Raw genomic sequence first — 220,669 nt, forward strand, 5'->3', positions numbered from 1 at the left:
CTTCGAAATGTATATTTTTTTTCTCGAAACGCTCGAACACATTCATCTGCTGGTAGATTTCAGCTGACGTTACGTTCGCGGTATTTTGATTGTCCTTAAAATAGCTATCAACAGTGACTGTCGAGATGTAAACGTGAGATTTATTCATGGTCACTATTATTCTTCGCGTCGCCGGTGAATGTGCCGGATTAAAAAATCTGATTTGAAATATTTAGAAATTGAAAAATCCATAATCGTTACTATACAGTTAATAGTTCTCAGATTTAAACGATATTTATTACCTTTTGTCACTGACAATAAAACATATTAAAACAAAACGGAAGAAATATATTTACATAGCATAAATTACATCGAATAGCCGTACCTGTCCGAGGATACTGAATACTTGTGACTGATGACTGGATCCTATTTATCCTATGATCATCTAATAATTATATTCTAGAGAATGTAACCATTGAGAACAAAAGTTCTTGATAATTTACTTTATTTTGTTCATATATAATTATATAGACGCGTACAAAATATACAAATAACGTGAACATACTTCGTTTAATTTAAATATAGACATACATTCACACACATTGATCGGCCGAATTACTACGGTGTGCACTTTCACATTCCTTTTTTTCATTTGACACTCATTACAAAACTTACAAACAAGAGATAATACATGAACAGTATTTAAGACGCGAAGAATCGTAATAAATACGATTGAGAATAGTAGATGAGGTTTCTTAGCAAATCTTTTTGTACGACAACATCGAAATCTCGTTGCAACTAAGTTTTTTGTGATACGCCTTTTTTTACCCTGCCTCTCGAGATCGTCGTTAAACTTAGTTCCTGATATATTTTCGCGGAACGATATTTTCTCTTTAATGTTAATCGTTGTTTACGTCTTTCATGACAAGCAAACGGTTGTAAGTTAACAGTACACCCTGATATTTTCTAAAATAATTTTTTCAGCGTTCGTTGCTCAGTTTCGTTGAATAATTTTAACGATTTTTAAAAATACTCGAACACTCAAAAAAATTTTACTTTTCCTTATGATTGTATGTAATAGTATTTTTTAACGTTTTATTACAATTTATAATTTACTTATTTAAGTATGAATTTGTTATCTTATGATGAATAAAGAAATTATATTATCTTTTACAGTTAGCATTGCATTGCTTTAAACTATCTTCTCACTTGTGCGTGTGCAAGTGTAAAAATATATTTTAAGAACATCTGGAACATTTTTACCTGGATTGATTTTAATAATTGAGTAGCAAAATTAGTATCATTATGCGCAACAAAATTAAATAATCATTAGAACTACTATGAATCTACTGATGTTAAAATAATAATTAACAATACTCTTAAGACTATTAACCGAAAAAATATACCTTAAGATTCATGGGTATATTTTAAGTTGAAAATACTTTTTTGGTATAATAACATGTTGTAAAAATTTCTCAAAATTTTTGCTTGTGAAATGAGAGTATTGATTATACTGTGTTTTGTTGAATTATAATTCAATGAAAAATTGCACTTGGACATTAGATCTACACATAAAACCTAAGAATTGCGTTGTTTTTGCTTGAGTTTGCATTTTAAACGCAGCGAGGTTCCTGTGTACTCTTACACGTATGTTCAAAGTATTTCCATTCCGCATCAGTAATTTGCAAATCAGGTACATGACATAGTAAATCATAAATACATGATGTAATGAAGTGCAGTAACTTATTATACAAAAGTTGCCGAGATTTGCGATAACAATTCCCTTATATTAACAATACTTTACGTATAATTTAAAATTGAATATTGTTGTTATTCAAATACTATAAATAATTAAATATTACTCAAAAATGTGTCAAGACGTTGAAAACGTTGCAGCACACTTTCGACAATTAAATAACGGTAATATTTTTATTTTTAGGACATTAGGAAAGAAGGCCACTCCTTAAAATGTATGATATAACTAACACGGAAGTGTTTGATCATTATGAATTAGCTGCCAAATATAAACTTCAGTCAAGAAAGTTTGATTTCACTTTCTTATTTTCTTTAAACATTAATTATTTTGTTCATTTATAATTCAAAAATAATTCTTCTGTCTATCATATCTATGCATTAATTGTTGTTATGAATATTTAATGTTACCAATATGATAAGATTTCATATTTAAGACATCATATTTAACATCTATTTTTGTTTCACATACAGGCATTGTATATCACAGTATGTAGTATATTAGTATTCCTTCTACATCTACGAAACAGATGTAACTCTGCATTTATTATTGGGTATGTTACTTTGAAATGCAAAGTATAACACTATAATTGACATGTCTGGTCTTTTCGATAATTTTAATGAAAAATTTGTGCTTGGTTTTGTTTAGACATCAGCAAAATTGTAAATCTCTAGCAACAATAACAATGCCAGAAAGTGGTTATACGAAATAACGTATATTTATACGTTATAACTGATCATAGTAAGAAGTGTATAAAACATTCCATAAAATGGCTGCAGTCATAAGTGCAACGTAAGTAATAATACTGGCCCACCACACAACTTTCTCCCATGTTCGCACTTCAAGATTACGAAGAACATTTATACCTACGAGTAGCCCTGCAATGGCACCAGCAAAATGAGCAACATATCCCACTTGGTCATTCTTCTCTAATACATAACGGTTGTATATTGCTTGGCCAATATCAAACGAAGTCACAACAAGAAATACTAACAATTGCATTACTGCAAATTCCATTTGTGACCAGTTCATTACAATGGTTGCCACATGAGCAGTAATCAGTGCATACACACCACCTGATGCGCCTGCTAAATACACTCCAGGATCTGACACAGATGTGCCAAGAGATCCTGCTACAACACCAGCTATGTAAATGGTCAATACTCTCCACCATTTATGTACCATTTCTAATGGAATACCCAGCATTATCTGTACAAGTAGATTAACCACCAGATGAAACGTGCTGTTTAAAATAAGTAATACAATTAATTTCTAACATAAGATTCAGTAGATTTGTAATTTTTAAATAGGAACTAAAATGCATACCCCACATGCACAAACATGTACGTTAGGTACCTCCATGCTTGGTACCTTTTATGTGGATTATAAATAAATAATGTAGCTGCAGGCCCTTCTATGGATATAGACCGATGTGTAATCACATCATACAAAAATAAAGTAATTTCCAATATGGATATAATTATCATTGCTATGGCAGGAGGTTTACAAGTATACTCCTCTTCGTATTGTCCATCAGGATAATCACTGGAGGGTGCTAGGAAGACGGTTGGCCTTTGTGGTACCATTGAGTGGACATATCTTTGTACAAGATGTCCAAAAACACCTTGCATATCCTTTCTGTGAATCTACAAGTGAAGATTAAAAGTGACAATGACATTGCAATTAATGAAAATAATGATGAAATGAATACCATGGCTATGAATTCAGGATAATCTAAATTTCCAGAAGCATCTAAATCTGCCTTCTGCATAATTGTACGAACAACCCTAGTTGGAATATCGTTGGAGTAATCAGAACACTGAATCATAGCTTTTAATTCCTGATAAGAGATTTTTCCATCTTTATCGAGGTCATATTTTTCAAATATAGACCTCCAATGCTAAAAATATGAAATTCATAACACATAGAAAACTATCATAAAGGTTATGGGAAACTAATAGTACAAGTTATAAGTATAGCTATTGGTTCTTACAGCGTTATTATATTGCAGTGGAATTGTTATTCCTGTTTCTCCCTCTCGATCATTCGACATTCTGATCAGCTTGAAACCTCTGTGAAACACAATATTATCAACAATAAGACCATAAAGTTCCAACTATTTAAAATTTTCACTGTTTCATGTATAAATGATTACACTCTTTGCATTAGTTTGAACTTCTGTCAAAACAAAATTGATAAAACAAGATGTACGCTCGTTAAAATTATCAATGACTCGCAATGCATTTTATATAAAATAAATTTACAAAAATTCAGGTAGAATGTACCTGCTCATGATGAACGGATAAATTCAATATCAATCGCGCATAAGATGCACAGTGTATAGGCACGCACGTTTAACACACGCGATCTATGAGATCATTATGATTTATTTGACTAAGACGCCAATAGATCGACGTTCATGTGCTCATATTTATATAGCGATACTGATCTATTTTATCTTATCGTGAAGGTATAGTATTCGTCCAACAGATAAAAAAAATAGAAAGACTATATCATACCGGTGAATACAAATTGTGAGTCAGATTCTAGCGAGGTGTGTGTGCGTGCGTTTTACGTGATGTGTTCTTAGCCTCAATACCTACGGGATACGTCGAAAATTTAAATCGGTATAATGACTGAAATTATCTTCAAACAAAATTTCCCATTTCTATACGGTTATTACATTACGATGAAATGTTCGTGACATTCGATATAACGGAATATGTCTGAAATGACTGCACACGCCAGTAAGTTGTCAACGTCGCAACAGGTGAACTCGACCAAGCGTCGCTCGAATAGAAAGTACCGCAATGTTACGAATCAATGGTAGATAGTTGGAATCCATCCTTTACCAATTCTCAATGTCACACTTTTTTATACTTCAAAATATTTTTTTCAATTCTAGAATAAATATGAGGGTACTGATAAATAGTCCATTATTTTTTTTTAGTAAACCGATAGGTAATCACTTTCAGATTAAAATACCTATCGACTGTTTCACCTCATACCAATGGCGTAGATCATTAGCCAAGTTTTAAAAATAATAATGGGCTATTTATTATTTACCTCCTACACTAAATATAATGTCAAAATCAAATTGTTTATTCAGATAGCAGAATCATGAAACAGAAGAATAATGTTATTACATTATATCACGATCCGACGTCACGAAATTGTTAGTCAGAAATAATCATAATGAGTGCTTATTTTTTTTCCTTTACGTTTGTTCTTTGTTTTTATTTCACTGTCACCGCATCGTTAATTTGAGATTTTTAGTGTACACGGGATTTGGGTAGTCATTCGGTTGTGAAAGGTTTCTATAAAGCGACGTTTTGTTTTTACCGCATACAATCGTTCTGTCTTAAAAAGCTGACTCAACAGGATTCGGCGATCTGCTGGTTACTGCGTTTCATTTTTTATTTGAAAACGTCGCCGAGTAACAAACTCATGTGCGCGCAGGTAAACACAACGAACATGGGATGAAAATGTTCGCACAGTTCAATGATATTTACAGCTCGCACCATATGTCACTGTGCCATAAGTGGCGAGGATCATGTGAAATTCGAGTGCAGGTGCACCTCGCGGTGTGCGTCCCTGGTTACCAGGCAACAATGGGATCGATAAACAATGTACATTATCGTGGGACCACTGACAGTACAATTTTAAACGATCTACCAACCGAGTCAGTGTCCACGTGTGCTTCGTTTTATTATCTTACAGAACAACGTTATCATAAATGTCACAAAAAATACGTAAAAAGAAGATATCCTCTAACTACCGAGTCAATGAACCTATAAATAATTTTAAACTGAGGTAACGTTTACCAGAGAGTCAAGCTAACAAAAATGATACACATATTAACGACAAATACATAGAACAAGCTGAATCACCCAAAATGCACGATTAACCAAAAACAAAACGTGGCAAAGATTTTTTTTCTTTCGACGAAAATCGTACGTTAGCCGTGTCGATCGGAATTAGATCTTGGCCATCTGGCAGAGATTGTTTCCAGCGCCTAAATTGTATTTACCTTCGGTTTGTTTATTGTTCCAGAGTCAGAATCGTACAGCAAAGACCTTTGCTTGCAGAACTCCTCGAGGATGATGGAGATACCAGAGACTCGAATTTTCTTCAAGAGGAAGATCGTATTTTCAGTTGGCAGGAGAAGGCGTTCAGCCCGTTCGAAGCTGATTTTTACAGGGAAGAGAAGAATTGCGTGACTGAGACGCAAAAGGCCTATTGCCAACGAATCAACGAGGAACATGTCGAGGGTTCTCAGCTGTACACTTACACGCAAATGGACTCGTACTATCCGGAGAATGGACTGTTGACGAAACCGTATAAGACGGAATTGGCGTGCAGAAATGAAACCGCATTGCCATCTTTGCAGAATCGCAAGCCGTTTCCGGAGAGGTACAACAAATCAGTCGTCGACGATAAACCTGGCGAAACGAGGATACGCAGAAACCATTACATCTATATGGAAAGGTCTACGATGTATGTCATGGTTGATTTATCTCGAAGAGATAAAGGTGCAACGAGTCCCGACGAGGATTCCGAAACGGTTCTATGTGTCATCACTTATGACCACTTGCATAAAATTCTGTCCGTGGATCCCGACTTCACAGACGATCGGTCTTGTTACACCATCACGAATTCCGACGGCGTTGAATTTAATTATTGGATCGAACACGCTTCCGAAAAACAGTCGCCGGAAGAATTTCAAGAAGAACGGAATGAATTGCAACATGTAAGATAGATGAAATATTTATTTGCACTATTATTCATACTTCGATTGCGTGTCCTTCGTTTGCTTTCGTATTCTGAGTCAGGCAGAGAGATTTGTAACATATTTTAAAGACGATTTTAATTGTAGAATTCAAATATATGCCACAAATAAAATTATATGAAAGTGGAAGAGAGTTTAAATAAGTAATTAGCGTGTAACTAATAGAAATTTGATGATGAATATTATACGTACCCCACGTAGGAGATTTCGGAGATTTGCCTTATCATTCTTTGTGGATAAAACATGTTTCTTGTATTCATTTCGATTCAACATTCGATTAACACTGGCATTTATAATTTTTCCTCATTCTCTGGAATCTGTTACACTAAATCAACTTCAGTTTCAGTTTGTACTTTGTTGAGACACATTCGGGGGAAATATGTATTATCACGTTTAATTTAGTAGGTCTGCTCATTTTTTATATTCAGAAGAAATTATGATGATTAATGTATTATTTAACAATATCGAGTGCACGAAACACGTAACCTAACTGCCACACTGTGGTCCCACGGCCAACTGAATTCTGCGGCAGTGAATAGTTTGCTTGAATACTCTGTATGCATTTGTGTGCTTGTCCGATTCGTATACGTATATGCACTTGTATAAATGTGTACTATTTACACATGCCCCTTGAAGCATGTTTGCATCCGAACGTCGAAGCAAATTTTGCAATCCTTTACGCACAAATTATCGCACCTTATTGTATATTATTTTTAATATTCTATAAAATACTTAATATTATGTATCAAATTAATTCTACAAATCTAATGATCTAATATATTGTTAATTTACTAAAAAAAAGAATTAATTAATTACTAACACATTTGATAAAACTTATTAAATTTAATTTGTATTATAGGAAATTAAAGAAAAGTTAATATATAAGGAGGAAGAAATGTTTCACCGTTTTCAATTGACATCGCCGCATATAGATAAAATTTTTGTAAAACTTGACATTCTATCTGCTCATGAATTCATTTTTAATGGGCTTTCTGTTTCTTATTACATTCACTTACCAGAATATTGGAATACTAATCAAAGTGATAGATTATTTGGAAGGACTCAAAGATGTAATTTGAAAAATAAATCAGCATACTTTGGATATAGTACTGAAATATCGTTAGATCACAAATCAGATGATGCATTAAACATAAAAAAGACTTTACCATCTTGGCCTAGATTATTATTATCAGTTACATCTCTTGATATATGGACAAGGTATCTACTATTTAATTAATATAATTATAATTATATAATTATTAATATTAAACTTACAATTTGCATTAATATTAAATCTAAAATAAAGTTATGTCATTTTTAGATACCGTACAGAAGGATATGCAGCTGTGCCTTTGCCTGCATATCCAGGTACATATGAGTACAGTGTTCCAACATGGAGACCAGCAGGAAGTATCATCAATTCTCTCAGAAGATACTTTACGGGAGGTACTTATGAACTGGATGATGTAACTTACTGCAGTATTTCTGCAGGACATGAAGGTGAAACGTTAAACAAGTCACAAATGCAGGTCACACCAAGTGGACACATAAAACTAAAAATTAATATTATTTATCAAACTCATACTTCTACTAAAATTGATGATCGGTTGAACTATTTTGAAAGTTTAAGTACAGATAAACTTATGATTAATATAGAAAATATTTTTGAACAGTTTAAAGCAGCTAGGGAACGCATGATACAAGTTAGAAATTTGAATGTTTGATCACTTAAGTTAAAATAAAATGGTCTGTGATACTGACTAATAAAATGACAATAATTTATATATCATAATACTGTTATATTTATCGTAACACTTGAAACATGTTCCATTACAAACTGATAAGTATAATAGGAACTTTCTGATTTGTTTATAACATATCATATTAAAAATGCTATTAAAATTATTCCAATTGTGTCTTTTTATTTTTTTATTTTAAGAAATTGTATTACTTAACAACACCAATTCTATAAAATATATATATAATACAGAAATTGTGATAAACTATATTTATACAGTTGACAATTAGTTATTTGCTAAAGTATTAAATTTTATATGATCCATTGTTATGTTTTTATCTTCCATATAGAATTAAGTAGTATTACAATTAAAAGGTTTGGAGAAGTGCTTAATATATTCCTATTGTGTTTAACTAAAGGACTAGAGTAAAAGTGCAAATATTATTCTATGAGGCCTTTCGGTTATTGCCTCTTTTTTGCAGCTTTTACTGCTTTTGGTTTTTGCTTTTCTCCTCCGGACAAGAATGATGTTATAACTTCAGACATTTCTGGCAATTTAGTGAGATTATTCAATTGTTCCATTTCCTAAAAAAATAAAAGAACAACATGGGAATATTTTAAATTTAAAATAATAAAGCTTATATTAGAATTGTTTTCTAACCTTTCTTGCATCTGGATCGTTCATAATTTTTGGTCCAATCATAAGTAATAATAAGGGTAAGATCATCATTAACACCTATTAAGCAATCAGAAATAATAATTTAATTTCACCCCCATCAAAAATATTTATATGATAATGAAATAATTGACATACCATTGAATTAAACAAAAAGTCTGTTACTTTCCATTGTTCTCTAACTTGAAAATAGCGGAATGGTGTAACTGGTCTCATTTTTAATGGGTAAGGAATTTGTATTACTTGAGATGTTTGAATTAAATTAACTTTTCTTGCTCTGAATTTTCCTTTTGAGTTAATTTCTACTCTAACAGGTTCATACACACAGTTGGGATTTACAACTTCAATAACATAAGATCCAGATGGTACATTTGAAATAATAAATGTTCCATCTTCCCTGGAAAAAATAAAATTATTGTTACTGTAGAAAATATATTTGAATTGTGTATCATATTTAATTTAGTATATTTAATTTATTATTTTTTTAACCTAATCCATATTGAATGTAGAACAAGTTATTCGTTACAATTTAAGTCTATTAATAGTATTGATTGATTTGACATAAATAGACGATTATTCATTTTTAGCAATAAGAAGCATAAAATGTATATTTACCTCAAAAAACCATAATGTTCTCCACCATTAGCCATGACGTGTGTCATAAGCTGCCAGCTATTTGAGGCTTTATTTTCCCATGGAAAAACTTTTCCTTCGATAACGTACAAGTCTGTTGACACGTCTTCGTCATTTTCAGCGATTACATATTTATTTGAAACGCTGACAGTAATGAAAATTAGAAAAATAGCAGTCGTATACATGATCATACTGTCTCTACTCAATATACAAGAAGTTAACTGAATATGTGAACGTAACAATGTGACAAACTGAAGAATGAGATCAATATTGTTACTAAAACTTCGTAAAACCACAGAAGAGGTATAGGATAGACATAACACGCAATGTAAAATTTTGTCACATGCTTTCGGTAGTTATAGGATCCCCTTACGTAGAGATAAAGTTTGCTAGTGCATCGGGGCATTTTTGACGATTTCGATGTTTGATACATATTTACATACTACTTGATCACTTCGATCATTTTGCTTGATGCAGTTTTTGTATTGATCATTCCCTAGGCATAGAGGGCAGAGCAAAATCTCTGATTTTTCTACGTAGTCGGTAATTCAAAACATGTAACACTGAGTCTCGTAAGCTTGTAATGTCTATCTTATATTTTGTCTATGGTAAAACTTTGGAGATATAAGGACATTTTCTTTGTATTTATTGGCTGAAACACATTGCTGACCCTCCTTTTTTTAAATTTACCCGATAATCGCTACCCTAAAACGGTAGGAATAGAATTGTAAAACATCAAAGACCCAAGGATATCAAAATATAGAGGAATAATGCTTTCCTTTCGTCAGTGTGTATGAACTAGTTGTAACTTATTTATGTTGGTGGTACCAGTGATCTTCGAATATAGTGTGTAATGAAGGCTAGTCTGTTCTGATTATAAAAAGTTGATAATGAACAGTTTGAAATACGTTGAAAAATTTGTTATTTATCAATAAGAAAGGCAGATATTTAAGATTTTAGAAAAGTTAAAAAGAAAATCATAGCAAGATGGACGATAAATTACGACAAATGGAAGATGAGATGAACAGGTAACGTGAAATTATAAGCTACAAAATCATTCTAACCTCTTTAGAACTTTCGTGTCATCATTTCGTGTAAATTATATTTATGTTTCTAAAATGATAGCATTACGTATAAGTTGTATACTGCGTTATACTGAACGGCTCATTTCTTAGAAAGCAAATAAATTAATACAAGTGCATATACAGGTAACCGTATCGCTAAACATTTGTATGCCTCATGAATATGAGTGTAGCTAACTGTGCACATAACTATTTTTTAGATTCGAGGCTGAAATCGGCGGGCAGTTAGTCACACCGATGGTTAGGCCTGTAATTGGTGCAAATACATATAATCAAGTAGCTAGACAATTAGAACAACATGAGCTACCAACACCAGTTGTTGCTGCAGCGGCAGCAACATTAGCTTTTCCACCAATGATTGGATTTCCACCTCCACCACCTCCTCCACCGCCACCACCTCCACCACCTCCAATGTTAATTCCACAGCAAGTAGCAAGACAAGGTAAATGATATTAAAAATTAACTAACATAAAATTATATTTATTTAGTGAATATTTTGAACAAACATATCATTTGATACAGGTACGGTTCCTTCTATTACAACATATTCATCACCTGCTCAGATAAGTAACCCGTATTTACCAAATATGGTGGATCCGTGTTTAACTGCGACTCCAAAAACATACGAATCCACATCAGCTCCAATGATTCATCCCGAAATTATTGAACAGATTATCAATACAAAGATCCCAGAAGATGAAAGTAAAAAGAAACCAAAGGTAAAAGGAGTTAGCACGGCAGCAGAATTGGCAATTAGTCAAGGAAAAGCAAGCTCTATTATGGCAAATGCCAGTGCAGAAGAGACTCATCCGAAGGGTAAAGGAAAGAAAAACAAGAAAATCGTTCGGATGGCTGGCGGACAGATATGGGAAGATCCTTCTTTGTTAGAATGGGATGAAGGTTATTATTACAGCTTCATTTATATTATTTATAAATTTTTTCGTCTTACATATAGTTTACAACATTTTCTTTGTACATGCAGATGACTTCCGAATATTTTGCGGAGATCTAGGAAATGATGTCACGGATGAAATGTTGGTTAGAGTATTTGGGAAATATCCTAGTTTCCAAAAGGCAAAGGTAGTCAGGGACAAAAGAACAAACAAAACAAAAGGATTTGGCTTTGTCTCTTTCAAGGATCCACAGGATTTCATCAAAGCAATGAAAGAAATGAATGGTGAGTAGAAAAAAAATTACAGATTAATTTATTTTACATTTTTTTTTCAAGTTGCGTATGGGAAAAAATCTTTGAGCTAGGATGAATGTTCAAACAAAATTTAAATGTTTTATAGTGGTACATTTAAGAATCTAGAAGGGTGATTCTCCAGGTCAAAGTTATGAGATCATTTCATCCGTTTCGTAATATTTTGATTAGCAGATTCTTTTCATTTACCAAATGAGCCCCATCCGTAAGATATAAACAACTGTGGTATTATCGAGTATTGTCTTCTTGGTTGGCTAGGAGATCCATTACGTAATGCGATACGATAATTAGGGTGAGCTACCGGAGGGGTAGAAGCGTCGCTCGTTTTCGCTACCTCTTGTTCTTGTGTAGTACCTTGAATAATTCTGTATATTAAAATTTATAATCTACAGATAACCTCTTGCCCTATGATTTCTTCCTAAACTATGATCGATCTAACTACTTTGTTATTAATAATTTATTGAAAATGAGGTAAAAATTCTAGATACATTCTGTGTCAACATTTATTCTAAAGCATGAGTGTCCAACTTTTTAGCTTTCCTGGGCCTCATTAGAAGAAGACGGGTTGTTATTGGCCACGCATAAATTAATAGCTTGTTTAACTTGTACTTGTAATATTGTTAATAAGACTTTCAGTCGCAATCTCATAAAGTTTATAAATTTATGATTTTTTGTTGGGTCGCATTCACAACCGTCTTGGGTCACGGATTGGACAAGCCTGTTTAAAGTATAATCATTGACAACAGAGGAATAATATTTAATTTGAATTCAAACGAATTGAATAATATTTATGTTTGATAAATTCTATTTGAAATCTTCACTACGAGTTTGACACGATATTATAGGGCAAAGGGTTAATGGACAATTTTGATAATAATTGTTAATACGTCCTTACTGGCATGATTTCCACGAAGGCTATGGGGATTCATATAAAGAATAGAGAATGGCATTCCACCAGCACCCCAGCTGCGAGACATAACTACATCCTTTTTGAGCAATCTATTTTTATTTTGTTTAGTGTCCTGTAACGCCGTGCGAGTCTTTTTATCTATTACAGAAGCATTCTCTCCCCATGATTCAATGATCGTATTAGGATCTACGTTCGCAGCTTCCCTTCGTACGTTTATTCTGAAAGTCATATAAGAATACTTTCAAAGATCTTGATGAAAATTCATATACCCGTTCCTTCATTTATGCAGAATTTTTTTTTCGCGTTCCTGTTTACACGCGATATCAATTTACGCGATCTGAATACAGTGACACCGAATAAAATTTACTTTTATTTTCTGAGATGTCATTACTGTTATTTCTTTGTTCACACATTAACTGCCACGGCGGTTACCAATGACTGGAACATCCAAATTACTCGAGAACAATTACAACAAGAAAATTGATGTTGAATAAAAATATTTCATGGTATAAGTAGCTTAATAATTGTGTAATATGAATACTGTGATACCAAATCATTAGTAATTGTTTCTAACACCACTTGCCTTTGTTCCGAAAGAATAAGTATTACTATATAAAGCGCTTGAAATTTTCGTGGCGTTAATGTGTTAATACAAGTTGGAGCAGTATCTAAAAGAGGAGTTTTACGCGGAACTTTGTAAATATGAAACTCTAATACGAGATATTTTAATCGCGTTATAGAGGGTACTTAGAAAATTAAAATGCATACTTTGGTAGGTCTTCCCCTATGGTCTCGCCAAGTTCTTCCATTGGTAACAGATCCCAGCAACCTCCAATGGAAGAACAGGGAGACGCCATGGTGTCGATCACGTATCTATTCAAATCATCCTTGATATCCGTCAGGGGAACAGCTAGAGACAAGGTCGAGAACACGGTCAGTGCGGAGGCAAAGATAACAGTTGGGAATATCATTTTTATTTTCGTTCGTTGTCAATCTCGTATTCGTTGAATGTTCCTTCCTCGAAACGCGTAATCGTGGTTTGGCTACAGCGGCGTGTCGTTCACTTCTTCCTTCCCGATTCTGAAAAAGAGAATGGTCCAAGTGATTGTCATTGTTGCAAAGTAAACTGTGGTTGCAAATTGGAACCGAACGTTGGCGACGATGCCAGCGGAAATATGCAACATTGCGTTGACTCAGTTGACTGTTGTTAGGCAGTTAGCTCGTAAGTTCCCTGTTCGACGACAGCGAATCGGCCTGTTTACATTTTCGAGAGATTTCTGCAATGGGTACGACTATTTATACAACATTCCAGCTTAATTTAGTACCGCGGAACGCGTGCGCTTGCCGATTTTAGTGACCACAGTATTGGACCATAATAAAAAAAGATTCCGTGATTGCCGTGGGAACGTTGGCCGGTGACGAACATTGTTGGACCGAGTTTCTGTGAAAAACGGAAATGTTCGGAAATTCTTCGCGTTGGTGACTTGTTGAGATAATGACTAAGTGTCAAGGAATGAAATCGAAGAAAGATTGGGTGACGCGGATAATCTATTCGGATAAACTAATCCGAGACGAAGAGAGTTCAGTAACCTATAAAGCGTATCATAAAGGGTAATTCGATCGTACGTAGGGTCAGCCTTATTTCAGAAAAAAAGATTGTATGAAATGAAGTGGTTTTTAATCCCCCCCTTAATGGAACAGTTTGTAAACTCGACTTAAAAATTAATTTTTATCGTTGAACGGTAAATGAAGGAAATCTGATTAGGTTCTCTGAAAGTTGAAACGTTTCAAGAGTAAGTAATATGATAATTTTTGCGTTACATAGTTTTCATTAAATGAAAAAAGGAGTTTTACTTTTTAATTATTTTATTAACGTTGGTTTGATGATTAACGTGTTAATAATTTCACTAATACAATCATTATGATGATCTTTTGTTTAGAAATATTTATTTTAATTAAAAACTTATAAGTGTTTTGATTTTAGCAAAAAATAGTAATTTTGCAACGAATTAAATGTACAGAACTAAATATATTATTAGGTTTGAGCTACAAGAAGTACCTTTTATTTAGAACATTCGTATATATTTATGATAACCTAATAACAATACAAATTTAATGTTCATTGCGCATTTCTATGCAACTGATCAATATATTTATGCACTTCTGAATAATTTTGTACAAGACTTAAACGTGATATCATGTACTAACTAAATAATTAGTGTATTAACACATGAATCGCGTTATTATTATTGCGCGCTCAATCTGCTCAATGTTGCCGCATTAAGTAGCATTGTTTGTAATATACAAATATTTTCAAATAATCGCTGTTTAATTAAATAAACTATAGTAATTCGATTTGGTTGGGGGTCACCAGTGATCCCCATGCCATTCAACGTGTTAAAATATAATAAATGCATAAATAATAATCAATTCACTTAAGTAATAAGAACATATTGTAAAAAGAAAAGAATGTGCATATATTAATCGTATAAAATGTGTAAAATTTGCATGAAAAAAGCTTTCTTTATTGCATTCGGGTGTGTAAAATTACATCGAGTCGTTGTTTTAAAATTAATAAAAAGTGCAGAGTGATCGAAACTGTAGAAAGTGAAACGATCGTAACTTTAAATGATTAATTAACTACGATCTTTTTATACAAATTCAGATTTTTCTTTACCAATTCACACAAATAGGAATGAAACAATACCCCGTTTCATTGATTAAGAATTTCTCTAAATCATTCGGAATTTTTCTTGAAAACAGAAACATATATTCACATTCACCGGTGTCAATTAATTTGTTACAAATTAAATCAGCGATTCAATGGTAACGCGGTTAATGGACTATTCGTGAAATTTGCGTGAATTCTCGCTGTAAATTGATTATTCCCGTTGTTATATGGGAACTACAATTTCCTAATATCCGGACTTCAATTGGCATCTACGGGCTTCAATATGTCAGAGGTAGTTTCACGCGAAAACGCTGCCATAATTGCTCCATTCAATTCGCCTCGTAAGAAGCAATTTATGAAAAGAAAGTCTCTGATATTTCCTTCGACTTTCTCAATTTTTTAATTATACATTCATAAAAAACACAATACGAACCTAATAATACCGTAATAATCACGTCAAAATGAACCTCTGTATTCTCCATTTTAAATTTCTCGAAACATATCTAGAAGCTTAATGAATGCTCCATCTCCGTTATATGCCATTCATATTCATTTCAGTCGACGTTTTTAATACTAGAACTACAGAGCATTTAATACGATTGATATGTAATCCCTATAAAAGTTGGAACAATAGATAATTTTCATTTTTGAAATAGATAATTTTTATTTTTGAAATTATTTCGAATATTTAGTGCTTTTAACATTAAAACTATCGTACTAGTTAAAATGACTGATTTCGGTTTTCTTGTTTCGTAATTATTGATATCTTCAAAGCATTGAATATTGGAAATGATTTTGAAAATGAATAGTTTCACTTGAATATTATAATGAATGTTTCAAGAAACTGAAAATAATCTATTGTTACTACAATTCTTATAAGGAGTAGATATTAATCGTATTAAATACTAGTTCTAGTGTTAGTAGTTCTAGTGTTAATGTCATTCTTCTCGAGTAACCATTGGAAAAGAATTCCATTTAATTCCGTGTCCTATGATCTCAACTATAATCGATACAACTACATTGTCATTAATAATTTATTGAAAGAAGAGAGAAACTCTAGGCAATTTCTCTGTCCATGTTTTTTTTTAAATATAATAATTGATAACAGAAGAATAATATTTAATTTGAATTCGAAAAAATCTAGTAATATTTATGTTTGTTAAATTCTATGTCAAATCTTCACCATGAGTCTGACACGTTATTACAGAGCAAGGGGTTAACACATTGATTGTTATGAAAATCTTGAACGTTTTACGTAACATTAACTCTTTCGTTGCAAAGATAAACAGGAACAATTATTAATTATTTGGTATCACAATTCTTACGTTACACTATTATCTAGTTTTTTACATTACTTTGTATCAGTTATCAGTGACTGCTATGGCAATCAACCAGTTAATTGTTACACTTCCTCTGAATGTTAAGGGACTTTTTACTCTTGTCCACAGTTGAACACATTTTTTTTAAAGTAGTAACGCGACTAACGACGATAAATAACTGTTCAATTGAAAGTGAAGAATTAGTTCCATGAAAGTAAAGGCTTGTAAGAATAAATTGTGAAATGCTATTTAATACGAATATTATTTTCAAATCATTTATTTATTAAGTATTTTAGTGTTTCCTTTATTATGCGCAATAGAAAGTAATAAATGAAAGTTTTTCGTTATACGACTAAAATACTTAGCAAATACGAAGAGTATGAGACTTATTGCAAATATTGGAATACGAACATATACATATTTGTGATTTTTCAGAGATTTTTTAATTGAATTGTCGTGGGAGAATATTTGAATTTCCTCCGGTGAAATTAAATAACAGGTATTTCGAATGTACATAAAATGGCAAATAAAATATGTTAGGATGATTAATAAATGTTGCAAACATTTATAGAATAATTATGTTTTGATTTCTGTTTATTATACTTGTTGCAATTGAAGACATATTTTCTGTTTTATGCTACTAATAAATCTTACCAAATAAAATATTGTTTTATGCGAATAAAATTCTCTTTCTCTTATAATACAGTTGCCAAAAGTAAATGAAATGGATGGTATAAACGAAGCAGTTCATAGAGTTTTTTAAATGTATTTTATAGTGAAGATGATATATATTTTTCAGATCTTATTTTCCTTTAACGTTTCCTTTAATGTGCGTTACATACAAGAAGAAAGTTAAATGATATGTTAGTGCAAAATAAATATTTAACATGGATAATAAAGTTGATATAACATAATGTCGAGTAGTAAAATAAATAAGTTCAATTGTAGATGTGAACATATTTCGATTTTAAGGTTTTATTTGTAACTTGTTACTAAATGCGCGTAACTGTGATGAATAAGAAGCCATTTCTGTTCAATATAAAACTCCAGCATTATTATTTCATTGCTACGTAAAGCTAATAACACAAAAAAATACTTCAATATAACATGTTCTGAAAGGTTCTGATCAATGGTTTAATCAAAGATTCTTTGTCATTACGTGTCTTACAAAATTCATTTAATTTAATCACTGCATAGGTGAAATTCGTAAATGTTCAAACAAATTGTTAATCTTTATGATTTTTATTTAAATCAAAGAAATTTAAGACTAGGAAAATAATTGTACATATTTATAACACTGTACAAGTCAGCTGATTCCATGGCAGCTTCCTACATTTAGTCTCATACAAAGTCCAACGTTTAAGATTGTAACAGACAATTATTCAATTTTCTGTGAATGTATTTATTGAATCAATTTATTGAATGAAGTACGATTGCAAAGAAATGTTTATAATCCGGAAAATTTCGATTTTTTGCAAATGTTGTAGAAATGTATTAACACTGAATTTTTCAAAGCTATCCTTATATATTCTCATATATTATTAAAAAGATTTTCATTGTTCCTAATCTACCTTGACTATCACTAGACTTTCAAATGATTATTTTTTTTTCTTTCCACACTGCATGTCTCTCCTTGCATTCAATGCATTTCAAGTACACTAATAAAGATGTAAAATTCCATCGTATAATTTTGTAAATCATAAGAAACAATCGAATTTTTACTTATAATATTTTTACTTATATATAATTATTTATAATATAAATTCCTTATAATTTATATAGTATGAAATGAAAACTATGAAAATATGTGTACAGTAACGTTTGAATCAGATTTCACCTTAAAATTCAGGAAGTTCTTTGCATTCGAGAGACGATTCAGTCGCCATTTGATTCGATATATCAAAATTATAGAGTTTGAGATTCAATATCAAAATTCGCATAATGTAATTATACAATAAATATTGAAATAGAACAGTTATAGTTCTTAATCTGCAGAATATCCATATTTATGTTTTAAAAAAATATCAATATTTCATTAGAAAATAATAAATATATTGATAACCTTCCGAGTGCAAAGGATTAAAACTTCGCTTCAGTTTCAGTATTTACGTAACGATCTACAGTTTGGATATGACTTGATGTCCAACTGAACAATGTAGGGATAAGAAATGTCTTTCTAGTTTACAAATATATAATTTTCATTACGCGTAATCGTATCGACGATTTGTAAATTAATGATCGAAAATATTAAGAATTGTAAATGATTAAATATTGAAAAGTAAAACCAACAGAAAATTCAGTGAGAAAAAATGAACAGTGATTGATTAGTCAAATTCTTCAGCCTAGCAATAAAATGATCTATCAGTATGTACGCGTAAACAAAGAAATCTCCGTTCCCTTTATTATCGATCCGATCCAGCGGGGACACCCTCGGATCCCACATGAAAACGGTCTATTAGGTACCGGAAAAAGTTCGTGTGGTTTTCTTATTAGCAATGAATTGAAGTCCGATTTCAGTCAGTATTTTACTAATTTAACCCCTTAGATCCGGGGAACATTATGATGTACACTGTTTTACGACATCAATATTTCACAAAATATTAAAGCTGTGACAGGCAACCATATTTCAACCGTCTATTTCTACCAAAAAAGTAGATATACTATCACTATTTTATTCAAAATAATGTCGTTACTGATGATACATTGAATGGCGATCCATTGTTGTTACATATGTAAACATAATTTTGTACAAAAATTAGGTCTGCAAAAGTTAATAAATGAAACTGGTATTGGCAGCAAGTTATATTTATGTTGTTCTTATCAAATAAAATAAATTATTGGGTTGATGCAAAAATTTCGTTCCACTTACGCGGTTAAAAACAATCGTTTTCTTTGAAACAAGTCACATTTATTTTCAAACTATCACAACCTGTACAAGAATCACATCTTTCTTCGTTTTTATTTAATGGTGGTTTAGCCAGTGACCAGTTGAGCTACTAAACTAAATTTTAAATCTAAAAATGTCAAAATTTTCCGTCAATCCTATATTTTACAAAAATGTCTTCTAGATTCAAAATTTTGATTTAAGAACCCGTACGAACTTTCCTGTTACCCAGTAGGGACGGACCAACGAAGGAACTCGTCAGGACTGATCAAAAGCGATCCCGTTCCCATATTTTCAATCACTAATCTACTCTTCGTCAATACGGTTACGTGTAATCAACGAAAACTATAGAATCGTAAAACAGGAGGACACTTGCCCCTGTGTCTATCTGGTAGACATCAAGTCATCTGCCAACTGTAGATCGTGGATCTCGGGAATAAAGGCACTCACCGTGGTCGTTGGACACTGCCGTCCGTTCGTTTCTCGATCAACGGATCCTCCTCGCTCGTTGATCGCTCGTCGACGATTCTCCTCGGGCTCTCTCGGAGCGGTCGGTCATTCGTTTGCCCGTCGGGGTGACTGGGACGAAGTGTATCGCGACGTTGAACCGTCTCGCTACTCATTCAGCAACCCCTACCCCGGCCGGTCCTCGCGCCCCGTTCCTGACCCCTCCACTCGATGGGGAACAGCCAATCGGGTGTCTTCGGGTTTCTCATCATCTTGACTCTCTCATCAGTTTTCTCCGTCTTTTCTTCCCTCTCCCCGTTTTTTACCGTTTTCTTCCTTTCCCGGCGCGTTCGTCATTGCGGAGACACTGTTGTCATCGCCGCGGTTGTCATCCCCGGCGACACGCGTGCTCTACTATCGTCATCGAATATTCCGCGTTACCGGGCTTCGGAAAAATGTGATCCGATTACAGGTTAACCCTTTGCACTCGATTTATTTTCAATGTTATTGGGTGTAAATTTGTGTTTTGTTTTCAGGAAATAAATTAAAGTAATTTACAGCGGTAGAATTCAACGCTTTATGTTTAATTCATTTATTATTACTTTAGAGTACCACAAATAAAGTACAACGAATTTATATTGCCGTTTCCAGCGAGTGCAAAGGATTAACACATTCCGTGCCACCGGAAATTTCATTTATATCTTGCTTACAAAGTGCACTGATCTTTTCAATGAAGTATTCAGTTACATTCAAGTTTTTGGTGACTTTTATGTATATATTTTGATATTCGTAGCCACGTGTCTCACAAAAAATGTTTCTTTGCAAAAATTGCTCGTGTACCAAAAATGGTACACGTGGCACTGAATATGTTAACCGTTATCGGACGCTAGCTTTGTATACATGACTCCCACTGGTTGTGGTTGTTTTCAGTAAATATGCGAAGAATGTTCAGTACTGTAAGAACATTTTTGTTATAAATTATTTATTTTATGAAGGAGTATTACAAGTGAGTTTCAAATAATTATTTATAAGTTTTCAATGCATAGTCTTTGAAAGAATATCCACCATGAAGACGGCTTTTCTGTTGCATGTTTCACAGAAGTATACTGTTGGTTTTCTTCCTCCAGGCAACTTACTTCTTCACTTGAATATTGAGTAGGTATAACAGCTTTTCTTTTCTTAGGATGTAATAAAATGTCACTGCCAATCTCACAAGAAGGATCAAAATCACTTTCAGAATTGTCTTTGAAAAATTCATTGCCACAATCGCTATCTAAATTCATAAAATTTCCTTTATTCATTTTTCAGGATAAAAATAGTAAAATTTGATTTAAAAAGACACTGTTATATCACTGGACATGTTAATCGCTTCGTTGGTAATGTTTAATTGACAAGGCAATTGTCCGCGCATTCCACAGACAGCGAGTTTCAATATGATTCGTCTTGTAATCTCACACGTGCGATACGACCGTAGCAACAAAGTAGTGTTGTCGCGTTAGAGGTGACTTACGACCGTAAAGGGTTAACTTCTTCCTATGATAACTCCTATATAAATAAATCTCTTCTAAATGTACAGTAGCAGCAGTCGTTAATACTTATAATAAATTACCAGAAAACTGTTGTATTTAACAGTAAACAGGCTGCGACCGGTCAAATGGCTGATTTTAAAATTTGATTGAAAAATTCTGCATTTTCTCCTGTTCATTTAATTTTGTATCAATTTTTATATTGTCTGATTAATCAGTTTTCAATTTTTGTCTTTCTGTTCGTCTCTGTTTCCAATAAGAAAAATTAACCAATTATTCGATTGGTTACGGTAGGAATAGTTATGTATTAAAAAATACCAGTATGTTTAGTGTTAAAAAGGATTACAAAACAATAAATAATTCATTTAACAATAAGTAAGTATTTTTTTGCAATAATTCAATAAATATGCAGAGCCCACCTCCCCCTTCGCTTTTGCTTTACAACTGGATAATTCATACACATATATGCACGGGCTATGAACTGTGCACTTTTTTCCTGTCCGCTTTCTTTTGACCACCGATGATATAATATTATAGAGATATAATATTATAGTGTGAATTAACATAATTCATCAATCTTCAGATGAGGAATAAAATATCCTGTTCACAACGGTATATATACAACAGTGTATACTACAATCACTTAACAGGTGTTACTCATAAACTTCTCTCTCATTTACTCTATTTCACACATCTCTGTCTCTTTTACTTTCTTCTCTCTCAACAATAAAATCAATCATACGCACAATTACAACACTATATATGCGGTGTTGTTTACGTATGGTGTCAGTATACGCGATTTGAATTTAGTGGCACCGAATAAAGTTTACTTTTGTTTTCTAAAATGTTATTTTATCTTTTTATTGAACTATGTGAAATAAACATATAGTTCGAAAACTTGAAAATACCAGCTTTTCTTCTGAATGAATTGTTTTCTTTTGTACTGACAGACTCCACTTACGTGATTTCCATTCTCGTGAAACGGATCCATCTGGAACGGGTATTCCGCGTAAATTGAGGGACGGGTGTATTGACTTTTACTCGAATGCAATGTAGTTGGATTTAATTATAAATTGATTTTTATAACGTTCTGTTATCGCTGGTACTGTTAATTGTAACCTAGCATTGATTAGAAGTTGCAGTTTGATCGTTAGTGCTAACCCTTTGGAGAAGAGGAATTTTGAAAACATTACAAGCTTTTAAATCATAAAAAGTTAAATTGTGGAATTGTTAATTAATGTAATCCCGGGAAAGCTGGTCGCTTCAATTATCTTGTAACATGTATAATCAATTCTAACATTTATATTCTATATTTATAACCTAATTTATACTTATAATGAATTATAAAGAACTGATACAGTTACTATTATAACTAACGTCATCTAGTACACTTCAGTATTATTTGTGGACAGCTTGGTCTCTTCGATTCTTCGTAAACATTTGTTAAATGTAATCTTTTCTATCATTTTTATACGTTTCAAAGAAAATGTATCTCCTAATCTGATAAATACATGTACAGATATGAATGCTCGCATACATGCATACATGTCCATTCTGTGTATTTACCCCAACTTATGTCCTTTTTAACTTACGCCGCGGACCGTGGGTTGTAGATCGCTTCCCTCCACGGATTCTTCTTCTGACGCGGATAGAAGCGATCCCGATGAATCAGAGTCATACGAATGGTACGCGCACGTTGACCACGCGCCCGCCCGGTTCAAATACCACGCATATTTCCGTCGATATATTTATTGTGGGCTGAGGGACACGCTCGATTACAAAATAAACATATTGTCACCCAAGGTGCTCATATTTCAGCTCGGATCGCTCTCTGGGACTATGGTAGTCGCTTGCTCGAATCGACCGCGTTCTTCTCGTGGAATTGCGGGATTCGATGTTCGCGACTGGTGAATCAAATCGAATTACTGTAATTTACTTAATTAATCAGTCAACTGCGTTTGACGCGTCTATACGTCATGTTAAAGCTTGAAATGATAATAATTCTTTCAACGATGAATTCTTTATTTTTTCAGATAAACATGTAATTAATTCTTCTTTCTTTTGCTTTGGTTTATCATTAAAATATACCCTAGGTGCATTTGTCCTGCGTTTGACGAGTACACACTTCATTTTTTTAAATATATTTATAACTACTAAAACTAAACTCTTAATATAGGATTCAAGTATTAATGTACAAATGTTAAGTTAAAACAGAAAAAAATTATTTAACAAGTGATAATAATTAAGTTCAACAAGTAACTTTTATTTGTAAGTATAAACTGTTTCGTTCGATACCTAGTTTCAGTGAAAGAAGTTTCAAGCTGAATGTTACGTTTCAGTTTTTACGACTCGTTATGTACATGTTTTGACAAGTCAAAACGGTTTAGAGGCTTTTGTTTTTTTTGGCACCATAATTGCAATTAAAGTTTTTTACAAAGTATTATTGTAATAGAAATATTATATTATTTATTTACATATTGTCATTTTGCATTACAAAAGCGACATTTTTGTTTTCATTGAATTTCCCTACTTTAAATTTTCGTCGCTATTCATGTGAATAATTATGTTTTTGTCAGTTAATAACTATTAATAACAGTAATAACGAGCAGTATTTCGATAAAAATTTTAACTTTCGTAGACACGTTATTTTTACCGTTTTATCAAATTTTAATGTATTCAATATCTACCGGTAAGGTTACAATACGGAGAAAATGAAATGAACATTAAATGTTTCCGGAGAAATATCAATTTTGAAAGAGGATCTGAAATAATGTGCGGGTGTATTGTAGCTAACGTTACCGGACGTTCATTAATTATAAACGAGAAGATTAATAAATGAAGTTATTTATATGTATTGAAGAATAATATAAAATAAAGTGAGGAGAACATGATACTGTCATTCAAATTTTTGTAATTTTTTAATTAAAATTCTTGAATTTAAACGAATTTTTAATTTTACATCAGAATCTATTTCTTAGGTAGCTGATTTAGCTATTGCATAGTAATAACTATTCAAAAGTAACAGAATATCAAGAGAAATCAGTGCAATTGGATTATTATTATTAAAGTTAAAAATCTAGTAATTAAAGATAAAATATAGAAATAATATATTTTCAAATGAAAGATGATGTAACTTGAAATTAGTGTAGGTGGTACATTTCAAATTACTGATGTAGCTCAAACAAAATGAATAATGAAAACAATGTAATGAAAACAATGCAATAGCAGAGAGAAAAATATTCACAAATTTGCGTAAATTTAATTAAATGAAAATTCCAACTTCGTTAGTCCAATTTTAGGTTCGCTTATTTACTTATAAACTTGTTTCTTCCAATTATAACAACTGTCTTCGAACACACCTGCGAGATCCATTAAGACCAACGAGGAAGTTGAATTTTCTATTTTTGCCAGGTGGACAATGCACAGTAATTAGTGGTTAATCATTGACAATGAAGCCAATTGTTTACAGGCTGTCAACACTAATGATCCATTGTGATTAAGAATATTATTAACAGCGGTTAATTAAACAAAATTTCTTAATTCTGATTAATCATTAGGAATTTTTATTTTGCACAAAGTTATGAATGAAAGTGATACAGTAAAAGGTTTGTTGAGTATTAAGAAAAAGGGCATTCTAAATCTTAAGATGACTTCTTAACGAATCTTTTGTAGGGTGTAATACTCGCTAAGCCCAGTGCATCAATACCTCTCTTTGATAAAAAATGTTTTACAAGAAAAATTAAAATCCGGATCCGCTACTTAATTATTTTTTTCTCATTATTTTACTGTTCTGCGTCTTACGTAAATTCTATTATAATGATGTGGATTTGTTCAGAGTAATGTATTATTTTACTGAACGAAATCCGTTATTAAAGTGTAGTGTTATTTGTTATATAAAAAATGTGTTAAATATAATTCTTTCTATTTTGAGAGAGCAATAATTTGCCGTGACAAAGATTTTAATGAATGTTGAAGGGTGAGAGATATTGTGTTGTAAATCTGTTTTTGTACTCAGTCTCGTGGAATAGATTTCAATGTGAATTGATTTTCTTTAATGGATGCTATATTGTATTTAAATGAAATGCCATATTTTTTATAATAGAATGCTACCTTTTTTATACATAGATACTGTGATACTGTATATTAAGACTAATTCAACAAGCTATACAACATATTCAGAAAAACATATTCAAAAGATTAGAAAAAATGAGAAAAAAGAGTTTATAATATTATTGCATAGACTTGACATCAGGAAAAGATCACGAACTGAAAAATATATATTCATAGTCATATATATTCATATTCATTAAAATATTAAAAAGACAATCGTTCTTCATTAACCATGCATAGTAAAAAACACAATTTATTAATTTATTGTAACTCTTAATCATGTAATATCTAATTATTTTTAATGTTATCGAAAAATACATGCAAAGATATACACGAATGATTGTTTTTGAGGCAACGTTTTCGAGAAATTAAGTTTGAAAATTCATCGTGTACACGCATGCTTGTCATTCCTGCGTTAATAACGATGTAAATATCAGTAATGTCATGCGTGATCTTGTATCGACTTTGTTGTCTTATTGAGTACCTTTCGTCGGTCAGTATCATTGAAACCGTCGCAATGGTACGAGTGTATACACAGATATACTAATTACACCGGAAAATTGCGACAGCAGTGCTTCAGCTACAGCCGTATATTACAAAGAAATATTTGCACATAGTCGTCACTAACATTAACATATAGCACAAATTAGCTTTGTTTGTATTTTAAATGAAAGATTCTCGTAAACTCTGTCGAAGGTTGTTATATCTGTAGTCTTTTTCTACCCAGAAACACCATATTCAGTAGAAATGAGCATGAAGAACTTCTGATCAATTTCAAGAAGTAAGTAGGAAGGATGTAAATAATGATGGTGGGTGAGTTATACAATTTTTTTCTCCTTTTTCCATTTGCAATGCATTAGCTTTGTTATATATGTCTCACGATCACAACTTTTTACATTACTTTCTGTTTATACCACGAAGATCATCAGTAGCTATTACCAGAAAGTATTATACAAATGTAAACATTTTTACAATAGTATACACAGTATTTTTAACAATGCAACTGTCACGTTTTTTAACCTTCTTTGTGTAAACGAATATTTTCACGTTAACCGTGTACAGGAGTGTAATTGCACTTCATACATTTTCAGTTGAAAATGTAAAGAAAAAATTTAACTGCACAAGCATTTATTACTACACTTAGTCCTCGATTTACACGGCATTCGTGGTGAAGATTTCAAATAAAATTTAACAAATATAAATATCACTTAATTCTTCCAAGTCCGAATTGAATATCATTTTTCTGTTATCAGTTGTAATGCTTCTGAGTAAATGTAGACATGGAATAAGTATAGAATTTTCCTCTTTTTTTAGTGACTTAAACAATAAAATATGTCTGTTGAGAAAGCAATTGGGAAAGAAATCATAGGGCAAGGGGTAACAAACATATCCTGCTGTAAATATGTTAATGTCAGTGGAGAGTTAATAATCAACTGATATCGGGTATTTATGAGTATCTCAACATTCGAATATCTCGCATACCCGGTTAAAGGTATTAGCTTTTGTCGCGACTTGTTTACCTGCATTGGATCGCAGCATCTCTCGCCACGTGAAAAATATTGCGATGGTATTTTTCCGATAACGCGATTCTTTTTTTTATTAAAAAGAATTTCACATGACAACAGTTGTTCCAAAGATTATTTGTATTATTCTATTAAAAATAATTATAGCCTATAAAAATCATTACAGAAATGTAATAACTAGTTTACTTGAATAATATTATTTATCCCTTCGCGGACGAGGACTTTTTTAAACATTCGAAATTTTCAACAGTGGCAGCTGAATTATATAAAGAATTTCCACCCAGTAAAGGAAAACAGAGATGTACATCGATATTTTGTTATTCGAATAATTAAATTATAGGTCGTTAATTTTGTAACGTGGATATGAAAGTTTGATGTCTCCAAAATGTTGACATTCGTTCTTAAACGGTGAAATAACATATAATTTCGGTAATGGCTGTTCTTCTTAGGTAACGGTACGTTCGATGAAGTGTTTGCTTCCCCGTTACTTCATTGTATTTAGAATTGGTTATTCGAGCTGGCAATTAAAGCGAGGACATAGTACCGATTCATGTGGAGGGGGTGAAGAAGAGATGATAACGGTATCGATATCGCAGATGCTCAAAGGAGGAGTCCAGAAAATCACCAAATTTATTGTTCAGTAGATATTACCACGATCATACTGTGGCAATATGGGTCAAGGATTAATTTAAATATTTCAACTCTAAGAATACCATCAGTGAGCAACGAGCAAAGCTTAAAGAGAGGGTATGCCACTGTGCAAGACTAAAGACAATAGGCGATTTTAATATTTTCCTTTTATCTATTTTTTAGTGATGAAGAGCAAAGATATTATTAGTATATTAAGTTTTTACTATTTAACCATTCAGACCTGGTTTTTGAACTTACCTGACAACAAACGATTGCTATTTGATACAACATCGGTAATGACATCTATTTTCAATAAAATATGGTATAAAATAAAACTTCTATATAATAATAAAATAAAATACTAGTTTTCTGATAAAAATAGGCTCGAAACAAGGGTGTATACATGGTTGCTTGTTATAAGTTTAATATTTTTGTTTACACTCGGTCATCGAACTGTTTACCTTTATTAAAACCTGTTTTAACGAAGTCACTAACGAAGTTCACCCATTCACTGAAACGGTGGTAAAGAACACGTTAAATAATAAACAAACGGGAAAAAAAGGATTTCACACTGAACGAGTGATCAAACGATCGAACAACTGAATGGGTTGCTTTCATCTCAGGTTGGCGAAAAGAATAATTATATTTTTAAAAACTCGTAGGTCGCGTTCGGTCGATAGTCCCGAAAAATTCAAAGTGATTCGGACCTGCTCTCGTTCGAGGAGAGGAACCGATCACGCGAAACAATTTATGTGTCTGTAACTCTTATAGTACTATTCCCTATATGCGTATATGGACTTAGAAAAATAACCTTATCTTGTTCAAACAAAGCTTTGTTTTAAAGAATTATAATGTATATATAGACAATTTATAGATAATGAAGGAGAATATATTTTAGATTAAAAACAGTTTTGTTTATCTTTATTTGTAAAACCAAAGAAATATCAAAATCGCATTATTTATGGGATGATCCAATATTTTTAAACTTCTAATTTCCAAGATCCAAATGAACGAGCATTCGTTTCTCTAGCAACAATAGAATAATCTTTACAATAAATATCTGTAAAGCTAGTGTTAATAATTACTATGCGCGAAAAAGTGCTCGTCTACTGCACTACGTTCCTCCCATTTCTTCTTTAGTCGTGCAGAGCGTCTCTGCATTGAGCTGCACCGAAAGGGTTAACGGCCACTTTGTTCCGGCGTGACAAAGAAAGGTAGTACTTGGAGAGCTCGACAAGTGGCGCGCAGAGAATTCGGTCAGACGCAACAAGTAGTTCGAGCATACGCGCCGTATGATCCAACTCGGCCGGCTCGGATCGCGATCGTCTTCCTCGATTGACGCGTCTCTGCTAACATGCGGAGTATGACGAAGGATGGCATCAACGTAACTTGAACAAGGAAAGCTATCGTACCTAGAATTTCAAAAAATTATGAAAGTTAGTTTGTAAATAGAGTAAATCGAGCGTAATACATTGCAATTTTTTGTTGTGCTGAATTTCACTTTGAAGGGGTGAAACCACCTGCTGAAAAAACGCAAATTTTTCTTTCCCGTGAATTATCTTGAGAACGGTAAACTGCTAAGCATTAGTATAACACTAATTCGTACATTTTCCGATTAATCAGTTTTGTAATTTTTGTCTTCCCTTTTCTTTCCTTTTTCACTAAGAAAAATTATATCATCTAACTTGTTTATCTTTCTTTTGTAGCTAATCATTTAATTAGTTACGATAGGAATAAGTATTTACGAAGTACCAATACGGTTAATGATAATTAAAAAATATATCAGACCGATCGGTTACATCGACAATGAATGTGTTAAGCAAAAACTGCTTGCAAATCATCGATCCACTCGACATATCACTATCATCAGTCGTGAGGCCAATTGGACCCATTGGCAATAAATGTGTCAACACACGAACATCAAATCCGCGGCCTGAAATCATTTTTATACGCTATCTGAAAATAGCGGTGTGGAGTCACACCTACGTGATTAAATTTTACATAAGATAAATGTTTCAATGACTAACCAGTTAAGGCTGTAAGGAAAGTATATTTATATTGAAAATATAGCTATTTATTTTTATTGCAATTTTATATTAAATTTAACATAACTATAGTTTATATTAAAATATAAATTATAAATGTAAATTAAATACAATAATAATAAATATAAATAATAGTTATATTAAATTTAACATTTAATTAAAATATTAAAAACTTTAATTGGTTAGTTATTCGCACATTTACCTAACGTTTATGAATAATGCATATATTCTACGTTACGGCAAATGCTATTATTTTTGTTTACGAAAATTTATGTCCTACCATCGTGCTCGAATGCTTTCGTTATCGACTACGTCTCGTTCAATTTCGATTTTGATGAAAATATTACTGTTTCGAAGTACTGGTGAAATATTCAAAACTGTTCGGTTAGATTCGAACCTAGTTTGCGTTACGGCTGATCGCATTTGTGACAATGACCGATCGACTCGAACGAATACGTAGTTTGGTTCCCCCGATCGAAAGAACTCCCGGAATTTAGAGAAGAATTTGTGAGCGTGTGGGAGGCCGATGACGCGCAGAAGAAAAAAAGGAGTCAAGAAACAGAGATGCCACTCTCGTTTCATGCGCTTTATCTTTAGATTTTATCTTTTATCTTTAGAATTTTCATTCAGAAGCCGCAAAACGTGTCAGGTTGAAACTTTATTTTTCTCTTCAACTTTCTTACACGTTTCCTTTAGGGTTGTGCCAATCAAATTATATAAAATGAACTTTACTAATAATATATCGTATTATTTAAGTAATCATTATTTTGAGGACAATCTTTTTTATACATAAACTCGTCCGATAAAAACGATTTGCTTTGAGCAAAATTTTTGTGCAATGAATATTACACGATTTAGAAATTGAAAATTTGATTAAATTAACTTTGATAAATTAAATATCATATTGAATACTTCTCGTAATTCTTTGTAAATGTTATAAATAGCTGTATAAAACGCTACGATTACGATAAATATAAAGCCATTTGGTTCTGTTTTCTTCTAATTTCTGGATATTAACATTTTACCTACATTTAAGTTTAAATTTAGACTGGAAATATAGTGAACAATATTTTAATCAAAACTGACGCAGTTCTATATTTCAATAATTTATTTGAGCTGATGCATAAGAGAAATAGGGGAATAGAAAAGGGGAAAAGTAGAGCCACGGAAATGATGACGCTTTGAACGGATATATGAGTGGCTGTTTGAGGTACCTGGTTTCAGCTAGGTGGAACCTTGCGATCGCTATGACTAAATCTACACAGCTGATCCGTGGTTCTACAATAAGTTTCGAACATTGTTGAATTATTTCTCGTGTAAAATGAGAATTATAATTAGAATACAATTTTCAAAATTATATTGACCCATTTATTATACTCTTATGTAAAATGTTAGGGTGAATCGTAAGTACCATCTTTTTATTAATCCCTTCAGACCTGTTAATAACATTTGAGAACTAATCAACCCCTTGCCTTACGATTTATTTAGTGTCACATGTTTATGCTTATACTATTTCATTTTGTAGTATTACAGGTTCAATTAAATTTCTTCTTTTTATTTAAGGGGTTAACCCCTTTTTTTAGATCCCAAAGAAGAACTTTTAGGAAGAATACATTTCTTTTACAATATTAATTATCTTAAAATAAATATTTTTATAAAAATGCTATTATATAACTGTCAAAAACAGGTGGTTATTATTACATCGATTTTATATTAGTGGCTTCTCGACTGATTCGCATTTTATTGATATTGAAATATGTGGTTTCAAAGCAATGCCACTGAGAACAAAAGAGTTAACACCAGTTGTGCGTCCATGAATACGGGTTAATTAAACATTTCGACCAAGTATGCCTTGACCGCGTCGATTTGGCGAGTGTCTTCCAACGATAAGGGTTTATGATGGCGTTGTTTCATGTAAATGCTTATGACCGATAAGAATCAGCACGTACGGGTGTGGGATCTACATAATACACAAATATAAATTATCTACAAATACCTTAGAAAATATCCATTTTTGTAGACATCCACTTTATCAATACAAACGAAAAAATACAATATTTCCTTTCAGTTATTTCTTATTTTCTACTATGAGAATTTAGTGTATACAAATATCGCGTGGTACATATGTGGATTACAAGACTTTAATACAAATTTTTGTGCTCTTAGAGACCACCTTTTCAAAAAGGCTGATCTCGAGTGGGTTAAAGAGAAGTCCAAGTTGAATTTAGACCAAGCAGTTCCCTGGCCTGCTATTATCACTTTAATTCAAATGAAACTTTTCAGTCTGGAAATTATACTTTACCCCAGAAGAGAACTGTGTACTGATCTTCCGTCGTTTAAGTAACTACATTATTTGTTTGCAACTTTCTATTCTTGTTATTAAAGTTTGATGACGTCAATGCAACGACATTCGTCATTAAAGACCTAAGAGGATTGAAATACGAGATTGTTAGATTCGGTATTCTGTTCGTGTGGTTTGTATTACAAATTTAAGCACAATTTGTTCTGAATATTCAGCTTCATCAAAGTTTCGTGTTGCGAACGGTCATTAGACAATCAGCCTATTTTTATCGATCAGTTGATTATTTTTTTTTAATTATTTAATCTTATTTCTTATTATTTTCTATTTAATTATATAAAAATATAGCGATTGTACTATTTAGTATTTTTTTAAAAAGCTTGAACACTAGAACTACCGAGCAGTTAAATTGACTTCTCTATGACGGTACGATCGGTTAATTTTTATATTTCTAAGTAGGAAATGAAAGGAAATAAAAGTGACCGATTAAAAGAAAAATAAAGCAAATATTATAGTGATTTGATAATCAGTAGATAAATTGCACGATGGTATTTATTTGAAGACTTGGAGGATATAAGTGCGTAGATGGCTTTACTTGGTCGCAGCTGGACGAGTCACGCGTGCCTCTTTTGTCGCGTTTCCAAAACAGACGGAAAGTGGCAAGAAAGATGGGTGGCGGCGTGGGCGATCGCGAAACAGCCGGAGAATTGATGGTTGCTCCGAGGTCGCGTGCCTCTCCCAGATAGAACCGCTCTTACTAATGCACCCGAAAGGATATTTTTGGCTTGAGAATGATCCTGCGATGCATCCAACAGCTAATTTTTGCGAACGTTCTTCCATCGCCTTTGTTTTTTGATCGAATTTTTATTACCTTCCCTTCGCCGTTTATTCTTTTTCTTGCACGTTCAGATTCTCTTTTCTCTATTTGGGGAAGACTTTGTAGTGAAAATGAAACGTGCTGCGGAAATAAATTTAAATCAATGAATAATCAAACGTTTTATATACTAATGAGCTATATATGCTTACTTCTGTGACAATTAATAAATTATTATAAATTGTAATAATAATACTTGTATGAATTATTATTTATATAAAGTAATTGCAGTGGTCATCTTTCTATACTTTGTACTTTATGTGTATATGATATATTGGATCTTATTGTAAATTTCACTTACTTAATTTCATCCTTTTCTGAATTACTGTTTGATAATAGACTGTTCACATCAATACGTGAACTTGCATCATCCACATCCTGAGTCACCGCTTATATGGATCAGATTTTTTATGACCCACACAACAGGTCATCGGTCTCGAATCTATTAAGGCTGATTTTCCATTTAAGTGTTATTTTAAGTATATTTAGGGTCTTCCACTAAGAATCTAAAAAGTAATTGTAATATTCATTTATTATTCATTATTTAATATTCAATATTTCTTTGAATATTCTACTGATATAAAAAATTTGATGATATTTTAACCTTTATAGAACCGACAAGGGCTTTTTTCAGGCTCTGTACAAATTTTCAAATCCTGCGCGATATTTACTTTGCGTAAAAGTTATGTTATAGCAAAGGCGCGTTAACGCGTGGGTGTGATCGATTTTGAAAAGAAAAAAAACAGTAAACTCCGAAGAGTTTACTTTAAATATCCCCGAGTACGCGACGTACTCAACCCTTTGACAAGGTTTGCACGCATGAAAGGGGATGCGGAACGTTGGAATTTAGTTTTCGCGGGAACTACTTCATACAAAGTGTGTACAGGGTGTCCCATTTTAATCTACGAATGCAATTGTCCTCGAAACTATTCGTTATTCAAAACATCTCTCAACTGCGTTTCTTCTGTTCTGATGGATTTTCGATGTACAATATAGATAATAGATAATAGATAATGTCATCTCCAGTTTCCAAAGATGAGTCATTCTACTGAAATCGAATCGACGAATTATCATTACGCTGGGAAGAGGTCATTAGTAACGGTGGAAATTATATTGTGCAGTAAATATTAATAAACGCATTGAAAATGAATTATTTTATTTTAATTCATAAGCAGATAGAATTTTCCGGTAGACTTAATAGTTTTTCGTAATATGATTATACTTCAAACAATAGTAGTATATTGAGACATTTTTCAGATAACGAATATTGCCGGAGATAATTGTGTGTATAGATTAAAGTGGGACACCCCGTATATCACTAAACGTGTTCTGGATATCAATTTCACTGCTCCGGGAACTTTGCTTCTGGAAATTCAACGTCGATCGAAGCTGGCAGGTGATGTTATGCAGAGTGCCTACACAATCGAGACGAGTCGCGTACCGCTGCTGGAAAGTTTTCGATCACTTTTCCTATCTTTAAAAATACATAGTATAGAATAATTCAACAGAATGTTACTTGAAAGCAACATATTCATCGCCTGTTCCCTTTTTAGGTCACCATACTATATTCAAATTTACTTACTGTAAATGTATGAATTTTTAATAATAATGCCTACAAAATTTAAATATTATTGTTATTATTATTATTATTATAAATTCACAGTTTACCAGCTTTGACCCACTTTGAACATTACCATGGATTTTTTTTAAAAAAGCTGTAGATCGCTAAAATTAAAAGTCAGTCGGAAGGGTAAACAAAATTATATGAAAAAAATCTGAAATTAAATATTTTTCGGGGTGAATGTGTGGAAGAGCTTCGTCTTCATCGACCTCATTGCTCTGGAAATGTATTATTGTAATGTTTACAAGAATTTCTACTATACTTGTCTTAATTTTGAATAATAACGGCATTTCAGTTTTCAACCTCAGCTAGTAGAGCTAGTTTATTGAGGTGAAAATGCACGTTATTACTTCATAGGCAAACAGTAAGTTTCCATTATGGTTAGACTATAGATACTCACGCAAACTCAAATATGGCAGGGCGTGACTAGAAAAACAGAATTAGGATAAACAATGGTTTTTCGATCGAAAATTGATGATGCTATATCGAGTCTTTCTATTTACGTTACAAACGTGTTACACGATAATACTAATTTTAACTCCTTGTCTTACAATATCGTGCCAGGCTCGTGGCGAAGATTTCTAATATGGTTTAACAGATACAAATATCATTCAGTTCTTTTGAGTTCAAACGAAACATTATTTTTCTTATCAACAATTTGTATGATTTAGAGTAAATCCAGAGATAGAAAGAGCATAGAACTTTGTTTTACAAATACAATATTAACGACTAATAGTTCCAACAAGTGCAACTACGAAATTAAATTGTAAGGCGAGGAGTTAAGGGTGAAATGACGAATCTACCCGCGATGGGGAGCGGGAGTGGTTTCCCCTGACCTAACCCAGAGAATGTCGGAGTTCATTCATTTGATCGGAGGGTATTGTGATTTCAGGACGGTACGTGGGTTCGCGACCGATAAAGCTACGCAAGAGCTCGTGGAAGCAGCGAAATTTGGAAACGGTGCGGAAGAAGGAGAAAGAGAAACAGGCGTTAATTGGTCTGCTGACCGGCCGGTGACGCAATAGAACCCTCGTACCTTCATTTCTACGGATTTTCATTGTTTTTGCCGTGGTGAACACTCGTCCACGAGGGGGCATCTTCTTAACCGTGAATCGTAGAATTAAGCTTTTCGTTCTGACGCGATAGAAAGGGGTGGGAACGAGACCAGACAACGCAACGGAGACACATACGCATATGTATAGGCACATGCAACATGTGTACAGTTCAACCCCTCGTCTTATGATTTTTATTTTCTTTTTATTTCGTTTTTATTTACAAATGTGATTTGATCCAAAAAATGTGTTTAAAATCGATGTTTATAATAGAAATGGAAATTTCAAACATCTGTCATTCGATTTTAATGAAATGTATAATACAATTTTCTCATTTGTGTACCGTGCAGAGTATACGTATGGAAATTTCGAAATATCTATTATCTGGTAAGTTCAATAGTCCTGTTATAAATATATTGATTTCGAATACTTTCGTGATTCAATGTATATTTAAAAAAGAATTCTGTATTTATTGCAAGTCCACGTTCAGTTGTTAATAGGAGAAAGAAAATCTTTGATTTTGACTTGAACTATATGAATAACACTCATATTTCTTCAATTTCGTTTGAAATCTTAACCAGAGTTTGACTTGTTGACGACGCAAGGGGTTAAGGGAGTGTGTAACCTTGGAAGCCTAAAGGAAATGGGTTTTACCATTTGTGTTTTCATTTGTATGTAATTGGTAAGAAGCAAAGATTTGTTGTAGGGAATAATATTCAGCAATATCTTAACTAAACTAAATCTATAATTACAGAATAGCAGAATGTTTCTGACTTCGTATCCAAAATCATATTAACACGCAATTTCAAAAGAAATAAAAAAGTCAAAATTGTCATGCTTGCTTAAACAAAAGTAGAGTATCGTCGATGTAGTACACGATTTTTCAATTATCTTGAAAAATAAGTAAATCATTGCTTTTTAAAAGCATAACTTTGTTCTCTGCTAAAGAAAATCAGCTTTAAATGTTTATACAATTTATAAAAAAAAGATTTGTTTTTTTCACATTTACATCTGCTTTGACGTTGGATGCAGTGCGATAAGATTTCATTAGATATGAAATAAAAAAGAATGTACTATTCTGCAATTTTATATAACAAAGAACGTATGAATATATATAATATAACTAAGACATAATTAATGTTTCGTATAAAAATCTTTGCTCCTTATCGATTATATGTAAATAAAAAAAAATATTGAGATCACACATTTCTTTTGAGTTCTCAAGATTTCAAGCCCTGCTAAGAATTAGCCAATTGATCACTGATGTTATATATTACGTTTACAGACAAATACGGTACAATGGGTGCACGTGTCTGCACATCCTTCGCGGCGGAAAGATTAATTAAACGTCCGGATACTTAAGAATTAAAAATCTAAGCTAGTCGATGAGATTTTCATTTCCAAATTTTTCTTAACGATTAGACACCTTGTTGAGTTCGACTGAACACGCGGTTGACAACCATGTATAACAGTGCGTAAGTAAATGCAAATAAATTCTTATTGCAATTCGATGTTCCTTGATGTTTCGATTGTTCTTCATGCGACTCCTTCGTCCGCTGTCATTAATCATCTGCTGTCGATGATGGTAAGAAGAAATAGGAACGAGGTACGTAACAAGCAGAATTTTATAACACTATAACACTTATGTAATTCATAAATATAAATTATAATATTCAGAAATATAACATTTATGAACTGAATCAAAATATACAAATTTTCAATTATTATTAACATCATTAATAATAATATTATAGTATATTATATTATTTACATTATCATTAATAATAATATTATTATATTTATTATTATTATCAATGAATATGCATATTATTAATTCTCAAAAAACGCATTTTATCTTTTGCTAACGATTTTATGTGTATTCTTTGTTAAAACATACGAAAGTAGTAGTTAATATCTTTATTGATTACATTTTAAACAAGGAGGGTGGTGGTCTTTGAAATTTAACAATGGAATGAATGACTTGTGATAGGTGTTTCACTTCTATAGAAAAGTTTGACTGGAAGATGGAATATCTTATAGTAGGGACTGATGTAATGGATTCGGTTGACTAGAAAGATTCAATCCTACAGTATGAATTGACTAAGGTAATTTACTCTATATGGCATGTGAAGGATTATCGATGTAGGATTACATATATATGAAAAAAAATTGCAGATTTTAGGGAGATTATTTGATATGTACATGTAAAATAACATAAAATGAAATAAATAAAATAGATAAGGCGTAATGAAAACGGATTTATTAAAAACAGACCACAACGCGAGAGTTATATATAAAGTATAATTACTTCTAAATTTAAACTTAACAATGACTGGTTGAATAAAGTAAAAAAATTGTTTTCCCGTAAAAAGTTACGGACAGAGCAGCTACAACCCTATCGAATAAAAATTATATACTTAATGCTACTCAGAAAAATTCTTGAAAATTCCTGAGAAGAGATGTCCTTAACTTCTTATTAAAAAGTAGATATATGAAAAATTTTTTTACTACCATTCGTAGTCAAATAGATGCTGATCAAATTTTGCTTCAAACATATTTTGTAAGATTATTAGAAATACCACGAATATAAAGGGTATTGCTTTTTAACTCGAAGCATGGTATTACGATATGGAGTGTAATCGATCTTGCGATGTTCAAATCTTTGATTCGAGGAACGTGAAACGAAATAAATTTGGCAATTAAAAATGGCTGAATACCCTGGTGAAAAAGGAGAAGAAGAGGCAAATCCTTTGGGGGTAGGTACTTCTATTTCATTCTAAAAATCAATTATCTCGAGTTTATTGAAAGACAAGATAAGAATAATAGTAAATATTTCAATGTAGATTACGAGTTTTGAGTAATTTAAAAAGTAAGAAAATATTTTTATTCTGAGTGGTTGGCATGATATTTAAGTAATGAGTAAACTAATATTTTCGAAATCTTATATTACTTGCATGATGGATATTTCTCCAGAACCGACGTTAGTATTTTTAATGATAAATGTGAAATTTTTGTGATAAAACCGATCTTTCACATATTTGTAACGACCGCCATTCAATATTTTACATAAAGAAAAGAAAATTAATTCTCTAGGTATTATTTAAAGTTATAAGACACGACATTACGTTTAATAACTCAGTGACTCGTTTTATTTTCATGTTTCCAATATTTTGTTTAAAAGATTTGTTGAATAGAATATTACAATTGAAAAAATTGTCACTGAAACATACGTTGTTGACGAACGTGTTAACACTTTGGAGACCGTCTGAAAAAAGAGTCATAACTATAATCTTTTATTATTAACTCTAATTGAACTCATTTAATACATTTCTTTAAAAATTATGTTTCATAAAATCAGAAAAGATATTTAATGAATTGCAAATATTCACGGTTCAAGACTTACTAAATAACAACAAAAAAAATAAATTAAATAAATGGCAATTCATTGTTGAAGAAAAAGTGAGAGTTCTGCCTGTTTAGTTGGCTAAGTGTTAAATAAAAGTGTTATGAATTTTGTAACATTGATTATTAAAACAGAGGGATTAATTCCAGTTGTACGAAGGTGAAAGAAACGAGAAAGGTGAAAGGCACGGACATGGAAAAGCACTGCTCCCGAACGGTGACATGTACGAGGGACAGTATTGTAAAGGTTTGAGGCACGGTCAAGGGCTCTATGTGTTCAAAAATGGCGCTAGATACGAGGGTGAATGGAGACACGGTGTAAAGTACTGTCAAGGAACTTTTTGGTATCCTGACGGAACACGATACGAGGGTACGGAATCACCTATCAAAATAGAATGATCAGTTTCAGTGTGGGAAACGTGGGTCGATAGTCATGCTTATATCTATAGGTACTATTATTTTCGTAGCACACGTCAGCTTTGATGATTTTTGTTGGCTAGGCAATGGGTTGTTGACACTTTCGCGACGGGAAACGTAGCCCTGCGTCATTTCAAATTCTTTAGCTGAATACCGGCAACGTAGTCGTGTCATTTCAAAATTGGCGCCATTCCGAACGAGGTGTAAAGTATATTCAAAAAATGGTAAACGTTAAAATAATTTTTCTATATGTAAATCTTATCAGACGCCGCTATGTGGAGACAATTCTTTATCAAATACCATACTAAAGACAAATATTATTAAATATTAAATTATATTGTTACACTTATTGAATTGTTATTATGTTTTGTTTTAGGTATTTTTATATGTAGAAATTAAAGAATCCAATGTGAATGTGCAACAAATATCATTTTTCTGCGTGTAATATTGGTAGCACTGGTTGCTGTCTTGTATGAGATCATTCCATAAGTTCGTCTACTTTTTTACCTTTTTTTGTATAAAATAATATTTTTTAAAGTAGAAAATTTGTATAACTTCACGATATGTCACTCACAAATACCTTCTACATTCTAAACTGAAGTTCAAATTCGTATCATTCTGTGATTACAGAACGTAACGCGAGAAGTACTAACATATCGCAACACGAACTAATGGGAAGATCTAATAATGTATTTGTTAATGACTTAAATATCACTTGAAATGGAAATGAGTTTCCTTTTAGTATCTATGTGTTACTATACTGTCAAATTGCCGCCCCTTAACCCTTTTGTCCCGAATGGCGTACATAGTATCACGAAAATTTTAAATTACTAGTAAGCTAGAAAACGCCTTGAAAATAAAGAAAAATTGTACCACACAGGGATCTTTGCTTATAGATGACAGCTTAAGTACTAATTGTTATTATTATTATTAGTGCTTATCTTATTTCTTTCACTGAAATGCTTGAATTTCATGTCAAAGCAATTGTTCTTGATTTTCTCTCCGATTTAAGGGAAAAATACATATTCAGGGATGATAGGATTAAGCTCGGGTAACACTCAGTGAGGGGAAAGACCTTATTCATTTTTATTTATCTACTAAAAATGATATTTTTTATTTATAATTGTATATAATTGTCACTTGTACCAGTGCATATAAGACATATAAGACAACAATATAAAAGAATTGTTGTTATATCCTTTTCTAAAAAATCGACGATTCGATGTTGACCAATATCATCGAATTTGAATCGAACAATGATCTTCAAACACTTCTGGAAAACCTTCTGAATGCAAACAGAAATATTCATTATTTTAATAAAATTAAAAAATGTTTAATCGGTTAAATAAATTTGTACTCTCTGTTATTTCGTTTGTTACCTAAATTATTACCAATATTAAAATGATTTCTTTTATAATATTTAGGTCGAGATTCTTTAGGTGGTTTTGTGTACTTTGTCTTAAAATGTGCGTTTCACGTTCAAGATTCAATACTATTATAAGTTATCATGTTATATTTGAATAACTTATTGAAATATATTAACAATTTTAGAGCGTTCACGCGCTTCCTGTTCGACACCCCTGCATTATAACATCGACGGCAGTTTCCATGAAACATACATTAGTTTCAAGGCTTCTGCACAATATGATACATATTGTTAATACACCAACACCAGGTTTTATGAAAGAATACGCTCTACGTATACACATATATATATTCTAACGCTTGAACGTACACAGTTTATCGTGACACGCTGCATACTGGACCTTGGATCTAGACTTCTGATTCCTAAATCAGATCATTGATGTCACATTGATGTCGTTTCACCGATGCTGATCTGTACAAATTGAAACAAGTATCATGAAACCTAAGTATCAATGCATATATCAACAACATGTATCATGATGCGTAAAGCCTTTAAGAATTATCTTTCTGACGAACATGTTTTAAGTAATAAGACCATTATAGTATTTCTCTTCTTTTAAATTTTGTTCGTAGAAATAAATAAAATATTAGTATAATATCATAATATTATATTAAGTTAATATAATACAGAGTGACCCATTATGCGACAGGCTTATCACAATTTTTCAAGCGTTTCCAGAGTAAGACTTGTATAAAGTGCTAATTTCACTACAGAAAGAATTTTATTTATTAATGTGATGTTATAAGTTCTCTTTTTACCACTAAAGGAATACAAATACTGAAACACTTTTAATCAAACATGGGAAAAAATTTTTATATCTAAAAAAAGATATTTTGCAAATAAGAAACAAAAAGTGACAAATGTAATTTGTGATAAAACAAGCGTCAACTGGATTCTTATTTTGATCCGGTTTACTCGGTGACCTAATACGCCTTGGTCCACCCTATTATTATTATTATTATCATCCGGCTATTATTATTATTATCATTATTACCGTCTTATTATTCTATAATAATAAATCATAATTAAAAATTACAACACATAGTTTCTCATTAATTGTTGATTAATTTCTTGCAAAATGGTGGGTTCTACTCTACGTGTTTCTCGTAGGTGAGTGGAAGCGAGACAAGAAATACGGTTTCGGTGTGTATTATTACGTGAACGGTGACATTTATGAAGGCTCCTGGAAGAAAAATCATCGTCACGGTATGGGCTCGTATCTCTACGCAGACACGAACACGAAATTTATGGGCACGTGGATCATGAATCGTATGCAAGGGGCTGGTCAATTGATCCACCCCCGTCATAGGTTCCACGGATTCTGGGAGTTAAATTTGGTAAGGGTGTGGGCGGTTCCAAGAACCGAGCGAGAATTTCTAAAGAGATCTAAAAGAATGTATTATTTATTGAAAATACAATCGCAGCCTTATGGCCGCGGATGCTTTACCTTTGAGAACGCTTGCATGCAACACGGTCACTACGTCCACCTTAAGGATTCCGAACACGAGGAAACCCAGGCGGAAATTACCGAGGTGAAGTAGTATAATAATTGTAATTATTGTTTCATTCCACTAATAATGCGGTTTTATATATTTGTTTTATTTTTAAAAATAAAGATAGACACAAAACTGGTTTTAATTTAAAACATACTACCTTTCATCATCTATAAATTGTCAATTTATACATTATAATTACCTGGAAACAAATTTTGTGTTTGTCTTTATATTTTAAAATAACAGAAATATAATAAACCGCATTATCTATGGTAGGATTCAATAATTGATTGCAGATTTTTGTGCGTTTATGGAAACTTTGAAAGCGCCAAATTGCGCAATAAGAGATATGGAAAAATATCCATATGGAATATTCAATTTTTATATTTTTATAATTTTGATTAGGAGTACCACTTCGTAATTCTGTTTTGCCAATTATTAAATCTTAAAAATTTGAATTTGCATACAAATTGCGGGTTTGTAAAATATCTCTATAGAAGCATCGGACTTTCTTTTTTCTGCTACTTGTTGCTCTTGAAAAAGAAGTTGCATCTGGCAAATTTGAATTTATATATTTTCTTCTTTCTTGCATTTTCATAAACATGTTGTCAGTAAATTCTTGAGATGTTTTTGACAAAATTGAATTCAGTCATGACGTTATGTGGTCTGTTTTTAATTTTGATTGTTATGGAGTAATTGCACACTACGTAACTGTCGTATTAATTATATAAAAATAAAAACATCAATTATATAATGAGGGATACGTTGCCACTGGTTAGAGTTAGTTTATTTCGTTCTTGTGCGTTTATCTGTCATAATTCTGATTGTTAAGTTTATGATCTTATTCTTCGACTTGTTTTAAATATTAGATAACAGCTCAGTAACAGTTCTCAATCATGTTATCATTGTATTACCATCAGACAGGAAATTTCTTAAGGTTTTTATTTATGTGTTTATAAACATGAATCGTAAGCAAATAATCTTGTCGCTCAATTAATTTCGATGCAACATTTGCGGCAGAAATTAGGACATTCTTGTAATGTCACTTAATTTTAAAATAAAATGGTTTGAGCAGAGAAAACAAAAACAGACTGGCATAGTTGATCCGAAGAATCAGTGCAGAAAGCTGTTGAAACAGTTATATAGAGAAAGGGGTATTTTGTAGCCTTTGGAGATTTTAATGTGCCTAAATCTGCATTGGAAAGGAAAATGACTATTTATCGAGAAAATCCATAAGTGTTCAAGACTAACTTAGGATTCTTCAAAACTGAGTTTTCAATTGATACCTCGTATGTGTATGTGAGATGTGTAAATTTTAAATTGGTAAGAAATTTTCGTCGTTTTCTAAGGAAAATTTAATTTCTATATTTAATCTTTGAAAAAAGATAAATTAATGATATATTGGCCATTGTTTTCTATAATCGTTCTAGTCATTTCTACCCTTTTAAATACAAAATCGATCAATAACTTTGACCATCTGAAAAATGTCGAAAAAAAGACTATCAGAAATATAAACTACAATGCAATAACATTAAAAAAGACTGAATATAATAGCGTCCATTATTCAATTTAAAAGTTAAGAATAAAAAAAATTTAGCTTAATTAAATTAAACTACGTAACATCTACGCAATGCAGGATAAAATAGAAGATGAAAAAGTCGATTCGTCAGAGGCGAAGCCGATTCCTTTGAAGAAAGGAATCACTGCATTATGGCGGGCGCGATGTATTACCCCTTATAATCCTGATTTGCTGCCACCTGAACCAGTTCCACTGCAAGAGGAGGTAATAATATCTTTAATAAATAAATAAACTTTCGATGAACTTTGTTTAATTAGAATAGAAATAGTTCGGTGAAGCTACTGAAGCGTAAATCGTGCAGCTTACTGCAAGCGCTTTTCACAAAATCAATTCTGCGATGATTAAAACATATTCCCTAAAGGATATATTAAAGCTATCATTTAACCCTTTGCACTCTAAAATTTTTCGCTAGAAATATTGAACGTTTTCTGATGTGACAGAAATTCAATATCAAATTTATAATTTTATTTTTTCGAGTCAACTCTTAAGCGCAAAAGGTTAAAGTGCATAATAGGTTACACGGTAACTTTAAGTGTGAATAAAAAAGGTAATAATAGATAACTACTAACTAAACTCCATGACCATAAGTTTAAATTAATTGGAAAGAAAGTAGTTGCATGTATATTTCTTATGTTAGACAATAATTTAACTAATTCACTTTTCCGCTCGGGAAACGAATATTTGTTTTTTATTTTCGCTGGACCAATAATGGATCAATACAGATCGTTCTGGACCGTTTTAAATAAATATAGGAAAGCTGCTTGACAGTATCCGGTTTCTCAGGTTGATACAAATTCGTCCATTACTTCAAACATTCCAGAAACCGGAAGTTCTGGGGAACGAGGACGACAAGACGATCCGTCTAAATAGACTGGAAACAGTCTAACGAGAATTTCCGGTTGCTTTAATTACGAGCCACGTCTGCATGGCGCATTCGTTAATACAATTACGATATCCGTATTCGGGGATCTCTTTTACTTCGCATAAACGCATTTTACATCAAGAAAATAATTAAATCATCCAATAGTTTCACTGGCCGATTATTAATATAATGAATTCTTTAGGTATCCTTGGATTCATTGCCAGATAAATGTTCGGAGGAGTTGATAGAACAAGAACAATATTTAAAGTATCCTACAGAATATTATGGAGAAGGCGAGGAATATTACGAAGAGAATAATCATTTCTCATCGACTGTTAATGCAATGGAAGAAGCATGAAATATGAAAACACAGTCAACGCTTCTATTGTACTCTTGAAGTCTTGAACAGCTATAGTCGCATAGTACAACTTCGGTATGCAGTTTCAGGTAAATTTGTACAAAGTGATTTCAGTCTATTTTTCTAATGTTTTATGCAGAATATGATTTATCATAACCATATTGTAATGTAGTGTAATATAATTAATACAGCATAATCCTTGATTGTCAAGCTTGCTGGAGGAACGTATTTTATCGCATAGCTATTTAAGTATCTTTTTAAGAAACTGTAATTCTATTGAGCATTTGTAACAAGAATGCCAAAATAATTCAATAATAATATTAACAATTAATTGGTTTAAAGGTGCTAAAATATTTTTTATACACGATCACATATAACAAATTGCAAGGTTGATACGGTAAAACAAAATAATTTCAAATAAAAAGTGATATTTCCTATTCATTTTTATTTATTTATTAAAAATAATACATTTTATTTATAACTGTATAGGTGTCTCCTGTACTAATGCATATAAGATATATAAGACAACAATATAAAAGAATTGTTGTTATATTTTTTTTTTTAAAATCGACGATTCCATGTTTACGAATATCATCGAATTTGAATCGAACAATGATCTTCAAACACTTCTGGAAAACCTTCTGAATGCAAACAGAAATATTCATTATTTTAATAAAATTAAAAAATGTTTAATCGGTTAAATAAATTTGTACTTCCTGCTATTTCGTTTGTTACCTAAATTATTACCAATATTAAAATGATTCCTTTTATAATATTTAGGTCGAGATTCTTTAGGTGGTTTTGTGTACTTTGTCTTAAAATGTGCGTTTCACGTTCAAGATTCAATACTATTATAAGTTGCCATTTTATATTTGAATGTCTTATTGAAATATGTTAACAATTTTATAAAGCATCTGAGATATTTTATATTTCAAATAAAATTTATTATAATTTGATACTGCTCAAGTGGAATTGCAAACTAGTTTTGGCGTAACTAGTACATGAATATAATAATTAATAATGAAGGGAATATGTTTAATATTAATTTGCAATGAATTAGATTTTAGTCTATTTTGCAGTTATATGAATTTAAAAGGGTAAAATTAAACTTATTTACAAAAGTAAGTCTAGCATTACGATTGGTTTTACACATTTACAATGCTGATGTAACAAGTCATGTTCCCTTTGTTTCTCTATGCTCTCTGTTCTATTGTTGAAATTAGAATAAAGCTGCTTTTGTTTTAAGAAACATACACCGAGAAAAATTCAATTTTATTTTGTTCGAATGATTTTGTATTTCACAATAGATTACACAATACTTTTCTCGTATACTCAGTTTCCCACGGTTTATGATCGGAACGGAATAAGATATCACACAACCGTTGCTACAATGCATTTTATATGATATAATTGTCCGATAACACGGTTGTTGTACGAATATTTAACACATACTGATTCATTCGTGGCTTTAAATACCTGCTTTTCGTCAAACGGAATACAGTGATATTCTAGTAACTGTTGGACATTCATCGTTGAAAAAGTAACGATGGAGACTTCAATGGCGGACTTGTTGATGTTTGTTCTGTGCGTTGCTTCGTGGTCAAGCGTCAAAGTAAGTAAAGACATACAAACGTAAACATTGTTACTTGTTGAATCGAAATTTTGACATGTCTTTTTCCAATTTAATAGGCAGAAAATACGGTTACAATAACTGGATATAGCGTAGACATTACCAATTCCGATGTAATCAAGTCTTGGAATACTGATGTTTCAGACAATGTTCTTGCTTCAACTATTAATATTAACCAGGATTGTCCAGGTTCAGTGCAGGTATAATGAAATAAAAATTAAATGTCTGTTACAATAATGAATAATAGATAAGTGTCCAAATGTAATCGACATATTCGTTCATAGGCTGAGATAGCTATTTACAAGGAAGGTAATCTTGTTAACACGGTATCGCAAACATATAAGCAGCCATTTAAAGAGTTCCAGGGTAGCAACATTTGCGGATCGATTGACGGTCCTGAACCCGACGACGAATCATGCTCCGCAGTTCAAGTAAGGAACTGCGCTATAAATTCTTGGTTTTTTTAAATGACCAGTACCGAATTCTCAGATTTTCATTTTTAGGGTGAACAGGTAGCCTCAGAATGCGACGTGAGATCATGGTTCAGCGATATGGACGTTGGCAGTTACGATGCTGATTGCGACTTCCAAATAGAGGGCAATTCAATAGCGGTCGCACATCTTAACGTGAAAGTTGAGAGTGCATAAGACGACAAATGTTGTTCCTCATTTACAGTAGTTAAAAGATGTTGACATACGTTGACAAAAGTTGTTGACATACATTCGAAAATGTTAATACATTTTTCGTAGTATTACGAAGGTAGCTTGTTTTATATGCAATAAATAACATGCATAGCACATATTTTTACTCTCAATATCTTATTACCTTTTCACTTTTATAAGTATGAACATAAATAAAATGGGACTCCGTTTTTGAAAGTTAGTCGATAAAAATATGAATTTGTATCAGTGTTTCGTAGTCAGGTAGGGGAAAGTGTAGCAAGATGTTCGAAACCGGATAATCGTTTATTTCGTATTATTATGCATCTAATAGGCACTCTAGTATTAGGTACCATTTTTTAGATATTATTGTATAACGTAGTCATTTAAAAATTTAACACATTTTCGAAAAATGGCACTCTAGTATTAGGTACCATTTGTTAGATATTATTGTATAACGTAAGTCATTTAACAATTTGTCACATTTTTATTATAAATATATTTTCGACAAATGGCACTCTAGTATTAGGTACCATTTTTTAGATATTGTTTTATGCAGTCATTTAACAATTTAACACACTTTGATTATGAATAGTATATTTTAAGTTATATTTGATTTTTCAAAATTGAAATTAAACGATTTTTACAATTGTCTAATTTTGAAAGTGGTGTAAGTCCATTTGCAGTCCGTAAGTATACATCACTTTAGTAAAATACGCCTAAAACAAATTTATATAAACAAATTACATATTGATAAAACAGTAGAAACATTGTCAGACTTCATATAATTTGCCTAAATTTTTTAATTAACAGATATGTTAACCTTTAATTTTCTCGAAATAAGAGAAAATGGACTTACACCACTTTCAAAATAAACGGTCCATATATACATATAAGAAGTGACCGAGGTCCAGGTCTATACAGCGCGTAGTCACGACCCTGCATAGCTGTGGCCGGCGAGCGATGGCCGTGTGGCGCGAAAGTTCCGTCCGCGGACATTTTCTTACCCTGTCCCAAAGAAAAACCGATGTCACGCTTCCCACGGGGGGGTTGAATGAAATGTCTCTTTCTCTTCAGAAATGCCTCTTCAGAAATGTCTGCAGAATCCAATGGTGCACAGCAAATTCGTGCTGGCCAACCCACTTTTCGTAGAAATGTAACAGAAGTGCACAAAAAGTACCTTTTTTTAAACTTTGATCACCGTTTACAAACATTTAATGATACGCAAAACTCAAAATTTGTATAGCTACGTGATCAGGCAAGTCTCCTTTATTTTTTGCGATAAATTTTAACTGCCTATCGTTTTTAGTTTTCAACGAACACTTGGTTTTCTGAAAAATTTGACCGTTTTTACAAAATCCCAGTTTTTTCGAAAACTGGACCTGACCCAGCAATTTGGTTTTCGGATTCGTATTTAGGGTAAGGAACTGTGTAAGAATTAAATAGTGGCTATTGCAAAAGCTAACATAGGTCAAAATTTGTTCCACAGTGTTATCTAAAAAAAGTTCAACTTGGGACGTTCTCTGCCTTGACAATACAAAAATGTGCTTTTAAACTGGAAGATCGTAAGTTTAAAGTAATTGGAAAGAAAGTAGTTGCGAGTATGTTTGTTATGTTACATGATGATTCACCTAATTAACTTTTCCGCTCGGAAAATGAATATTTGTCTTTTACTTTCGTTGGACCAATTATAATGGATCAATACAGATCGTTCTGGACCGTTTTAAATATAGAAAAGCTGTTTGACAGTATCCGGGTTTTCAGGTCGATACAAATTCGTCCATTACTTCAAACATTCCAGAAACCGGAAGTTCTGGGGAACAAGGACGACAAGACGATCTGTTTAAGTAGACTGGAAACAGTATAACGAGAAATTCCGGTCACTTTAATTACAAGCCAACAACATCTGCACGGCACATTCGTCAATCCAATTACGATATCCGTATTCGGGGATCTCTTTTACTTCGCATAAACGCATTTTATATCAAGAAAATAATTAAATCATCCAATAGGTTTACTGGCCGATTATTAATATAATGAATTCTTTAGGTATCCTTGGATTCATTGACAGATAAATGTTCGGAGGAGTTGATAGAACGAGAACAATATTTAAAGTATCCTAGGGAATATTGCGAAGAGAACAATTACTTCTGATCGACTGTTAATGCAGTGCAAGAAACATGAAATATAAAAACACAGTTAACTTTTCTGTGTTTAATTGAACATCTGAACATGTTTGATTAAATTTTAAAAAGTTTTGAGATTCTTATTCAAAAATAAAATCCTTCACATACATCTGCCTTTCCGTTCTAGAACGATTTGTTTACCGCGGCACGCCGCAAATCCAGCAACCGCCCTCTACACGTCGCGATCGGCAGTGTAACGCAAAACCACTGTCTAAGGTCATTAAGGTGTAACCTTTTAGCTGCGGCGGGACTAGCCTAATCTTCGTCGCACTTTTGATTGTTTATCTTTGGCCATCGCATAATCGCATTCGCTCGCTTCACTTCCCACATAGATAACGGTTAATTAAATTGCAAACGTATAGTGTTATAATGTATATAAATGACAGTAGAGTTATCCAAAAGGCAAATAAATACAATGTTTTGTTACAGTATTTGCCCAAAGATGGTTCATAATTTGGTTCATATTCTTTGTAAATCCACACACAACCTACAAAGTTCCAAAAGTACTACAATAAACCTGTTACAAACTTATGCATAGATTACAGATAATCATTAAATTCAAAAAATTTATAATGTTATTAAATGGAATGGATCCATGTAATAACAAAATTACTAACCCATGATAGTCCAAAATGCTGAGAAAATATTCATTAATACATAGATGATTCTACACGTTGCCCCTTCGTGCTACAAACTTTCTAGAAAATAAATAAAAATTCCGACACTACCACTCACTAACAAATATATAGGAATATACTCTTCTTGTGGGCAGTCATGACTATAAAAACTTCCAATAACTATCTTGCATATTGGAATAGATAGTCTTAATCCTATACAAATAATACATCCAACTGAAATTATGAAACACAATTTGGTAATTCCTTCCTGCAAGAAAACACATGTAAAATATCAATGAAAATTGTTGCTTACAAGTGCCTAGCAGTAAAAGGCAACAGTTCTTTCCATAATCAGATAATAGTTCCTTAAATGTTGAAACATTTGCCGGTGTTTGATTAACAGGACCAAACAGGACATTATAAGGTGGAGGAGGAACTAAAATAATAAAAGCAATTCTTTATTAAATAAGAATTGTTTTAACCTTTTGGCTCCTGATGGTAGCTTTAGTAGTTACGTTTTATAATTTTTAATCATGTTGGTTAATTATACTTATTGAGATATTAAATGTAGATCTGATTGTGATCCATTTGAAGACATAAAAGTTATTTTTGAAATGTGCGAAAAATTTTTTGTTTATTGTGAAATGTATGAAAATTCACTTTGCCTAATTTTATGTCTAATTTTTATTTTTTCATTCAGAAATATAGTAATGATAATTTATAGAATGCAAGACCGCGATTAAGTTTTATTCAATCGAGAACTAGACAATATCATTGATAGATTGAACTTTTGTGGTGTAGCAGTATTATCAACTGATAATGAGTAGAGAGTGAGAAACAAAAATGTAACAATGCAATATATAGGTACATATATATAAGCAGAGCTGTTGAACTCGGAGTTCGCGAGTTCTTTAGGATTTTTCCCCTCACCATCTGGTCCGTCAGAGTTACCCTCTCCATACTTATTTTCACATGTGAATTGAATATTACATACAACTGCTTACGTACACAGTCTCAAGCAACTCTTAGAGTACAGGTAGTGGGGAACCGCTGATCGAGAGTCACTAGTTTCAGGGGAGTCAGTTCGACACTCTTGCCTCTAAGCATTGATCCATGTTTTGAAAAGATAATGGTGGAAATTGGCCAATTTTTGGATCTGGTAGACAACGAAGGTTTTTGCCAGACATGATTCTACATATTTTATGGAATCCGAAATGCATAATTATTTACCCATGATACGATGAAAAACTTATAAGAAATAGGCGTAAACGTTGAAATGTTATTGTAGAAAAATTGACGTAATTCATTTTTTTTGTCATCTTTATGTAGTAATTTATAATTATTCTTATTTTATAACTTTCTTATCAAATATTTAAAAGATAAAATAAATATTATAGTATCTGTTACAATAAGTATATAATGAACAGATTGTCAATTGTTGTTTCTACATTTCAAGAACTTTTTGTTTTCTTAGTAAATAATAAACATTAATCCACAAAATTGAAGTGTTCCCTGAATAATTATTTCACTGATACATTATCATCCAAAGAAAATATGATTATTGAATTTTACTAAAAAGAACATTCCAAAGTTTATACCTTTGTAGATTAAAACATGTAGAATAATGTTCTATAAAAAAAACTTTCGTTACCTGTCTAGCTCTAAATTGGCCAATTTTTACTTTACTGAAACTTTGTAACATATTATGTATGTTCATATACCTTGTTCGCATACCAATACAAATTTTTCTTCAACAGAAAAAAACTTCATTTTTTTTATTTTTAATAATTTATTGTGATTAGCTAACACCCGAACAACAGAAAAAATGTAATTTCAATGAAAAAAGAATCCAAGAGTCAAAGGGTTAAGATATTATAGTACACATATATCTTTTTGATGTATGTCAAATTTAAAATAAAGTAAATGCGCTTTATCTATTTTAAAAGTCATTTACCATTAGGGTTTACAGCTTCCTCATATGAAGGTGGATTACCATTACAATTAGAATCCAAAGATGTCGATGGATTTCTCACAGATATATTATCTGTGGATATTACTTCGACGTTTATCCCTGGATTCATATTCTCAATTACAGAATTTCTCTGATTTCCTTGACGCAATAACATCCTGTGACAGATTTCCATTCTGGTAATAATATAACTTAGAAGTTCAGTGAATTGTGATAATTAATAATTTTGCACTGTTGATACACTTCTAGGCAATTATCAACAATACACATCAATTTCATTATGTCACAAATAACACTTGTTACATCTTAATATTTGACAGATTGTTAATATATAAACATTTCCATGTCCATGTATATATTTTAAAGAAAATGATATATCGTTAATTCGTTAGATTTTATAAAATGCTCTCCGATACAATTTAAATAATTGTAACTTTTATTCAGGAAAAGGGGAATATACCATTGCGCAAATTGCGCATTGCCATATATCATTGCGCAAGCTCGGAGCCTACGTTTAATTATAATCTTAACTTCTCAAACGAATCAATATAAAGAGTTTATTATGCTAGAATAGTAAAAATTTTAATACATAAAACGATTCGACTCAAAGATATCATAAATTTGTAAACTTATATTTTTGCTACGATATGACGTGTGTTCCTTAATACACATTAATCGAATATTATATCGAACATTGGAAAATCGACAACTCGATGCTAGCGAGTATGATTGATTTTGAATCGAACAATGACTTTCAAATGCTTCTGGAAAATTTTCTAGATTTAAACTATGTTCATTATTTTAATAAAATTAAGAAATTAAGAGATGTTTAATTTACATTGAACAACAGTTGATTAATTAGATTTTACCGTATTTTACAGTGATATAAATTTAAAAAGTAAAAACTAAACTTCTTTACAAGAATAAACACAGTGTAATGATTAGTTTTATACATTTATACTGTTGATGCAGCCTGATCCTTTCATATCTCAATTATTTTTCTTCCATTGCTAAAATTACAATAAAACTGCTTTTGTTTTAACAAAATTATTTTGTTATAAATAATAATGTCAATTTTGTTTTAATACATTTTATGTTATTTATACTTTTTATATTTTGTAATATGTTATATAATATTTTTTTATTATAAGTCTTGTAAATATTGTTATTTCTTGAATTGAAATTTTGAAATATTTATTTCCAATTTATTAGGTAGAAAATATAGTTACAGTAACTGAATTTAGAATAGATTTTACCCCGAACAAGGTAAGGGATTCTTGGGAAATAGTGGTGTTACAAACAATCGTTATGATTCAACTTTTAATCTTAAGGGTACCTTACACTTTCTCGGGTCGGAAAAACTGACTTTTTAGAAAGTATCCTATTGGAAAGTATCATATTTTAATAACATTCTCTTAAAATTTCAGAGGAAAATTCGAAATACTTTCGAAGTTATAGACAATTGTAGCACCAAGTGTAAGGCAGCCCAAATCGACCACGCGGCATTTCGGCCGTGTTAAATTAATTTATTAGTATTAATTAAATGAATTTAACGAGAGAGAAAAGAACTTATGAGAACTAGGCGTATGAGGAGTCGGAAGGAATTTTGTATGCATCAGGCATAACTGATTGAACATAAGAAGATTTTATATGTGACAATTCATTTGTCAAAATTTCAAACGCGTTTTTCTCAAAACAACGTTTTTGTAATCAGCATGCATGATAACTTAAAAACCATTTAACCAATCGGTCTGAAATTTTAATATGTTCTTCCACACAACAATAGCTCCAGTATAGATGAGAATAAATAGGATTAGTTAATTTTTTCCTCAATGTTTAACGTTTCTTTTACGAAGAAAATGCTATTTTTGGAGACCACTAACTTTGGAGGTCCACCATTTTGTGAATTTTTGCTCAAATAAAATAATTGTAGTCTATACTGGGGCCATAGTCATACTTTTTCTAAGTATAATAATGTTTTTTTTTATGACGTTCTAGTGAGCCACAATCGTGCACGCTAGAAGAGCAAAATTTTTAAAATGACCTCCATGAAGCTGCAAAAAACCCCTATAAAATATAAATTTATAAAATTATATAAAAATTTTTTGTTGTATTTGAAGACTTAAGATGCATGTCAACAAAATTACGGACTCAAAAATGTTTTTTCATTACTTTATCAGTCCCACAAAAATTGTCAGAATTTTCGACCGAGAAAGTGTAAGGTCTCCTTAAGATGAACTGTCCAAGTGTGATGTATATAAAAATTATATGTCATTTCACGGCAATGAGTAATAGATAAATAAACGTGAACGACGTTTCCATTCACAGATTGCCACAAAGATATTCAAGGATAATGTTGTTTTGAGCACAGTAACAGAAACTCGTACACAACCATTCATAGAGCTCCAGAGTAATAACATTTGTGGATTGATTGATGCTCGACAACGATTCATGCTCTGCAACTCAAGTAAAAAACGACACTATAAACTTAGTTTTTTAAATTTTAAGGGTCGAATGCAGGAGTTTTGTTTGTCAGAGTTGACATCAAGTCCAAGAATACAATATAAGTTCATTGTTAATCGATATGAAGTCTGAAATTCAAATAGATGATAAATTAATGGCTACCTTTCACATCCAAGTACAAGTTGAAAATGCATAAAACGACAAGTGTTTTTCTCGTTTACAATTATTCAAAAATGCGAAACACATTCGAGAATGTGAGTGTGCAGTGTATAGCGTTATATAGTTTCTTTATTTGCAATAAATAAAATAGATAAAACATATTTTTATACTCTTATCATCTTATTACCTTTTCATGTTTCTAAGTATGATCTTAAATAAATGTGAATATGTAGAACATATCATGGTAAGAACTTTTATGGTAATTCCATTTTTGAAAATTAATCAATGAAAATATAATTTATGTGAATATCCAGAATCTAGCAATTATATTAAGAATACAGTCAGAAATAATAATATTTATTTAGCTTCTATAAAATGTAATTAACAGATTCAAATACGCAGTGCAGTCGTTAGATTTTCATCATTTCTTCAAGATACGGATCTTCTTGTTGATGTCCAGGATATTTCTTCTTATATTTCAAACCCGTCACAAGAGTCGAGCTCTTGGGAAATGCAGTTTTTCCGCCAAACATTGTATCGGTATCTAAAGCAACGTTATCGAACAATCATACATGTTGTCGTTATAACATTAAAAATTAATTGATTAACTCACCGGGATGGAATCGCACATATTCCTGATTAATCTGCAAATTTTTCGGTAAATCCATGTTTTTCATCATTTCGAGAGGAACTCGGGAGTTCACAGGCGATTGATAGAACTGTTTCAGATCATCTAAAAATACAAAAGTAATTTAATTACTAACTATATAAAAAAATGTGTTACATCAAATCAAATCATAATTAATAATTTTAGAATTCTTACGTATCGTCTCGATTTCGTACAGTGTAGAATTCGGTATGGAATGTTCAAGTTCTATCTCGCAAGCTGAGAAAAGATGGAAACGTTGAAGAGGATCATGCAGTTTTGTTTGATTGTCCACAGGAATTGAATGATTCTCACAAATTTTATCTATCCGATCACATACATCTTTCGGCGGGTCATAAGATTTTTGGTAGTGTAAAAATCTGAAACAGTCGAAATAATACATAACTAAATTTATTCAAAATGCATGGAAGAATTAAGAACAATAATATATAACATAAAATTAGTATCTTTCAATTTCAAACTATTTATACCTTGTCTTTACATTTCAATAGCGAACCTAACTCTTCTCTAACAAAATTTTTTTCTCTGAAATAGTGTTATTATCATTCTTAAAACTTCTTTTCAATTTAATCTCAACTATACTAAAACTTGTAATCATCGAGGAATATCTAGTCTTCGATCAAATGTTTTCATTCATGAAAATTTTCAGTTAATTTTTCGAAGAGCATTTTATTCCAATCTGAAAGCAATTGTATGGCATCAAGCATACGAGAAAGTCTGTATCAATGCAACAGATTTCTTCCCGAAAATATCGAAGATGTACAATGATTTTTGTTGCCGGTAACGTATACCGATAACGCATTGTAATGGGTTCCTAAAAATTTCATTTGTCAAGAAAATTGGCAAAAAAAAAGTCGCGCCAAATTTTTCATATAGTGTAAAAATCTGTAAGAGTAGAGGCGGCAAGGGAGGCTTCGTTTGGAAGACGAGGGTAATGGTGTAAAGGGTGGTGGAAGGAGAAGGGACAAGATCGATGTCCAACGACCGTACAGTGGTGCCCCCAGTTGTATTTTCACAGGATACAGTTATGGCCAATATTAGCCAGGAACGAAGTCGAGAATAGGAAACCCCTGTGATTACAGAAATCTTCTGCTTATGCTGAAGAAAATTTGTCACAGATTCGAAATGCTATCTGCTAATTGATCTAATCCAAATACTTTTCAGTTTCACCAATTTTGTAATAAATTTATATAATTTTCAGATGAAAATCATTTAAAAGATATTACTCGTTTAGAAAAATTATTGCGCAGTACCATTTTCCTTTGTGCGCACGTAAATCTTGATCTATGCAACGAGAGAAGGGCGATAGTTTCTCAGTGTTAATTACAAGGACAGAGAAACTTGGTCTTGGAAGCAGATGTTCTCACTGAAAACTGATATAACTAGAAACCGAAAAAAATGTGTATACATGTATATATGTATATATTGAATTGTTTGTTGAATTTTATTTTTCTTATAAATATTTTTGTTCTATTTGCTTTATTTTTATTCACAAATTTATCTGAACAGTTTTCACAAATGGGATAAAAAAATGTCAAATTACATTTATTCGGTTCGACAAATTGGTACTGAGAAAGGCTTATGGATTCCTAACCTTTTTCTTAAAAAGTAGATGCAACGAGTACCGTTTCTCAAAGATAATAAGCATTATGAAGTAACGGAACCGAAAAAAAATAATTGTGGTCAACAGAAAGTCTCGTATAGCTGTGTAAAAGGGTATGGCTAGCCATTACGTCACAGGAAAAGGTAGACGTATTTAATACTTAGGTATTCATAAATTCGAATCAATTTGATGCAAAACTGCAATTTTATAAAAATTGAGATGTGTCTAAAGGAAGAAACTCGAGTTTCGTTATAGATACATCTATCACTTAGTAAAACGGAGCATACGTATGGAGACATAGAACGAATAAACGTTGGGCTCGAGAACATTACTTGAAATGTAGTAATTGCTTCTTCCATAAAAAATGCATGGCAATGTATACTTTCAATTTCCGTATAATACTACGCATAGTTATTAAATATTTTGACTACAACGTCGGCTTCGTTCATGAAAAGAATATCATTATTTTTCAAATACATTACAGTAAACAATTCGAAATTATTCTGCGGGGCGCCAATGTCGCGGGTGTCTGCCCTGAGAACTTGTCAAAACCGGCTGCTGATTGGTCACCGCGTAAAAGAGAGATGGTAAACGGCAATATGGCCACAGTGTGTCCTCTGGCTGTTAGCAAGCGGCGCGACGTAACGTGAATATTTGCTGAAATTCGCTCGCGAGTCCAGTAATTCACTTACCCTTTCACAGCAAGAGACTTCTTCTGATCTTCGAGTTTACGGATCGGCTTTTGGGAAGGTTTCTTGCTTTTAAGGCGAGTAATATCGAATCGGAAGCTTGTCTGTAAAATGACGGTGGTCTCGTTAATGGTTGAATCGTATATATCAAACTGTATGGCTCCCAACGGGGAGCTTTCGGTGATGATAGTGTTTAAAAAGTGTACGTGAAGTGTTCACTGACCGTGTTCACGGCAAGAATAGGGGATGTACTTTTCAAGTGATTCGCAAGTAAACCATGCCTCATGAACGCCGCCATCTTCTTCCTCGTCGTCGAAGCGAACTGCGCGAGTGAGCGGTAGGGGTCGCCTCGGGCGGCTGCGCTTGTTGTTTCCTATCGTCCGCCATTTTACGGTCGCCATTGAGAAGTGAAAACCCTCCTAAATGTTCTCGAATAATAGCGGCCTCGCCGTGTGATTTTCGGGCTGAGAGAGGCGCGCCGCCGCAAGAAGTGTTACTAATGAGTGTACGGCGTACGATGGAGAAGCCATGACGCATCCGTCGCATCAAACGAACGGCGCTAGCCTGGAGGACTGCCACACAAATTTCTTCGCATTGGTGAGTGATCAGTGAGCCCACTCTTGGCGAGAGTCGGCCCGCATATCTTGTCTGTGTTTGGAGTATCGAATGAACGGGGCTTCGACATCAGCGGCCAGGGACCAGTTGTCCAACGACCGCTTAACGGTACTCCGTAACGTTGCGAGTAAAAGTCGCCCGGGTTAACCTATATATCGGAGAATTCCCGTGGGCAGTACTCGATCGTTCGTTGTCGACGTCGGTGTTGTGTATCGCGGCACTCCCCTCCCCTCCACTCTGCTCTTCCCTTCTGCCACTGCTAATGTACACCCATAGTATACATGTATAGGTATATACACACGTATGTATCTATACATAAACATGTATATATATACATATATACATACATATGTATATATATATATATACATATACGGATACATCTTGTATATAATGTATTTATATATATATATATGTATATATATATATATATATATTTATTGTATACTATACATGAATATGTATATACTTGTATATGTATATGTGTATATATGTGTGTACATATACATGATATGCATATATACACCTATATGTATATATATGTATGTATAGAGAGAGAGAGAGAGAGGGAGAGAGATGAACATGTACGCGTATGTATTTGCATGTATAGAGAAGAACGCGTCAGTGGGATTTGAAGTTTGTTATGCGACCCAATGTCATGCCTGATTCATGTCGGCCCCGAGTTTTCTGCTCGTCAGAGAATTAAAGAGGTTGCAGCAGGGCCGACAACCGGTAGCTGTTGCATCTATTGCAGTGAATATCGTTCGATCATCAACGCGCGTTCCGAATACCCGTGCCACGATTCACGATCTCCGATAGAATCGTCGAAAACAAGATCATCTCTCGTAATGTTCCTTTCGCCTTTCGACGAACTTCGAAAACTGTGTCAGACATTGTTTCCGCCGTTCGAAAGTCCCTTGTCCCGAGACTAGGAACAACCATCTCGTCTCGAACTCCGATAACCTCGATTGTGCCAGTGCGATACATACCGACCTATCGATGCAGACTTTATGCATTTCTACCTAGGTACAGGATGCTTCGAAAATAGAGGCAGTCGAAAGTCAGGAGCGTACGTTGTTCTATTTAGAGGCCGAGGAAAATTCAGTGACCGTAGGCGCGTTCGAAATGTTTTCCTGTCAGCTTCTGTCACTCGCCGTCAAGCGATCTCGCTACAGTGTGACACTGTTTCAAACGGACGTCGTGTTTTGTGTACAAATCTCTTCATACATTAGATCGTTGCGTGTTAATATAGATTTCGGATCGATATTTTTGATGCCCATACCGACGAACTTCACTGCGATTGACAGGTCGATGAAAATGGTATATACGATTTTCAAGAGTGTTTTCAGCATAAAGAATGTTCCGTTCGATGGAAATCAAAGTGAATCGACAATTAGTTGTGCTGCAATCGATAATCGAAATTTGACGTGGAAACATTTCGAAGGCTCGACCGAAGGAATTTTTGCTCCCTCTCGCGAATGATGCGTGGAACGTGTCTCGTGTGCGTTTGGCCACCTATTTTAGAAACAGTCTGTACAAAATGCCTCTAGGGTGTCTCTCCTTTTTCAGTCGTTTTGACGGTGTGGTATACGTATATAGTGATTACGGGTATAGTGGTTAGACGGATACATTTTTTGTAATAGTCACAGCGTATCACATTCCTACAAATAGTCGTTCAAGAACAAGCCTGACCGGGCTTACTGTGTTGCTCTTTCGCCGGTTCGGTTGCCTGCCTTTCGTAATTGTTTGGTGATTTTTAGGTGGCGGTCGCGTGGCTGAATGGGCTGGGGGGTTGGTAATATTTTTGACGCCAAAATTATTACATTAGTTAAAATAACTTTTTTATTTTACGATTACTAAAATCATAAAGATGTTTACATTCCGCATTATTTGAGAAATTGGTATTTGCATGCATACAATACAGTGAATACAATGTGGAAAATTAAGACAAGTACTTTTGTAATTTTCATAAAAAAAATTACGTATGAATTATTTCGATTACTCGGTAATTGTAGTTTTAAAATTTATTTTATCAATTTAATTTCATTCTGGAGTCTGGTTAGATCTTGTAACAATAACAATAGTTGTTAAAGAATCTGTCTTTGTTTCAATATTTCGGTGGATGGTACAAAATGATAAATATTTTTGTAAAGGAGAGTAATTTCAATTTCTTAACAATACACATATAGGTTAGAAAATAGCATAAAAATGTTTTGTTAACGCAAAACGTGCGCACTAATTTTGTTTCCAACGGAATGACGGGATACAAATATTTTTTATGAAACTGAATAATTTTTGCATTTCTAACTTTGCTCAAGGTGATTTTTCATCGAAGTTAACGTTTTTTTTTGCATATATACTTACCGTGTTATTTCGCATTTTTGTGATTCTCTTTTTAATGTATTAACTTATCAATATATTTATTATGAATGATTTCCTATATTGATGCTGTTCTGGTGTAGTAAAAATATACGCCATATTATCCCCGATTTAAAATTCGGCAACTGTCGGGTCTTGCGACGACGCAGGAAAGCTGTATGCTTTCGTTTCGGCTGCTCCCGCTGCTTTCCCCGATAAAGTTCGATTACGTCCGCGACAGTTCGTCGGCCTCTACTGTTCCACATGAATTCGATCCGAGAAATGGTTCTGACGTTTCTTTTAACTCTATCCAATGCGGAGTTCCTCTTTTTACATTAATTGCTTTTTCGATCTTTCAATCGACAGAAATAATTTCGAAATTCGAAAAAAATATCGATTCCACGCGCCGTACAATTTCGTGCGCTATAATTCATTTTAGGTTAGAATAGAAGTAAATAATGCTTTTAGAAAGCAGAAGCGAACTGTAATCGATGTTTTATTAATTGATAAACGATTCTTTTAGATTTTATGCGTTGGATGCAGAGTTGAAACTCGCAGTTTATGGAAAATTCTTGATAAAATAAATAAAGTGTTTAAATTATTGGCACTTGTTCGATAAAAGTTGCGCCAACTGTAAATATAAATAATAATATAGTCAATTTAATTTTTGGTTTTCTTAATACCTCTTAATTTATTTGAAAAGTCGGAATTCCAGAAAAAATCTAATTACATTCACCCATATGAAAATTTTCAATGAATGCTATATTGGAAATTTTGTTTTTTATTGAAAAAATAAAGTGCTATTGCGAGATGCCAGATACCGGACAGTGTTTCTCAATGCCAGTAACCGATTCAGATTCTTCGCAGTTTGTTTCAACGTTATATTTATTTTGTACAAAGTTACTCGTAACAGAAGAAGCATTCGTACATCTAAAATTATTTTTTATTAGTATTAAATTTCTTTTATAAATAATTAAAGTTCTCTTATAAATAATTTTTATTTTAGCACCAAGAATAAGTGCTCATTCTATATTACCTTAATGTTGGAATAAAATGTTACACTACATTCATTACAAAAAAATCTAGGTTACAGCTAACGAATTTCATTTTTAGAGACATGTTGCATTTTTGTTGCCAATAAGCACATATTAGTTGTAGTACCATCTGCAATACATGTTTCTTAGAGTAATGTAAAAAGAAGTTGATTTATTTAATATTTGATTAACTTTTTTAATTATTAACATCTTTAAACAAGAAGAGAAAGAACTTATGTATAGGTTTTTGTATGCAGTTCATATTTTATTTGCCATCTTAATCATGGTTTAGGAGAATTGCTGATTTTTCATGAGATTTTCTTTATCGTATATACTTTATCCATTCAGTTCAGTTTTACGCTTCACACTTTTCAGTTTGGAGCAAAATTTATTCTCACTGGCAAATCACTTTCAATTATATAATGATGTAACTTTGCCCGGCTAGCACATTCGCATAAAAAGCAGCAATATTTAGTATATCCACTTTGCAAACCTATGAATTGTCTCATTACTTTTATATTTTCACATTTATTAGTGAGAAGGGAATTCTACACAGCAAAATGCAAACCACTTATCCGCGGTGATGTGTCCAGAAGAAAGAATGTTTAGAATTCGTAATTTATGACTGCGTAAAATGTCGCTTCGATGGTTTGAACGGATACGTGTGGATTACTAATCGCATGAAAGAAAATAAAGTGCATTACGCATAAATCATGTTTACATATTAATGGTTTCCATTGAAATCAAGTACTTCGTAAATTATATTACTTGGACACTGTAAATCATTAATTTGAATGAAACGAAATAAACTGAATGTGGGAAATGAAATAATCTTATGTTTAATGGACATTTTAAAAGTATAATAACAGAAGGATATTCCTCTATTTATCATGCTTATTCTACAATAATTTTCAAATCAAAAGCACAATACGAAATCACGCTGTTACAGTTGTATGCTGCAACGCACTACGGCGTTAGGAATCACTGACGCTTCCCCGGGTCTAGTGACGCTATTTCATGTCCACAATTGAAAATAAAATCTATGTTTTAAATTTCATTGATGACGATACGAAAATATTACGTATTCATTAAATTCATTTATTTATCCATTCAACTCTCTGAAACTTTTACTTTTCGAAATAAATTAAAACGTGTGCCTCATTCATTCCAACGATCACTTGAACACATTTAAATCCTTATGACATTATAGAAATACGTATCATTCATTCTTATTTTTGGTGATTAACCCGTTGCCTTATAATAACGTGTCAGACTCGCGATGAAAATTTCAAACGACGAAATTGTTTTATCAATCATAGTTGAGAAGTAAATCATAGGGGAAGGGGTTGACGGCAAATTGTTCAAGTTACAAATTTCTTTTGTCTCCTTTCGTTTGAAAGTACACTGAATCCTACACAAAGAGTTATTTAACAATGTTTCTTTATTTATTTTATTTTATTTAATTTATAAATTTTATTTCATTCCTTGTTTATATATTTTATTTTTTCTTAGCTATCGATAATATTCATGAGGTATTAGTCATTTTTAAAAAACTGATCCATCTCTACTCTATTCGAGAAAAACGGGTTTCGGACTCGTATTTAGCGTGAAACGTAGAAATCTATAAGAACCGTCCGTCGAACGTTGGTACGGTCGAAGAAAGCTAGAATTCGCCGGACAGCGTATAATCCGTTGTTATTGACCAACAAAATTGGAGCTGCGTCGGTCAGATGAAAGCACTGCACGGTCGCAGAGGTTCTCATCGCGACTCGGTCGCCTTAATACGTTCCCTACCAGCGTTTACTTAGGCGAAGACCTCATCAGTTGTAATATTTTATTCAATCCACTAAATCGTCTAAACAAAATATCGAAAAAATGAAACTGGAACAAGTTATTGAGTTTCTAAATATAATGCCGTAGCTTATAACTTTAAATAATAATATCTATAAGATTAATTTCATTTGCATTATGTAAAATATAAGATTGCGCCTCTCACAAATATATGACGCTGGTAGCGAACGTATTAACTATTTGCGCTGAAAAGACGTCGTGATGTTTTTGTTCCAAAATTGTCAAAGACATATTATACACGTCGATAGTCTTAATGGATTACATATACCAGATTGTTTTAAAATCTACCACTTTGTACAAAATGTGTAATTCTAAAATTTATTGATAAACAAAATTATTGCGAGCCTGAACTCGTTGCCAGCACAAGTGGTTAACCTGTTAACTTTTTAATTTGAAAAATCTCTGATAATGCTCGCAATGAAATCAAATAACGATGTATATACTCGTCAAACGAAAAGCTAAAACAGAACGAAGAAGAATTACATGTTTATCTGAAAAAATGAAGAATTCATTGTTGAAGGAATTAGTATCATTTTGATTTTAACTAGTGAACTGGATTTCAAAAGTATACACGTCATCTTGAAGCTTGAAACGATACTAATTCTTTCAACGATGAATTATTTATTTTCTTCGGTAAACATGTAATTCTTCTTTGTCTCGCTTTGGTTTTTCATTAAAATATATCGTAGGTGCATTGAAACTAAATTCCACAGTTAACAGGTTAGGGTGACGTGTATACTCATCGAATGCAATTAACTAGTTAAGAACGCAAGTTCCCAGTGCTCTCGAGGCAAAATTCTTCCGATAAAACCAAACAGGAACATCGGATATGTTCATTTTCCAAAGCAAGAACGTTGACGCAACGGAATTTCACGGATCTCGCTACCTGCCGGGGGTCGTGCGTTGCTTTGAGAACCACTGTTACGGATTGCAACAAGGAACTGTGCGCTAGGGCAATAATAAGAGGAGCGTGAACTTCCTTCTACGTTGACGGTGGAATGGAATGACTGAAATACACGCAGTCATGTAGCCTTCTAGAATTTATACGGGATTCCGACCGTACGGTTATTTTTCTCGGCGCAGAGGAACCCGATACAAGAATTTTCCAAGCGAGAAATTCAGGATTATTTATAATCTGCGTGCGCGTGTCCTTATTTTCCGTAGCGTGATCATTCGAAACAAAATAGACGGTGCAGTATCGAATTCGATCGCGGAAATTGCACCATTCCGTTTCGAATATGAAATTTCCTGCAGGAATCACTGAAGCTTCTTTAACCCCTTGACCCACATTGTGTCGAAATTGTGACGCAAATTTTAAATTTTAAATTGAGTTTGAGAGATCTAAGTGTTACTTATTTTTTAAAAATATAAATTGAATATCAGTTTTCTATTATCAATCGTTAACTTTTGGGGTAAACATAGAGTAAGCATCAAATTTTTTCTTTTTTTTTTATAAATCATTAACGATAAAGTAGTTTTATCAAGAGATTAAGCTGTTAACACGTTGAACGCTAAATCGGCACTCATTAAACTGCTCATGTAATCGAAGCAGTTCTCCTAACGAAATCGAAACTGAAATGACACTTAACACTAGAACTATCGAGCATTTAATAAGATTGATATGTAATCCTTATAAAAATTGTAATAATAGATTATTTTTAGTTTCTTCAGACATTCATTATAGTATTCAAATGAAACTATTTATTTTCAAAATCATTTTGAATGTTCAATACTTTTAAGGTATCAATAATTGCGAAAAAAGAAAAGCGAAATCAGTCATTTTGACTGGTACTGGTAGTTTTAGTATTAAACTTGGATGACTCGGCAGTGAAAGTGTTGAAGAAAAGATACTTTAGAGCGAAGGAAGGTTTCGAGTTTTCCAACGAAACTACTTGCACGTGACCGAGCAAGCAACGAATGTCCCGTTATGATATTACCCCCTAACTACCAGGATAAATTTCAACACCTTTTGATCTTTTTCCTTGCACGGATTTCGACGACCTTTTCCCTGTTCTTAGAAAAATTGATGTCCATCCATTTAGATCTTGGAAATTAGAGGTTTAAAATCAGACAATTAGAATACATATTGGAATAACTGCATCATACAAAATCAACCCAAACATTTACTGAATAATGTTTAGAAAATTAAATATGAGTTAATTTCAGTCCATAAATCTAGTGTTAATCCTTTGCACTTCAGAAGTATTTCATTGGAAATACTTAACATTTCCTAGTAAGACGACATTTCTTGAAACTAACTTGACGAGAAATCGCACGTAAATTCAGGAACGACACTATTTTATTTCAATATTTCACATATCGATCTGTTAACTGTGTAATTTAGTTTTAAAAGTCTTTCATTGTGTACGTAATAAAAACAGTGAAGTGTATACTGGGTAAAACGCAGCTCAAATGCACTCATAATATATTCTAACGAAAAATTGAAGTAAAACGAAGAAGAATTACACGTTTGTCCGAAAAAAATAAATAATTTATCGTGGAAAGAGTTAGTATCAATATGATACTTAAGATAACGTGTAATACTCGTCGAACGCAGTTAACTGGTTAATGCATTGTGGAAAGTTTAATATTAAATGTCAAACTTCACAAATCTATCGTGCCAAATCAATTGGCGACTGAGAGTCGCTTTTGGAGTGCAAAAGGTTAAAATAAGTGATTCCGATAAATTTTGATCTCTATCAAACATCACACTCGAAGAAAACTCGTGAGTCTCCCGCACTCTCCAGCTTTGGTTGAATTTGATGTTAGTCCTGAGGGATCCCTAACGGTAAATCCTTTAATTGTTTTATTGCCAGCAGACTTATCGCCGGAAACCTTTGGGACATTAGATCAGCTGGTCGCCAAATGGCCAGGTGACCTTTGTACAAATTATCAAACTGCTAACGCGTAGCATGCACCGTTGTCGCAGGTAGTTTGGAGAAAGCGTCGACTGTCCCATTATCAGCTCTTTTGTGTATATAAGCGGCACATTCCCTTGGCGGTGAGATTCTTGTCCACCATCGAAGACTCATTGTTGCCAGCCGAAATAAATTATTATATTAATATTAAATTATTTCATTGGATTGCATTGTTGTTATTGCGGTCTTGCTGAATGTAACTGTATTCGGTAGCGTTATTTACAATATAGGAATGTTTTCAAATAATCATCGTTTAATTCAAGGAATTGCAGTACTTTGATTTGGTTGGGGGTCACCGGTGACCTTCATGACATTCAACGTGTTAACACTGAACGCACCGGTCAAATGACCGGTTTTAAAATTTGATTAAAAACGTACGTTTTCTTTCGTTCACTTAATCCCTTGATATACAATATCGAGTCATACTCGCGAGTAAGTTTTCAAACGAAAGTTACAAAAATGAAATGTTACTCAATTATTTTGGGGTTGAATTAAATACTATTTTTCTATAATTAATTGTTATGCTCTGAAGTAAAGGTACAGATGAATTGTGAATTTTTCTTAGTTTTTTGATAAATTATTGAGGACAAAGTTATCCCAGTGCGCGCAGTTATGAAAGAAATCACAAGCCAAGGGGTTAATTGCACATCCATTCCTACATTATCCGATTAATCAGTGTCTTAATCTCTGTCTCCTTTCGTTTGTTTCTATGAACAAAAATTTGTCGTAAAACTTGTTTACCTTTACTGTGTAACCAGTTATTTGACTGGTTTGTAGGAATAGGTATACGCAGAGTGTCGGTGTGTTTAGTGCTAACCTGTTAACTGTGGAATTTAGTTTGAAAAATGTCTCGGTTTACGCGCAATAAGATAACGCGTATACTCGTCAAACGCAGTTAACTGGTTAATCGATCACGGGATCACGGGCTTCGGTGATTTAGGAGAGCTTCGAACAAGTTTGCCGTGGCTGCATTTCGGGTCGACGAAGAGTCTCATTCGCGTTTTCCTCGGCGCGGTTGCACGGAAAAACGGCGAGTGAGGATTGCACGGGAGGAGGTGTACCGAGGTCACCGTGCAACAAAAGTGGCGAGCTAAGGGCCTATGCACACCAGCGATGTGATTCCGGTGCAATCTCGCGGTAGTGACATTGGCGATTCTACATACACTCCTCTTCAAAAAGGTAGCCCAGGTATGCTATCTTTAATTTCACTCATGCAGAAGGCATTTCTATACTTCAAAATAATATATCTGTTTTGCCATAACCTGCACGCTCCCCAGACCCGAAAGTCATTGAAAATTGTTGGTCTCATCTTGTTTGTGGCATATACAAAAGTGGTAGGCAGTATGAACACGTGCAGGAATTGAAAAATGTTATTGTACAGGAATGGGATATCTTAAACCAAAATTATATCCAAATTTGTATAAATCCATATCAAATCGTTTAATAGAAGTTCTAGAAAATAAAGGGAGATGTACCCATTATTAATTAAGAACACATGTTTAATAAGTTACTATTACTATGTAAAATACACATATATGTTGATTACTAAATTGTTAATGGATATGCGCTATCATTTCGTTCGTAGAATAAAACAGTTTTTTTTTTGTTATCCACAAAACCTTATGATATTGTAACTTATTTTCAATGAACTGCATATCTTGAGGTCATAATATTTTGAAATTAGTCGTCACAGATGTAAAATTTTGCATGCATCATTGAGAAATTAAAGATATCACACTTGGGCTATCTTTTTGAAGAGGAGTGTACACATACCAGATACATAATAAAAAGAAAAAAAGAAATATGTATATTTGTCGTCCTTGTCGCGATACGTTGCAAACATGCAGCGATTCCGCCCGATTGACAAAACGATGTGGCAATGATCTACGTCATTTGCCGAACCGCAGAGCCAATGTCACAACGGTCGCTGCGTGATCACAACGGATCGCGGCAAGGAAGACAAATATGTCTTATATATATATATATATATATATATAAGATACGGGGGTCAAAAGTGCCCTTAGACCGATTTTTCTCGTGAAAATTTTCTTCGGTAGCTTATTAATAGAAAGCATTGTACAACATGAAATTGTATTAAAAAATAAGAACTTAATTTTTACACGCATTTCAGGCAAAAGCGTAATTAATAACTTCACTTTTTGTAGTGTGTTTTGTATAGTATTTATATTATTTGATATTTTAGAATTTAAAAAGTAACATGTAAACGAAAAAATTAAGTTATTGACGTTAATCGAAGACGAATATGCAGCATCTACCAAAATTTCATTACTGATTCAACGATGTGTTTGGCGAAACGTTTAGGTTATCCGACTGTAACGTTTAAAATTACTGCAATTGAAACTTTCTTTATTGCATATTTAGATTTGACGTGTGCGGCATCGCTTTGAAGTCCCGCGTCTTGACCCCCTATGTTTGACAGAGGGGGGTATCGATCGAATCGATATCGATTCTTTGCCATCGTCTGGCTGTGCTCGAGTTAATTCCTGGAAGCAAATAGCTCCCTCCTGTTTTTTCTGCTCGGTTAAATTTCACTGCTGAGACCCGAAATTGTGGAATTTAAACGAGCATTACTGTAGAATCGCCGGCGTCACCGCCACAAGATCGCAGCAGAATCGCATCTCTCGTGTGCATAGGCCCTAAAACCGAAGGAGCGGTGCGTAAACTCTGTTGTAGTCTTAACACGTCACGTCCTCGTGGTGCAAGGCTTTCACCTAGGCTGCGCTGGAACCCCCCTCGGCTCGCTTCTCCTGTCTCCCTCCACGGAGCACCAGTTTCAGCATAATCTAGCCGCCAGCCTGGAGTGACTCGCTCGAAGAAGCCGCGTGCCTCGCGTATCTCGCTCGAGAAATCGCCAGAAACGCCTGATGTAACCGGAATAAACGGTTCTCCCTCTCCCGCGGCCATCTTCGTTCCTGAAAAATCTGTCGCAACGGGACAACTCCTTGACCCGCGGTTTCCTTTGGAAATTACGCTCGTAGAAGCTACTTCGTCGTTGGCCCTTTGGGAACGAGAGCCGCCGTATTGGCGGTAGCGAGCTTTCGCGTCTGCAACCAAGACTTTACAATGGATGAGTTTACGTCTTGCAGTGGATCGTTTTTCAGTAGAAACAGGCAATAGTTTTTTATTAAATGTGAACGATATTTTTTAAAAGAAACTTGAAGCGAAGTCGCATTCAAATTTAGGAACAAAGCTATTTTATTTCGATATTTTAAATATTAATGCGTTATACAGGGTTTAATATTAACAATTGGACAACTGCTCGAAAAGAAACTATAACCTTTTTCATTAACTTTAATTGAACACATTCAACGGATTTTATTAAAAATTGTGTTTCATAAAAGCCAGAAAAGGTATTTAATGAACTGCGAACATCCTCTATTCAAGACTTACTAAATAACAAGGAAACAATAAACAAAATAATTGACAATGCTTTGCTAAGGGAAAAGTGGGAGCTCTCACCATTCAGTTGGTTAAGCGTTAAATGTTGAACTTTATAATATCGATGTGTCTAACCAAATAGCGACCGAGGGTCGTCTTCCGAATGCAAAGGCTTAATGCTTTAAACGACAAGTGCTTGGTGCACGGTTGTCGTCTTTCTTAGTCTTAGGTGTTTGATGTATGTATAATTTAGCGTTTTGTGGGAAAGGTTTTTAACCTTTTTCGTGCTATGGCTGCATATGTATACACTTTCATCGTTGTTCGAAAGTACTGAAGCGTCAGCTCTAGCGGAAGAGTCTTCCAGTTGTACGACATCCTTATGGGATATAATTATCATATTTGTCGGATGTTTGTGAAAGCCTAGACAAATGAATAAAATTAGTGTTCAGCAATGTATTCAGCATCGAAAGGGTGAATAATCCTTATCTGGAAAAGGTTAATAAGTTCCTAGAACAAAATGAATTCTACGCTCATTGTGAACTAACATTCACGTTGTAGACAAATTTCAATTATAGAAAAACAGTATGTTTCATTCGAGCTTAAAAAAGGCGAATTATAATCACATTTGCAATTAAAATTATTAATGTATTGATGTATGAATGAGTATACGCGTTTCTTAGCATTGTTCAATTTTGCAAAACAAGAATTACAATTAGAACTTAGTTACTTCTTGTATCGATTAACAGAGTTCATCGATCTTCAGGCAGTAGGCTAAGCGAGAAAGTATTCCGCCCACGTGGAACGTTTCGGTTGGTAGTATTCAGTATTCCAAGGGTTAAGTAATTCTGTTGTGAGCGAATTTAGTAAATTTATATGGACTCGTTCATAAAATTGATACTATTACAATGATCTTCGACATTGAGAAGACGGATGAATATTTTGAGTATATGAAAATCTACCTCAATTTGACCTTCTATAAATGTTTGGTAGAAGAAGTACAATATTTGAATATAAGATTGAGCTATGGATGTTTAAAAAGTCTTAATATTGTGTAGGTATTGATAGAATTACGATACCGATATTCAGCTAAAGAATTAGAAATGGCGTAGGATTATGATACAAGTCTTTCTGTTCAGAACAAGCTTCTATCAATCAGTCACTAAAATTCCATCATTACTTCTATATGAACAATTCTTCTATACACTCATAACATTAATATAAATTAACAGTAATATAAAAATTGCGATCTTGTCCGCAAAGAATAAAGAATCGCAGCTCAGTCAACGCGACGAGTAATAGCAGTCCATTCACAACATCCTGTTGATCATTCATGAATGAAAATATTCAAAAAATGATCGGCGAGCGATCGTGGAAAGTCGTGAGCTCGAACGGGGATCGATCGGGCGGCGAGACCGCGGGCGGGCTGTTCGAAAGAAGCTGAAAACAATTGGGTCCGAGCGTGCGCGAGCGTAAATGAAAGGACGGGAGACGCGGCCGCGTTGCCGTAGTACTAACTGATTTCGAGTGGCTCGTATGCGGGAGAGAAGAGGATTCCGGTTGGTTACGCACGTGAATGTAATGCTCGCGCTGCTTTAACAGCAATCACATAAGGAGGCCAGTCACAGAAATGGGAAGTCGCGCGGCGTCGCGGCCGCACAGTGAATTGAGATGCTAGCTGGACAAAACTGTTTTTTCCGCACAGATCTTTCGGTTTCATCGGGTAGTGTTCGTACATCACATTTCTTTAACACTAGGTTTATGAACATTTATTGTACGATTTATTCTACTGCTTCTAGAAAAATGTATATTCGTTCACTTGGATTTTGGAAGTTCGAGGTTTAAAAATAAATAATTAAAGTACATACTGGTATAACTGCATTAGTGAAAGTCGACGTAAACATATACTAAATAGTGTTTATCAAATTGAATATGTGTCGTAAACCTATTGTTAAAATGTATGTATATGCTATGGGAAATATGATAAATCGGATGTTATACATAATTACCGGCGATTATGTTTATCTTTTCTAGAATTGCTTTATATTGTACACTTAACGCAGGCCATTTTGCGAACTCACCTTGTGCACACGTTTTAACAGAAATAAAACACGATAGGACCGCGATTAGCCGTGTCTTTAGTTTTGGCAAATTAAATTGTTCAGAGTCTTGGTTATCTATGAATGCAATCATTTGGATTCTTGGATTATACCTGAAGATATATATGATCGCATTTTGCGAACATACCTTGAGAAATTTCTTCTTGAATCTCCATTTACTTGAGCTGTTAGTCGCCTAATTAAATCAGATAATTGCTGTTCTACTGTACTACTAAAAATGAAATTTAATTAAGTTGAATAGACTTGCTTGTATAGTCAGCTATAATTGTATCATACGTAGCTTTTTCTTTGTAAACAGATATGAGGACAAAAATGATCAGCACAAGTTTTTAAAATTGATTCAATAGATACTGTTAATATTTACCATCGTGTAATTTATCTACCAATTATCAAATCACTAAATGTAGGTTTAAAAATACCAGAATATAAGATGCAAAATTTCGAAAACGCAGTAAACGTGATAATTATTTGAAGTGTTTGATGGCTTTAGAAAAATTGACGAATACTTCAATGTAGCAGAAAACAATTAAAATTGTGAATTCCAAATTAGCACAAGTCTACTTTTGTACGTTATCCGTATAAGTTATTGACTCGTTTTCAGTTCACTTAGATCTGTTTAACACTTTGAATGCCACGTCGCCCAATTTCAGGTGACATCATTTTTTACCTAAACTTATATATTAATTTTCTTGTAAGAGAGATAGTAGAGCAGTTGTTATGAAGAATCTCGACTTTTTAGTTTTCATTTTACTAAGAAAATTGTATCGATTGCATGGCAGCTTTGATGCGTGTTCACCTGACAAAGTGTTAACATTAAAACTGCCGTCGTAGCAATCAAAATGACTGGTTTTGGTTTACATGTTTCGCAATTATTGATTCCTTTAAAGCATTGAATATTCGGAATGATTTGAAAAATAAATACTTTCACTTGAATTCAATAACGAATGTCTGAAGAAACTGAAAGTCATCTACTGTTACAATTTTTATACGGATTACATATGAATCATATTAAATGTTGGGTAATTCTAATGTTAACCAGTTAACTGCGTTTCAACGGCAAATTATTTATTTTTTCGCGCAAACATGTAATTCTTCATTGTTTCGCTTTGGTTTTCCATTACAATATACCCTATGTGCATTCGGCCTTCGTTTGATGAGTATACACTGCATTTTTTGATTTTGTTGCATACAAAACAAAAATCTTTCAAACTAAATTCCACACTTAACAGATTAATGATACTAAAAATGTGTACGTAATGAAGATGTACATGTAACAGCCAATGCTTGTAATAGGAATCGACAAAGTAGATAATAAATGAATGAACGAAGATGAAGAGAAAGATTGAGTTTCTCGAAATATTGATTTGTTGATTTATATTGTTTCGGAATTCATGGCTTCAGTTGCAAAATTATCTCAGAATGTTTCGACTTTGTTCTGAAAATAAATATGGTACACGGTTTTATACTGGTTTACCCTACATGCACATGCGTAAAAATTAGCTCGTGTCTGTTTCTTCTGTTTTCATTGATACCGCTCACTGCCATTGTTCTTTTTTTTCTTTTGTTCCCGATCAATAATTCGACGAACGTTTTGGATAATGCAGGAACGTTCGGGAGAAAAGTAACGATAACTCGCCACTCGATATATCACCGTTACCTCTTCATACATCTATTACCAGTGTTTGTTTCAATAACAGTTTTCAAAGATATGACATAGAAATAAAACTTAAGAAAAAATCTCGCTAATTTGCTATATGTTACACCACGCGTTAACCCCTTGACGTAAAATATCGTGTCAGACTCATGGCTTAAATTTTCAATTGAATTTCATAAATCTAAATGTTACTTCTTTAAATATAAATTAAATATTACTTTTCTATCATCAATCATTAACCTTTATAATGAATGTAGACATCAAATAAACGTCAAAATTTGTTCTTTTCCTAATAAATTATTAACGATAAGGGGTTAATGGTTTAATTAATAGGTTAGTAGTTAATAGTTTAAATAAAAACACACGTGAAAGCAATTTACTTTTCTTCATCCAAAATATAAAAATATGAAATAACGCGTAAATTATTTATCAGACTATCTATTAACATTTACCCACAATTATTTACTGAAATTAGAAAACTACACATGTGATAAAGGAATACACTCGAACAAGATTTTTGGAAACGATATTATTATTACGATCTATGATTTAAAACGCTCAAGATTCTCGTGACTCTCAACGTGTTCAATTTGAATGTCTATAATAGTTAAGTGTTATAAACATTCGATCTTACGCAACTACTATAGAAGGTCTTGAGTCCGTTGATGTTCGTTGCGATTGTTTGTTTATTGTAGCAATTGTGTCAATAGTTTAACGATTCCGCAGTGTCCCGTGACGGATCACGATTAACGCACACACATTTTTCTTTTATTACTCTATCACTCATCTGTTCTTTTCTTGTTTACAACAATTGATACAACTGTAAAAGTTTGTTGGAAAGTACAAATATATATATCGATAAATTTTGTGTAAAACGCGAATAAAAAGCGTTTATTCAACACATTGCGTGCATATTACAATAGTGTTCAATATAAAAGATACAGATATTTCGTATGTATAGTTTTGATAGTTACATTTGAATTTAAGTGTGTGCTGGAGTTCCTAGAAGCATAGGTTCAAATTGATTCAACATGGTTTTCCGAAGGTTAAGTTCTAATTGAAAGGTGTATGGCATGAGGAGGTCGTAAACTAGTGCAGAAAGGGAAATGAGAATAAATAGAAATTTGGAGTGGTCTGTTGTTGTTTTTGTAACTTGTTTAATCAACTTTTACAACCAAAAATTGTACATATACAGTTTTAATACTAACCGTACAGAGAACCGCTCAAATGACTGGATTTAAAATTCTACTTTTTTTATATTTAATACTAACTGTGTCGTGAACCAATGAAACGGCCGGTTTTAAGATTTGATTGAAAATTCTGAATTTTCTTTCGTTCATTTAACTTTATATGATTTCCTATATCGTCAGATTAATTAGTTTTTCCATTTTTGTCCCACCTTTTGTTTCTGCCACTTTCAAAATAAACGATTCAATAATGAAATAATATGCATTTTCTCGAATTTATTCCGTAACGGGGAAATTCAACATATCGTTGATCGGTCACGAGTGAACTCGTGTCTGCACTTGCATTAGCCATTTCAATTTTTGAAACGCAGGACAATATAGAATATTGCGTAAGCAAAATATGTCTAAAATTTTATTTCAATTTATTATGCACAAATACAAGTGTATTGAAGTTTATTTAGATTGTTTCACTTTCATATTTAATTACGGAATAATAACCAGTGACATGGAATAGCGTCTGCGTAAAATTGCCTGTCAACAACGTATTAATAGTCTATTAAAGTGTCCCTTACTGACCTTATGATTCCGTAGTTTCCATAGAAATGATCAAATTAATTTTATACGTACGTTGTTCTTCGAAGTACCACCGCGTGCTCTGATATTCAGTGCATCGGTGACTTTTCTTTGTTACATTTTTTATAATACAGGTCACTCTTATATGACGTGTGGATTGAGTGAGTTCCTGGGAAACGTAACCTTGCAAGAAATCGTATTATACGTCACATTTTCTAACAAAAGGAGATTCGGTTTTAAATAAGGAAAACGTCATCTTGTTATTTATGCGAGGAATGTTGACATTTTTTTTATTAATCATGAATGAACATCGTAATAACATAAATATAGTTCATGTATTTCATAACACAGTTGAGTCTACCTTAAGATAAAACAAAAATTCAAAAAAATAAGAATTGGAGGATGAAGACAAAAATCGAATTGAATAAGTAAAATCGTAACTGTTTCACTACCGTTGACAACACGCAAAATCATTTTGTAAAAATAAATTACTTTATAATGGTTAATTCTTTTGGACATTGCAATTGTTGTTGTATTTTAAATTGATTTTGCACTCTTCAGAAATTCATTGATGAACATTAATAAACTTATTATTAACCCTTAACTGTCGAGTTGGGGGTTCAAAAATTCTCTGAATCTTTTCCGTTAAGTGATAATATTATCTTTGAAACGAGTATAATTTCAGCGGTGTTAGTTATGGGAAAAGTATTACAATTTTACGACACTAAAACGTGTCGAGTTAAAATTCACCTTGGCAATTAAAGGTTAAATGATGAGAATGTCATCTAGTATTTTTGCGAAAGCTGTGTTATCACAATAACTGTGATAAATAAAGGATTCTACGTGATTTTTGATAATAAAAAGACTAATTTCATTTTATTCTAGCACATAAAAAAAAGTAAAAAAATAAATAACGTATGCTAGATACGTTACGATATTATATTGAACTTATTTCCTTCAAAATTTCATATTTGTAACATAACGTCTTTGTCTTCTAGGAATCCTTGAATTTTTCTAAAAGACTATCAATCCGGAATTAAGAAGGACTTTTCCGCATACCTAAATCGGTTTGTTGAATGACGAAAACCTTGATCAATCATAGGGAACTCCGTCGATGAACAACTGAAAATGTGTATCTTTAATATTTATTAGTTTTCTGCAGAATCAAGCAAAACACAATATTTGCAAAAGGTTTGAACGTTTTATCAGATTACGTACCCGTTCATAACCAGTCATGGAAGTCCATAACTACTCATATTTTTTTGGCCAAACTTTTTAGAAGTAGAAACAAAAACGAAATTTAGTTTTTTTTATCGAAATTATCGTCAAAGTATAAATAAAATCAGAATTTCATTGAACTGGTTGCTATGAACGTTTAAAATTCCCAGTTGATTCATAAGTGCTTTAGGTGTGTGTACAAAGAGATCACATGCGGAACACGTGTTCATTGCGCTAATTTGCTTGCGTGTTAAAGAAAATGAAGTTTATAAAATTGCAATTTTATTGAAAATTTTCGAATGTAATCGATGGGGAATTATTCAATCTCTTTCCTAGTTTTTTAATTCTTCAATGCGGGAACAACACTCTTTCGCCTATCTTTGTATGTTTACTTACAAGCAATCAATTTAGTATTAATCTCAAAATATAATTACGTAAATTTTAACATAAATGACTTAGTATCATTTAGTAAAAATTTATATTCTCGTTGTAATGCTGAACTACTCTTAATCTTTTCACTTCGAAATTTTTGTTATAGGCTCCAAATATGTTTATACGTTCATTCAATATTCAGAATATCGGAGTAATAAAACCTTGACTGGGAAATCTGATTGCATCATAATTGTTCGTTAGTTTTTTCTCAAATCCGTTAAAACGCTCCTGGCGTGTTACGAAAGGGTTACATTGGTTTCGAAGAAATATGAAAACGAATTTGTCATCCTACTCTGCTTTTGTTACGATTATTAACGGTAATTACGTTAAAAATGGAAAACATTTTGACATTAATAGAAATGTTGGATAACTGTTTTTGCTATTTTTGATTCTTTTGGAATTTTTAATTCCTTTTGAAAACTGAAATCTTAAAATATTAATGCACACTTCTATGTTCTTATATATTTTCAAGATTATAATGAATGTGAACAACATTTTTGTAATATAAATTAAATGGCACTTCATAGGATGCGCCAGTGGTTCTCCATGCATGTGGCTGATTCAAAAAGTTGCTTTATTAGCTTTTTACAGTAATGTTTTATATCTGAATGCTAGCAATTTCGCTTTACAATATGACATGTGTATATAACAAGTAAGATAAACTGAATGTGCTGCGAAAAGCTGTGCAGTCTTACGCTTGATTTATGTTCATTTTCTTTTGTCGAACGAATACTTGTTTGCTATAATGTCAATCCGATAACGTACGATATCTACAAGTGTCTCTTTACACAATTTAAAGTTAAAGCAAACAATCGATAAAAGCATATTACTAACTATTTGCAAAAGCCTGCTACTGTTTTTAGTTTCTATTCAGTTATTGGTACCTTTGCAAGATTTGCTTTTATTACTATTTTTTCATTATTTCTTTATCGAAATAAAAATGTCACGCTACAATTAACTCATTACTGTACTGGATTTTTAGTATTTTAAATATATTTTAATTAATTTTAATTCTCAGTAATAATAAAAATTCAATGAAGGGTTTCAATTAACATTTAATGAACTTTGCAATTTATTATTAGTGTGACCTAACCTTCGAGGAGAATAGCAAAATTTTTTAAAAGTATCTTCCTGTAGAGATTCTACCAACAGGAAATGATTTTGTATAAAGTTTAGTTGACGGAGGGGACAATAAAGTAGTTAACTGAAATCTGAGATAGATAAAGCATCACGTAAATGGTTTATAACAGAAATTTATGGGGAGAGACTATAAGTAGGACTATGTAGTACTTATATTTAGTATACAGAAGTTTGAAGAGATAATCGTTTATTCGTCGAGAGTGAAATTGCCTTATTTTATAATTAGAATGCTTATCTTTTTTATCTAGATAAATACGTCCCCCATTTCTGGTTGTAAGACATTTACACCACTGCAGCATTACTTCAATTTGGAATACATCATTTTCATCATTCAGTTACCAGTGTACGTGTATGAACCATAATACATTTATATTAATTGCTAGACTACAGATTTTATCCATTTATTCCTATATCACGTGTGTTTACGTGACAAAAATTCAGCTTTGGATGCAATCTTTAACACAACGTCTCAGAATATTTTGGAATGATGTAGTGAAAATCGAAGTATCAAAGCAAGTTCCATTGCAATATAAATATTGTTTTAGATGTAATATAGAATAAAGAAATAAATAAATCTATAACACTAAATCTAAAGTAACTTAAGTCATTTTGATTGTCATATTGAATCTAAACAAAGGTTTGCAAACTTGAGTTTAGCCTGAACACTTTGAGTGTCCTGAAATATCCTAAGTATATATGAAATAATATCTAACGATTTCAGCCAATGTTGACATCGCACAACAGATTTCCTTTTTCTTGATCATTTTTTCACAGAAAGTAATTTCAAAAACATTTTGGGTAAATTGTATGGAAAAGTAGGAAAAATCTAATGGATATCACTGGGAAGATATTAAGAGGAACAGTTGTCAAGAATGATGGTCACATCACGTATCAGAATTAGTTGTTCCAAAATCACAGATTCCTGGCTTTTAACGATCCAGTTCCAAGATGAGACGTACGCGAATCAATAATTATAATGGATCATTTAATCTTAGACCTCGTTAAGTATAGCACATGCCGCAATAAATTCAAATTAAAACCTTTATTAACCTTTTCGATCCTGCAAGGATGTGTAATCTTGCGGAATGTTTTATATTTATCAGTGCATAACACAATTATTACTTATTATTTAATTCTTACTTATTTGTCTCATTAAACTTTTTTCTTTTATATGACATGATGGATAAATTTCAAAATTTTACATATGTGTATTGTTATTCTATGAGAACAAATCTTTGTTCGATGTACATATCCGTACTCCTTGGCCGAATATTGAATCGAAAGTATTAAAGTATAATTAGGTGATTTAATTAATTCAGTAAGCAGATCAGTAAAATATAAACATTAGATAGAATAATATGAAGCAAAATGTAAATATTCCCAGTACAATTGTCAATTGTCCTTTAATTCTGTAGCTGATGCAATATAAAATCGGATCAAAGTCGAATTAATATATATAGTAACATAAGCAACTAAATAATAGTGTAACTGACGAACTCCGACACCGAATCATGAATAACAAATTCCAATACCATTTGCCTTTGTTACGAAAGAATAAGTATCATTACACAAAACGCTCGAAATTCTCATGGCAGTCAATGTGTTAACACTTAGGCAACCGTATAAAATGAACTATGACTATAATCTTCTTCATTAACTTTAATTGAACTCATTCAGTAAATTCGATTAAAAACTGCTTTACAAAAGCAAGAAAGGTATTTATTGAATTGTAAATATCCTCGGTTCAAGACTTAAACAAAATAGATGACACTGCGTTGCTAAAGCAAAAGTGTTAATAATTCCGCAAAGAACAGACTGAAAGGAGAAATCTATCGAAGAAAGATCGACACCCGGAATACAGGCAGGAAACGAGAGACAGAGTCAGTCGTAGGTGGGAAGAAGCAGGAACGATCCGAGCGCGACGCGTGTGGCAGGATGAAACGAGGGAATGTAGGGGATCCGCGCGTTGAATCCACGCGGGGCGGCCTTGCACGTCGCCTTGCTTGTATTGATCAGCAAGCTTGACAGTCCCGTAGCGTTACGATGGGCGCCTTCACTCACTGATTATTTCGTCGCGTCGTGCCGTACCGCGGCGCGCGCCGGGGCGTCATCCCGTCCTCGCGTACACTCGTTCCCGAAATCGATTTTTTTCTCCGCCATCCGATCCCGCGGAACGCTTTCATCCGCGATGGAACATTAATTATCGATCCCCGTGCACGATAATGGGAATATTTTTACGATCGAAAGCGTGGCAAACGAAATTCCTCGGTGATTAGTCGCTACATTCATCGTTCGAAAGGGAAAACAACGATGCCTAATTAAATAGAAATTGATGCGTTTAACGAGGAGCCATGGGTCAGCGAACGTAGAAGATCGCCCGATAAGACATTCCGTTGCAACGCTGACTGATTGACTGATTTATTTTTATATTTTTCATCTTTTTCCTATTTACCAAAGAGCGGTGTCGGGTTTTCGAGCGTGTTTGAATCTGTTCCGGTTATATCAGCTGGCTCCGTGACGTAAGAAGACGCGCGCACTCGATTGGCCAAGGAACGCGCGGCTTGCTCGCGATTGCGCACGTCTTTATTGCCCCGACAGACGCGTCGCGGCGCCATACGGTGGACGTATTTGCACTGGCGCCGTGATTCATAGAATATTCTACTGAATAACCAGAACCCCCCCGAGTTCGCTTCTTTATGTTACGACGTTGCGAGACACTGTTTTTATTTGGCGTCCTGCAAGACATACCGGCTTATGTTGAAAATTGTCAGGGATTAGATGATATTTTTCTTTCTAAATCTGGTGGCCTTCTTTTATTTTTTATTTTTCCTTTTGAATTTAATTTTTATCAGTGACGGTAAAGTAGAACCTTGATTAACCGGCTCGATATTTTCTGCAATCTAAATTGCATTATATCTCGGAATATACAACGATCGAATTTTACAAGTATGGTTTTTAAAAATTTCTGAAGTCTCCATTTATTTAGATTGTTAGTTTGTCCATTTAAATTGGATAATCGAAGTTTCACTGTATTTTAGAGGTAAAGCAGGCTCTAAATATCACGTGTTTAGCAAAGAAATTATTTTTTTAGTTTTTAACAAATGAAGGAAAACTTCATTTTCAACGGGAGATATGGCATGTGATTTAGATCATTACTACTCTTAATGCACTATATGAGCATTTGTGTTCGTTCTGTTGTGATTTGGGGAAAACGAAACTCATAAGAATGCAAGTCTATTTGTGAATGCACTTCACGTTTCAAACGATATTACGAAGTAACTGATTTTAAATAATAACAATATTGTTTAGTTTATTCCGGGCTAGAGTTCTGATAATTTTTGTATTCGGTAAACACCGATTTGATACTCTATGAATTCGAGAAAGTTTCTTTACGTCAATTGAAATGTTGCTAAGTTATCCTTCTCTATTTCTTACTTGTTTCATCTAGCTAGAAATGGTAAACTTTAAAAAGAAACCAAGATCTCCGTGTATTTGGGATTGATGTTCTCGGATTTTGCTTCAATTATTTATAATCAACTGCAAAAAATAGAGTGCTCTATTAATTGGTCAATTTTTATGTAATCTGTAACGCAAATGAAATTTATTATTTATATGTACCGCTTTACAATCAATTAAGTATTAATTCGATGTTCGATTCGATTATAGAAAAACTATAATTCAAAATGTCATTATATAAGACCATTGACAAGTGAGAGTTGCCTTCAAGCGTTCCCGCATTTATAAGAATTTAGTAATTCCATACAAGGCTATCTTTTGCATATGAATTACAAGGTGTACGATTTTTTAAACTAACGACATTGGCATAGTATCAAGTGCAAAATGTAGGCACAGTTACCGATTATTACAGTGACACAATGAGAAATGATCTTAAATCCATGTTCCTGATAACGAAGTACAATTTATGTATACAATAATTAGTAAAAACATGTTAACTATTCGTATAATATAATATATGTTAGAATTTATTGCCAGTATTGATAGTTCCACAGGTATTCACTCAAATGTATTTTTTATCCCTTATTTAAAGGACAACAAAATTTTATCTCAAAACGATTACAAATGCAGTAACAATACATGTCATATATTTTTCTGAAGACTATATCGTTCTAAAAATAATAAAAATCAGTATAAATAATAATAAAAATCGGCGTAACCATTAATAATATTTGCCTCCCTTATTGACACTAGAACAACCGAGCGTTTAGTATGATTAACATGTGATTCTTATAAAAATTGTAACAATAGATTTTTTCGATGTCTTCATAGATTCATTGCAATATCCAAAGTGAAACTATTTATTTTTAAAATCATTTCGAATATTGAACACTTTCAAGATATCAATAATTACTAAATAAGAAAATTGGATCTCGTCATTTTGTCGGATGCGGTAGTTCTGGTATTAACCTGTGCATGTTAACATTTTGCGCGCAATAAAATCAAAAAATGAAGTGTGTACTCGTGAAACGTAGTGCGAATGCACCTAGGGTATATTTTAATAGATATCCAAAACAAAACAAAGAAGAATTACATGTTTACCTGATAGAAATAAAGAATTCATCGTTGAAAGAATTAGTATCACCTCGGGCTTTAAAATGACGTGTATACTCGTCGAACGCAGTTAACTAGTTAAAGACGAAAAAAATGATGCTCGCGGGTGCTCGTTTGAACGATGTCGTCGTACTCGCGATCGAATCTTGACCGTTCATCCGGCCAGAGACTAAAGGCTGTCGCCCATTAAACAACGCGATGCGTCGCGGCGGAACACACGGATAGCGCCAGGCCGACATCGACGTATTTACTATATGCAGTTTAAATATAAACACGTCCACTTATTCATATCAGCATCGCGTCGGCACTCCTCTGCATCGCTTCGACAGCGGCCACGAGTGTCATGCCGATCAACCGATAATGACACGCGAATTGTGCACCAGTCGCGCCAACGAGCCGGTTATTTACTGAAAACGTATTGTTGGTTTTATTTTGTGAACAAAAATAATTAGAAGAACTTTAACCCTCCAGTGCATGAATTTTTACGAGTTAAAAAAAGAATATTCTATTCTGTTATTCTATTTAATCCGTTAAGTGTGGAATTTAGTTTAAAAAATCTTTCATTGTGCGCGCAGTAAAGTCAAATAATGAAATGTAGGTGAATTTTTAACCGCATTCAATGGATTCAAACGTTATTTATTTATTTTTTATTTAAATGAAATATTACTCGCCTATTATCGGTCTTTAATCTTTAGAGTAAACGTAAACACAGAATAAGTATCAAAGTCTTCTATTTTGCTACTAAATTATTAACGTTAAATCATAGGGAGTAAGGTGTTAATGTGTTAAAGAGACTAACTGTGAAAGAAGTCCTAAGGCAACTGGATTTGGCAAAGTATTGCGCGAATTTTGTTTTTATTTGTCCTACCCAAATACAGTCGCGTCGGTAAGTTAACGCGTTGCATAAAGATATTTATCATATAGAAAGTTAAGAGAACCATCTGTCGAGTATACCAATAATTGCAGTACTGATCAATATTATAGATTGTGATTTGTTATTATTGACGGCATTTGTTTTCAACAAAGAATTCTTCATTTTACGAAGTCCACAATTCAAAAGGTACATTGCCGGAAAGTAAGTTAACGCCTGAATAATTCTTGGGCTTTTATAAATAACTATTGCATTATGAATTGTTGTAGTTGTGGTTTACTTGTGAATCATTATGTTATCTTTGTACATCCATCTGTTCATTTTATCGTTATATTAAATATATGTATAAGGGAATGACTCATGAGATATAGTATCCTACCCGTTTCTTCAATTTTTGTACAAGAAACTGATCGTGTAACGTGTAATCGTGTCATGTGTAATGTAACAAAACTGTCGATGTGTATAAGACGTTATTGGGAATTTTAGAACAAAAACATTAAAAACTTCTAAACAACCTGGAGGGCTAGAAAAAACGTACGAATCAGGTGCAGTGAAGATATCATACCAGGGTGAACGTTCTCTCGTCAACGGAGATAAGACGTTTCTCGTGGACGCCGACCTTGGCGCATAACTGGATCGCGAGTCAAGTGTTTGTTATGTTCTTTCCGGCGTTCCGTTTTCGTCTTATCGGTTGAAGTTCATTGACGTTTTTTCGCAAGTTCGACCCAATGGAATGTTGAACGCTCCAACGTTAAACGAGATCCGCTACACAAAACTCCGTTAGGGTAATCTCCGGAGAGATGGTCGGCCCTATCTCATTTAACACTAGAACTACCAAGCATTTAACTCTTTACCCTCTGGTTTCTTTCTCAACTATGATCGATAAAATCATCTTGTCATTAACAATTTATTGCAGAAAGAGAAAAATTCTAAGCTCATCATATGTCTATATTTACTGTAGAGCATAGTAATTGATAAGAAATGAATAGTATTCAATTTGGATTGAAAAGAATCGTGTAATATTTATGTTTGTTAAATTGTGTTTGAAATCTTTACCACGTCTTTCACACGATATTATAAGCCAAGGGATTAATTTGATTAATACATAATCCTTATAAAAATGGTAACAATACATTTGTTTTGGTTTCTTCATATATTCATTATAGTTTTATTCCTGTAAAAGCTACTATTTATATTAGCCATTTAACCTATAATATCGTATGAAACTCGTGACGACAATTTGAAACTGAATATGACAAAACTAAGCGTTATTTAACTTTTTTAAATTTTAATTAAGTAACAATTCTCTATTATCAATCATTAACCTTTGGACTAAACGTAAACAGCATATGCATCAAAATTTAGTCTTCTCCTGTGAAATTATTAATGATAAAGTAATTGTACCGATCATAATTAAGAAATAAATCATTGGCAGGAGGTTAAACAAAATTCTATTGTTGTATTTTATCTAAAGTTTTAACGAACTAATCAATTTCAGTTCTGTTTATCACGCGCTGCTATGTTCAGTCCAAGTAAAATTAATTCTGACTGTCATAACGCTATTCTATAAAATTGATACCACCATAAAGGTTAAAACATGTGGGCCATTTTTTCCTTTCCCTGCCATTTTTCTTTCGGAAAAAAAGGAATGGTTCCCGTTCGTGAAATCGTTGTCCTCACAGCGAATTTCACTGGTCACGGTTAAATCGGCGATTCGTTATGTTGCGTGATAAATGGAAATAGAATGCGGCGAAAGTTCAAGGACCGACCTTCCTCAACGGTCAACGAATGCTCGATACCGCCGAGCCGCGTATCCTGCAGTCCTTAACCGGACCTTGTTAACTCCGCCTGTGGCCCGCCTATTACAAACGGTATTTAAACAATGCTACGCTTAAGCTCATCTGCGTATCCACTCCACCTTTTTGAAATGTCTGGACATTAAAAGCTGGATAATCTAGAATTAATTAATCCGAGCCCGCGCGAGCGCACTACCACCAACCCCTGCGTGCTCAACCCGCTTTACGCGAAAGCGTCCGCGGTCTTTAACCCGATACGTGTACATTTCGGAAATGTTACTTGAGTATTGCGAAGGTATATTTTGAAATGATTGAATTTGAATTTTTTTTTAATATCGAATTGTAATTCTTCTGTGGCGCTTGCGTTTCGAGAATCTTCGGAAAGAAAGAGAAATAATGAAATGTTTTCAATGATCTATAAATTACTAAATCTACAATCTACAAATTACTAAAGTTTATTTTATATGATTCTTAGTTTTTTAATTACCCTTTTAACACGTTAAATACCGCGAGATTTCATAGAGCAAAATATAGAAAATGAAAAAAGTATAATATTAAGTCGTTTGATTAAATTACATTATTATGATTGTACGTTGATCTAGCCAAATGTCACCACATTAGGTAGGATTGTTTATAATATAGCAATGTTTTCAAATAATCATCGTTTAATTAAGCGAACTATAGTAATTCGATTTGGTTGGGGGTCACTCATGATACCCATGGCATTCAGCGTGTTAATTAGCAGTTTTTTTAATTACTCTTAAATACTCTAAAGTGAAGTATTTTCTTCGATTGCTTGAATGTGATCATCTTAACGCATTGCTAACCAGATAATTAGTGCATGTCACTGGTCAACATTGTTGGGTTAGAAAATGTTTGATTTCAAATGGTTCAATTAGGATTTTAATGTTACCGATACAGATAAATTAAACAGTATTATAATAACATCTTTTGCAATTTTGCAGTTCAATGACTGTTTCAATTGATACTCGTACCTTGTTAACAAAGTGTTAAATAGACGCGTTACTGAATGTTCCAGATGTGTCTAGTTTGAAACAATTAAGCATATTTCATTTAGAAGAAATTGAAACACCCACAAGATTCCTCGAGATAATAAAATAATACAAAATAATGAGTAATCTGATAACAGTAAAAATATTCACGAAATCGGTTAAAATTCTACAGCCGAGATTGAAGTGAAGTCATCCTTATCCCTTCAACAATAGAACTATCATACCCGTCAAACTGACGTGTCTTAGTTTTTTTCTATTTTGGAATTATTGATATTTTAAAAGTATTGAATATTTAAAATAATTTTGACAAATAAATTCACTTAAATATTATAAAAAATGTCTGAAGATATAAAAATATATATATTGTTACAATCTTTATAAGGACTACAGTTCAACCCCAATAACTGCTCGGTAGTTTTAGTATTAACCCTTTGCGAACGAGGATATTTAAAATATTCAAAATTTTCAATAAATGTAGCCAAATTATGTACAGAATTTTTACACGATAAGAACAAGAGGGATATATATCAATCTTTTATTGTTCGAATAATATAAGATAAGAAAAAAATGCAAAATGAAGACAATCGGCCTCAAAGGGTTAAAGATGACTTCTTCGTTATCTGTTAACGTAACGTATTGTTAGCCATGGGCAGTCCAGATTATTACCGTACGAAAGTCGTTGACGAATACTTTAATGAAGGTTAACAACTGACCGCTCGAATGGATGGCGAAAAAACCAGTTTCATGCATGCTTCGACATTCGTCGCATCAAATTACGTGGCATCAGAATGCCACCATGAGATAACCAATTGGCTATTGTTTATTTAACGTATGCAGATTTCTCAATCAAGGTCTGTTCTTTGTACGACCGACAGCTGTTAACCCTTTGCGGCTCTACGTCCAGGCAGACCGGATTCCTTCCCTTTCGAATTAAGATGAATTTCTAGTTTACTGTATATATGTGTTACTTATATTTATTTTACGTTCACTTTCGTCGGTTTATATTAACACTTAGGCAACCGCCTAAAAAGAATTATAACTATAACCCTTCAGCATTAACTTTAATTGAATTTATTCAACTGATTTTGTTGAACACTTTGTTCTATAAAAGCAAGAAAGGGTACTTAACTTTCTACGGAAGAAGAGTCTTTGAAATGTATAAAACCTGCAGCAGATGAAGCTAAATTGTATCTGGATTGATTAAACAATAGAAGAAATGGAAACTGTGCTCCAATCTCTTGCTATTTGAGTAATTAAATCATTTGTTTACGACTTAGTATCCCAAATTTGAAGATTTGATCTCCCGAAATGTCGACATTCGTCCGCAGAAGCTTAAACGTTTAATAACACGTGTACATTTAACAATAGTATTTTTTCTATGAATATAGACGCTTTTGTGTATACAGGTCAATTTCTCTTACCATTCTATAATACATAAAAAAGTGTTTTCGAGCGCAGAGGTTGGAGAATATTGAATTCAGGAGATATTTCAAATTAATCTGTTCGTGTCATCAAGTAGGCACTTGTAAATCCAGTGCATACCTACGTACTCACAATTTTGGTGGCAGGGTCAAATTTAACCCGCTTTCCATCGTCGAAAATATTGATCGATAACACTTATATTTAAAATCCTACACTACGCACTATTATCAGATCTTATTTGATATTCTATAGTCGCCCTAACTTATTTGTAGCACGAACAAAATTTGTAATTCTACTTTTAAAAAATGAGAAAGGCAACTCACGTTTTAAAGATTTTTACCTAAACCTAAACAAAGATAACATTAACACGTTCAGTGCCACGAACAACGTCAGCGTTTTATGTGTTACTTATTCTTTCTGTAGCAAAAATAAAAAGGAAGAATTATTATTAATTATTTGGTATGAAAATTTGTACGTTACCGTATTATCTAGTTATTTACGCGACAGACAATTTTTATTCGAAATCAGTTGTCTTACAAGTTAGAATTATCTTCTTGTCATTTGGAAGATCCGGTCATCAAACGTGCTAGCCTGTCTATTCGTACAATTAAATTAAATTTATTTATCCGTTTTCCTTCTAATTATTTATTTTTATTTTACTCAAATACAAATACGAAGAAGAGAGAAAGACCCTAGTGAAAGCTCCGTTCATTATGTACCAGTACCTTAATGGTTTCGTAACCAGTTAATAGTGGTTTAACTTGATGAGAAAGTATTGTGTTAGTCTTTTCGTATTTAAGTTATATCTGTAATCATTTTTTGCATCACAACAAGAGTCATTTTATACAAATGCACTAAAGAAAATTACTCGTTTGGTAAGAGGCTGTAAACAATAGAGAATGCATCATTGATTAAGATTCAATAAAATTATAGGACCCGTCACTTTAAAAAATATTTGATAAAAATTCGAATTTCTAAGATCTACATGAATGAACAAATAATTTTCTAAGGACAACATAATAAAATATGCAATAAATAAATCTAGTGTTAGAATAGTAAAATGAATGTGTGTTTAGAAGAAGTCTTTTTGTTACAAATTCTGTAAAAGTTGACAATGTTAATGAGATCAGGCCATCTCACTCGGAATTACTCTATGTTGCATTAATCATTCGTCCAATCTCTATAAGCAGTAATTTATCTTCCCTCTAACCCTTAAATTTTACAAATTGTAACACAGGCCCTTAACCCTAAACGTACCGCGACTGATCAAATGGCCAGTATTAAAATTCGATTAAAAATTCTGCATTTTCTTTCAACCATTTAACCTTATATCAATTCTTATATTATCCGATTAGTCGGTTTTTTCAATGATTATGTTTCTATTAAAAGAAATTTATCGTTTAACTCGTTTACCTTTACGCTACAACCAATTATTTGATCACGCCAAAAATAGGTTATAAGCTGCCGGTACGTGTTAAACACCCATTCAAATGTCTTTCATTAGCATTACTCAAAAGTCACTAAAAAAAAAAAAAAACGAAAGACTGCTTTGATCGATTAATTCTGATAACATGATAATTTGCTGTATCGTGTGTTATATACGAAACTGTTTGTTGCGACAGACGGACCTGTGCGGCATCAAATGGAGGAAACTCGTGTGGGGCGAAGTGGCCGGCGGCTTCGGTGGCACTCCCCTCGAGGACCCGGTGCTCTCGAGCTTCTCGCGGTGCCTCGCGGGTGACATTCTCTGCGTGTGGCGGCGGGTCGCCGCGACGCCGGCCACCTCCGGCCCGGCAACCGCCTCTGCGACCGGAGCTGGCATCTTCGACCTGGGCATCGCACCCTCGCCTGCACCGCCACCCCTCTCCCTCACCGCTGCCAAGGAACTCTGGATTTTCTGGTACGGCGAGGAACCTGATCTCTCCGGTATCGTGTCGCCGGAACTCATTGCGTGCGGTGAGTACCTACCAGCTACACCTTGCTACCGACCTCTCTGTCCTGTACCCTTGGCAGACAACTCGGTATTCAGCGAGACGGCACCGTGGTTCGTTCGTATTAACCTGTTAACTGTGGAATTTAGTTTCAAAAATCTCTTGTTTCGCACACAACAAAATGAAGAAACGAAGTGTGTACTTGTCATACTTTTAACGAAAAATCAAAGTGAAACAAAAAAGAAATACATATTTATCGGTTGTAGTGATGTCACAGGTTTCAACGTATAATGGGGCCTTTTTACACCCGTCTCTCCATTTATGCGAGCCTATTTTTCATGCGGTTAATTATAACGCTATTTACGCGGAATATCGATTTAGACGAACTGAATTTAATGACGTCGAATGAAATTTACTTTTGTTTTCTGAATGTCATTGTTGTTTGTTTGTTAAGCTGAGGTAAGTACTGTCCACAGACGATGTTTCTTCACGTGTCTTTAATTCTGAAGGGGCAAATGTAATAAGGGCACGCGGTTATTCGTGATGAACGTTGACGCTTCAGTTTCGACCGCTTTTGCTATTGACTGATTCGCGTAAATGAAGATGGGAAATTAAACTGAATATGACGAAGTGAGATATAACGATTGGGAATGAATATGGGTGTCAATTACTTATTTGTGTACAAATTCATTCCCAAGCATTATATCCTAATTCCCATATTCATTCCCAATCGTTATATCTCACTTTGTCATATTTAGTTTAATTTGCGATCTTCGTTATTCCTGTTCATCGTAAATGAAACAGAATACGATGAACAGGAATAACGAAGATCGCAAATTAAACTAAATATGACAAAGTGAGATACAAATAAGAAATTGCCGCTCATATTCATTCCCTATTGTTATCTCTCACTTGATCGTATTCAATTTAATTTGCAATCTTTGTTTATGTGAGTTAGCCAGGAACAAAAGCAATTAAAATCAAGGTATCAACATTCATCGCGAGTGAACGTCCCCCGTTGCACTTACTTCTTCAAAATTAAGAACATGTGAAGAAACATCATCTCTGAACAGTATATATTTCTGAAACTTGGATCAGCTTTTTTCTGCAGTGTTTTGTTTTCTTTTGTACTGACAGGCTCTATGCGATTTTCAGTCACGTGAGTGGAGGGATAGGTGTATTATTTGTTTGTGTGATCGTAGTTTTCATTACTTATGTGTGACTGCATTGAACAGTAGCAAGTTAACATTGAAAATGAAATGGGAACAAGCAAAATTAACCGATCAGTCGTTATTCCGCATTCCTCAGCATAGTCATCGAGTGATCTGCCAATTTTATACAGAAGAACCTCGACTGTCCGAACTAATGATGCGTAGTTTTTCATTCGGCTGCTTCGTTTTCTTGAATAAATTCTTTACTGAAAGTATGTCATTATACAGGGTGTATCTAGTCATTCAGACAGAGTATAACATTTTTATTGTTCAAGTTAGGAAAAGAATTGCAAACAAAATGTTTACCCTATTTAACACACTGTATAATATAATACCATTTTTTCGTAAATGCATTTTTCACAAGTGTAGCTGCAAAGCACAATTGCACTGTTTTTTAAAAGGAACTCTATATTTTCTTTACATAAACAGATGTCTTATATTATTTTGCGTGAGAGAAGTTTAAGGTACTATCATTGAAAATTAAATATTTTTCAAGGCATTTTACTTAAAATGCTCAGTGTTGTGTAAATACCTTATCATATTGGAATCACTATCCTACTATCTTATTTACTAACAGCGTATTTCCAGCTGATATTCAATGAAAATTGTCTTGAAAAATATTAAATATTCTTACATAAAATGATGCTAAAAAACTATTTATCTAAAAAAAAAACGTAAAGTTTCATTTTGTAATTATGTAAGTATTTGTATTGTTCTATTTATCCGTAAATATATATATATAACAAATGCGTATTGTCACTTTACAGCATTCCGTTTAATTTATAAGTGAAAATTTCAAAAATGCATTATTTCATTGTTCGATTATTTGAACCATCTTGGTCCCAACTGATTCGGATAATCGAGATTCTACTGTACAGTCTGTCTCGCAAGAACGTACCGTTTCCCGTCATTCACTTTTTACATGCTGCGTTATCTTATCAATCAATGAAAACACTTTGCTGGCTACGAAAATTCGAACTCGATATTTCCCTTTTTCGTTTTCTTTTTCTTATGTGATCGAAATAGAGCAACAAGTACGATATCCATATATGGATCGAATATTTTGAAAATGGTGTAAATTCATTTCCTTCTGTTTCAAGATTCGTAAAGTTTACCTTTTCATCCATTGTAAAATTCCAACTAGTTTACTTAGGATTAATTTATTATAGAAATTAATTAATAATTAATTCATTATAGCCTTTTTGTGAATTAACCAGAACCTTATACAGTAGCAATCGTTTGTGAATCAAAGTGTTCTTGATTTTTCATTTCGAAACCTCCATCAACGTTATTTAATTCAATTGTAATTCAGTTAGTAATGATGATATCATGTTATCGTGAGTAACTAACGCCACGTCTAACTCGACGTTCAATTTTTGATTGGAATATATTAAAATAAGACAGAAATGATTTAATATTAAAATTGTTCGTTTTCACAATTTTTTCAAAACATGAACTTGCGCCACTTTCATAATACATATTTTTGATGATTCTTAGTATAGTCTGATGAATTTTGGTGTAGTCGATCATGTATGCGATGAAAATAGAGAGGTCGAAAATTGTTAGAATAAAGACATGTTTTCTATTGATTACAAACCAGTGTCTACATGTTTTGTGAACACTTTAACGACTGTTTACGCTTGCACGTGAGATTTGTCTGTATTATACGGATACGAATTCGTTTGCACTGACCCTCAAAATTACAGACGACCCCGAGTGCATCCATAGCAATTGAAAATTAACCGTTTGCACTCAAAAGTTGTCGCGCTAGATACATTCATAATTTTCTAATGAAATATGAGTAATTTTCAGCAACTAACATGTATATATAAACACTGCCGGTCAAAAGTTTAGGAACAATACATCGATTAAAAGAAAAAGTTCCAGTTTTTTGGAAACAATTTTTATTGGAGAATTTTTGCGTGTAATAAAGGGACATGGACATATGTGTATTAATCAAATATAAAAATGTATAATTTTTGTTATTTTGTTTTATATATTTATAAGGTATATAATTTTTAATTTGTGACGTTACACATCAAGTGTAACCAAACAACTCAAACTTTTGACCGGCAATGGATATATCTTACATTATTTTATTATCTAGGAAACAAGGGATATATAATTTAAGAATATAGTTTTTTTAGACAATTGTCTAAGTGTTAAGAGCAGATTTTTTTCTTTTCAAACATACGTTTTTTCAAGATTTTGTAGCTTGAGATGTATTACTCCCGCGCGGCAACACTTGCTGGTTTGCAGTCGACCTTGTAACCTTCTTGGCACAGTGTGCACATTTTGAAAATTGTCTCCCATACTCGTTATACCGGTTACGTGCACATTTCTTTTTGGTTGTTTTGTTGTAATGCGTTGACTACCGAAGCATCTTCTGTAAGAATCAAGACATACTATTTAACGCTAGAACCACTGAACATTTAATGTAATTAATATGTGATCCCTATGAGAATTGTAAGAATAGATTTCTTACGCTTTTTCCATTTGTTCATTGTAGTATTTAAGTGAAACTATCCACTTTTGAAATTGTTTCAGATATTTAGCACTCGTAAGGTATTAATAATATAAATATGAATTAAAATATCAATAATTGCGTCATATTGACGAGTGTGGTTTTCTAGTGTTAATGAAACAGTGACCTTACAGCCAAAATATATTAACCCTTTGTACTCGAAAGGTGACTCTTAGTTACCACTTGATTTGATACATTAAAATTATAGTTTTATATATAATATTAAGATTTGTATAATGCATCAGTATGTGGAATATTAAAATAAAATAACTTTCCTTCTTAATTTATGTATGTTTTCTGATTAATTAGTTTCAAAGAGCATCGTCTATATTTCATCGGAGAATGTTGAATATTTCTAGTACAAAAACTTTGGAATGCAAAGGGTTAATTAATATTGTTACTTTAAAAAGAAAAAGGAATAAAATTTTCTAAAAAAGCAAACAAAAATTTTAAGTGCTTAGTATGAATATGATAGAATAGATAAGATTTTAATTCATACATAGCTTTATTACGAATCAGTATCGACCCAGCGCCATAATTTATCGGACCATCATTGTTCGACTATTAATACGTTGAATGATGATGATCACCGATGACCCGAGTTTTCGAATTATCTAAAAACAATTACAAGAAGACTGGTGTCCAATATTTAACAAATAACAAAATAATATTCAATGACGTAACTAAGTAGATAACTGTATAGCATAAGAACTATGATGCCAAATTAATAATAATTATTTCTAATACTATTTACCTTCGCTATAAAAGAATAAGTAATGCTATACAATATGCAAAAAATTCTTACGACGGACAACACGTTGAAGTCAGAATTTTAACCCTGTAACAGTTTCACGGCGGCCGGTCTAGCAGTGAAAGTGTTAAGCTTTCGTTCGTGAACCTCTTTCGACAGAGGATTTAGAAACAGCGGAAAATTATTGTAGATTATAGAACATTGTACGGCTGCACAGTGGAAAAGTATCGATGTTTCTGTGGTCAAAAATTAATTTTCCGGAGTCCTTAAAAAAATGAAATCATTTGTTTAATTGAAAATGAAATATCTACTAATAATAAACATAAAAGTTTCTTAAGAAACAATAAATAAATATAAATACTAATAAAAAACCGCGCATATCTAAAACTTACAGAAATGATATCAAAATAAATAAAAGTTATTAAAAACTTAAATACCACTTACTATATTATTACAAACATCAGTACGCTTTATAAGCAAAATGTAACCGTATTTCTGATGGTACGGATAGTGTTAATTGAGTGAATTGTAGTAATTTGGTTTGATTAAGAGTCACCGGTGTCACGATATTCAACGTGTTAATTCGTGAGTAATTATGTATAAGATAACCATAAACTTTTTCGTGGTATTGCTAGCGAATATTCCATTGGATCGATACAAAAGTTTTGACGTTTGTTTATAAGAAACAAGAAGAAGAGTTTTCAATTGTTCACTGGCTAAACCAAAACTAAGCAAAAACGAAGAGATATTCTTTAGACACGTTACAATAATTTGAAGATAGATATTCGTTTCGAAGAAAAACAATTTTTTTATTAATCACGTATAACAAAACGTCAGAATTTCTGCATCAATCGGATATTATGAACCAGTTAAAAGATTATTGAAAAATAACTATAAAAGTGATATTCTTCATAAGAAAATAATGCAAGCAAAGGTAGAAGTTAAACCAGTATCGAAAAAAGAAATTTTAACGCGGAATTTTTTTGAAAACTTGAAAATTTGAAAATTTAACACAAATTTTCAAAATACTCTGTGCTATTCTACGTAGAGTGAGGTGTATTGTAGGAAAGTACCGTGGGAAATTCGGCGTTATACGGGGTTCTACTGTATTATCACCAATAGATCATATCTTCACTCGTTGGAGCATCACAGACTTTTGGCCAGTAAACTCGAGATCTCATCCATTGTGGACCGTTAGAATCGCGATCGAGCATAGCAGTGGGTTCCGACCCTAGAAAATATAGTACCGGTCCGCAACCGGCCGCGTCGGATCGGTTCGAAAATCGTCGCAAAAAATTCCGTGCGGTTTCGTTTCGAGGAAAGAAGGTGTGCGAAGCGAGCGAAGCGGTAACGCCGGCGAGACCGTGTTTCTCTCTGGCACGGGGTCGCTGAACCGTGTACTTGTCTGCAACTCGGTGCATTGCAACGCGGAGATCCTTTATTGTACATCGCGAGAAGTGCGCACCGATCGCGAAACAAAACGACGAACCGTTAACCAACGACGATCAAACGTTGCATGCCCAAGATAATCAAAAATAAAAAGAACGAAATAAAGGAGGGTGGGGCGAGAGGAAGGACAAAGGGAATAGAGGATCGACCGATCGAACGACAGAGGATAGAACTGGATTTTTCAGCTAGCCGCGATCGCGTCGCTCGCAAATCGCGTTACTTTCATGGAAAGGAGCATCGCCTCGATTCGACGGAGGAAGTAGATCGCGGGAAACTGGCTGAAAAACGTCGCGTTTCCGCTAGGGGAATTCTTCGCGATGAAAGTATCATCGGAAACATTGAATCGACACACGCAACGATCGTACGCGATAACTTTGGGCATGTTCCTGTAATGACTAATCCCGCACGATTGTGATTGCAGAAAGTGAACAGGGTTCTTGGGAAAGCGGATTATCGTACGAGTGCCGGTCACTTCTTTTCAAGGCTCTGCATAACTTGATCGAACGGTGCTTACTGTCACGTGACTTTATTCGCTTAGGAAAGTGGTTCGTGCAACCTTACGATGGCTTCGAGAAACACCGTTGCAGTAGGTAAGAACCTGCGGTTATACTTCTCAGTCGTGCCTTTTTTTTACCGTTCTCCTTTGCTCTACCATGCTAACAGTTACATTTTTCCCCGTTTTTTCTTTTGCAGTTGTCACCTGTCATTCTCGTTCGCGTTCTTCGTTCATGGGGAGAGCACCGTGTGCGCTAGCGTGGATGTCAGGCAGCATCCCGCTGTTCGGCATCTCACCAGAGCTTGTTTGCAACGTACTCAGACATCCCAGTCTGGGGTTAAAGGTAGCTCTTCGAAATATTCGTTTAGCATTAGGTTTACGGACATTTATTATGCAGTTCTATCGTTCTTAGAGAAACCGATGTTTGTTCAGATAGATCTTGGAAATTAGAGACTTGGAAATAGACAATTAGGATATACATTCATGTGATTGCATGAATGAGAATCTACGTAAACATTTATCGAATAATTTTTGTAAAATTCAACATACGTAAAATTGATACGTTCCGTAAATCTAGTGTTAATTACTTGCTGCCCGATTCTGTAAGTGCTTGGTCGTGCGGTACCAAAATTTCAGTTCACTTGTGATAACGGATAACGTATGAGAAGGATAAATAAGATTATAATGCAGTAAAGCATTCACTTCGGAGGGTGTAAGAAGGAGTAACAAGGTCAAAGGTGTTCTTGATCCAGGTTAACTTGACAAAGGACCGTCCAACAGGAAAGAAGCATTTCGTACCGAGTTTTCCACTTTGACATGGACTATTTGGTTTATCAAGTTTTCTTCTGTTCTTTCTAGTTTGTAGAATTTATGCCTACGCAAAGATTTCGATGTTTTTAGTTGCGAATGTTGTACAAAAATTATAAAATATTAAAGACGCTGAAAAATTGTATAAAATTTAAACTTCTTGCTGAAGTTTAAAGGTGATGTCTTTTTGTAATTTTTGATAGAATTCGTTGTATTTAAACGTGATAAGAACCGATATCTTCTATGTTTCTAGAAAAATATGTTTAAACGGTCAGTGTGCGAATTAAGAAATTTAAATTAACTTGAACAGTTAAGTGTTTAACTGTGGAATTGTTACATATGTGCAAGGACTAAGTTATTTTTATTCTATTAATTAGATACTTTTTCATTTTTTAATTGTGTCAAAATCATATTTATAATATGACATATCATGTGTTTATAGAATATTATGTTTATAAATTTAACATAAACAATTTGTTTAAAAATAAACAAACTTTTCACACGAGAACGAGAATAAAACTTGATAGTTTGAGTTTTGTTTTTAGCTATCCTTGTTATCAAAACAGAGGATCAAAACATGGCGTAAAATATTCTTTTCGGAGAAATTATTAAATAGTCCAGAATTGATGTAATATGGTTCAAGGATACTTTTGATTCTTTTATTTTGTTATATCCCCTTATAAATTTATAATTTATATTATCGTACAAATATGCAATATGACATAGTTTTCAAAATATTGAGCACTCAATAGAATATTCTAGAAAACAACGTACACAAACACGTGATATTGGAGGTTGATCAAATTTGAGTCTTAAGTAATACGTTCTGTAAGATTTGCTATATACACAAGTATTAATCATGTACCTATTTTAAACAGTGATTCTAGCTCCGTATGGGCTAGCAGGCACTTTAACTGGTCCAGTGGGACGTACAGACAGTCAACTCCTTGAGGAATGGAAACACTTCTATCCAATCAATGGCAGCAACATCGAAGCAGGACTTCCACCGTTGGTGGAAGTACTCGTTGGAGGTGTACGCATGCGATATCCTTCCTGTTATGTCCTGGTCACTGATATGGACGATACTCCACCCGACACTCCTCTTTCTCCACCGAGCAGTCCTGCTAGCTGCGAACATCCACTCTTAGGTCAACAGGAATTACGAGCAGCTACAGAACTACCGGAACGCGTGTGGGCAGAATGTACTTTGAGTTCACCGATCTCTGCTTCCAAAACAGAATCTTCCATCGAACAAGGAACCTGGAGCTTCATTGACCCAACACAAAAGTCTTCCTGTACCTGTTCAAAGTGAGTAGTGATTCACAACAACTTTCCCGATTTACTTTTACTGCATTGTACTTTCATTCAAGTACCGTTGAAAGAATGACATGTTTTGGAATAATTATTTGCGTGTAAAGGGAGTATGGAGATGTACTTGAAAATAAGAAAATAATGCAGTAATAGTACTGAGAATAGCACTATCGAAATGAAAACGATCCTGTGTTATTATAGTATTATATAGAGAATATACTAGTTTATTATCATTATTATTATTACATTATAATTATTATATTCCAAAGTATTATTTTCTTTGCACATGTATTCTCATCGTAGCAGTAAATCTTTCGATTGCATTCTATGTTCATCTGATAACGTTTAAGACAATATTATTCACAATGATTATTGGTTCTGTCTGCATGTTATAGCACAATTATACAAAACGTAGGTCTCAAGTGTTTCAGTACATAAGTAGTAATTTAATTAAATGGCTGTTGCAACGTGTGCATGTAAACTTAGTTTTTTTGAGGATGGCTCAAATGCGATTGATTCTTCCAAATTAGAACTTTATTTCGTACAACAGAACTGTCCTATATAAAAAAGAAAGTACTTCCGTTAGGAACAGTCGTATTTGTTCCGAAAGATACATGGTAAGTCCGTGGTAATATAAAATTACATTAAAGGCATGAAACTGATAGCCATTGTAAATATGATGTGTTTGTGTCGAATTATTGACGAACTTTGGTAAGCTTATTGTAAGGGACGAAACATTACAATCAAAGGCTAAAAATATAAATGAAGTTTCGTGCTAGTTGGTAATTGATTAGCGATTATAGATTACAAGAAACTTTTTGCTCCAGGATCCTCTATGTTGGAATAATAAAAAAAAACAAAACAGATAAATGTAGGAGAAAACGAGATGTTAAATACATCGGTTGCAGGTATACGACCCCCGGGGGTTGGAAGAGCCTGGCCTCCTCTCAGGTTCAGAGGGAGAGAGTAGATAAAGGTGGACGGAGGGTCGTACCATTTCATCGACGCTCTACCACCCAGTGGGATGCTTGTCCCTCTGTCCCTGCTAATGCCCCCAGGTGGGTAATTTCTGCCCCGATATCAACTGGAGAACCATTTTTCTCATATCTTAATAAATCACCGCAATAATGCCAACTTCATGTGATCGTTATGATGCCATAACGTCATCCTTTAATTCACATCGCTTTTGGAAGCTGCGCTATTTAACTGGCATAGCAGTAATTAAATTTAATGCACGTATAACGCATTAATTAATCGAATATCATCGTGTAGTTTCTTCTTTTTATCATTCTCGGAGGGGGGTGGCTTTGCGTTTGGACTTGGAATCATTGACAAAGTATGTGCGAGTAAAGAATTACATAAAGTCTATTATTTATTGCTGTTAGAGAGACACAGCTGACATAAACATTTTGTATACGTATTTATAGCGGTAGAATCTGTTGCACGTATGTGCTCATTAATATATTGTAGTAAGTATGCGTACCTGATAAAAAGTAATTTATGCTTCGAAAGTTCTAAACTTCATGAATTCTAATAATATAGAATTTCCGATTTGATCTTTAGATCATAACGTTTTAGACGCCTAGGGGAATATCTTGCATGAATCATTTTGGTATTATAGAATCAGCATGTACTCTGTAAATGTAGAATATTACGCTTTTTGTCCTCATCTTTTTTCTGTTTAGCATTTTTCAGCTTATTATTATCAGTTTTATTCATTAAATTAAAATCATTATACTGGTGAGTACGGGTGGGGGCATTTGCTAGCTTAGAAATTCTGTAAAATAGCTGAGAAATGTTATCGATATGTGAGAAGGTACTTGATATCATGACATCTCCACCTGTATTTTCTAGTACGGTGATAATTTTAAGATTTTAATAATGAAATTGAATAAATAATTTTATCTTTAATTTAAACAGGTCTATATTGAATAGAACAGAGGCGCCAAGTACACCACCAGGTGGACCTCCCTCTTATTCAAGGGGACCACCGACAGGAGGAGATTGTCTACCAGTTCCATCTGTTGGCTCACCAGGTTCCCCTGCACCTTCACCTCTTCCAACTCCACATTCCGAGCCAGCTTCTGTTCCACCTGCTGAGCCTACGATGCCCACTCTAAGTCCTCAACCACCACCCAGTCATACGAACACTGCCCCACCATTAACCCCTTCGCAAGGTCCAAAGTCAACCTCCTCTGCATGCAATAATCAAGTGCATAGTCCAGCTCCTGGGCCAACTTTAAAACGACCAGTCTTAGTCTCCAGAGAATGTGAGGATATGTATTTAGAAAATGAACAGTCATTACCTTGGCTCTATGATTACTCTACGCAAGAAGCATGGCTCAATCATCCTGTGAAACGTTTTAAGGAATCTAATAGTAGTCCAGTCAATGTGCGGAGCAATACTTTGTATCCACCAATGAATTCCCAGGTTTCTCAATCTCAGACTCCAAAATTAGAAATAAAACAGGAACCAAATGTGAATGTTGTAAGTGATCAATGGTTTCTCCCAAAATGTTAATAATTATGTGTAAATCATTCTACAAAATTATATTTGATTTTTAACAGGGAGATTGCATTGGAAGAAGAACAGATCCTTACGAGTTCGACGCAACAGGTGACGAAAATGGCGCAGGCGTCGATGGACTTAGACGACAAAGAGATGATCCTACCAAACCGGGATCTTTGTTCACCAGCGAAGGTCTTCAAGCATCCTACAAAGATTTAGACCAAATCTTTGATAACTCCGATCCTGATACTTCTAGCGATGAAACTGTATGTATTATTTTCAAGTTTCAATATAGTAAATATAGTAAATTACATACAACTTTCTTTTTATATGCCAGAATTTGAATCAGCTTCAAGTACAAACTCCGCCGGAATCGAACAGATCTGGTGGACTACACGAAGAAGCCAGAGTGGACGCCAATAATAGACATAATAACCGTGGAGTGGGTGTTCTACGACCAGAAGAACTGTCCAAAATGTTCCCGACACCACCATCCTTAGAGCATAATCCGGTCGCTTCACCTTGTCAGTTGAACGACCCCCTAATGGACCAGACGGAACTTTCTGTACCTCAACGACCACTCAGGCATCTCCCTGACATCTATCCAAACATGGGATCTCCCCAAGAAGAACCAATCGACGATTGGTCCTACGTGTTCAAGCCTACACCCATCTGTAAGATGGTTGGTTCTTCCAAGTATGCTCCTCTCACGAATTTGCCCAGCCAGTCTTTACCACCCGTTACACTGCCATCGCACTGCGTATACAGACCTTCCTGGCAGTGCAATCCAGCACCCAACAGTTCAGACAAACCACTTCCACCTACTAGACCCGGTTCGGTTCAACAACAACCTTGCCCACCGAGTCCAGCACCACTGGGAGCACCCTATCGCTCGGCAACCATTTCTGGTAGGCCACCGCCGCCACCATACGATCAACCAAGCCCGGCAACATCCACAACCTCTTCGTATTTGAATAAAAACCTGAATAGTATTGAAGCAGATACACCGGGACCTACGCGTGCTCCAGAATCGAACTCTCTTATAGTAAACATCCTATTAGGCGACACTGCACTGAACATTTTCCGCGATCATAACTTTGACAGTTGCAGTCTCTGCGTGTGCAATGCAGGCCCAAAAGTAGTTGGCAACATAAAAGGTGCGGATGCAGGAGTTTACCTGACACATTCGTGGTCAGGAGGAGCTCTATTCCAAGATGACGATCAAATTAGGTGTAGTTGCGGGTTTAGCGCGGTAGTGAACCGACGATTAGCCCATCGAGCAGGTTTGTTCTACGAGGACGAAATGGAGATTACCGGTATCGCAGAAGATCCTGCGGAAAAGAAGAAAGCATCTTTGGTTGCCGTGGCATGTGGTGGAGGTAAACCATGTGAAGGCTTGGATGTGATACCACCGAACGTGTTGGAGTTGCTAAGGGAACAGTGTTTGATCGTGCAAAGCTCCGCGAGTAGTCTGTACAGAGCATCTAGAATCTATGCGTCAATGAAGAGTTACCCTATGCTCGCGCCTACAGTGAACATGTTGGAGTTTAACGACGGAAATGAAGTGTCGCTAGCGGCTCTCGATCAGGGTAAAATGGACGGTACGCACAACGAAAGGACTAATCGCGTGAACGGTGTACATCGATGGGTGTTCCTTAGAGCAAAGGGTCCTCAGTGCAGCGGTGATATCGTTAGGATGATGAGAGCCCTGCAGCCGCTTCTGCAAGACGCGGTACAAAAAAAATGTACCACGCGAATGTGGGAAGCACCATACACTGTCGCTGGTCCTCTTACCTGGAGACAGTTCCATCGTTTAGCCGGTCGTGGAACCGACGATCGCTGTGAACCTCAACCAATACCCGCGTTGGTTGTCGGCTACGATCGAGACTGGTTATCTTTATCACCGTATGCCCTAAGTTACTGGGAAAAACTGCTTCTGGAACCGTATGCCGGACCCAGGGATGTCGCCTATGTAGTGGTAGCACCGGACAGTGATTGCGTCATCAATAAAGTGAAGTCCTTTTTCCGTGAGCTATCGACCACGTACGAGGTGAATATTGGATTCTACTACAACATGTATTTATTTTGTTTTTATATGTAACACGGTACATCCTTCCAGATCTGTCGACTGGGAAGACATACGCCTATTTCGAAAGCACTTCGTGATGGTATTCTCCGAGTTGGTAAATCGTCCGTGCAAAAACAAGCCAAACTACAGATAGATGACTGGTTTAAATTATTAGGAGAAAATCAATTAGGAGAACTATTACGGTTATATGCTCAAGTCTGTAACCACCGATTAGCCCCGTATTTAACGCAGGTTATACAAGATCGAAGTCTATTAGATCCTGGAGATTTGCAGACAGCCAACAAACAACAACAACAGCAACAACAGCAGACAACTGTTCCTGTTACTGACACAATGCCGGCTACTCCTGACGTAATGACAAAACCCGAACCCGTTGGTAGGTTTTAATGTCAGATGTTTTCTTGGGGGTAACTATACAAAACGTTCTGTAATAAATGGGAGAAAAGTTAAGAAGTAATTTTAATTAGACATCCGCTTAAATATTTCTAATGGAATCACAAATGTAAACTCCTTCTATGGGTTCGAAATAATTGATTGCTTAGAATCAGACTTCTATTCACTACTTCAAAAGCTTTGAAATGGGAAACTATTTCAAAGAAAGGCTATTTTACACACCACTAGACGAGATATCTTAACTCTACTGTAGCTGTTGCTCTTGTGTAACTGTTGTGTAGCTATTAATTCTGCTACCTCGTTGTATCATTGCCTCGAAATATGTTCGTTAATATAAATAATAATTATAAAGTGAATAATTTAAAAATCAATATTTTAGAAGGAGAAAATCCTAGAAGTGAAACTCCATCATCGAACACAGCAACAAATTCAAATTCCAATACTGGTAATACAACACCAACTTCTCAAACTGCCGCAATACCCACTAACAACTCTGCTGGTCCAGATGAAGAGGAAGTCGAGCCTCCGGCTGTGGTAGTGTATTTGGTTGAACCTTTCTCACTAGGAGGCCCCGAAGATCCTGATCGCCGAAGACTTGCAATTTTAGCTTTATTACGGGCATACTCAGCAGCGGTGAATAGTATGCCTGAAAATATTAGATCCAACATAAACGTTCAGGTAAAATTTCATATACATTATCATTCAATTTTGAATTTACATTGTGTCCTAACAACATGGCGCATTTTCATTTACAGTTAATATCCTTAGAAAGTATAATGGAGTTAGGGCGAGCTAGAGAAAGGCGAAAAATTCAGGATGAAATGAGAGCGTTAGCGTTGAACGTTTTTCTACAGGGTCGCCGATTGTTAAATCACAATTCTACGGTAAAAAGTCTTACTGGCTTTGGTACTGCTGCCGCTGCAGATCTTTTCCTTAAGAGTAAAGATGTAAGGCTTCAGCTTTTACTTCTTTTGTTCAAATGATTCTTTACATTAAGTCACCCGGTTGCTTGTGCCGTTTTATACGACGAGAATAGCAAAAATAAACAACCTGTGACTCGGTCATTTTCAGTCTTATAGTAATACTCTTGCAACTCTACATCAGGAACGGAACAGAGCACCATACCGGTTGTACGCACCTGCCTATGTGCTGGCTCCACTACGGGCAAAGAGCGAGGCACCCGAGTCCTTTGGGATTGCTGGACCAGAAGAATGCGCAGTACTTTATCTGAGCTACTGTCTCAGCGAGGACCAGTCGTGGCTGCTAGCAGTCGCGACCGATGACCGGGGCGAAATATTCGAGACTGCCACTATCAACATTGACATACCCAATCGGAAAAGGAGAAAACGGGCGTCAGCCAGGCGAATCGGATTACAGAAGTTAATGGATTTTATTCTTAGCGTGATGTCTCAGGGCGTAAGCACATTTATATATTCTTTGTAAATGGAAATGAAAAATGGAAATGAAAACTTGAAAATATTTGCTTATGTATAGGTGCAACCCTGGAGATTAGTAGTAGGCCGCGTGGGACGCATTGGACACGGCGAATTGAAAGGATGGAGCTGGTTACTATCTAGGAAGGCGCTCTTAAAGGCATCAAAGCATCTGAAAGAAATATGTGGCCAATGTAGTTTACTTTATCCGTCGGCAGCACCTTGCGTTCTCAGCGCCTGTTTGGTTTCTCTAGAACCAGATTCAACTTTGAGACTGATGGCTGATCAGTTCACACCTGATGAAAGATTTAGTCAAGCGTCAGTAAACTGCCAATTATCTACACCACAGGATGTCACGTGTACTCACATTCTCGTCTTTCCCACATCTGCTACCACTCAGGCAAGTTTAATTTCCGATTGAGTGAAATAAAACGATCAATGACCAACTCGACGAAGTGAAATTTAATCCATAAATAATAAATAAAAATTAATGCTTTATCTTAACGAGGTCTTAAAGGTTAATATTTTTCTGCTACAGTCATCACAAACTGCATTTCAAGAGCAGCATATTAATGGACCAGATTTAGGGGATGATGAATTGTTTTCCGCTTTAAATGATGACATGCCAGAAGGTATGGAAGGTATGGGAGATTTCAACGATATTTTCAATGTATGGCCAGAAGCTGGTGCTGGTGGAGGACAAAGCCCCAGTGGTAGTCCACATCGTCCTGAAGGATCCCCCTTAGGTGGAGATGGCGGTGGCTCAGGTTTAGGCAATCATGACGGTCCAGGGAGCCCATTCCCATGTAGTAACACACCCAGAGTAAGTGGAAATCAAATAGAAAAAGATATGAATCATAATACACTTTTCAAAACTAAATTCAAATAGGTTTTTCAAATTTTAGCATTAATTATTAAATTATAAGAATTATCCTAACTTGGAAATTGTGAATAAACAGGTAGCAGTTGCTGAACAGGCAGAGGAAGTTGGGACGCTGTTACAGCAACCACTTGCTCTTGGTTACTTAGTATCAACTGCGCCAACCGGACGTATGCCACCGTGGTTTTGGTCAGCTTGCCCCCATCTCGAAGGCGTTTGTCCAGTGTTCTTGAAGAATGCCTTACATTTGCATAGTCCAGCAATACAGCAGAACAGTGACGATTTGTTACAACAACAAAGCGCGCTTACTGCTCACCCGCTAGACTCGCAGTACACCACCGATGTGCTCAGGTTTATATATTAATTTTTTAAACTCTATTCCAAAAATACGCTAACGACTTAGCCTTCTGATGACTGCACGTCAGGCGACTACGCTAGAGTTATGTTTGACTCAACGATGTTATTCGAGACGTCCACCCACCACTGAATAATGCGAATCACAAGTGACTTCGACACGGTCATCGGAAGGCTAACACTTAAATTGTTTTTAGAATGAAATTTAACATATAACCAAGTTATCCGATTTTCAGATACGTGCTGGAAGGGTACAATGCATTATCGTGGCTCGCCGTGGATGCGAATACGAAGGATCGACTATCCTGCTTGCCAGTACACGTACAAGCGCTCATGCAGCTCTACCATGCAGCGGCAGCTCTCGTCTGACCCACACCCTCTCCCTTCGTAGTGCAGTATGTGCACCTCTCTCACGCACTCCTTAACCATACCATCACTTGGGGCTTTACGAGAGCAACTGGTTTCCTAGATCCGCCTTCAACCGTACGTTAGCGACTCTGAGATTCCTCGAATAATTGGAATATAGGATGCTCTTTCGACCAATTGAAATTGCATCCTTCGATGCAAAAAATACCGAGACCCTTTTCCTTGCTCGGCTTCTTTTTATTCTTTAAATTCTTATACAATACGGTGAGTGAATAAAGTCATGTCGCGATGATACCTACCGTAGATTCGATACTTATTGACATAACAATAATTCCTTCTTTTTCTTTTTTAATGTTCTTCTATTCGTGTAATTGTTGACAGGCGGACAAACCACGAAATAAAATAGATTGTACTTTGTGTTTAACCAATAATCGTGACAAATGAAAAGAAAAACACAAAGATACTACTAATTAACGACCATGCATTGCCGCATACCAAATGGAGTCTGATGTATGAAAGTGGGAATTGAATGCGATATTATGAATAAGAAAGATTGAAAGAACGAATGAAAAATTGAGAGAATGTCGTTAGGGAGGGAAAAAAGTGAGAACGAAAGACAACGCGTGGAAGAAAAAAAGAGTGAGTGTTTGTATAAACGGAAGCAAAGGGGAAACAAAAGAGAGTGCGTTAAAAGAAGCTAACTTTCGATTGCCTCTCTGTCGATAGATAGTTCAATTACAAATCAGAATCTCTAGAAAATTACGTAACCAAAACGTTTTTAATTGTAAATTGAATTTTGTACAAAGCTTTTATTATTAATAACGACGAAGTAATATAAATGATATTACGTTGTTTTTTAATTTTATAGAGATGATATAAATGAAAAAAAAAAGAGAGAACAGAAAGGGAGGCGACACTTCTTTTTTACAAGTATATTGCCTCGTACAAGCCCCTGGTGTGAGATAAGTATGACAATTATATAATATTATATTATATTATGCTCGCGCGGCACTGGGTCACTGTTATCATGTTTCCTGGACCCGTTAGCGCAATTTTTCGATGCTGTTTGACAAATTTTATTCGAATTAGGTGACCTCTATATATTATACATACATTAATAGTGTAAAATATTGTTTTTAAATAATTTATGAAGTGAGACATCGCCGATATATTAGATTATTGAGAATGAACGAAGGGAGCGAGAGAGAAAAGAGAATGAGAGAAGAGCACAGTTTTGTTCCCCGCACCTTAGGAAAAATGATTTAAAACATACAAGTAAAATGAGCAAGCGGACGAAGCGAAAATATATGAGGAAAAAAAATAAAAAGACAAGAGTAAAGAATACAGGGCGCGTCTGAATGGAAGCCGATGGTGGCTAGTTGCGTCAGTCGCATAGTACAAATATAACTTGTACATAGCAACCCCTAATCCTCTCCCCCTTATAAAGTTATTGGTTAATTTACTCACACACCACACTCACACTGTATCTATAGTATTTATTATCTGGGTAGAACATCATTATTGGGATTATTATTATTATTAATTATTATTACTATTATTATATTAATATTACGAAATACAGTTTTATGTGTATATATAATTATATACCTCATTTCGTATGAAACGCATATTTGACAGTGTCGATGTTGCAAGCATAGTGGAAACGCCATGGCGTTTTCATATCTCTGTGAACATTCCGTTGAATTCGATCGTTGTTTCTGATATCCCTGCTTGAAAATCTCGCAAGAAAAGTGCGTCCTCAGTGTACGAAAAATAACAAATTTATAAATGAAATTATTAGGTAATATCTTTTCTTTTTGTCTTTTTCTTTTTGTAGGGAATTTTACTTACAACTGTCCCAATGTCTTGAAATCAATGATACCAAGTATATGTTATTTATTTTTTCAGGAGATTAACGTTTGGAAAATGCAAATGTTTAAGTGCTGTTTCGTTTTTATTCTGAGAAAAAAGTATTTTACAAGATTATTATCAATAACTTAAAAATTATTTTACTATGTACACAATAAGTATTACTACATTCCTTACTTTGCACATTCATAGATAAGATAATCTTACAAGTCACTCGCCGATAAAATAATAGGATGCAATAGCATTTCTGATATGCTTGTAACATGTATATCAGTGTACCCTACTTTACTCTCGTGTAGTGAAATTATAAACTTCTCATCATTACGTATAGGTATGTATAAATAATATACAGGGTTTTCATCTACATGTGGAACAAATTTTAAAACATGATTCTATATCTCAAAATCGAACGAAAATCAGAACTAATGAAATTGAGATTTTGGCTTCAAGTTCGTTTTTAAACTATTAACAATTCAAAATATTTCCGCAGCTATAATGATCTGCCAATAGCACCACGTGTAAATCAGGTCCGGAGAAACGCAGTCAGTAACGTACCATGCGAAACACAGACATTTACTTCAAAATTGTTATCTACGACTCCAGTAACTTTAATACTTATTATACGATATATTTAATATCCATCTTATTAAACTTTTAACTGAGGAGGATGAATATTTATTTGATAACATTTTTTTTCCTCGAGTACTATCAGTCATCGATTCGCCTACATCGTAAATGCAGATATGTATTACACACTGCAAATATTCTACTTATATGTGTCCCTAATATATAGCGATTACGCAGTTATGACAAAATTTCTGTGTATTTCTATATCAAATACAAATAGAATTATTATTCATTTTCCAAGTATACTTAATTTAAAGAATATGAGTTACAATATATAGAGAAATGAAATTTATGTATCTAAAATCAACAAGGTCAATCGATTATATGAGATTAAAAGCAAACTGTGATCTTGTCCAAAATGATTCAGAAAAACAAACGTTGATCATGGTTTCTTATTTTCTTAAGCAGAAATGCACAGTACGCAACGTATAATATTATTGAATTAAACATAATATTCTAGTAATTTAATATTTACAATTAAGTATATGAATTAAACAATAAAATAAGACGTAGCTAAATCATTTTCGTTTAAAAAAGTTTGTCTAAAATTCTGTGATTTATTGAAGTACGATTGCAACTTATTTCGTCACTGACAACATTTTATTCGTGCACTTCTGCATTAAATGCTTATCGTAAATTTGTCATTGATCTCTGCCTCATCCTTCTTGTAACACCTTTCAGTTTTTTCTCAGTTTGACAACTGTTTCGACAAAACTATAATTATTAAATCATAATTCACGGGGAATATTTGTATCCCGAAAAATCTACATCATTTTCATTTGCTTATAGTTTGTAATTATAATTTTTGTTTAGGTTTTAATTTGTAAAGATATATCTTGTGTGCCACGCAAAGTATTCTGATGAACAAGAAATAATCAATGATGAACACTTTTTATCAGGACAATCCTAGCACATAATAAGTACTGATATTTCAGTTGATAAATAAATTTAATGTTGTGCAATGGGTTCCAAATGAGTTTTCTTTTTTCAAAAAAGTGACCACAACTTTCGATCAAGTATCTAATTTACACATGATGCTTATTACTATTCCTTCTCTTATTCACCTGACCCATAGATCATTATTGGTGAATTTTAATCGTTAATTATTTGAAAAGTAAGTCGAAATCGCAATTTTATTATTTTTGATTTTCATCTTATTTTGACTTGTACAATCACTTCTTAAAATATTTACTAAGAGTAGTTAAATACCCTGTATATAGAGTGAATCGGTTGGCTTAACCACTTTACATTGAAACAGTTTATTATATTCAAGACTGTTTGAAACAAAAATTGTACAATATCAGAAGGTTATATAGTATAATAATTACATTTTTATTAATTAATTTTTTCATGAAAATATAAGGTTCACTCTAGGTTATTGAACTTAAAAGAATATTAAATTCTCCTGAAAAAGAATCATGGAGGTTTATGCTTTTAAAAACACATGATAATTATCAAGGTATTTTTTAAATGATTTGAATCTGAAGCGATGTTCGCCAACATGCACTATAAATAAGATTTATATGGTCACTTTTCACTATTATTATTTTTTCACTGTTACAAATACTTATCACATTCATTAATTTTCAATTTGCATTTACGTTTGAAAATTATTCAGCCAAGTGTTGTACACATTTTTTGTCCACACAGACTTCATTATATCGTAATTTTTTTTAAGAATGTCTTAATAATTTTTTATTTTAAATGCTTATCTACAAAATTCTAATTATACTACATATCCTTCCTGATATCATACAACTTTTGTTTAAAACATTTTTTTATACAACAAGCAATCAAGACTTTTAAGTGGTTAAATTAGATGATTCACTTTCTGTGTATATATATTATATATATTATATAATATGTAATAATATTATATATCACACATGTTATCTTTCAGTGAACATATTCATGGTTAAATTCGTTGGCCTGAATGGACTAGCGTTGTATACATAAAAACAAGGACATAAAATAGTTGTTGGTGCTTATACTTGGTAATGAGGTCGAGTACAGATGAATTTCGCTGAGATTCAAGATTTTAAAACTGATACTCACTGATCGCTATTTTCAGTGTTTCAATTAAAACAATAAAAAGACTAGTGTTCAGTTGATACAGTAATCGACTGCGCTTCAGTAAGTTTATCCGCAGCATGCGTAATGCCATACGGCCTTAAATGATAAATTAAGTACTCGAGAACATACATCATATTAGGTGACACGTAATGAAATGATATTGCACTATCAGAGCAACAATTGAGACCGTCTTTCGTGTCATAATAAATGTACTTCCAATACCAAAAATTTTTATCCACATGGTTGGGTATCAAATGATGTTCTGGCACAAACGGAAAGAATCTACCGCGGCCATGTGGATCCCGAGTATCCATGGCTTTAACACCGACGTTTTCTAGGCACTTTCCCATTTCCACATCTTCGGCACCTCCATTATCTCCGCGACACTTAGTTTTATCAGTTAAACCATTCTCCACAAATTTCCGTAAAGCCTCTTTACTAAGTACATATCCGGCGCCACCACTCATGTAACCTTGTTTGACATATGGTTTAAATCGACAGCCAAAATACAGCGGCGAACTTGGATTATAAGATGATAACATGTACCGTAGATTTTCTACTATCACATATCTGTAAGTGTTAACAATAATTAAATCACTTTAAATTCAAGTAATTCAATCCATACAATAGAAGCACAATTATATTAGATTGAGCTTCACTTTTTTTATCACTTTCAAATATCAAAGTACAGCTGATAAGAAAATTATAGTGAAAAATATACTAACGTATCATCATCAGCTTTCATAAACCAATCAACTTCGTCTTTGTACTTTTCATAAGCATATTTAAATGCTTCTTTGGTTTTTGCCCATAGGTTTTCCCTACCTTCTTTTACTGGCAAAACAACTGTAGGTAACTTAGTATCTAAATAAAAAAAAAAGTTTTAATGTTTTAAATTTATTTTTTTCTGTTTTTGTTTTGATTTAATATTCAATTAAATAATTTACCTTCCACAGAACTCATAAATAAAAGAATATTACATCGTTTGCCCCATGTTGCTTTTACATGTTGCGCTTTACTTTGATGATTATTTGGGCCTGTCATGATCCAACAAAGAACACGTACTTTTTTTGCAAGATCTTGTGCAACTTTGTCTTCACCTCTGTGAAAATCTTCATCTTCACCATGAAACTTTACTTCTGTTTCAGGTCCAACCTGTTACATGTACATGTAAAATATTATAAATAAAATGGGAAAAACTTTTAGTGAAAGTATAAATTATATCTAATATATTCACTTCTAATTCCAATTCTGAATAATGATGGGGATCTCTAGAATGAGTTGATCTACCAGAAAACCAGTTAAACACATATGGCACATTTCTGGTAGTTGCTATTAAAAAGCATGCAGAAAGAAATCCAAAAATCACACCCGCAACAAGAGTTGCAACGAAATGTTTACCACTTCTTACACCTGTAAAAGAAGACATGAATTATTTAATTGTATACAGCTGTACTATATGTTTTTGCTAAAATGGAGATGTGTGTTTGTGTTAGCTTGGGTCAACAAATTTTCAGGCCATATGGCAAAGGCATATTTTTCATGTTGAAATTTGAGAAAAAGAATGAATGAAAATCTGCTTCCATTTAAGAATAAAAACATCTTAATGTTAATTATATAATTTTGTGACAAATTAACTTCTTCATGAAACAAATATATCCTTGAATAAAATTCTTGCAGATAAAATATTTGCAACTGTAAGAAAAAATAAGATTAAATCAAAGTATTTTATCAACTTATGATATATAATCAATAATAAATGTAATACAAAAGATTCTTATATATCATATTTTTCTAATCATATACAAATTGGATCAATAAGAATTACCACTTAAAATAATTTATTACCTACTGGTTGAAGCAAACAAAATTTTCTGAAATATGAAGGTGATATTGAGATTTTTAAATGACACTGCATATTTCTATTCATACTCTGTTATGGCTACTGAAATGACAAATTCAACAAACCTAAAATTAAGCAGCCTCAAGACGGAATAAAAATTTTGAAAGCCAGTCATGGACTCTTGAGTACATCGAGCTCTTTATTCTTTTCAAGATTGACTCAAATTACTATATTGCTGGAGTTGAATAAGTTCCAAAAATTAGTGTTTCAAACCGTTATTATTAGTTTCCACTGAAACAGTTATGAAGAACCAAAATAAGTCACAATTGTTATTCGGTATATCGGTTTTGAGCTATATCACTTTCAGTTCTTCACAACTACTTCAAGAACCAAAACCAATATCATAACTGTTTTCAGACCCTGCTATATTGACATTCAGAACTTGTGTTATTTTATTCTTAATCATGCTTGAGATAATATTATTTTCTTTTCTACAATTATAAAAAGCTATTTGCTCAACCACTACATTACCTTAGATGGAAAGTTTCAAAATTGCATTCAGAAATTGAAGATTAATTAAAATTCATCTATTTATATGGCTCTGAATACATCGTTTTAATTGTTATAATAGAGTACCAATAGAAATATACAATGAAAGACTCAAAGCCATTTTAATATCTCAAAAAATATAAGATATTCAAAAATCAAAACATATTTAATCAGCCTTCTTCAATCCAATAAATTTCATTTCAAATGTTTCAGGTGACAATTCTTATCAATTATCATTCTATATATTTAATACACTCTGCATATATCCATAATTGAAAATATATTTAAGTATTAACATACCATTAATGTTTGGAAGCCTTTGTCGAACCATGATACATGATAAAAATATGTAATTTCAATTAAGCAAAGGATAAGTATTATAATCAATTCATTTAGATTACTGCATTGTTCATAACATCAATGAAACAAAAATAATTTATCATTTAGTTTTAAATATATCTATAAAATACTTGAAAATTTTTGTAGATATAAATACAAATCCAAAATTGATTTGACCATTCCAAAAATGTATTTTTTGAAAATAGACATGCCTTTTTCAATTATTTTTACTATCAGGTAAAAAGCAGTAATTTATAGAAGAATGTTTATGTATCTTCATTCTGTGTACCTGAAAAATAACCAAATATTATTTTAATGCACTAACTGCCAAAACACAATTTATAAAAATCCACAGAGTTAAAGTAATTCATGTAAGTAATATATATACTGAAAAATTATACTTTATTACACTGATTGCTGTTTAGGTCTTCTCATATTCTAAATTTAAATATTACTGACACAAAAATTGATAGCACAAACAGGAAACATTTTTCTACCCTGATAAGACAGAAAGGTATATGCAATACATTCAAATTCTATTGCATGAAAGAAATATAATATTCAAAATTATATTTTACTTCCATACGTAAAAATATTAAATTATTGTTTAATTATTTTTGTCGTAAACTTTTGATTATAATTATCACGGAGAAATAATTTAAATTCTAAATACTACCATCGTAACACTTACTTATTTTAAAGTAATGTCCAAAGTAATATTGCTTGTTCTATGTTTAAAATGATTTTTCGGTATTCTCCGTCGAAGAGCACTTTGTTAAACAATGGGTTTAGACATGTGTTTCTTTGCTTTATAACACCTGCGGTCCAATTCTACCTAATAAATGACGTCAAACGCGAACTTAAATACATACCTTGCAAAGCAAATATTGCGTACACTGCAAAACAATAATGAGTTAATGATAACGATCGCAGGATAAAATGGTCTTTGGGAAACTAAATCATATGTACGAACAAACGAAAATGTATTTTACAAATCATTCTTCACTAAGAACACATTAAATCTCTAAGAAGATACATATTTTATTGAATAAATTCACACACGAAGATATAAATTTTAAGTAATCGTAAAAACATCGTGTTTATTTAAGTTTTTCATCATAATACATTGTCTGCAGTTTCCATACAACTTCTATGGCTTAATCATTGCATATAACTTGCATAGTAGTGTCCCCATATGTATTTCACACTATTCATTAAATTTTTTATTATGCAACATTTCTTTTACGATTAGTGCATTTTCACTTATTGAAAATTTTTAATTGGACAATATATCAGTTGAATTGAACGTTGTCTATAGAACATATTTGACACTTAGTAACCTGCATTCCGTCAGTTTAAAACAGTTCGCCTTTTTTCCAATGTGATGTAATGAAATAATATGTTTTGAAGTTTTCACAGAGTATTTAAAGCGTGAAGTTATTTTGAAGTTATTAAAGCAACAACGATTTGAACAAAAATCAAGTTACCTAATGTTAACTCTGTGTATAGAAAAATACTTATCTTCGATATAACATCAATAAAAGTACTTGCAATGACAGCTTATTATTATTTTGTAATTGTTGGTCATGCCGATAATCCTTTATTTGAAATTGAATTTAACAATTCTGGAAAGGATGCAAAGGTTTGATATAGGTTATTTTTAATTACATTACAAACATATTTAATTCTTTATACAATTATGGTTTCGTAAGAATAACTGTAGTTTTACTTAGATAGTATAACATAATTTCATATAATTCATTTATTTACATGCGTTTTCTATTTATATTTTGTTCAGTGTATACTAATTGTATTTATTTTTATTTTCAATAGAAAGAAGATTACTCACATTTAAATCAATTCATTGCACATTCTGCATTAGATCTCATAGACGAGCATACCTGGAAAACGCCGAATATGCATCTAAAAATTGTAGATAAATTCAACCAATGGTTTGTGAGTGCCTTCGTTACTGCAACACACATTAGATTCATTATGGTACATGATAGCAAAAATGAAGATGGCATAAAGAATTTCTTCAATGAAATGTATGAGACATATATAAAAGTAAGGAAACGCATTAAAAATTTATTATAGTATAAGATATTTGCATTAAAGCCATTATAATAATTTATACATTCCCTATGAGAATCGTTAATCTATTTTCTTTCTTCTAGTACTCTATGAATCCATTCTATAAGTTAAACACACCTATTAAGTCTATTGGCTTTGAAAAAAAGGCCCAATTGTATGGTAGAAAATATTTATCATCATAAGCTGATTTATTTCAATTTTGTGAAGTGTTAATAATAAAGCATATTAATGTTGTTATATTGTATACTAATTTTATTCTTATAATTCCACTAAACATTCTAGTTTTGTTACGAATAATACATTATATATAGCTTTATATGAAATTATTATTATTAGTATTATATTAAAATTAATATGCTTTGACATAATTACTTTATGAGTAGTATGATACCTAATGTATTATATAGTATTTCCTGTTTCTATAATTTATATCTTTGCATTGCCAATTTTTTAATCGCAATTTGAACATAATTATTTATTTTACCGTATATACTACTTTATTATAGTGATTTACAAATTAATCATTAAAATATTTAAGCATGTTCTAATTGTGTAAGAAAAAAACTATCAAATAAACATTCTTTGATGTCATATGAAGAATTTATAAACAGTAAGCTTTGACAATAATTTGTATAAAGTTATTTTGTATTTTATTTTGATTTTAATTACGATTTAGTATTTGAATTTTGATGACGTCAAGAGGCAAATTACAAATATTAACCTTGACTACACCTCGTCTATGTTTATGCCCTTATACTGTCACAGAGATCATCTCGTGTGTAACGAATTGCACTTATAGGTATTTCTTCATTGATTATTATATTTATGGGTTAATATATTACTCTTTATTTGAAAAATTAAGTATAGGGCATTTTTTATACAAGACCCCAATGTAAAGAAAAGCAAATTACCATGGTTTTGGAAGTTTCAGATAAAAAATTTTTATTTGAAACGCGTGTAAGCTTTCGTTATTTAATTTTATAAAAGAGACTTTGCTATCAGTTTATTTGTTCTCAGGTACAGGAATTATACAATTATTTCAACAAATCGACATGGATATATTTCATGCTGGTTACATTATAATTTATTAGGAAAGTCAAATGCATAGGAAATCAGCTTCCAATGTCTAAAATTGTTTCCACTTTATTGCCTTTGGCATGGCACGCTTTACACATTCATACTGTAAATTAAGTTATGTAACTCTTGCGATCCAGATGTACTTACACACTTCATATAAATTGTTCTTGTACAACGTATCAATTAATTTATGTACATATTAAACTACTAATAAGGCGGAGGTTGATGCTGATAATGTTGCGGTGGTTGGCTTAAGTGCCGTTGCAAATGCGTCACTATTTGAGGAGTCGGCTGTTGTCCACCAGCATTGCCTTGTTGTTGCTGTTGTTGCTGAGCTTGTTGTTGTTGCTGTGCTTGCTGTTGTTGTTGTTGCATTGCAAGCATTTGTTGTCTCATACGTTGTTGATTGATTGCTTGCTGCTGTAATTAAGAAAATTACAGTTGTATTTGACATTGTTTTTATTCGCTAAAAATATACACTATCTTACCTGTTGGAATTGTTGATTTTGTTGTAAACCAACATTAGCAGTTCCGACTCCAGTCACTCCAACAGCACCAGGTTTTCCACTGGCTTGTCTATATGGCGGAGCTGGTTGATTTTGAACTCCACCTCCCATCGGACCCATCGTATTCATTGTAACATTTGGAGCCTATTCAGTACAAAAAAGAATTTCATATTTATTCGGTTATCATTCCCTTATAGCTACTGTAGTATATTTTTTGCTATTCAAAAAATACCTGAAGATAAGGTGGCCTAGCAGTTCCGGGCTGCATACGCTGCTGTGGCATGTATTCCTGTCCTCGTTGTGTCATCATCTGTTGTTGATTGGAAAACATCATGTTCTGCTGTTGGTTCATTAAACCTTGTTGCTGTTGTTGTAATAGTTGCTGCTGCTGTTGCGCTTGTTGAGGTGCCTGTTGCTGTTGTTGCTGCGGTTGTTGTTGTGGTATCATTTGTTGTCCTCCATATCCTGCATAATTTTGGTTCATTCCTGTTAAGAAAAATATAGTAAATGCAAGTAACACCCGGCTACTAATTACTTACGATTATAAAAAGTACTTCATATCGATATTATAATTGTTACCTTGTTGTATTCCGGTGTAAATTCCTTGTTGCTGTGGTTGTTGTTGCTGTTGTTGCTGTGAAGCAAACATTCCTTGTTGTGGATTCATATTAGGGGCTCCATGTTGAGCTCTTAATTGTTGCCTAATGAACTGTTGTCTTTGCATTCCTTGGAAGGCTCCAGGTCCACCAACAGGTGTAGCATTCGGTTGCTGTTGGGAGCTCATCAGTTGATTGGACGGTAATCGTAAACGTAACATGTGAGAAAGCGCTTGTTTAGACTGATTGTTCATGCCTGGTCTATCGTATCTTTGTCCAACTGGAGTTGGTGGTAACTGTTGTCCATATCCATATTGTTGGGCTGGTGTATGAGTTTGCTGATTCGCATACCACTGTTGCTGATGTTGTGGTGGTTGACCAGTAAACATTCCTGGTTGTTGGGTGACAGGTACTTGTTGATTTCCAAACGCCATCTGTTGAAGTTGGTTTGGTGCTTGCTGTATAACACATACAAGATATTAACAAAAATAAAGGCATAACAGTTTTTTCAGTATTTTTAATACTTTCAAGACTAATTTAAAAAGGAGAATAATTTAGAACGAGTTTTTTTTTCATTATAACACCATATGTTGACCTACGACCTTGATTTTTCTTTACAGCTTCGTTGACATTATTATATTGCTATATCAGAGTAGAGATTTTAAGGTTTATTAAAAACATAAGAAATAAATACAAATAAGAAACAAAAAAAGAGTAAAGTATAACAATTATGTGCAAAAGGAGGTTAAAGAGGCACGGTTCTCGCTTAGCAAATCGTTTTCTCAGTCGCTCTATTACTACTACTCGCGATTCCGTACTATATAGGTAAACAATATTATTTATAAAGGAAGCCACACATACAATCTCTCATGCACTTATTCAGGGATCATCAAATTTACGCTCTTTCCTCTCTCACTTTCTCATGCATATACTGAGGGGTCATCACACTTCACATTCGCACTCTGGATCATTGCCTGTAAAAACGCGCGTTCTCTGTTTTTGAGGAAGACCGATTGTGCCTAATGGCTCGGCTTCCTACATCAGTATTATAAACATAATTAAATTATTGAAATTTAAACAAACCTGAATTTGTTGTGATACTGGTGCAGTTGGTGTAGCTGCTCCTTTACTCCTTCTGTGTCTTCTGGCTTTCATAGCTTTTCCTTTACCATTGGTAACAGCACTACCAATTCCGCTACTACTAACAGTGCCTTGTACTCTTCCAGGAGAATCAATGCTCATAGGAGTATCAGCTTTCCCAGGTTCGGATTCCTTCTTGTCTGGTTCCAAATCTTCTGGAGGTAATGGCGGTGGATCCAAATAGTGGCTAGGTGTTCTAATTTGACTGTGAGTATGATATCGTAACAGTTTGTGGGCATTCTGATACGTTAGGGGTTTACGTTCTAGTTTCACCGCTCTGAACCAAGCCCAAGATATGGGTGCTGGATTTTTGTGACCTTCTAGTACCTCCCATGCTGATACTCTTTGCGAATCACATACTTGCAAACCCTAGTAAATTGTAGAGGTTACAAGAAACATTCTACTTATAAATATTTAAATTTTGTTCAATCTTATTTGAACATACCTGTTTTTTATCGATGCTATCGAAACCAGCTATCTTGTTTCCCTTCGTGTCCGTTAAACAACCAACCGGTTCACAGGTAATAACTTCCATCGTTAGTTTTGGCAGCGGTAACAATTGCCTGACATATCGAATACTCTGAGAATTTCTGTCGCCTAGTTCCTTCTTCAACTTCTTCATCAGATTTTGATAATGCTTCTTATTCTCATCTTTTTCGGATTGCGAATCCGAGACAAGGGTAGAATGTATCAGAGTTGCCAACATATCTATGACAGTTGTAAATAATTCGGAATTATTACTTAAGTCTATAACACCGTAGCTAACCAATTGGACCAAAAGGATAGCCCAGTCTGTAGTAACAGTAGTGTTTCTTTGAATGGTATCGAAAACGCCACCAACGAGACTGAACCTTAACTGAAGCGCATCCTGTAACACCTCTCTCGTTTTTGGATCTTCAGTAGCGAAATTTTTCTCTTCTTTACTGATATTTAAGAATTGCGATAGTTGTGAGTGCAATGACATCAACAGTCCTTCTCTTTGATCATCTTGACCTTTCAAACAAGTAAGAACAAGTGAGAGAAATGGCTGGTGATTGAAAAGAGACGGCGATTTTGATCTACCCCTCTCACGACCGGCTGCTGTTTTCGACCAATTGCCGGATTCCAACACTTGACCAGCTACTTTAAGAACTCTGCCTTGTACAGCACTGGGTAATTTTGAAACCAGTGGAGCAACTAACCATATGGAGCCAGACCGTTTATCTGGTTTATTAGACACGGTGTTCAATTGAAACACGTCGATTGCAGCTTTAGCAACTGTATCCAGCCACTGAGAAAGATCGCTGGATCCTGGAGGAAATTGTTTGTACATGAGCTGCAGATCGAGCCAGGACATTCGCAGACTCCACTGTTCCAAATTTTCTAGAATGTTCGTGATATGAGTCTTCTGATCGATAAATGCATCATTGGAAGTTTCTGGGTAACAGATCATGTGGAGCAAACTCTGAGCTTGACGAGGAGTCAACATATTGTCGAGTAACATGTCTGGATGACAAAGCTCTTCAGGATTCTGCAAACATCTCTCTAAGACCCATTCCTGGCTACAAATTTGCCTTAGCACATGCTGTGCAAAATCTGACAGTCCTTTAACGTTTTCTGAAGTCATGCCAGCACTGCTGCTAGATGATGACATAGCTAAATCGAGTCCTAAGTCATCACCACCGCCTAGAATATCGCTAGTACCGAGGATATGACTAATCGATAATTCACTTGGTCCACCTGTGCTAACACCAACACCAACTCCCACGCTAGCCGGTCCACCAGCTTTGCTCGAATGATTCATCGGCACGTCTGGCTTCTTTGGAGGTTGTTTGCCAGCAGTAGCGTCGGCAACAACCAATATAGCTTTAAGTACAGCTAAGACGGGGCCAACCCTAATGTTGTTGTGAGCAGCTGCTAACAAGTGCCTATCACAACTTAATTTTATACTGTAACCTCTGGAGTTTCCATTGGGTAGAGGATGAGGACTGGTGCTCACGGAGTACAAAGCTGGCTGAGGACATTCGACTGTTTTGAAAAGTCGCAGAAGCAAGTGACATGTCAAACGTGCTCCGGCTTCTGCCTCTATGTCTGCATCTCCACGGCCCTCGTTACAAGCTTTAACTAAGGATGGCAGTGCTATATGAACGACAAAATCCTCTAAGGAAAAACAATGTCTCGCTGGAAAAATAAGACTTAATGTTAAAGTAGAAGTACATATTTACCTTACTATAAAGAAAGAATGTAAAAATATTTACCAATTAAAATTGATGTGAATACAGCGAGTGAATTATGTATGCTTAAATCTTGTACATCAACTTGGTTCAAAACATCTATGTAAAAAGCAGAGCTATTCGACGAACAACAAAGCGCCATGAGAACTCCAAGCCACTCAGCATTGAGCGCGTTACAACATGCTGTCAGTTCTGCACAAGTTATTGCGATATCGTTCAGTTTATCGTTGTCTGTTTCGCTGCACACTGCAACAATCGCATTGCAAACGAAACTATAACGATTAGCCGGCGTTTCATTTAATTGTCTAGCCCATTGCGGTTCGATCTTCCCGCCGCGCTTTGGGCTAGTAAACACATCTACCATAAATTGAGAATTATAAACGTGACTTGAAGTCGTCGGTTGCAATGTGCTGTAAAGAGCAGTTCGGATCTTGGGATAGGCATTACTGAATGCTTCCACTCCGTGTGGTTTGGTTTTCAATAACGAACAAGACGAATACAAATCGTAGAGATGTGCTAGTACGCATCTCTCAGCAGAACTACAATCGCTAGGATTGGATACATGCTTTACAATTTTACACAGTAAATCGAATACAGCAGTTGTCTGTTCCGGAGACACTGAAATAATGAAACAATTACAACATTGTTTCGATATGCCAAGTTTAATGATAATCAACAAAAAATAAAATTAAAGGGATACTTACACAACAAACAGCAATGATATCTTCTTAATACACCTACCACATATAAACTCAAACTTGTGGTATAACTTCTAACCAGTTGACTATTTCTAACAGTTAACTGCGTCTCAACCTCTGGGAGCTCTTTTAGAATTTGAATACAAACATCTATTAAACCATATATATTTAAAGCTAGCTCCATTAGATCAAAGAGGAAAGCTACATGCTCTTGCACTGGCAAGTAAGACGATCCAGCTAGGGCAAACGTATTTAACATTTCAATCACTTGAGTCGCGCACTGCCACGTTACCACATGTTGATCAAAGTAACTTAAGTTCTGGAATTTTAGAGTGATCGCTTCAAAGTTAAATTCGCTACGGGAATGTTTTTTCACTTTTCCACCTTCTGCGACATCGATGCTGAATTTTTTGCCAAACAGTTTGCACACTTCCTTTGTCATCTTCTTGACAACATGTCTAGCGTCATCCCTAACTCTACCTACTCCGTAAAGTAGTACATGTCGTTGATTGCAATCGTGTTGACTGCATGTTTCATCCTTTGACAGATATTCTCACTATTATCATCGAAGTTATATATATATAATTTTGAAAGAAAAAGAAGTAAAATCATTACCTGCGGTAATGGAAAATGTGTTGTATACAACAAATGTCTACTATGACTGGATGGTATTTTAGAATCCAGTCCTTCTTGAGTACCATGCCCAGCTAATGCATCCTCTTTAGGACTATCAGGAGCATCCATACTGTTTTGTTGATCTTCTTTAATATGTTGCAATATCTTGTCCAAGTCATCATCAATCTTACTATCATCATAATCCATTGTTCTTCCATGATCTGGAACCTCTAACTTTGCTGGCTTTAAATCTATACCCGGAAACAAACTATCTTCATCGATTGGTTCTCGATTACTAGGAGTTCCAGGCTTGCTTGCTGCGGGACCTAATTAAAGACGTTCGTTACGTTAAACGTTCTATTAAACTAATACCTTTGAACCAAGTAGTTAAAAACTCATTATACCTTGTATAAGATCTCCTCTAGAAATGAGTGTGCACATGTAGGCATCGTGTGAAAACACATCGTGCCTAATTAATTCTGAAAATAAGTGAACCAAATTCGTGAACTGAACTTTTGATTGAGCTGAAGTATTATCTAATACCGGGGCATCCATGTCCAAAAACTTCATAAGCAATGGTTGAAAGATTGGAAGTACAGGTGGATTTCCATTACTACAGACACTGTCTTTATCATCGTTATCATTCGTTTCACCAGTTACTTCACTCTGCCGTTTTTCAAGCAGCTTTGCCACTGCCATTGCTCTATGCTCCCCCCACCGTTCAGCACTAACAGCCCATTCGCATAAAATTTCTACTACAGCAGAATCTTGTTGTGGATTATATTCAGTTTTTGAATCTCGTTCATTGGCATTATCCTTCGGTGGTGACATGAATATTTTAGCATAAAGTGTATCTAATGAATTGGTAGAATCCATTCTATCGAAACTGTGCCTATCCAGAGCATCCAAAGCAGCCAACACTTTCGTAGTCGTTATTCCAGCACTGCTTTGCTGCCATTTGTCGCATGACCATTTACCTTCTGCAGCCTGAGATCTTGCTCGAATGTTTTCTTGGGCAATCTTGAGCTGTTTTAATGTAGGATTTGTTGCACTTGCTGGAGGACATGGTAAAGCTGTGGGAGGACAAGGTAAATAGTCCAAAGGAGAACCATTTAATACAGAAGGAGCTTTCCCTTCTCCAACACTATTCCATACCAATGCTGTTGGACATTCCAATGTGATTACCTAACGAATAAACAATTATTATTAAACTATTTTGTAGTGTATATATTTTTCATGTTAATGATTTGTTTTCTTACGTTAGTAATACCTGTATAATCGTTGACAAGCTATATATCACATCTCTGTGATGTGGACATAACAAGTAATCATTAAAAGCAGCAGTTAATGGATTTGGTATTTGATTAACAGTGGCAGTGTCTTTCCCACCATTAACATCGCTTTTATTTATGGACGGACTTTGAGGATTTCCATTGGTCTCTACATTGTTACACATGTGCGCCAATTTACGACAACATAGATATGCCAAACGTCTGGCTAACAATTCAGACTGCACAAATTCTTCCAAATATTGCAGTGCCAGTGGCAATAAGAGCTTTAAAATACCATCTTCTGATGGAGACGATTTAATTTTATCTAATAATTCTAAAATCCACTGTAGCAATTCCTGCCTATCTAATAAACCTTCCTCAAACATATACTTTGCTAATTGCACACAATAATGCCATTGTTTTAATGCTAACTTATGTTCTTCATTCATGCTACTCCCAGGTGTTGTTTGGTTATTAGAATTTGGCGTAGTCGGTGGATTATTAGCAACTCCATTATTATTAGTAGTAGTATTGTTAACACTGTTATTACTGCTGCTGTTATTGTTGCTACTTCCAGAACCATTACCGTTACAAGAATTATTTGTAATACCATTGTTACTAGTGCTACTTGTTCCATGAATATTTATATAATAATACTCTTGTAGCTTGGAAAGTTGATCCTTTAGAAACTTAATGAGTGTTCCTGTCCATTCTATACAAAGAAAAAGAGTAACAAAAGTTACTAACTATTATTCTTCTAACAATCTAATGTTCTGAAAACATTATTATCATTTTCATACTTCAGATAAAACTTTAAATAATTAAATACTATAGTTATTTACCTGTAGTTGGATCAGGTAATTGTCTCTTCTTTATTTTGGCCTCAGAAACAGCTACTGTGTAAGCTGAACTAAGTTTAATGAACCAAGCTGCTCTAAGCATTGGAACTTGATATTCGCATAGCATCATAAATATCTCTTCCTTTTTATTAAAGTTAGGAGCTTTTTTTGCAAGAGCTATTAGCGGTTTACAACCAGAAAGATCTTTAAACCATGCTTCTATGCCATTTTTTGTTCTTGCAGTTACTGGCCAGAAATTATCTTTTGGATTAATTTGTTGCCTCTTTCTGCCTGTGTCGGGCATCGTAGAAAGTTCTTCCTTCTTTGCAAGAATCCCATTAAAGTATGCTCCCACTTTAGCGGCAGTGACATTACAGTTTCTTGCAGTTCCAAATTCATCGGACAGTTGAAGTATCGTAGAGAATCCATGTTTTACATTTATAGAAGTGAGCTCGTCTTCTTTCTGCTTGGGTTCTTGAGGATATACGTCAGGCGGCCCCAGTTTAGGCCGTTTTAGTGGCCGTTTCTCATACAATATTCCCATCATGGTACAAGGAAATTATCAAAATTGACAGCCGGCTATCGACATTGTCCGCATATATATTTAAATAAATTGGCCGAAACGTTTCGAGTTTATTTCCGTTGTCGTGTAAAAAATGTAACCTTCGATAATGACATATTTACAATTGCTCAACACTGTAAACTGTAACCCAACACTGTCACTACGTATACGAAGGCTTCCAGGTGGCGCGTTACTATTAAAATCATGAACATGAATATATACGGTTGACACATTCATGTAACTATATTTTTAATTATTTCATTTATTTATCTACTTCCACGAAACGTATACGAATCGAACGCGACCTCGGTATCGGAATGTCTTTAGAGCGCATTGTAATATTACTTACTGCATAAGATTTGGAAAATTTAGTGATCTAAAAATGCAATACTCCGTATATCTTTAAGATCGGCAGGTAACATTATTGACTAAATAAATAATTACTTAAAATACACAAACTATAAAAGAATTACCAACTTCATTAGAATAAATATATTGCGTTGAAAATTTCAACTATATAATAGAATGTAGGTAAAAGAGTTCTGCATAATGACAGTCAATGAATTTTCTTGTTACTAGAATTCATGATTAGAATCGCTTGTGAAGTAATACTCTCTGTTTCACTATGACTGCGTGAAAAGCACCGTACACTCTTCCAGACTTCTGATTGGTAGAAAAGCTGATACTATCTCTATTCTATCAATCAGAAGCCTTTAGACTTAGGGATTTAGGCTAGGGACTTTTTATGTAATTGAGGAGGTAGCAACTTAGTTATAGAGCGTTGTTTCGCGAGATTAGTCCCATGACGGCACAAAGGCAGGGGGTGGGGGTCACTCACTAGGGATTTTGTTTATGGTTTTGATTGGTTATGTTTAACCGTATTGACGAATAGCGAATTTTTATCGAAAACGAGATGAAAAAATATGAAAACTGACCAATACGACCTGCATTCCTTTCAGGGCTCTTCTTATGAACAATGCAGAGTAGATCTGGAGAGGGTAACTCTCCCCTCTCGCTGTGAGGGGAAAGACCCTAGGAAGCTTGCGAGCTCCCAATCCGACACACCTGATTTATCTAATATCTTTTATCTTAAATCAAATCTTATGTCACATATCTGATATAAATTATCTGAATTGTGATACTTCTCTTTCAATAGATCGTTTCAACGGTGTTTTATAATCCCATATTAATTGTATTTAGTACACAATATTCATAATAGATAACAGGTATATCTACACACAAATAATCTACTGTGTTATTAAAGTATCTTATGCAGTCAACTCTTTAAGTTTTGAGATAGTATTCTCTTATATATTAAAGTTCGCTTGCTTCCTATCTTCAGTTTTTTTAAAAATCAAAATTCCCCAAATGTAACCAGTGTAGAAACCAATTGTTGTATGTATTTTATTACTGAGATTAGTTGGAATGTGTAACCTAGAAATAAAGTAATGTGCAAGAAAATAAGAGTAATATTTATATTATTTTTAAACAATTAATAATTTATACGTAAGATCAAATATTTGTAACACAATTATGATTAAAATAATTAACAGTTTGTCGAATTTTAATGACAAAGTAATTATTAAAGGACTTTGTGATAAAATGTTCTTTTATTTGTTATATTAGGGTAACAAAAATGGAGAGTGGTGAGGTCATTTGTATTTCATCAGATGATGAAGATACAGGACAGGTTTGTGTGATTGTTTTTATGTAGACATTAATAAATTACATATATTGTAAATAATAATTCTTATTTATTTGAAAAGTGTATTTTAATTACTGTTATAGGATAAAACTAATGAAAGACAAATGCCTATTAAACTGTTGGAGAATAATCGTGTTAAACGTGTAAAGCCAGAAATTATTTTACATGAATGTGGAGAAATAGTTACCTGTGAAAAAAAAAGAAAAGCATCTGAGGTGGACAATGATGATAATAGTTCCAGAAGTAATAAAAAAGTGTTACGAGAAGAACGAATTAAAAAACATAGTGTAGAGGAAGATACCAGTGGATTAACAAGTGTGCAAAAACAGAAGGATGAAACTATATTAAAACCAAAATTAGTAGTTAAAGAGAGTAAACCATTTTCTCCTATAGAACAGGATATATTTCCAATGTTTATTAGTTTGTGTTTGCAAAAAGATCGCTCTGAAGATATGAAAGTAATTACTAATAAATTAAAAAGATGTTATGAACAATTGGACTCAAACTATGCTAATTCAGAAGCTTTCATTAGTTTTATAAATGAAAAAAGAAATTACATTATGAATAGTAAAAATAAATTATATTCACATATTGCTGATGTGATGAATGAAATGAAAAAAGGATGTAGAGGAAAATCAACATTATTATTAAATAACAAAAAGTGTACTTCTAGTTCGAATAAATTACAATGTAACAATTCTGATGTACCTAGTTCCAGTGCTCATACGAATAATGTAGATAATGTAAATGTAGATGAAAATAATGTTACTAATGAAGAAGATAAAGCAAAAGATCGTACAATAAACAAAAAGATTAAGCTATTAGAAGCAGCTATGGATAAGTGTCAAAAATACATTAGAAAATGGGAAGAATCAGAGGTAAACTTTGATGATGATGACAACAGTTCGTACATTAAAGTAGAGAAATATAAGCATAGAATGTTGAAGCTTTATAACAAATATTGTCAATACACTGGTGGAGATATTGATGCAGGACGACAGTATCTAAGGCCAAAACACTTGAGTACAACTGGAATCGTAACTTTAGACCATGCTATAACAAACTTTATTAACTCTAAATTATCTAAATTGCATAAAGTAAAAAAAAATGGTACATTCACGGATGCAGTGATTTTTCCAGATTATAAAGATATTCTGGATTGTGTTGAGAGATGTAATAAATTAAGTAATTTAAGATTGGATACGAAACAGCAACAGCGAATGGGTAAATTGATAAAATATGTATTAAAGTATGTAATATAATTTTCAAGTTTTGTTTAGTGCATTTGTATTTTTTTCACAGCTAAAAAGGCGTTTATTAAATTAGGAGAATATTTACAACGTTCTCGTCGAGCTGATTACTGGGATACATTTTCCCTGTTTTTGGAAGATAAGGAAGATGATCCAGCTCTGAAGGATCAAGAGTTAGCTTTGAAATTGTTAGAGAATAAGAGGGAGGGTGAAAAGCGTTTAACTAATGTATTTGAAGAGTATGTGAAAAAACAAGAAAGTAGTAAAAACTGTTTGGTGGCTACTGAGACATCATCAGATGAAGAGGATGAAGAAGAGAGTGTAGAAAATGAGGATGAAGATAATGAGAATGGCAATATTAGTGAAGAGGAATACAGTTTGAGTATAAGCAGGGATAAAAGTAGTTCAGAAACTGAGGAAAAGGAAGAAGAGAAAGAGGAAGATGTCAATATAGGTACAGATGAAGTAACAGTGAAAGAAACAAGCATAAACAATAAAGTTGAAACCAATAATTCCAATGAAAATGAAATAACAGTGAAAGAAACAAGGATAAACAATAAAGTTGAAACCAACAATTCCAATGAAAATGAACTAACAGTGAAAGAAACAAGGATAAACAATAAAGTTGAAACCAACAATTCCAATTCCAATGAAGTAATAGTGAAAGAGACAAGCATAAACAATAAGGTTGATACTAACAATTTAGATATAATAGAAATAGGTGAAGGTTTCCACACGAATGCTAGTGATATGCTAAAAGACTGTGCTGATGATTGTAATTTGAAAACAACGAATTCGAGTAACGTTGTGAACATTCCTGACTGTAAAAACGAGTCTGAGTCACGGATAGAAGAAAATGATGGAACGGTAGTGTCTAAGGTTGGAGTTGATGTACCATCTATGAAAGTAGATGTCCCAATTGATAGAATAAAAGGTTAGTGTTATAAACATCATAATATCAATGAGAAGAACTTACCAAAGAAAATAGAGGAAACAATTAGATTTTGTTATATGTGTATGTTGTAGAGGATGAAGCTAATATTATGACTGAGGATGCGACGGATACTAAATCGTTAGAGGAGGAGAAACCATTACTACGTGTGCGTTCGTTTGCAAGACATCCTATGACTTGGAAAGATGGAACTGATAAAGTTGAGTCAGATGTGGAGAAGAACGTGCCGACTACGTCGATTAACAATAGTATCGTGGATCTTACAGTGGAGACACCAAATGAAAACGACATTGTTATTGACAGTTGCACGAATGTTACAACTGACTCTGAAATGTTTGTTCATGTAAAGAGTAAAAATAAATTAAAAAGAGTTTTCGTAGCAGCGGGTAAAGACATAGTCAAATTAAAAAATATCTCTAAGTGTACTGGTATGTTGAACCCTCGAGTTGTGGGTCCAAATGTTACAATGGAATCTCAGAATGATCAAGTTGTTCCATCTCAGAAAAACGTAGTGACCATATATAAACAACCTGCAATAGTGTCGGTAGTAAGAGATCACAGCAAGCAGTCACCAAATTCTGTTTTAAAACCTCAAGTAAGACACATTAGTCGATATATAAACATTCAACCCAAGAAATCTTAGCAACAAAAATTTCAATAACTCAGCGAGGGATTTGTATGTGTCAAAACAGAAATGTTTGAAATAAACATTCAAAGCGATTCGCTTCGATTCTACGAACAAGAATTATTAACGTACGATAAACTGACTGCATTAAGTATAATTTTTTACAGAATTTGTAATTTATAAACAGTAGTAGATGTATACGTAAAAAATATGTTACACTTAATAAATTTTTCATGAACACCGAAGCTCGATTTCTGTACGATTGATAACATATCTTGATAACGACTTGTTACGTGCTGGATATATTAGTCAGTATTATTTTCGTCAGAACGTCTTCTGGCTTTGTGAGTTTCTCCACGATGTCGAAGTGATCAGTATACTCTCGAAGAAGAAGATATTGGACGTCATCCGCTATCGTTATGAGTTTCTAGAATAAAAGAAGAAGATATGATAACGTTTTTTCATGAAGTGAATAAAGTTAGAAGGTACCAGTAATGGCTCACCTGGGCACACTTGCGTGATTCATTAATAAAATGTGGTGAATCGCATTCTCCGACAGTCACAACAACTTTCAACCCTTTGATGGATTTGATTTTGGAGGTGTCATTAGGAATGCTGTACGCCGCCATTTCATTTCTAAAATGCAACTCTTTAATTTTTATCTAACATAATGTGATTTATCTCAAAGACAATGAAACTTAAATATAAAACATTCATAAAGGTGTAACTTAAGTTTCAAGTATCTAAAGAAATTTACAAAACCATTAACAAATATGTCAAGAACTACTATAAATAATGTGTGCACATAATGTGTGTTTACAAACTCAAACATGTGTTCTGACGAAGAGTATACACTGTTATATTAACTCTGGACATACATACACATTCTTTGTGATGTATTTGATATTCCAAAGTTTGGCAAACTTCAGTAAATACCTTATTAACAAAAATATATTGTAAGAATGAAATTTTAGAAATGTTAAAATGAGAATGAAATACTTAAGCCAAGAAAGTATGACAAAATGTATGTATCTGTTTGAAGATGGTTGAGAACACGTGTACATATGTAAGTGCTTTTTAATAATGATTAACATTTTTTATATGAATTACTTGTGTGGTAAAAAAAATACTTAAAGAGACTTACTTTGTAAGCTTCAAGTCGTCGTTTATACTTGTGTCAATCAAAGCGGTCAAGTCATAAATTCCCGCTATTAAGACAAGTCCTTTAAATAATTTCATGTATCTTTCTTTCATCATTTTATCTAGCCAAGACTCATCGAATAAAATATTCACCGCTAAATGAGCACCAGCACTGTGGCCGGCGACCCAAACACACCTAAAAATAATCATTTGTTATTTTTTTTTTATTATATTGAACTTAATTATATTGTTAATGTTTATTTAAATATTGGAGAATTTGTATAATACATTTGTAGTGAAATATTGCGGTATTATCGAAATGACTTTTTATTTATATACTAGAAAGTCGCTTAAATTAATCTCCGTTTAAATACTGAGATTGTTACGCACCTGCTTCCGTTATTCGAGGCTAATTTTAATATCTGTTCAAGCGCCATTTTTATTTCTGATATTATGTCTCCGAGTCTAACTGAAATAGATAATTATATCGGTTCGTAATATTATTAACGATAAGGGTAAAAAGAGAAGGAATGTGAGATTACCATGTGGAATTAAATCGTAGCCAACTGTTATAACTTTGATTCCTTTAGCGACAAAAACTGGTGCTGCAAATGTTGCTATATCTGTGCTACCTTCTATCCAATATCCACCATGGATAAAGACGAATATTGGAGCGTCTGAGATGAATACGAAATTTAATATGAACATCTTTATTTAACTTAAATTTAGAGAATTAAATAAAAAGAGAAGTTAGATCTTATATGCACCTTTGGGTAAATCGGTTCCGTATATGTCATATTTAGTATTATTCGAGTTTCCGTATGGAATATCCAACTCGTATTTAGTGGTCTTACGAGCCTTTTCCGTAACTGTAACAAGTTTTTTAGAAATTAATTTAATACTGGTCTTAAATTCGCCTCTCCGACATAAGATTATCTATCGTCGAAGATGGAAATTATTTTCAGCCATTGAACACTCATTTTATTACCGTTAGGTTGTTATACTTAAAATGGCTGACATTTTAATAACAGTTGACATTATGATCAGTATTAAACGAGTTTTATCAGAACAGTATCAAAAATAACCCACCTGAAAAATTGCTATAAACGGACAATGCATTTTTATGTAAATTTATAAAAGTCAAAAGTAAATAACAATTTATCTTACTATCTATTATTTGACTCCAACGATAATTGTACGTATGCGTTTGATTTGTAGTATTCATAAATATTCATATACATATATGTATATATATATATATACATATATAACGCGTCAATAATAAAATTAATTTAAGACTTACGCGTTAAATTTGTCATACTTCGATATTCCTGATGAAATGGGCCAAATTTAATATGTTAAAATTAACCAATCCAATTTAATAAAAAATTTAATTAATCAATAAAATAGTGCCTTGAAAGCAGCAGAGCGTCTCATTTCATTCAGAAATTTTTACACGAGATCTGTTATCCGTTTTTTTTATATATTACCGTTTGAATCAATCTACTCATCGCTATATCATCATGTCTGCCGTTTACCTTCTGAAGCGAATTTGTGGTAGTGCTTCAATACCTCCTCATGATCGAACCTTTTACTCCATTTGCTTGGTACAAGCAACACATCCATCTCCTGCACAAAACCCTTCGAATTATCTTTAAATTTCTCAAAATGGCGAATAATTAAATCAACAGGGTGTATATGTAGGTACGCACATTAAGATTATCTGTCGACATTGTTGACCGTTGATAATAATTTTTGCGTTATTAATATCGTGATGATACTTTTGTTGGAGGTATGTATCTGTCTACGTCAAACGATATCCGTCAAATGCTATCAATTCAACTTCAAATGTTTGATAAAGGTTGCAATTTGGATATAACTTTGAAGATCCTTCGTTGGGATTCCACCTGGAAAGTTAAAGTAATATTAATGAAAAATCGGTTCTTTATTTTCCTTATATTTAGTTCTAGTACATCGCGCAGTTAAACATTCTGACATTCACAAGAGTTTCCTAGCTAAATCGAGCCACTGTTACATACTTACCATCGAGGAGCACAAATGACTAAGCTCATGAGCTCTCAATGTCCACCACCGCAGTCACACTTGCTCTTTTTTTTTAGAAACAAGTGTATAGTATATCTTCTACTTATTGGTGGGCTGAAATAATTTACAGACTAAGTAAGTACGGACAAATCTGCCGTTCGCAAGTTTATAATTTTCTTCGTCAAGAGACATATTAGCTCGTTCCGCGTATTGTAAACTCTTCAATTTCAGTGTTGGGAGTATTATTGATTTGATTCTTATGAGCGTGAAGTTCTGACTGAATATAGAAAACTTGTTTTAATGAAATTCAAATGTATACACAATTGCCTTTAAAATGGCGTTTGTTAGACTAATGACATCAACTTTTCATCATATCATAGTGATTTAAAGTAGACGATAGAATTTCATGATTTATCTGGTTTGGTTATTTTTTCTGAAACATGGAACTTTTATATCAAACATGTAAGTAAATCTAACGAATTTTTGAATTTCATCTTCATTTGATTTTGATCGACAAAAGCATTTTACAAACCGATAACACGTTAATTGAAACAAGTTTTGTTAAGATAATATACGCGCCACTGAAAATTAACCCCTTAAGGACCATGCTCGTAGATACATGGTTTCAGTGTTCTGTCTGGTTTTCTGTATTCCGCGCTAATTCTTTGCATTTAAGAGGCGACTCTCGGTCACCACACAATGGAATATAACAAAATGATAAAGATTGACATTTAATATTAAGCTTTGCATAACGCATCAATGTGTGAAGTATTAAAACAAAATACCTGTATTCTTTAATTTACTCAATTTAGTTTTCCTTAATTTAATTTTATTTAAATCTTGCCTATTTACTCAATTTAGTTTCCCTTAATTTAATTTTTTTAAATCTTGCCTAATGTTATTAGTAAAAGTCGATATAGCATTATAGATTTTCAGAGTTAAAAATATTTTCATCGTATTCGCAATAACAGAATTAACCAGAGTCCACAAAAGAAGTTAATAATTAAGTGTCCCCCAGAGTACAATTTAGCTCAAATATCTTTTACGGAACGAAATAAACTTAGGCGCAAGATTTTAAATGTTCTAATTGTGGTCAACTTTCGAATAACACAACACTTAAGTTATACAAAGTCTCGAATAGCACAGTATTTATATTGCACGGTTTCTTTAAAGTTTACAAACACATGTTCATTCGTAACAGCGGATTGGAGGAAAGACACTCGTGGTAGGGGGTTAGTTTAACATGAGAAATTAAGTGCTCGTACTGCTTATATTTATTTGTTCTATAAATATATAAAATATTTCAAATAGTTTTTCAAAGTTGATAAGAAATAATATGTAGTTCATATATTGTATCATGGATAAAAAGTTACAAATTTTGACTGTACTTCTGAATGGCGTCGATGATTGATCGAGTTGAAAATTAGAGAGGTTGGAGGTATGGGTAGGGTGTGCCCTAGATATAAAATTAATAGAAAACTGCGCACAACATATTGAATTTTACCTATACAGACATAGCTAAACAACACTCTTTATAGTAGGAATCGTTGTTACCAACTGTCAAGTAACTGATGCTATAACGAAAACTTTGGTTTTAGTATCTATAGAGTGTCTTAAATCAAATTAGTTTCTTGCAATGTGTATGTAGAAATTAGTTTCATTTAGATTAGAGATGTCGATCTGTATTCCCTCATGCTAGTGACTCAGATCAACATTCTCCTACTACCTCTAGTCTAGGAGCTTGCTAAGATTGTGTATTGCTATGAGATCACTTGATTAGTTGCCCCGTACTATATTATATCGCAAGGTTTGATAGGTACTATCTTATTACTAGTTTTTTAATAAATCCATTGATGCAGTTGCAAAGTGCAATTACACTTTTTTATAAATAAAACTATGCTTTTTTACGTGAACCGTTTTGTTTATTCTGTAATTGGAAATTATTCAACATTTTTCAAGGTATTTTACTTTGAATATTCATTGAAAGCACGCTGTTAGCAGATAAGATAATAGGCTGGTGATTGAAACAATTTATGCAAAAAGACTTGGAGTTCATTATAAAAACAATGCAATTATATTTTGCAACTGCATCAATGCATTTATGGAAAAAACGGGTATTGTAATACGATAGAAGACCCAGTTGTACAAGATACAGCCTGTAAAGAATTTAATGTAACGCAACGAAAGTTTCTATATATATATTCGTGGATATCGAGGATTACTTACATTTTGACAAATCTAATCCAGCAAACTTTTAACCGTGAGAATTTCTAAATCTAAAAATAAAACTTTTAGAGTAAAATTATTAAAGTTAAAAAACTTATTCTCAGATTCCGTTTCATTCGTATTTTCATTCATTCATTCATACGTATAACGTATTTTTTATTTCAAAACATTTGAGGGATACAACGTGTTACAGGGTGAACGTGAAACACCCTGTATAGTTTAATAATTCGTACGAATAATATAATTTCATTATTATTCAATGTACATTCAAATGAATACTAGTTACGTGTGCACATGATCACGTAGAACGTATTCACTGTGACCAGTATATACTCTTCATATTATCAACAGATAAAACGGAGTTTTGCCGTTACAGATATTACGTAACCATGATTATGTAAAGCTATACAACCGTTAATGATGCGTTACCCGTTGGACGTTTCTGTAAACAATTAACTGTGTTCGTGGAATGGATTCCCTGACCCATTAACATGTTACCTTCACTCGTGAATCAAAGATAAGAACATTGAATTCGGTCATTTAAGTATACGAAATTTTAGATATCTTGTCGACATTCGATAAAATTTTGATCATTTTATGCACCACATTTAACCCCTTGCTTGATAACATTGTGTCAGACCCACGATGAAGATTTCAAATAGAATACATCAGACGTAAACATAACTTAATTCTTTTGAATTTGAAATAAGTATCATGTTTCTATTGTCAACTGTTATACTTTAGAGTAAACAAAGACAGAATATGCTTAGCATTTTTCTGTCCCTTTCAATAAATTATTAATGACACAGTAGTTGTATCGATCATAGTTGAGAAAGAAATCATAAGGTAAGGAGTTAACATATCGACAATCTCTGATCTATATTTTCTGATCTATTGAATCGCATCTTTCATCAGGAGACATTCTATCATTTTTTTATTGATAACTAAGTGAAAAATTCTGATCTTTTCTGGCTACATAAACTACAGCTTTATATTTATACTTTCTTCTACGACAAAATGTTACTAAATAGAGGAGTTATTTGATAGTTCCGGAACTTCTTTTCGTAAAACATCCGTTGCTAACGGACACCACCGGCCGGTAAAGTGTTAAGCAAGAATTTATTCAAGCGTTACCTTCAGTCAGTTATTTGAGAACAGCACATCAGTTCTTCTAGTTCTGAAAAATCATCTGCAATCGTTTTTTCTTTTTCTGTAAGTAATTTTCAAGTCTCTTTCTTTATCTTCATCCGCTTTAGCAGCAGCGTTTGCAAGCGATACTTTAAATCTCGCTTGTCCGTATATATTGCGACAATTTTTTCGGACACTTGAATTTTGAAAAATTCGTTTGCCAAAATGTTTTACATATATACATGATTCTTTAAGAAAATACTTAACAGCTTCGCGATCAACGTTGTATATTTGTCACGTTCAACATTTTATATTCTTTATAAAGTAAATTGCGTTACGAGAGGACGTTTTGCCCTCTTGTAATTTATTGGAAAAAGAATAAGATTCTACGCGCCTATTATGTCTGGGTTTATTCTAAAGTAACATAATTGTATTAAGTAACATTTATATTTGTTAAATTCTATGTCAGATCTTCGTTACGAGTTGGACACGACATTGTAAGGCAAAGGGTCAAAAGAACAAAAGCATGTTGTCCACTACATTAGTCACGATGTATAGACAAATGTTTGCGTTTACGAAAATGCATCGTGCGAAACGAACACGTGCATCCGCCTGCATATAGGAAAAGAAACGAATGCAATGTAAATCGCAAAACGCAGCGGCGTGACGCGTCTAAGAAAACGCACTTCTTTACCCAGGGAAATAATCATCGCAAAACGTGGACCAAAAAAAAGGACGATTCGATGCGATCTCGCCGGTGAACGGATTAAATCGAAATTACCGGCGCACGAGGCAGACGTGCGAGGATAAATGGTCATTAGTCGACATAATTTCACCGGGGAAGCTGAATGGACGTCGAAGAGAAAGTTTTACAAATTGAATTCGTATAGACCCGTCTCTCCATTTACGTGGGTTCGTTTTACGCGAATGAAAATCGCGTAAATAGAGTCCGCCGGTACAAAAAGAAAAGAAAATATTGGCAAGGAAAGCTAGTACAAGTTTTAGAAATACATATTTATTTCGCATACATAGCTTAACACTAGAACTACCGAGAATTTATTGGGATTGATACGTAGTCTTTATAAAAATTGTGGCAATACATATTTTTTTTATTTCTTCTGATATTTTCTTATTTAGGGGAAACTATATATTTTCAAAATCATTTAGGATATTGAGTGCTTTTGGAATATACAAGTTTTTTTTTATTTCATTTTGAATACATCATTAATATTTCTTGTTCAAAGTAGACGTTTGTTTCTTTCTACGTAGGATTGAAAGTATTTCTATTTGCAATGGAAACTTCCAAAACTATATTGAATAATAAACAAATAAGTCGAATATAATTGATATAAATTGAAATGAGCAAAATGGCCCGTATACAATATATGAACAAAAAGATAATGATGACATTGCAAAAAACGAAGATGAAGATACGCTGTCACTGAAATGCAAATCGCGTAAATCGGTGTCGCGTATGAACAGTACCGCACAAGTAGTGTTATAAAATTCCGGGTAAAAAGGAAACTCGCGTGAAAAAAGTGCCGCGCAAATGGAGGGACGGGTGTGTTACATGTAAAATCGAACAAGGTAAAGTTAAGCTCGGTGCGTGGCGCAAAGGGTGAAATATATCTGTTGAAAATATACACAGGCTATTGCGCGTCCACGGAGAAGGTAGCGAGAATAGGCTACAAGGGTCGGAGAGATTGAAAACCAGAAAAACCGGTCCCTTCCTTTTGGCCCCACTCTTCCGTAACGCTCGCCATTCTCTATGGAGAAGTCACAGGTAGGCCCCCGTAGCAGCTGATGTATCGAGTATCGTGCCACGTCGACGCCTACCCGCAGACCACAGGTAAGAGGAACCTTTCCCAGTCAAAAATACATCGGTTCAAGGGAGATTTTTTCCACAGGGTTGAGCAATGCAGAGTAAAACTCACACTGAGGAACCAACCATGCCGGTGTTCATCGTAATCAACGATCAGTTATGCGAGGAATTGGTATAATCCTTGCTCCGCGAATAAGGTCCATCCAGACCGGTGACTTTTATCCAGTTAACTGCGTTTGACGAGTATACACGTCATCTTAAAGCTTGAAATGATACTAATTCTATCAGCGATGAATTCTTTATTTTTTCAGATAAACATGTAATTCTTCTTTGTTTTGCTTTGGTTTTTCATTCAAATATACCGTAGATGCATTAGTCCTATGTTTGACGAATACACACTTAATTTTTTGATTTTATGGCGCGCAAAACGAGAGATTTTTTAAACTAAATTCCACAGTTAACAGGTTATATCACTAATCGTATTATGGTTGTAGGATACAAAGATGAGCACGTTTGAAATATGGAATGATTATACAATAGAACCCCTTATGACGCGAGTAAAATATTTTTGCGTTATAGGGTTTCACGTTTACAAATTTCGCGTGAAATTCTCCTTTTGGATATTAATCCAGTTTGTATTAAGTTGGTCATCTGTTTGTATCAGTTTCTTATGGGAGACCTCACTTTTATAGTTATTTTTCGGTGATTTTTTAATCGCGTTATAGGGTGTTCTACTGTACAGTTAAAGGACTTCGTCGGACGCATTTTAGAAGCGAAGAGTATGCGCACTTGGACTTTGTCAGATGGCCGTGAGTTTTTATGCAAATTCGTATTTTAGATAATGTGATCCTGAAAATTAATATATCCTGGAATATTTGTTTATTGAGTAGACATTAGGAAGATAAGGCCAAAAGAATTTTTGTTATTTCACAGCATCAAACTCAATACTAAGAAAATTTATTTCAAATATAAAAAGTTGAAAGTTAAATCGCTTTGATGATAAAGCTTTAAAAAATTCAAAATCTTGAGTTAACCGATTTGTTCAATGAGTAGCTCAAACACTTCATACAGATAATTGCAAGGTATTCAGTGATTAAAATTCATATTCGAACGATGTAATTGTGGTCGTTTGGTAATTATTTGAGACAATCTCGTTACCTTGAAACATTTTCACAGTTCTGGAATAAGTCCAGTGCCGTACAGTTTTCCCTTGTTACCTTCGCGAAACAGCCAGCAAGATGCCAAGGTCCAGTGAAGTGATTTCGTCTTCGCTCTGATTGGCTGGTTGTCGCGCGGTTGAAGATAAAGTGGGGTAGTGCCGACGACCGTGAGGGTATACTCGTCCCTCCATTTACGCGGTGTGTCCATTCCACGTGAATTCGTTTTACGCGAATGAAAATCGCGCAAATAGAGCCTGTCAGTAGAAAAAAAAGAACGAAACATTGGAAAAAAAGCTGGTGTAAGTTTCAGAAATATTCGTCTACCAGAAAATTCTGTCCGATAGTGTCATTTCAAGTTTCCAAAGACGAGTCATTTTACAAATGAATGCATTCTCGCAAATCTATTATACAAATAAATTTTTCATGACAAAGTTATAGAAATTTTCAAGAACACGCCTAACGATAAAAAATATGACTCTTAATATAATATGTTTTATTATGAAATTTCAAAATCACTGAATGCTTTTCAAACGGTACAATACAATCTCTTTTTATACATTTATACCATGTGAAATGACAAATTTCCTCGCCGACAATGACGTATATACAATTCAAATTATGGAACAGTTATAGCTCCATGAATTCGCAGTTAGATGTGTTCATTATCATACAGATCAGTGAGAGTGACAAGTGAAGACATATTAGAGCATTAAAAGGAATGAATGGTTTCATTTTCAGTGAATTTAAATATGTACACGGTTTTCATTTATGGCGAAAGCTATCAATATTTTAGACAAGTAGTGCGTTGGTACAGAGCAAGATTTATAACGCGTGTTTCTCTCTCGCTCTGAGTATAACGTTCGTTTTCTTAAACTTGATATTCGAATGTACGTCCTTGACATTGAGTACGACAATTTATTCTAATCAGTTTAAAATAGTTTGATACCTTTTTATCAGGAGTAATAACCAGCACGTGTCAATACAGTAATAATTATATACTTAATTTCGTATATCTCACAAAAAAAGAATAATCATGAAAAAAAACTTTTTCTATGAAAAAATGTTTATATAAAAAATATTAATATTCGTACGAAATGATATAATTTTGTTCCAGATATGTTATTGAAAATTACACAGTTACAGTAAATTGTAACACAAGTAAGTATAATATAATTACAAGTATAAATGCGTTTTAATTTTAAAAATTGGTTACAATTAATTGCAAATGATTACCTTGAAACTCTTATAAATAACAGTGGAAATGATATGCATAATGGATTGAATGTAAGTGTGTAAATACCTCGTTAAGAAATAAAAAAAAGGTACAAATACAGTCAAATTTTTTATGTTACAATTTAGTAGGCAGAATATTAAAAAAGGGTTCGATACTTAGCTTATGATTCTCATTAACATAAATGAAAAATATTAACATGGTTCTTAAAATTAACTCTTATTACTCATTAGTGTTCGATATCGGTGATGAGTCTATTCATAATCATATTTAACCATTAAATATACATTTTTGTAAATATTCGATACGTCTTCTTTCCATTTCAACACACAGGTCGTATTTGTGGATCGTAGATTGACGTACATTTTTCAATATTCCTTTTTCTGCCACGTATTGTACAATGAATTTTCCACTTACCGTCGTAAAGCGAGAATATTATTTATAGCATAATAAAATTTAAAAGGTTCAAATCGCCGCAATTAAAATATATGGCACGGAAGAAATATTTGAAAATGGAATTAGCCAAATTTAGTCATTAGCCATTCATTACTCGTTTCATTGAGTATTATAACCTTAAGTATCGGACCCTTTTTTTCATATCCTGTACAATACTCCCATGTCACAGAAATACAACAGTGTCTAGGTCTATTGTCACTTATAGTAGTCACCATAAATAATTTTTATTTAAATACATCTAATTATCAGAAGCGGGTTAAGCAATAGGCGAACCTAATAACGGCAACAGGCTTCGACTTCAGATAAATATTCAATAATTTTATCTTAACAAAAGGAATATTATTCATTAATATTTCGATATCAGCTATATTATATTTGAATTTCGTTTCCTGAATGATTAACGACTTACATTATGCAGATTTGTTTTCGTGAAGTTTCTTATTTTCAGTGACATTCTTGAAGATGATAGTTAATACGATAGTCAATTAAGATGACACTTAATACAATGACAAATTATGGAATCATCATTTTCATTTAACAACGACAATAAAACAATTTTTCTTTTCTTTAACTCTTTGAATTGAAAGGTTGCGGAGCAGAGCCATTTAAAATTCGTCATTACAAACTGTAAAATTTTGTCGTTAAATATATTATAACATTTATATCTATAATCGATAAAAAAACAGTAAAATACATCTATAACCTTTATTTTCATGCGCGTATTATTTATTTATACGTTAATATGTTTTTTCTATTAAAATTGCTTCGAGATGCTGGTAATGATAATGACAAAAAGCTTCGAGTGCAAAGAGTTAATACTTTGACGACAAGAATTTTAAGCGTTTTGTATGAATATTACTTATTCTTCGAGTGTTATAGCTGAAAGATGTTTCCTGTAAGCATATTCACCAGTCATTGTAACCTCAAAGGCATTAAGAATCTGAAATGTTGAAAAGACGCGGAAACCACGGTGTGAGGGTTAACGGATGTTCGCTCAGCCTGTTTCCGCCAGTGGTTTCCAATCGGACGTTCAAAGACTCAATTATACCGGTAACGAAACCGCAACCGATGCGACGCAGGCACAGGGCAAGACCGAACGAGATTTCGCTTATCCGATTCCGAGTTTCTCCGTGCGAGCATCTTCCAGGCTTGCCTTGATGGCCCTTCTCAGTTTACGTTCCTCAACAACCGGTTCTCGAGTGCATACTGGGTTAATTTATTTGACCCACCGACTACGCTCGCTTCCAATTAATTTCCATGGGCATTAAATAGGTATCCTTTTATACGCGCGCTGCCCTCGGCGAAATTCAGGACCTCGTCTCGGAACATTGCGCTATTAATAGCGGCGCAACGATTCTACGATTCCGTACCGCGGGTCACGGTAAGATTTCCCAACGACCCGCCCTACCCGGTGGCCACGAAACGCGCGTCTCCGTCAATGCGCGAGAAATGTTCCCACGCGTGCCGGCATTCCTTTCCCGACCCGCCTAAAACTCGGACTTTCGGCTGCCAAGGAGAAAGTCCTACTGAAAGTCGACTCTTATGTATCCTTACTTTTCATTAGGTTATCGATCGACTTTCCCGGCGGAAAATCTTTCGACCTGCGTCAAACCCTTATCTTACGATATCGTTTCAGACTTATGACGAAAGTTTTGAATTGAGTTTGAGAAATCTAAATGTTATTCCCTTTTCTTGGACACAAGTGAAATATTGCTTTTTTATTATACTCATCCCTCCGTTTATGCGGAATATCCAACGTGTATTCCTTTTACGGTAATGGAAATCGCGTAAATAGTATCGGTAAAAAAGAAAAGAAAATATCGGAAAGAAACGCTGGTATAAGCTTTAAACATATACATTTACTTCGCGTGGTGTAACACATTGTATAAGGAAAACGTAATAATACTTTTTTCGTGTGCCATAGAGTAGTACATTTCTTGTGAAAAGTAAATGTTTGATTCCTTTCGCGTACGATTGAAAGTATTTCTATTTGCAATGGGAAATCCCGGAAATATATTCAATAATAGATAAATGAATTAAATGTAATTGATATAAGTTGAAATAAGCAAAATGGCCCGCATACAATGTGTTGACGAAAAATAATAGTAATGACATTTCAGAAAACAAAAGTAAATTTTATTCGATGCCACTAACAGCGTTAGGATTTTCCTCGTAAATGGCGGTTTGGATGTGATAATCCTTAATCTCTGGAATAAACGTGTACATAGAATAACTATTAAATTCATATCTTTTTTTCAATGTATTATTAACGATATTGTTCAGCGCAGTTATGAAAGAAAACATAGGACAAGGGGTTAATGTCGGTTCGGATAACGCAGAACCGGTCTTCGCTGCGGGACAAAATATTTTCATCGACCCGAGGCCTCGGAGTCACTCGAAGAAGACCGGGACGGAGATTTTTCTATTGGTTCTTTGGAACCTTCGAGCCGGACACCCGCGAGAGAATATGGTCCGGATATTTTTGTTGGACGAAATATCCTGGCTGTCGAACCTGTTTGCTCCTACCTGTTCAGGTCTTGCCTTCGGACGGTGTGAACAGTCCCTAAAGGTATGCATACCCGATCCGTGAATGGATTCCTTGCGAGAAATGTGAGTAAGCCACAATGTTAGTCAGCGTCTCGACTTTACAATATCTTTGGTATTGGAAATACCACGTACGATATCAGATAGTGGATCTGATTGTTGGATATGAACAGCAGATTAATCTGTATACAGTGAAATCGGGACGTTGGTGAATGCAATGATTGTTTCGTTGATTTCGTTTGTTGAATCTTACTGACTTCTTAATCCCTTGCCTTATAATAAGTGTCAGACTTGTTTTGAATTGAATTCAACAAATTAATAACATAAATTAAATATTACTTGTCCATTATCAATCTGTAGAATTTGTAGTAAACGTAGACACAGAATAAATATAAGATTCTTTCCTTTTTCTACTAACTTATTAACGATAACATTGTTTTATCAAGTGAAGTTGAGAAATAAGTCATAGAGTATCTTATAAATTTAATTTGAAATAAAAATAAATTTCAGCATCCTAAATAAGATATTATAGAATTTATTACAATTAAACTAGTCTCTCCGATACAATTACAACAGACTGGTAATACATCAGACTTATATGAATTCTTATTTTGATAATAATCTCAACTGGGTTTTTAAGAATAATGAAACAGCAAGAGTTTATATTTTTCCTTATTCGTTGTAGAATTGATCTAAATTCTTCGTTCACGATAGTGTATTGTTTTAAACGAATATAATATGTTTTGTTCGTTGGTAAGTTATTAACACTACCGAGCGTTTAATGTGATTAATATATGACCCTTATGAAAATTATAAGAATAGATTTCTTTTGGTTTCTTTATGTATTCATCTAGTATTTAAAAGAAATTATTCATTTTTGAAATTATTTCGTATATTTAATACTTTTAAGATATCAATAATTGCGAAATAAAAAAACTGATAATCGTCAGTTTGTATTTTAATTAGAAATGTTATAATTATTGTGATTACTTTATAAGGTAATAATTATTTTGTAAGGTATACCATTCCGTGATTACTTTATGAGATAATTGAATTGCAGTAGATATCAAATAAAGAATGTGACAACCAACAATTAAGAAAGTAATCTATTACAAATTCGTTTATTGGTAGATGTTTTTCTAGTCAAGTGTATTACAAGGAAAAAATATATTTCAGGTAGTAATGAATCTTGTCTACAACGTCAGTACAATAAGAGTGAATCTCAGAATATCTTGTCAACTACGTGTAAACGATGATATCACGTCGCGAGATACTTCATCCATTGTTATAGAGAACTTCGTGAAGTTTTTAATCTCGATAGTTAATTGCGACCATTCATTAACAAGGGAACTCATGCAATAAGGTCTTTCTTAAGTCTTTATACACAGGAAACTGATTAGTGTATTCGTCTCGAAACTTTTGCATTGAAAAGTGTTATACGTATGAAATGTGAATATACTGATTGTTTTGAAGTTTTACACTATTTCATTTAACACAACAAGAATAATATAATGTTCATCAGCCCTTTGCATTCGAAATTTTTCACGGGAAATATGCAACATTTTCTGAATAGATATACACGACATTTTTAAAAGTAACTTAGCGAGAAATTACACATACATTAAGCAACAAAGTTATTTTATATCGATATTTTACATGAGTATGTTACAAAATTTTATACTTTTGCTGTATCAAATCAAGTGGCGTCTTAAAGTTACCTCTCGAATGCAAAGCGTTAAATATAGAGTTAACGTTTGAACATGCAAAAGTGTATACGCTTTTCAATAATATATTGATCGAGTTATGCAATTATCGTTTTTGTCATAATCTGAATATTGCGCACACAACAGTACTACTCGACAAAGTAGAAAATTTTTGTAAAAAATTGTTCACGATCCTGCCAGGATTCGAACCTGGAATCTTCTGATCCGTAGTCAGACGCGTTATCCGTTGCGCCACAGGACCACCCTTGGTACAATGATTTGTATCTTTCTACGAAAAGATTGCATAATTCAATGCAATTACATAAAATATTATTGAACTCGTTTTGATGAAACACATGTTACAAACATGTAATACGTTAACAAATAAAGCACGATTAACATGTGCACGCATATTGCAATATCAGTAAAATGCGAATCAGTGGACTAGTAGCGAAGTCACCAGTATAAAATTGATAATAGTAATCGCTACCTATTATTTTGACATAGTATTTTTTTTTTAAATATTTATTTCTGTTAAAAATTATAAGTTAGTTAACGTTTATTGAGAAAATAAATGTATTTCTTTTAAATGTTTTTATTTGGGACTTAAAGGGTTAAACGTAACACCGGATTGCTAATGTAATTGATGTTACATTATCTAACGCAATAGTGTGTAAGATAGAGCAGTTAAAAGACACGCCAACGCAACGAATATTGATCTAAGCACTTTTTACGCACTTCCTATGTTCTCGTTCCCTACATTACTTCCAGAAGGATATGTAATATCGATTGATTTCGAACCCTTCTGTTACAACGTAGCAGGATAAAAATGGCATTGCACAAATTTGTTAAATTTCAGATAGAAATACGATTTGGACAAATAAAAGATATATAAACGAATTGCAATGGATCGTTTTCCTGTCGTTATTCTTTTGATATTATCTTTGCAACGTGAATCGCAAATTCTTATTTTGTCTTACAATCTTATAATAATAATAAATAAAATGATCTTATAATGATATAATATAATAATCATGAAATAAATGATTTCATAAACTGTTGAAATGATAAATAAAAAGTTGGTGGTTTAAATAAATTTTCGATGGTAAAAGACAATTTTAAAATCTGCTGAATTTAATTGAAATGAAATTTAATTCGAATATTAACGATGATTGAAATCTAACTGTATATTTGATTACAAATTATTTTTGATAGTCGTTCACTGATATTAATCGACCCAATTGAAATTGAAATGGAGGTGATCACGGTGAGACCTAATTAACAATCACAGGAAATAACTTGCAATTGAATTAAGTTGCATTTTAATCGTCAGATCTAATACGTAATCAAATTACATTTTATCCACTTTATTCTAAGATAATGTGGATGGGCGTCGAGTTATCATGGCTAATTTGCTTATTTATACAATGATTCGTTTTAATGAACACACCATTAAATGAATGGTAATTGCAACTTTAAAATACATTATCATTCATTCGATAAAGTGAAATCATTTATGTGACTCATATAGAAAACAATTATCCTGTTAAGTTACGATTCTTTATATACGTTTAGATACGTACATTTTAAAAATTAAAGAAAACAGGAATTTACTTTCTTTACTGTAACTTGTCTTATTTTGAACATCGGATGTTCACTGAAGGTAACACAAATTGAACGTCGAAAATATTAACAAATTGAACATCTTAATACTTAAGCAATATTAAGATATTTACTCTATTGCATCCAATACATTGCAATTTAATATAAATACATAAAATCCGCACTTTCTTTAGATCTTAAATTAAATGAGAATATCAATTGTCAAACATAATTATACAATTTAATCAGCTTTAAAAAATGCGCTATAACAGTTTTCACTGTAAACTTTATTTCTACGTATTAGAGTCAACTGATAAAAGGAAGGTAAGTTTAGGTTCAAGTGAACAGTATCGTCGAATCTCAAGTGAGAACATGATCCAATGAAATTGATGTACGAGACGTTTTAAATAGAATGCAACATCAGATCATCTGTTGATAGTGCACGTGCTATGAAACAGATTCGGATGACAACGTTCTCTCGTTGATACATCTAACGTGGCAGACGTGTCGCAATAGGAACAATACATGCCCCGCTATTTGATACTCGTAAACGGATCGCGTTACCGAATTCGTGATGCTCGCGTAAGAAGTGTTCAAAGGTTTAATGGATTTCGTTAAGGATTCACTTGTATTATCCAATGGAACAAAACTTAATCACAGATAGCAATAATTTATCAGCGATGAATGCTGCCCATCGCAATATCGATATAAAATGGTGTTGAATTTCAAACGCGAAGTGATATGCGAACCTCGATATTTGCAATACGAAACATCTAGTAGACTGTGCAATATCGGACTCCATTTCGGGCAACTTCATTTCTTTTTATTCTTTTCGACACACGTGGACAATTCTTATGATTGCAATTTCAAATGCAATTAACACATTTGCATTGGAAAACAAAAATTCTCGTTTTTAAAAAATAAGCGTTGTTGTCGGGATACGAATGTGTTAATATACTAGATTGTATATTATATTATATATTAATTACAAAAGTAAGTATCGCAGTTTTAATACACATATGTTGAAATATGTTTATATCATTAAAATACCCCGTTTTATAGAAAAGTTTTAGCAAAAATTGTCCGATGCGAATGTATTAATATAATTTAATTCAAGTAATACACTGTCGGCTGGAATAGTGTATAGAACAATTATTTTAATAATTGTATAATCAGATACAGTGATTGCTCGTACATCAGGAAATTGCAGCCCCTTCAGAATGAAAAATGAATATTCCTGTTTTATTATAAATTTATATATATTTATCTAAAATCTGCCATACTTTATATTATATACTGTGTAGGCACGATCCGCGATTGATCAGGTATTATTTTATGATATAATTTTCAAGCTTATTCAATGAATCCTGGGCATCTAAGTTTTCACTTCGTATTCTTTTATTAAAACTGATTGTTTTTCAAGGTATAGATAAGTGATTAGATATGTCTATTCTTTCCTACAAACAAGTGTGCGTGTAATTTACACGGTTGCCATTTTGAATCTTTTCCTCGTTAAATGTATTTTATATAACGATAAAACATATTCAACTTTTATGTAAAATATGTATCATTTATTTGCAAAATATAAAACAAAAACTTGGAATTAGTCAAAATAATCGATCGACATTAGTTGTTAAAATCAAATTTTCATCGAATCCTATTATAGTTTGTTTAAAGTATTTAAAACCTTTGAGTTGTGTTTTATGTTAACTACATAATTTTCTAACTACATTTTAATGTACACTTGAAATAACTCGGTAAAACCAAGAAATTATTTTTCATCTTTCATACATTGCTATTACTAATTATTGTGGTAAAACTCTGAGTACAATAAGAGATTAGTAATGAATATTTAAACTTTTATAATTCAATAGAATCTGAAATCTGATCCAACTATACATAGGCATGTATAGTATAAGTAGCTGATCTTTTTATTGCTTTTAAATGAATACAGAACAAAAACTCTTTAAAGATTACGTAAATATCAAAATGCCTTCACGAATAATTTATTTGATTTGTGATATACGAGAATTAAAACATGCTATGCTAATATACTAGAAATAAAAAGAATGACAGATATGATACGTTTAAAATGAAGATTAAACACAATTATTTGTAATATAAACAACAGAATAATAGACCATGTTACTAGAAATTTTTCGATGAAACAAAAATTAACGGCTAGAAATCTCAGCAACCATCAATCACAGATTAAACAATACAAGACGACAGACTGCTTGAACGGTTTCTGCCCTCTGGTAAAGGAGCGAACTATACCAGTGAGAAAAGTCGTTGTCCTATCACAACTGCACGATCGTCCGAGCGGTTCGTTGAACGAGAAGGTTAAATTCGAAAGCGTAAAATTTGAAGTACAGCAAGGAAAATCCAACTGCAATATCGAAAAAAAACTCTCAACAAGAAAGAAGAATATTTTCAAAGCGTCGAAAATTCGCAATAACTCTCGAAACGCATGTTTGATGGCCATTTACCGAAAATCGTGTATATCATCGTTCGCAAGGAATCGTGGATTTCTCGTTCAGATACGCATGCGTACCGAACGGGGGGACCTGAACCGATAGGAGCCGAGCGTTGTCGAACACGGCCGATACCGGGCCAACTCGGCTGCGATCCGGAGCCGGCACGGCGGTTAAGCGACGAAAAGTGGGGTTAGGTCTTTAGTAGAGGGACGAGAGAGAGGACGAGTTTTCTCGGAGCGGTAAGTGGGGATAGAATCTCGGTGTGTGTAGCAGAAGCAAACGTATAGTTTCTCCGTTCCCGTGCAGGCTGTGTACGAGGGGTCGAAGCGAGACAAAAGAGCGCCGCGGTGGTCGAGAGCGAGAAAGAGAGAGGGAACTAGCGACTGTGGAACGGGCTAGAACGAGAGGTGGAGAAAAGGGACGAGTGGCTCGTGGAACGGCATGTCCTCGCGTGCTCGTGTCGTACAACGTTTCTGAACGCAGCCATTACGACAGAACCGCTCTCGGTGACGCTTTGCTGCTCTCGGTAGAGCCGTGCTCACGCGCGTAGTGATCGCGGAACGATCGGAACGGGACGCACGTGTTTTGCCGGAATTTCAACGAGGATTTCGGTGACGGAAGCGGTATATCTGTGAAAGGTGAACCAAAGAAAAAAGGGAAAAACCATAGCCCGACGACTGGCGTGCGAGCCGCACGATCTCTACGTAGCTGTTTTGTTTTCGTGCGTGTACGGAGGCCCGGAGACGCTTCTTGACGCGCGGCGTCACGTCGCGCGTACCCTTGATTGCCACCCTTCGATTTCGCACGGTCCAACCACCGGCCACAATCACGTAGACAATTTTTATAGCCATTGTTTTTCTAGTTGACGAATTTAAAACTATCCAAGTACCGAACGACAGCGGTTCACTATGTTTGACGTATTCGGCTCGGTGAAGGGACTGCTGAAGCTCGATGCTGTCTGCATCGACAACAATGTGTTCCGGTTGCACTACAAAGCCACCGTGATCATATTAATCGCGTTTTCGTTACTGGTCACCTCCAGACAGTATATCGGGGATCCGATAGACTGTATCGTGGACGAAATACCGCTTCACGTGATGGACACTTACTGCTGGATTTACTCGACGTTCACGATCCCGGACCGAACCGGCATCGTTGGCAAGGACCTAGTTCAACCCGGCGTGGCTACCCACGTCGAAGGCGAGGACGAGATCAAGTACCATAAATACTACCAGTGGGTGTGCTTCACGCTCTTCTTCCAGGCGATATTGTTCTACGTCCCCCGTTACCTATGGAAGACTTGGGAGGGTGGCAGAATTAAGATGCTCGTGTTGGACTTGAACTGTCCGGTAATGAGCGAGGATTGCAAGGTAGAGAGGAGGAAACTATTGGTCGATTATCTAGCGACGAACATGCACACGCAAAACTTTTATGCGTTCCGGTTCTTCCTGTGCGAGGCGCTCAACTTCGTCAACGTGGTCGGCCAGATCTACTTCATGGATTTCTTCCTGGACGGCGAATTTACCACCTATGGATCGGACGTGGTCAAGTTTACGGAAATGGAGCCGGAAGAGAGGATCGATCCGATGTCCCGGGTGTTCCCGAAGGTTACCAAATGCACTTTCCACAAATATGGTGCGTCCGGTACCGTACAGAAGTTTGACGGCCTATGCGTGCTGCCGTTGAACATCGTCAACGAGAAGATCTACGTATTCCTCTGGTTCTGGTTCATCATTCTGTCCGTGCTGAGCGGTCTGACGCTGGCCTATCGTGCCGCGGTGGTCGCCGGCCCGAAGCTTCGTCTGGTGCTGTTGCGCGCCCGCTCCCGCCTCTCCCGTCAAGAGCACATCGAGGCGATCGCTGAAATGTGCCAGATCGGCGACTGGTTCGTTCTTTATCAGCTCGGGAAAAATATAGACCCATTGGTTTACCAGCAGCTGGTCTCTGATCTTGCCGCGAAGCTACAGGGCAAAGAGTCCGTCTAGTTCACGCCGATCCTTTTTCTCGACTCCTATTTTTTCCGCTTGTTTTACACCCCGAAGCCTTTGCCTTTTAACCAGCCGAACCGAGCGTGTTACCGTTCACGACGGAAATCGAGGGTCCATTTTGCTTATCGCCGCGATCTACATAGCGCCGCCCAAGCATTCCAATGTCTTTTCGAAGTGATACATTTATCGTTATTTTCTTTCCTTTTCTTTTGGTTTTTTACGCTCGCGACGTATAAATTGTCCCTCGATGGTGCGCGAATACGTTTGCCGATTCGTAGGAAGGTGCCAAGCGAGAACCTATCGGAACATTCAAATTCGTTAGTCCGTATGGTTTTTTTCCTTTGTGCGAGTCACGTGTTCATTCCCTTTCGCATTTCGCCATCTTAGGAAAGCGCACGCGTGTATCGATAGCTAAAGGATCGCGGGGAGATCCTGGTCCTCGACCCCCCCCCCCCGGCGCTGCTCGCATCTACCGATTTCCTGGAATCTTCTTGCTTAGGGATCTAGCTTATAATTGAACTTTCTTTGTACTTTTCTATTCTTCTTTTTTTTTTCTCTTCGATTGTTCGTTATTCGTTGACTGTCACGGCGAAACGCGTCTTAACCCTTTGCCCTACGATATCAGACTCCTGGCGAAGATTTCAAATGGAACCGAACGAATGTAAATGTCATTTAATTCCTTCGATTCTGAATTAAATATTATTCTTTTATTGTAAATTGTAGTTCTTTAGAGTAAACCTTGAATAGAATGAGCGCGGCATCTTTTTCTTTTAGTAACGAATCGTGAACAATGAAATAGTTTTGTCGAGCGCAGTCGTAGAAATGATCATAGCGCAAGGGGTTAAAACTGTTCATTGCACGTACTAAGGAACAAAATTGAGAACAATAGCGTCCAATGTGAAAATTGATCGAGTGATCATCAAGCCGCGGCAAACGGGGATCTGGCGAGTCCCCTGCGGCATTCAATGCGTTAGAAAAACGAGAACGTTTGCTTTTGTTCGTTGGCGAATCGAAAACTCGACGTGCACGCGTTCGGTGTTCGCGATGAGCGACAGTGCTAAAACATGCTCGAAACGATTTGTCCGAAGATAACGGTCGGCACGGGTTAGCCGGCTTCCTTCCCCGTATGGCCGCGTGATATAATTTTTAATCCGGGTTTAACAAACGAAAGGACGAAGGAACGATTCGCTCTGCCGATCAATATCTCCGGACACGTCTCTCGTAGCATCCAAGCAGCAATGACGAGGAAAAATTTTGTGAAAGAGCTTAGTATTAAATTCCTCCGGAGTTGGTTCGGAGGCCTTTGTAGACTCTGATCGTGTGATAAAAATGGGGGACGACGTTCGTTTTCCTTTAGAGATTCTCCTTCCCGCGGCCCTTCGTTTCCAACAGCATTTTTTCCCCTTCCTGACGAGTTATTCTTCTGTTTCATGCTTCTTATGGATCTCTGTGACTCCACCGAAGAAGAAAGAGAAAGGTTTCACTCGATCCTGCTGGTTTTTGTAGAAATTCCAGCGTGTCTATTCTTCCTTGTCGGTAACAGATGCAGAAAGATTGTTAACTATTGTAATTCGCAGTATTGGTTTCGTGTACGATCTAATACGAACAATTTGTTGATCTAGCAGGGGCACATGCTGAAGCAAATAGTTCAAAGTCCATGATAAAAGTGAGATATTTATCAAGATACTAATAATTTACAATTGTTTCGGTGTAGATAAATTGTTTTCGTAAATGGGGACGTTATTTAATCTCTTTTAAAAGCAGTAATCAACGACTGGCAAGGAAAATTGTTTTTTTTTCGTTTTTTGGTGGATACGCAGTTTTCATACGATCCTGGATTGTATTATCCGTGAATCAGATAGTTATATGCGATAACTCGAGGATCGGGCTCTGCGAACTTCTTTTTTTTTGTTCTGAACTTCGTCGTTCTCCCAGAATCGTAATTTCATTGTCTTACCAGTTACATTTCATATTGTAGGCGTAGGAATTACATCTGTATATTGTAGACAGACTTATAAAATAGAAAATATAAATTTATTATATATATAAATATAAATATATATATATATATATATATACATAGACACGGATGATATATAGAAAGAAATAAATAATAATAAAAGCGAAAAAGAGAGGGAGAGAAAGAGAGAGAATGAGATAGAGAGTGAGAGAGAGAGAGAAAGAAAGAGAAAAAAAGAACGAGTGAATGTGTCTGAGAGCGAGAGTAAAAAAAAAGATAGACAGGTATACAGATTACAGTTTAGATTACTAAATTCTCTTAACGCGTCTGTGCTGAGTAATCTTTGCATTCTTAACGTGCGCACAATCATACATAAGTTTCTATCGAGGGACCACAAAATAACGAAAACAGAAGAAACGTACACATACGTATCCTACGCGTCGATTTCGAAATTTCGAAATTTCTGTCGACATGTCGCGTGATTGATGTAAAGGACCAAGTTAAAAAAGAAAACAAAACGATAATAAAACGTTTAGTTATAAATAGACTGTAGATGTTCACGGAAATTCTGATTTTTCTGGAACGTTTCTCTGATACACATATGTGATACACATATGACTTCATTTCAATATTCAATATTATTTTAGATCAATTATTATATCATTATATTGCATATTCTATATTAGATCATTGTTTCAATAATCCGAGCCGGAGCTCGCAAAAACAGAATCTTCTGTTATACACCTAGACGAAAGATTCTATATGAAGAAACGATTCGATATATAGAACGATTCGGAGTAAAATGATAATGTTATTTAGATACACTTTCTTGGGATACGTATTTAAACGTCTATTTAACGAACGTTTAACATTTGCAGTCTATCAATAAGAAAATGTAGATAGAAATGGGAAAAAGGAACTCACTTGCGTGCGAGCCTCTCCTTCACCATATCTATGATAATTCGCGAGAGATCCATGCTCAAAGTAAGACTGCCAAGTATAATCGAAACACTCCATATCGTGATTCTTGTATTTTGTATTTTTTATTTAGGATCGTCTACATGAATAGAATTTACAAACCTTTTCCCCAATTTACATTGTAACATTTTTGTTTTTCGTTTATTCTCCCCTCACCGCCCCTTATTCCAAGCCGGTCGCACTTCCTTCTTATCATTCGCTACTTACTCGCTTGATACTGTAATATGCCTCCTACATTCCTCATTTTTGCGTGTGTGTTTCTTCTACCTTATCTTTTTTTTATTTTGCAGCTACTAGTAATCGTAGTCGTTACATATTTAATTGTTAATCGGAACAGGTCGTTTCCGGCTCCCGGGAGCTTCCGTTCCAGCGTAAGATAGATCGCGTCGCTCAAAGATGATCCACTTCGAAAGTGACAGAATTGATGGAGGACCACGTTTAACCCTTTGCACTTGACGGAATTCTAATATGCGGAATAAATTGCATTAATATTAAATTAATGCAATTGATAATCGATAATGCATTAATCATGTTTCGCGTGATGTACCAATATGCGAGATATTTTGATAACATAGTTTTTATTCCTTAATGTACGTATGACTTCTGTTTAAGTTCAATCCGAAACATATCTATATCTCGTTAAAGAACGACGAATGTTTCCAGTGAAAAACTTTCGAGCGCAAAGGGTTAATTGAAACGCCTCCATTGACCTATGGATGCCAATTGCCAGAATGTTCTTGTTTCGTGAATTGTAACGTTTGTCGCGTGAAACTGCGTATTTTAAGGTCTATGGTGTGAAACCTACGATGGTAAATTTGTTGGAAATTAATAGAGGGAGAGAGAGAAAAAGGTTAAGAGTGACAAAAGGAATTGTAACCGATGGAGAAAAAGTGCCTATTTCGCGAGCATATCGCGGCCAATGCAACCCTACGAAATCTGTATTCGTAGATAGTGATAGAGTATCGTTGGTGCATCGGTCTAATGAATTTTCATGCTGATTAGGAGCAACATATATTTTACTATACACGCGAACTCGTACCATGCACGCGCCACAACGTACGTGCTTCCTTGCGCCTGTAGATGCGATATCGTATATATACATTTATATATAAATATATAAATCTATGTATATGTATAAACGTATATATGTACATACTATATTGATACGTATATACGGAGTGGAGCACGCGAATGGAAACCTGAATATTTCCATTGTCGGTAGATATATATGAAACGACTGTACGAGTCAAAGTGAACTCAAGAAGAGTACGCATACTGTATTGTAAACTGCTTCGGGTAGTCTAATTTTACTTGAAACAGTTGTTTTCGTATATATTTACAAATGCCATGGAGATATTTAGTTCGTATGCTCCACCCTGTATATAGTTATAGTATATATACGTATATATATATATATATACATGTAGTTATATTAACGACCCAGCTGGATGAGATTTGCTGGATGAACGAGTGATAATCGATTAATAATGACAATTTATGCGTTATCTATGCTCTATTGATAATACTGTTCTTTACTCGTTGATACTCGTAGTTATTAATTACAAATAAGGGAGCACAATTCCTGCGACAGAGCGTCACGAACGAAATTTTCGAATATATTCGTATGGTGAACCGCTTCTTGCGCGCTAGCAGAATAATCGAGATGGCAGTAGCCCAGCATTAATATTGTTCGGCGCGACGTTCACACGCCTTTGAAACACATTTTCTGTGGACTGATAAATACTGCCCAAGTATCCTATATTTTCGTACGAATGTTCTATTGTTAAATTGATGAAATAAACGTCAGCGAGTAATCGATCGTTACAACCGTTTTTTTCGGATCCACTTTCTTTCCCTCACGGTGTTCCAGTGTAGTCTGAAAATTTGTTGAAGTTCGATTTGAAATTTGAAATTTGATGGAAATCTTTATGATGAAGAATACTCGAATCGTTGGTTTGAAAGTTTGTACATTTCTTTATGTATACTTTAGATTTTATGTGATATTATCGATTTATTTCATATAAAAATGTTTGCGTTTTCCTTAAGTTCATATTATAGTTCTATTAACTATAATTCGATTAATTAATTATCATATTAATTAATTATCATATAAGTTCGGAGGTGTTTATTTTTTTGTCATGGTTTCTATATTTAAGACTTTTTTACAGTTAGGACGTTTGAATAAAACTATGGCAAGTGGAATTGGTAAGTAAAATTATAGCTCCAATTTTGTTGAATGTGCTGAAAATTGTTTTTATTTATATAGTTTTGTGTAAAGTACCTATACGAAGAATGTAATAAATCTGGTTAGATTTGATTCTTTATTACGTTATTAAATGACCAGTGGACCAAACAATTTTTTAAAGTACAGAAAATTTGAATATTTTCTACTTTATTGTTGAAAACATTTAAGTACATAATTTTATGTATAAGTATTTAGAAACATTTGAAGTTAACCCCACTACGGACTTCAGTTTACAATTTGAAGTATTATTGAAAGACTAGAAACATATTTACTCGTAACGATTTCCTTCTTGTTTCCTTAGATTCAAAAGTACTCCAAAAGATGACTCAATTGTGCAAGATTAAATAAACGTAACGGTACTAAACGAGTGAAAATTTGATCGAGTAGAAAAAGATCTAAAAAGCAAAGCAGAATTAGAAATAATTTACTAATTCATCTCTGTTAGCTTAAGTCTTCAGTGGGTTTTATATTACACTTGGCAGAGGGAGTAGAACGTGAAGTATTGAAAAAAAGTTTCATGAAGTTACAAGGTCCTTAATAATTTCATACAAATATTTCCAAGAAGCTTTCGTTTAACATACCTATATTTTATAAAACTTACGTTAAAAATATTAAATTGTATTTTCCAAAATAATTCTATATACATTATACTTATTAAATCGTTATTGTTCCTAGCAATTGTAATGTTCCCAATTTATGATAATGTTTATGAAATTATTTGTTTCTTTAACGACATACCTTATTATTCTTTAACATCCTGTATTCTCTCTAATAATAACAGTTATTTTAATCGCTGCTCTGTGTAAGCTCATTATACAGGTTATTTATAACGAAACTAATTACAAGTAAACTGCGGATGTTTTATCCGAACGTGTTGCATGACATTGAAACACAATACGCGTTTAGATATAACATTACAATCTATATCATCCAATTCTCTTAAGTACGTATAAAGGCTAACGATTCCCGATCGTAAATTATTGTTTTCGAACGTATCAAATTTCCTGAGAATCAGATAAATGGTACCTGCAATAGACTAATCCACCTATTTCCCGTTTCTCCAGACATGCGTTGAATAAGCTCAGATAAACGTTATATCGATTTCATTCCAGCATTTCCTTATCGTCCGGATAAGATCTAATGTGATTCTTTCATATTTCTACAGTCATAATGATTGCAAGAAGAAACCGATAATGTTTATGCAATCACTCGGATGGAGTTTTCAAGACAATTTTCATCGTAGCTTTATTAATCCTTTGCCCCGTGATTTACTTGTTAAATGTGACAAAACAACTTCATCCTTAATAATTTAGTAAAAAAAGAAAAGAATTTCATACTTATTCTGTGTCTAGATTTGCTACAAACATAAAAGATTGATAACAGACATATAACATTTAATTTATACTAAAAATAATTAATATTTAGATTGGTCGAATTCAATTAAAAATTTGCATCGCGAATTCTCATGTTATTATAAGAGGTTAAGAATTGATTAGATTGCTCTTGAATGAAAACTTAGGTTTCCTTTTTTAAATTAGATAAAGTATAAAATATGTTTTACGTATTATTATATGTATTTATAGAAACTTCTAGGTATTTGCATACAGCGGCCAATTTAATTTCCGTTTAATCCGGACCTTTCGTTCAACTTTAAACCGATGACCCTGCGCCATAGCGACCAGCACACATCGATGGAATTTATTAAATAGCCTAACGACCGCACGCGGCCACAGGGGTTCTTTGCACGTGCTCGTGCTCCGATTAGAGATTAACGATCAGTAAAACGAACCTCGACGCTTGTTCCAGGATATTCGAGGTCCAACCAATTTCAGATCCCTCAATCCGCGCTCCGCCGGGGGATACGAGCAAGATTATTCTCATTTCACTGATTAGTAACTCGACCGTGCAGCCTTAACGTCAACGCGTCGTGGAATCGGACTATTATCATCCCCACGAATTATCTAAATCGATCGTGCAATTGCTATCCCGAGGAATACATAGTGTTGTTGAGAAGTCAGTGAACAGGCAAATATTAACCCTTTGCGCTTTTACGTCATGCTGGAGATGACAATACAAATTTGTTATACTTTATTTGTGGTACTTTAAAAGTACCACACTTTAAAAAATTATACAAATTGAATCTTAAAATAATAATAATATATAAATAAAATAAATATAGAACGTTGAATTCTACCTGTAAATTACTTTAATTCATTTCCTTGAAAATAAATATAAGTTAACATTCATCAACATTGAAAATAAATCAAGTGCAAAGGGTTAATCCTACTTATATTAAGAGAGAGAATTGTTTTACTTGAATGTTTCACGTGTTAATACATTATACGAACTGTAATATTCAATTTTTAATTTTATAATTTTGCTGTGTCTGCTCCCGAGTGCAAAGGGTTATTTTGTAGAAAACATTTTCTTATAAGATATATTCTTACTGTGAATTGATTGCAAATTATTTTAATTATCAAAAACACCGTTTTTAAATTTTCAATTCAGTATAAGCACTACAGGAAAAATGTTCATTTGTTTTTGAAGAAAACGGTCCCACATAGAAAATAAAGGACCGGTTCATTTATGTATTTCTCGGGAATATTAACATTTTGATAGTTGGAGATTTAATGTAAATATTCTCATCATAGTACAGTTTTTCGCAGAGTAATTATGAGAAACATAGAAGTTATTATACCTTAAACGTTGGTCGTAAGGAAGAATATTATTACGATGCCGGCAGATAATCTCGAAAAGAGCGAAGTCACGTCTACGCGAGGCTGGCTGATAATCTAGCTAGTAAAGTCACGTATACGCGAAAAAGATTGTTAAAGAATTAAGTTACGGATGACTAAAAATTTAGTGTCAAAGGATCTATGTTCATGTGTACAATCTTCCTTAAGACAACATTTTCAAAACTATTTTATCATTTAGATAAAAGGAATTTGTGTACTTCTTTAAAATTATATTTTCCTTAGTACAACCACATATAACCATTTTAATGCTTAACCTTTCGTACTCGATAATATTTTTCATTCTAAATATTTTCTAATGGAAACATCTTGCATAAACGAAATGACAAAATTATTTTATTTCAATGTCTCATGTGTTGAGACATTACACAAATTGAATTCTAGTTTTTATAATTTTGCTGTTACGAATTAAATGACGACCAAGGGCCGCCTGTCGAGTACAATGGGTTAATAATGATTGCATTTTATTCAGATTTTATTGTTTTCATCGTCTGATAAAGTTTTCAATAGAAAAGTTGAATATCCGAATTCAAACAAAATTAGAACATTAATAATAAAAGAAAGAAGAACATTTAACTTTTCGTTGTGACCATTTACCTTGTTACACAAAATAATTCCGAAATCTAAAATCTTTTCATAATCCAGAATATAATTTCAGCTACTCCGTTAAATTCTATACTTCAAAGTTTGCCCAAAGATATAAGTACAGTTTACTTGGGAACATACTCGTGATATAACTATTAGTCCTAAAAAATGGAAGTGAAACAACGTCTTGGTTGCGTCGGATGGCAACGAATGGTGCGTTTCAGGTAAACGAGCGAGGAGAGAGTGGAACGTGAAGGAGGGATAGGTCTTATGGATTTTATGGCCCGTTCTAAAACCCAGATAACGGTTCTAGCCGGTCCCATGCATTCGAAGCGTGCTTCACGTTTCAAATTGCAGAGACAAAGCGTTTCAAGCTTACGAAATATCGTTTCTCATGCCCTTAGATTTCAAATATAATGCCTACGGCGCGTATAGTTACAGGAAGAATACTAACAAATCGAATAATTATCCAGCTAAACAATTTTTTGGCTCGACCTCCTTACGGAATAGAAGAAATCAATCTGCTCCTGTTTCAGATTACCGTTTCTGTTTCAAGGTATAAAAATAAAAAACGCCGCAAACGATTCGTCTAGATATCCTGCGACGGTTCTAGTGCACCGTAAATGGACAGGTAGGCAGAGCGACGTATCTGAGAATGATGAAACCCGCTGTATATATGTACAAGAATGGAGAAACCAGAGGACAGAATTTTCTTTGGAGGATCTGTTCAGTTTGCAGGCCGGAGGCGACCGCATCAGGGGCAACGGCCGGTCAAAGTCCTACCTTCGACATTCTATCCCCTCTACCTTCTTTGTTCCTGTCCTTCTTGTTCATCGTTCCTTCTTTCTTCGTGGCTTCACTTCTTTTCCACCTTAGTTTCGTACCTGTTCATCTCCTTATCTCCACGCGCGCCTTCCTCTGCCTCTCTTTGAGCGACCGGGTCTCCCAATCCTCTTTATTAGTCTCTCGTATTGTTGCACGAATTTTCAGAAATTTAACGCTGAAGATACTTAACCAGTTAATTGCGTTCGACGAGTATATAATCCATTTTAAAACACAAAATGGTAGTCAATTTTTTAACGATGAGTTATTTATCTTTTTAGATAAACATGTAATTCTTCCTCGTCTCGCATTGGTTTTTCATTAAAACATATCGCAGGTGTATTTGTCCTGCGTTTGACCAGCATACTAAATTCGACAGTTAACACGTTAAGGAAAACTATTGTCCATCGCATGGAAACGAAATCTCAGACAGATTAACGTATAAATTAAAAATTTAGTTTATATTTGTTGCAATTAATAGATATTATTCCTTGCAAGTAACAATTGAAATATTAAAATACATTCATTTATGTAAAATAATTAAGAATTTTGCAGAAAGCAGTAATTATGCTAAATAAAACAGAATTTTGTATAATTTTGTAAAATGAAATTTTTCTATTTTTAATTACAAGTAAATTGTATTCTGTTCATATTTTAGCTATTATTTATTAATAATTTTTAATATTTCTCAGTTAATATTGATTGAAAAATTAACTTACTCTTTTTATTTCTAGATGGCGTAGTTACCTGTCGACTTCATATAATTTTTATTATTTTCAGTACCTATCCGATGCAATAATCTTACACATAGATAAGAGGTAGATAAAAATTACATGAAATACCTTTTTGATCAGATTTTCATGACTATTTTTTAATACTCAATACATTGTCCCTGATCTCATGAAACATGTCTTCATTTATATTATCTGTTAGTTTCCGTTAAATCACTGAATCGACAGTTCTGTAATGCTCGATAACAAGTTATATATCAAACGAAGGAACTTCCGAATAGGACAAAGCTGATGATAAACGATTTTAATCATCAATCAAGTTAATCATCGTATTTGTCTCGCTATCGACGTGATTAAACGAAATCATCGGCTTGATATACATCGTCGAAGGATTGTTTCGCAACATATGCCGTTGTGCCAGATACGATGCTCACTTATGTATGGCATAGATGAACGTGAACGCCCACGTATCCTCGTCGCACGAGTATATTTTTGCTGTGAAGATTGCTCCTTTCTCTCGTTAGCAACTTAAAAATAAATTCTTCAAGAAGAAATTATAATCAAGTAACGACCTTCCTAATTATTTTACCTATCTACCACCTACTTTTGAATATACAAAAATTATGAACATTTGGTTTGTATTGTAATGTGATTGTAAATTAAACAAAATATTTTTCAAATAATTACGCTCCATTTTTAATCTCTTTCGTAATCTTTTTTGTAAATACTTTTCATTTTCTATTAAATTGATCTGCACAAATTTACTGTTTCGAAGATAGGAGTTCTAATAAGAAAATATTTGTTATTAACTTTATCAATTTTACTAAAATAATTACTATTTTTGTAACTTGTGTCTACATATATATACAGATATTGCAAAGTCATTCGTACGATACAAGTGTTGGCGTAATCATATTTTTATATGCTTTTTCCGAGACTGGAAGACCTAATGCTACTAGTTATCCTTGAATATTAGTTTTAACGATTTCAAATACATGCACGTGCCTTAAATAAAAGATAAACTACACATCTGCAGCCGACAGTTCCATATGCATCAGGTTCTTCTTTTTTGCCTAATTAAAGCGACTCTTTGCATATACACATGCGAGTCGACTTAGAGTTCTTTCGTAAATTTAGGTTGACTACTATTTTTTATTATATACAGCATTAAAGAATAAAAATATCAATAATAAAGCGATCAATTTAAACATTCAGAAGAAAGTCCATGTATAACTGTGTAATTATTTAATGTAATGTAATTATTTGAGCAAGCATTGTGTAATTCTGTTTCAATATTTGTTAACACTGCAGTAAACATAATTATTCTCCTCAGAAAATGGAGAACTATCGAGAAGGGTGTATAAAATTATTGATTATATTTACTTATTTATATCATTTACTAATGTAAATTTTAGAAAAGCTCCAGTGTACGTATTTATATAGATATATTAATACAATGTTATTCGCTCGAAAGCTACAGAAAGAATGCCCTGAGAAGGGCACTGTTTAGCCGGAGCTTATTGCACCCCGATTTTTCTTCACTAAAATTATCTTACACAAATGAGATAAATTAGTACGTTTAAATGTGCACAAGCTAAATTTTCAGTTTTAAGATACTTATATTTTAAATATTTTCGTTCACAGTAGTTTAAATTCAGACACTGTATGTGAGGAGACGACAATGTTTGAGAATAAACATACCAGGATGGTTTAAAATTAAATTGTAATCCAGAATAAACTCTGCAAGATCCAAGAATTCCATTATGTCTTTTATTAAATTCAATATTTGTGTATAAGAAACATTCTTCGATGTCTTTCGCTGTTTTTAAAATAAAAAGAGTCTAGACTGTGTTCTAAAGTTAAAGTACGGTAGAAATTTATTTATTGCTTCTCCAATAATGTTTACACATACTTTGGAAATATATTTGAAAAAATATTTTACAATATATTTAAACAAATACTTTTGCATTCATTAAATCAGTGTTGTGTAAAATAACACTTGGAATTCTTTGAATATTCAGTTTAAGAGTTTCCTTGGTTTATTTATAGTTATTACGAGTTTACAAAAGCCATGTTTCTTTGTTCATTTGTCACTGTTCAATCAATGAAATCATCAATGAATACAAAGAATATCATGAATAAGGATCGTACATCAATGTAATTATACCGTGTACATGATCGTGTATGATGAATAGGCATGACTTGTAATCAGTTAGTGTAACGTCGATAATGATTTAAAATAGGCTATCCCTGTTTTATAAAATTGTCTATGTTGTAGCGAAGTAAATGTTATTCAACAGCTAGTACAAAGTCTGCGAACCACTAATAACTCATTTTAAATGATCGAGTGCTTCCGTAATTTCTTTGAAACTTCTCAAGTTTTTCTAAAGCTACCAAGTTCTATTTCACTGTTGAAACTTATATGTATCAATGTTCGTTCTTGCTACTATTTGAATTCCTCGTACACACTCATTTGCATTTACTTACAAAAAGTGTACACTTTTTGTTAGAATATGTTAAATTCATTAACGTTATCTAATACGAACGTATACCCAACTATGGAACCATGTATTGCAAATTATTCGAAACTACCCACTTTATCAACGCTTATCGGGAAAAAATAATTCACCAAATCGAACGTTCTTGAAATTCGTTAATATTTATAGAAAAGCTATTTGCACCCATGCTGCGCCAAAATAGTTCCAGAAGTTCGCACTGATAGTAGAATGTTCATTTTCCTCGACACAAAACTGCAGTGTCAGCCAACTTACGTACGTCGGTATATTGTCTAAATGAGAGTTGAACACGGTTTAACTGAGTGATTCGCAGAAGAATCACGCTGGGTGGAGTCGCGATGCGTCCCGCATCGTGATCGTATTATATTCCCCGTTCCAGTTTTGATGTTATCTCACCTTATCAGCGTGAATAAGTGCCTTCACAATAATAACGCTGACTCTTTCAAGTTTTGTGAAGCGTTGACAGTCTTAAGCTACTGCGCAATCGTCGTCGCGATAACAAGAAATGAGAATTACTATAGCACCGAGAGTTCAGTGTAGACACGATCAACGTTCTATTGGTATTGCGGAAATTCTGTTGAGCTGTATTCTCATCCGGTGCCGGAAAAATCGGCGCGGGCAGGAACACCCGAAGTGGTCGCTGAATGCTGAGGGATCAGCCGCGTTGCAGACCTAGGGAGCTAGGACCGGACTATCCTGTGGGATCAAATGAAAATATTATTACTGTGAGAGAAATAGTTTCGTGGACATGGCAACTCCAACGGTTCTAGCCACGTTTGCGGTCCTCAAGGACCACGTGAAATTGAAGGTTACTCAGGATAGCGTGGCCATTGACAACTTCGGTAATAACCAGGATCGAGATCGATCCGAAAGCTATTTTTCACGTTCTCGAGCGACACAATGATTTATTATTCCGTCGTGATCAGTTTTCAAGCTGCACTACAGAGCCACGTTCCTACTTCTGCTGAGTGGCTGCATCCTCGTGACGTCTAGACAATTCATCGGGGAACATATCAGGTAGAGAAACGAGCTTTTCAAAAGCCCGAACGAACGCGACAAAATGCGACAAAACGCTACCTATACTGCTTATTAGACCGTGGATAGTTATGTGCAATGTTTGTGATGGCACGAACATTTTTGGGATTTGAACAGAGAACCACTTGCTTATTTTAAAGAGTATTAATGAATTATCTTTATTGGTATTTGCTGTAATATATTCCGCAGTCTAATAATGTTTCACTCATTGTTTACGAAGTTTTCACGTCGATATCGAACAGAGAATAATTGTGTTGCCTGAGCTATGAGAAACAAATGGGTCACTTATACACGTGTATATCTACGTTAGATTTGAAACTAGAAAAAATTTAAATATGTAAGTATACAGCCGAGTAAGGTGAATGTTGGCATGTAAACAAATTCTCGGTTAACGTCATCTTCAAGGCCATTCACAGATTAATGACATTCTTGGAATAGTAATATATATTCGTAATACTAAAACGTTATGTAGTTACTGTGACAAAATTTTTCAGGGAAAATAGAAAACAAATGAGAAATTGTTTCATAATAAGCAAAAATAGATTGCATTTATTTGCTTGAATAAAATTGGACAGTTTTATAACACATATTGTAAAGTATAATAGACGATGCAATATAATAAATAATACAACGTTTTAAAGAATCGTATTTTATAAAAAATATCATTTTTATATGTTTCATAAGAATCAAGTTTTATTACTGAATTGGATTTGTACTTTTAAAAAATTCTCTGGTATTTAATTTACTATTTGAGTTCAAAAGACAAACGACAAAATGGCTAGTTTAGAAAACAAGAAATGATAGAGTAGTGAAATAAAGAACTCTCCTCTTAAATAAAGTACACATGATCACTGTATATATAGTTGACGTTAAAACAGATTTGATAGTATACAATTCCATGATTCGTAAGTGATTGAACCTCGACCTGGAACTTTAACAGCACTCGTATAACATACATATGTTGATAATAAAATGCTATTATTTTAATTGATTCTCTCGGAGTTCAACAGCATTCATGTTATCAAATATCGTTGTTTTGATGATACTTGCAATACCATGTAATAAAAGAAATATTAATGAGCTAATTTTAATATGTTTGTGCAGTTGATTACTTTATTTCTAAACGTGGACGTAATCGTTCCAAGTCAATGAAGGATATACATATGCAAAGAACGAGCGTGCACAATTTTTTTACTTTTCAAAAGTTTAAAGAACTTAGAATAGTTATTAGTAATTCTATTGCAAGTACCTCAGGCTATTTTTGGAATGTAAGAAACACGTTGTCGAGTTGAGAAACTATTGCATAATATTTGTAAAATGGAGATCGGCAGTCGGTCGTCTGTAATTTTTTTTTTACAGAAAAGATACGGCATGTATGCTTCAATATGGAATTGCATATCTAAAATCATATAATCTTAGTTGAGAAGAAATTAGTTAATTATGAAGATATCTTTTTGTCACATGCTTTGTACACTATTTTACTTAAAATATTAAGTTATTTTTATGTGTTTTTTCATTTTCTGTTAATTCTATTATCAAAATGCAACTCATCGTAAAAATAAGATTTTTGTACAAAAATAACCAATCCAGATTTGACTATTAATAGATTTAAATTAACGCTTGATTTTGTTTATCTCAATATTTATTTCTATGGTATGAGTGAAAGAAAATTTAGAACAAAATCTTTGAAATATGGAAAAAGTTTCGTTCACAAAAAACTTAACAAGTAGTAGAAAATTACTAACATTAGCAAAAACGATGATATTTAATATCGGTGATTATATCAACAAAGTAACATATTTATTTTCATTACACACCACTGACACAGTTTCATAACATAATAGATAAGTGAAATTTTAAAATTATCTCGTTTTACAGAATGTTTGTAAAAATTATAACTAGCAATCCATCAAACGCTCGAATGCTTATCAGCAATAGTTTGCATATTTAAGTACAATTAACACCATTGATAATATAAACTCGTTGTATTTTCACATTTCTGCGATACGAATACATTTATCCTCTATTGTGTATGTATCATGCTAATAAATGAACGTAGATAGATTAACTTCGCTTTCTGGATGATTCAGTTTATCTGTAGAAGCTAAATCATATAGAACCATTACATTCATTGCTTTTTCTTTTGCTGGTTAAGATGCATCAGCAGTGCCGGAGTAGAGGAAAAAGTGATCAACACTTTCTGTTTCTTCACATCAACGTACACCGTGGTAAATACTAGAGTTACTAGACGGAACGAATATAGTGACTCGTGTTTGCTATAATTCTTGCATGTTGGGTATCCACGGTGCAGAAATGAATGAACTGCACCGTAAAATGTTTGCAAATTTAAAAGTAAACTTAAAAAGAAAAGCAGATAGAATCTACTCGTTAATCTTGTTTCCCGAGAAACGGAACATTTTCCTGTAACTAAACTCTAGGATATTATACTGTTCTAATTTTTATAAAAAATTTGAAATAAGTCACTCTAATTGCTCGGTAGTTTGTGTTAATATTGGGACAGCGAAACAATTAAAAGTACAGTTTCTGCTGTACGTGCATGTCAAATGTAAAAGACAAAAGAAAAATATTCGAGAAATTTTGTAAGAAATTCAAAGGAATTATGAAGACACAGGCGTGTCAATTGGTCAATACAGTTTTTAAGCAGAGAAGTTTTGGTACGAGTCATTGTTCTGTGACGAAACAATAGTTAATCTTTACCGCCTACTATTATTACCAAAGTATCATAACTAATTAATTTATGCTTAGAATAGCGGTTGAGAAGCTTCCGTTTGCCAAATAGATATATTTCAACATGGAACTTTGCAATGCTAAGGAAAGTGGGTGTGAAATCATTCTGATATGATTCATTCTGTGATAATGGCTTAAACATCTATTACGAATGACTGATATTAATAATCGGCATTCGATGTACCGAATTGCAATTTCTACTGTACTTATTATCTTTCATGAACAATGCTTTTGAATTATTTATACGTTTATGTGATTGAAGATCTATTTGTTGAAAATAATGAATTAAAGAGTATATCACGCAATTGAAAAAAGTTTTATCTTTTAAATGGTTAGAGTTAGAACAAGATATTATACTAAATGGTGTTATGTGTTCTTATGCTTGATACATCTGTAAAATACAATTCCACTTTTCTTAAATGCAACCCCACATTTGTCATTCGGTTAATTAATGGAGTTATTTAATCTTTATACAAAATGATTAATATATTCATTTTGTTTCTTTATTATTTTAGATATTATTACAGTTGAAACTTTACCAAATTTTTTGCTTAAAAAGCTGAATTGACATGTTTATATCTAATCTTTATTACATAATTATTATGTAATATATTATAAATAACTATGCTAATATAAATATATATTAATTTAATATTAATATAACGCTGCAGGAAGGAAAACTTATCCCAACATTTATTTCGTTTAACTGTGAGTCAGAATAAATTGCTTAAATCATTGTCATCATTTATGTGACAATAAAATTAATTTATGGAAGTAATAGGTTTATGAAAAATGACAGAATATGGTCTTCGAATGCATGGAAATGTGTAGAAAAAGTAGGTCTACAAACTAATAAGTGTAGAAAAATTTATAAACTATGTAAAGTAGTATTAGATAAGAACTAGATTATGAATGCAAATTTGATACACTAGTGCTAAAGGTCAAGTCATATTTTATTAGAACGGGTCGGCACTTAGAATATATTGTTAACAGGTTGAGTCCACACAAAATTCACGTAACTTTCCGTTTACGACAGAACACGTTGCAGTATTTATTACGTACGTATAAAATGTACCCTGCAATTTTTCTGAAGTAACAAACATATTTATTAGCAGCATTAACAAGAAAAGTACATTAAACGCTGTGAAACGAAGCATATACTTCATACTTGAAAAACATGTAATTAAATGTTTAAGTTCCGGAAAACTTATTTCTATTCGAGAATTAGCAAAGTTGTTTTAATATTTCACAGATATGGAAACAGAATTCTTAATCTTCCACCGGCAACATGGTTTTTCGCCAACATGGCCTGCAATATGAGCCTTTTATGGTCAGGCTTGAGTTTTCATTGTTCTGAGTTCCGTAAAAATTTTAAAAAATTCCAAGATACTTATTATAATCTCTAATTTAATATACAAATGACACTTAGTCAAATCTTCATATTATTTTGCAATAAGAATTAAAAATCGTGGTGAAGCAATGAAGAAATGAGAATTTCAGGAAAGCTTTAATGGTCACTATAATTTATTATGATATAATTTAATTATAATTATTTTGTAATCTACGTTAAATAATTTCATTATAATTTAATTATATTGCCAACAGAGGATTAAGTAATAACATACACATTGAAAAATTGTAAAAAAATCGATTGTTGTAACTTGAAATCTATTTATTTCAAATCTATATATTTGAAATTTATTCATTTGCTTTCTTCTAATTATTTATATATATTTTTATTATTGCATGCTTAGAAATGAAAAAATAAAATGATCGCACTAGTAACAACTTTTTCGTCTGAGTATATGCAAGGACCAGTGGCACTCAAACGGTTAAACTTTGCATTACAAGCAGAAACGTGTACAACAAAATAAATTATCTTATATGTTTCTGAAACTATTATAACAAATCCATAACGAATATATGTATAATTGGGTTACATATTACCATTCTTATTCAAGACAATCAGTTTCAAAACTATACAGTAATTGCATATATTCCGCAGTAATAATAATGTTTCATCCATTATTTACAAAGTTTTGACGTCGATATCGAACAAAGTAATAAATAATATCATAACAGAATACCAAATAATAGAATAAAAAATAATAAAGAATACCCACTATACTTAAATAGCGTCCATAAAGTCAAAATATTCGTTCCATCGAGAATACACTATATAACTACTTATCCGGAAGAGACAAAATGAATTTTCCAGGAGAAACATATGAACACGACAGCGGTCGAGTTGGGCGTAGCATCACATCCTGGAGTAGGTCCAGCCACCAAAGATGATCCCGTCGTGCACCATGCCTATTATCAGTGGGTGCCTTTTGTTCTGTTCTTTCAAGCGATCCTCTTTTACGTACCTCACTACCTGTGGCGGATAGTTGAAGGTCAGTCTCTTTAAATTTGCTACTAACAACATTCATGTTACCACGTTGATATGTTTATTACTACTAGTAATTTATTAGACACTAAAATTTCATTGTTAGTCGCATTAACACTAATATAGCGTGAGATTAAGTGATCGGATTTCAAGTTCTGCGTTTTCTTTCATTCATTTAACTTTGTATCAATCCTTATATTGTCCGATTAATCAGAAACAGAAGAAAAGACAAAAATTGGAAATAAAGTTTCCACTAAGAAAAATGTGTCAAATAGTTTATCTTTATTTTGTAGCCAGTTATTTGACTACGGCAGGAAAAGTACAGGTGCGGTTAGTGTCAAATATTGGTTTTATGATTAAGATGTGTAACGGAGTAAATAATATTACTGTTAATGGCACATTTTGACGCAAGTGTTCAATAACTGTAATTAATTTTTACTAAAACTGGAGAAGATTCTTTTATTAAAAGTTATACTTGAATGTTTTTAGATATTAACGGTGTATACGTACTTATAGCACCGGAAGGTTCGATAAATTTCATTCATTAGTGTTAAATATATGGGAAACGTTAAAAATAATCGACAAGATACATTCTGAAATCAATATTAGATAAGGATGACTTATACATCAATTTAATATATTTTTTCCAATCATATTAATAAACTTTCTGACGTTAAGTGATCAAGTTATCGACGTGAAATACGACGATGTGATTTTCTGTATAAATCGGTAATAAATACTAACCACTTAACGAAAGCTCAATGTCTCAATATTAACATTTACATATTTGAAATTCTTATATTAAAACATTTAACGCAAAAAACCGATTACATTTTCAGTAAATAAATCAGAACAAAGGATTTGTTACTTGGGTAGTCTTACTCATTTATGACAGTGATGTATTATAGTGAAATCTAGTTATTGCAGTTGCTGATAATGTCATTAATCAGGCATTGTTGTCATAATCAGTTGTTTCCAAGATACTGTACTTATGTCGAATTAGTTAAAACTGATCTGCCTTTTATAATTGAACTTCAACCACTGTTATCAATATCGATACTATTGAAAACAGAAGATAAGAATTCTTAACGAATTCGTACTAAATGGATCTTCGAAATTTATTTTTAACTGAAGTTTACGTTTTATCTTTCCCATAAGTGCATGATAATCATGCTTAGAAAATTGATTGTTGCGGTGAATAGGAATAAAGATGCATTGCATATAGGTATAAAAATGACATATAATATAAATTGTATAAATGTCATAATTGGTTATAAGAAATTAAGTTTAATAGTGACAATTTTTTATTGTTCATTTAATGTTATTAGTCATTTATTATTATTACAAATTTCATTCTCAAAAATAATTATTAATATTATTTAATACATTTTACACAAATAATCAGTTGTGATAAGATTTAGTATCTCTTAAATGCTTGGTCATTAGCAAAGCTATGTATTTATATGAAAGCGAGATTTCTCGTTTCCGGTATGTAGCATGTTAACAATATATGTGAAGGTTAACGTTATCAACATAGTGTTCTTTAACACTAGAACTACAATACTATACTAGTCATAATGATGAGTGTCAGTTTTCTTATTTCGTGATTATTGATATCTTAAGAGTGTTAAATATCTGAAATGATTTTAAAAATAAATAGTTTCACTTTAATGCTATAATCAATATATGAAGAAATCGAAGAAAATCTATTGTTACAATTGTTATAAGGATTACGTATTAATCAGATTGAACACTCGGTAGTTCTAAGGTTAAAGTAAATACACCGGTCCCTTCATTTACGCGAAGTAAATATTATATTAACGATAAAGTAATTTCATCAGGTACAGATGTGAAAGATATCATAGCACAAGGTGTTAATTATGAATATATTATTTTATTTACGAATAATGACTCGATATCGCGTAAGTAGTGTTATATTGTATCGTATAAAAAAGAGACTTATGTACAACAACGCCGCGTAAATGAAGGGGTTGGAAACAGTTATAATATAAGTTTCGATTTTTGAAACAGTTATGAAGAACCGAAATAAAATCATAACTGTTATTTGAAATATCGGTTCTATATGGATTCCATAACTGTCATTTTTAAAGGAAATGCAGGACCAAAAAATAACAGTTATAGAACCGATATATATTCTGAAAAACCAGTACCGAAACCGATACAGCTCAGAACCGATACACCGAATGACAATTAATGATGACTTCATTTCGGTTTTCATATAACAGTTTCAAACAGTTATTTTCAGAACCATTTCCCCCGTTAACCCATTCACTGCCAGGCAAATTCTGAGCGTCTCACCCAGGGCGCCAAGATCGGTAGCAAATAATCTAAACTCGTAACGCAAAGTATGAGATATCTCGTAGTCGACAGTGAATGAGTTAATTACCAAAAACTTCAACTTTCTCGCTCGTCGGTATCTCCCGTGACTTCTCGGATGTCAGGAACCGACGTTCCTGAATGAAGGATTTCTGCTGGTCCAGGTGGCCGTCTGAAGCAGTTGGTTTCTGGATTACACATGGCCTGCCTGGCCTTGAACGAAACGCCGATGTCCATTAATAAGAACGTGACCGTACCCTCGAAACAGGATAAGGACGACAAGATCCGGCAGCTCCGTGTCGCTTTCGTCAATCGTATCCACTTGAACCGACCGTGGGCGTACTACCTGGGCCTCTGCGAGGTTCTCAATTTCATTAACGTTCTGGTACAGATTTACCTGACCGACAAGTTCTTGGGCGGCGCTTTCCTCGGTCTAGGTCAGGCGCTGGCGGCAGACAGAACCAATGGACAGTCGAATGTCCTTGATGTCGTTTTTCCCAAGGTACGTGCCATGATATACGCTACTATCTAATTTCCTGGAGGAAACTGTTAGATCATCTTAAGAGCGTGCGCGCTTTTAACTCTTTGCGGACGAAGATTCGTTGAAGTGCACAAAACCCTCAGCAGATGAAGCGAAATTATAGGATAATCCTGGGTGAGACGTTTCTGCGGTTGAGACAAAACTGCCGAGCAGTTAAATTGACTTTTTGAGAATTCTCTATAGAAACTCCAAGAGTGCATCTATTGCAACTTTAATCGATTTATAATTCAGTTTGCGTGTTACTAAATCAATTTCTTTAAGAATACTTCAAAGGAACAATCGTTATCTTTTTAATAATTGCAAAAAGAAGAAATCTGGAATGCGTCATTTTGACCTTTCTGGTAGCATTAGTGTTAATATTGTCAAATATTTTCGATGTTCTTGAGCGATACACTGAGTCTTATATAGAAATCTATTTAACTATTCTTATGTATGTGTGTTAATTTACATAAATATGTTTTAATTTTGTTAGGTATCAGTAATATTTATAATGTAATAGTTCTTTTTTAAAAAGTGAGTCATCGTTTCCCGATTTATCCTATGTCGAATGTTTAAAGAATAGAAATAAAACGGACACCATGTAGCAATTTCTTGCTGTTTGAGTAATCAAATCGTTTCTCTGCGACTTGGTGTTCCAAGTATGATCTCGCCAAATTATCGACATTCGACCTCAAAAGGTTAAACCACTTCGAAGTGACAGTATTCTACTGGAAACCGACAACTCGAATCTTCAAGAGACAAACGTTTCTGCAGATCGTAAGGTAATTCGAGAAGATGACCCACTTTTTTAGAAAAAGTTGTCGCATCGTAACTGTCGTTGACACCTAACAATCAGGAGTATATTGGGTCTTCCGGAAAGTTATACTCGATAATGTCATATTAAATTTTCGAAGATAAGTCATTCTGCAAAAATTAAATCCTCAAATTACCATCATAGATGACTTTAGTAACGATGGAACTTATATTGTTCAGTAAATGTTAATAAATGTATTGAAAATGTATTACTTTCTTTTAATTCTAAAAGACACAGAACATTCCGGTAGACCTAATATTTATACAAGCAAATAGGTACACACAAGAAGAATAATTGAATAGGCCTTTGTGCAAGGTACCATTAAAAACAAATGAGATCGGGTCATCTTACACGGAATTGTCCTATTTTCGATTTCTGCATATCTTTTATAAAAAGTGTTTTGAATAAGGTTCCCCATGGCGTATTGTTGTGTTATCAGAGATATGATCAACTGTCAGTTCGAGTAAGTTGTGATTAATCGAGAAGTTGAATTGATTAAGAAATTGGGTCAAAATAAATCTGAACAGTATTACCAAGGATTAACCGTAATCTAATGTATTTAGTATACTTTTTTTTGCAAAAGATTCTGCTATTTGGCATTAAGAAATAACTGAATTGTCTAATTGTTGATTTTTCGTTTTTAATCGTGTTTTTCCGAGGAAACTATTTACAGCATGAAAGACATTAATGTAAGAGAATAAGAGAACTACAAGTGTTGATGTAGAACTTCGATACTCGACTGATGCAATTTTTGTATGATAGGATATCTCAGTTTATCAGTTAGTTGTTATTATTAGTACAGTTCCACTTTGATAGTATCGCACAATCTGAAAGAAAAGACAATGAATTGGATCGGCTGGTAGAATCAAAAGTACTTTCAGTATTGAAACGTTCGAATATAATGAAGTCAAAAATTGACAAAAAATGGTAAATGCTAGGTTGTGTTAAATGGACATCCGTACAGAATACCTTCAATTTTTACATATTTATTATCTTATGTTAATCTTCCATTTGCACGAGAATTTAGTCACAGAAAATTAAGAATGCTCTTGTAAAATAGAATAACTTTGACTATACGTTCCATCTAACAAAACAGCGATTTCCAAACTGAAAGGTGCGGACTAGAGTAAAATCGGGCGCGGAAAGTAATCATTCTGTCAATTAATTAACTTATTTTCATTGTTCGTGTTGATACGTATTTTACTATTTAAAAATGTCTGCATTATTTTATGAAATGATGGGAAAGGGGGAGCGCCAAGATTAGATTTGTTTAAAGGAGTGCGTAGTAACATACGGTTTGGAAACCACTATAATAAATTATTGTGACCGTGCAGACTGTTAACGAAAGAAATGATAGTAGCGAATAGATTAAGTACCATTACCCTATATTTTGTCCTATATTTGTTATCATTACCGATGTAAATATAAACCTACAGCAGGTCGTAAGTGACCCATCATTGACTGACCAAGTGCTTCGTTAACCTCTTTGCGGTTAACAATTTATTGAAAAAGGAGAAAAATTCTAGGCATATTCTATGTCTATGTTTGCACTAAAGTATAATTATTGGTAACAGAAGAATAATGTTTAATTTGAATTCAAAAGGACTGAGTAATATTTTTCCTTGTTAAATTCTCTGGAAAATCTTCACCACGAGTCCGACACGTTGTTATAAGGCAAGAGGTTAAAGAAACGAACGGAACATGTCTCCGGAAACATTTGAAACGTTCTGTAATCCTTTTCGTGGGCGTCCAGATGACCAAGTGCATCTTCCACAAGTACGGTCCTTCGGGGAGCATACAGCAACACGACGCCCTCTGTGTGATGGCGCTGAACATCGTGAACGAGAAGATCTACGTGTTCCTCTGGTACTGGTTCATCATTCTCGCGGTGATAACCAGTTTGGGACTGGTTTGGAGGATATTAACCATGCTGCTGCACTCTAGGTTACTACTGTTTACCGTTGATGCGTGTTTAGAAACTGTTGCCTTTCCAGAATTCCTTTTACAAAGAAACAGTCCGTTAGGCTGATAGAATAAAGACAAGCACTGAGCCTCGGTCCTCGAAAGCTGTAGCCGTGACTCGAGCCTTCAGAACCTCGAGCTCTAAAAGCTGAAGTCTTTAATATCGAAGACTCGAGTTGTCTGTTGCTATATTAACACCGCAAAGCTTGAAGTCTAGGAAATTTCAAATGCCTCGAAGATTGAACTATTTTAATATTTTCAGTTCCGTTTTAATATAGCAGCAGACTGCTCGAGTCTTCGACTGCTTTCGATTATAAAGACTCTAACTTAGAGGCTCCCGAGGCTCAGTTCGAGCTTTCGAAACTTCAAGGCCGAGTTTCGAAGATTCGAAGACTGAATCTTTATTGCACCCCAAGCCATCAAGACTCGACATTTAAGATTAAAATTTGAAGCTGCAATGATTCGACCGTTTTACAACACTCAGGCAGGTTTTCCACGTTTCTTACTAATCCTGTTCCGTCCGCAGGAGCTCGATGTTTAATAAATACGTGTTCCAAATGGCCTGCCCGGGCAAGTACAATCCGTGGAGCGTACTCACAGTCACCCACGAGTGCCACTTCGGGGACTGGTTGTTCCTCTATTATATAGCGAAGAACCTGGACAACTATGTCTTCAAGGATTTCCTGCTTCAGCTAGCGGAGGACATGCAGGCCAAGCGGCAATCTCACGCGCGCACTCTCTCCCACGAGGAGGAACCGTTGAAACCTACAGTTTAACACGTTGCAGCTATATTTTTCAATTCTAATGCAGTCCTCGATTCAACTATATCAGTGTCATAGTAACTGTTAACTATATTATATGAGTATTATATCATATAGTTACTACATTCTATAGGTACTAGACACGGGTACTACACTGTATAGTTACTATGTTATATCATATAATTGTGACATAGTTACTGTATATATTATGATATAGTATTTAGGTACTATATTATAATATATTACATAATACATGTTACTATATAGCGCTATAGTTATTACAGTAACTAATAACTAAATTTAATATAAATTTAATATATAGTAACTAAATATTATAATATATACAATAACTGTATCATAATTATATGATATGATAACTATCAAATATCAGTACAGTCTGATAAACATATTTCGTTACTTTGATTGATTGCATTATGTTACACTGTCAATTTTAGAGGTGAATAGCAGTTGGTAATTATTTTGTGGCATAATGAAGACTTTATAGCCAGAATTGCCTCTTCTACTCTATCTACATTATTACAGCGGTTAAAAAACAAAATGCCGGTATATAAATACTGGAACGTGTCAGAGCTGCATTACCTCTCATTCGCTTTCAAGATTTCCCATCCTGAACGAATGTCTAGCCAATGATAAATGCCATTAGGATAATTGTTAAATTAAACGCCACGAACTGTCTGCAATATATCAATTTTGATAGTGCATTTGCAAACAGTAAGTGCTGGACGTTTAACATAATATAGGTGGATGAGTATAATGCCTGTATGTATAACTTACAAGTTCCTGACAAACTGAAGTGATGTATTCGTATAGGAAGACAGAGGGAATGATGATTTTATAAACAATTGTTTTATAAAATATAAAATTTAGTTTTTGAAATATACGAGCAAATAAACACCGTGCGATAAGTTACTTAAAACGCATCGTCTACATTAAAAACTTTGAAATATACAAAAATTAACGTAATGACAATATTAAAGTTGAAGTGCTAAAAGTGAAAATGGTGTTGATCCATTGGACATTTTCTTTTTAAGAAGTTCGTATATTCTTCTAAGTTGGAGTAGCATTTGAAAAGTATTATGTTCGATAAATCCAACGAATAGTTTGGAAACGTTACTATAATGATAAAAACTCGGTGACTGTGGGAGGATTTAATGCGCGAGATCATCGCTACGACTTTTTGATTGACTCATAATCAGTATAATCAATTCCTCGAAGACATTGTCTTAGAACTATATCTTTCCATGAAATGCTTTATTTAAATCAAATTTATTTATTCAAAGTATTTTTTAACGCCTGAGTATACTTTATTGCAAATGAAATTTAAACAATAAACAAAATTACTAATAAAATAACTAATAAATAAAGTTTTCAGGAAACGATACTATTTTATCTGGATGTTAATCTGCAGAAAATATTAAGACCAGTAATAAAATATTCTTGAACTTTGGCTTTTTACAATTTAAAGGAGATAATTTTGTATAAATGATTCAGGCTCATAGATTATATGCATACTTTAAGATACACGTGAAAATGTTATAAAAACACAAAGAAAAACAAAGTTCTATCGGTGACTGATTATATCATTGTTTTATTCTTTCCCCTACAACTGTCCTTGACATTGTTCTTTGTGACTTAATAAAAACAACGATTTGTATAGACATTCAGAGTCTACGGGTAACTCTCATTGTCAGTTTTAAGAAATCTACGGAAATCTTGCGTCATCGTATTTCCTTGTTCTGCCGAGCAGTATCGCGCCGACATTTGCATCATGCATGTGGAATTTTTGATTAATCAGTAAGGTACGTTTGCAGTTCTACATATTCATTAACCTTTCGCATTTCCCTGATGACGTTAATAATATTTGAAAGTATCGATCTTCTATATGGAATTGACTCGATTATTTTTAAAATATAAAGGTAAATTATTTGGCAAATAAACGATGTGCTCAACATTATAAGAATTTTACATCTTTTTCATGTATTTTTAGTGAAATTTGTTGATTACCCTACATATAATGGACACATTAAAACATTCGTGTTTTTCTATTAACATTTATACACCATTTTGAATGCCCTAAACAGCTTTAAATAAAATATTTTGAATATTCAAGTCTTTTCATTAACATTCTCGGTATTCAATACAAGCTAAATTAATTAACATAATTCTGAGATATTAATTTATCATTGTTTATCAAATTGAAACGTTGATAAAGGAATAATTTCTCAACGACCATTTTACAAAGTGATTGAGAGAATCCGCAGTAATTTTTAAACGTTTGTTAGAGGAACAATATTACTTTTAGTGTTTTTGGTTTTACTAGTATCTAACATGTACCTAACAAGCCAACTAGTAACTAACATGTGGTCAATTATTAGTTTTCTCGTTTTAAAGGATGGCCAACTTCTAACGTAAGTATTGAATTTTGAAAAACGTCTATAAAATTTGGATACTATAACTATTCCAAAAAGTTCGCTTTATTATATAATATAAGAAGTTCAAACATCATTTTCACGTATGGAGCCTCTCTATTTAATAAAGGAGCAAGCGTTTACTATTATTCACACAGGAAATTTCTTTAATTGGTCAACTATTGGAGCTTTTGCCTTAGGTGTGCACAAAGTGCCGATACGTTTAGTATTAAGAAAGAAAATAATAACAGTAACGTTTCAGAAAACGCAAGTAAATTTTATTCTGTATCATTGAATTCAAATCGCGTAAATTGATATCGTCCATAAACAATACCGCGTAAATAGTGTTACAATTCTCCGTGTAAAGAGACTGCCGCGTAAATGGAGGGACGGGTGCACATCACATTTCGTGTGCGGTACACGACGCTAGTTGCTCTGCCGTTCGTCCTCTCCCTCATCCGCTGCACGTTCACTCGTGCGGACCACTCGTATGCACCGATACGCGTGTGCAGGTAACGCTATATTGAACTGACCTCTCTAGCTGCTCGACAATAGTCGGGATTATTAAATCGTTCGGAAGGTTGATTGGCTTTGCGACATGGTTTGCCCTCGAATTAGAACATTCGCTTGACTAGCTGATTCGGTCTGTGGTGTGCAGTCCTGGTTCATGTTTAACAATTTTGTTTTGCTATCTGTCGGACAGTTTGCATTAGTATTATCTTTACATGAATATATTGCAGTTGTTCGCGATTCTGTGTCAAACAGTTAACTGCGTTCGACGAGTATACACGTCATCTAAAACTCAAAATGATATTAATTCTTTCAACGATGAATTAGTCATTTGTTTTGATAAACATAATTCTTCTTCGTTTTGCTTTAGTTTTCTGTTAGAATATATTAGGTACAGTTAACAGGTCAATATGATCAAATTATCGTTCTATTTCTTGTGACAACAGGTTATATAAGCTTATGAAGCATATAAACGAAATAAATCGTAGTCTTGACTTTAAATAAATGAATAAGTCTTCTGCAAATTCGTCTTGTCCGTGTACATCAGAGTTATAGTAACATCATACGAATGTTAGGTATCAGATCTTGTAAGTATGATTTAAATACTTGTTAATTTTATGTTGAGTTGTGTCTTGAATGTGCTTTCGCCGAATGCTTCTGTACCATTAACGATACCCATACAGTAAACTCTTTGTCGGGGTACGCCACACATGTTTTTCGTAAAGGGTACAGTTACTCACAAAATTGGAGGTGCATACAGTTAAGTGAAAATTGACAGTAGAATAAATAAGAACATACATATTTGAAAATAAAAGTATAATGTACTTTTGCATAACATCTCTTTTTGGAATACTAACAGTTTTGCTTTTGCAGTTTCATTTCCTTATAAACCAATATAGACAATAGTTTTACAAACTATAATTTTTTAAATAATTTTATAAATACTATTTATAAGCAATAATTTTGCAAAATGTAATATAAATGAATGCTATAAATACATACAAAATTATTACAAACTGATATTATTATATTTTTTAACATTTGTCTTTACATTTTTACAATGTTCAGTAGCTTATTACTGTGCAATTTATTGTATCCCTGTTTAATTATTTATTAGATACACATCTATTTTCATTTAATCTGGTAAATGTTTGTTATATGGTTACGTCATGACATTTTCTTCCTTTTCTAAGTTAAGTACTGAAAATAACTTTCTTTTGTCGAATTACGAGTACAGTGAGTTTAGTTCACTAACCAAAGGAATAAGATTCTACGGACCAGCAGCAAAAGTTTCGCACTTCGGTGTGAACGTACACGCGAATTCCGCTGCCGACATTGTTACGAATATTCTCGCATTGGTTTGGAGGAACCTTGAAACGATTATTACTCGGTTTACCTTTCAGCGTAAGAATGTGCAATGGTGGTTACGGAGTATGCACAATTTTTCGGAATTTCTTCCTATGTTGCAATAAATAAAAAACTAAAAGTTGTTAATGTGTGTAGAGAAATCATTCATAAATAATTATATCGATTACCAACTACTGAAAATATTTCATTATGGAAAGATGTGCAAGATATGGTGAAAACATTCAATTATAATTTGCAGTATTACTTAGCTTTTTTTTCTGTATGTAGACTGTATTAATATGAGGTATAGTAAAATTGTGATAGACAAAATAATGGAATAATTGATTTAATATAATAAAAAAGAAGCATTTTTTTCGAGGTCTATATTTTTCATTGATTCACTTTACTTTCACGAATGATATATTTTGTTATTCACTATCCTACACCACCTATCCTCGTTATGTTCGTGTTAAGATGACCTCATTTAACGTTGTTTCATGTTACGTTTGGTATTATTGGAACATAACTTGTACGTTAAACGGGGTCTTACTGTAATCTGAGTTTATAGTTCCATGGCAGTACAGGAAAATTACCAAATTTTAGTGTGAACGCTAAACAGTGTATCAGCGACGTTAACTGAAGAAACAGATTACTCAAGCGAGAGCTCGTTATCGGTGGCGGGTGTTGAAGAAATATTTGACTATCTGTCGTCAGAAATATGGTAATTGAAATCCTCCGCAAGGCGGATATCAAATCAACAAAACCATAAAACCGTGGGTTACATGTCGACCTTCGATACTGCAAGACACGTTTCAAACAGAATAAAAAGTATATCGACGTCTATTAGGTCACTGTGGAAATTTCGGTTGTAACGATTTCTCACTTATTTATTCTTATAGTTATTATATGTTATTACATTTTATTAGACTTGTATTTGTAGGCGTTATTTTGTTATTTATATGTTATTACGTTCCTTTAATATAAGGTCATTATGGAAATTTCTGTTGTAATGATGTCTCCCTTCTTATCCTTCTAATTAATATATATTATTATAGTTATTAGATAGTTAATGACAGTTAACATTGAACAATAGCATAAAAATTCAAAGAAACCACACTGAAATCTTTGAAAAATTTTGCGAGGAAAATGAGAAAAAAATGTAGAGGAATGAGTTTATTGTACATCTTTCTAAAATTTAATTACGAATTTATTAGTGTCGTCCTATTTATGAATCGATTGAAATCGATTAAAAATCACAGAACGATTTAAAATGTATTTATTATTGCTGAAACCAACGTGCCAGTACAGTAGTTCAAACGAAAGTTGAACAACCGGAAGACGATGCGATCACAAACAGTGAATCAAGCGATAAGCTGTGAAATCTGATTACGTGATCTTTGTTCGCTTCTTTTTCAGTGGGAGGAGGACTCATTGCAGCCGGAATACGGTTCATTATGTTCTCTCTCACAACCAGGAAATGACAATTGTAAATTCACAGAAATGAGGTGTGCACTATATACGAAGACTTGCTTGTTCTCTAATATTAGGTCATCCTACGAATAATATAATAGTATAAAAAAAATAAGGATAAACAAACATTTATCAGTAATAATTAATAAATCGCTGATATCCATCCAAATCTGTATTTCTGTAAACTAGTTCGCAGAAATGAGAATAAAATTGAGACTGAAACTTATTTCTTTAATAGATCATTTTACAAGATTAGCAATGCAAATTGAACAATTTTTTTTTATTTACATAAATACATAAACATGTAGTAGATATAGGAAGTTAGTTAGTTAGTTCAACATATGTTTTTCTTTTGCACTGAATTGTAATGTGAAAATTGTTTTCCTCCGTCGTGCACAATTTTTGAAAAAATTAAATTTGGCACAAGGATAAAAATATTTTAATTAAAAAATTTTTTGTGCAATAAATATTAATGTTTTACAAACAATCCGTGCAGAAAAAGATTCTCTAGACTATTCAAAATAAAATGATGTATATTTTGATAATGCTATGAATACTTTAACTATATGAAACAACTGTTTAAGTACTGTGAACATATTTTACATCAAACGGGAAGTACGGTGATAAAACGTTGTAAATACTTTTTTTTTTAAAAAGTCTAGATAGAAATCTTTTCTCTACAGTATTAATTAGTTTCCACGTTCTAAATACTCTGTTTCTTTTAATAACAGCTAGATAAAAATCTATACTCTACAGTATTAATTAGTTTCAATGTTCCTAATACTTTGTTTCTTTTGAAGCATTTAGATAGAAATCTTTGCAGTACAGTATTAATTATTTTGAATGTTCTATTGTATATTTAAACGCACTTAACACATTGCGCGCCGGCCCTGCGATAATGCGGGATTTTTGGTCTATCGTTTAATTGCCAATCCTACGTTCATGTAACATTTTAGATATGTATAACACAAATCCAAAGTAAAATTAGAAGATCGAATTCCTTATTCTTTTTCGTAAGTTAGAAATTTCGGCTTGATTGATGTTTAAAAATCTATGAGTATAATCACCGACCTACAATGTGTACGATGGTGATTATACTACAATGTGTTAATTATACATGAGTACACTTTTAAACGTGGAATGCCAAAATGTAAGAACTATCTACTGCAAAAACGTGACTAATATACGAATGAATGGAGACAGTTCGCGAAACATCGCTACAGATTAAAATATTTTTGCCGAAGATAAAGAAAATAAGATAAAGGAAATCTTGCATGATAACGAAGCTTTCATGAAACTTGGAACTCGGCAAAGTCGACCGATGACAAAAGAAAACAAACCTATTTTAAGACTTGTTTTTTAATAAAAACACACCATTTTTAACAAAAATAAATATTTTCGTAAAAAATTCTATTCTGATAGTCGAGAAGGGGAGGTCCATTACTATATCGCATTTTACTGATACTGAACATGTGGTTTCAAGGCGATGGCACCGAACACTAAAGGAGTAAAACGCGAATACCTCTGTTAATTCTTCAAATTTTATTCCAACAACAATTAACAATAAATGTATCAGTACTTTTATACACAACTATTCTTACTGTAACGAGTCAAATAACTGATTAGAAGATAAAGGTAAACAAATTGAACAATCAATTTTTCTTAGTTAAAACAAAAACGAAAGGAAGGACAAAAATCAAAAACTGTTTAATCAGACAGTATAAGAATTAATCTAAAGTTAAATGGACAGAAAAAAATGCAGAATTTTCAATCAAACTTGAGAACCGGTTATTCGTCCGGTCGCGATAAAGTTAGTGCCAATTTTCTGTGACCAAAGTTTCATGCGAATCGGACAATATGAAAATTGATATAAAGTTAAATGGGCAGAAAAAAATACAGAATTTTCAATCAAACTTTGAAGTCATTTGACCGGTCGCGGTATGTTTGGTGTTAAAAAAGGATAAACATTTGTTCCCAGACATCTTCATCAAATTCACCTCGCGGAGAGGCCAAGTGGGATCGTGATCGAGCGTCGAGATAGTTGCCGAGTCATGGCTTCCAGGAATTCAGTTTCTTGCTACTCCTTTGTACAGTCTAAAACGAAAAAATCGCGGGACGCCGGTTCGCTGCTTCCCACACCGTTCCGTCTTAGACGATTGAACGCAAAACGATGCAGTTACGATCCAGGATCGCTTTCGTCGACGCTGAGACCGAGTCGGTATATACAGGCACAGAAGTGAAATCGATCGATTCGTCACGCGTCACCTTCATCCCTTTTTCATCGGTAGAGTTATCTGCTCGAAAACGTTTAATTCGCGAGGATTAAAACGAATGGAGAATACATCGAGGACCTTCGGTTAAGCTTTCCATAGCCCCGGACTTAATTAAAGATTTCACTGTGTTCACAGCATAAGAGAACATTGTTCCAAGCAAATTGATCTGATTTAGCTTAACCTGTTTCCGTCATTAAGCAGAATAATTCGCAAACAATAACTGCAGCTTATCACCAACAGCGGAATATTCCGCAATTACTTTAAGTTGTCTATGTGTTACTCGACTACATCGGTCGGAGCAGATTAATTTTAATCAGAAGCTTGAACAACTTTCGGTTGAGCATCTTTGATTCATAAAGGAAGCTTCACATTTAGAGCAAAGATGCAAACGGATTAATGAGAAACAAATTTCTCGGGCCAAGATGAAACTCGGGAGGGTACAGGGGTAAGAAGGGTCTCTCGCTAGGGATTTTATGGTTTTAATTTGTTAAGTGTAACATGCTGATCAGTAGTAGATTAGTATCGAAAATGAGATAAGAAAAGATGATAACTGATCAATGAGACTCGCGTCCCTTTGAGGGTTCATCTCGTGAACAACGCGGAGTACTGTACGCCTCTCACGTTAGCCTCATCGACCACCAAGCTAAATTTTAGACTGACGTCTCCGAGATGTTAATAAATGTATTCAAATGTAATTTACTCTGCTTTACTGCATTACTTTGTTAAAAATATTCAGGTCCATTAGTAAATAGTAAATTTTCGAATTCGATTTCTTCGACAATTAAGTAAGAAAATATTATTTCATATTTTATCATAAGGAATCATCTTTTACCTGCTTGATATGTCATTTGGGCGTATCTTGTATATCCATTTTTTTAAATAATATTAGTGATACAATTATTCTGTTTAGTTTCTAAGCTTATATGTATAATTGTTCAGCTGGACCAAATTGAATAATATATTTGGGACGTGTTGAATTCTATTTTATATATTTAAACGTCAAAGGGTAAGCGTAATCCTTTTAATATTCCATATTCCACAACTTTCATGTAAAAAGTTTCTGAATATTTTTCCCACATTGAAGACATTTTATTTCAACTAAATACTCAGATAAGCCTCTTACAACGTGTAATGCGTTCTTTCTTATATTACAAATGTTCTCAGAGTACAGTCAGCTGAGTTGGTCAGGGGGAATTCCCTGTTTATTTTAATCAAAACATCTGTGCTATACGAGAATTGTTGTCCGAAATCACGTAGTGTTATAATATCGTGTAAGAATACCATGTTGCAGAACGTTACAACTTTTGCATCGTATTTAAAACGTACTTATATGAGGATTGCATATACACGATATTTTATTTTAATCTATACATACAATTATTTCCGGAATTATTCATTATTTAAAGAAACGTCGCAAATGTAATTTTTTGTCTGTTTTGGAATACAGTAATTTGGTACATTTAATTTGTTTCTAGGTGGACGAAGAAGATATATGAAGATTATTACTAGTTTTTCAAATATAATTATGCAGTTTCTTCTGTATTAATTGATGCAGCAGATCATTGTCTAGATTCAAATTAAATTTACCAAATAAGGTCTACCAAATTACTTTTCTTTTAAAACAGAAAAGATACTAGGCAAACATTAACTTTTAGAAATAAATTATCAAATAAATTGTGACTCTCTGATTGAACTTTAAACAACATTTTGCTAAAAGATATTTTATTATGAAAAAGTGATCTATAATGTTGAAGTTACGGTAGAGTATAATGTTTGCCCCTGCATGTTTATAACGCTTGAAAAATTATTTTATTTTATTGGTATGCAAACAGCCTCCTAAAGTAGATAATAAGAAAGTAAAGTGCCTTCAAGTTTTGATAGAATTTTATGGCACAAGAAACGACTTTCCTTTATAAAACATTGTTTTCCTTTATAAAACATTGTTTGTGTAAAACAAGAAATTCCTTTTAAATTGACATTTTCTTTATCTAATAGGGATTAATTATTAGATCCAGTGTCACAACAAATTATATTTATCTACGTTATTAATTCCATGTGATCACAGTAAAGAATCGTGCGATCGATAACTATCAACTTTTTAAATTTCTGCTCCAAACTTTTTCTTATCAATGCTTTAGTTTTTATGTTTCAAGCCGTAATATTATGAACAAATAAGGAAGAGAAACATAAATGTTATCGCACACGGTCGATATGTTATCTTATAACTAAATATGATATAAAAGTCGTAAAGTTATAGAAAGTGAAAATGGCAACAAAATGATTAGTTAACGCAATAAAAACAGGAACGACTTATGTTCGAATGTTATACCTACGATGTATACTTTGTTTTGTGACGATTTTACGCCAATCCATTTTTAGTTGCTCAAATCATTTTGAATGTACTTCATTTTGTACCATGAAAAGAATTCAGAACAATGCAAGAGAAAACTGAAATGTGGTATTTGTATTAACGTTTGGTACGCATTGTGTGAATGATGACAGTCTATGAAGAAATTCCTCGATTGACCATCTTTATCGATGGCAATGAGCGATGTATTCTGGAAGCGTTCAAGAGGCAAAGGGGCCAGCGAATAAAAATGCATTCCGTATTTCGACCGGTACCTACATTGTATTCCTCGTGATAGGAATTTTAATAGGTGAAATATCTTTGTTCAAGTGTCAGATCTTTCGCTGTATTGTTTTCCCAGGAAATGCAAGTTTAAAACAAAGAGGAGACTTATCACAGAAGAGAAGATATACATACGTAATATAGGTTAACTTATTGATTGCTACAAAAAAACATCAACGTTTAATATGCCGCTCATTCTTTATCTAACAAAGAAAAAAAGGAAGGAAAGGAAAATTATTTGGTATCACAATCTTTATGTTACACTATTATCTAGTTATTTAAGCTGCTGACAATTTTTATTCGCCATCAGTTATCTTACAAGTTATAATTATTTTCTTATAATTTGGAATACAACTTTACCAGATAAAAGTCTGTAACTTTGAATAAACGAAGAAAACCGATTTTCTAGTAATAATAAAATGGTCTTTAGTAATTCCACAAAGAAATGATAATTATCTTATGTACGATTGCCCACAGTAATGAAGGATTGTTGCTATTAACATGTAGTTATTCGAACAACATTATTACTATACATGGTTAGGTCACTATACTATATATGGTTAATACTTATTGTTACATTTATGCGTTCATATATTTATTTCCCATTTTTTAAGAAACTTATTACGTTTATTACGTTTATTCAAGGAAAAATTGATTTTTGCCCACAGAAACATCGATATTTTTCCACTGTGCGCCGCTGCAACCTTAACCCCTTATAATAACGAGTGAGACTCGTCGTAAAGATTTATAAAACAATTTAATGAAAGTCCATATTATTTATTATACATAGGCGAAAGTGAAGAATTATTTTGCCACTCTCAATGTTTTTATCTTCGGAATAATCTTCCAATTATCGATAGTAAAATTTGTTAGACGAACATAGTCGCAGAGGAAATTGTACGTCAAGCACCAATGTTCGGTTGGTGGATAAGAAACCGTTGTTTAGAACACTGTCCGAATAGGGACCAACCTTCAGGATGAATTTCATCAGTTACGCTAACTCTGTTGCGGCGAAACAGATTCTCGTAATATGTTTCTCGACTTTTCTCAATCCTGGGACATCTGACTATTCTCAGAAGAAATTACTTAACCAGTTAACAGCGTTTGACGAGTATACACGTCATCTTAAAAATTGAAATGATATTAACTCTTTTAACAATGAATTCTTTACTTTTTCAAATAAACATGTAATTCTTTTTCGTTCTACTGTGGTTTTTCATTAAAATATGATTGTTCATTTTACTATTCGCAAAACGAGGGATATTTCAAACTAAATTCCACAGTTAGCAGGTTAAAGAAAATGACGAGGTTGTCCAAGGAAACTAACATCCGCGGAGCTTCCGTTAGTACCGAAATCGCTTCGAGGAAATTCTGTTTCGTCGATCCTGAACGGATTCGAACGGGCTCGGGGGAGCAACAAGTTGTCCACGCCCTCGACCATCAACCATGCTTTCGTCGAATGCCTCCTCGTCGTCCGTACAATCTCCACGTATTCCCTGGGTTATTCGAAACGACGAGCAAACAACGCCAGCCTTATATTAAGCCTCGGTTTATTCAACGTATGTCTTTCGCATTGGCGTCGTCGCAACCAGCGATCAGGGACCACGTATGCATGGATAATGAGGTTACCGTGCAGCCAACGAGTAAGGTATTTACACACCGAGCCGCTGAGACCACTGTAAGCAACTCTGCCCTTATAAGTCCTAGCCTTTCCTTCTATCTACGGCCGCGTTTCAGAGTTGACCGACCAAGTTGGCCATTTTACCCGCGAGCCGTTTTCAACTGAATTTTTATATGTACTTCGAATAAATTGTTTTTACAGTTGTACGTACTTGTGTATATACTTTTATATTTGTTGGATTTTACGTGGAATATATTATTATTCAATGAATATTGACATTCCTTTTTGTAAATTTCACTTGTTCTTTCTGGTAAAATTATTATAATTGGTGAGAGTATAATTGGAAGTAAATAATGATGTTAGGTATCTGTAGTTCGTTTGAGCATCAGAGTTGTGATTATGAGTTTTGTTATTTAAGATTTTGTAGATAATAATATGAGAATAAAAACTTGTTTGCATATATATTAAACGAGGATAGCTTACTTGCGACTTAACATATAATTTTAGTTTGTGTAAAACTTTGTTTAAATTATCCTCCTTGTTTGTGAAATTACTATTTTTGTAATGATTTTTCTAAGTTAAAGTCAGTTATGTCAATTATGGTCGATCAGTGTGCAAACTATGTATAATAATAATAATAATGAAAGCATAATCGTCATGTATTTTTAGTGTCCGCTGCACCATGCAGTTTATGTAATAATGGACCACTGTCTCCGCATTCTCATGTTTCTGCATGTCTAATTTGTTTTCAAGGTTTTTATTTCTTTCTGGCGTTAAATAGATCACTGGAAATGTAGTTCACGTTTATAAGTGAATTTCAAGGGCGAATCTCTACGCAAAATCTAGATTTCCCGAAACCGATCTCTTCTTTTGAAAATTAAAAAGATTTTAAATAAAGTGACATCATTCTCAATTTCTTATGAACATTTTCTACTTTATATTCTATACACGTACCTACTGACATTTATCATACACTCGTAAAATCCAATCTCTGTTTACAAGGATTCAGGATGATTTTAATAAGTCAAAAATAAAGTAACATCATTTTTAAATTATTATGAACATTCCTCTGTTTTACATTCTATGCACTTATATTTGTCATAAATGCACTAATTTCTTTCTACGTTTATATTTATCATAAATAAATGAGACCTGTATATTTATAAGGATTCAGATTTTAACCAACTAAGAACAAAGTAACAGTATTCTCAAATCTTGAGACGTTTTCTACACTTTATATTTGTCATAAACGCATTAATTAATTTCTACACTTATGTTTGTCGTAAATGAATGAAATCCACTGTCCACTTATAAGAATTCAGCAGCAAATGCCTGGTTTCGTGCACTAACACGTGAGACAACTTCCTAAGATTAAACAGTTCAGTTGGAAGAGCCAAAAGGACCAGACGCTGGTAGAGTCGACATACATTCGTCACAATTGACACGATTGACCTACAGCGGTTCTCAACCGGTCGCTTATGCTGGAAACCGGTTTGACAGGGTTCAAGAGTACATTCCAAAGAGCGGTGCGGTGCTTGGTTCGGGCTCACGGGCAGCTCACAGGCTACGAAACACGCGTCAAGCCTTTTAACTGGGAAACCCCAGAGTTTTTGGACATTTTACCGTTCCTGGAAAACTTCTTATTTACCCCTGACCAAATCTACAGTCGCCATCCGGTTTTTTTGATAAAGAAAACTGTTAAATTGAAGGACTCGTTGCAAGAACCGGTCGTCACCGCTATTGGAAACTTCACAGTATCAACGAAATACTGCTCAGACAAGTAAATTGAGCGGAATATAAAACAAAAATCGTTCTACTGCTTAAGGATTCTATTAACAATACATTTATCACGAAAAATGATTTGATTAGTAGCAATGGTTCTAATAAAATTTCTTTTTTCTTCTGTTCCTTGTATTGGAATTGGAATTAAAGAAATACAAATTTGTAAATACGGTTTTGTTTGTCGTTAAGTATATAAATGTACCAACAACTAACTAGTCAAGATTGTAAGGGCAGACATTTATATTATAAATGTAAATATACAGTATAAATATAAAAATTTACATTCAATATTTTATATTAAATATATATATTTTTATAATCTTAATTGATTAGTTATTGGTACATTTACAGAATTAGAATTAGAATTTATAGGTACATGAATACAATATTAAATACAATATACAATATAAATATTTACATTAAATGTTTATATTTATATAATCTTAATTGACCAATTATTGGTACATATATTTGCCTTAGTTAGAATTTATAGCTTCTCGAAAAATCAATTTAATCAAGGAACGAAGCTAACCAGTTTTTGTACTGAGCCCTACAATTGGAGTTTCAAGCAAATTTACGTAAGTCCTCCGAGAAAACGGTTGGCTTGATTTATAAAATCTGTCAGGAAACACCGTTTAAGTCACGACGCAACGGAGTTCAAATGATCGCTTACGAACAATGAGTAACAGAACGCATTATGCAACATTGAAGGCTTTCTGGACAATTTTCTCTCAGCATGTTTTATCTGTGATAGGTGCTGATAAGCCAGAGTGGATCTATGAAACTGAAACTTTGAATGTTAATGAAGTTAAACATTAGAGTATGACAGAAATGTATTTTTATACAGTAGTGGTGTACGCATGAAAAGCTAGAAAATTTTGTGCTGTGCCGTTGTCGAAAAAAACGATCAGGATAAATATTTTACAACCGTATGATAAGAATAATGAACAAAATAAAAATAACAAAAGACACTAATAAATGTTACCGATAATTTAAATGATTGTCATAAACAATGTCAAGCTTTATCAGACGTAAATAATAAACAAATATTTGAACAGTCAACACGGAGAGCTTTAAACAATGTTAAACCAAAGGTAAAAACAAATAAAAATAAATAATAAAGTATAAAATTCGATTTGGAGAACTGAAAATTTTAAAGAATAACAGATATTTAACAAGAAATTCAAACATTCCTAAGCAATCTTGTTAAACGAATAGGTTTTCATAATGTAAGCAATTTTATTGTGCAACTATGGCAAATAAAGTACTACAACTTCTTACATTGAAGGTTTCTGAATCATTCTTGTGCAGCATGTTATATTTCACTTATCGTAACAGCAGATAAAAATGTATATGTAGGTATAAAACACGTTTCATCAAGAATTTAAACATTCCTTTGTAATTTCAAAAAACGAATTGGTATTTATAAAACCTTCTTTATAGCCCTTCACATTGAGAGGTTTTAACGAATTTAAGTTGTGCAATAGTGAAAGTCTTCTGAACGTTATTCACATTCTGTGTCCGATCGATTGCATGCACAGAGTAATTTTGTCAGAAATACCTAAATCGATCATTTACGTGAAAAGGTTTGAATAGAAAATAAAAGACAAGAAGCTATATTTTATTTTAAAGAACTAGGAGAAAGTAGTCAAGAGAAAAGATAAATGATGTAAAGATTGCCTTATTTAGTATTATTTATAAAACCTTAAATGTACCTACTTCTTGCAAGTGCAATGTTGCATACGTATTTGATTATCTCATTATTGTTTCTAAGAAAAAATGTGTATTTTGTTTACATGTAATATATTTTTCATTTACTTTACATAAAATATTATTTACATAAAATGATCGAAGAGTGATTACTTTGTGAGATACTATAAAAAATCAAAAGAGATCTCTAAATGTTTGTTCATTGCATTTTAACATTTTAGATATAGTTCTTTAATTATTTTATAATTGAAGTTCTAAGAATTTCTGGCTAAGTTTAGTAAATATTATATGCTGTTAGAGAAGAACCCTTTCTTACCTATACAAAGAAAACTGTCTGAAGTGTTAAATACAAGTGTTTGTTTGAGAACCATTGGTGGTAGCGATAAAATTCCTTACCTATTTTTTCGTGTTCCAAAGGGCTCACGCTTTAACATACGAAATAATATTGTCATGTATCAGAGGAAACGGGATATAAAGCAAATTTTTTTAATAAAATTTTCTACGTGTACCAGCTGTTATTTTATAAAATGAAGTTTTCGTTAATATATGTAAGATATGTTTTTATCTTTACTACCGGCGGTTCTCCGGCAAACAGATTTGGGTGACACTTTAAGCGACCCGTCCAATAGAATACCAGCAAACAAAGGTGCAAGTATAAAACCAGGATTTGGACACCGACGATAAGCAGAGAAAATAAGGGAAGTTCGGGATCAGGCGTCTGATAAAAAGACTACGTATGTATGCACTTTGAAATAATCTCACTGGATGAATGAGTATTTTTAGAATTCTCTTGTCGCATCGTGGGACCTGAATGTTTCGGGTGGCTCCAGGCCCTCCTCCGGAAGAAGACAAACATCGTTTTTCGAATGATAACACTAATGCAAGGGGAAAAACGCTGAGAAACTCAATGTGGAATGGAAATGGTTTTTAATCCCTTGTCCTACGATTTCTTTCACAACTGTGCTCTATAAAACTACTTTGTCGCTTATAATGTATGGAAAAAAGAAAGGAACTCGATAATCATGCCGTGTCTACGTCTACTCTAAATGTTAAAGATTGATAATAGATAAGTAACACTTAATTTATATTACAATTAAATAAATAACATCTGGATCTGTCGAATTCGGTTAAAAATTTTCATCACTAGACTGACACGATATTATAAGAGAATCAATATTAATCAATTAAATATTTTAATCAGTGTGGCAACAGTCACAAATTTTAAGCATTTAACAGATGATTTTTTCCTTCTTTTTTTAATTGAATTCATGTTGCTGCACCCGTTCACCTTGACGAATTCATCAATTCACACGAAGCATTTAACAATTCCTGAATAATGCTAATTAATAGCACTAACACAGCAATTTATATAACACGAATTAAGAAAGAATTTATTTTCGGTTTACATAATTTTGTTTTATTTAATATCACCATCCAAATTTTAATATGAATTTTCATATGGTTTGTTACATATTTTGTTGATTTTTTAAGTCTGGAGCTAATCCGTACTTTTCTACAGGTAGATTCTATTTTCTTTACACGGAACATGCCTATCGTGTATGAACAGAATTTGGTTACATTCCATTTAAATTAAGTACATATTAATATCTCATAAAATGAATCTCAACAAGTTTACACATGCATTAAATAATCTACCAAATCCAGCTACTAAAGAATTTTATTTCACTTCTATTTTATTTTATTTATATTTTTGGTTATGACCTATGTAATGCAAGATGATATTTTATAATCGATGTTATTTTATAATCGATTATACTTATTTCTTATATTATTTATTACTCTTATTAGCCCTCGTCGAAAGGGCACTATATTGTATTCACCTCCTATTGGATATTGTAAGCCCGGGGGAATATTTTTGAAAATAAGGCGTTTTCTATTTACCAATAATAATAATTTTTCAGAAACTTTTTGAAGTTTCCTTTATAGTGTGGTGTTTACTATTAGATGATATTGAAAATGTGGATCTTCAGTAAAAAGAGAATTAGGAAAACAATATATATTTAATAAGATAAAGAAAACAATACGGACAACACGTAAAAATACAACACACGACTCTCGCACCAAAAATGTTCTTCTCCGCTGTCGCTCACCAAAATGTCCTCATGCACGCATTTCCACTTGCTTTTAACACACACCCCCATTCGCTCTGTCTTACTCACCCTTGCACCCTTCTCACTCGCATCTTTCGTCCATAATCAAAATTCACGCAGCCACGTACACGCTTTTCTCACGGTTCAGTCGCTCAGTTCCAGACACTCTTCCTCGCATTCTTTCAGCTACTCCAGATTGTCTAAACGCAGTCACACTATTTTCCAAACATCCCGGCGCCGGTCCGTCGCAATACGACCTGGTCGCCCTCACGCACGCACAACAAACCATTCATCCTACAATATTTTAATCTACCCTAAATATTCTAGATACTACACCTTTATAGATATAGTAAATGCAAAAGGCGTTTCCAACTGAAAGTGGGAATTAGTAAATTACTGACGATAAGTAAGAAATGCAAAAATTTTCAAAAGAAATTTCGGCTTGAAAAAAGAAAAGTGTATAGCGATATTAAAACATTGTTGACTGGCTACTTCACGCAGAAGATATCTCATGTCACTGGTTATTACTTCGTAATTAAATATGAAAGTGAAACAGATCGAAATAAACTTCAATATACTTTATTTCTACAGAATGAATTGAAATGAAACTTTGGACATATATTCTATATAAAGTTTAATATTTTGCTTTTGCAACATTTTATATTGCCTTGCGTTTAAAAAATTGAAATAGCTGATGCTAGTACAAACACGCGTCAACTCGTAACCTGTCAACAATGTGTTAAGTCACAAAGTGCAACAGGTAACAGTAGGACGGTTGGGAGAACTGCAAAATAAATGTAGAAGGAGAGACTGGGATTTTTGAGCGTCTAATACGTAACTAAAATTTATAGCGGGTGAAAGTTGTGGGGATAAAAACGAAGAGGAAAGAGCAATTTTTCGCTGGTAAAGCAACTCGCTGTAGAGTTAGTCCATAAACGAACTCTAATTAAGATAATTGCGACTAAGGACGAGTATAAAGCATGTGACAGAGTCAGGGGACGTGTATTAGCTTCACAACTGTGCTTAGGGACTATGTAAACGTTTGCATACAAAAGTGTTCAAACATCGATATATTCTTAATTGAAATGATTAGAAATCGTGTAATGTATTTAGTAGATAGGTGCCTTAATACTTAGACAACCGCCTAAACAGTCAGAACCTTTTTCGTTAACATTAATACAATATAGTTAAAAGATTTGATTAAAAGTTGTGTTTTATAAAAGAAAACAAGGCATTTAATAAATTGCAAATATCCTTAGTTCAAGACTTACTACATAATAAGAAAAAATTAATTTAAAAAATAGCAATGCGTTACTAAGAAAAAAAATGGTAGATCTCCCTATTCAGTTGGCTAGGTATTAAAAATGTTCTATACTGGGTGTCCCATTTATTTTGACCATTTCAAGCATTTTCGTTATGCTTTATTGATGTAGAGCACATAAAATTGTATCCATTGCATAATTTTTTAAACGAAACTGGTTAAAATACTTTTAGAGGATTCTTCTGTATGCTTCGTGAGTAGAACTATACACTTTTGTTCAAAAGAATTTTAAATTTCGTAAACATTCTTCTTTAGAAACTTACAACAATGAAGCAAAATTAATTTTGTTGCTAAACGACAGTTCTACGTTTCCCAAGTTTGCACGACACAGGAATGGTTGCCAATAAATTACCAAAACAGTACTGGAGAAAGAAGAACCGTCATTCAAGGATAAAATCAGCAGTTGTATTAATGTTCAAGGTTATCCTTTCGAATACATCAGATACGAAATATTTTCTGAACGTTCAACGAAGGGAGAATTTAAACGGTCATAAATAATCTTAAATGACCTTCAAGGAGAAATATATGGAAGGTCAATGAATTTGTGTCAAAATAGTTTGCAGTTTGGCTGAACGAAAATAAATGTGTAGTTCCATTTAAAAAGTTACAGGTCACGTGGGAATTTTCAAAGCACCTGGATAAAATTTATATTCATCATAAGATATGCTTCCTAAAACAGAATAAGTTCCGTTTGAAATATTTTTTTAATAAATAATTACATAGAAGAGAGAAAATGGTGTGGCATGGTTACAATGAGACACCCTGTATATTCGAGTTCACGAGTTTCTGATCGCTTAAGGTCATTTTGATAACAGCGATTGAGGGATAATTTACTACCGTCCCGTTCGATTCACACGTACTTCGATACCTGTCACGCCAAATTGCAAGGTAACTGATGAGTAGCGTGGGATTCAGCACGTTTCACGTAAAGTCTTTTCTATAGAAATACTTTCTAAAAGATCGCATTGTCAAGAGAACGAATATTCTTTCGTCAGTGGATTACAAAAATGACATAATAACAATATTTTAATTTGATATTGTAAATTTTGGAACACAGTACTGTGTACAATAGAATTTTACAATCGAATTATTATGTGAAAGTAAATCAACATGTAAATAGGTCATCGTACGCAATTAAATTGAATTAATAGTTTTAATATCATAAATTAATTTATTTTATGATAGTAAGTACTATGATCAATAGTGAATACCAATTAATTTAATTTAATATTATAAATAATGTTATTCGATATTAAAATATCGAATAACAGGAGATAATCAATAAAGTAATAATTAATTATACTGGAGCGAATACATTGTAAAATATATATTGTTGAACTGATTAAACTAAGGTGAGAAACGCTGCCATTTGTATAAAAAAGGTATTCTACAAATATCTAAAAAGCAATCAAATTGCACTGAAAGTACTGTAAGAAAGTGGCAATCTGAACAAAAACAAAGCTCTGAGAAATGTCGCGTATACGTGAGATCAACTATCGTCACAGTATTAACATAATCGATTGATATTCTTCATGCATACTTCACCGCGTTCGAAAATTCTAATTTTAATGGTACGTTATGAGACTATAAAGTATATTGGATGGGAGAAGGATTATTTTTTACGGACTTTTGATTTTTAAATCTAATTTTCTGACCCTTAGAAAGTACCAGCAAAGAATCTTCAAAAATAAACATTTTTTACTTTTATGTACAATATGTATTATTACTCATGTATGTATTAATGTCATATCGGAAGTTTCGTTAATAGGAAAACATCGTGATAAAAGTATAACAGCATCAACAATATATCTAGAGCGAGTAAAAAATTTGTGTCAAAATGTGTTACAACTTGTTGCAAGGTTATCGCAGAAATAGTCTGTTCAAGTCGCATAATGCATGCTCTGATATGTAGGTACATACGTAGGCTTAGTATCAACAGAGATAAGAGCAGGACCTTGTATACCAAAGCAATTCTAATAGAATTAGGATACTATTAGGATAATAATACATAGATTGTTTTTACTTTTATAGATTTAAAAGGTGAATTATAATATCTAGCAATATATTTTATCAACTATTTTTTGGTACTTCAAAGTAATAAAATATATTAAAGATTAATGCCTTTCAATTTATCTATACGTTTAAAAAATTATTATATAATACATGTTAAACAATTATTCTGTTAAGTTTACTTATGACGTTTTACCGATTTATGCTTATAAAATCTTAAAAAATTCTAAAAGTCTAGTTAATCGATTTGGCAAGTGAGCTATTCGCATATGAATCATATGAGATACTAGGTAGTTCTAGTGTTAACGTGGATAATAACGCGAGGAAAGGGTTTCGTATCAATCTTGAACGTAACCTAATGCCTTGACCGAGTTACTATGCTAACGTGGTGCGATATTATTCAATAGGCGGTTCGCCGAGAGGTTACTTTTTTACGTGACCTGGTAAGATAGAACAGCGATTTAACGAATAAGGACAGTGCCGCCATCGAAACGATGTTCTACAGATATGTAGTTCCGAATTTTTATAGAAGACCGCCTCACGCGAGGACTCGACCAGCAGTAGAAGCGGAGTCGTTACTCTAGAAACCGAGATGTCGACTGGACTGCATGATATCGTGTTGCGGCGCGTCTGCACAAAAGCTTGGGTTACATCACGTTGCACATTTGGACCAGCCACCGGGTACAGTGAAAACGAGACTGCGGCGACTACGAGCCTGTGTGTCGCGGAGAAACACAATCGGCCAGAAAAAGATTAGCACCACGATCCATTATTTTAACACGTTGAATGTTACGGGGGTCACCGGTGACCCCCAACCAAATCGAATGATTATTTGAAAATATTTCTGTATTATAAATAATGCTACTTAAATAATGACACTTTGTGTATATACTTATTCCTACCATAACCGGTGAAATAGCTGGTTACAAAATAAAAGTAAGCAAATTAGGAGAGAAATCTTTTTTAGTGGATACAGAAACAAAGGGAAACATACAAATTGAAAAAATGATTAATCGAACAATATAGAAATTGATATAAAGTTGAATGAACGAAAGAAAACGCAGAATTTTCAATTGAATTTAAAAACCAGTCGCGGTGCGTTTAGTGTTAATGCGATGACATTCAGCTAGATGAACGCGCAACAATAACAATGCGATTCAATCAAATGATTTAATATTGTAGTTTTTTCAATTTCTGTATTTTGCTCTATGAAATCGTACGGCATTCAGCGTGTTAATGTTACTTTGCTCTCAAATTATTATCTTATTTTCTTCTTGTTTCTTTTTTAATTAACCCTTTGAGTACTGTAGGCGCTTATATGCGTTTTTCGATCTTTTTAACAAGTTAACTGCGTTTGACGAATGCACACTTTATTTTTGGATTTTATTTGGATTATGTTCGGTTTGTTCCATACGTCATCAAGAAAATGAATGATCAAGCTTATGTAAGAGATAATGTCACCCGAAATTAGGTGACGTAGCGGTCAAAGTGTTAAGATGTAAGTCATCTTAGCGCAAGATAAATACGAATGAGAATACACGCGGCTAAGAATAAAGAAATTTTGCTTTAACTTCAAACTAGTTCAATATTAATTTAATAGTCAGTTTTCGATGACAAGATATAACGTGATAGGTTATATCGAATGATGGTACGTAGTAATATTTCAAGCCTGTTCAGCGTTCGTGAAAAAACCGTTTTATGTCTAATCAGCGTTAATTGAGGCAGCGTTAAATAGAGTCTTACTGTACTTATTGCAGGCCAAACGTGACAATCACGAATTTGACTCGTGATACCGATTGTGAGCCAAACGTGAAGTTGAGTATAAGTACGTGATCATTTGGTCAGCGACTGCACTATCCACTACGGTTCACACACAACGACATTCGCGTGTAGCAGAAGGGTTTAAGGATCATAATCTTCGTTCCTTTTTTTATCAAGAAGAATTTTTTATCTAGAAATTAAAAGTGATTACTTTGAGTATTGAATATTTAATTTTTTTTTGTGCAATATGGAATCACAAAATGACTGGTAATTTCGTTATTTTTTGTTGAACTTTGCATGTGAATGCATAAAAAAACTTTTTCTTTTACAAATTTTAATTTTTCACGTGAACTTACACTCTTTAGAATGAATATAAGTTTCCACACTCTTTTGTATTTCTCACAAGCTATGATACACAAAAATTTGTATTAAAAACATATTTTTACGTTTTCCGCGAACAGCACCAACACGAAACCTAATTTTACGTGAGGTGCGTGCAAGGTGTTAATAATATTTCACATTATGTTTTCATTATTCTTTATCATTTTGACTGATAGAGAAAGTACTTTGAATAGAAATTGTATCGGAACTTTAGCAAGTGTCCCTGATTACGTATTCGTCCACGTAATATTTGCGAAGCCAAGAAACCAGGAATCGGACGAATCTGGGTGAGCATTTGGTCGAAGAAAATAAACGAAGCGTGGACCAGCGAGTGCAACGAGGAGCTAAAATGTCAAGGATGCGAGAGAAAGCTGTTCTGAGAGAGCGAGAACCTTGAAATCGCTAAGGGATGCTGTTCTCGCGGCTCCGTCCTCTCAATTTCAGCCTCGACTCGGTCTACGAACAATTGCGGTGGAATTACAGTATATTACTGGTTGCAAATGTTTATTGCATTGCTGGAATATTTCTGTGAATACGCGGAACATGTTACAAAATCAGCTTCTCAGAATCAATGTTTAATACGTTGAATGCCACATGATTTCATGATGTATAAAATAAAGAAAATATAATATCAAATTATTTAATTGAACTGCGTTATCATTACTGCACGTTTATCTTGTTGAACGTGGTTGGATTAGGTAGCATTATTTATAATATGTGAAGTTGGGTAGGTGGTCTTATTTATAAACATTAACAATGTAATAGTACAGTAAGTTTCTAAAATTCTTTCTGAAATGTAATTTAAAGGCTCTTTCTAGATATATAGTGAGGTACTAATATTAATAAAATTATAATATTTATGTTAATAGTTTTGTTATAGAGTATTCAGTATTCATTAAGGATAATCGCAAAGAATCACGTTATCATAGCAATGACTAGCAAATGTCTTCTAAATGGGAAGACTATAACAGAATTTGCAATTGAAATGATTACATAATTACATTGTTGTACAACTGAAAGTGACAGTATAAATAGGAACACCATTCACGTTGCATAATTTCAGGAAGAAAATTAATAAAATTAATTGTGTATACAAATATAAGTGTATAATTCTATATATAGTATAGTCTTGAACAAAACCATAGATATCAAATATTATAATAAGAAGCAGACTAATGTAATGCAATAACTATTTGCATAATAATAGTGAAGATTATTAATTCTCTGAACACAATTTTCCCGAATAAAAACTCGATTATTTAAGTAATGTGTATATTTACGCGATTTTTATAATGTAGAACATTTGTAACAATATTTTTATCGTTAATTCTTTATAATATCAATAAAGGAATCAATATTATCGTGTTACATTATATATACATGCATAACTAACACAAAATATTTATTTAACAACAAATATCAGAGAAGAAAACATTGAAAATAAACAACTGCATTAGAAAAAAAATTCTGATAATAAATACTCTGCTTTAATTTGAAATATGTAACTTGAATAAAATTCGACACAAAATAAAATCTGTAAAGAAGGTAATTATATAATGTTATTCACAGTATGAGTTTCTTGACATCGCGTAAAGTGAGCTTCGATATCGATTAGTGTAGGACATTTTCCATTAAATACTTGCACTATACGGATACCCTCTTTAATATTCAGACACCAACGTGGTTCTAGCTTTCGTGGTCTGCATTTCAACGTACTGAATACCGAGAACGTGTTATGTTATGCTAAAATTCAGTTCCTAGTTGATGGGAAACCAAAAACATTTATACGAACGGAATGAAAAATTCGTTGCGTGTGATTACAAAAATATCTAATTGTAGAGAAACCGAGAAATATCTTACTGAAGTTACAACAATATACGAATATTGCGCAAATTAAAATTTGCATACAATACTTAAGTATTAACATTTTTATTTAAATACGTTCCATCGGACAACGAACCAATAGACTGATTGTACATTAATATTACAGTATATATTAGCAGTTTCTACATACAACACGATTCACAATAACATAAAAGCTGATTTTAAATAATGATTAAAATATTCAGAATTCTCCATGTTCAACTTATATTTGAAAAAAGAATGAGATTACAAATATGACCATCACATGTTGCTTCTGTTTCTTATCTCATTCTTAGATACGTTTCATTTTGTTTTCATTTCCGTCTTCTGATTTCGACTGCCTTATATAAATTTCAAAATCATCGGTCAACGATAGAGGGGTTCAAGTCTAAAACGTATCGTGATAATTTATGATTATTGAAAATTCGATGATGTATACAGTGATAATACACTTGCAAAAAAGAATATTATTATTTTATGTAATATAAGTATTATATTATATATATACTATTTTAATTACATTAACACTAGAACTACAGAGCACTTAAACTGACTTTTACGTATTTCTTTAAACTATAAGCGTTAATTAATTTTTTTAAATCAGCTTCGTTAATATAATTTTTCAAAGTATCTGTTCCTTTCCAGCAATTATACAAGAAGAAATTAGAAATAGACCATTTTGACCTATCTAATGGTTCTAGTGTTAATCTATTGCATTCATTCAGTGACTAATACCATAATTACTTTGATTGTCATTTGCGACATTTTGCGGCACTGTTTGTAATTACTATTGTGTACATTAAAACTCAATTTGGGCGGCTCGACTTTTCAAGTTTAAAGGCTCAGACATTAACGACTGTAACTGATACAGCTCAAGGTTTAAATCCAAAGGGTTTCAGGCTTGGCCCAAGGGTTTACGACATCAGTTTTCAGACCTCCAGACTCAAGGACCATTTTAACGGCGCTAATTGGAAATATACGTGTTTTGATGTGTGTATTAATTACACATATTTCACAGTGCAATATAAGTGTTATATAAAATAGACCTTTTATTTTGAAAATGGTATAAGTCCATGCTTCAAAAAGTCAATTTAATTGTTCAGTAGTATTGGTGTTAAATAGGGAAAGACGAAAATTGAAAAATTGATTATTTTGATAATATAGTCTTTATATATAAATTAATATTCTACAGATTTTATATATAAATTAATATAAAGTTAAATTAACGAAAGAAAACGAGGGATTCTAAATCATATTTTAAAACCGATCATTTGACTGGTCGCAGTACGTTTGGTGTTAAGTAGATGAAAATTCGTTATAAAAATATTTTTTTTTAAGTTAAATAGACTACTATCTTTTCCCAGGTTCATGAACTGATTGATCAACTCGTACATGAAACTACTCCCTGAATCTTTATAATTTTCGAATATATTATAGAAATTGATATTTTAAATAATATTTCCTCGTTGTGAAAATGTCGGACTCTTTTAGTTTCGAGATATTCATAAAAAGCTACCTATATGAACACACTGATACTTGCGGATACGTGTGTATCTGTAACACACTTGTAATCATAGCGAACACTTTCGCCGTCTGGCGATCTGTTTATATTTACCAGAAAAAGAGTATCGCTCCCGGATTACGCACTCATCGCTCCTGTTTATGTTTTCGTTTGGCATCATGCTCAAATTTGTTACATTTGCTCGTTGATGTACCACGTATGTTGTTTCTTATAGCATACAGAGTGTTCCCGAAATCGTGGTACAACTAACCAAGACCTGATTGTATATTTAAAAATAAATTTTAAATAAAAAAATTAATTCTTTGAACTCGAGTCACAAAATAACGTTGATTTCGATTATACTAAACTAGAAATCATCATGTATCTGACAAGTCATTTTATAGCAAGGGGTTAACACACGAAAATGTTTATATCATGGAAACAGTTAAGATTTCTTATACCGTGTCATATGTACTGTATAAATATTGAGACGTTTGTTTCTGAACACCCTATATGTACATGTTACTTGAATGTGCACGCATTCATGTTTCTTTTAGTGGTTGTATGTTGGTAATGGGAATGTTAAAGCGGTAATGTGGACTGGAAAACGAACATTACAAGTTTGCGCCTATTGTTCTGGGATTCCAGGAGGTCAACTGCTTAATAATAAAGGAGAATTTCATTTACAAGTGATGTGTAGATGTCCAAGAACTCCGGTTTATGGTTCTATTGGCCTGCGGTAGCGGACTTGAGATGCCAATGGCCGTTGCGTCCCTTAGCTACCTGTGTTGGGCCATAAAATTCACGTCGACTGGTTTCTCCATATTTAAATTTACTGTTGACTTGTTCACCGCGCAGAATCTTTTCGCGATAATAATTTTCTTCCTTTCCCCGAGAAATGATTCAATTTTTATTTCCATTGTAGATTATTTGTATAGATTTTGGTAAAATTTGTAAAATATTGTTGAATTTTGTGTTCTTAAAATGATCGTGTTTTCGTGAAAAATTTTGATATAATGAGTTCTCTAATACTGTTTAGCAGTATTAGGAATGTTATTATTCATGTTACAGACTAGTATTTAAGGGTGTGTAATAAATACAGTTAGATAAATAATTTGAGCCGGGTCATTAATTTTCATACATACTAAATATTAATTACAATTATCAATATTAGTAATTGTAATATTAATATTTACTTATATAATACTTAATACCTTCGTGATTGGCGTACCGTACTCGTGACGCTGAACATTTTGCATTTTGCGTGAAGAAAATTTAATTGTTTCCACGTATGTTTTTATTTAAAACTGAAACGCATGGTGTGTCGTGTAGGAAAATAGCATGATGTTTTCCTTGAATTTCATTTGCATTCAGTAAAGACGATTTGTTGCATTTCATGAAACATTGAAACTATGAAGATTGTTATTGAAACAAAAGCTGGTCGCGAACGTGTTAAGTGCTTTTGTAAATGTTTTCCTTAATACTAGGTTTACGGAACGCGTCAATTTGACGCACATTGAATTTTATAAACATTATTTGTTAAATGTTTATATCAACCTCGATTGATGCACTTCCACGAATGTGTTCTAATTTGTGTAGTTTCAAATCTCTAATTTTCAAGATGCAAATAAGAGAACATCAACTTTCCTAGTATACGGATGAAATTGTACAATAAATGTCCGTAAGCCTAATGTTAATGTCATTCTTAAATGGTAAAAAATATTTCTATCCAAATACTATTATACTATTACATTTATCTACATAACAATATTTATTATTATAACAATACTATTATATAACACAGTGGAGCAAGAAAACATAGTCATCCCATTATTCCAAATATCCGCAAATGGTGACATTATTGATTGCGAGCTATCGCGTCGCTCGACCAGTTCGTATAACAGAGATAGCAGCGTATATGGAAGAAACAAATCAGCGCTACTCGTTTCAAGAGACTATTAATAAATATTTACGCGGCATAGGGTTACCGATCGCTATTGAGACGCCGTAGAACATTAGACGCTTATACATATCTCGATTGCGCCAGATTAAAACCGCTCGATTTTCGTTCGTGGAATATTATTTTAACAGTCGTTGCTCGGCGGTAGGTTCATCACTGGTTTATTAATGGTAGCCGGAACTTTCTCGGCGCGTCTCATCTCCGGGAGACTTCTCTCCATGATCCAGTAAACACATGCGTGACATATGTCACCGTCGATTTTACGCGCGTAAATATTTGTAGACACACGCTAGCGTTCCCGCCGAATGGTGCTTTTTATTTTTAAGCCGATGCCGCGAACGTTGTCGATTTCCTCTGTCTCTCGTGTATGTACACAACGGAAATGAACACACAGGTGACCCCCAAGTCTAACATGCTGCATAGTTACATTTCCCACAAAATCTCGTGTAACATGAAACCCTGTTGCACAGGACATCTGTTTTCACTGGAACGATGGAACGGAGAAATGTTTGATTTGGAGTTTACAGGTGGAGTGGTTGGGACGACTTTCAGATCTAGTTATGTACAATTTTTCAAGGGGATGTAAGATTTTTTTATTTATTTTATAATAAAGGATAATTTATTTCAATATTGTTAAGTACGGGTGGGTCAGTTGGGACGACTTCAGATCTAGTTAAATTTTTTCATCTTCTTAAATTTTTTATTTCAATATTATTAATATTTCGTTATTGTCGAGCCTTTTGTTAATTGGTTATTGTTATTCTATTATTATTTTCGTATTACTGATCCAGTAAATATTGAGTAAAAAGTTGTATTAACGGTGCATAGTTTACCTACATTCTGCATTATGCAAGAAAAGAAAATTTTAGAAGAAAATTGATAGTCTGAAATGCGAGTGGAAAATGCGAGAACAATTTGTTTCCTCTTTTTAATCAAGATCATAATTTTTATTACAATTTTCATTGTGCTACTGAAAAGTAGAATTTTTCTACATAATGATTCCTGAAGTATAATGCAATGAAGTATTGGGCAATTAATACCGTTCTTCTGCAAGTGTGCTTTGAAGCCATTTTCTTTTCTTACTATCGATTTTACACCGTTCATCATAATGGTAGTGCATTTTTCAAATACGTCCTATTGTATTGTTTGTTTACGGGCTGCGTCATACATATTTATTACGTTTACTATAAAATACAAAGGCACCAATGCCAAAAGTTCCTCGTTAATTGTAAGATCGTCATTTATGAATCTTACAAAAAAGAATAGCCAGTAGTATAAATAATTAAATGTATTTTAAATGTAATTTAATTAATTAAATGTTACCGTGATAAAGTTTCCCTTTTTTTAGCGTTTAATGAAATTCGATGAAACGTTTAATCCACTATACATATAGTAATGAAAACTTTAGTACAGAAAGAAATATACGTAACTGTTCCATTGAAGTAAACAATGAATATTCTTCAATAATTTTGGTATTTGAACGACTAATATATTTATTTAAATATTTTATCAATGAAATGTACTATTCTTTATTTTCATTATTCAGTATCCATCTCGTCTAATGAATTGTATATCATAATACATTAATTATATAGTATCTAATAATATATAATATTATAATAAACACTGTAAACTATTTAATTTACCCTGTACAAATAGAATTTTAAATCATAATAATTTACGAAAAAGTATGAATGTTTATATACTTTATTTTAAGCCTAATTGCATAATAAAAATGATTTATCAATCAAAATTTTAGAAAAATAATTAATTACCTTCCTGCTATATATAAGATAATATTTCAGTTTAATTTATCTACATATTTCACATGATTAGTAAGCGAATATATTTAAATACATAATCATATATTAAAATATATCGTAAAATACTCATTAATATTTTTCAAACAATTTTGAAAGAATTCCTTGAAAAAATTGTCGAGGTTAATGCAAGGTTAATTTCGTGTAGCAGTGTAAATTATCTAAGTAATTATGGGTTGAATGTTAGACTCAAAGTATTCCGATATTCTGGTCCTGAATGCATCACGCAGGACGAGAGCTACTGGTATTTCCGGTTAGTGGGGTGAAACGTGGTCCTTTGAGAGCCCGTGCATCTGGTCACGTACACAGTTGCACTCGCCACCCTTCCAAAAATGGAATAAAGGTTTGTGCGAGACGACAGCAGGATTGAATACGACGAAATATTTAATATTGATGAAATTTGTGGAGATCACACACTTCAAAATATCTTATTATAATATGTTCAATTGAAAAGTAACCGCGTATTTAGCATTGATATCTATATTTCAAATTAGAAATGAAGACGTTGCTTGCGATAATTAAGATTATGTTTGATTTCCTTCTTCTTACTGATGTATGATTTTTTGAGGTTAACAAAATGGTTATGCCACGGTTATATTAAATAATAAAAGATAATTATACAGAATAAATAAATATTTATTTAATTAAATAATAAGGCTTTGACTTTCTTATAATACCCAACATAATAGATCGCGGTCCTTAAAACTCTTTATTATGTCGAGGCGTGTTTGAAAGATACAGTAATTCAGAATTTATTTTACAATGCTGATTGTTACAAGAAAATGATTTAAATAGGTGAAAAATGTTTAATTTTACATTTCATCTTAGGTGTTATATATTGATTGATTCATCATTAATTAGATATATTTAAGAATAGGATAAGTAAACCATAAACCCTTACCTTGTGTGTAATTCACGTCTCATATGATCATGAAGTTATAACATACAAATATTCAAAATACAAATAAATAAAAATTAAAATTTAAAAGTATATTGCAACTATTATAGTCTTGAAACTTTTACCTAATCCTATGGCATATATTTTAAATGAATTCTGTTTTTACTTTGTTAGGAACTACATACATCTGGTTTGAACATTTGTTAATTTTCAATGAAATACCATAGATATTAAATGTAATTTCAAAAGTAACTGATATTGCATTTAACACCTAAGTATTATTTTCATTAATTTTGACGAAATTACATATTGCATTCAGAAATGCAACATAATGCGCTACAAGAAACTTTATATTTACATGTTAGAAAACAACTTGTAGAATACTATGACAGCGATGTAATTATATAAGTACTTACATTTCATATAAGAATCAATCGATGGCATTACCGACTTTTTCTATTTACGATACACGGTCGTTACACGATGATACTAAGGGTTACGAAAAGTTTATAGAACTTGTGGCAAATGAGGATCAATTGACGCAACATCTAGTCAATATGCTGGATGACCGGGAACATCACAACCGAATTACAATAGCATTTATTGCGCCGTTAAAGGAGATAGGGACCTGTCATTGACGTGAGGGAGGAAGATCATCCTTTCTGTTCCTTGTATTGGTAAAGTTATAAAATTAAATTATGAACAATGTTTAATGCAACTAATTTTTTGGTTTCCTAGTGGAACTTCGGAATTAGACTGCGAATTTTATTTATAGTATAAAGAAAAATAATTCTGACGCTACTCTTTGATGGAGGAAAGTGATAGGGTCTCTAAGAAGTACTGCGTTTTCGATGGCGTTGCAAAGAATACCAAGGGTCCTACATACGCATTCTCGAGGCGACTGTAGCGTTCAATTGAATTTAACGATCGAATTAAACCGATTTACTTTCATTACGATATTACTGACGACAGAGGGCGAGGCAGAAAGGAAAGACGACGAAGGAAAAGAGAGGAAGTCGTTGCTAAGGATGCGAGCGATGTTAAAGCTTTTTAGATAGTGTTTTACTTTAAAAATTCAAAATTTTTGAGTTTTACTTCCAATCAAAACAGAAGTTTCATATTTCATAATTTATTGCCATACAAAAATATATATTGATAACTCCTATGTGTACTTATTCATATAATATGTAGTATCGTATAATATCGATTAAGATTTAATTGCAGTTCGGGTGTAATGTTTATTAGTAAAATTAATAGTCTATAGTATAATGAATTATTTAAAATTCAAAACAATAAAAAGTTTAATAAAGTTTCACTAATGTAAGTTTTTAAAAAACCATTATTAGAATATAAAAATAATTTGTTCCGTATTAATTTTTGAAAATTAATCGGTAGCAATTTGTACTTGTATTTACTATGTACTATTTTAAAAATTTTTATCCTAATAGAATAATCATTTATTTATTTCGTTATTTACTTTGATTTAAAAAGAAACGTGGACAATGCTATTAATAACTAATGAGCCGGATCTATTTCTTTCATTATATATCAGGGTTAAATATTACTAAAATTACTTGGGATGAATATTTATTTAAAATAATTAGGCGAGGGATTTCTTGTCAGTTGAACAATTGATTCAAATGATTATTCATTACTCGCAACCAATTATTCTATCTACTTATTTCAATAGTTCACCATTATTTGTCCAAGTAACAACGCAAATAATTTTAAAAGCACATTCTTCAATTCAATTAATTAAAAATCATAGTATCGAACGAGAAACGTATTGCGATAAAAAACTTGTTCACAAATATACACGTATATTACCAAATGAACGCCCTTAAGGAAAAAGAAACGTAAACGAAATAACTATTTCAAATAATGAACGTTGGTAAATAAAGTCACGAATAAATGTTATCTAAAAACCAATGAGTAATTTAGATCACGAATGTTCGTGTAATATCCTCCGTTCAGTTTCGGAAGAAAAGACACCAGCAAAAAATTAGCGAAAGGGAGAATGAACGTAGCGCACGGTAGCCATAGCGGATCGGGTGGAGGCAGGAGCATGTACTATGGAAGCGGGGTATAGAGTGTACAATGCAGGCTCAAGTTTAGGGGGGAGTTTGAAGCAGCCGTCGGACCCCCACCGTTTCGATCCCCACCTCCTGGGGCCCTCTCCTACTCGTTTCTACTCCACAGCAGTCCCCCTAGCACATCGAAAGAGTTTCCCTCTCGCCCCCCGACTGAACAACAAGCCACTGACTTCTCGTCAGTCGACGTTGAAGAGACTGCTACGCGCGTACATAGGTGTGTATTGCCGACACGATTCGGTGTCGGGACTCGTAAACCGCTCATTCCTACGATCTACCTGCGCGATATATCTAGAACGGAGAGGAAAAAGTGCGCGCCGAACGAAGACAGGGTGAAAGAGTCCGAGCACCGAGAGACGAAGAGAAAAAGAACAAGAAGAAGAAGAAGGAAGAGGAAGAGAAAGGAGAGAAAGGAAGAGAGAGAGAGAGAGAGAGAGAAAGAGCGAGGGAGAGAGAGAAAGAGCGAGGGAGAGAGAGAGAGAGTGAGCGAGGGAGAGGGAGCGAGGGAGAAGCGCGTAGAAGAAAGAGGGAGAAGCAACGACGCCACCGGAGACACCGCGGAGGAGAAACTGTTGCACAATTTTGCGTCAGGCCAACAGTGTTTCTCGGCGACGATTCTCTCGGCCGACGGCAGAGAACGGAAGGATTGTCAGTGAGTGCCGTGTCTCTGACACGAAGCGATCGGCGCTCGGCTTGACGTTACGAGCGCTAAAGCTTGTTCCACAAAAATTTCTCGGATCGGATCGACTAGGGAAAACGAAAAACCCCCTGTCGCATGTAGCTCTATTTAGCGGCGTCGTCCGTGCATCGTACCGCACACGAGAGGAAGATCACGTGTACAGAATAAGAAAAGGACGCACACACTCTATAGCAACGACGCCAGGTGGACCCGGCATTTGTTTACGCGTCTGAACGTGTTCGCGCGCGTATCACACGATCGATCGATCGTTCAGCGAGACAGGCAGAGCGAGAGGGAGAGAGAGATAGAAAGAGAAGGAGAGATGCCGTGAATACCGATGATACGTCGCATGTTTTCCATACGATTGTTTAGTCGAGTTTTAAATCCTTGCTCGCGAAGAGACCTCTAAACTAGAAAGATCTCGGGGAAACGTCCGTGGTTCGGTGACCGATCGGCTGAACGCGCACCGAGAGAGCGAGACCGACCGACCGTGCACCATTCGAAGAAAGAACGAGAAGCTCTGTAACTGTGACCCGTACGAGGAGGAGGTGGAGGAAGAGGAGGAGGAGTAGGGCAGAAGAAAGAAGGAAGAAGGACGAAAGGCAGGCCGAAGGAGAAGGAGGAACTGGAGAAAAGGAAAAGAGGGAGGCAACGCCGCGTGGACATAGCCGTACGGCCGTGTGTCCGTTCCGTTCCGTTCCGTTTCGTTTCGTTTCGTTTTACCGCTTTTCAACGTGACGACCGCGTTAGATGAGGTCCTACGGAAGTTGTTGTCGTTCAAACGATTTCAGCCTGCCGGCGTCCACGTGATAACCAATCGGTGATTAGGTGTTCGTTGCCCGGAAGCGAACGATACATTTCGAGATCAAGGAAAACGATCACGACCGACCTGTCGACCGCGTTGAACAATCATGTATAAGCTACTAGGAGGTCTCGGACAATACCTGAAATGGCAGGAAATCACGACCGACTCGATGGTGTTCCGGTTGCACAACCATTTCACCACGGTGCTACTTTTCACGTGTTCGATGGTGATCACGGCTACCCAATACGTCGGTAATCCGATCTCCTGTATCGTTCAGGGTTTACCCACGCATCCTATCAACACTTACTGCTGGATCACATCTACGTTCACCATGCCAGACGCGTTCAATCGACAGGTGGGTAATCGTCTATAATTTCAAATTTAGTTTCGCGCGGCTCGGCTCGATCGTGTTCGGTCTTCGAGCCACTTGTTGATGTTGCCAGGAGTCTCGAACGGAATTGCCTGCCTTCTCTCGATCAGATTCGGAAAATAGGTGTTGCGTCAAGGTCTGTTAAATTTATTCAGAGGTTCATTTGTGAACGATCACGAGGCTGTAGGGATTGAAAATATTTTCATTTTTATAAATTTATTTAATGCAATGAAAAGTGTACAAGATTAAGTCGGTATTCATTCACTCGGGAATTTATTTGGCTGAAGTAAGATTGGAAACTATATTAATTATATTAGTGTTTTTCAATGTTTCTACTTTTTTCAAATGTAGCATAATCCACAGTGTAATAGTTATATAAAAGTCAATTTTCTGCAAAATACATTTCATGTAAAAATAAAGGTAAAAAGTTAATTTATTAGTAATTAAAAGTGATTAAATGTGTTTACATTATCAAGACTAATTCTAACTATAGTAGAACATTGATGTAAGTATGTCTTGTACTATAATTTAGAGAGATTCGAGTAAAATAAAAATTTATTTGCTTGTTTATTTTTACTCAGCTTCAAATAAAGTAAAACTTTTAATAAATTAATGTAAGTTTAAAAATCAGTGTATAGCACAAATGTTTAAAATGTATACCTCGGTTTAGAACTCCTTTACAATCGGCGAGAAGACGAACATCTTCTAATTAGGTGTCTCAGGGCATACAAATTTGTACTCGTGTATTTTTACATCAGTATCCATGACAACATCGTTCTGTCATTAACTCATTCAAGTACACTTTTTAATAGATTCTATTAGTTTGTATTTAAAAAATATGAATAATACCAATATTGTTGGACAAACACCGTAAGTACTTTTTTAGCATTTATTAAAATTAGAAATTAAAAGATAGTTTTTGCTTAACAAATAATTTAATCCTAGACTTATAGTGTAGTAAAATAGAAGTATTCATGTATTGTGTACTATTATAATGTAGAGCTCGTATTCTTTGAATAATTTTTTTATTTTCTAGCAATTTCTGACATTCAAAGGAAGAACAAAAGACTTAAAAGATGCATTGGATTAAAACCATAACACAAGTTTATTTATCTTGTTTATTTTATTAGTTCACTCAATACGTATACAGTTATCGCGAGACTGAATTACCAAACGGATTTTTGTTGACTTTTTTTTATTGATTTTATTTATTTTCCAGTATCCTTTAATTTTTAATTGATTATCCTGAGATTTCCAGCAATAAATACGCATGTTATTCTTGTAAAGTTATTTAGAAATCATTTTAAATTAATAGAAGTAGTTAAGTATAAACAAAGCACAAAAATTGTTATTAGTTATTAAATTAAAGAAATTAGTTTTTGTATCTCGTCGAATATGATTATTTTTGATGTTCATTTTCCCACTTCAGGTTACATAGTATGATTAGCACTTTGACCAATCGACGAGTTTTGCATGCATTACCATATATGCCATACTGGTAGCTCAATTTTCATAGGCATGTAAGGATAAAATATTACGTAAAATGATTAAACGAGACAGTGTATATTTGTATTGATTACGTATTTACCTCACTTAATATCTTATTTCACTGGTATTTCACTTGTTATCGATTAACAGGTTACTGCATTCTTGTGGTACAAAATTATTGCAAAAATAATAGCGTTCCTTGTTACTTTCAAATTACACGCTGATTTTGAAATAAACCGTTACGTAACTATATTTATATGTATAGCGTACCATATTAAGGCACCAAATTCCTTTTACCGATCCACGCGAATAGTCCTGTTTTCACCCTTTAACGTTGTCGATTCGATGTTTTCGAAGGACAGATAAAAAAGAAGCAGATTCGAGCGATTTTATCGAGTGAATTCGAAGTGGGACGGAAATTGCTTTAAATAATTTACCCTTCAGCTACTACACGCCACTATAGTGGCTCCCCGCTGAGCGACGTTTTACGATAAAACGTCACTATAGACTGTTACTTTATACGGACACACGTCCGATGAAATATATAGTTGATGTCATTGAAATGCTGATTGCAGTGTTTATACTAATATGATTAATTCGCAGCCCGGGATAGAACTGTTTGTAGGGTTAATTAAGTGTATTCTAAATTGAAATGTGCTATTTAAAATCGCAATTAATACTGCATCAATCAAATGATTGCATACTTCACTATGAACAATTATGACTTTCAGTTTCATTAAAATCGAGAAGTACGTATTATTAGAAAATCAATTTAATCAATCATTTTTCAAGGATGCGTTTATATTTTTCTAATAGTTGTAGAAGAAGATAACTGGAATGGATCATTTTGATTCATTTTGGCAGTTTTAGTGTTAATTAACAAATTTCTGTGAGTTATTTTGATCTTCCGCACTCCGTTTACTTAGTTACCGGGGCATTCATAATATATTCTATAATTTTATGACATAACCGATACTGTGCTATAGACAATTTTAATTTGAGAAATCTAGCGTTTATCTATATTAGAATAAAGCAAATTAATTATTTATTATTATTTTTTTATATTAGAATAAAGTAAAAATTGCTCAGAGTTGCTCCATTAAAAGATTATATTACTGTTTGTTTTTAATAGACGCAACAAATAATTCAAATTTTGTAACTTAAATTTATTCAGATTTTAACAAAATACTTTTAAAAGGGTTCCACAAACATTTTAAAATTACAACGCTTAATAAAAAATGAAATATTTCAAAACTGTAACAATCAAGAAATAATTAAACAGGCATCACTTAGGAAAACAGGAAACATATCAATCTCTCATTATTTGAATAATTAAATTATTCGGTTGCAGCTTTTCAATTTAGATATAAAAGCTAGAAGTCTTCATTATGACGGCATTTGACCGCGAAGGGTTAATATCTCCAAATTGTCTCCAATTGTCCTGAAAGAGGTGAATAGTGTTGAGTGTAGATATATCAATACATAATCGGACGTGTAAATTTAACCTGTTAACTGTGAAACTTAGTTTCAAAAATCTCTCATTTCGCGCAGAATAAAATGAAAAAATGAAGTGTGTACTCGTCAGAAGCAGGACGAATGCACTTAGGGTATAGTTGAATGAAAACCCAAGGCGAAAGATCAAGGTCAAAATCACCCATTCCTGATTTCTTCTTTTTGCAATTATCCAAAAGATAACAGATATGTCTTTGAGAAATTCTTAAAGAAATTGTTTTAGCAATGTCCAAATTGAATTTGAAATCAATTAAAGTTTCAATAGATACACTCTTGAAGTTTCTATAGAGGATTTTCAAAAAGTCAATTTGACTATTCGGTAGTTTTAGTGTTAATCAGCTGCATTTGTACCGTTTCGTCGTTATCGTATTATTGAGCGGCCGATTTGTCGCAGGTCGGCTTGGAGGTCGCGCATCCAGGAGTGGCGAACGATTTCGGCGACGTCGACGCGAGGAAATACTACACTTATTACCAGTGGGTGTGCTTCGTGTTGTTCTTCCAGGTAAGGGCTGGTTTATCGGTAATCTTGCACGCGCGATAGATAAGCCGGGGACAGCTGCGCTTTTGGTTCGGCTTTTTTTTTTCCACCGCTGCTCATTCTCACCTTTCGTATTGGATATCCGAAGCTGACTCGAGCGATTGTACCAGTTCGAAAGACCGAGCGCACTGGGTACAGTCCTTGATACAACTTCTATAACTTCTGCGGTCTTTTCGTTTTTATCTTTGGATCCCTCTATCTAGCTATTCATTATTAACCCATTATATTATTAACCCATTATTAACCCAAATATATATTATTAAACTTATTTTTCTATAGGTGATTTATAATAAATATATGGATATTAAAAAATACAGATTATGTTTTGAAGTTAATGTATTTATTTTGTTGAATATAAATACTGTAGAGAATAATAAGTAGTTACAATACCGTCGATCGTAAAATAACACTGTACTCAGGAAAAAAGATAATTCCGGCATATTGGCAACACCGATTTTGAACACAGATGTTAAATGTCGCCATTATGGCGGCACCGATGGCGAAGGGTTAATCCATTTGCATCATTAGCGTATGTATATGCTTAATTTTCCTGGTCATTATCATTGGAATGTATATACCTGTATACGCAAAATTTTGTTGGTCGTTATCACAAAAGAATTGAATGTGACGTTATATTTTCGGTTAGCTAAAAAACAAAATGTAATTAATCTACTTAACAGTAGAAATACGTCTGATTTTTTAAACTTAAACTCTTGCCCTACAATATTGTGCCAGATTCGCGATGGAGATTTCAAATAGAATTTAACAAATATAAATATTATTGAATTTGTTTGAATGCAAATTACATGTTATTCCTCTGTTATCAATGATTATACCTTAGAGCACACGTCGACATAGAATAAAACTGGAATTTTCTCTTATTTTCAATAAATTATTAATAACAAAGTAGTTATATCGTTCACAGTTCAGAAAGAAATCATAGGCCAAGGGGTAAACTTTTAAGATTACAAGTAAAATAAGCAAAATATCATTCTGTAATAAAGATTTGATATAATAATCTCAGAAGTAATATTATAATCTTACCTCTCGGCTGTAATTGGCCTACCTTCGAAATTATTTATCTTTCTTTTTACACGTATTTTGACACGTATTTGTTTTGAAAAATCTCTCGTTTCGCGCGCAATAAATTTGAAAAATAAAGTGTGTACTCGTTAAACGCAGAGCGAATGTGCCTAGGGTACATTATAATGAAACATTTTATTTGTGGTATGTAAAAGAATATTGAAAATTGATTGTAATTATCCTTCAGTATTTAAATTGAATTAGTTTGAAGAAGTGAAATTAAGGAATATTCTTTAATAACGTTAATTTACACACCCTTAAATATATTTCTTTTGAATTAATAACATTTATGTTCTTTGAACGTTTTTGACTAAGAGAAAGTGAATTGCTTTTATATATATTGCTTTCGTATACAGATCAATTTATGTCGAATAGTTTTACATACTAAAACGCAAGTATAGGAATGAAAGAAAGTATCTGTCTAGATAAAACGTTTATTAGAGTAACTCGTATCACTATCAAGTGTCGAATGTCAAGTTACAAATTTATCTAAGGTTTCACTTCTGTCTTTCTGGAGTTGAATCTTTGACTCGGTTACAAATACGTAAGATCAACGTTGAATTTGTTTTGCATTCGAGTGCAAATATAAAGTGTAATTAGAATTTAATAATATTTTTTACACACAGATGTACATAAATCTTTGCAGTATACGTTACCATTTCAGATATCACACCTAAAACATTGTTTCTTCTAACGGTATTCTTATTTTAAGACTGTTTAGTATCATTTAGGTCTATTAGAGGATGCATGTTTTCCTTCTTAATCACTTTAGAAACTTCACAAACGTTCTAAACGTTTTCTATACTGTTTGAGAAGTTGTTAGGTTTCTACAGGAAATCCATTATATATATAATGCATATACTGAACAAAAACAAACATTTTCATTGTTGTTTTCATTAAACAAAGTAATGGTCATGTTTCATGTACACATAGAAAAAAGTGAATAATTATAAAATAATACGAATCATCTAAAACGAAGTAGGTATCTACTTAACAATCAGATATTCCTTTTACAAGGTTGTGTATTTAGAGCTTTTTTTAATCAGACATTTGAAAAAAAATCTGAAATGAAAGTTTGGTATGAAATGGGAAAGAAAATGAAGTTAAAATTTCATTAAAACCTATCTATAAAACAATACTACGTAGAACAAAATAGTAAGTTGAAAAATATGCTTCATTAAGTGCTATACAATTTTTTACATATGCTTAATAAATAAATAGTTATACTAAAACATATATCCTTCAAAATTTAATGAAGTGTATACATAAAAATACGTTTTTATTTTCATTATTATTTGTATCAACGTAGAAACATACAGAAATTTTCTTGGAAACAAGTTCTACATTCTTATACGTTACGACTACAAATATAAAGAGCAGTGGACAAGAATTTTAAAATAGTGTCTATTCAACAACATGTAGATTTAAAGATTGATTCTGCAATGATAAAATAAAATGGAAATGAGGAATAACAAAATTACCATTCAATCCTCATTTTTCTTGTTATAAATATTTATAAACTGTGGTTTGGCTTTCTTAAAAACAAATCGATCGATTATCGTGATTTGTAGAACAGCTGAACCGAGAAGCTTACAGTCACTGGCAAAAATCATTGAAACAGAAATGGACCAGAAATTCAGCTCATTGTGCATGTGCGAATATATTGATAGATACTGCTTTCTATTAGAAAATTCCTTTGAATATGCTCGCATAGATTTCACTTAATAGGCAGGTTACGCAAGAATTTATCTATCGTTCCTCATAAGGTATTACAGAATTCTGTAGCGCCGTTGTGTCGTTGAACTTTCCATAGTTTCTACGGACCGTGTTTCTTATGGTCGTTTCGTTTTGACGATGACTGTGGGCTTGTCGGTTCAGCTGCCTTGCGAATGTCGGTGATCAGCAGATTGCCTGTTTTCAGGCAACTAATTTAGAATTGTTACGAATAATATTCATTTTTATAACTACAGTTGACTATGAACTATGTCATTAATACTAATTTAGAAATATTTGTAATTGAAAATTATAAAACTGTTTAAAGTATTTTAATTAAGATTATTTTATTTGAGAAAATAAGTTTTTTGAATAGTTTACTTGTGCTGAAGTGTATAAGAAGTATCCAGGATTCTATAGAATAAATCTCACTTTTATGTATCCTCTTCTTTATCGTGTCTTCTTATAATCCTTATTTAAAGTTTCTTATAAATATTGTGAAATTTAGACGGAATAAATAATGGTACAGAAGTTATAACGTATAGTTGCGTGTGCATGCAACATTTACGAGCATTAAGTAACAATATTTTGTAGCATGCCTTCTTTTACACAGAATTTGTTGCACATATAGAAAATAATGTTCATATACGCAATCATACCACAATTTTTCCACTCAATTGCACATTAAAGGTTAATAATGTAGACATAAGGAAGAACCAAAATGAATAAACACCTATTGATTTTATGATTTTGTATCATTTTTGCATTAAGTTCTTAAATTGTGAAAGTTTCATGAGAATGTGAAGCACCGACATTCATGTAGTTTTATTTTACTAGATTTACAAAGTTAAATTAAAAAAATTAAAATATGCACATTTTAAAGATTGATTTCACTCAATAAAAATAATTTTTTGCCGAAGAAAGCATTTATGTCTGTTCTTTTTAATTCAAATGAAAATTGAAGATAACTATATTATTAAAGTTATGTAATCAAGATGGCAGTTATCTATAGCGGGGTCATAAGAGATGAAACCATAATATCATTTGTACTAGTCATAAGTAAAACAGCTATCTCGTTAATGGAAATGAGTATCATCTCCTCGAAGGTAGAAATAAAACTGTAACAAAAGAGCTAAAATACGTTTCGCAAAATGAGATATAGGAATGTATCTAATGGATTTGTGGATGTGTGTGTAATTGCAAAGTCATCATAAAGAAACTGAGGGTCATTAACAAAATGATTGAAGTTTGACTCTTGAACACCTGAAAAGATATATGCTTATATATTATATAACTAAGAATTATAACTGTTAAGGAACATTTATTATTCGGTGTCATCTTTAATTATATTACAGTTGTTCTAAATCGACGCATCGATTCGTTAATACTTGAAATAAAAAAGTATTTAATAGTTAATTTAACAGTTATGATTACTTTATGAATAAAGATTGGGTAGCGATATAAAAAATAATTGTCTAAACTGTACTTTCAATCAGTTCGTTGATATTTGAAATATGTTCTGCAACGATAGAACTACACATCTGATAATAAGAAAACAGTGTTTAAAAGTTGCAGCTGTAATTTTTTTGATTCTCTCATAAAATTATCAATTATTAAATTTATAATTTAGGTACCTCCTTCTTTGTTATAGCTTCTGATAATTGCCTTTTTACTGTTACGTTATTAAGCCCTTGCGATCCTGTATTGAGATAGACTCAATACATAGTTCTCTTCTAATAATGAAATATTTTATCAAATTTTTTTGATGATAAGTCATACAGTTTTTAGATACATCTATCATGTTTTCAAATGAATTATTAAGGTATCATATTAAAATTTAACTTCTTTGGTTACACTTGTTGCTCCGTGCTGTGCTTTAGTCAGCACTGCCTTTCGTTTGTTGACAATATCCATCTTCTAGTAATGGTTTTGTATTTTCGTTAAATACAAAAACTTCATGGATTGTAATGTATAAGACGATGTTTAGAATTTTCAAATTCTTACTTACCAATTTTCCACATATATTTTCAAATATGTTTCTATGGTATGCGTTGATTTTTTATGAAATCTAATGTAATGAACTATATAATTACTCTAGTTAGTTATAAGATGATAAGAAATACAGTAAATAGTTGTTACGTTAGTAGCAGTTAACGTGTTAACCTCTTGCCCTATAAGATCGCGTCAAACTCGCGCTGAAGATTTTAAATGGAATTTAATGAATATAAATATTATTCAGTTCGTTTGAATATAAATTATA

At 33.3% G+C, this 220,669-nt stretch overlaps 18 protein-coding genes, 1 long non-coding RNA gene and 1 other non-coding gene across 59 annotated transcripts in view; 11 read left to right on the plus strand and 9 right to left on the minus strand.

The window, feature by feature from the left end:
- Positions 1–467: 467 nt before the first annotated feature.
- Positions 468–7,033, minus strand: rho-4 (rhomboid-4). Of its 11 annotated transcripts, XM_031973040.2 has the most exons (6): positions 4,416–4,532; positions 4,252–4,331; positions 3,726–3,804; positions 3,444–3,632; positions 3,059–3,378; positions 468–2,975 (listed from the first exon to the last, which is right to left on the minus strand). In XM_031973040.2, the coding sequence occupies exons 3-6, from the start codon at positions 3,783–3,785 to the stop codon at positions 2,459–2,461; spliced, it is 1,086 nt and encodes a 361-aa protein (XP_031828900.1). In that variant the 5' UTR covers positions 3,786–3,804; positions 4,252–4,331; positions 4,416–4,532; the 3' UTR covers positions 468–2,458. The 11 variants fall into 11 exon arrangements, with proteins under 11 accessions (XP_031828900.1, XP_031828895.1, XP_031828901.1 ...); XM_031973035.2 differs by lacking the exons at positions 4,252–4,331; positions 4,416–4,532 and adding an exon at positions 6,714–7,033; XM_031973041.2 differs by lacking the exons at positions 4,252–4,331; positions 4,416–4,532 and adding an exon at positions 5,763–5,911.
- On the plus strand, positions 2,374–8,864 carry Mks1 (Meckel syndrome, type 1). 3 transcript variants are annotated; one of them, XM_076366488.1, is made up of 4 exons: positions 2,374–2,524; positions 5,786–6,482; positions 7,381–7,739; positions 7,828–8,864. In XM_076366488.1, the coding sequence occupies exons 1-4, from the start codon at positions 2,502–2,504 to the stop codon at positions 8,243–8,245; spliced, it is 1,497 nt and encodes a 498-aa protein (XP_076222603.1). In that variant the 5' UTR covers positions 2,374–2,501; the 3' UTR covers positions 8,246–8,864. The 3 variants fall into 3 exon arrangements, with proteins under 3 accessions (XP_076222603.1, XP_076222602.1, XP_031828892.2); XM_076366487.1 differs by lacking the exon at positions 2,374–2,524 and adding an exon at positions 5,397–5,545; XM_031973032.2 differs by lacking the exon at positions 2,374–2,524 and adding an exon at positions 5,397–5,545 and having other exon boundaries at positions 7,843–8,864.
- EMC7 (ER membrane protein complex subunit 7) lies at positions 8,696–9,823 on the minus strand. Its single transcript, XM_031973045.2, has 4 exons — positions 9,551–9,823; positions 9,074–9,332; positions 8,921–8,995; positions 8,696–8,844 (listed from the first exon to the last, which is right to left on the minus strand). Exons 1-4 carry the CDS (start codon positions 9,757–9,759, stop codon positions 8,722–8,724), a joined length of 666 nt encoding a protein of 221 aa, XP_031828905.1. The 5' UTR covers positions 9,760–9,823; the 3' UTR covers positions 8,696–8,721.
- Positions 9,824–10,235: 412 nt separating this feature from the next.
- LOC116425384 (uncharacterized) lies at positions 10,236–37,281 on the plus strand. Of its 9 annotated transcripts, none has more exons than XR_012998430.1 (6): positions 10,241–10,596; positions 10,851–11,092; positions 11,173–11,550; positions 11,633–11,827; positions 27,694–27,991; positions 28,058–28,704. XR_012998430.1 is itself a non-coding variant. In XM_076366969.1 (6 exons), exons 1-5 carry the CDS (start codon positions 10,556–10,558, stop codon positions 26,487–26,489), a joined length of 897 nt encoding a protein of 298 aa, XP_076223084.1. In that variant the 5' UTR covers positions 10,242–10,555; the 3' UTR covers positions 26,490–26,534; positions 35,606–37,281. The 9 variants fall into 9 exon arrangements, 7 of the variants coding, with proteins under 7 accessions (XP_076223081.1, XP_076223083.1, XP_031828858.1 ...); XM_076366969.1 differs by lacking the exons at positions 27,694–27,991; positions 28,058–28,704 and adding exons at positions 26,449–26,534; positions 35,606–37,281 and having other exon boundaries at positions 10,242–10,596; XM_076366971.1 differs by lacking the exons at positions 27,694–27,991; positions 28,058–28,704 and adding exons at positions 26,449–26,534; positions 37,051–37,281 and having other exon boundaries at positions 10,242–10,596.
- LOC116425385 (uncharacterized) lies at positions 11,828–20,263 on the minus strand. Its single transcript, XM_031972999.2, has 4 exons — positions 20,089–20,263; positions 13,533–13,844; positions 12,750–12,982; positions 11,828–12,208 (listed from the first exon to the last, which is right to left on the minus strand). The coding sequence occupies exons 2-4, from the start codon at positions 13,733–13,735 to the stop codon at positions 12,036–12,038; spliced, it is 609 nt and encodes a 202-aa protein (XP_031828859.1). The 5' UTR covers positions 13,736–13,844; positions 20,089–20,263; the 3' UTR covers positions 11,828–12,035.
- A 123-nt stretch (positions 37,282–37,404) lies between the features above and the next one.
- Positions 37,405–46,781, plus strand: LOC116425383 (Radial spoke head protein 1). 4 transcript variants are annotated; one of them, XR_012998432.1, is made up of 7 exons: positions 37,405–38,521; positions 39,318–39,537; positions 42,121–42,347; positions 42,435–42,542; positions 44,140–44,286; positions 45,147–45,391; positions 46,639–46,781. XR_012998432.1 is itself a non-coding variant. In XM_076366972.1 (6 exons), the coding sequence occupies exons 1-6, from the start codon at positions 38,471–38,473 to the stop codon at positions 45,300–45,302; spliced, it is 909 nt and encodes a 302-aa protein (XP_076223087.1). In that variant the 5' UTR covers positions 37,405–38,470; the 3' UTR covers positions 45,303–45,843. The 4 variants fall into 4 exon arrangements, 2 of the variants coding, with proteins under 2 accessions (XP_076223087.1, XP_076223088.1); XR_012998431.1 differs by lacking the exon at positions 46,639–46,781 and adding an exon at positions 45,792–45,843; XM_076366972.1 differs by lacking the exon at positions 46,639–46,781 and having other exon boundaries at positions 45,147–45,843.
- On the plus strand, positions 46,771–47,733 carry LOC116434457 (uncharacterized). Its single transcript, XM_076366975.1, has 4 exons — positions 46,771–46,914; positions 46,992–47,132; positions 47,217–47,363; positions 47,436–47,733. Exons 1-4 carry the CDS (start codon positions 46,849–46,851, stop codon positions 47,577–47,579), a joined length of 498 nt encoding a protein of 165 aa, XP_076223090.1. The 5' UTR covers positions 46,771–46,848; the 3' UTR covers positions 47,580–47,733.
- A 2,380-nt stretch (positions 47,734–50,113) lies between these two features.
- LOC116425374 (uncharacterized) lies at positions 50,114–53,055 on the minus strand. Its single transcript, XM_031972982.2, has 4 exons — positions 52,349–53,055; positions 50,708–50,830; positions 50,395–50,628; positions 50,114–50,264 (listed from the first exon to the last, which is right to left on the minus strand). The coding sequence occupies exons 1-3, from the start codon at positions 52,536–52,538 to the stop codon at positions 50,465–50,467; spliced, it is 477 nt and encodes a 158-aa protein (XP_031828842.1). The 5' UTR covers positions 52,539–53,055; the 3' UTR covers positions 50,114–50,264; positions 50,395–50,464.
- A 2,266-nt stretch (positions 53,056–55,321) lies between these two features.
- mRpL50 (mitochondrial ribosomal protein L50) lies at positions 55,322–58,298 on the minus strand. The gene is made up of 5 exons (XM_031973028.2): positions 58,168–58,298; positions 57,948–58,048; positions 55,809–56,011; positions 55,599–55,718; positions 55,322–55,529 (listed from the first exon to the last, which is right to left on the minus strand). Exons 1-5 carry the CDS (start codon positions 58,240–58,242, stop codon positions 55,396–55,398), a joined length of 633 nt encoding a protein of 210 aa, XP_031828888.1. The 5' UTR covers positions 58,243–58,298; the 3' UTR covers positions 55,322–55,395.
- A 92-nt stretch (positions 58,299–58,390) lies between these two features.
- skd (mediator complex subunit skuld) lies at positions 58,391–115,557 on the plus strand. 10 transcript variants are annotated; one of them, XM_076366960.1, is made up of 22 exons: positions 58,391–58,541; positions 89,734–90,067; positions 96,399–96,567; positions 96,671–96,816; positions 98,159–98,588; positions 99,500–99,649; positions 100,512–101,079; positions 101,160–101,366; positions 101,438–103,150; positions 103,220–103,565; positions 103,962–104,260; positions 104,338–104,529; positions 104,654–104,998; positions 105,077–105,415; positions 105,554–105,838; positions 105,975–106,246; positions 106,486–108,416; positions 108,524–108,585; positions 108,677–108,815; positions 111,012–111,756; positions 112,333–114,286; positions 115,326–115,557. In XM_076366960.1, the coding sequence occupies exons 1-17, from the start codon at positions 58,473–58,475 to the stop codon at positions 106,616–106,618; spliced, it is 5,997 nt and encodes a 1,998-aa protein (XP_076223075.1). In that variant the 5' UTR covers positions 58,391–58,472; the 3' UTR covers positions 106,619–108,416; positions 108,524–108,585; positions 108,677–108,815; positions 111,012–111,756; positions 112,333–114,286; positions 115,326–115,557. The 10 variants fall into 10 exon arrangements, with proteins under 10 accessions (XP_076223075.1, XP_076223072.1, XP_076223074.1 ...); XM_076366957.1 differs by having other exon boundaries at positions 106,486–108,815; positions 112,333–113,071; positions 113,790–114,286; XM_076366959.1 differs by having other exon boundaries at positions 106,486–108,585.
- On the minus strand, positions 111,208–114,026 carry C1GalTA (Glycoprotein-N-acetylgalactosamine 3-beta-galactosyltransferase 1). The gene is made up of 5 exons (XM_031973417.2): positions 113,877–114,026; positions 112,422–112,597; positions 112,132–112,339; positions 111,910–112,048; positions 111,208–111,754 (listed from the first exon to the last, which is right to left on the minus strand). Exons 1-5 carry the CDS (start codon positions 113,905–113,907, stop codon positions 111,208–111,210), a joined length of 1,101 nt encoding a protein of 366 aa, XP_031829277.1. The 5' UTR covers positions 113,908–114,026.
- Trs20 (trafficking protein particle complex subunit 2) lies at positions 115,413–116,246 on the plus strand. The gene is made up of 3 exons (XM_031973423.2): positions 115,413–115,557; positions 115,749–115,982; positions 116,093–116,246. Exons 1-3 carry the CDS (start codon positions 115,468–115,470, stop codon positions 116,189–116,191), a joined length of 423 nt encoding a protein of 140 aa, XP_031829283.1. The 5' UTR covers positions 115,413–115,467; the 3' UTR covers positions 116,192–116,246.
- An 890-nt stretch (positions 116,247–117,136) lies between these two features.
- Positions 117,137–126,143, minus strand: kto (mediator complex subunit kohtalo). 2 transcript variants are annotated; one of them, XM_031973415.2, is made up of 12 exons: positions 124,968–126,143; positions 124,125–124,837; positions 123,259–124,039; positions 122,855–123,180; positions 122,246–122,777; positions 121,566–122,159; positions 119,774–121,488; positions 119,272–119,697; positions 118,172–118,646; positions 117,825–118,078; positions 117,575–117,736; positions 117,137–117,503 (listed from the first exon to the last, which is right to left on the minus strand). In XM_031973415.2, the coding sequence occupies exons 1-12, from the start codon at positions 125,509–125,511 to the stop codon at positions 117,294–117,296; spliced, it is 6,732 nt and encodes a 2,243-aa protein (XP_031829275.1). In that variant the 5' UTR covers positions 125,512–126,143; the 3' UTR covers positions 117,137–117,293. The 2 variants fall into 2 exon arrangements, with proteins under 2 accessions (XP_031829275.1, XP_031829274.1); XM_031973414.2 differs by having other exon boundaries at positions 117,137–117,506; positions 124,968–126,142.
- A 489-nt stretch (positions 126,144–126,632) lies between these two features.
- Daxx (Daxx-like protein) lies at positions 126,633–130,076 on the plus strand. 5 transcript variants are annotated; one of them, XM_031973101.2, is made up of 5 exons: positions 126,633–126,752; positions 127,153–127,216; positions 127,315–128,455; positions 128,534–129,415; positions 129,508–130,076. In XM_031973101.2, exons 2-5 carry the CDS (start codon positions 127,163–127,165, stop codon positions 130,074–130,076), a joined length of 2,646 nt encoding a protein of 881 aa, XP_031828961.1. In that variant the 5' UTR covers positions 126,633–126,752; positions 127,153–127,162. The 5 variants fall into 5 exon arrangements, with proteins under 5 accessions (XP_031828961.1, XP_031828962.1, XP_031828958.1 ...); XM_031973102.2 differs by lacking the exon at positions 126,633–126,752 and adding an exon at positions 126,766–126,921; XM_031973098.2 differs by lacking the exon at positions 126,633–126,752 and adding an exon at positions 126,795–126,971.
- A 264-nt stretch (positions 130,077–130,340) lies between these two features.
- On the minus strand, positions 130,341–134,369 carry KFase (kynurenine formamidase). Of its 3 annotated transcripts, XM_031973104.2 has the most exons (10): positions 134,027–134,369; positions 133,242–133,355; positions 132,911–133,105; positions 132,737–132,827; positions 131,966–132,067; positions 131,741–131,875; positions 131,589–131,667; positions 131,203–131,394; positions 130,562–130,694; positions 130,341–130,485 (listed from the first exon to the last, which is right to left on the minus strand). In XM_031973104.2, the coding sequence occupies exons 3-10, from the start codon at positions 132,929–132,931 to the stop codon at positions 130,348–130,350; spliced, it is 891 nt and encodes a 296-aa protein (XP_031828964.1). In that variant the 5' UTR covers positions 132,932–133,105; positions 133,242–133,355; positions 134,027–134,369; the 3' UTR covers positions 130,341–130,347. The 3 variants fall into 3 exon arrangements, with proteins under 3 accessions (XP_031828964.1, XP_031828963.1, XP_031828967.1); XM_031973103.2 differs by lacking the exon at positions 134,027–134,369 and having other exon boundaries at positions 133,242–133,525; XM_031973107.2 differs by lacking the exons at positions 133,242–133,355; positions 134,027–134,369 and adding an exon at positions 133,172–133,214.
- A 3,555-nt stretch (positions 134,370–137,924) lies between these two features.
- LOC143174421 (uncharacterized) lies at positions 137,925–138,876 on the plus strand. The gene is made up of 3 exons (XR_012998353.1): positions 137,925–138,182; positions 138,244–138,444; positions 138,503–138,876. It is a non-coding gene; the product is annotated as an uncharacterized LOC143174421 (long non-coding RNA).
- Positions 138,877–145,700: 6,824 nt separating this feature from the next.
- On the minus strand, positions 145,701–145,773 carry TRNAR-ACG (transfer RNA arginine (anticodon ACG)). The gene has a single exon. It is a non-coding gene; the product is annotated as a tRNA-Arg (tRNA).
- Positions 145,774–149,424: 3,651 nt separating this feature from the next.
- Positions 149,425–156,335, plus strand: Inx2 (innexin 2). The gene is made up of 2 exons (XM_031972981.2): positions 149,425–149,829; positions 149,897–156,335. The coding sequence occupies exon 2, from the start codon at positions 150,499–150,501 to the stop codon at positions 151,573–151,575; it is 1,077 nt and encodes a 358-aa protein (XP_031828841.1). The 5' UTR covers positions 149,425–149,829; positions 149,897–150,498; the 3' UTR covers positions 151,576–156,335.
- An 8,042-nt stretch (positions 156,336–164,377) lies between these two features.
- Inx7 (innexin 7) lies at positions 164,378–178,333 on the plus strand. The gene is made up of 7 exons (XM_031973093.2): positions 164,378–165,010; positions 165,095–165,185; positions 167,359–167,431; positions 170,170–170,347; positions 172,842–173,179; positions 175,765–175,955; positions 176,500–178,333. Exons 1-7 carry the CDS (start codon positions 164,917–164,919, stop codon positions 176,747–176,749), a joined length of 1,215 nt encoding a protein of 404 aa, XP_031828953.1. The 5' UTR covers positions 164,378–164,916; the 3' UTR covers positions 176,750–178,333.
- A 32,000-nt stretch (positions 178,334–210,333) lies between these two features.
- ogre (optic ganglion reduced) overlaps positions 210,334–220,669 on the plus strand; it is an 18,862-nt gene continuing 8,526 nt past the window's right edge. The window contains exons 1-2 of the mRNA XM_031973026.2: positions 210,334–212,060; positions 215,470–215,577. Coding sequence (XP_031828886.1) covers positions 211,812–212,060; positions 215,470–215,577 — 357 coding nt within the window. The 5' untranslated portion in view covers positions 210,334–211,811. The remainder of the gene's footprint in view (positions 212,061–215,469; positions 215,578–220,669) is intronic.

This window comes from Nomia melanderi, chromosome 4, assembly GCF_051020985.1.
Source record: "Nomia melanderi isolate GNS246 chromosome 4, iyNomMela1, whole genome shotgun sequence".
NCBI classification, from domain to species: Eukaryota; Metazoa; Arthropoda; class Insecta; order Hymenoptera; family Halictidae; genus Nomia; species Nomia melanderi.

Bases quoted from the DNA above. Each gene is read 5' to 3' on its own strand.
- LOC116425374 (XM_031972982.2), bottom strand. From the start codon at position 52,538: ATGGAAATCTGTCACAGGATGTTATTGCGTCAAGGAAATCAGAGAAAT. The intron at 50,831-52,348 runs GTAAATGACTTT...TTATTATTTTAG, and splicing joins GGAAGCTGTAAACCCTAATG to TTCCTCCTCCACCTTATAAT. The intron at 50,629-50,707 runs GTAAGCAACAAT...TCATAATTTCAG, and splicing joins CCTTTTACTGCTAGGCACTT to TTGGATGTATTATTTGTATA.
- Inx7 (XM_031973093.2), top strand. From the start codon at position 164,917: ATGGCAACTCCAACGGTTCTAGCCACGTTTGCGGTCCTCAAGGACCAC. The intron at 167,432-170,169 runs GTAAATACTAGA...TGAATTTTCCAG, and splicing joins TCACATCAACGTACACCGTG to GAGAAACATATGAACACGAC. The intron at 175,956-176,499 runs GTTACTACTGTT...TTCCGTCCGCAG, and splicing joins ACCATGCTGCTGCACTCTAG to GAGCTCGATGTTTAATAAAT.
- LOC116425385 (XM_031972999.2), bottom strand. From the start codon at position 13,735: ATGATATTCCCAACTGTTATCTTTGCCTCCGCACTGACCGTGTTCTCG. The intron at 12,983-13,532 runs GTATGCATTTTA...TATGACTTTCAG, and splicing joins ATAGGGGAAGACCTACCAAA to AATAAACGTACGAAGGGAAG. The intron at 12,209-12,749 runs GTAAGGACGTAT...GAATTATTCAAG, and splicing joins CCTTCGTGGAAATCATGCCA to GTACTACACAAGAACAAGAG.
- LOC116425383 (XM_076366972.1), top strand. From the start codon at position 38,471: ATGGCTGAATACCCTGGTGAAAAAGGAGAAGAAGAGGCAAATCCTTTG. The intron at 42,543-44,139 runs GTGAAGTAGTAT...TACGCAATGCAG, and splicing joins CCCAGGCGGAAATTACCGAG to GATAAAATAGAAGATGAAAA. The intron at 44,287-45,146 runs GTAATAATATCT...TGAATTCTTTAG, and splicing joins CAGTTCCACTGCAAGAGGAG to GTATCCTTGGATTCATTGCC.
- KFase (XM_031973104.2), bottom strand. From the start codon at position 132,931: ATGTCGACAGATAATCTTAAT. The intron at 131,395-131,588 runs GTGCGTAACAAT...GATTATTTTTAG, and splicing joins GCCTCGAATAACGGAAGCAG to GTGTGTTTGGGTCGCCGGCC. The intron at 130,695-131,202 runs GTAAGTCTCTTT...GTTGCATTTTAG, and splicing joins GACGACTTGAAGCTTACAAA to AAATGAAATGGCGGCGTACA.
- mRpL50 (XM_031973028.2), bottom strand. From the start codon at position 58,242: ATGGCGGCGTTCATGAGGCATGGTTTACTTGCGAATCACTTGAAAAGT. The intron at 56,012-57,947 runs GTAAGTGAATTA...CGACTGTTTCAG, and splicing joins AAGTCTCTTGCTGTGAAAGG to ATTTTTACACTACCAAAAAT. The intron at 55,530-55,598 runs GTGAGTTAATCA...ACGTTGCTTTAG, and splicing joins ATATGTGCGATTCCATCCCG to ATACCGATACAATGTTTGGC.
- LOC116425384 (XM_076366966.1), top strand. From the start codon at position 10,556: ATGGACGATAAATTACGACAAATGGAAGATGAGATGAACAG. The intron at 10,597-10,850 runs GTAACGTGAAAT...ACTATTTTTTAG, and splicing joins ATGGAAGATGAGATGAACAG to ATTCGAGGCTGAAATCGGCG. The intron at 11,551-11,632 runs GTTATTATTACA...TTGTACATGCAG, and splicing joins TTTGTTAGAATGGGATGAAG to ATGACTTCCGAATATTTTGC.
- Trs20 (XM_031973423.2), top strand. From the start codon at position 115,468: ATGACAGCTTATTATTATTTTGTAATTGTTGGTCATGCCGATAATCCT. The intron at 115,558-115,748 runs GTTTGATATAGG...TATTTTCAATAG, and splicing joins ATTCTGGAAAGGATGCAAAG to AAAGAAGATTACTCACATTT. The intron at 115,983-116,092 runs GTAAGGAAACGC...TCTTTCTTCTAG, and splicing joins TGTATGAGACATATATAAAA to TACTCTATGAATCCATTCTA.
- Daxx (XM_031973098.2), top strand. From the start codon at position 126,952: ATGTGTAACCTAGAAATAAA. The intron at 126,972-127,152 runs GTAATGTGCAAG...TTGTTATATTAG, and splicing joins ATGTGTAACCTAGAAATAAA to GGTAACAAAAATGGAGAGTG. The intron at 128,456-128,533 runs GTAAATTGATAA...TTTTTTTCACAG, and splicing joins GAAACAGCAACAGCGAATGG to CTAAAAAGGCGTTTATTAAA.
- C1GalTA (XM_031973417.2), bottom strand. From the start codon at position 113,907: ATGGTTCGACAAAGGCTTCCAAACATTAATG. The intron at 112,340-112,421 runs GTGAATATATTA...TACATGTAACAG, and splicing joins ATTCAGAATTGGAATTAGAA to GTTGGACCTGAAACAGAAGT. The intron at 112,049-112,131 runs GTAAATTATTTA...TTTTTTATTTAG, and splicing joins ATTTATGAGTTCTGTGGAAG to ATACTAAGTTACCTACAGTT.
- LOC116434457 (XM_076366975.1), top strand. From the start codon at position 46,849: ATGGAGACTTCAATGGCGGACTTGTTGATGTTTGTTCTGTGCGTTGCT. The intron at 46,915-46,991 runs GTAAGTAAAGAC...CCAATTTAATAG, and splicing joins CTTCGTGGTCAAGCGTCAAA to GCAGAAAATACGGTTACAAT. The intron at 47,133-47,216 runs GTATAATGAAAT...ATTCGTTCATAG, and splicing joins ATTGTCCAGGTTCAGTGCAG to GCTGAGATAGCTATTTACAA.
- Inx2 (XM_031972981.2), top strand. From the start codon at position 150,499: ATGTTTGACGTATTCGGCTCGGTGAAGGGACTGCTGAAGCTCGATGCT.
- skd (XM_076366956.1), top strand. From the start codon at position 58,473: ATGACGCATCCGTCGCATCAAACGAACGGCGCTAGCCTGGAGGACTGC. The intron at 58,542-89,733 runs GTGAGTGATCAG...TTGTTGCGACAG, and splicing joins ACACAAATTTCTTCGCATTG to ACGGACCTGTGCGGCATCAA. The intron at 103,566-103,961 runs GTAGGTTTTAAT...TCAATATTTTAG, and splicing joins GACAAAACCCGAACCCGTTG to AAGGAGAAAATCCTAGAAGT.
- Mks1 (XM_076366487.1), top strand. From the start codon at position 5,469: ATGTCACAAAAAATACGTAAAAAGAAGATATCCTCTAACTACCGAGTC. The intron at 6,483-7,380 runs GTAAGATAGATG...TTTGTATTATAG, and splicing joins AACGGAATGAATTGCAACAT to GAAATTAAAGAAAAGTTAAT. The intron at 7,740-7,827 runs GTATCTACTATT...TCTAAAATAAAG, and splicing joins TCTCTTGATATATGGACAAG to TTATGTCATTTTTAGATACC.
- kto (XM_031973414.2), bottom strand. From the start codon at position 125,511: ATGATGGGAATATTGTATGAGAAACGGCCACTAAAACGGCCTAAACTG. The intron at 118,647-119,271 runs GTTTGTTTAAAT...TGTGTTATACAG, and splicing joins CAGTATCACAACAAATTCAG to CAAGCACCAAACCAACTTCA. The intron at 117,507-117,574 runs GTAAGATAGTGT...TCTTAATTACAG, and splicing joins AAAATCAACAATTCCAACAG to CAGCAAGCAATCAATCAACA.
- EMC7 (XM_031973045.2), bottom strand. From the start codon at position 9,759: ATGATCATGTATACGACTGCTATTTTTCTAATTTTCATTACTGTCAGC. The intron at 9,333-9,550 runs GTAAATATACAT...TATTTTTTCCAG, and splicing joins GAACATTATGGTTTTTTGAG to GGAAGATGGAACATTTATTA. The intron at 8,996-9,073 runs GTATGTCAATTA...ATTGCTTAATAG, and splicing joins ACTTTTTGTTTAATTCAATG to GTGTTAATGATGATCTTACC.
- rho-4 (XM_031973035.2), bottom strand. From the start codon at position 6,781: ATGAATACAAGAAACATGTTTTATCCACAAAGAATGATAAGGCAAATC. The intron at 3,633-3,725 runs GTAAGAACCAAT...TCATATTTTTAG, and splicing joins CACTGCAATATAATAACGCT to CATTGGAGGTCTATATTTGA. The intron at 3,379-3,443 runs GTATTCATTTCA...CTTCACTTGTAG, and splicing joins ATCCTGAATTCATAGCCATG to ATTCACAGAAAGGATATGCA.